The 249,590-nt window shown below is 40.6% G+C and overlaps 11 protein-coding genes and 2 non-coding genes across 34 annotated transcripts; 9 read left to right on the top strand and 4 right to left on the bottom strand.

Moving 5' to 3' along the window:
* Nucleotides 1–14,191: 14,191 nt before the first annotated feature.
* LOC111573495 (protein bicaudal D homolog 1-like) lies at nucleotides 14,192–74,331 on the bottom strand. Of its 14 annotated transcripts, none has more exons than XR_008600176.1 (13): nucleotides 73,722–74,331; nucleotides 41,229–41,441; nucleotides 40,893–41,048; nucleotides 39,156–39,460; nucleotides 38,058–38,232; nucleotides 33,699–34,208; nucleotides 33,438–33,616; nucleotides 32,262–32,652; nucleotides 31,605–31,799; nucleotides 28,348–28,499; nucleotides 18,731–27,744; nucleotides 18,568–18,649; nucleotides 14,192–15,436 (listed from the first exon to the last, which is right to left on the bottom strand). XR_008600176.1 is itself a non-coding variant. In XM_035951598.2 (13 exons), the coding sequence occupies exons 1-12, from the start codon at nucleotides 73,938–73,940 to the stop codon at nucleotides 18,596–18,598; spliced, it is 2,760 nt and encodes a 919-aa protein (XP_035807491.2). In that variant the 5' UTR covers nucleotides 73,941–74,330; the 3' UTR covers nucleotides 14,192–15,436; nucleotides 18,568–18,595. The 14 variants fall into 14 exon arrangements, 7 of the variants coding, with proteins under 7 accessions (XP_035807491.2, XP_035807490.2, XP_035807492.2 ...); XR_008600175.1 differs by having other exon boundaries at nucleotides 14,192–15,433; XR_004847973.2 differs by having other exon boundaries at nucleotides 18,568–18,659; nucleotides 27,534–27,744; nucleotides 73,722–74,330.
* A 3,111-nt stretch (nucleotides 74,332–77,442) lies between these two features.
* Nucleotides 77,443–85,639, top strand: strap (serine/threonine kinase receptor associated protein). Its single transcript, XM_023277705.3, has 9 exons — nucleotides 77,443–77,868; nucleotides 78,294–78,429; nucleotides 79,171–79,252; nucleotides 80,268–80,340; nucleotides 81,067–81,166; nucleotides 81,347–81,484; nucleotides 82,369–82,505; nucleotides 82,674–82,823; nucleotides 84,804–85,639. The coding sequence occupies exons 1-9, from the start codon at nucleotides 77,757–77,759 to the stop codon at nucleotides 84,863–84,865; spliced, it is 990 nt and encodes a 329-aa protein (XP_023133473.1). The 5' UTR covers nucleotides 77,443–77,756; the 3' UTR covers nucleotides 84,866–85,639.
* An 820-nt stretch (nucleotides 85,640–86,459) lies between these two features.
* On the top strand, nucleotides 86,460–115,877 carry tmpoa (thymopoietin a). Its single transcript, XM_023277698.3, has 6 exons — nucleotides 86,460–87,006; nucleotides 96,004–96,121; nucleotides 99,925–100,074; nucleotides 102,412–102,539; nucleotides 111,877–111,977; nucleotides 114,728–115,877. The coding sequence occupies exons 1-6, from the start codon at nucleotides 86,764–86,766 to the stop codon at nucleotides 115,149–115,151; spliced, it is 1,164 nt and encodes a 387-aa protein (XP_023133466.2). The 5' UTR covers nucleotides 86,460–86,763; the 3' UTR covers nucleotides 115,152–115,877.
* Nucleotides 102,546–111,870, top strand: LOC118470816 (uncharacterized). The gene is made up of 5 exons (XM_035951601.2): nucleotides 102,546–107,022; nucleotides 108,894–108,986; nucleotides 110,801–110,872; nucleotides 110,999–111,178; nucleotides 111,457–111,870. Exons 1-5 carry the CDS (start codon nucleotides 106,954–106,956, stop codon nucleotides 111,694–111,696), a joined length of 654 nt encoding a protein of 217 aa, XP_035807494.2. The 5' UTR covers nucleotides 102,546–106,953; the 3' UTR covers nucleotides 111,697–111,870.
* Nucleotides 115,878–120,117: 4,240 nt separating the features above from the next.
* slc25a3a (solute carrier family 25 member 3a) lies at nucleotides 120,118–128,648 on the top strand. Of its 3 annotated transcripts, none has more exons than XM_023277703.3 (8): nucleotides 120,118–120,260; nucleotides 120,756–120,927; nucleotides 123,275–123,399; nucleotides 124,485–124,664; nucleotides 125,982–126,163; nucleotides 127,053–127,225; nucleotides 127,401–127,511; nucleotides 128,175–128,648. In XM_023277703.3, the coding sequence occupies exons 2-8, from the start codon at nucleotides 120,786–120,788 to the stop codon at nucleotides 128,333–128,335; spliced, it is 1,074 nt and encodes a 357-aa protein (XP_023133471.1). In that variant the 5' UTR covers nucleotides 120,118–120,260; nucleotides 120,756–120,785; the 3' UTR covers nucleotides 128,336–128,648. The 3 variants fall into 3 exon arrangements, with proteins under 3 accessions (XP_023133471.1, XP_023133470.2, XP_023133472.2); XM_023277702.3 differs by lacking the exon at nucleotides 123,275–123,399 and adding an exon at nucleotides 121,974–122,098; XM_023277704.3 differs by lacking the exon at nucleotides 123,275–123,399 and adding an exon at nucleotides 121,974–122,098 and having other exon boundaries at nucleotides 120,137–120,260; nucleotides 120,761–120,927.
* On the top strand, nucleotides 126,252–126,449 carry LOC111573509 (small nucleolar RNA SNORA53). The gene has a single exon (XR_002746550.2). It is a non-coding gene; the product is annotated as a small nucleolar RNA SNORA53 (small nucleolar RNA).
* LOC111573508 (small nucleolar RNA SNORA53) lies at nucleotides 127,565–127,764 on the top strand. The gene has a single exon (XR_002746549.2). It is a non-coding gene; the product is annotated as a small nucleolar RNA SNORA53 (small nucleolar RNA).
* Nucleotides 128,649–147,508: 18,860 nt separating the features above from the next.
* On the top strand, nucleotides 147,509–161,806 carry ldhba (lactate dehydrogenase Ba). 2 transcript variants are annotated; one of them, XM_023277691.3, is made up of 8 exons: nucleotides 147,509–147,670; nucleotides 155,250–155,386; nucleotides 156,167–156,284; nucleotides 156,375–156,548; nucleotides 156,674–156,847; nucleotides 157,014–157,131; nucleotides 159,690–159,813; nucleotides 160,940–161,806. In XM_023277691.3, the coding sequence occupies exons 2-8, from the start codon at nucleotides 155,258–155,260 to the stop codon at nucleotides 161,105–161,107; spliced, it is 1,005 nt and encodes a 334-aa protein (XP_023133459.1). In that variant the 5' UTR covers nucleotides 147,509–147,670; nucleotides 155,250–155,257; the 3' UTR covers nucleotides 161,108–161,806. The 2 variants fall into 2 exon arrangements, with proteins under 2 accessions (XP_023133459.1, XP_054862647.1); XM_055006672.1 differs by lacking the exon at nucleotides 147,509–147,670 and adding an exon at nucleotides 154,051–154,116.
* A 997-nt stretch (nucleotides 161,807–162,803) lies between these two features.
* kiss2 (kisspeptin 2) lies at nucleotides 162,804–164,334 on the bottom strand. The gene is made up of 2 exons (XM_035951602.2): nucleotides 164,138–164,334; nucleotides 162,804–163,188 (listed from the first exon to the last, which is right to left on the bottom strand). Exons 1-2 carry the CDS (start codon nucleotides 164,262–164,264, stop codon nucleotides 162,932–162,934), a joined length of 384 nt encoding a protein of 127 aa, XP_035807495.1. The 5' UTR covers nucleotides 164,265–164,334; the 3' UTR covers nucleotides 162,804–162,931.
* A 1,458-nt stretch (nucleotides 164,335–165,792) lies between these two features.
* On the top strand, nucleotides 165,793–199,827 carry gys2 (glycogen synthase 2). 2 transcript variants are annotated; one of them, XM_055006735.1, is made up of 17 exons: nucleotides 165,793–166,063; nucleotides 169,249–169,430; nucleotides 173,328–173,519; nucleotides 173,675–173,860; nucleotides 186,330–186,474; nucleotides 187,239–187,356; nucleotides 187,540–187,660; nucleotides 187,765–187,871; nucleotides 188,550–188,609; nucleotides 188,764–188,842; nucleotides 190,910–191,023; nucleotides 192,196–192,322; nucleotides 193,293–193,388; nucleotides 193,523–193,686; nucleotides 194,937–195,017; nucleotides 195,438–195,484; nucleotides 198,410–198,549. In XM_055006735.1, coding segments are annotated over exons 1-17 (1,944 nt in total). In that variant the 5' UTR covers nucleotides 165,793–165,939; the 3' UTR covers nucleotides 198,411–198,549. The 2 variants fall into 2 exon arrangements, with proteins under 2 accessions (XP_054862710.1, XP_023133479.2); XM_023277711.3 differs by lacking the exon at nucleotides 195,438–195,484 and having other exon boundaries at nucleotides 165,795–166,063; nucleotides 198,410–199,827.
* Nucleotides 199,828–201,136: 1,309 nt separating this feature from the next.
* spx (spexin hormone) lies at nucleotides 201,137–209,040 on the bottom strand. Its single transcript, XM_023277719.3, has 6 exons — nucleotides 207,481–209,040; nucleotides 206,979–207,062; nucleotides 206,750–206,807; nucleotides 204,015–204,077; nucleotides 203,800–203,886; nucleotides 201,137–201,349 (listed from the first exon to the last, which is right to left on the bottom strand). The coding sequence occupies exons 1-6, from the start codon at nucleotides 207,484–207,486 to the stop codon at nucleotides 201,285–201,287; spliced, it is 363 nt and encodes a 120-aa protein (XP_023133487.1). The 5' UTR covers nucleotides 207,487–209,040; the 3' UTR covers nucleotides 201,137–201,284.
* Nucleotides 209,041–209,072: 32 nt separating this feature from the next.
* Nucleotides 209,073–222,233, bottom strand: golt1ba (golgi transport 1Ba). 3 transcript variants are annotated; one of them, XM_023277700.3, is made up of 6 exons: nucleotides 222,082–222,233; nucleotides 221,326–221,417; nucleotides 220,360–220,538; nucleotides 218,504–218,585; nucleotides 218,054–218,088; nucleotides 214,046–216,349 (listed from the first exon to the last, which is right to left on the bottom strand). In XM_023277700.3, exons 1-5 carry the CDS (start codon nucleotides 222,104–222,106, stop codon nucleotides 218,080–218,082), a joined length of 387 nt encoding a protein of 128 aa, XP_023133468.1. In that variant the 5' UTR covers nucleotides 222,107–222,233; the 3' UTR covers nucleotides 214,046–216,349; nucleotides 218,054–218,079. The 3 variants fall into 3 exon arrangements, with proteins under 3 accessions (XP_054862758.1, XP_023133468.1, XP_023133467.1); XM_023277699.3 differs by lacking the exon at nucleotides 218,054–218,088; XM_055006783.1 differs by lacking the exons at nucleotides 218,504–218,585; nucleotides 220,360–220,538; nucleotides 221,326–221,417; nucleotides 222,082–222,233 and having other exon boundaries at nucleotides 209,073–216,349.
* Nucleotides 222,234–222,536: 303 nt separating this feature from the next.
* recql (RecQ helicase-like) lies at nucleotides 222,537–239,153 on the top strand. Of its 3 annotated transcripts, none has more exons than XM_035951604.2 (16): nucleotides 222,537–222,781; nucleotides 223,325–223,403; nucleotides 226,852–227,088; nucleotides 227,258–227,437; nucleotides 227,583–227,689; nucleotides 228,591–228,789; nucleotides 228,884–229,050; nucleotides 230,062–230,143; nucleotides 230,318–230,466; nucleotides 231,012–231,129; nucleotides 231,237–231,375; nucleotides 231,454–231,545; nucleotides 231,623–231,863; nucleotides 234,240–234,369; nucleotides 236,097–236,238; nucleotides 237,541–239,153. In XM_035951604.2, exons 2-15 carry the CDS (start codon nucleotides 223,385–223,387, stop codon nucleotides 236,199–236,201), a joined length of 1,965 nt encoding a protein of 654 aa, XP_035807497.2. In that variant the 5' UTR covers nucleotides 222,537–222,781; nucleotides 223,325–223,384; the 3' UTR covers nucleotides 236,202–236,238; nucleotides 237,541–239,153. The 3 variants fall into 3 exon arrangements, with proteins under 3 accessions (XP_035807497.2, XP_054862722.1, XP_023133478.2); XM_055006747.1 differs by having other exon boundaries at nucleotides 222,539–222,781; nucleotides 231,454–231,551; nucleotides 231,647–231,863; XM_023277710.3 differs by having other exon boundaries at nucleotides 222,542–222,781; nucleotides 231,647–231,863.
* Nucleotides 239,154–249,590: the final 10,437 nt, after the last annotated feature.

The raw sequence follows: 249,590 nt of genomic DNA, 5'->3' as shown, positions 1-249,590 counted from the left end.
CAACCCCGGGAAGCTGGAGGCAGTTCCAACAGTTCCCCCAACATTCTGTCACCAGTTTAAGGTGTGTCCCTCCTTAGGTCACTGTCAGCAGGTACTCACCAGTGTGAGACCACCTCCCCAGTATTTATTGTTTCAGAGATGCTCTGACTCAGTCATCTGGCCTTCATAATTTGTCCTTGTGTCAAATTCATTCAGGCATCTGTATCTATTCATTTCTCCCATATCCAGCAGTTTGATTACAAGAACTGACTGTTTCCTGTCTAACATATCCCAGACCCTGCAGCTGCTATGAGATGATAAATGTAATCTACTTTATGTCTGAATGGTCACAGGGTTTCACCTCAAATGTGCATAGGTTAAAAACTTGGACAGAAAAATCATGTCAGTTCCAGATAATGGATGGAAAAGTAGATCAACTGTCATATTTTCACATGACAATAGGACTGATTTGAATACTGTATACAATAACATTTTTGAACCTGTGTGATGACTCGCAGAGTGCCTGTGTGCTTGGTTCAGGTGCAGAGCTCACACATTCATTTGGCAATTATTTTCAATGCCAGCAGATGCCTTTATAAAGGTGTTGGAGAGTGGCTTGGAGCTGAGTGGGATCAGGAGCTGAGCTAATGCTGAGTTTAGACTCCATGATACCGCTTTCCTCTTTTGTATTAGACATTATATATTGTTATCATTTTTTGTTTTTGTAAAACACAAGACAGACTAGACTCTGGTGCCCAGCCATGTGAGAGGAGAGGGATGTGTATGATGTTGACTGTGCTGTCTTTGGGAAAGCTTCAACAAATCAAGAAAATCAGACTGTGGGCCCATTCATGGCTCCCCAAGAGGACAGTTCGTGCTGTCTGTCCTTCAATTGTTTGTCTTTATCTTGACTGTGTTGTGTGTTGGAAGCTGCTATACAGTATGAGAGAAGGAAAAAAAATCTTCTGACAGGCTGCTTTATGTCATCACGGTGAACTGAAATAAACCATTCTCCAGCTTCCTCTCACAGTCCAAAAGCATGCTGAGGTTAACTGGTGATTCTAAACTGTCCGTAGGTGTGAATGTGAGTGTGACTGTCTCTATGTATAGTCCTGTGATAGACTGGTGACCTGTCCAGGATGTGCCCTACCTTCAGCTTAAGTCAGCTGGGATTGACTCCAGCCCCCATGTATATATAATGGATGATTTGGTCCAAGCAGTCTTTCAGCTTCGGCTATTTTTATGCTGATATGTGGAGTCTGAAACCAGCAATAGAGGGACTGATTCAATCTGGCTGCCTTTACTCAAGTATTTATGCAATCACTTACCTGGACAGTTGTAGAAGACACACATGCAGGAATGATGCTATTTATTATCTGGGAGAGCAGCCACAGCCAAAAGTATGCAGTTTAGTGTTTATTTCAGTTAAACACATGGAAGTGTGATGTCAGAAATAAAGCACAACAAGTTTTTTCTTTGAGTGCTCCCACAAAGCAAGTCATTTTACTTCCAACTGAAATCACAACGAATGAGGCAAACCCTAAGGGAGGTGGATGTTTGGTGGCTGTGGAGCACTCAGCAGACCTTCAGCTCACTTCATCCTCAGGCCAGCTGCCGTGTGAAGGACGACTGCAGAGAGAACACACACAGCTGTGAAGAGCCAACAGGAGGCTGCAGCTTCAGGATATCAGCTGATCTCAATAGCAGCACGCTTCTCGCCAAATCCCTCTCAGGAGGGACCGAATCTCACCAGAGTCTCAGCAAGTCACACAACCTGACTCAACCCAGTACTTATATAAAAGTCATATTTATAAAATGACATGTTTTAAATTGAAATTATGATTTATTTTTCAGTGTTGAATGAGGAAATGGCAGTCTGTCTTTATGTTCGCCCATCTCAGAACAAATCACGGTTTCATACTGACACCAAGTGGTCACTTATTTAAATATCTGAATTCTTAAGGCAACACAAATCAAAACCTCTCTCATCTTGCAGAACAGAAACATGTTGCACCCCTAGAATGAACAGCCAAAATACGTCCAAGTAAATTTTTACAACATTCAATGAAAAAACTCCACTTTCAGAACAAGTCATTTTCTTTCAGCTCAAACCCTGTGCATCTCTGTCCTCTCTCTTTAAACTGTAGAGCCTTGTTTTTTTACACAAAGGTTCCCTCAGTTCTCTCCAAAAACAAAAAGCAGTATAGAGTATGCAGGCAAGTAGTATTTTAATCTAATGTCAGGACAGAGCAGAATAAATAAAAACAGGCATTTAAAACAAATTAATTTAACTTAATGGATTGACAAAACTGACACACACACACACACACACACACACACACACACACACACACACACACACACACACACACACACACACACACACACACACACACACACACACACACACACACACAGCCTTACAGTCTAATGCACCAGCCCTGCTTTACACAACACCACTAATTACAGCTTCCAAAACTGAACACAAAGAGCTTCAAAAAGGTTCAATACAGGCCTGCTACACCACAGAGAATTAGAGCAGTACAAAGACTCCTCGGTCAGCTGTGGTTCAGTCCTCCAAACACTCAAACTGGCTGCTGTCACCACCATCCTCAAAAACCTGGACTCAGCCCCAACATCACTGGTCATTGCTGGCCAACCTCGACTCTTCATTCTCTGTCAGTAATACTGGAACGTCGCTGCCACTCAACTCAAAGCCCATTTAAACTTCAGACATGTTGGAACCATTCCAGTCCTGTTTCCGTCCTCATGATCAGTCCTCCTCAAAGTCCAGCCTCTTTGTCTCCTCAGACTCATCATCTTCATCCTCCTCAAACTTATAGCAGCTTTAATAGCATCAAACACAGAATTCTCTCCCGCCTAGAATCCCCCTCAGCTTCACTGGTGACTATGATCATATCTCACAAACAGACAGACACCCCTGCATTACTTCTCTATCCTAAGGTGTCTGCCAGGTTTCAGTGCTTGGTCCTCTTCTATTCATCTTCTACAGGTTCACCCATGGTAACATTACACAGTACATTGTCTATCAACATCCAGTTTTAGATCATCAAATCCATCACCACAGCAGCTCATCCCACTCTCACCAACTACATCACTAAAACTGAATTATGGATACAAGCCAATTTCTTGAAACTAAACTGTAATGAATCAGAAATGGTCATCTTCTGCCCAGAATGTCTCATCATGACCACTCACAACTTCTGCTTCACAACTGATAGCTCCACTCCGTCTCTCATCTACATCCTCAGCATCATTTCTGACAGCAACATTTTCCTTCTAACACCATGTCAATCAAATCAACATAAATGCCTTCCCCCCCTCAGAAACACAGCTCGTCTCTGTCCATCACTCTCCTTCTCTGCTGCCAAAATGCTGATTCCTACTTTCATCACATCCAGTGTTGACTACTGCCACAGCAGCTTTAATGGTCCATCATCTGAAGTCCTAAATAAACTATGCTATATCCAGCTGTTGGCTTCTCTCCTGCTTCCCTGACATCACCCCCTTTTATTTCCACAACAGATGGATTTCACAGTCTTCTTGCAAAGCCTCCACAACCTCCATCACTGCACTCCTGTGTTACCAGACTCCTGTCTACAGCATCAGACCTGGAATACAGAACATTCTCCAGAACTGTCCACTCTGGAACTCTCGTCTCAAACATATCTACAACTGAACCAGTCTGTCCATGTTCACATCAATTTCTTTGAGCTGCTTTTATTGTGTGTGCATTGTCATGTGTTACAAGTTTTATTTTGTTTTAAACATTTGTTTGTTGTAAAAATGAATGTAAACCATCTTTGAGTACTGAGAAATGCTCGAAAAAGAAAATGCATAGTTATTACTGATGGGTATCTTCATATGTTACTAGGATGACATCAAGACACAACAGGAACTCTCAGGTCATCATTTTAAGATACAGAAGCAAGCATTGTGAAAAAGTCTGTCCACTATGCTTTTTTTACATAAAGTTTACCTCTTCTGAAGTAGAACTGCGCCATTAATGTCACGACTGGAGAGAACCTTAATCCTTAGATGGTCCAGTGATTGGACCTACACTCCTCCATAAGTGGGTCAAAAATGGCCTGTATAAGAATCAATATGTTTTTATGACATTTTTTTTTGTCATTTTGGTTAAGAATAATCATTTATATTATTGTTTGTATCATACTTTTGTCCACACAAGAATGATTTCATGAAATATGTTTATTTTTCACTTTATAACAGATTTTGAACATTTTGATAACTGAAAAAGAAAAATGGTAGCATTGATTTAGTTGACATTTTTCCACTTTTTTTCTCCAGCTGCGCTCCATCTCTCCATCATCTCTTATAAGATATTATCAGTGAAAAAGAGCTTGGGGTAGTCATACAAATATACAATTTCTTTAAAAATATAAAAGGTAATTTCAACATTTAATTGTAATGTTACTAAAAGAAATATGTTTTCTGAGGAATAGCTGGAAAATGAAATGACAAAAGCTTTTTATTACAACGATATTGCAAGTAAACCACCTCACTGGCTCATTTTTAGTCATTTATGCATCTAAGAGTTAAGATTAGCTTGAGGAAAGGAGGTAATGCAACAAGTATTTGAATGAAATGGAATTCTGCCTCTGTTTCCTGTGAAGAGCTGTTGCCTCTACAGTGCAACAGAAGCAGTGGAGGAGAGCAGGTCGCTGGAGGATGAACAGCAGCAGCTGAGGGTTCAGCTCCAGCGGGTGTCACCTCCACCCTCCCCGCCTCCTCTGCTCAGTGTTTACAGATGGCTGTGACAGAGGTAGGCAGGGCGGTGGCGGCGTGAGGCTGGGCGCTGTCTCCCAGCGAGCCGAGCGCTGTCTCCTCACGTAGAGCTATTTTGGAGATTGTCCGGAGTGGGCCAATTGAAACAATCAATCACAGTCTGTGAGCCTTCCCTCATGGGCAGCACAGCTACCAGCCAGCACACAGTTTATTACCACAGCCAAACTATTCCTCCCACATCACTTCTCTGTGTAGCACAGATACACCCTCTCCTCCTGATGCACTCTTCTCTAATAACTGTGTGTGTGACTTTGATGCCACGATGCTTTCTACAATTAGTAAAGTCAGACCAACCATGAACTCAGCTAAGGCAGAAGTCTACAGACATTCATTCCTACATACTGTAGCTGTAGCTAGTATTAGAGAAACATTTTTTGAAATTGCTGTGACATTTTATGAATAGATCTCAGTGCACATAAGCAGCTGAACTTTGTTGCTGCTGTGATTTGGAGACCTTGATCACAGTAGGAGGGAAAATTCTCCATTTTTGCTGCTCATGAGGGACAGGAGCAAGTGGTGGGAATGCAGAAATATTTGGATGTGAGTCAGTGACAGGAGACCCCAACACTGCACCTCTGATCCTGACATCCACCCTCTGTTGACCACTTTTGGTGCGTAGAACATTCTAGTCTGCTGTGTGGAACATTATCAGCTCTGTACAGCCAGAAAAGGAGAGGGGAATATTTGGGTTTTGATGGAAATATCACAAATCTATTCATGTGAGAAGTTCATTTAACTGTTAGGTGTTACTTTCTGGGCATGGTCCCTGATCAAATAAGTAAATAAATTGATCCTTGTGTCATTTCTGACCTTCTTATCCAAATCCATTAGTCTGTTCTTGAGTATTGTTGCTAACAGACAGACAGACAGACAAACCAATGCAAATTGTCACATAATTCCGCCGCGTTCATTGGCAGAGTAATAATTCACATCCCTTCATTACACTTTTTTATGCCTATATTATTCCAGTCAAGTGACCTCCATTCTTTCAGATAGTCTGTGATGCAGTCATCCCTGACATGGAGGCAGAAGGATCTGGTTTATCAGGACTCCACAGTCTTTGGCGCCTCTTCTCTTTCCCAGCAACTGTCATGAGGAAGCATATTCAATTGACATTAAGAAGACCTTGAATTTGTCATTACAAAAGAGAGATTATTTTTGCTCCAGAGAAATTCTGAGTTTTGCCAGAAGATAAAGGCAGTATAACGGCCTGTCTGCTCTATTTCATGATTCCCTATCAGGAGCCCCAGACTGAGGCACAGCACAGCTACAGTGTTGCTCATGCATGCATGATAGCATAACCTCATAACATCACTGCCTTAGAGGTGTTATGGTCCCTGCTCCTGCCTCTGTTCTTCTCCGTCCTTCTCCCTTCCTTCTCCCTCCTTGTTGCTGTCTGTCATACGTCTCTCCCTATTCTCACTCTTTCTGGTCTCTCTCTCCTATTCCTCTTCCTCACTCATCCCATGTCTTCTCTCTCTCCTTGTCTTGTATCTCTGGCTCCCTCTGTCTGTCTGCATGTCTCTCTCTCTCGTGTCTCTCTGCTTCCTGAATGTTCTACCTGCCTGCAGTCTGATTGCAGCAATGTGAATCAGTTGCTGTAATTAGCTCATACCAGTCACCTGTTTGCAATTTCACCTCCCAGTATATAAGCCAGCTCTGTCATTCACTCCCTGTTGGACCATAGACTCTGTTCCCCCCTTGGAATCTGTTCTCCCTAGTGAAGGGTCTGGTAACACTGATGTGTCGGCATGTGTCGAGCTCACAGAGCGAAACCCCGTGTCGGTGCGTGTATCGCTTTAAGAAAGTCACTCTCAATTTAATAGTAAAAAAATCATGTGATCAAGTCCCTACACTTGCATCAATCAGACACAAATCTAGGCAAATTGTAACACACCTCAGATCAAGCACCACAGCCAAAGAGAAACTTGCTCAAGTGCAGCAACAGATGGGACGGTTATGACACACATTCACATTATTTATTCTGTTCTGGGAAAAATTATGACAACCATTTTTGCTGGCTCTATTATTATTATTTCTTTATTATAGTATCAAAATTTCATTTTTATGTTCTATCTCATGGGTTTTTTTTGTTGCACCATTCATTGAAACAAATTCCTAGTTTGTGTACAACCACTAACTTGGCAATCAAGATGATTCTGATGTCAGTTGAGTCTGTCAACGAGCTTGCCTGTAATGATTTTTAAGATCCAGCAGGTGTCAGTATTGAGCGACGCAGCATCAACACAGTATCAATACAGTTAGGGAAGTGTGCCCCAACGCTTCATGAGGCCTCATCTACCCATCACCAGTTCTCTCCACCAAGCCCTGCTTACCCCCCGACTGCTTCAGCTCCATGGACTCTGCTCTTCTTCCACCCGCTTTCCTGCCAGTTCCTGTTTTTGTTCCTTGTCTGCCTACCTTGCCCCTGTAACTTATCTGACGGGAGGTTGTGTTCCTCCCTGCATGGCCTATACCAGTGAGGCAGACAAAGGATTTAAGGCCTGGGGGGTTAATTTGAGTTGATGTGTTTTCCTCTGTTTCTTTGATCTTGATTGGACATTCCTGTAGTAATTTCTTTGGTGTTTTGGTTATTCTGTTGTATCAGTTGCCTTAATTATTCTTTTTTTTTTTTGTTGTTGATGGGTTTACTTGGTTTCATGTATTGATTTAATCGACTGACTTTTCTTATTGTTTTGTTCTTTCTTGTGATATAGATATTTCTTTAGTCAGCACCAGTTTGTTTAGTTTGGGCTTGTTTTATTAATTTGTGTCTGTTCTGTTGTCAGGTACTGTGGGCTATCTGCAGCAGTTACCCCCTGGTGGTGGTGTTTTCTTCACAGTCTTTTTTTTGGATTTGTGTGTGTGGTTTTTTTTGTTTTTTTGTTTTTTTTTTTGCAGTGTCATGGGTGATTAATTTGAGGATCCCGTTTCCCTTGTTGGTTTTCCTGCCGCATGGTAAGCCCCAGCCTGGCTTTTAGCCTCTCTGGCCCATTCTTTTATTCAGCATATGTTGACTGGTGTGTGACAGTATTGTTTTTTTCATATCATTTTTTAATAAATTGTTTAGTTGGGAACGCGTCTCATCCCCTGTGGTATTCTAGCCTTGATTGGCATAATGACTGTGTGAAGAACCTCAGTTAGGGTTTCCTGGGTGCGATTCCCAGGTGGCGCTGTTAGGCACAAATTTACTGTTTTGCATGCCACACTTAGCTTCCCTAGTTTAGTAAGTACAGTACTCTGTTTCGTTGCCTGCTTCAGTTTGTCCGTTTGGTTTTTGTAGATTAGCTGTGGGTTTTTGTAGGTTTAGTAGTGTGATTTATTTTAGTATAGGTTTGGTTTAGTCTCCCCCTGCTGTTCGGTTTTCCTTTTTCTGTACTGGTTTAGTTCTTGTTTTGTTTAAATAAAAACTTATTTCCCTGTGCCTGTGCTTGGTTTTTCGGACCCCTCCCGTAATAGTACGATCCAACCACATAAGAACCCAGCAGGCACAGAGACGTGTTTTAACCCAGATCCAAATCCCTCCGTAGATGTGTTTTTTCAAGATGATTAATCCTATGACTTTTTACAGTCCCAAGTTTGCCTCTATGGGGAATGGAAAAACTCTCAGGACCTGCTGTACCGAGACGCAGCTCTGTCTTTAGGCCGTAGGCAGGCCGTGGAAAAACCCTGGCTCACTGGTCATCTGCCAGACTTTACTTTGGATTTCTTAAATGCACCCCAGTCTTATCAAACATTTCCTGCTAGTTCAACTGTTAGTCTACCACCTGCTAGTTCACCTGTTAGTCTACCACCTGCTAGTTCACCTGTTAGCCAGCTGCCTGCTAATTCAACTGTTAGCCAGCCGCCTGCTAGTCCATCTGCTAACTCTTTGTCCCCTCTGCGTATTGTTAAGATAGGGGTAATGAGCCTTCAGTCGACAAGTAATCATGGACTTCCTTCCCTGAACTCAGCTAACCACTTACCAACCAATTTGCAGTCGATATCACTACCAGACTACCCCTTAAATCCTGCCCCCCCGATGCCTTGGCTGATGATACCGGCTAGTCTCCTTTCTGGGGAACCCGACTCACCATTAAGCCCAGCTCTGGTGGAAAGCGTGTTCCCCGACACAGGGGGTCCAAATCGCCCCCATCTCCATTTCCTCTAGTGCCCTGTGTTCCTTCCTGCTCGATAGAGCCCTTGGACTGGACAATTTCCACCCCAGCCAGACCAGTTCCCCACCTGAACCTGAACCCCAGCACTCCAACAAGCCACCTTCCAGAAGGAAGTAAGGAAGTTCCAGGAAAGCCCAGACCTCGCCACTATCAAGCAGCTGCCGAGGTCCCGCTGCTGAGGTCTCACTGAGGTTCCACCACCGAGGTCCTGCCGCCGAGGTCTTGCTGCCGAGCCCCACCTCCTGGCTGTCTCCGAGGGGCTCCACGCCGCCTCCGTCTCAGTTCCCGAGCGGGTTTTTTTTTTTTTTTTTTTTTTTAAAGTTATTTTTTTGGCCTTTTTGTCAGCTTTATTTGATAGGCTCAGTGAAAGAGAGACAGGAAACAGGGGAGAAGAGTCAGGGGAAGACATGCAGCAAAGGGCCGCGAGCGGGAATCGAACCCGGGCCAGCTGCATCGGGGACCAGCCCCTGTACATGGGTCGCCCGCTCAACACGTTGAGCTATACGAGCGCCCAGTTCCCAAACGGGTTGATGCCGCCTCCGCCTGTTTGTTTGAAGTGCCAAAAACTAAGTTCCAGTCCCCTCCAGTATGCTGGTGGCATTTCAGGAATAGATTTTAATTTAGATTCAGGCTAACTGTTGAAACAGCAAAGTTCCACTAGGGAGAAGCCAGAGTGTTCTCATTTTAGTTTTAATTTTTTAAAATGAGGATACCTCTGATATCTAAAATAATGTCCAGAATAAACAATATTTGCTGAAAATATAATATATGGACAGCTCTGATTGTGTGGATTATTTAACATATTATTACCTTCACTTATATTATCCTTTAGCATGCCCATAATACAAGAGAAAACTTTTGTGCAATTCGGTCTACTTATACTGTGCCAATTCACAACGTATATCATCTTAAGGCATTTCACAGTGAGGAGAAGACCTTCAAACGTTATACAGGGAACCCCTTCGATTCCAAAGTTTCCTCTGGAGTAGCTTTGAACAAGCAAAACTTTCTGTTGCAGTAAAGGATTTTTGATCTTTAAAGAGAACATTTCAAATTTTCAGATGCCTCAAATGGCCTTTGATTCAGTGGGTGCACCCAAAGTTGGAATATGTTATTATTTTACAAAACAGCAGTGGGACTTGTGCACTTAAAATTTCATGTATTTTGTGGCTTTAATGATGCTAATATTTTAAGAGCTCAACTTTTTTTTTTTTTTTTTGAATGAGCAGCTAATTTTTCTCACTACAGAGAGGGGTTAACTCACAAAGGTCAGTGGCTCGCAGTTATGATGACCACTAGATTTTGATACTTTAGAAACAACGGTCAGGGAGTCACCAAAGATACTCACTGTCCTTGAAAGATGAATATCTAGAGAAAATGTCACGGTTTTTATCCTGGGCCAAAGAGCTGGACTCAGAGATGTCACTATCCACAAAAACACTCGTGCAAATGTCACTGCTGACCTTTTTTCTCGGAAATCCATTTCATCCATAGCATGAATTATTCATTCAACAGTGCTTTCATAAGTACACCATTCTATTACCAAGGCAACAGACCTTTTACCAGTAACACACTCGGAGCTAGATGCAGAAAACTTGGAGTCTATCTCACTGTTCACCTTCTTCTCTTCGGTTTCCAACATTTGAAGAGGTTAAGAGTCAAACAGGAGGAGGCTGTGGCGCTGAAGGGGCTGCTCCAGCTCTTATTTCATTTCCTTTTAATTGGGCTTCACAGCACACACTGCAGGATTCAACCTTGACAGTATCTAAACATACACACACCTCTGCACTTCGGTGAGGAATCGATAGTGGAGGTAAACAACCCCTGACAAATGTAGTTTCCTTTTATCTCTCCCTGGGTTTCCACACATGTTGCTGTACTTATTTGGAAAGATTTCCCAGAAAGACTAATTTCCTTTACTCATACTAGCCTTTAAAACATGCCCTTAACAAGCTTCCAGTGAACGAGATGCAGAACAACACCCACAGTCTGTGTTCTTTGCAAAAAAAAAATTTAAATTTTATCTGAAGGTAGTAAGGCTTCAGCAGTTTGAAGTCGTCTTCCAAGGTTACAGTCAGAATTCTATCAAAACTAAACTGCTAAACTATAGTGGACTGACAATTACACAAAGTAGGAATTTTGTGCTGAAAAGACCGTTACAAAGTGTAAGTAAGTACACTGATCATGTATAACATTATGACCACCTGCATAATACTGTGTTGGTCTTCTCTGTGCTGTTAAAACTCCTCTTACCCAGTGGGTCATGGACTGAGGACCTCTGAGGATGTCCTGTAGCACCGGGATGGTGGCAGTGAATCCTGTGGGTCCTGTGGGTTGTAGGGTGGGATCTACCTAGATCAGACTTATCCTGACACATCCCACAGATGCTCAGTAAGATTTGCATCTGGGGAGTGTAGAACCCAGGTGAACATCTTAGCTCTGTTGTGTTCCTCAGATCACTCCTGAGCAGTTTTTGTGGTGTGTTGGGGTGCAATTGTCCTGCTGAGGGTAACAACTGGTATCAAGGACTGCTGTTGCCATGGGGAGTGGGGGGTTGGGGGGCTGCTTGACCTGCAGTGTTCAGATGGGTGATACATGTCAAACACCCATATGAATGTCAGAACTCAAGGTTTCCCAGCCGAACATTATATTTTAACAAGATGATGGATGTTCTTCACCTGTCAGTGGTCAGAATGTTGTGGCTGACTGGTGTATGTTTTCATGTAATTTATGTATAGAAAGGTGCATAATGTATCTGAGAGGTCTAGCATGAATTATGACTTCCATCCCTCATACATCTCTGCAGGTCACGCATATTTGACACACAATTCATAAGGTCCCAAACCACTTTCAGGTCACAGAAATCCTCCAGAGGGCTGCTAGAGCCACATCTGCAATGATATTTATTCAGTCATTTCATTTACATCATTACTCATTATAGAGATTCTTCAAAGTTATCTCTTTGGTTAAGAAGTAATAACTTTGCTGCTCATCGTGCAGAAAAGGTCCTCCAGTGTCATTGTCCACCGTGGCTCTGATAAGGAGGCAAACAATAGAGATGGAGAACAGCTCTCTTGGAATCACTTCACACACACAGACTAGCACTGGATGTCTAACATCCCAACATGACGAAACAACAGTTCAGGCAGTAAGGATATCATCCAGCAGAATTTACTGTTTGATTCAGATTTTGATGCCTTTCCAGTGTATAGATTGGCAAAATCAATGTGGTAGTGAAACTGGGCCAGCGAAACACAGCCATCATTTTGGATTCTTTAATGCTGTCCACTAATGGACTGAAAATACAGCTGTAATGAATATTTATCTATTATTTTCTGTACATTGTACGACCCCCTCTACATTCTGCATTATTCCACCACCATCATGGAATTGTACTAAAGAGTAAGCACAGGATTATGCATATCACAAGGTTATGAGATCCCTGGTTGAGAGAAAGAGTTAAGGGTGGCTGAGGTTAGAAGAAGCCACTCAGTGTCAGTCATGCTCACTAAGGAGCTTGTCTTGTCTAAAGCTGGACCAGAAGCTCAGGACCTGCTATGCCTGGAGGTGTCACCTGTCTCACTCTGTTCTCAGGCAGTCCTGCTTACTGGGATGAAGTAAGGGGATTCAAAAACAGAGTTACAAGGAAAAGCTTCTGTTCAGAAGTGTGAACTCCTCTGTACATTCACTGCAGCGAGTGCTGATCCTTATACATGTGCTCCCTCTGGTGGTTAAAACATTGATCCCACACACTGACAGCAACTGAAACTGACCTAACTTCTATACGCCAGTCAGCCACAACATTATAACCACTGAAAGGTGAAGTGAATAACATCCATCATCTAGCTACAGTATAATGTTCTGCTGGGAAACCTTGAGTTCTGACATTCATGTGAATATTTGACATGTATCACCCACCTGAACACTGCAGATCAAGTAACCTCCCAACCCCCCACCCTTCATGGCAACAGCAGTCCTTGATACCAGTTGTTACCCTCAGCAGGACAATGCACCCCAACACACCACAAAAACTGCTCAGGAGTGACCCGGGGAGCACGACAGGGCTAAGATGTTCACCTGGTTTCCACACTCCCCAGATTCAAATCTTACTGAGCATCTGTGGGATGTGTCAGGATCAGCCTGATCTAGGTAGATCCCACCCTGTAACCCACAGGACCCACAGGATTCACTGCCACCATCCCGGTGCTACAGGACATCCCCAGAGGTCCTCAGTCCATGATCCACTGGGTAAGAGGAGTTTTAACAGCATAGAGGAGACCAATACAGTATTATGCAGGTGGTCATAATGTCATGGCTGGTCGTTGTAAACCAGAGGTAAAACTGGTACAGTGTGTATAAGTCCTCACACTACCTATTAGTGGAACATTGTGTCATAGATCAGAAAAACTGTGACTGTGATATTGCATTTGTTCCAATAAATTACCATTTTTCTATTTGCTCGTGACCCCAGCTTTCAGATTTACCAAGCATTTTTGTCTCATTTAGTGTAATTTGTGTCATAGTGGTAGGTTAGAGGATCTGTTCTGTTAAACAGGTATTGCGGTTTAAAGAGAACAGTGTTTTGGAGGCATGTCTCAGCCATTCTTTGGGTGTGATTGCTGCCTGCTCATGCCCTGTCTGTTCTACTCATGTTCTCTCATCTATGCTAAAAAAAAAAAAGAAAAAAAAGAAAATAATTCTCTTTTTATCCTGGTGCAAGAAGTCTAAAGACAGGATTCTGATCCCCTATGCAATTGAAAGGCATAAAAGACCGAAAAGAAATCAGAGAATATGCAGTTTTTGTAATGATGAAAGGGGAGACTATTTTCTCATTTTGTAAAATCCCTGTAAAAACAATGAATTACTGAGGAAAAATTACCAAAGTGCTAAAATTCAATCTCATCTATGTTTAAATTAGTTTTGCAATTACAGCCAAACAAATCATTGTGAGGTTAAAGGAACTGCACTGGACCAATTTTATTATATTTATCAGACTTTCATTTTTGATAAAGAACTGCTCAGCTGATCCTGAACCTTCTTGTAGTTCTGCTGCTGTAGATCCTGGCTGCTGTGGACTTTTGATAAACTATCTTTATTATTCTCATCTCTATACCAACTTGTGTGAAACCTGGAATTCAGGGCACATGGCTGTTCCTGGTGTCTCTCACCAGCACCCACCAGCATCTCTGTCCTTCTATGGATACAACAGGTGGAAAATAACAACCAAACACAAGTATGAGTCCTTTATTTTTGAAAGGGATGTGTTAAGGTGAAACATATCTGAAACAAATACTGCAACAATATTACTTATTGCGGATTTCTCTCCTCTCTGTGAGGCCATTTAGCATCAGGTAAATGACATTTACAAAGAACACACTGACTGCACAGTCATATGGAATCATGGAAATCAAACTGAATCCACTTTCACTCTTCTTTCTGACTTAGGCGTTGCATTATTCAGACTTGCAGTTAAAGGTACTATCTATATCTTTGCAGACAAAATGGCCTTTCTTTTCCACTGCTACATTGCAATAAAGACATTGCATGAGTAACTCCCTCTTTATGTTTATCCTGCACAGAAATGTACTCATCATTAGCTTTCTTCCAGATTCTGTAAATCCTGAATTGAACCTAAGGGTTTCGATTTCTAACAGCCTGAACTGGAGTGCAGTTCAATGATGTAATCACTTGTTGTTTTCAAATAATGCACAATGTTTCTCTCCTGTCCAGCTCCTGTCCATTTGGGTCCTGTTTACTTCAGCTTTTGGCAGTACAATAAGTGCTATGAGTGAATCAACATTTGCGGATAGATAAAAGTTCCATCTCACCGTGAAAGAACTGTCACCACTGCTGCTGAAGTTACATCCAAGCTCTCTGTTAACTAAACACATGTTAAATGATAAAGTGTTGTCAGCTTTTTGTAGTGTTTGATACAATGCTAACAGTCACACATAAGTATTTGGAATAGATTGCTTGACTTTGTGCTTAACCTACAGGGTATTTCTCTTCTTTTTAATGCAGAAGCAAACTTCCCAAAGCTGAAACCTAAAGCTGCACATGCTTTATGAAATACACACAGAGGTTAACATAGTGACAGAGAGAAATACACATTTTTGATTTTGATGATTGAAAATAGTCAAACTGAGTGAGTTAAAAACTGGATGATTCTGTATAGTAGTGCAATAGGTTGATGTGGCTCTGCTGGCAGTAGCAATTGTCACAGTATGATTTCTGACTTGTAAAAACAGAGTGTGAGCCCGGCACTCCCTGTAGAGGCATCGAGAGACAACTCTCAGGTGGGTGAACCCTCATGAGAAAATGTTTAAACATGTCTTGTGGGTTGACAGTGTCAGAGATGGTGATCAGAAAGTTGTGTTCTACAGGGATAGAGGATTAAGGGGACAGAGGGAAGCCAGACAGGAGGCACTCAAGGCAGGCGTCAGCTGAGAGATCCAAGAGGGTCGACACTGCTGCTGAGAACGGGAAAGCATGAGGTCAAGATCACGATTTAGCTAGGATGTGAAATATGACTTCAGGGGTAAAGGGAAAAAGGCACAAAAGTTTATGCCAATGAGACAGATTCTGCTATTGGATTTATATATGTACTTATGGTAAAACAAGACAAAACATGTTTAAAACACATAGTGATCATCACATATCCTACATTTGTGTGCACGTTGTCTCAATATCTAGCCCACATACTTTCAGTAGATATTTGGGATGATTCTATTCTCTGTAAAACATCATTAAGAAATTCAGTCGATTCAGCTCATGTAAATATATGAATTCTGCTAGTTTCTGGTCAACTGAACCTAAATGAAATGTTTTTTGGGGGGGGGTTCAGACCACTTTAGAAACTAAAAACATACGGTTGCATTATAACCTTGACTTTCTGAGTGAAGAGACTATCTCTCCACCCAATTACATGCTTCATATGTATGGGGTAACTCTTAAGACACCCTGTGAGGAGACGGTGCAGCCCAAATTACATGTCTGTGATAAATGCACCATTTGCAAATGTACACTTATTTACATACCAACCAGGTGGAGGTCCTGGACAACGCAGAGTGATTTTCAGGCAGTAGTAGGCTGCTTTAAGGACCCCTGGGCCTTAGTAGCCTCTACCTCCTAATTCATTGGCAACTATCACACTTCAAAAAAAACTCCACCCAAGGCCCCTAGCGAGGCACCTTTGATGCACACTATCAACATTCCCATGCCAGCTGCAGCAATTTAATTGCAGCAGGCACAAGAAGGCACTGTGAAGTGCAGAAAAATGGGGGAACCTGCACACTTTTCCCCCAAACTGGGCAGCAGTTTAGCTGCAGCAGCTTCAGTAAACAGTCCCAGTCTCCCTGTTGGGGCTGGGATAGCCAAAGGTTGCATCTAGCAACCCAACAATATGCAAAGCACTGCCTGCACTTCTAGAATGGAGTAGGGACCTGAAGGGCTATGTGAAGCTCATCACCATACTCAAACCCCTAGAACCTTCTAGCATCTAACGATATAGGCAATGAAGGTGAAGGGACACAGTGAGTTCCAGTGTTAGCCAACTGGGTTGGCATAGCAAAAGCTCTGTTTCGCCCTGCAAGCAGGCAGTACATAACCCTGCAATTCCTGCTAGGGCAGGTGACTACGCCCAGAATGGAGCTGCAGCTGCTTTACACACCAAGTCCCTGAAGTCAGACAGGAGAAACAGCTGTGCTGGTGTGGGAGTCCACCTCCACATCCTCCTCAACCCAGTAGGGAGGGCTCCACAAGGTTTTCAGGGAGGGCAATACTCAAAGCACTGGTCTCCCGACCAATAACCTCCTTGAAATTGCTGCCCATAGGACAACAGGTCATTCTCTTTGGAGGAGAAGACAGTCTCTGCATCCACAACCTCCCATTCTTCTTCTTCCTACTCAGCTACCTCCAGCCCTGGAGTGAGAACCCTGGAGTGAGAGTAGAAACAGCTGGACTGCTGTGGGCTCCACAATAGGGGTAGACTGGGTGCCTTGCCAAGTCCCAAACAATCCCCCTTTCTTTTCTTTAGTAGCCTTCATCTTTTTCCCCGTTTTTGCTCGGTGAAGTGCAGAAAAACAGGGGAACCTGCATACTTTACCCCCAAACTGGGCCTCTCTGGTACATGCAACATGAAGATTTCCTCCCCATTAAGACTGCACTCAGCATGGGGCCCCACTGAATGCGTTAGCTGCACCACAGCCATACGCTGGTATTGGTATTGCAGCCACAGGAGGCGGAGAGACAAAAGAATAGATCTAATGAAATCTTAACTGGAAAATAGCAATCCAGGTAGGCTGCCATGCAAACGGCACACAGAAAGATACCGGTCTGGTATCAGGACCTTCAAGCTGTGAAGCGACAGTGCTAACCACTTCAACACCACGGTGTTCATTCTCCCAATCATAGAAATGTATTCTAACCATTACAAAAATTTAATATGGAATGCAGTACCTACACCTGTAGACTCCATCCATTATCTATACACCGCTTAATCCTCACTAGGGTCGCGGGGGGGGCTGGAGCCTATCCCAGCTGACTCGGGCGAAGGCAGGGGACACCCTGGACAGGTCGCCAGTCTGTCACAGGGCTACATACAAAGACAAACAAGCACTTACACATTCACACCTACAGGCAATTTAGAGTAATCAATTAACCTCAGCATATTTTTGGACTGTGGGAGGAAGCCAGAGTACCCGGAGAAAACCCACGCATGCACAGGGAGAACATGCAAACTCCATGCAGAAAGATCCCGGGAAACCCGGGACGCGAACCAGGGACCTTCTTGCTGCAAGGCGAAAGTGCTAACCACTACGTCACTGTGCAGCCCACCTGTAGACTCAGATTGAAAAATCTTACTTTAACCAGGAGCAGCAATACAGATCGTCTTTGTGCTGATTCTCGTAAAAACAAATAAAAAATGTCTCCAAAAAACAAAAAGTGGCTTCAACAGCCCAGCTCAGTCTCTAAAGTCTCGATGTTAAAAGAAGAGAAAACTCTTTAAACACAGAAAATGTTAAAGGAAAGCACATTTGTCTGGAACAATTATATACATGACTGGCTGATTCTATATCTAGTCTAAGTTTTGTGTTTAAGTTAATGTAACTCATCTAGTTTTACACTTTCCCCACTAACACAATGACTTTGAACTACTTAACACTTTGATGCGCAGTGTGGGTCAGGAGATACCCATTTTCCTTTGGATTTGGGTCACTTTTGACTCATGTTGTACATCAAAGGGTTAATTAGCAAAAATTCAGTTAACTCACATTTTTAAGCCAGCAGGGCAACTTAAGTCTCTAAGCTGATTCAATCTAAAATAATTATGTGAATACAGCACGCTGTGCAACATTAGAACATGGCAGTGAGTTTTTTCTGTATAACAGATACAGTATGGTACCAGGAAAACCTCCAGGGTTAACACCCCTACTAGATTAGGAGCCTTCCATCTATCCTCAGGCTCCTGGGACAATGGTTTTGTTTTTGACTGAATGTGCAATATAATTGGTAAGACACTAGTGAGATCAGGAGGGAGGGTTTTGGAGAGGACAGTAAAATTCTGTTGCCTCATAGTTTGTGTGAACTGTGATGTTGCTGTTACCTGAGAAGATCTGAGCAGGTCCAAACTCTCAGCTCTGGGGAGGATATGATGAACGGCACTGTGGCAGAAGGCTACTGACGATCTGCAAGAGACTGATACAGTTAGATGGACACACAGCGAACACTTAGAATAATAAAGGCTTATCCAAGGACTCAGCACTTACCCACACATCAGTCAGGTTAAAGTTGCTTTGGATTTACCATTTTAACAGAAGGTGAACTTTATTTCTTCTCTGACATTGGCCACTGTTTTGTACCTGAACTTGTGACTAACTTCAAAAGGAAATTGTGGAAATAATTATTCTGAGTGCAAAAGATGGGAGGAGAGTGATCAAGCACAAGGTATGACACAGAAAGTATTGATTCATAGATATTAACAATATGTATTAACATAACACTGTACAGTTAAAGCCTTAAAATACTTGGTATGTACACGTGCATATAAAGTGGTCTGAAAGCAAACAGGCATTGAACACATTCAGTGGTATGACATTTAACAGTCTGGATGTTTGGACAGCAGGGAATTAGCTCAGAGATGCTGCCTGCAGTATTCTAGTGCAAAACTCCCAGCAAGATCACAATAAAATCAGTGTGATTCTTTGTGTTCTGTGATACACTCAGTATTGCAAGGTGATACTGGAAAAGCAGATTGGAGTTTTGGTAACAGACATTTCAAGGAAAAATTTACACTTTAAATACAGGTGGTGGAGCCACAAGGCCACTTTCTCCAGATAGGCAAGGTTAAACTGAAGACCAAGACTATAAAAATAATACTAATAATAAAATCCTAATTGAATTTGAATTGCTTTAGGTAGGTTGGGCTTCTCAGCAAAAATTCTTTTAAGTAACTTTAACTTTTTGGGTAAATAATGAAACCAGGGGGACAAATGGGGGCTTAGCAACACATTGTTGCCCAGGAGCTTTGTCCAGCCATGCTTACATTAAGGCAGAACAGGAAGCAAAGTGTATTTCGTCAACTGTTGGTTTCTCCCTTATCCATGATCTACCCAGACTCATATTTTCAACTTTGATGTTGTAATCCTGTCTATCTAGAAGACTTTTGAACTATCTGACCATCACTTTGTTCCTATTATTAAAGTCATATGAGGGCAGGCTGCTGTTATTATGTGTCAGGTGAACCTGTAAAGGTCTTGAGCTTGTATGGAATGATGCACCCCACAAACTCAACCACAAATGCATCACAACTGTTTCGAGTGAGGTGTAGTTTTCCTTTTTGACTAATTACAGCTTCAGTTTCTTCCACTGACAGATCGGTTTTAAGAGGGGCCAAACACACAGGGTAAGATGAAGACCCTATATGGGTTACTACATTCTTGATGTACAAGGTTATCTTAGTTGTCTCTTATAGCTGCCTTCTTCTAAACTATACTTCTAGACTTCAGCATTTCCAAAATATCTGACTGTTACAGCCATGAACAAAGGAACAGGAAATGTTATGAGTTTTAGACTTTGGGCTCTGCCCGCCAAAGCTGAACTTAGTACTTATCCACCATAGGTTTCAGGAACTTAAAATGCCAAAGTACTTATGTCCAAGAACCTTAACTTAACTTAAGTGTTCCTCTGGCACATTGTGAGCTTTTTTTTTTCACAGTAGGTCCAAAGCCCCTGAAAGAATAATTAACAAATCAGCCCCGTAACATATTAAATGTGATAATCTTAAATTCCACAGAAATGTCATCTTCTGCAAAATGGAAAACAAAGATTGAACTTCATCATTGGTCTATTGGTTGTGGAATCTCTTGACCTACTCACTCCTGATTAATTTCTGTCACAAACTACAAGCAAAGTAATTAGTAATATTTTTTAGAGGCGAATGTTTTCCAAAAAGTGCCTAGTATATAATAATGCTGAAGAAAATGCAAACATCCTGACCAATCAGTGACTACCAGAGGCTGTATCCTGAACGAGGACTTTCTGAGGAGAAAAGTAATCTAAGAACTTCACTCCTCTAGTGAAAAATAGGCTGAGCTTCTCAAAAAAGTTTCTGTTCCCTGTGGTGGAAATGCACCTAATGATTAAAAAAATTATTAAAAATGATTTTTTCTGTCTGAAGACCAGCTCTGGTACTTTATGAAATGTCAAAATGGCAAAACTCCTTCCATCTAGAATCCAGTAAAAGGACCACTGGCTTCAAATTAACAATGGCAATTTTTGAGGAAAACAATTCTAGCAAGCATTTAAGTTTTTTTTCTGACAGTCTGTTAAGGTTTACATTGTAAGATGTCTCTCTAGCCTTACTTTACATTCATTTAACCCATTAAAAATTTTTGACAGTATCATTCACTCCAGACTATTAATACATTAATCAAACTGGAGTTGGGTTCCTTGGTGGTTCCAGCTGAGAAAACGCCAACAGAGATTACTGTGAAACAGGATACAAAATAAATAAATAAAAAAAATTGCACAACTGCTGTTCCAGAATGTGTACCATGGGGCAGAAAACCTCATTTGACAGACTTCATTTTGTTTCTTCTTAGTTAAAATACTGGTAATTGAATTTTTGAATTTTTTTGCATATGCTGGTTGGTTGGTTGTTAGGAGAACAGGTAGATGTGTGCGTCGCTGAGTTTGTGTGTGTGTGTGTGTGTGTGTGTGTGTGTGTGTGTGTGTGTGTGTGTGTGTGTGTGTGTGTGTGTGTGTGTGTGTTCTGAAGAGTAGGGGAATCACAGAGAGGGGATCACACTGGTTTCCTTTTTTAATCTCAAACAACATACAGATCACAATATTCCTTCTATTTGAGTACATTTTGGATTCACCTAATTTTTTCTCAACCAATACAATTTCGGATATAATTGGAAATGTAAATGAATGTAACATACCTTGGCATGGAAAGTACTTGTCTGCTTGATAAACCTGCAGCATTGTTCACAATACTACTTTACATTTCTAAAGGATTTTCCTGTTTCCCAAGTGGCCTTTTTTTGTATGATTTCTGTGCTAAAATTAATTTGAAGTGCTTTGCATTATTGCACAACATTGCAACTGAAATAAAATGCAAGAGTTAGTTCTGACATGAAGTTCTGCATCATTTTCTCCTGGGATGTCATCTGTTCTGTCGCTGAGCAGCTCATAAAATTTGTAACAGGTATAAAACTACAAATACAAACCCATCACATTGCACTTTTGCTGACCTATAAGGCAGGAAATTATGCCAAAGTCTGAACTCAAGAAATAAATAAATTAGTAATATTATTAATATTAATATTAATCTTTTGACAGATTTAGGTATGCTATATTCTACCTTTTAGTACTTTTTTGCTGTAATATACCTTGCAGCCACTAGTGGCAGCAATCAGCACACTGCAGCACCAAATCACTGATAGCCAGATGAACCTATAAACTGGCCCCAGTCTGCACACACTGACCGTTCATCTGCATGGACGCTGCTGCCACCAAGATCCAATTAAGTTCTGAAAATTCCTGTTCTGAAACTATAACAGGAAATAATCTGTCTTAGTTTTGATTGATTTCATTAAATATCTATATTTAACAATCTGCTTCGCATGTGGAAAAAAAAACAAAAATAATAAAGGTTTTCTAACTAGACTGTGACGCAGGACAACAATTAACTATGACCCCTGATCAGTTGACTGGTAAAGTAAAAACCAATCAGGGGCTGCACAAAAAAAAGTGTGTATGTGTGTCTTTGAGTGTAAATGGTTCATATTAGCTATAATAGAGGAGATGTTGCTTGATAAACAGGATAAATAACACCTTCAGTTAATTGTTCCACCATAGAGACAACTAACAATGTTTCCTTCTGTGAAATGTGTTATTACTTTAACATTATTGTAATAGATTTTACGAGCTGCTCCCTGGTTAAAAGACAGCAATGCAGAACCACTGACCATGAATCAACCACAACATTAAAGCCACCTTCCCAAGACTGTGTAGGTGCCCTACATGCTGCCAAAAAGCTCTGATCTGTGGAGGCATGGACATGGAATCACTGGAGGTGTCCTGTGGTCTCTGGACATGGACACCGGCTCCTTTGGGTTAGTGGGTGGGACATCTGTTAATCAGGCTTGTTCCTGTGGATGCTTCATCAGATTGGGATCTATGGATCTGGGAAATTTGGAGGCTGGCTCAGCCGCTTATGCACCTTATTATGTTCCACACACCATTTCTGAGCAGTTTTTACCATGTAGCAGGGCACATTGCCTTGCTGTGGGAGGTCGCTACCACTAGGAAGTGCTGTGGCAAATGTGCTTGGTCTAGTTTAGGTAGGTGGCACATGTCAAACTAACATTCTCATGAACGCATGAATCCAAGGTTTCCCAACAGACAACTGCACTGTAATCAGGAGATCAATGCTATTCACTTCACCTGTCAGTGAATTTAATGTTGTGGCTGAATGGTCTGTGTAGAGACTGTTGTAGATTAAGAGCATCACCATGTTTTAATAAGTGCATGTTTTTTTTTTCACAAGTTCAAGGTAAATGGAAAGCAGTTGCTGAGAGGAAAGAAGAACACGCGCAAAAATCTAAAACTAAAATACTTTTTTTGAAAAATGTTTGGCAGTAAAGCCTAAACTGTAGTCAAACACTGTGGTATGTAGTCACATAAGGGGATTAAAGTACATTTCATATTTGTAATTCAGACCACACCTTAAGCTAGGCTTTAAAGAAATGAAGCACCTCAAATGGCAACTGTGCAGAAATGATGGAACCTGATGGAAAACGGAAATCCAGTCCATTACTGAGGGTGAGAAACTTATTTTCATTTCTCAAATGTTGATGTATATCATGTGAAGTCAGATTGCAGACATTGTTCTGCAATTTTGTAAGTTATAAAAAAAAAAACATAACAAGAAGATGTTGTCAAACTATAGCAAGAACAACTCTCAGATCAGCCAATCAGTAATCTGGAAAATACGGGTGACTGTCAAATGAGTTTTTGCCCCATGCTGCATATTGAAAAACCTGTGTGTAGGCAAAAAAATATGTTCATTCACAGTATTAGACAAGAGTCTGTAGTCAAGAGACATAGCGATAGTCTGAATCAATAGATTAAGAAAGAAAGAAGACAAGAAAGAAGAAGAAAAGTGGTAATTAAAGGTCCCAGTGATGGAAAGGCATAAAGAAATAAAGTGTACATTAGAGGATTGTTGAAGGGGTACTTGCCAAGTCTGTATTCACCCAGACAAAAAAATATCTACTGACAGTTAAGAGTTTTATCTGACAAAGCATTAGCCACCCCACTGATACAACCCAAGCTATACATAAGAAATGGCATTTAAGCCTGAGGTACAGGAGTAAAAATGAAAAAAGGAAGCACATTAACAGAAAGGTTTGTGACAATCAGCCAGAGCAGGCATTTGTTATTAGGCTACACTGTGTAGGTGCTGTAAATAGTAAGTACTGTAAGGCACACACAGACACAGGGAATACGGCATCATGTGTGCTAAAATGGTATGGTTTCAGATATGATCAATGGTTTAAAGTACATTGCACATTTTCAGAAACGGGTTTGCTGTTAACTCAGGTCAAATGAGAAGATTAACATCAACTGTGAATCCACCACAGAAAAGATGGATATGCTGGAGGAGACAGGTAAAGAAGGGGTCAATAAAGCTGTTATAAAAGGTGTGTTTTCAGTTATGTGGATCTACTCTACTTTATTTAGACAGCACTGTCAGAAAAACACTCCACAACAGCCTTCGAGAACTTATTCTGAATGACTGATATCAGGAATTTCTGACAGCTACTATCTCCCACTTGACAGAAAAAACTAAAAATATCAACTAACTGATGGCAAATACTGGTAATTACATCCACAGTATCTAATTTTAAGTGCTATTATTTGGATTCAACAAATTCAGACAGAGGTAAGAACTGTTTGGACATGATCTGACATGGTAGTAAACCACCACAAAAATGGGACACACTGAAAGTACTGCCATTGCTCAGTCTCTGTGCTAAGCTAGGCTACATACAACCCACAATGAAATAGATATCATTCTTCTCATGTGACTCAAGATAACATAAACATATTTCTTCAAATTTCAGATTTCCATAACTGACTGAAGCTTAACTCTGAGCCTCTGTCTCATTTGGGGGTTCTGTTCTCACAGTCATAATGATATCATGATGCTGATGGTGGTTCTGGTGTGGTTGCTGACTCATTGCAGGTTAAATGAAGTGTATAACATTCCCTGAGTTTGGTGCGGTGCCATGAACAAGCCTTCACATGCTACATGTTGTATCTATCAGTCAAGAGAGCCCCAATAGTCTTTAATCTCTTCTCTTCCTTTTTAGTGAGGGAATATCGAGATATTAAGGCAAACAATCATGTGGTTTCACTTTATTTGAATCACCTGTTTGTTCCGTCAGTTCCTTGTCAGCAGTATTGCTTTGGGTGAAGCTGAACTATTAATTGATTTTGAACTGAAGTTGTATTCTGAACTGGAAAATCACAAAGGCTGCAGCTGAGGATATATGCTATGCTGCACATCTGATCCCCAGTTTAACCTGTTGTGTCAATGGTTTGAAAAATTCATGCCATCCAGCCGTTTTGGTGGCATCCCATCACACAATAAATATTGAAGTGAAGCAGAACTCAGATCACAATATATGTCAGAAAAATCACAATTAGATATTCTCCTAAAATTGTTCAGCTGTATTTTGGAGTCCAAAATTTAGCAATAGACCAGTTTGCATAAGATTTTAGATTTAATGGCCATGGTAGCGCAGTTTATAAATACTGTATAGTGTTTTATATATCAGTGTATTTTGGAAATGAAATGAGAGAGAAATTCAGACCATTGAGATACACTCCAAAGCCAACTCCAAGTCATATTGCTTCCCTGTACAATGACTATGGATTCAACTGATCATACACTGGTCATATGCCCTGTTTGAGTGCTCTGTCTCACCTACTTCCTCCTTCTCACAAGGTCTTCTCTGTAACTAGCTTCCATACAGCCAACACTGCTATCAGATCAAGTTTTCATATGGAAGGGGAAGGAAGTCTGCACTATAAGAGCATCCAAACATGAACATGCATAGCGGAGTACATGGCTATATATAAATCAACCACTGGATGGTGCTGGAGATGGACAGAACTTGCTAAAGGTTGAGCTGATGACAGTAACATGCTGTAACAACCCTGGATGAAGAATAAACTACAGTCTGAGGTGCACTGATGTATTCCTTTAGTGATGGACGCCCTCCATGATGGAAAATGCACACCAGTAAGCAGTCCATTATTCTTCATCCACAGTTGCCTATAGTACAAGCTGTGTGTGTTCCTATAAGATACTATAGGGTGAAATAAACACTGAAACACTACAGGAGTCAGTATGCTCCAAACAGCACTAGTCAAACACCCTGTCAGTTGTGTACATTGGTTGAGACAACAGTCCAGCAAGCCGGCTCAGTTGCAATGCTTGACCAGCTGTGCAAAAAAATTGTAGGCTACCACTTTCTATTCCCCTCGCAACTGCTACCATCACGGAGTGAGATTCTATGAATGACTTTGAGAAGAAACTCTCAGAAAGTGTGCATTATCATTTGTGCCATCGATGTGTCTCACCCTTGTTTGAATCATACTGAATCCTTAAACTTCCAAAAACAAAAGAGAACGCTTGCATGTGGTTTACAGTGTTTGTGTATACATCATATGTGACTCACTACCATTTAAGACAGTGTGGATATTACATTGAATATGGAGGATGGTATTTAATGTGTCATGACCCCCATTTGAACTTTTGAGTGTCTGCCAAGTGTCCAGTCAATGTCTCAATGTTTCTGTGTTTTGAATCGCTTCATGCATCTGTAGTCTCAACCTGAAGAACCTAAATGCTAAAAACACTCAATAAAAAGTCTCTATTAATGTCCTCCTGTGGACCAGTCAGCAGTGTCAGAATAAAAGGAAGGCGGGGCCGCTTGTGCTCCTTATGACAAATCCCTGAGCAAAGTCACTGAACATTCAGAACCCATTAGCCAAGGCTTAGGCACAGGAAAACAGGAACTGGGAAACAGGAAACCACTCTGTCCTCCACTCTGTGAGCCCCTACTCTCTCAGATAACATAAAGAGAAAGATAATGGGAACTGCGGTTTTAGTGTTGATAAGGAGCTCGGTGGGAAAGCCCTGAAGGCTCACAGTAAAGGATTTACAGTAGAGGGTCATTCCCGGGGCCGGTACGAACTGTAGTATCTGGGGTAGAGGGGTGTGTAGTGGGTGGAGTGGCTGTAGGAGGATGACGAGCCAGAGGTGAGGTAGGAGCTAGATGGGCTGAAAGCAGAAGAGGAGCTGTGGTAGACAGAGGAGTAGCTGTGGGAGGAAGAGGGGGAGTAAGAGGAGGAGTAAGGGGAGGATGAGGAAGGAGTGTGGAGGACAGAGGAACGTGTCATGCTGGACAGAGGCCGAGTTCGGGCAGAGGGGCTCCATGTGGAGCGCCTGAGCCCCACAATAGGGGAGCGATAGGGAGAGGAGGGGGTTGATCCTGGCTGTGTGAGCCTTGTAGTGGTGGAGGAGGGAGAGCTGTGAGTGTCTGAGGTGTAGTGCCTGGAGAGGTCTGAGCTACGGGGCAGAGCAGGGGAGAGGTTGACACTGAAACTGTGGGAGTCAACCACAAACGTTCGTACCCCCAGGGTCCACTGGGAGCTAGCCAGCCTCAGGGGGGTTGATTGTTGGGTCTGCGTCGAGGGAGAGGAGACGGCCTCCAGAGAGGGGGGTGTCTCTGGCATCGAAGGACCAGCGAGCGAGGCGACCGATAGTGATGATGGACTGTGAGCAGGTATGTGAGATGTGGGGGAGGTGAGAGCTGAGGCCAGAGCTGCAGCAGCGGCACTGACCACAGAGGGAGAGAGGGGGGCAGAGGGATCATCGAGAACAAATGACGTAGGACTAGTGAGGGTAGAAGGGGGGAGGCTGCCAGGGGCCAAAGCTGAAGTGGAGCTTTGGGCTTGGTTGGATGCCGAAGCCGAGGCTGGGGGACTTACTTTGGGGGTGCTGGTCCTCCCGCGGGTCACCCGGCCCCCCCGGGTACGATGGGACTGCTCTTGATCAAAGGCCAGATCCTCCAGGCGTTGGGTGAGGGCTAGTTTCTGCTGGATGGCCATCCGCAGGAGTGAGTTCAGAGTCTTCTTTTCATCCTCGGCTGCAGCCAGCTGCCTCTGCATCTCATCTAGCTGGGTCACATACTCGTCACACCTGCAGCAAGCGCATGTTTCAGTAGTTGGAAAGAGAAACTCAGTGAAAGAGGTTTTAATCAGAGCAGGTACAAATGTAAAAATAACCACAGGATGATAAAAGGAAAAAAAGCTATGATCAGCTGGAAATTTTGAGAAGGCTTATTCTCTTTGTGGTTGAATGAGAAGATAGATCCTATTTGAATGTCTGTTTCTTCCTTCCACTTCCTGGAGCTTTGCACATTTTAATAAATAAGGTATTAATTAATGAGCTGTAGTGTGTCACCTTTAGACAGTTAGATTAGCTGGTGATATTTACGTCACAGACACAAGAGTGGCATTACAGAGAAGTGAACAAGATGAGTGGCAAAGTTCATTTAGATCCACTAATTCGGGTTCAGAGGTTTGTTGACTCATATTATCATCTGGCTTTCTGTTCATTCAAGGACTCAGTACTAGTGATATTTTCTGAACCACGTGCAGTTGCATGTCACAGTAATACAAAACAATATTTACTTACATTTTCAATACTTTTTATATGTACAGTCATTTGAGTCATTAATCCAAAAGAATAAAATTAAAACAATTGGTAGTGTGCTTTGTTAGCTTCTGATTTGTCTCTGACCTGGTGGCAAACATTGCTCGGAGAGAGGAAAAAGTGGCAGCATCTTCCTTCAAGGCCTTCAGCTCATTCCTCAGCTTCGTCATTGTGTCGGTCACCATGGATTTCTCTGCCTCATACTTACTCTTCAGGTTGGCCAGAGCCACCTCTGCTGTCTGAGTGAACACACACATTACACCAATCAGAAATTCTGCTTTCTGCATTTTTGCACTCAGTTCCCTCCACTTTAATGAAAAACTAAGATCTCATTTCACTTGAATGTGCAACATCCTCGTGAGCCACATCCTGGTAGCAAAACACTGTGCAGATAATCTAAAGTAACAGCAATGCATAAAAAGTATGATGAGTGAGTATTTCAACAAACCTTACTGGTTGATGTGTTTAAGTGAAGAAAGTAAGCTGTTGGCTTATTAACTGCTTCATTTAGTCTCTAAAGGCACAGTAAAACCCAGCACTAGTGCCGACTAATTACTCCACCAAGGAACGCAGCGGAGTTATGTGGCGATTGGCTTACATCAATCCTTCCTTCCTTCCTTCCTTCCTTCCTTCCTTCCTTTCTTCCTTCCGTCTGTGCACAACATTACTCAAAACCAGACTAATGGATTTGGATGAAATTTTCAGGGAAGGTCAGAAGTGACACAAGGACCACCTCATTTGATTTTGGCAGTGATGCAGCATATAGTCTGGATCCACAGATTTGTTAAGGATTTCCCATTGAGATATTGAGATATTTCAAATGTATCAATAACCTTGCACCTGAACCTTTTCATCAATATATTCAAAGACAGAACAATAATAGAGTAAGGAGAAGCACAGTGGAAGGAAACTGCAGGATTCAATGCCGCAGAACCACTTTTGGACAGTCTGCTTTTTCAATCAAAGGTTGCAAACTTTGGAACATATTACCAACTGAAATAAAATCAATAACTAACATTAAAACCTTCACAAAAAAAGTTAAGGCGTGGCTTAAAGCAAACCAGAGCTGTACTCATTTTTAAAGTGTTGTAGTTTAAGTAGTTAATTTGGATTGATTTGTAAGATTTTACTTTTTCTTTTCCTTCTTGCTTTTGTTCTATAGATTTGTGAGGATTTTTAACTTAATTCTGTAAGTTATGGTTGTATTTGTTTAGGTTTTTTGTATATTGTACTTTTAAAGGATTGTGATCTTGTATGTGTTGGTTGTTTTAAAAGCCCAACTATAGACAGGAGTTGAGAATTAGCTGTAGCTAAAACTCTACATGCAACACATCGGATTCATGAACTGTATTGAAGCTATGTTAATTGCATTGTCCCTATTTAAAAAAAGCATTTAATTAATAGCAGCACGGCGTCTGATAGCGGCACGGCTTCACTGTAACTATGACAACAAGTGAACACTACGTCAGCTGCCTGCTGATGATCACATGATTGTGATCCTACTACAAATGCACCGCTGTGGACTTATTGGAATTGATACAAGGAACAATTGATTAAATTGTAGGGGTGTTTCTGAGTCCCATCAATTCCAGCTGCCCACTACATATTAAGGTCAGGCGATTTGGCATAACACATGCCTATGCTCAGCACAAGGTCGGGGAATGAACAGTCTTGGCGAAGTAATGCGCTCTCTGAGTGCTTTTCTTGTTTTTGACTGTGTTACTTTTGAAGGTACAATCAGATAAGGATGTCTAGGATTTTCATTTGTGATTTGGGTGGCAAAGGAAAATAATCAGTGCTACATTGATTCAGTTACAATGTTTTGGTCATATGTCCTTCAACTAGAAAGAATTGGATTAAGTAGGAACCTGATCAAATGACCAAAACGTCAAAAAAGTCTGGTGCATTTGTCTTATAGCTGGATAATATCATTAATATTGTGATCTGGCACTAGCTAGTCTGTATTTCAGTATATAAGTTACAATACAGCTGTGCAACAATTTATGGAAGGAAAGTGCTATTCACAAGCATGTCACGCAAATTTTTATGTATTCAGTATTGATTTGCTGAAAAACACGAGTTAGAATTCCATAAATTAGAAAATATTACATTTCTGTAACTATAAATTTTTACAAAAATTTGAAAAAATAAACTATAATCAACATGTACAACATTTTTCTATGTTTCCACAAACCTGGTGTTTTTCCACAATATTCTGGACATCAACTAGAAATAAGTTTGACCATGCTGAATGTATTATCCAGCTTCCTCCTCTGTGTACTGATCTGCTTTCTGGTCTGTGTAAACAGAGAAAAAAAATCTTAAATCTTTAATGGTTTCTCAGTTGTGCCAAGGATTGCAGAATGTTTCATCTTTACAGAATCTGGGGTAAATAGTTTATTTTTGCAGAATTTTTGGCTAAGATATGTAAAACTAAGGAATTTCACTTATGACAGTTTTGCGCTTAAATTTAGTACATTTTTTCAGATGAAACACAAATCACCCATAAGTTCAGGGACCATCGCAAAGTTAAAAATGCGCTAATTTGATTTTTTGCTGTTTCTGGCTCAGACTAAAGGTAATTTTGGTGACTTAAGATTTTAATCAGGTTTGAAAGGCTAACATGCCTTTCAAACCTGTCATTCAGAGGGTTAAAGTAGAAATGGCAGAAGTTGGAGGGACAGAGCAGAGGTAGCCCTCACCACTGCTCTTTGGTCAGAGAACTGCACTATGTATTCTTTTCTCATGCTGGATTTATATTCAGTGTCAGCTTTTCAAAATTATAAGAGCTGATTTTGTGTGTCACATGAGGTCCATCATGTCTGAGAAACACAATAGACTGGACCTTTTTGGGTCTAGTTATTAATGCCTCTCTCTTCACAGACTGGGTCATGTTTCAATAGACTGCAACATCACCACCTTCATTTTGCATCTTAACAGAAAGCAGAAATACAGTAAAATGTTATCCTATGACGACCTGTAATTTAGGTTTAGGAGAGAACATGTGCTGGTCTAAAAAACAATACAGCCAAATACAGTAAGACACAATCATAGCATCGGGACTTTTGGCTTTTATATTCTGGTAAATTAGAGGTTGTTTCACAACATCCACCAGATTACGAGGCACAATACAGGAAGGAGAGCCGGTCATTTCTCACTCCCACACATTGCAAACAGCACAGTATCATGACAACATTTTGAATTTTTTTTAAAGACTGAATTTTACTTTCTCACTTTGAATCTCCAGTCATGCCTCACACATTGCCCTGTATTACATTATGCATTACATTGTTGAAAATATTTTTACCTTTGTCAGTATTGTTCAGCCATACATGCAGTCTCACCTGTTTGTTGGCCTTAAGTACCAGTCTGAGGGTGGCTATCTGCTCTCTCTTGGTGCTGAGTAAAGACTTGAGCTTCAGGATTTCCTCCATGCAGCCCTCCTTGTCCTTGTCCAGCAGAGGGGCCAGTTCTCGGGCTGCAGCTCTCTGTCTGGACAGCTGCAGGGACCTGTCTACTGCCCGCTGCAGGTGCTTCACCTGGGGGAGGACAGGCACAAGGTGGAGGGGGGAGGAAACGAGGACACAAGGAGATAAGAGGATACAAGGTGGTTTACTTCACTTTGTTCTAAAGAAAAAGAGAAAGGAGAAAGGAAGAAAGGAAGTTCTCCAAGGAATGAGAGTGGAGGAGAGATAATGAGGAGTTTGGCCAAAAATAAGGATTTAATCTGCAGGAGAAGAAAAGCGATGAACAGGAAGAAGGAGAGAAATAATAATACACAGCTGAAAAAGCAAGATAAGAAAAGACCACTAGAAGCATCACATCTTAGACAAGAAAATGAAGCGACTGAGAGCAGTGAGAAAGGAAAGGCAGAAAGCAACGAGACAGAATGTGAAGATGGGACAAGCCTGAACAACAACCGTGGAGAGCAAAGTTTAACACAGGAGAGAAGTGACAGGGAGAAGGGAATTCCACCCACACAACACCAACATGTGTTCTACCTGGTCTCTGATGATGGCGTTGAGGTTGTAAATGTTCATGGGCTCCCTGCGCAGCTCACCGGCAGGCTCCAGGGCAGGCGATGATGATGATGACGATGATGAAGAGGCACTGATGCTGGGTGAACGGGTAGGAGGTGTGCAGGGCGGCAGGCTTGCCTCAGGTGGCACCTGAAGGCCCTCCCTGTCTACCTCCCTCTCCTCTCTTACTGCCTCTGCAGACAGAGGCTCTTTGGATGGAGACTCAGAGGGGCTACGTGATTCCCCAGGAGTTGAGGTCGTTGAAGAGACAGCGGCCAGCCGCCTGGCTAGGCGTGGTGTGAGGAGAACTTTGCTGTTGTCCGAAGACATGGCTTTGAGACTGGCACTGAGGCCCCTGAGCCCCCTGCCTTGTCTATAAGAAAAGCAGAGCAAATTAGATTTTTTTAGCCTGTCAAACCTTTAGTGTGGAGCAGGAGCAGTCATTTTAACTACATTAGCAATCATGTGCCCTGAAGTTCATACATGACATGCAGCTGTTCTCATAATTGTCCTCAAGGGAATTCAATACTGCATTTAGCTGTTGACTGTCCAGAAAGTATTCACAATAATCCACAATATCTACATTAATAGGAAACACACTATTATGGAAATGATTGTATTTGATGCTTGAATGTTCTTACTTGTTGTAATACTGTGTGATGTGTGCTAAAAGAGGAACAAGGACACAAGCTGCTCACACAGGAGTTTGAAGGATAAGAAACCAGTCCTAACCGCCTGCCTGTAGCAACCTAGAGATAACACATACCAAGATGTGTAACTCATGTTTACTGTATGCATCTGTATTAAAGCTGCGCTATTTTCACCCTTCACCAGTCACTTGTCCAGACTGTGTTCTGTGCATGTTGATTCCTTGCGCAAGCAAAACTTTGCTTTGACTTGAGAGACGACTCTGAGTATTAATCTGGAGAAGTCAGGACTCCAATGAATAATTCTCCTGACACACTTGAGCTGAATTATCCTTTAAAGCTAACAATACCAATAGGTGCAATAAAGGGTTTGGGATTAAAATTCTATAATCAAGGTGCTGTGTTTTCTCAATTAGCTCTTTTCTAACATAAATTTCTCAAACTGATTCAGTCACTGTAAATTTAAAAAGTCACCAATGCTGCAGGTGTCCTATGAGACCAACAGTCACACCTGTAGTAGTCCAGCATGACACGGTTGGGCGTCTCGTTGTTGCACAGGCAGACGTGGTGGTAGAGCTGGGCAAGTTCCTCACTCAGGGTCACCAACTCATCCTGAGCTGCATTCAACGCCCCCTGGCTCTCACTGGCTGCTGACTGAGCTGTCTGCAGCTCCAACTCCAGGGCAGAAATCTGGCAAAAGAGAAGAAAAGTTTCATCCTTGTGAATACCTCTTATCCTACTCAAAGACACATAGTTAGCGTGACAGGGTTACCTTCTCCCGGCCCTCCTGGCAGCTCTTCTCCAAAGAGGCAACGTGTCTCTCCAGCCTTTGGAATTGACTATTTCGCCTTGGTTTCTCCTCCGTTGCTCCTTCCCCACACTGAGCCAGCCTTTCTCTGAGGGCTTTCATCTCTGCTTTGAGCTCCACCACCTCTGTTACAGCCACACGGTATTTGCACTGCAGGATCTCCAGACCTGGAGTTTGGTATGAAAATACCCGACTTCTGTTCAGTTCTTCACTCTTATCCTCCTCAGTTTCCCCTTCCTCTTCAGCCTCCTCCTCGTCTCTGTCCAGCTCCATCAGGGTTTCAGAGTGGAGCTCAGTGGTAGCACTGCTATGGGCCTCTTTGCTAACCCTTCGATGCAGGCGGCGGAGGACAGTGACTTTGTGGCTAAGGCGCAGGGCCTTCTCATGCTGCTCTGACAGGGCCCCTTGTGTGTGTTGGAGTTGAGTCTTGGACTCCTGTAGGCTGGTCATTAATGCTACTTTCTCACGTTCAACCTGAGGGGGGCATCAGCAAGGTAAGGGATTGCATGTTAGTGGACTTTAGGATGAGATCCAAACAGTTTGATCACAAATTCAACTCCAGTCAGGTGACTTTGTTACATTGCATTACTAAACCTTAGTTTGATGTGGCTGACTTATCATTCATGTAGAAACATTTGGACAAATCAGAGACTGACTGTTCAACGTAAAACACACCTCTTACCAACTCAGAGAATTTAAGCTTCGCAACCAGATGTGAACTAGAAACTATATGGGAGTGGATTTTCACTGCAGTCCCATCCCACCTGCACAAAAATCCCAGTCCGATGACAGAGTAAAGAAAAATACTCTGTCCTGTCCCAGCCCTATTCCCGTGTTATGTTTTCATTAAACAAGCTTCAGGCAATTCAGTAATTTGATGCTCCTGCCATTCTTTACTTACATGAAGTTGTGTTCTACTGAACATTTTTTAACTCACACCATTTGTCCAGTACATTGCAGAGTGGCTGCAAATACATTTGGAAAAAAACTTGAGCCAATGTCGCAGGCATGACACTCCACTTTATAACATTAAAATAAATACTTCAAGTTAAATCGAGGGCTAAGGAAGCAATACTTTGGCACAAATTTGGATTCATAAGCATTAAAAAAGAGCCAAATAGACAGCATCCAAAGCAGCAGTGAAACCCACCCATGTACTTTGAGAGGGGTCGATAGTGTCGTGTGACAGCTGAGATAAAAATAAGCTTTTCCTGCAGAAAAGCCTATCAGAACGCCTGCAAAGAGCAGGAATGGATGGGATTACACCTACAGGAACTGAAACAGATTCACACAAACACATGGATGTGTGTATAAACACAAACTACAGCTTCTGAGCTGCTCTGATTTCAGCATGGTTTAATGAACTACGTAATTCGTTCCAAGGTCTGAGAAATGCCCTGAGTTTTTCTGAAAGTGTGAGAGAAAGGAAACAAAACAAGAAAAGGTCTGTATACAAAGAGACAAAGTGGGAAAGTTAGTGACAGAGTGCTCTACGTAGTAGGAATACTGTATGTCAGCATAGATTCATAGTAAGTCATTCCAAATCATTTTAAAGAAGAGTAAGCGGCTGGATTATGAGCCCACAAGACAACGAAAATAAAAAATAAGTGTCATCTGTTTCTGTAATTATCAAAGGGAAGAAACAGCTATGCTTTACACTAATGAAAAGCAGTTATTTTCTGTGTCTAAGATTGGCATGTATAGAATAATGTGTGTAGATGTATTTTTGAACTTAGTACAAAGCGAGGCTATCAGGCTAACAACATCCAGACCCTTGCTCTGCCTTTAATCAACCTCTAACCGTAATTACATTTAAAGCAGAGAGATAAAGGATAAGATACTAGATATAATGCGTTCAGAAGATACAGATGAATGCAGAACAGATTTGAGACCCGCACCCAGAAGAACAATCACGTTCAAGCTCAGCGTTAAGTCATTGGTAGGTTGTTTGTTTTCACGTTCCATGCTGTGATTGAAGCTCCCATTATGCATTTCTGATCCTCACGGTTAATATCTAACCACACAGATTATTGTGTTTGCATTTGACAAGGTTTTGAGATATTAGTGTGGGATTAGTACTGCAAAATGCAGAATGAAATTTAAAATCCTTCTCCTCATGCAAGCCTTTAATGATTCCAAGTTACATGTTTCTTATGGACCTTAATGTGCCAAATTATCAAAATGGCGCACTTTGCTTTCAGGGTTATATGTGGTCCCTAGAGCTCTCAAAAGCAGAGTAGAAGGCAAACCCTTCAGCTATCAAGTTTTCTCCTGTGGAATCAGCTCCCCGTTTGGGCTGAGGAGCCAGACATCTTCTCTGCTTTTCAGATTAGTCCTAAAACTTTTATATTAGTTAAGGGTGCACAGGAGACCCTGAAACATCCTTTGGTTATGCAGCTACAGGCCTAGGCAGCTGGGCAACTTTGAATGATGCACTGAGCATCTCTCCTCTCCTCTACTCACCATACATTTAGTATATGCCACCATTACATGTCACTAACTTTCAGTCCTCTCTCTTCTGTAGTTTGTATTCTTTCATTATTGCCGTTATCTCCGGCTGCAGCACTACAGGGTTATGCCAACCTCGCCACCTTTCCCAGTGTATATTGTCTCTTATGAATTGTTCACTATCCTTTTCTCTCCCATTTTGCTGTCACTCCAACCACCAGAGGTAGAAGACCACCCTCACTGAGCCTGGTTCTGCCAGCATTTTTTGTTTGTTTGTTTAAAGGGCGTTTTCTCATGAGACTGTTGCCAAAGCTCTACTCAAACTGAGTCAAATATTTGTTGGGTCTCCATGTATAACATATTATAATAAGATCTTCACCTTACTATGTGAAGTGATCTGAGATGACTTATGTTGTGAATTGGTGGTATATATATTAGAATGAATTGAATTGAACTGAGCTTCTCTGGTGCTTTCTCATGCGACAGCCCAGGTCACTGTACCCACTTTTCTCTTTACCTCTGCATAGTTTTCTTAGTTTACAGTTAGTTGTTGATTCTGTCTATTGAGCAACTTTTTTTGGACATCCATCCATCCATCCATCCATCCATCCATCCATCCATCCATCCATCCATCCATCCATCCATTATCTATACACCGGATAATCCTCATTAGGGTCTTGGGGGGGCTGGAGTCTATCCCAGCTGACTTGGGGTGAAGGTAGGGGACACCCTGGACAGGTCACCAGTCTGCTGCAGGGCTACATACACTCATGTCTAGACCCTCCCCACTCCTCATGTCATTCCTCCTAGACATCCTCCATCCTAAATGTTTGGATCTTAGGTACTTAGCTTTACAGAAACAAAGGAACCATTTGAACGAGTCTGATTCTGTTACTATGAGGTGCTTCATCGCTGTTTAGCCCTGTTGCATTGTCAAAATACAACTGGCCGTCCTGTCATTTTTGTATAGCAGTAACACAAATGCATTGTTCATCATTAACAAACTATTAACAAGTGTATGCAACATAAATCATTGTTTCAGTAGTGTACAAGGGATTATACCGGGGATCTTCAAGCTGCAAGGCGAAAGTGCTAACCACTATGACACTGTGTAGCCTTTTTCCGACATCCAAACCCCAATACATCTACATGTTTACTTCTAATGACTTTTCTTGCACAAGTGGTAAGAACCTCACTTACCACATACTGATCAGCCACAACATTAAAACCACTGGCAGGTGAAGTGAATAACATTGATCAAGTTGGTATTATGTGGTGTTCTGCTGGAGAACCTTGAATTTTGGCATCCATGTTGATGAAACTTAGACACCCAAATAAACATTATCCCAGAACAAGCACACTCCCTCATGCAAATGGTAATCCCAGATGTCACCAGCCTACCCCCGCAGGAAAGTGCACCCCACTAGACCGCAAAAACATCAAACACTCAGGAACATCTTGAGGAACATGGCAATTGCCCAAGATGTTGATTTGACCTCCAAACTTCCTAGACCCCATTCTGATCAAGCATGAACATGATGCAGTGGAACAAGTCTGATTCCCAGAGGCCACCACTGCACAACCCCAAGTTGGGTAATAGATCCACTGCCAACATCCTAGTGCCAGACCCCATTGGACACCCTGAGAGGTCCTCTGGTCCAGGCCCAATGGTTGAGGGCATTTTTGACCACATAACGGGAGCCAACACAATACTAGGCAGGTGGTCATAATGTTATGTCTGATTGGTGTATATGTATTCATAAATCAAACTCTTTCTAGCCTCTCAGGTTGAATCATCAATTCATTATAAATACATCACCTAGAAGCCACATTTGTGATCATCATCTATCTATCTTGATCAGAGAGCAGACTCACCGTCATCAGTTGCTGCCTGAGCTTCTGGATCTCGGTCAGGTTCATCTCACTAAAGAGGTCTGATGTCGCCGCCCCTTCAGCTTTCCGGCTCAGCCCTCGGCACTCTCCATTAGCCCTGGACACTGACCCTGCAGCCGTTCCTGCTCCTGTCCCACCCTGGAGGTGGCCGTTACACCTGGCCAATCAGAGTCCAGTCAGTATGTTTAGGATCATTTGCTTTCCACATTGCAATTAGAAAATTAGAGAGATTAATGACCAACAACAAAGACTGAATACAATTTTTCCAAATGCTAACAAGAAATTTATTTCATTTGTTTTGTTTTGAAGAATGTTTTTATGGTTCTGTATCAGTAATGGGAAGCACTTGGTTGCAGAAAAGGCCTGGTGATATACAGCATTTTTCATACTGCCAATGAATCCTACGTGCAGAACCAAATACACAATGAATTTATCTAGCATGTTCTGTGTGTATCAAAACTTGATAAATTTTATTTCCATAGAGTTCTATTCAAAATACATATGTGAGCCTCAATTTTGCACTGGGTGACATGTTTTTACACTAGTTTGAAGAATGTCTGTTAAACACTACAGCTGTATCCTGATGTTTAGACAATGACTGTGTCTTTTTTTAAATGAAACTATACATTTGTTCAGAGAGCCATGGACATGGAGTGTATCTATCATGTGCACTTAGAGATAGAGTCATACTTTGCTGACTAGGGTGTTATAATAGTTTTTTTTTCAGTTAGAAAAATCTAAAATAGCATCATTGAAATATAAATGTAGCATGAATGGGATGCACTGACTGATTTAGAATTTCACCAAAATCACTATATTTCCCTGACTTTAACAAAGGGTATTACAGACCCAAAGCTAACAACATGAACATATGGTGGATATGAAATCCACTGTCAAAGGCTTATGATTTGAATATCCAACCTTCCAAAGTCCCTTATTTGCTATATTTTTTAGAAAAAAAAGTGGCATAGTATGTGCAGAATCCATGCAGGAATTGGCATTCAAATCACTCAAACCTTATTTGCCAAAGTAAATTAGTAGGATATAAATGCCTTTTGGATTTTGGTAAGAAATGTCCACCTTGTTGGGTCCTCTGTGGTTGGGGAGAGCACAGTAGTTGGGGTGGCGGTGCCACTTGGTGGAGCAGAGCTGAACATTAGGTGTGCACTGCCAGTGTAGGCCACATCACACATGCTGAGATGGTGGACCAGCTCTCTGCGCAGGTGGTTCTTCTGCTCGCGCTCAGTCTTCAGAGACTCCAGCGCCTCCTCCAGCTGGGCGTCTGACATGTCCTTCAAACGCAGCGCATCCTGTAACTGGCTGTTGAGCAGCTCTCTCTCCTCCTCCAGGACCTTAATCTCATGCTTCAGGCCTTCGTACTCCACCTGAACCATAATGAAACAGTGGATAGAGTATCACTGTAATGAATGGGTTGGTTTTGATACACTCTAGCATTCCACTGGTCATTAGCCATATATTATAATATTACACTGAGATCATATCATTTATAAAATTTACCTATAAAGTGTAGCATAGAAACAGTAATAAATTCAAAAAATATTTGTCATTATGAATCCCTTACAATAATTTATATAATTTATATATCTCAGCTAAATAGGGCTGCTCAGTGGCTCAGTGGTTAGCACTGTCGCTTAATAGCTAGGAGTTCACTCTCTGCATTCCTGGGATCTTTCTGCATAGAGTTTACATGTTCTCCCTGTGCAGCACGGGTTTTCTCTGAGTTCTCCAGCTTCCTCCCACAGTCTGAAAACATGCTGAGGTTAAGTGGTGATTCTGAACTGGAAAACTAGTTGTGTGTTTATAGCGTCTGACTGTGACAGTAAGCCAAAAAGACACATTCTGTGGAATTGTGTTCGGTCTGAACAATGCAACAGGTGGACACAACTGCCACCATGAAGTCAGACTAAAATCACAGCACTTCCCGGCAAGACTGAGGTTATTCTTGAGATCAGAATGCACTGTTTAGATTTTTTTTTTTAATTAAGATTGTCAAGAGAATTTGATGCAAATTTACTACAAGGACAGTAGTGTGCATATGTTGAACCCATGACATCGCTCTACTCTGCATGTATGGGAAAGATTCCTCCACGTGGACTAGATAGTATTAACAACTCAAATTAACAACAACTATGGGTCCGTGGTGTCCGCAGTCTGTCCGTGTGCACGTCTACAAAAGGAGTATAAATAATTCTTAAAGACCATACATAGTATTAGGGCTGAAACGATTCAAATATGCAAATTGCAAAGGCTACAATTTAGAAAATATGGTATGTATAAGAATGAGACTAATGCTGCAATGCAGGTCTATTAATGAAATTTAAATGAATCAAAATTTTCAGGGGTCGTTTATGCTGCCCATCCATCAGTGTATACTATGTGGCTCAGGCTGGCATGTTGTTGTTTGACTGTCATAGGTCAAATATCAGTATACCATCATATCAGTGGATTTACAAATTTATGCCATTATCCTAGTGTTTTCTATCTATTACACTGGTAATATTGAACTGAGGCAACACTTTAACAGTTTTTAATGACAAAACAAATTGCATTATCTGATAGAAAAATTGTAACTACATAAGCCCAATTTAGCATTTCAGTTGAACAACTGGACATCTGTTTGTATATTTTTAAGCTGCGTAAAGTGCTGCAGCTGATACATAATCATTTAATATCTTTAGAACAATGCTTGTGATCAAAGCAAATTATTTTGTGTGTGTGTGTGTGTGTGTGTGTGTGTGTGTGTGTGTGTGTGTGTGTGTGTGTGTGTGTGTGTGTGTGTGTGTGTGTAATCTGTACTTGATTCTGTTTGAGCGTTGACACCAGTTTCTGCAGAGAGATGTTCTCCTCCTCCAGCTCAGAGTAATCCTGGAGTAGCCGTGACTCCCGAAACTTGTACTCCCTGATCTCTTCTCGCATCCGGCTCCGCTGCAGCTCCAACATCTCATTACTCTGCTGAGACAGTACAAAAAGGATGCAAAAGCTGAGGACATCTTTGCCGTATTCTGTCACCTATGTATATATTGAAAAATTTGATACATTTTTGTTTTTTGACTTTGGTAGGAAACTTCCCATTTTTGCAAACTACTGGCCTGTTCTTTTAAACTCTATACTTCCACGACAGTGCTACTGTACCTCCCTGAGCTCCTGCAGTACAGTGCTGAGGTGCTCGCTGTCGGCCTGGGCGTTGGAGGCAGTGGCCCTACTGTGCTTCAGCTCAGACTGGAGCTCCAGGAGACGGCCCATATAGTAGGCCTCCTTGGTGGCAGACTCTTGCAGCAACGTCTCTTCGTTAGTCTCCCCATCCTCTGCTACCTTACGTTGGGTGGAATAGGCCTGGCCAAATGCCTTGAACAGGAGAGGAAAGGGTGAGGTCTCTGATAAGCTAAATAGCCTAAGGAAGCCACAAGCACTTGTTCCAAAAAAAATCTTGTTCAGCAGCTCTTTGATCCAAAGCATTCTGTTGGGTTAATAAGAAATTCCGAAAATATAAAATAGGTAAAAACTGCATGATAAATACACATGACCCAACTGAAGCCAGTTATGTCTGCATTATACATGCTTCCTTTAGGCAATACTATTAGGGAGCACTGTATTAATTTCCATTGCTATGCTGACGACACTCAGTTGTATTTATTTATGAAGCCAGATGAAACTAATCAGCTAGTCAGACTGCAAGATTGTCTTAAGGACATAAAGACCTGGATGACCTGTAAATTTCCTACTACTGAATTCAGACATCAAAAATCTTAGAAACTCGCTTTCAAAGCGTATAGTTACTCTGGATGGCAATACTTTGGCCTCCAGTTATACTGTGAGGAACCTCAGAGTTATCTTTGAACGGAACATGTCCTTTAACTTAGACATAAAACAAATCTGTAGGACTTCCTTTTTTCACCTGAGAAATATTGTAAAAATCAGGAACATCCTGCCTCAGAGTGATGCAGAAAAACTAGTCCATGCATTTGTTACATCCAGGCTTGACTATTGCAATTCCTTACTATCAGGTTGTCCCAATAGCTCTCTGAAACATCTACAGTTGATCCAAAATCCTGCAGCCAGAGTACTGACGGGAGTTAGCAAGAGAGATCATATTTCTCCTATATTGGTTTCTCTTCATTGGCTTCCTGTTAAATCTAGAATAGAATTCAAAATCCTTCTTCTGACATATAAAGCTCTTAACAACCGATCTCCATCATATCTTAAAGACCTGATAGTACCATATTATCCTAGCAGAACTCTTCACTCTCAGACTGCAGGCTTACTTGTTGTTCCCAAAATTTCTAACAGTAGAATGGGAGGCAGAGCCTTCAGTTATCAAAGCGCTTCTCCAGTGGAACCAGCTCCCAGTTTGGGTTTGGGAGGAAGACTCCCTCTCTATTTTTAGGACCAGGTTTAAAACCTTCTTTTTTGACAAATATTGTAGTTAGGGCTGACTCGGGTGATCCTGAGGGGGTCAGTTGGAGTCCGCATGTATAGGGCGCAACTGACTTCTTTGATGTCCCTTAGTTCTGCCCCATAGTTATGCTGCTATAGGCCTAGGCTGCTTGGGGACCTCTCTGGATGCACTGAGCCCCTCTCTAATTACCTTTGTATTTACTATATATACCAGTATTGCATTGCGTTCACTCTGTTTCGCCCTGTGTCCTTTGTCCAAGTGTCCCTGGTCCCAGAGCTGGATGCTTATGGTCTGTGGTTACTGTGCCACCTACTGGCCTAGTCTCCATCATGTCCACTGTGGGATGCTGCTGCTGACCTTCCTCCAGCCCACTGCTTCCAGCTGCCCATTTCCACCAATCTACTCTGCATCGCCCTTACTGTACTTGATATGCTCATCTACACACTGTTTGAAATTCACTATCAGCTATATATGTAGTATATTTAATGCCAGAGCCTTACACCATAACAGCAAACTTATGAATCAGTTTCAATTTTGGCTTGTTCTGTATATCCCCAGTCACTCTGTATTCATTATGCATCACGTCATATGTATCATCTATGTTACTCTTATCATGCACGTATGCCACTATGTGTTCTATGTTTCCTTGTCTCCCACCCTCTCTACCTCTTCCGTCCCTCTCAACCAGCCAGCCAGCAGGCAGATGGGTGCCCCCATATAAAAAAGCCAGGTTCTGCTTAAGATTTCTTCCTGTGAAAGGGGAGTTTTTTCTTGCCACTGTCACCTTAGGGCTGCTCTGGGGGTTCAGGAATATGAGTTCTGTAAAGCATCTTGAGACAGTTTGAATTTAATTGGTGCTATATAAATAAAATTGAATTGAGTTGAATTATAGGAAGAGGAACAGCAGAACTTTGGCCTATGACACAGTGGCAAGCTTTAAAGGTGTTTTTCAAAATTATGTAGATAATAACATTAACTTTCTTAAGTCCAAACAGTATTATTGCTAGATGGAGAAAAAAAAATCTTCTGTTTAGTATAATATAGTTGTAATATAAGCAATCAAAGAAAAGAAAAACATTTCTTGAATTTATTTGACTATATTTTACAAAAACTTTTTGTAAAAACCTAGAGTCAAAGATGCTACTAATACGGGGGAAAAGGTGACTCTAGTAGCTACAGGCTACTAATTACAGCTTTATATCCTCCACAATACTCTGCACATCAACTCCAAAGAGATATTCACTGTGCTAAATGTAACCTCCAACAACTTGCTGACAACTTGCTCCTCTGTATACTATTTTCTTCTAAATCAAATTAGTATTATTTCAGTATGTTTCTTTACTTGTCTCCTCTCTGATCTGTGTAAACACAGCTTGCAGTTTAGCCAAATAATCTCGCAGTTGAGCTACTCCTGGCTTGTCAGTTGTGCTGAGGATGATGTATAATGAAGAGATTTTGATTAAATATCACATTTCTAAGCTTAGATTTGTTTTTGTTTATTTTTCCCAACAGAACAACCACCCATCAACATGGTTAGCCATGAAGTGAACAGATCTTTCTGTTTTTACTGTTTCTGACTGGAAAATGGTGTCATTTTGGTGATAATTCAAAAGAAAACATGCCTTTCAAACTCTTCAGCAGGTTTTCCAGTTCAGAGGGTGTATTGAACTGCAAATTATTCTTGCTCCAAAAAACTGTCATTTTACTTTCTATACCCATATAATTTGAACTGTAAAATTTGATCATGACTCAAACACAGTTGAGAAACTACAGTCTATTATTTGTGCTGCAACGAACCCTTTAGTGTGCAGTTAGCCAATTAGACTACATGTGCAGAGGTTGTCAGTTGATGATTCACAGCACCTCTTGTGCACCAGTGGTAGTAACGTTTCTCACAGGTTCAACAAGTTGCTGTTAGAGACAGCTGACGTTGCAACTAAAAGTGACGGAATGGAGTCAAGAGGCTGAGATCCAACATATTAACCAGACCTCCTCCTGGATCCTCTGCTGCTCCCCAAACACACAGACCACTGCCTCATTGAGAAGTTTACTGAACTAGAAATCAATGTTAAGGATCATGCTAGACTGAACATATAGCGTAGAGAGGGGGAGGGAAGAAATGTATGGGGAATGGTTTAAACCCCACACTTTTCTCTAATTTGTTGCCTCAGAGAAAACTCAAGTCAATCTGTGATATTCTTTACAGGCATGACTGCAGAAATCACTCTGCATAGGAAGAATGCACACTGTGCTTTTCCCCACAGGAGCAATATGTAAGTACAGTTTATCACAGTCAGCAGGATGTTTTCTGTCCTTCCACTCACAGGGCCACACTGCAAACATGCTAGACTGTATACTAAAGAGATTAATGAGCCTCCACCAACTGCCCTGTGGGTCAACTATACCTACACTTACAAACTAAAAGCCATCATTTATTAGTTGGAATTGTATGCCACCGGGGCCAAAGTACAGGGAGAAGTTTCAATGTAAGAATATCAGGTGGTGTTCAACAATGTCACAGTTTAAAGATTTAGTTTTGTTGCCATCTAGTTTGGTAACTGCTTGGCTAAGAGACATGAAATAGGAGTGATGCTGTTGGTGTCATAAAAGGCAGCACTTAACAAAGCACAGTAAATCATAAAACAAATCAATTATAAATAAGCTACAATCGTGAATTCAATAAAAAGCATTTACTCTGTCTTCTATTTTTGATATGTCATACTTAATGTTTCAGATTATCAAACTAATTTTGATATAAGACAAAGATAACCCAAGAAAACAATAACAACAACAAAAATAATCAGTTCATGAGTATACTGTCCAGTCCATCTTGCTCTATGTGAAAAAGTAATTATCCCTTTAGCTGCCAATCTACCGAATGACCAAATTCGTTTGGCAGTTGGTTTCAGCTTCACCAGTCACACCCACATCTGATTAGATTAAGGCTTGTTGAATCTAAACATCACTAAACAGAACCAAACTGTGATTGTGAAGTATCTAAAGGGTCTGAAAAAGCAGCACATGATACCATGCTCTAAAGGTTCAAGAACTGATGAGAAACAAAGTCAATGACATTTATCAGTCAATGGCTGACTGATGTTTTCTCTTTTTCCCTACATTTTTTTCAAGTTTAAAAAGATTCCACTTATCACAATGAAAGCTCAGAGGTCTTTTCCACACAGTCATTACTAAGAGTCTGGGACTCCAGACAACCACAGTGAGAGGCATTATCCACAAATGGAGAAACATGGAACAGTGGTGAATCTTTCAGGAGTAGCCGGCCTACCAACATTTCACCAAGAGCATATCGACTTATCATCCAGGAGGTCACAAAAGAACCCAGCTGGACATCAGAAGAACGGCATACCTCACTGGCCTTAGTGGACATGGTTCAACAATAAGGAAGACACTGGGCAAAAATGGCCTCCATGGGTCCTTTACATCTGGTATAAAGCTAATATTACATTCCACGAGATGGACGTGATACCAACAGTGAAACATGGTGGTGGTAGTGTGATGGTTTGAGGACCTGGATGACTTGTCATAAATGATGGAGCCATGAATTCTGCTCTCTGTCGGAAAATCCTCCTGGAGAATATCCACCATCAGTTCATGGTCTAAAGCTCTGAGTGTCTCAAAAAGAACAAAATTAATGTTTTGGAGTGGCAAAGTCAAAGTTCAGACTTCAACTAATAGAGATGCTGTGGCAAGACCATTAAAAAGCAGTTCATGCTGGAAAACCATCTAATGTAACAGAATTTAAATTATTATGCAGAGAAGAGCAGACCAAAATTCCTCCATTATGATCTAAAAGACTGATCACAAGTAATCACAAACATTTAACCGCAGTTGTTGCTGCCAGGGGCGGACCAACCAGTTATTAGGTTTAAGGGGGGCACTTACTTTTTCCACAGGGGTGATATAGGTTTTCAGTAAGCCCAATTAATCATTTCAAAACTGCATTTTGCATTTTTTGGGTTATCTCTGTCTAATATTCAATAAACATAAATATTAGTTTTATGATCTGGAACATTTAAGCATGAGAAATAAGCGACAATATAAGATTATCAGGAAGGGGGCAGATAGTGTTTCACAGCACTGTATGCTCCTTCAAAGGTGTTTATTTCGCTCTATGTCAATGCAATGCTGTAGGAAAAGGAAATGATAAAACAATGACTAAGCATATCTTTAAACCTTAGAACTCCAATTTATGGGCGTTTTTTTTCCCCTAATTTTACTAACTATGTGCACTACAAAATAAAATCCTCACCTCAATGGAGATGCTACAATCATGGTTACAAGTACAAAGGACTCAGAAATGTCTTCTGTTCAGTATAACAAAAATGCCGCAATATTTTTTTCAAATGAAGTGGAATTATTTTTGACTATTTCTAACAGAGCATGAAAAAATGATACAAAAAATATAATACTGGAAAAAATGGTGGTTCTACATGTTATTGGTATTTTATTGTGAAAATTTTTTTAAGCCACATAGTCCCTAGAATAGAATTTTAGTTTTTCACAGAATCTAACGCAAACAGTTTGGCACTTTGGCAAAATTTTCAATGAGACATAGAATAAAATTACTGTAAATGAAATCACAACTTTTAGGTTGGATTTGATTCATTTGGGTATTATACACAAATACTTCTGTTTCTGGTGCTAATGAAGGGTGGAATTTTGGCAAATTTTTAAGGATAACATACCTTTAAATGTCTTTTGGCAAAATTTAGGAGTCAAAGGGTTAAATCAATACAACCAAATATTTTATTTACATTAATCATGGATAAAAATGACTATGTGTAATGTAGCATGACTTGTTTGCAGTACATGTCACCCTATTTTTTTAGCCTCTTCTAGTTTACTGTCTTGCATTTTGTTCCATGTCACTGCTGTTGTGAGCCTTTTCCCATGTAGTGTCCAACTGACCTTATTATTAGAAAAAACGCTGTGGAAGAGGTGACCTAAGTAGTAAGTCTTGTACTGTCTCTCTCGCAGTCAATAAAGCCTGAAAACACTTAAAATATTAACATTAAAAAACAACAACAAAAAAAACCCCCACTGTGGTAAAGAGCAATCTGTGCTGCTGATAAGACTCTAACTTGGACAGTGAGGCGAATGAGACAGAAACATGATGTACTCTTTACTAATGTTAGTCTCACTGTATGGGGTTAATATTAACTGTCAATGGAAATGCTAATTCAGGTTGAATTGCAAACTGAAACTGTAGTCCTGCAAAGATGTGGTTGCAATGTAAAAATATTTGCAAGCAAAAAATAATTTGCATCTAAAATCACAGCTTGTATTAACTATTATTTGGTTTGGGGGTCGGTTTTATTTGTGCTTCACAATTTTATTTTATTTACACCTTTTTTAGTGAGTTATATCCTGCAAGGAAGTCTGAGAAGAGACCACAGAACAGAATTTAGCCAGTAGCCCTCCTTAAGAGTTGCAATTAAAGTAAAAAAGAAAAAAAGAAAATTTAAGGACAATGCAAGTTGTGACTGTAAATGCAAATTACATTTCTTTGCATTTAATGTTGCAGCTCATATAATAGTAGTTTTGGGTTGCATTTTAGATATAAACCCATATATTCTACAAATACAAGTTAATGTCATCAGAATAATTTGCAAGATGCTGTAATTATATAAAAATATACACTTAGTGGCTTTGAATATATGAATATGGAGGGAAAAGGTAATTATTGTGCTGGAAAATGTGTCACCTCAAACAGAGCTGCACTTTCAGACGCCACAAGTTCCATAAAAGCTGAGGGGGTAACATCGCAGACAGTAAGGACATCAAACTGTATCATTTATGCTTCAGTTCTCTAGTCTTTCAGTCTGTCATTCCAAGCCAGAAATGTGAGGATAAACCTTTTCTCGTCAGCTATGAGAATATTTCAGTTTCTCAAGCTGTTGTCATAGAAGGCCATCTTTAAGTCGCCATAATATAGACACCCAGCTGGAGACATTTGAAACCACAGCAGGCTGCAGTACAATAGTGCAACACATCAGGGACAAGGCATTGATTTTATCCATGAACTGCATCCCACAGCTAATAAAGCTGGAGAGGAATTACTGCTTATGTATGTAATGGTTGGTACAGTCATCTGCCATACAGGCTATTACTCTGACACCACACACAGAGGGCACCAATATGCATATGTCAACATATGCCCCCTTGCTGCATCTATTCACGGAGCATGACAGTAACCTCAGGCTGAAGCATACTATGACAATAAAATATTACAGACACACACGTTCAACAGCTATACGTCAGTGTGAAGAGAGTAGGGTGTAGCGATTCAGCTTCAGAGACTAGCTGTGTAGTTCAGAAATAAAATCCTGGGACCTGACAGCAGTCTCCACAAAAGTATAACCTAAATGAAATAATGTTTCCTCCCTGAAGGTTGTAATGGACCCTTACACAAGCTGGAAGCGGAGGTAAAGGCTGCTCAGTCATTCCCATTTGGTTTGGAGAGAACAGACAAAGAGGACCATTCTCCTCACACCACTGGAGACAAGGGAGACACAGGTGAAAACACACACACACACACACACACACACACACACACACACACACACACACACACACACACACACACACACACACACACAACATTGAAAGTACGGACAGGGGACATGAATAACACTGATCTAGCTCTCTAGTGGTATTAGCCTTCCCTAGTAAGACAATGTAGAACACCACACTGCAAAAACTGCTCTGGAACAGAACGAGGAAGAAGTTGACCAAATTCTTCAGAACCCAATCTCATCAAGTATCTACGGGATAAACAATCCACCGACTCCCCCCCCCCCACAGCCTCCCAAGGATCTACTGTCAACATGATTGATTTGACTGACTTGGTCATACCAACTAACTCAGTGGGGACCACCAGAAGCCTGCAGTGGGACAATATTACATGGATGGACTGCCAGGATGTACAACCAGAATCTTCAAGCCACAAATCTTCAGCACAAACTCTGCTGGTACATCCTCTAAACACAGGACAGGAGTGGAATGACACACGACATCATCATGGAATCAGGGAAGAAGCAAAGAATCTGAACGAAACCCAGAAACAGGCGACATCAGCTGTCTGTGCATCGAGCAGGAGCTGGTGGATGGTCGAAGAAAGATGGAGGACCACAAACCTTGTCTGAACAGGGACAGTCTATACAATCTCATCCACTATGCAACCATCTGTTATCATGTAATAAGTTCTAGTTTAATCCACAAGAGCTAAACAGTTTCATGTGCTGAAGATCACCACTGCTGATGTCTTAGAAAAGCAACCTATTGTCCAACTTCGGAAGTCACCATAACTTTTTCATCAGTTGCAGAATCCAGAACCTCTCAAGTCTGGCTAGTATGCTTGATAGGATACACTCCATTAGCTTGAGCTGAACCATCAAAACAAGATAAACAGAAACTGACCAAAATGAATGATTAATTTAACCCGTTAACACTGATTGTCGCAAATTCGCATCGTACCACTTTCATTCAGACCGCAGTCAAGATAGTGTATCCATTCCCCCAATGCCAGTTTGTGCAGATCCAATACGTACCTCGGAACCTTTTGCAAGCACTGGTTTCTCGTAGGACCGGTTGGGACCTAATTATTATATATCTGTTATTATTATTATATATCTATTCTATGTGCTACAGACAAATGAACAATCTCCACTTTATTTAGCATCAGATGGAAAGCAAAAACACAAATAATTATTTTTTAAATATATTGTGAATAAATTCAGGTGTCAAGGGATTAAAATATCAGATTAAAATGATAATTTTGTAATCAATACTCTAAGTGAGATCCAACGCGTGTTTGTGTTCACTTAAAGACTCCACACAAAATGTCATCTCTACTCTTACAGATAAACTTTGTGCTTTATTGCCTTGTGTGAGTCAGCAGATATTCAGTGTCAGAGCTGTTCTCAGTTCTGATAAACGCAGCTCAGACACACTGTCATTTGAGACAAAGTGAACAGATCAACTGAAAGATGAGAAGATCACTCCCATCATGACCCACAGAAAAATAAAACAGACATAACACACATGACAGTATTAGTTTGACATAATAAGAACTTGAGCCCAGACTGTGTATATTCACAGGCTGTGCTGCTTTTAGTGCACTGGGGCAAGCTGAGATCTATTTTAGATCATACAAAGGTTTTCTCATTGCTTGTCATGTTTTTTCAGGTTGCAGAAACTTTGAGACACACAGTACAGAGCTTTAATGTTTCTGTTTAAATGGCTTGTTTAATTTATTGTGCTTTAAGTATCACTGTCATGTGTTTTGGCCAGTCAGCTGCTGCCATATAGTCAATTTCATATTGTGTCTCCATTTTTATAACTTCAACAGTGTGTGATGTTCTGTGACACTCTAATAGCATTCAGAGCCATTTAATCTAGCCAAACATAGGTTGGTTGTCTGCGATAACACAATACATTTCTGAATGGATGTTTGGAAGCGTGTAGGTTTATTTACTGCTCTGCTGTACTGAGAAAATCCAAATTCTGGGAGGCAGGGTGAGCAGACACGTATTACCTTAGCGGTGCAAGACAGCTGAAATAATGTACACGTCAGTGAAGGAAATACAAAGCCGGTATGCAGTATGTGGCTTAAAGTGCATCATTTTGAGCCATGCTAACCATCTGGTTGACCTATGAACCATTTCAGTCCACACTGAAATTGTTCAACAACTATTGGATGGAATGTTGTGCAGAGGATGAATCCTCTAAACTGAAATATGAACATAGTTTAAAAAAAAAAAAACATACATGGATACAAAATATGCTTGTCATTTATAAAATGTTTATAAAATGTAATCAAAAAATGTCAGAAAGTGTGTTTAGTCAAAATGAATGAATATTTGTCAGTTTATGTTGCACACAGCTGCTGTAACTATAGAGTGGCACCTACCAGTGACGATGGGAACTTTATGAGATTCCATCAACACTAGACTGACCATTATTCCTTTTTTCCAGCATAAACTTATTGGATTTAATAAAAACACTTGGAAAAACAATTAATTTTTATCATGTTTGGCACCAGAATCTTGTTGAAAACACATAGTTTGGGAATTAAGTGACTAAAAAAATCCACCACACAGTGTGTAATTCATATAGAGCCAGCTGGCTGACAGCCTGAGCTTTGCATTTATGGCTTAACATTGTCAGTGTCAGCATTTTCCTCAAGCTACAACTGCAAAAGGGGTCAAAGCTTCAGTATAACTGCAAGCTGATGCCTCAGTGATCTACCAAAATACCAAGCAGAGACTGCAAGAACAAAGAGTTGTTAGAATGGATTATTTAATATTCACCAGCAAGCTTCTCATACATTACATATTAAAAGTTGGATTAGCGATAGGAGAAAAGCATAGTATTATGCTGCTTTTACATTTTATTTAAAGCTGATATTGTACATGGTAGCTATAATCTCATACATCTCATTGCGTCTAATTAAAATTCCGCTGTTATCATCTCATTTATGTTGTTTCATGTGAACTGTAGCCACTGAATGGGCTGACAACATGGCTATGACAATACTGGCTGGTTGATTGGGGGTTGTCAAAATGGGATGTTGTCCCCCCTAGTAGCTGGCCCTGCATTCTGGTCAAAAGTGAATTGAACACATTTATCTGAGCTATGGGAGGTGAATGTCTAGGAGGTTTGAGCTGGCCAGCAGTGGTATGTCAATCTGCCGCCTTCTTCCACTGTTGCTCTAAGACCAGTGTCCTCATGAGCCAATACAGTGACTTAGTGCCAGCTCTGAATTCATCCTGTTTCAGGCTGGAAGAGACAAGGACAAGTGCAACACAGGCAGACAGAGAGAGAGAGGACCAGGACAGAGACAGAATGCTGTCCTACTAGCCCATTATGACAGGACACACTGGCCTCAAAGGACAGAAATGAGAGATCATTATGATAAAAAAAAAAGACAGTTATTCATTCATGAACATTAGAACACCCACAAAAACACACCTCATGCACATCGTGCCACAAACCTTTATCTAACTCTGTTTTACTCTCTTTCATTCCATCTATCTATTCATTTCCCTTTGCCTGTCTTTAGCTGGCTGCTCTGTCAGCATACTAATACAGGCGGACTTAAGATTTTCCCATAAAACTGTCCCTGCAGGAATGGTTAAGCCATCAGACTGAGTTTATGGTCCAGCAGCTAAGGCTATCTGGGAGTTTGGGTTTTAAAACTGCAATATTCAGTATGTGGCAAAAGTGATCTGCTCTTGCAAAATGGTTGATAGTGCAAAGTGCTTGTTCATTTTGTTTATACTCAAACTAAGTAGCAACAGCACCATACACAGTTTAGTTTAGGAGATACAACAGTTTGCACTCTGTTGGAGAACTCATGCTTCAGTAGCTCCTTTAAGGATCCAAACATGAGCCGAATGCTGTTTCAAAGCTGGGTTCATATAATGTTTTTCTCTTCAAGCACATGATCCACAGAAACCAATGTAACAGACCGGTGTATCATGAGTCCTTGAATTAGAATCTAATCTGTGTAACTCCAGTCAGCACAAACACACAGTCTAACCAAACTGAGACAAAGGAAGCCCTTTAAGCTGGCATTTTGAGTCCCAGTTTCCTTATTCACATTCTTGCTCTCTCACCATTCCATTGTTTCTGTCCAATGTTGCCTCCCAGAAAATTATGTTCCTATACAACTAAACTGCATTGTCATGAACCTAATTTCATTATTTTCTCAACAACAGGAAGACTGTAGTTTCAGAGAGACAAAGATCACGTTAGGAGGACAGAGGCATAAAACAGCAATACGACTTTCATCCAGGAAACTGTGCTTTGTGTTCTGTGTTGGACCATTTTTTATAGTTTTGTTCACAAGTTTTATTTTCACCCATTATTTGGGTGGCATGGTTATGGTAAAGAAAATGCCACACTCTGGATACTTTCACAGTGATAGCAACATGCTACATGCTACACATACTGTAGACATTCAGAGAATTCTCAGGCTCAAGGCTGAATCACCAGTATTAATAGCCAGTAAAAGCAGGATGCTCCAAAGGGCCCCAAAAGTCGCAAATTATTTCCATGGAATTTTTGTCTATACTATTTGATGAATTACATAATTGTGAACAATATCAATTATGGTAGGTCCTCCATCTTGGGCTTCTGGTCTTGATGAGACACTCTAATTCTAAAACCTGAATTAGTTCATACTTTATTTAGTTGTGTTCATTTATATTTCAACTTTCAACTTCTATTTTTATCACACACTCAGAAGAACTGTACCAATCTTCATGATCAGTGCATCTGAAAATTAGTTTCTTGACAAATCAATTAATTGTTCAGTGCATATCGTGTCAAAACATACTTACAAAACAACTAAGTCCTGGGTATTTTTCAGAAAAAAAAGTTTTTAAAATAACCGTCCAGCTTGAATGCTTATAGTGCCATGTATACTGTGGGTCATTTTGGGGTTAACAGCAAATTTTTGCCCTGGTGACCCCCAGAAAGTTAATGAAGCCATGCTCCAGGTGGCAATTCTATGTTTGCACTGACTACTACTTTGACAAGCAGGAAAATAGGTATTTCAAGTCCAACTATGATATTCTAGATCAAGTTCCAAATCAGTCCTTTTGCTTTCTGTTGACCACAGCAGACTCTTAGTTCTGAGGTCTTGTCTGTTGGCTTGTTGGTTGATGTAGTTGGATTTTTTAAATTTTATTTATTTTAATGTTTATTTGGCAGGGACGATACAACATTGCCACAGAAAAGGGAAAATGCGATGCAAATAAGACGTCTAGCTTCAGCTAATTTGCAGTCTTTGTCCCTGGTCAGGTGTTTAAAATACAATGAAATATACTAAATACAATTTAAAAATGCAATGACAAATACAGTGAATAATACAATAAATACATAAACAGTTGCAGTTGTCAATTACTGATAAAAGAAAACTGAGCTGAATTTAACATTGAAAATTAGTAAAGTGCTGTTATGTTGACAATGACTTGTAAAAAATTAATGTTTGCACTTCTGCTGCTGCTTGAGCCAGTTTCTGTTTGAGATTTAATTTCTGATGGTAAGGAATTCCATAGGCGTGTACTTTGCACTGATAGAGATGATTGGCCAAACGTTGTTCTGCATCTTGGAATTTGACAGTTCTGCTTGGTTCTGCTCCTTGTCATTGTCCTGGAGCTGTCTGTCTTTTTAAAGATCTGAGACATCACTTGTGGGTCCAGTCCATTTAAACACTTAAAAACAACTTTTAGGAAGGAGAACTTTATACGATTGGAAAAAGTGAACAAATTGTATTTTTCAATGATTTCACAGTGGTGCCATTTTTGTGGTTTCTGGTCTAAAATTTTCAAAACTTGTTTGTAAAGTGAGAGTAGAGGTCTGGTAGCTGAGTCAGTGGCTTGGCCCCAGGCAGCAATGCAATAGGACAAATGTGAAAGAACCATGGCATGCAGATATAAATGAGCTGCCTTAAAAGAGAGACATGGCCTGATAAATCTAATGCAGTTCAGACTGGTTTTTACAGTTTTGGATAGCTTCTTTATATGTGCATCAAACTTAAGTTGTGGGTCTAGAGTTATACCTAAATATTTAAACTCATTTACCACCTCAGTTTCATTAGTATCAATAGTGATGTGAAATTTCTCAGGGACTTTCTGTCTTATTGAAAAGCACATTGATACTGTTTTTTTGTGATTGTTAAATGATTCATTCGTAGTCATTCTCAGACAGTAACCATCTGTCTGCTTAAGATGTCTGAAGCCTGACAGGGAGTCTTTGCTGAAATATAAACACTGTGTCATCAGCATACATCTGACATTCAGTGTCCGTACAGATGGTAAGCAAATCATTTACATATAAACAAAAAAGAATAGGACCTAAAACTGATCCCTGGAGCAGACCAGTCTTACTGTTCAGAGGAGATGTTTTCACATTCTGTAGTCAAACACACTACTGTCGATATTCCAAATATGAGCTAAGCAAACTAACAGCAGGAGCAGAAAAATTAAATTGTCTTAATTTACTGAGAAGTATCTCATGACTTACAGCGATGCAGAAAGCATACCAAATAAATTCAGTTCAAAAAAGCTAAAGTCCCATTGTAGTAATAATAATAATACTATCACAGTGTTTTTGATTTTGTCATATAAAGTGAAGTTACTGGATTTGTAACCCAAGTGTGACTCAAATCTAATCACTTCAAACCAACTTTTACAATGTAAGCAACAGCTACAAACAAAGGCACCATTTCTTACTCTCCAATAATTCAGGCAGAGCAGTGAAGTTATGTCGGGCACTGGCTGAATGCCATTAGTGATTCATCAGCTATTTGAGGACCAGCTGCCTTTTAACCCCTGATCATATTAATGTATATACAGTGAGGCTATTAAAATCTATTACTTCTCCCTCCTACCTGGACAGTTGATGCCAGCTCAAGTCAATCTTACCATGTGTCAAACTACTGCTGATAAAAGATGTACTTGACAAAAGATGTACAATTTTTTTGTTTATGTTTATAACGGCTGTCAATAAAACAACACAGTCAAAAATAAACACAAGGAAAAGAATCTTGTCATTTCAAATGGCCTTTAGGAATTTGGTAATGTTCATGAAGTAATGCTATAAGATTCAGATTCGAACAATTAAACTGTCCAGTTCCAGAGTGATGTATAGTTTTTCTTTTAACCACGAGAGATTCGTTCAGACCAGAGTTACAGAGTTAATACTGACGCTGGTGTGGAGATGAGTGCAGGTGCTGCTGTGGGGTTTTACTGCTAATCTCCCACCATGACGTCTGGTAGGATTGATAGGCACCACATGCAAAATAGCACTGCCAACCAGCTGCAGTTAACTCTAGACTGCGTTGATGCCTGTGTGTGTGTGTGTGTGTGTGTGTGTGTGTGTGTGTGTGTGTGTGTGTGTGTGTGTGTGTGTGTGTGTGTGTGTGTGTGTGTGTGTGTGTGTGTGTGTGTGTGTGTGAGAATCAAGGTCAGCTCACTGCCAGTTACACTGGGATAGATGTAAGAAACACACACACATTATTCTCTAAAGTCTTTCCTTCCATGCAGGGTGTGTGATTTAATGAGCAGCAGACAGCAGGCGATGCTGACCTTTCGAACCTCTCTCTGTCAGCTGAAGACAAATGTACACAGAAACTTCCATCTCCAGCATCAAATAGAAAGTTTAAAGATGACATTTACACCACTTTGTTTCCAAAATTAGCTGTTTTAAAAGTTATACTTTGGTGATCTTAAACTATAATGACAAATATTCAAATTAAATTTCAGTGCAGTTGACGACTTTAAATTGAACAAAAGAACCAAGTGGTTATGATGTCGATGATGTTATGCCACTTTTAATTTTTTGTTTCATGCTTTTTAGATGCATTTCAATATACCAATGTTTTTATAAAATGATTTTCAACGTAAATATGGATTTGATTTCATTCTTAGTAAAGTGTGAAAGTGGGAACCAAACAAGCTTCACCTCCTGAGCCACAGCCACCCTAGAAGACTAGTGTGTGTGTCTTTTAACCCTCTTCAATCCCAAATCCTAACTCAGGCTATACTATCTACTAAAACTGGCATTTTTCAAATATTGCCAAGTATAGTAAATTCACTTCAGTTAAAATTAGTGCAAGATTCATTGTGCTTCATTTCTGTTTTGGTTCAGTAACATCACTGCCACTAACTCCTTGTTGTAAGGCTGTAATTTAGATTTACATTTAAATTTTCCCTTAAGTAAAAGTTTTGTTGTTTTTTTTTTTTTTTAAATAAAGTAAAAAAAGTAAAAGTACTCACTATGCATACTAGCATATTTAAACATATCTATTTTGGATTATAATAACTGATGCAATAATTTGTTCATCATTTTAATACTGACATTGGTTCATGCCATTTTACTTTATATAATTTATCTGCTAAGTAACTTGTGGATTTAGCTTGGGGTATTACAGTCAGGTCCATACATATTTGGACACTGCCACAATTCTTTCAGCATTTGGGCTCTGTACACCACCACAGTAGATTTGAAATAAAACAACCAGGGTGTGCTTTAACTGCAGATTTGCAGGTTTAATTTGAGGGTAGTCACATCCAAATCAGGTGAACGGTGCAGGAATTACAACACATTTTATATGTGCCCTCCACCTTTTTAAGGGAACAAAAGTAATTGGACAGTTTACTGCTCAGCTGTTCCATGGCCAGGTGTGTGTTATTCTATCATTATTTCATTTACAAGGAGCAGATAAAAGGTCTAGAGTTCATTGCAAGTGTGGTATTTGTGTCTGGAATCTGGTGAGGTCAACTCTCAATATGAAGTTCAAAGAGCATCACTATCAGTGAAGCAAGCCATCATTAGGCTGAAAAGTCAAACCCATCAGAGAGATAGCAAAAACATTAGTTATGGACAAATCAACTGTTTGGTACATTCTTAAAAAGGAAGAACACATTGGTGAGCCCATCAATGCCAAAAGACCCAGAAGACCACAGAAAATGAGTGTGGTGGATGACAGAAAAAGTACTTCATAACAGTTGTCCAGATCAGGAACACTCTCCAGGAGGTAGGGGTATCTGTGTCAAAGTCAACGTATGGGAGAAGACTTCACCACAGTGAATACAGAAGGTTCACCACAAGGTGTAAATGAATCCAACTGAGCTGCATTTCACCTTCAAGACAAAACTGACGTGAAAATGCTCCAAGAACAAGCAGGAAGTGAAGACAGCAACAGTAGAGGCCTGGCAGAGTATCACCAGGGACCAAACCCAGCATCTGGTAGGATGTCTATGGGTTCCAGACTTCAGGCTATCATTGACTGTAAAGGATTTGCAACCAAATATTAAAAGTGACAATTTGATTCATAATTATACTAGTTTGTCCAATTACTTTTGGTCCCTTTAAAAGGTGGAGGGCACATATAAAATGTTCACCTGATTTGGATGTAAATACCCTCAAATTAGAGCTGACAGTCTGCACTTAAAGCACATCCTGATTGTTTCATTTCAATCCACTGTGGTGGTGACAGAGCCCAAATGATGAAAAATGTGTCAAATATTTATCGACCAGACTGTAAATTATCGTGGGTCAAGGGGTGCTGGAGTCTATCCCAGCTGACTTAGGGTGAAGGCAGAGGACACCCTGGACAGGTCACCAGTCTATCACAGGACTACATATAGAGACAAACAATCACACTCACATTCACACCTACAGACAATTTAGAATCACCAATTAACCTCAGCATGTTTTTGGACTGTGGAAGGAAGCTGGAGAACCCGGATCAAACCCACACAGGGAGAACATGCAAACTCCATGACCCCAGGCCTGGGCCGGGATGCGAACCAGGGATCTTCTAGCTGCAAGGCGACAGTGCCAACCACCAAGCAACTGTGCAGTCCATATATTTTGTTTGTTGATCGTATTTTGTATTGTTAAAATAAATATGTGAAATAACTGGAGCTATTAAATAAATGTGATGAAATAAATAATGAAACATTTCCTTCTTAAATGAAATGTTGGCTAAAGGCAGGGGACAGAGAGACAGAAAATCACATTCACACCTACGTGCAATTTAGAATCACCAATTAACCTCAGCTTGTTTTTGGACTGTGGGAGGAAGCTGGAGAACCCGGAGAAAACCCAACTGCTACTTCACACATGTATGAAGTAACAGAAATTGGAAATATTTAAGTAACAAGCAACAAAAAGCTTTGGTTATGTACAGTGCTTGAGTAAAAACAGATACTTTCCACCACTACAAGACATGATCTACACAAGAGCTGCAATAAATAATCAATTAGTGGTCAACTATTAAACTAATTGTTAATTATTTTCATCATCGATTCTTTAGTTTGAGTTATTTTTTAAGAAAATAAAGTCAAAATTCTCAGATTCTAGATTCTGATATGTGGATACTCACTTGTTTCTTTCCTTCTCCCTGACAGTAAACTGAACTTGTTTGGATTGTTGATCAAACAAGGCTCAGGTTTTCAGAAATCTGTGTAATATTTGTCACAATTTTCCATGAAATTGGAAAACCAAACACTGAATTGATTAAACTAGAGAACAATCAATAGAATAATCAACAATGGAAATAATGACTCGCTACAGTTCTATTCATGATGGTTTTTTTTGTTTTTTTGGGACTTTGAGAGTTAGTAATGAAGTGAATGTCAGTTTGGATTGTCAGACTTTGTCCCACAGTTTTGCTAACAGGAATGAATGTACAATCCTGACCTTGGGAAGTCATTATGCTGTATCTGGAGCAGCTCCAGAGAGTGTCCTGGTGATGTCACAGATTATATGAAGCACTCAGTCAGAACACTTTAACAGCTAAATCAGTTACTTAGAGTGATTCTTACAGAACCAATCCAATGTGCTGATATTCACAACTTTGCTACAACAATCTCTACACTTGAGCTAACACACTGACAGCAAAGGCTCACTCCTGGTACTAAAATACAATAACAACTACGAGTCAGGATTTCTTGCTTCTGACAAATACACTTCATTTATTTGTTGTTCCAAGAAAATACTGAGTGGCAACATAACTTAATTTAAACACAATGAAACTAAAGCCTATTATCTGATTTCTTCATGAGCCCCTGAAGGATATAGGAGTTATAGCCCTCATTTGTCGGAGAGGAACTTTTCCTCTCTCTTTTCTCTCTCCCTTCACATTAGTTGTTATCCGTGTGAACAGCTCAAAGATGCATAGATCAATATAAATACGGCAGGTTTGAAGAAGAGTGTCCTCTTTAATCTGGGACCAAGAGACAAATACAGACAAAGACAACAGCAGAGAGGAAAGAAAGGGCCTAGGAAGAGCAGTTGAGGAAGGGCCATAACATAAGACTGTGTAGCAACAACACAAGCAGTAGCAAGAGGTTTCTTTTAAGAGAAGCTAGAGTCTGTGTGCACCAAGAAGAGCACGGCTTCCACTTCCATGTTGTGCTACATTCATGCTAATTTACCCAAGCTGAACCAAATAACTCTGTTCACATACATGGGCTGGTTTCCTTGAGCAGATGTGAGGACATCTGTTTTCTATAAACACACTTTTCTGGGAATGAAGAATTTTAAATATTACACAGTTTTCATTTAATTGTGGAAAACCAAAATCATGATCATGATCAATATTCTATTAATTGTGCAGCCCTACAACTGGCAATCCATTCTTTTTGCAATCAGATCTGTTCAACTTGTCCAACCTTTTTAATGTTGCTCCTCTTCCTCGATCATATTGCTGTGCACAAACTGTGTCTTGTTAATAAGGTGAAGAAAAAACACTAAGCATATCAAGGAACCCTTAAGTCAAACTATGGGATGTTTAATCAGACAGATAAAAGAGCCTAGCTGCACCAAGATTATGGAGAATATCTGTGTTAATATGCATCTTTCACAAATCTTTGGTACATGTGAGGAAGACCATTTTTTGAATACAGCTACTTGATCTGTTCAATGGTGCAGCTCATATGTCACAAAAACACCATATCCAATTGTTTTTCTGCTGTCACAGCTGAGGTGTGTGTATGTGTGAGTGAGTGCTGTGTGTGTGTTGCTGTGCTGGGTGTGTCCATAAAGATGGTGTAATCCTTGAGGGAGGAGCAGGACAAAAGGAATGACAGCCATTCTGCTCCATCCATCTCATCCTCTCAAACTCCACCATCCCTCTGTCATTACCCCGCTGTGTTTTTACTGAGGTGTGTAGCTGCCAGATTCTCACCTTCTTTTACTCCCTTCACATTCTGCTGAATTACGAAAGTAGGAAGAAGATGAGAACGCTGGCAGGAAGAGAAGGAGGGATGGAGAGAGAAAAAGAAGAGAGGGGGAGGGGAGTAATCACCTTTGAAAGTGCTTCCTACCACTCCCCTGGAATAGGCCCTTTGTTCCATCTCTTTATTGTTTACAACACTTCTCCTCCTTCCCATCCCTCCATCACCTCACTCACCAGAACAACAATAAAAACAACCAAGAAAAGCATATGGGAATCAAACAACCTTTGCTTCACAATAAACTGAAAGATATTCTGTTTCTAAATCATACAAGCATTACATTGATGAGCCAAAACAATATTCTGTTGGGCTTGTCAAAACAGTTTCAACCTGTCAAAGCCTGGACTCTACAAGACCTCTGAAGGTGCCCTGTGGGCTCCAACAAATTAGCAGCAGATCCTTTAAGTCCTACAAATTGCAGTTCTGTGTACAAGTGATGTTACTGTAAATCAGCACAGGCTGTTGCTTGACTGCTGTGGGTACAATCAATGTCAAACATTGTACTGTCGCTGTCTCATTACTTTTAAATGTATTAAAAAGTAGGAAACTGGGATCTAATGTGAGTTATGCACAGGCTGTATCACTACCAATTTGTAATACTTTTGTTGAAAGCTTGAAAATGATAATTTTATAAACATAACTGTCCCACAATGTTATGTGAAATTCCTGTCTGAATATTGGCAAGTTAACAGACTTTCTGAGCATATCCCTCTCACTGGTTTCAGGTAGTGTTAGGATCCCTTAATGTTCATATCAGTTGTTTATGGAACTGTTATTATTGTAACACTGTACCAGTAATAACACTTCACTTCAGCCAGAACATGAATAAAAAGGCAATGCTGTCATTAAGTCACTTTGTGTTGGAACTGTAATTCAGGAAATTTATAACATATTAAGTTTTGTGATCTTTCTGTGTGAAGTTTACATATTCTCCCTGTGCATGGTTGAGTTTTCTCCAGGTTCTCCAGCTTCCTCCCACAGTCCAAAAACAGGCTGAGGTTAATTGGTGATTCTAAATTGCACATAGATGTGAGTGTGATTAGAAATGTCCATATTTTTAAAGAAAAGCACTGTTTTTCAATGAATATAACATTAAATGAATGATAAATCCAGTGTAGACATTGTTAATGTGGTAAATGACTATTCTAGCTGGAAACAGCTGATTTTTAATGGAATATCTCCATAGGGGTACAGAGGAACATTTCCAGCAACCATCACTCCTGTGTTCTAATGCTACATTGTATTACCTAATGGTGGTGAAAGGCTAATTGATGATTAGAAAATCTTTGTGCAATTATGCTAGCACATGAATAAAAGTGTGAGTTTTATCAGAAAGATGAAATTGTCTGTGTGACCCCAAACTTTTGAACGGTAGTATACAAAACTACAACAATACAACACAAATTGTAATTAAACAGACTTATATTTTAAAATTTTGTTCCAGTTCATATAATTGGTTGTCTGCCATGGGAGCATACAGGCAGCAGGACTCATGCTGGACAATCTGTTAAAGATCACTGATGAACAACTTACATGTTGTATTATGTACAGTGCAGTATATGGTAAAGGTTTGGTTAGATTTAAAGGTTAGAGGTTAGAGGTCCATCCATCCATCCAAAAACCTCATTTCCCTCTTTGCTGTCATCATAATTAGTATGACCACTAAAGGACACTGTCACATGATCATAAACAGATGTGTTCATGAAGGATTTGCTAGAGGTTATCTAACAATAAAACATAGCTATGGATCGCAATAAGCTGCAGCGCAAACCACCTTCAGGGTCATTATTTATGATGGCAGTCTCAGTCAGGAATCATCATGAAATCACCATGATCTCATAGTTAATGAATAATTCACCAAGTGCTTCTACTATTGTGTGTGTGTATGTAGACACTGGTCCAGCCATGCATGTTTGAGACATACAGTCTGCTCTTAAGTGCCTCTGAGCATGTGTTTCTGTCCCATTCATGACAAACAGAGAGCAGACAGATAGAGGTCAAGCATCCAGAGTTTGTCTGCAGCTTACAGACTACAGCAGCGGGCAAAATACGTGCAACACTATCCAGTACAACATTATCGAGTGAAACACAGCTACAGTATAAGGCTTCTCCTTGCCTGAGAATTACTTTCTAATGACTGATTTTTGCTGATTTCTTCCCTTGTATCTGCAGAGGATCCATAAACCCACTACCTCTTAAACTCTGGTAAGCAAAGAAGGAGGAAAGCTGACTGGGAATCAGTGTCTGGTGACAACAAGCCATGGAGAGAAGCATCCCATTGGCTGGCTGACATCACAGAGGAGTAACTGAGCGTCCCCATGGGTCACTCAGTCCCGCTCTGTTTTTAGCCCAGTCGTCTGCTGATGCACTCGCTGCAATTTTCATTTTTGCTCCACTCGTCACACATCTGACACACTCACACTGCTTCTTGGAAGACCCCTAAACCATTTGGCTGAGCTATTACTGTGGCCTCAGCATCACAACACTTCAGACAAAGCAACAGGGACTTCCTGTATGTCAATCAGGACCTTTATTATTGATATAGAAAAAAAAACAAAAACCTGTTTATATTGGAACGAACATGTTTTACACTCTTGTAGTGTTAATTTTGATCTTATTTGATTGATATATTTCCCATCTAAATTGTGAGGAGGATGTATGGCATCTTTTTATTTTAAACAAAATGTTAAATGTAATAGATGGCATACTTAAAAATCCACGGAAACTGATTAAAATTGGTATTTGAAGGAAAATCCAAAGATTTTAAACAATGTAAGGCTTATTCCCATTCAACATTTTCAAATGTAAGAATTTTCTCCATCTTAAAGTATAAAGTTATTTTTGGTACATCTGGACAAAAGCTTTCCATAAGAAAAAAGAAAAAAAAAAGTTTGCTTGTCTGACAACAAAATGTAGAATAAAAAAATTAAGAAAAAAAAAAAGAACCCGAGTGGCCCAAAAAATCCAAAGAAAAAAAAAGGTTTAGCAGTTGCTTTTCCATGAGTTTTTCATAAACATTTTCCCTAATCTACTAGTTCAGTTAGTAATTGACTAAGTATTGGTTGCTGTCACTGTGTTTCCTCTTGTTTTTGCTCCTTTCCTTCTTTCTGCTTGTTTGTTATCTTTGTATGTTTGGTAAACATTGTTGAAAAGAAAAAAGAAGACCCAGTGCTCCATGAATTTCTGTGACTGCTAGAAATATATTATAGTGCTGCTGGTTTTCAGATGGTAATGTCAGTCTTGGCTATAAGAGTCATCATGCTGTGGTGGGGTGCTAAAAGAGAAATTCATCCTAAATCATTATTTACACTGATACACTGCTACATTTTGGACTAGCAAGTCAATATCTAAGTAAAAGCGGGAAGACAGTTAACTGATGTCACTTCCACCAAAACCATTAAAGGCCACAAGGAATCTTTTTTTTTTTTTAAAGCAAAGATACTTAAGTCCATTTCCCACTGTATCATCAGCTCCTTTGTGTAGTGGCCTACACCTGAGCTGGTACTGAGCCTCATTATAAGCTGCACAGAATGGAGATAAGTTCACTGTACAAATCAGTGTGATGGACCCCTGTTGGGCTAATTAACAGTGAGCTGTGGCTAGCTCTTTACAGACCTCTGATAGAGTCATCACAGGGTTCCTCCTGCTGCCAAGGCAGTGATTATTACATTAAACCAGCCAGTACACATCTCCCAATTAACTAATGCACATGACAACAACTGAGTGAAGCCATACAACCTTCTGTGCTTTGTAAGGAAATGTGCTTTTTTTTTAGATGCCTCATGAATCAGGCCACAAAGGTGAGATAAGTTCTGTCTATTGGCTCACAATCTGAGTTTCAGGGACTTTTGATTGATCACAAATGAAGAGTAAAGATAGTCATTATCACTACTGACAGTAGTCCATCCATCCATCATCTATACACTCCTTAATCCTCATTAGGGTCATGGGGTGCTGGAGTCTATCCCAGCTGATTTAGGGTGAAGGCAGGGGACACCTGGACAGGTCACCAGTCTATCATAGGGCTACATATAGAGACAAACAACCACACTCACATTCACACCTACAGGCAATTTAGAGTCATCAATTAACCTCAGCATGTTTTTTGGACAGGGGCTGCACAGTGGCGTAGTGGTTAGCACTTTCGCCTTGCAGCAAGAAGGTCCCTGGTTCGCGTCCCGGCTTTCCCGGGATCTTTCTGCATGGAGTTTGCATGTTCTCCCTGTGCATGCGTGGGTTTTCTCCGGGTACTCCGGCTTCCTCCCACAGTCCAAAAATATGCTGAGGTTAATTGATTATTCTAAATTGCCCGTAGGTGTGAATGTGTGAGTGCTTGTTTGTCTTTGTATGTGGCCCTGCGACAGACTGGCGACCTGTCTAGGGTGTCCCCTGCCTTCGCCCGAGTCAGCTGGGATAGGCTCCAGCCCCCCCCCCGCGACCCTAGTGAGGATTAAGCGGTGTATAGATAATGGATGGATGGATGGATGTTTTTGGACTGTGAGAGGAAGCTGGACAACATGGAGAAAACCCATGCATGCACAAGGACAAAATGCCACGGTGGGGGCTGGAGCCTTTTCCAGCTGACTTAGGGTGAAGGCAGTATGAAAATATTGCAAAGAAAAAAGAATTCAAATAAAATAAGATGAAATTTATTCTGATATTCTTCAAAGAATTACAACTAAACAATAACAAGAAAGATTTTTCGTCATATTTCTAGTGGTACCCTTCTCTCTCTACTGGTGCTTCCTTTGTTTCTGCCCCTCCTTGTGTCTCCTGTTATTTCCTCTGTGTGTTATTACTCCACCAAGGAGGCAGAGCCCAGGCTGAGTTATGTGACTGTTTGTCTGTCTGTTAGCAACATTACTCAAAAACAGACCAACGGATTTAGATGAAATTTTCAGGGAAGGTCAGAAATGACACAAGGACCATGGGATTAGATTTTGGAAGTGATGCAGCCTATAGTCTGGATCCACAGATTTGTTAAAGATTTCTGTATCATTGCAGCATGGCTTCACTGTAACTATGACAATAAGTGAACACTACGTCAGCTGCCTGCTGATGATCACATGATTGCAATCCTACTACAAATGCACCACTGCAGACTTATCAGGACTTATGTGTCAGAAATGATACAAGGAATGAGCAGCCTTGGTGGAGTACTGCGTTCTCTGAGTGATTTTCTAGTTTCTCTGTGTCCATACCTGAGCCTGGCACTCTGTAGAACTCTTGTCTACAATCAGCCTTTACACCTGCTGCATATATACCCCAGTCCTACATTCCATTCTCCACCAGATCATCCTGTCATCCAGAACATACAGATACTACTATACCTCTGCTCTTGCCTGTGTAGATCCTACTTTGTATCTGCAGTCTGTCTCTTGGTAGATTTATATAAACAGAGATAAAAGTCCTACATTTAAGTATGAAAGGAGCTTCAGGATAAACGTATTCAAATATGAGCCATACAGAGAAGAATATCTTCAGTTTCTGACAGTACTTTGCTAATGTTAGCAGATCTCAGGAGGAGCAAAGTATCAGATTATGGACTAACACTGAAATATTGTTTAAAACTAGAGTAGAGGCAGCAACAAACAAAAACATGCCAAGCTACATGTTGCAATTTACATAAATATCAGAAAAGTCAATGTCACACAAACATATTGACTATAACATAACAGCCGACTTTCTTTCAGTGGTTATGAATGTCTGACAATAATGTATGATGCCAATTACCTCACTGAATATTATACAAAAAGTTTGAGTTGAGTTTGAGTTTTAGACCTTAGATCTGGAGCTGTTTTCTATCAATGGGTCCCAGTTTTTCCTTCTTCTCCATTCCAAAAGGAAGGAGTCCTATCCGAGGTAAGGGCAAACGATATGCATGGGGTTCAAACTGACAGGGTTGTTGGCAGAGTTACTTCATCTGGGATCCCCATCGTCAATGATGTTCAGCAACTACAAACCATGAATGTGCTTTAGGTGTGTTGTGTAGTCAGAATTTACCCAGTGGATGGTGACTGTTAGCTCTAAAAAAGTCTAAGTATTATTTAGAAGTTTCCATTCAAGTCCTAATTAAAACTAATAGTCAAGCTAACAATAAACTGGTGTTTTGTGTCTGAGTTTGGCTCTGAGTACAGCTGAATGAAAGGCCACTGAGTACAAATATAAATAGCTTCTTGTATAAATGATTCACTGTAGCAGACTTTCAGCATTCAAGTATGTGCTCTACAGAAACATTACTATTTCATGGACATGCACAAAACTCCAACACCATTCACGATATAATTTCCTGAGTCGGTATCTGGTCTCATTACCGTTCTATGAGACTTTGCAGTACAGTTGCTGTCTTAGCCTGTCATTCATTGTGAGGAGATGTAAGTGTACAACACTATATCTGATTTCTCACAAAACCAAAATGCAAATACAACAGCTTCTGAAAAACACCTGATTAGTTCAAGTGTGAGGTGGCATGGTGGTGGAATGGTTAGCACTGTGCTCAGTTTGAAGCTGCCGGTAAGCTGGGGCTATTCTCTGTGGAGTTTGCTTGTGTGTGTTTTTTCTTTCTCCCATAGTATAACTACATGCATGTCAGATGAACTGGTGGTTCTAAAATGATTGTAGCTGTGTGTGAGCATACATGGTTGTCTATCTCTTTGTGTTGGCCCTGTGATGGACTGGAGACCTGTTCAGAGTGTAACCTGTCTCTCACCCAGTATCAGCTGGCATAGGCAGCAGGCCTCCATGACTCTCTGTGGGATAAAGCAGCACATAGATAATGGATAGCTAGATGAGGGTTTGCATTTACAGGCCCCTTCTGCTAAATTTGTGTTGATCATTATACTAAATGCAAAAAAAACTAAGAGTCTTTTCTCTCATTTAGTATAATGATCAGCATTGTCACTTCATGATACACAATGTTCTTATGAAAAATTCCTGCATCATTATTTTTTAAATACACCAATCTCTGCTGTTTTTCTCTATTTAATATCAGTGAAGATGTTAGGGTTTGGGGCTGTAGATCAGACAACACACATCATCTGAATACATTTAAGGATAAGTTACCCATCAGTAAATCTGAAAAATAATACACAGATGAATCTGTAAAATAAGTGATCTTTACTTGCAACCTTAAACAAGCCAAAACCCACCTTCCACTGACACGATACTAAGTACAGTCAGTCAAATGTGAAACAGGAGAAAGGTCTTTAAATTGTCTAGGTCATACACATGTGGACAAAATTGTTGGTACCATTGGTTAATGATGGTCACAGAAATAATTTGAATGTGACAAAAATAATAATAATTAAAAATTGTGTGAAAATTAACCAATGAAAATCAGACATTGCTTTTGAACCGTGGTTCAACAGAAAATTTTTAAAAAATAAACTCATGAAACAGGCCTGGACAAAAATGATGGTACCCTTAATATTTTGTTGCACAACCTTTTGAGGCAATCACTGCAATCAAATGATTTCTGTAACTGTCAATGAGACTTCTGCACCTCTCAGCAGGTATTTTGGTCCACTCCTCATGAGCAGACTGCTCCAGTTGTCTCAGGTTTGAAGGGTTCCTTCTCCAGACGGCATGTTTCAGCTCCTTCCACAGATGTTCAATAGGATTTAGATCAGGGCTCATAGAAGACCACTTCAGAATAGTCCAATGTTTTCCTCTTAGCCATTCTTGGCTGTTTTTAGCTGTGTGTTTTGGGTCATTATCTTGTTGCAAGACCCATGACCTGCGACTGAGACCAAGCTTTCTGACACTGGGCAGCACATTTCTCTGTAGAATACCTTGATAGTCATGAGATTTCATTGTACCCTGCACAGATTCCAGACACCCTGTGTCAGATGCAGCAAAGCAGCCCCAGAACATAACAGAGCCTCCTCCATGTTTCACAGTAGGGACAGTGTTCTTTTCTTGATATGCTTCATTTTTGCATCTGTGAACATAGAGGTGATGTGCCAAAAAGTTCCAGTTTTGTCTCGTCTGTCCATAGGACATTCTCCCAGAAGCTTTGTGGCTTATCAACATGCAGTTTGGCAAATTCCAGTCTGGCTTTTTTATGATTTGTTTTCAACAATGGTGTCCTCCTTGGTCGTCTCCCATGAAGTCCACTTTGGCTCAAACAACGACGGATGGTGTGATCTGACACTGATGTACCTTGACCTTGGAGTTCACCTTTAATGTCTTTAAAGGTTGTTCTGGGCTCTTTTGTTACCATTCCTATCATCCGTCTCTTCCATTTGTCATCAATTTTCCTCCTGCGGCCACATCCAGGGAGGTTGGCTACAGTCCCATGGATCTTAAATTTCTGAATAATATGTGCAACTGTAGTCACAGGAACATCAAGCTGCTTGGAGATGGTCTTATAGCCTTTACCTTTAACATGCTGGTCTATAATTTTCTTTCTAATCTCCTGAGACAACCCTCTCCTTGGCTTCCTCTGGTCCATGTTTAGTGTAGTACAAACCATGTCACCAAACAGCACAGTGACTACTTATAACCCTATAAATAGGCCGACTGACTGGTTACAAGTTTGTAGATACCTGTGATGCTAATTAGAGGACACACCTTGATTGAACATGTCCCTATGGTCACATTATTTTCAGTCTTTTCTAGGGATACCATCATTTTTGTCCAGGCCTGTTTCATGAGTTTATTTTTTTAAATAATTCTGTTGAACCACAGTTCAAAAGCAATGTCTGACTGTCATTGGTTAATTTTCATAGAATTATTATTTATTATTACTTTTGTCAGATTCAAATTATTTCTGTGACCATTGTGGGTTTTTCTTTCATCAACCTGGGGGTACCAACAATTTTGTCCACATGTGTAATTTTCTGTAGAAAGAAGAAGGCAAAAGAGTGGAAAAACAAAGCATAAATCTACAAATAGTGGATGAGGTTGGGTCTAGATGTGGTGCTGTCTCAGTGTCTATATGTTCAGTCAGATTTTTTGTTGTTTGTCCTGTTGTCACATTGCACAAAAATAAACAAAACAACTGGAAAGCACTGCTTTAAAGCTAGAATCTGCTCCTTGTAGTGCCTTTAAAGCTACAATCTGTCATGGGCACTGTGTAGCAAGATATGTCCATGTTAAAATACTTCTGATTATTAAAGATACTGTTCTTTCTCTTATCAGGATTAATATTAATTTTTTGTCCACTTTTTTCAACTACATTCCTAGAACTCAGCAGTAAACTTGGTGAATACATAGTTATTACTGACAGGAATGACAAAGAAAGAAAACTACAAAATAAAGATCTGGCTTGTTTACAACCAGAATTAGTTTGTCACTCACTGAACCTCCAGTTGCTCCAGCTGAGCTGTGCTTGCACTGAGAACCTTCCAACAAGGAGTGCATTCAGCCTTGAACTACTCTAAATGATTTCTGCTGTTAGTACAATACATACTGATTCACAGATAGGAGTTTGTTTTTAAGCCAAAAAATTGTCTCAACATTATGATGCATACATATTTTTCTATTTCTTTCATAAACAGGCAAAAACAATAAATACATTTCTTATAACAATAACTGACACGAGCTGGATTTAACGGTAAACACTATAACCAAATCTATTGGTATATATAATGTAGACAGTGTCTTCACACTGTTTATTATTCTGAATATATTCCTGCTTCTCACATTGCCATATCGTCTGGGCAAGTATATTACGCACAATTCTTCACAAAATCGTTCTTCTAAAAAACACTTTTACAAAGTTTTACAAAACAATTACAATCTGCTCCTCTAGTTCAATAAACTGGCACGATAGGAAAAAAAATCACAATTTAACAAAGGAAAAGATAATTTCTGATTTACTTTTGAAATTAACTCTCACATTCTTGCTTAATGAGCTAATCTTCCTCTTCCCAAATTCCAAATATCAAACAATCAGAAAGAAAAGGTTTTTACTGATATAGGATCCAGAATTAAAGGAGTGCTGTTGACTATATACATATCCATCCATCATCTATACATCGCTTAATCTTCATTAGGGTCACAGGGGGCTGAAGTCTATCCCAGCTGACTGAGGGTGAAAGCAGGGAACACCCTGGACAGTCTATCACAAGACTACATATAGAGACAAACAATCACACTCACATTCACCCCACGGACAGTTTAGAATCATCAGTTAATCTCAGCATGTTTTTGGTAAGTGAGAGGAAGCTGGAGAAGCTGGAGAAAACCCACACATGCACAGGGAGAACATGCAAACTCCATGCAGAGTGATCCCAGTCTGGGTGGAGAACCTGGGATCTTCTGTTTGTAATCATCGTGTGCGTGCGTGCGTGCGTGCCTGTGTGTGTGTGTGTGTGTGTGTGTGTGTGTGTGTGTGTGTGTGTGTGTGTGTGGGCGTGTGTGTGTGTGTGTGTGTGTGTGTTATATTTGCTTTTCTTGTTTCCTTGCACATTCGTTTTCACTTCTTGTTCAAGTGTATCTGTGCTAAATAATTTTCTGTTGACATGTAATATGTTTGAGCTGCTTCACACACACACACACACACACACACACACACACACACACACACACACACACACACACACACACACACACACACACACACACACACGAACACAGTCTGGCCGCTACAACACTCTTGTCTTGCTTTGTCTTCAAGTAGCTCACATTTGTACAAATTTAAACTGCAGACAGACAGTTGAGCTGGTAAACAAAGTGGAAGGGTTGCTCTACTGTATTCAGATCCAGTATTCAGCATGTTTATGATTGTGTGTATGACTTCATTTTTAAAAACAGATTTTCAATCAAATAAGCTCATTGAGGGCTGCACAGTGGCGTAGTGGTTAGCACTTTCACCTTGCAGCGAGAAGATCCCTGGTTCGCGTCCCGGCTTTCCCGGGATCTTTCTGCATGGAGTTTGCATGTTCTCCCTGTGCATGCGTGGGTTTTCTCCGGGTACTCCGGCTTCCTCCCACAGTCCAAAAATATGCTGAGGCTAATTGATTATTCTAAATTGCCCGTAGGTGTGAATGTGAGAGTGATTGTTTGTCTTTGTATGTGGCCCTGCGACAGACTGGCGACCTGTCTAGGGTGTCCCCTGCCTTCGCCCGAGTCAGCTGGGATAGACTCCAGCCCCCCCGCGACCCTAGTGAGGATTAAGCGGTGTATAGATAATGGATGGATGGATAAGCTCATTGAAAAGTGTGCTACTTTGGCTCTTTGCTGCTGCCTTTCTCTCTCAGCTGTCACTCTGTTCTCAAACAATGTCCCGCCCACAGCGCTGTCTGACTGGTTACACATCACAAGAATCAGCCCATAATGACCGACGGATAACTGTTGAAAAGGTCTATTTTAATTAAAAGATTGCAAAACATAAATAAACAAAGGTATTATATGTTTGTCATGGAATGTGTCCTATTCTTAATTTTGACACCAAGACTCATTTTCACTGCAAATGTACATCAGTTCCAAATATCGGTAAGTCTTCTTGATCATGAATAATTGTTATCAGTATTGGCCCTGTAAAAAAACATATTGGTCCCATTCTGGTACATTTCTTATAAAGAGCAAGGTATTGTTGTTAGGATTTTGTGGAGACCAAACCAGAGTTAACAGGAGAGTGACCACAGAACTCATTCATCATGTGGACACAAACACCACGATTTTAAGGTGAAACATGTCACTTTGTTTACAGCTTGCTGTGCTGCCCTGGACTGGCCAAAGAAACAATCCTTCAACAAAAGAACGGTGATTATTATTTGTCCTTCAGAAAGTTCATTGCGGATTAAAATGAACAGCAAGCTCCTATTGATCCCCATCAGATTTCAGCCCCCAAAACCAAGCAGGACTCCAGTGCTGAAGTACAACCTGACCTTCAGTTCACTAAACTCACTTATTTAAGATGATGCACCATAGAGTTAATGTTCCTTAAAATTAGAAAGGTTTTTGGAAATGGCGTCTCTTGATAGGAATTTTCCATGTTCCTGTCATAGTGACAAGAAAGGAAAAGTTTATTTCAAGTGGGGAGTTGTGGAAGTCAAAACGAGAAGTTCTCATTGGTATCTTTACATTAGCCTGTAATTATAACTTGCATTTTAGTCAATAAATCTGCTTATGAAAACAGTCTGAGTTTAAGCAGGCTAATAGAATATGTAAAAACATAGCCTCGGGATTAGAATACTGTGAAAATAACAAAGCAAATCAGACAGATGGAGATCAGTAGCTTAGGCTCATATGTACATCACAATATTCATTTTAAACGTCATTACCTGCAACAATGTTATAAGCTGGGCCTGTCTACTGTCACTGTCCAGCAGCTGTAGTCAGTGTAATGAACAAACACTACATGATAACTACAGGTTAGTAAGCGGCTAACATCTCCTGAGCCTTCATCAACTACCTCTTCCTCTAGTCTGCAGTAACGCGTTACTCTCTAACTAACACACTAATGCATTACTTTTCGAGTGAGAGCCTTACACCTGCTGAGCCCACCTCCTGCAGCTGCTCCAGCTCCAGCCTCAGAGCCTCCTGCTCGGCCTCCAGGTCTGCGTACTGCTGCTTCAGGCTCTGGTTCTCCTCCAGGACCACCAGTCCACACTCCGCCGCCCGGATCTTTTCGCGGTTGGCCTCCGCCAGCTCCCGGCTGAGGCGCTCCACCTCGGCCCGGCACTGCTCCACCGTGTCCCCGCATCCCGCTCCTCCGGCAGCCATCGCCCCTCTCTCCCTCCCTCTGCCCTCTCCGCCCTGCGTCGGATGAGCAGAGCCCCGCCGGAGGAAGAAACAGCTGAGGTAGACAACAAACCCCCACCGCCTCCCCTCCGAGGAATCACAGCGCCGCTTCAAATCTCATCAACAATAAACATCCGAGGGCTGGATAGCCTCAGAGCGCTGCCATCACCGAGGAGAGAGTCATCTTCCGCCTAGTGATGCTGGAAATGATGCAGCTTCTCATCATCTGCCCGCATCCCTTTCCCCTCCCTCTGCTCCGTTTTTCTGCTTATTCACCGGCATCAGGACGCCATCTCTGCCCGCAGCCCTGGAGCAAGGCACTCTCCCCGCGGAGTGTCCTGGTGCTGCAGGCTGGGGGTGTGGATGCTGTCTGACAGGAACACGGCGTGTCTCCCTCACACACACTGGACATGCAGTATGCGCCCTCTGGAGATCACATTGATCTCTGAGCACAACTTTCTCTGCAGGTTTCTGCAATAAGAAAGCATTTCACACGTTTTCAGTTTTACACATTTTTGATGTTTAATCACGTTTTGGAAATAGAAGGAATGCTAAAAAACAGTTCATTAAGGTAACCTTGATACCCCAGAGGTAAATATACAATACCAAGAGGCTCTAATGTGATGGTACTTTATAGTAGTATCTAGTGTTCTATGTACTTTAAATGCATACCTATATGTTCATTGATAGGTTTGTGCTTGCTATGCATAATTTCTTAGGCATTAGACATGAGGCACTTTTTGCTCCTGGGACTAATATTGAACACAGGTGTAAGTTCTAATTCATTCATTATAATCAGAATAATTTCAAGTAATCTCAAAATACAAAATACACAAATGTGTGAGGAGTTTATTTAGATCAGTGGCCACACAAATAGTGATCAAAGTGTACAGTCTTAATAACACAACAGCTATTCCTGCAACACTGCAGAGCATTTTGTGTTCATTGATTTGTCAGTGTACAGTAGTGAAGTATCAGTATTGTACAGGAGCTTATTTTGTACATGTAAATACAGGTTTGTACTTCTGGCAAAATGTACAATACAACCTATATGCATATATGTAAGTCTTTCATTCAGAAGAGAAGAAAAGATCGTATGAACTCAAATAGAGGAAAAGAGGGAGTCAGTCTTTATCAATGTTATTTTACAACAGAATAACTGTGACATTATTAGGCTAATGCTCGCTGACATCCAGAAGTAGAAGACAATGATACCTGAGAGATGTTAAAATGTCGATTTGTAATTATGCAGAACTACTGATGTCCTGCAGGGGGAGGAAAAGCACCAGGAATGAGTTTATCTATCAAGAAGCACATGAAGAAGTCATAGACCAGCCTTCAAATTAAAACAAAGAAGACTTCTAACGGCCTTAACTGATTGATACTGTTTTAAATTAGGTTTGTTATGTATGAATCCTCAGTTCACTGCAGTTGCAAGGTTGAAATGCTCTGCTGAGGTGTTGACTCATGATAGATTTTCATTGCAGGTGGTCTTTAGTTAACAAATAATAAATGTCTAAAATAATATTAGTAGAGTTCGCAACAGAGGGATTATAATTGTCTATTAAATGTCAGAAAATGGTCAAGTAAAATAAATAAATGCTCATTGAGAGCAGCTCAGCGCCCTGTTACATAGGTGTCTCGAGCGTATTTGTTGGGGTGCTGGTGATGAAGAGGTCAGCACTGCTGCTTCCCAAATTCTCCTGGTTGGCTGGGGTCTCTCTCTGCCTGCATGGCTTTTCTCTAGGAGCCCCAACTTCTTCTTCCAGTCTAAAGACAAGTATGCTGGGTTAATTGATAAATCTAAATTAGTTATAGGCGAGAGAGGGAGTGTGTGTCTCTGTGTTAGGCCTGTGATGAACTGATTTTTAGGATGTACTCTGCTTTCTGACCTAAGTCAGCTGGGACAGGCTTCAGCCCCTGCAGTCCTCCACAGGATGAAGCAGGTATACCAAAGAGATTGATAAAATGTTGATAGAAAAATTCCCGCTCTGCAGCTTGACAGGATTGGTTCCTTAAGTTTGTTACATATAAAACCTCAGAAGTCTGAATCTGGGCTTTTGAGGCTGCCATCGGTGTACTGCAGTTTAAATATGAAAATGGCATCACCTGCTTACTTCTCCAGCATGTGATTAAAGACCATACAAACATGTTCACGTTAAAGAAAGACCTTGAATTGTCACAGTTAAAGCTTAAATTAATAAAAGTCTCTATATTTGATATATACTATATACTCCAGATATACAGTCCATCCATGTAAAAGATCTAGGGTCACTTGATGGGAAAAACTGCTAAAGATCAGAACGGAAGTGTTGAAAAAACACAAAAACTGACTTTGCAACAGGAATACTGAAAATGAAACAGTATGATTTCTGTCAACATTATTTTTATAAGTTGCAATGTGAAATAAGCATCACCTTGTAAGCTGCAGAGTGCTTACTATGGAGGCCCAAGATGCTTCCTAATAAACTATATGTTAGGAAATAAATTAGTACAATACTACTTCAAACAAAATATATGGAGATATATGAGCTGTTAGCTCATCTGGGGTAACTCAGCAGCATGTTACATGGGTGTCTATTATTTCAGTTGTCTGACAGATAAAGAGAACTCTGAAGAACGATAAAGCAGCCACTTTAGAAATGGCATTTTGAAAATGAAAACAGACTTTGAAAACATTAAACTGACTTTTTTGAAACTGGTGAAAGTAAATAATAATTCATCTGTGGAGCAGCCTTCCCCCCACTACAGGATATTTACTTCACCTGGGTCACAAAGAGAGCACACAGCACCATATAGGACCACATCCACCCACAGCACACACTGTTCACACTTCTGTCGTCTGACAGACGCTACATGATTGTGAAAGCAAGGACCACCAGACTAAAAAACAGCTTCTATCCACAGGCCATCAGGCTACTAAATCACTGACTCACCTGCCATATCTTACAAATAGCAATATTTTGCACACACCTCCTGCCTTTGCACATATTCCTTGCCTGTTTACATGGCAGTATTGCAATATTGCCAACATTTGCACATCAAATTTATTTGTAGCTGTTTTTTAAATCTTATTTTATTTTTATGTCATTCTATTTCATTCTATTTCAACATCATCATCATCACTATTATTATCATCATTATTATTATTATCTCATTTCATTTTTATCATCTTATTTTATTTCTTATTTCAGTTGTGTGAAGGGAGTTCGCAAAATAAGAATTTCATCACTCGGGTTAACCACTGTGCTTCTGCTGTGTGTAAGAAAAAAAGTTCTTGGATCTTGAATCTTGAATAATAATAACTTGTGAAAAGGACAAGAGTGAATTCACGTTTGTGGATTTCTTCACTGATCAATAGTAATATTATATTTTTGTACATATCAATTCCTATGATTTATCTCCCAGAGTTTTACCTATTACGTACTGTACTAGTGAGGATGTGATACTTTTATTGTGAAAGTCCCTCTCCGGACCGTGCGGTATATGATCTGTACTGTAGCCGCTCCGCGTTGCACGTTGCTAGTTAGTTGCAATGTTGTAGCTATTAGCACGACAGCCGTTCCTACGCTGGGAGGGAGACTTGCCGTTCACTTTGACAAACCTACGGCAAACTTTGGCTCATTCACAGTCTGACCACTTGCTAGCCAACAGAAATTAATCAACAGACCTCTAGTTAGCTTGTAGTCTTGTCTTCCTGCTAGCCCGCTAGCTTACCCAGGTTGCTAGCTAGCTAGCCACTAGCGTTGTACCGTCTCCTTCCTCAGTGACAACCGTCTGCAGCCCGGGTGGAGGACCATGGCGATGAGACAAACTCCTCTCACCTGCTCCGGTCACACCCGGCCTGTGGTGGACCTGGCCTTCAGTGGAATCACTCCTTATGGCTACTTCCTCATCAGCGCCTGCAAGGGTGAGACCATTAAACAGTCTGTTCAGAAAATGAGCTTTATAGAAAACTCAATGTTTAACGTTCCACAACGTAAATCTGATAGCAGAACTCTTCACTCCCGACTTTTGTTTGCTGTGTGTGACCGCAATTTCAGTTCTCATTAATGCTGACTGGCTTTATTTTTACACACGCTTGAGCACACTACTTTTAAAGAAAGTGTTTGTGTTGTTAACGTGGTCGTTTTTAAGCGCTTGAAATAAAATGTGTTGTCACTAGAAAGTGGCTTCCTCAAGGCTGCCGTTACAATGCAAAATCAGACGTCATCAAAATGAGACAGGCTGTGGTTTTGTCTAATAGGCACCTGTTGATTGTAATACAGTAGTGCTGCCATCTGCAATTATACTGTGCACTGTAACATTTTTCTCCTCCCTGCTTTGTTTTGTCAGATGGCAAGCCCATGTTGCGCCAGGGAGACACAGGGGACTGGATAGGAACGTTTCTGGGTCACAAAGGCGCTGTCTGGGGAGCCACTCTGAACACAGACGCCACCAAGGCAGCCACTGCTGCTGCTGATTTCACAGCGTAAGTGGGGAGTCCTGTACTGTATGAGGTTAGCACATTTGTAATGAGTCTAAAATATCCCAGTCATCCTGAATACATCTCTTGCTGACTAATTTTTCATGCATATAAAGACATGCATACTCCAAAACCTCAGTTCGCTCGTAATCAAACACTTGCATAAACGGAAATTGTAGGGATGTTTTAACACACTGTGCTCTTTGTGGATATGTAAATCATTTCATTTAGTTAGTGACTGATTTCAACAAACTGGTGGCTGATCACCATTCAGGTAAATATAAGTGTGTGCATTGGAGGAGGCAATATTTGTCCTGACTCCAGTGGCCTGTGCCATGCAGCTAGATTACTTTACAAACGTGCTCTTTTTGAGCTTAATTAATTCAGGTTTTGTGATAGTACAAATTGGTTCCCTTTTAACTGAGATAATCTACCATGGTAACGATGCTGCAGAGCTGTCCTAGTCCTTGCATGGTATGTGTGTCCAGATTAGAGAATCTCTCCTTTATTTATTGACTTGATTTCTAAATATACATTAGCTTTCCTTTTTATGTATTTGTACCTGTTTAGTTTGTCTGTTTAAATCACTGAAGAGATTCTGATATGAAAAATTATTCCATGGCCTTGATTGCTAAGACAGGCATTATTAAATCACTGTAATAATAGTCATAATAATAAGTAGGGGAAGAAAATAATAACTACATAAACTGTTGTCACTTAAAAAGAAATCACATCTGTGCTTTCCAGAAAGGTGTGGGATGCAGTGAGCGGAGACGAGGTCCTTTCGCTGGCTCACAAACACATTGTCAAGACTGTCAGCTTTACTCAGGTCAGTCCAGTTCGTGAATGAGATAAACTCTTCAGATGACATGTTTGTGATCATGTGATTCATTTTTGCTCTACCAATAACAGTCTGTGTTGAGATTTGAGATTTTAAACCGTAGTAGATAGTATAGCAGCTAAATACGGATGAATGATTATTCTTATAAACTTCACTGTGTACTGTTTACTGCTGCACTTTTTTCTTCCCCCAATTTACACACGCATCCACCTACTTATGTGCAATAACTGATACCTCATCTTGTATATAGTCTTCTACATAGTATTTAAAAAATATATATGTATATAATGTTCTCTGCAATTTTTGCACTGTGTTTTTTTCTTATTTATTCTTGCACTACCTTTATACTCATACTTTTTCTTTTGGAGCTGCTGTAACAGTGAACTTTCCCCACTGTGGGATCAATAAAGTTTATGTTTATCCTTATGGTTGTATGTATACAGTCAATGGTTGAAGCCAACTTTTCCACCGGCTCAGAGCGGCCCAAACCCAATAACAAATGTCATCTCAGAAAAAAATGTTGGCATGTCATCAAATATAGTCATGGAATTAGTTTTAGTTAGTGCCAGCTGATAGGACCAATTGCTGTTTTCTTGACCAGCAACAGCGAAGATCTGCTAAGGTTAAAAGTGGAAAGCTTCTGCCTGAGGCAAGGGGTGGGGTTTTTGGTTCCTTCCCACTGTTACCGACTGCTTGCTCACCTAGGGAATCCAAAGAGAACTTTGGATTGTTTGGTTCTCTGTTTACAATTTATACGGTCTTCATATTACTGTGTTAAATGCTATAAGATGACATGTTCTGAATTGGTGCTATATAAATTAGATTGAGTGAACTGAATTGAATGGTTTGTCCACTTAGCTTTGCTACCAAGTGTATTAACGAGACTCATTAACACTGGTGCAGCCAAATATGCTTTCACAATGGCACACTGTACCTGTCACATATGGAGGTGAAAAGCTCATGCTGTAGAGCACTGCCATAATCTTCTGTCTCTGTTCCTCAGGACAATAATTGTCTGTTGACTGGTGGAAATGATAAGCTGCTGCGCATATATGATCTCAGCAACCCTGAAGCAGGTGAGTGAGTATGCCAAAGAGACAGAATTTTGCAACTTTACCTGTAGGTAACTGTAGAATTTGATGCACTTTGCCAGGTTTCGAGTTTCTTCATAGTTTCCTTGAAATTCTGCTTTGGTCAGTGCAACACTGTCCCCCCCCTGAAGACCCGTCTCATTAAAACTGGTCTGACTCTCAGGATGTAGGATGCGGGTACAAGCCACTGATCATTTCATTCACATTTGTCCTTTCGTTTACTAACTGTGTGTTAAAATTTTCTTTACTACCGGAAACAACAAAAACATTCTCTGATCATCAACCCGCCACACTGACATTTTCAGGTTTTGCAGAGCTTTTGGATCATGCAATGAGGCAACCTTGCTAGTTTTTATTGGTGGATTATCCACTTTATTCACACTGCTCGTCTCCCTGCCAGCAAATATTCTAACAAAACAATTCCACCTGTCACTGTTTTGAAGGAACACTGATCCACAGTCTTTGCTTAGCCCTGCACATGACAACTGTGATTGGTTTAAAGAAATACAAGCCATAACGTTTTTGTCCCCTATAGCAAAATGGTAGTGTGCTGTGTGAGAGGGAACATGGGGAACATCCTGTTGTACAGAATGATCTGGCTAAATGAGTCTATATTAAAATTACTGGTGAAAAGTGTAGAAATCCGCATTTTATTAGGCCTGCATAATTTCTGATTTCTAATCTAGACTGTTGCCTCTGTATTTCCTTCAGCACCACAGGAGATTGCAGGTCACACCTCAGCCATTAAAAAAGCTCTGTGGTGTAACAATGACAAGCAGATTCTCTCAGCTGCTGAGGACAAAACCATACGGTCAGTGCACTAGCTTCTTCTGGTTTACCTTTATTCTTCCAGACCTTACTGTGTGTGCCATACCTTAAATGCGTCCTGACTGACTGCTTCCTGCTGAGACTTACTTGTCTAAAAAGTCACTTCTCTGACAGTAGATACACCAAAGATGTTTTGGATATAATGTAGCGTGTGTCTGTCCAGCTTGTGGAATAGAAGCTCCATGGAGGAGGTGAAAACGCTGACATTTGACACGTCGGTGAGCAGCATGGAGTATGTGGCTGATGGAGAAATTCTTGTGATCACATATGGAAAGACGATTGCTTTCTACAATGCTTTGAGGTACGTTGTGCTCTCACTATAAAAAGTCATACTAGAACACTGAAAATGATTTCCTTTCTGTCCTTTTTGTGAAGAAAAAACAGATCTGTGAATCAAAAACAAGCAGAGAGAACTGTTTTGATAAAAGCAATCTAAAGGGCATTTCTCGCTGTCCACATGACGTAAATTGTGTCCCGTGTGAACATCTCTGTGCTGCCCAAAGTTTGAGACTGTGGACCTTGCCACCTGCACATGTGCTATAAATGTAAACTGAATGCTTGTCTTGAGACTGTCCAAGGTGATTTTCCATTATCCACACTTCGATAATTAAACATTTCAAGAGTAATAAGAGTAGTTGCTGCCAGACAGTGGGGCGTTCCAGATTCTCCAGAAGTTCTTTACTGTGGCCATACATTGAATGTGAAGGCAGCAAACTCCAGCTGTAGCTAATTCCATAATGCCTGGCACACCCTGGGAATAGTCATAGACAAAGTGCTAAAGCTCAATCTGTAACCAGCAGCTACACTTTTTCTAGTATAGCCTGTAAAAAGTGCAAAGTCACACCCAGCCTTTCAGAAACATCTACAGCAACCCTCTGTATATTCCAGTGTTCAATGTGAAGGGCAGCTCATCACGTGTTTGTGGAAGATGGATGTGTTCCCTATTTGTATTATGAATGGAATAGTTGTGTGTCTCCTGTCTGTGTTCAAAAATGCACAGGTCAGCACATGAAGACATGGAAAGCATGAAACTGCTTTTGCACTTTGTATGTTCAAGCACCATTCAAAGCACCAGACCTTGTGTGAATGCTTACTGTGTGTTTCACCATAGTTAAATACAAAATAGCAATGTTAAAACATTCTTTTAACATGAATATTCTTATTATAATCATTTGCATTATCAAGCTTGGAACTTATCAAGACTGTGGAGGCCCCGGCTCCTATCAACTCAGCCTCCCTCCATCCAGAGAAAGACTTCTTTGTTGCCGGTGGAGACGACTTCAAACTCTACAAATTTGACTATAGCACTAAGGAAGAGTTGGGTGAGGAACGCAAAGCTTTTGTTATTACTTTTGATCGCTGTACAGAAAAACAGAAAAGCGTGCATGACTGAAAAGGCCCAATAGTAGGATTTTGTATCACAAAGAGTGGAAAAAAACATGTCTTTAGCCACTCATTTGAAATATTATTGCTGCTCCTCTTGTCTGCAGAGTCCTATAAGGGTCATTTTGGCCCTGTGCACTGTGTTCGCTTCAGTCCGGATGGGGAGCTGTATGCCAGTGGCTCTGAGGACGGCACACTCCGACTGTGGCAGACGGCGGTGGGGAAAACCTATGGCCTGTGGAAGTGTGTCCTTCCTGGTAACTGTCCAGCTTAAAGCACTTATTGCTGTGGCTACTGCTGGTTACAGGATGATGAAAATGCAATTTTAAAACTGAATAGAGAAATACTAATACTGAAATGTAACGTAGTAGATACACTGATGTATATAGAAAATATATAAATATTGCATAAGATGATCTTCATTCAAAGAGAGTTGTGCTATAACTGATATATTCTGAACAATAAGACCTTGAACATGAATCAGGCTTTGGCGCAAACAGCAGCCTGCAACACTAAATTCTGAAGCCTGTTGGAAAGTTTGTGAAAATGCAGATATTCTTACTACTACAAAATACTAGTTTCAAAAACTGATCACTTGTCTCCCAATTTCTGGGAATGTAAATTAAGTATTTTACACTAGAAGTTAGGATCACAATATATTATGGCACTTCTTCTAACGTTGGTCCTGGTGGCAGTTTTTAATAGGATAATCAGTTGTCCTTTAATAGAGTTCAGTGCAGCAATATAGTTGGGATTTTTGATTGACAGATTTGATAAAGAAACCAGGACAGCAGAGGCTTGGATCCTACAAGTCCCATAGTGCGACTCAGTACTTAATTTATCTGTTTCTATCTGAGACAGCACTGTGGACATTACTATGACAAAGCATCAAACAGCAGGTCTTGTCAAATGTTCCTCGTATACAGTAGGTTGTACTTACTACAAGTAGTTCAAGGGAGGACAAGCTGTAAGCTGGTGACAGGGCTATGGGCGCCCTCAGCTCATTGATGCATGGGGAGGTGAATGCTGGCCTGTGTGGTCTAATCGCATGAAACAGCTACTGTAGCATGGCAACAGTATTCCCTGGTGGCATTGGCCTTTATGAGCAGGACAAAGCTCCTTACCACACTGCAAACATTGTTCAGGAGGAGTTTGAGGAACATGACAGTGAGTTAAAGGTGTCTATTTGGTCTCCAGTTTGACATAGCCAGGCTTTCTTTGTGCAAGCTGGCTCAAGAAGAAATAAAGCCCCAGTCAGAAGTAGCAGGTATCATGAAGGTAGCTATCAACATTCTTTGTCAGCTCAGACTTTCTGCTTCAGACTCTGTTCACACAAAAGGAGGCGTTTAGCTCATCATGTGACTCTTATACACAAAATGAAATGATCGTATGCAGCTGCTTCAGTCAACAGGTTGTTTTAATGGAGAACAATGAGGAATATAAAAATATACAAGGGTTTAAAGTGCTGCTACCACAAATGATGCAAGACAGGAATGCTGGTAGAACCTGTTAAACGTAAGCAATGTGTTTATTTCTGTGTCAACAAGTAAATACATGTGGGTTTCCTGTGGCAACGCAATCCACACAGTGTGCAGTACTGTAGCTACACGGCTTCATTCAGTGGTTTCAGTAATGTACAGCTCAACATGTTGACTGATAAAACATATTCCTTCAGCTGAGAATCTCTACTGCTCATAAAGAATCATCAGGAAACAATTTGGGTAAGGGAGACACTTCTTCCAGGCGATTTAATTCAGAGACTCTGAACATAGCCTGCTATAACATAGGTTAGCTCCACAGCATAAGTTACCATGGTGATCTAGCCAAATTAAAAAAAAGAGCTACTATCCATTGAGGCCACACCTCCCACTTCACAGAATTTGGAGAATCTGCTGCTAACGCCTAGATGCCTGATACCACAGGGCACCTTCAGATGTTTGCTTGGTGGTTGTCACGTTTATCCCACTTCAGCTTTACTTCCTCTGCCTGTATGTGGATTTCCTTGTTCCAAAAAATATTGTAAAATTGTGAGCAACACTCTAGGTGTTAAAACATCTGCTCAGAAACCTGCTGACCACGTATCTGTGCTTTAAAGAAAACATCTTGTAAATGTCATGGAAAGTGACTCCAGCCTGCATTAGCTCCTGCAGGATGCTGTGCTTCTTTCTTATGTCAGTGGTATATCCATGTATCAGATTTTTTTTTAATTTCTTCCTCCCTTTGTTTCCTATTCTCAGAGGACCTTGGGGCAGAGAACTCTGAGCAGCTGTACACCTCGACCCCTGAGATCAAAGCCTGAGAATATAGTGCTACTGTTTGGAAACCAGATGAGAAAAAAGGAAGAGGTAAAGGAGATGAGCAGAGGGGTGTTCCGGTGTCTTCTATCAGGCCCAGAAAGGAGCAGAGTCCAGAGCATCTCTATCCATCAGAAAATGATGTGGATGTTATGACTGTCCTGTCATAGACCAACGATTTCACACACCCACACACGCAAACATCACACACTGATTTACAGTCATATGGACAGTATGGGCTGCAGAGTAAAGCAGTAGAGCTGTGAGTGTCATCGCTGCCTGCTTTCTCTCTGATCAGCCTGGTTCTGTCTGCTTAAACTTATTTTAACTTCCCTCTATGCCGTGAACCCCAAACTACATGATGCTATAATGAGTTTTGGTTTCAAAATTAAGGTGTTTAATGAGCTGGACCAACGCATTTGTTTTCAGTTCATAGTTACAAGGATACTGGAGGTAGTTGCACAGTTTGTGCTAAAGTTAAGGCGCCTTCATTTCTTCAAAAAAAAAAAAAAAAAGAAACATTGAGTATTTGCTTGTGTTGTACTGGTTGAGTATATGAAGTTGTGTCCAAATAAAAGAAAATATTGTTTGTGACAAAGTGGATAGGGAGAAATGTCACTGGGTTTTTCCAATTTGGTTATTGTCTTCATTTGTGTCCAGTGATGAAATAAATGCATTGCGGTTTTATTTGTAAGTAATGCACAAAGACAGATTTTGGTGTTTTGAATTGGTTTTTCCATTCCATCTGTGCCAAATATAAATGTTATTGTCATTTTTTATTCCAGATTTGCTATGTAGTCATTTTTGATTAAGCTAAATGATTATACAAACAATTAACAGATACTGAATTTTAAGTGGCATTGCAATCATTAACTGCAATTTTAATTAACTTTGTTGAACACTGAAAACAAACAGCCAGGGTTTTATGTATGGACAAACAATGGCAGTCTGTGTTAATTACATACGTCTTCTCTCTACTTTGCTATATCTCAAACTTGTTTTAACGAATTAAATGACTAAAGGTTAAAGTACTGGATAATTTTAACCTATAAAGATATGTTTTGGACAAAAAATAGTCTAGTACTCTTTGCCTTTAATGGAGCGATACTTGATAACACTAAAGTTAATGGCTGATACAGTGTTGCTGCAAAAAAGAAAAAAAAATTGTGACAATGGTGACAGGACCAAACAATGACAGATCTGTAGGTCAGACTTCACAAAACGAGCAACAATAATGTCCTTCAGATTTCCGTGGAAAACCTGAGCAATGCTTCCATAATTTCCAACTAAACATACATATTAGATTGTTCAGTGAAGTAGTACATTGCAATAGAGGTTAAGGTCTGATGCGACGGTTATGGGATTTCTGGGAGAACAAGTCTGTAGGCCCCTGTTCCAACAAGAATATCAGGATCTACTGTGTTTCAAAGATTCCCTGTGTCGATATAACTTGGAAAACCAACTAGCGAGCTGCGGTTTGATTTCAACAGTTACATGTTTTCCACCAATGAGAAAGCGCTTTGTAACAGCGTTTGACCAATCGGAGCTAGTCTTTCCAGGGTGCCACTTCCAGCCCGGGTCATCTCCGTGATCCCCGTCAGCCTGGAGCGGTTTCTGACCAAGCAGCCGCACCGTGCGCCGCTTTCATTTCTCTGTTTTTCTGAGCGGAGGTGGAAATAAGACCAACGGTAGCAAGTTCTCTCATTTTTCTTTTTCGCTTCTTGCTTCTCCCCCACTTTGTAGCTCCTAAGCTACCAGTTGTTTTTGCTATTTAAATCCAGTAAGAGGCGCTGGTTAGCCGCTCTGCTCAGACTGAACCTTCCCTCGGTTTATTCCAGATTCCTCCTCGGTGTTAGCTAGCTAACTTACCACGGTGCTTCTGTCCCTCCATCTGCCCGCCGACATGCCAGAGTACCTGGACGACCCGTCTGTGCTCACCAAGGACAAGCTGAAGAGTGAGCTGCTGGCCCACAACGTGGAGTTACCGAGCGGCAACCATAACAAGGACGTGTATGTGCAGCTTTATCTGAAGAACCTGACCGCTCAGAACCAGAAGCATGTCACGGCCACAACTCTGGACGCCTTCTCCAGCGACGAGGAGCTGCCGCCGCCCGTGGTCTCCAGCAGAAGTCGCTCCTCCGGCAGGGTGAGTTCATTTATCCGCTTCAGAATGAACGGTGGTGGTGTTTGATTTGCAGGAGCTTCCAAATCCCTGCAGAGTAGGGTGGTTCAAGTTTCCACAACTTAACGAGAATACCGTAGTTTTAAGCTTTACTTTGTTCAGCTACTGAAATATATAAACACACACCATTGCCGCTGCTGCAACTAACCACATCCAAGAAATACTTTCTGACTAATCGATGACTCGTGTGTAAAGTACTCTACAATGTAGAAAATAATCAGAGACGTCCCTCAGAAGTCAGCAGATGTTTCAGGCTTTCAAATCTTTGCCCACGTTGCAACAAACCTTTGATCTGCTTTACAACAGATTCTACCTTCTACTGGAGTGGGGTTTTTCTTATTTTCTTTTCCTTTTTTTTTTTTTTTTTTTTTTTTAAACCAGGGCTGTCTATCTACCTCTGCTAGTCCTCTGGTTGCTCTCTGCACATCAGCTCGATAGAAAAATACGTTCAGTTGTTACCTTTCGTCCAATGCTGAAGTACTTTATTTTGAAAGTGGCCTGTCAGACATTTTTCGATGGGACACTTTCTGTTTTCCTTTGGCTGCCCTGAGATTCAGAAAACCCCTGTCTGGATATTTTAAAAATTTGCACCAATGGCACATGAATAAACATGTGGTCGAACCCTGGCCACATACCAGAATCACACATTCAGCTTTCACTTCCCTCCCAAAGAATTTCCCGCTTTACTTCAGCTGTGTGTTGGAGTGTCTTCACTGTTTCAACACAACCACAGCAGCCCTGGATCTCTGCTGATCCAGCCTGTGACCTGTTGTTGTACCTTAGTGCAGACCCAGTGGGGGTTCTCTACCTCTGCCTTGACATCATTTCAAATGATAATTGAACCAGTTTGGGTATTGAGGGTACAGATAGAGCCAGTGCTTTAGCTGATTATACCTGAAATGTACCACAGCACTGTTAAAGCACAGCACAGATAAAGATGCTGATCAATACTTTGCTGTAAGTAAAAGAATAACTGAAATTTCTCTTGAGGGGAAGTGTTACAAATGTTTACTCCTTGCTTTGAGTTTTTTGAGTTGGCAGCAGGGACGCAGCATTCCTCTTTTTTATTTATTTTTTAATACTAATCCCCTGCAGCCACAGACTGACTGCATTCCTCGAATACTGCCGGAGCAGGTCAGTAACTTTCCTCTGAAGCAGGATTTCTGGAGCATGCTGACTTCTGAAAGCATATCTACAGCTGTTAGCATGTAGTGCCTACAAGCCAAGCAGTCCTGTGTCAGTTCCAACTCGTCAGCCATCAGGTACCAGGAGCTGTCAATAGACTGACTCTCCAGCTGACAGAAAAGCCATTTGATTATCATGAGTATGATGCATCCTTTGGTGTCATCTTGAATGGAAGGATTTGTTGCTTGTCTTAGTTTTATATTATGCCTATATACCGATCAGCTGATTTTATCTGCCAGTACTGACTTATCACGGGGATATTAGTGTCTAGATACATTCTAACAGCTTTATTTATTGGACATGAGTAAGAGAGATGCTTGGGGTAGGTAGTAGAAATGGTTTCATCACATAGTTTGTCCAGCAGAGCGGCTCCGACTCCATCATACACTTGGAAGCCACAGTGTGCTCGTCCACAATCATAGTAACCCCTAGTAACCAATCTTTCAATCAAAGGAAATAAACTATTTGCATTTAATCAATACGGAAGGTAATGTTTTGCAGTAGTACTAGTTCTCTGAAATTTGATTCAGTTTGGATCTTGATTTGAACTCAGACAGGTGTGCAGCAGGACACATCTGGCCTGGGCTTGTTTTGGAGGGAGGACAGTTTGTGCATGATGATTAAATGATGGGTGGGAGCACAGCAAAGGTGGCGACTGATAAACGACATGCCAAACATGTGGGAGGTGACAGCTGCTGCTGGTAGTTTGGAACAACAACAACAACAACAACAGTGTGTACAGGTGTTCTGCTGCATGTTTCCTGTTTGTGAGGAGATTTACATTCATGTTTCATTCCTGTTCTCACCTTATTTGGAAGTTGAGGGTCAGGTAAGAGTCACCTGACTGTCAGAGCAGCCGTTGTGCAGCGAGCTGCAGCTCTTTGTGTGCTGTGATATGTGGACACAGTACAGGTGATCAATCTTTCATGAGTTTTTAGGTGATGACTAAATGTTGGCAGTGAGAGGGGGAGGAGTGTTTGTTTGCAGTACAGGCCAAACGGGTGTGTGAGTTCATAAAGGGAACTTTGAATCTCTCAGCTGGAAAGTGTGTGACATGACAGAGGTAATGTACAGGTGTAATAAAACTAATGCTGAGTGGTGGTGCTCTGATCCTGTTATGTATAAACAGAGACTCCACCCATGTTCTACTGTTGGTTTGGATCTTTGTGACGTAGTGTGTTCTGGGCATTTGCTCCACTGTGAAAAAATGAACCACATCACTGCTGGTTTAATTCAGGGTGACAGTAAGAAGTTCTGATGTAATGTGATGAGAAACAGGTTTGTAGTTAACTGAATGAAAGGACACTCCACTGATGTCACGGAGGTTATTTCAGTTTGGACACTTCAGTTAATGGTTGTGTTAATTATCAGCTGATAATGTCTTATGTCTGTAGTCCAAAAAATACAAGTGAAATTCTCTCAGGGAACATGGAGATGTCTAACTAAGGCTAGGCGCCATAGCTGAAGGATTTATCATGAATAAGTGTTTCACTTAAGTCAGTATAGATAATTATTGGTCATTTTTATCACCTGTTTGAGAGGAAAAGGGTTTCACTTAAATTTATCCACTTAGCTGACTTGTCAAGGTACACAGTATTATTCTTTAATGATAGATTCACATATATAAATAAAATAAACAAGGATGAAGGAATTATCTTAGAGTGATGAGCATTAAATTTAAAAAGCTAGCAAATACCTGGAGGTGCACCGTGCTCAGACTGAGGTTCCAAGCATCTGGCCAGGACGAGGTATTGCTGGACACAGACTCTGTTTTAGTTTGGACCACGCACCTCGATATGCTTTGTGTCTTCGTTTTGTGCTTACATGGCGATTTGCACCTGATGCATTTCGGAGAAAGTGACCCTAGACGTTCTATCAAACAATTTTCTTATGGCTGTGGATGAAGTTTCGATCACATGTAATGGCTGGAATTGTTGCTGTTGTAGCGAGAGGGTTGAATTTTTACTTTCTGTGTCTCATATTTAAACCTGAGAGCCATGACTACCATGGAACCTGTCCTGGGTTCCATGAATAGAACCAGTCAGGTCTTGGTTGCTAAAAACCAAAAGTTCTGTAATGCCTTTACAGGTATTGTTGACACCACCTTCAAAGCAGCTTATTCATCATAAACTCAGCTCGTTTGCTGAAGCATATGCCCTTTAAAGGCCTACTCCACTGTAAACCTAGGTTGTGAGCATATGAAGAACCCTGTGAACTTGAGAGGTGCCTCCTTGTGTTTGTGACTGCTCATCATGTTCACAACAATGACAGTGTGTTTCAGCAGTGATCCAGTTTTAAAGGAAGTTCCAGCTCAGGTTTTATAAAGGAGCATGTTTTTGTCTAAAACTTAAAACTTTCCCAGTGCACTTTAAAATTTTGAATGGCATTGCCAGCAGAGGTTTTAGCATGTGGTTCTGTTATCTTAGTGGGTTTGGCCTCTTCATTTAGGAAATGCTTTTGTTAGGAAGAGGAATTCATGCTCTCTCTCTCTCTCTCTCTCTGTGTGTGTGTGTGTGTGTGTGTGTGTGTGTGTGTGTGTGTGTGTGTGTGTGTGTGTGTGTGTGTGTGTGTGTGTGTGTGTGTGTGTGTGTGTGTGTGTGTGTGTGTGTGTGTGTGTGTGTGTGTGTGTGTGTGTGTGTGTGTGTGTGTGTGTGTGTGTGTGAGAGAGAGAGAGAAACTGACACCAGAGCGTATCTCTTACTAAGGGATCAACCTTCCATAATTCCATAACAAACTCTTTGACCTGAATGTTCCTATCCTTCTAGCATCAGTGAGCAAGGACTTCCAGAGATGGAGCACATTCTAGTCTCTGGCACGCTGAATAAAGTCAAATTGATCTGGAATTCTAAAAAACAACTGGAAAATTCCACACTCAGAGTACAGTTTAGGAAAAATGTAGGATTTCAGTGCCATTGTTAGCATTGACTGTATATTGTTATTTCCGTCCGTGTAAGTCAGAAGGTATTGCATGTATAAGGTATTGCACCCTCCTGGAGGCAGCATTTGACAGGAACAGGTGGTTGTCCTTGCAAGGCAGGTTTCAGAGATAAAAGAAAGCTAGCTTTTTGTTGTTTGCCCTCAGGTCACATCAGTACTATTCCACAAATTTCAGTTTTTCTATTTTTCCTCCCTCCACATTTCTATTCTTGTTTTAATTTCATGTTGTATAGATTGTGAAATGTGCTCCTTGCATGCCTGAGTGATTATAGCCTGCAGGTGAGAGGTGCAGGTGGGCAAGCAGCTCAGATATTCATTTCTGACATTTTTGAGATGGTTAGCTGAAGGTGGCGTGGTGTCTTAAGGTAAATCTTAAAAGCTCAAATTTCTCCTCTTTTTAATGAAATTTGTGTTGTTGATACTCAGGAGAATTAGTTGTTAAGTGTGAAGCGTGCAATGCAAACAGTTGTGGTTAATCTTAGCAGAGTCAACTCTGGCTAACCACACATACTTCACTGTTACTCAGCCAAACAGTGAGTTGCTGCATGTGGCCACAGGTCTTGGCATGACCCGCCTTCTACTGCTCCGTCTAGGTTTAGTCAATAGTAGTAAAGGAAAATTTGACGCTGTTTCTAGTGGGTTTACTCCACAGAGCTGTGAGCTCAGAGTTCAGTTATGCCTTTAAAGGCCAGGGTGTGGTCTGCAGAGGAGGGAACAGACGCTTTCTCCCCCCTCCTCTTCTCCCGCTCTCTGGCCCAGGCTGCTGTGATTATGAAACAGCCTGGCTCACGTCCAGACCAAACCCTATGACGGCCCACAGGGAGCCAGACGTGGAGGAAGCCTGGCTCTCCGTGTGCCTTCCATTTACCACACACTGAACCCTGGCAGCACCTCACCCTTTATGCTGAGCATGTCATTTTTGCATACCTCACATTTTCCGCTGGTCTGCTGCAGTGTTTTTTTAGACACACATGTTAATTTAAAAACCACAGTCACTTTGAGAGTGCAACTTTTGTGGTCAAAGATTTCCACAACACACACACACACACAGCCTGGACAAGTGCTGCAAACTATCTTTAGGAAACAGCTCAACTGTGTTAGGAAAACCACTAGTTTATAACAGTTTTTTAACAAATATAGAATTTTTATTTTTTTTTTAATATTGAAAACTCCAAACCTCAAGCAGTCTAGGGTAGTTTTTTGCTCATGTCACATTTTTACTCACTGTGGCCTCATCTTTCACTGCAGTGTAAAGCCCTGCACCTCTACATATACACCACAAACATAGCCAGAAGAAGACAGAACCCAAAATGTCTTTTGTGCAGCATTACAAATTTATATTGCTGCAAATTATAAAAACAGAACAGAAGAGTAAAAGTACGATTTATTTGATTATTTAAAAAAATTGAAAAATCCTAAAAATCCCACAGGTGTTACCAATAAAGTAGGGACAAAAATGACAGCTCCATATATTATAGACATATTTTACAGTTTAAATTTTTTAAAATTTGTTTCTATACTCATCTCATCTCTGCTCTACGGAAACACAACAACTCAGTTGTGTGGACAAGAACAAAATTCTCCCCTTCTTTAGAGAGGACTGCGAGGTCTCACACAGAAAAATGGCCTTCGGACAAATGCTCTTTTTGTGAAGACCAGTAAGATCTGGAACAGTTTTCCACTCTCCATAAGGGAGTGTCCCACGTTTGCCAGCTTCAAAACTCACCTTAAACAGTGGCTGAAAGTCAACCAGTGTGGTTACCACTGACCTTTAACTTCTTTGTGTACTTTTTGTGAAATGCTTTCATTGTGACCTATTGTCCTATGTTTCACAGTTTTTTTTGTTTTTTTAAACTGCCTTGGGACTGCGGATGTAAATTAGCTTATTGCTATAATCCGGCATTTTTATGTCTATTGTTGTCTAAATAGACATTCATTAATGAGTACTGTCTCTATCAAATAAATAAACAAAGGTACACATTCAGACACAAAGCCGACACACTAAATTGCCAGATTTACTGTTGGCAGCTGCAGGTGGACAGAGCAGTGTGACGTGTTGAAAATAGAGCACCCTCTGCTGTGAATAAACAAAGATTTCCTGAAGTCGACACTATACTCACAGCAAAATTGTTTATTTCTGCACTGAGTTTCTGTGTAATTTTTAAATATCTAAATAACAGTAGTTTTGGAAAACAAAGTGAAGAGTCAAGATTGAGGGCGTCAAAAAATTCAGTTAGGGAAAGATGTGATTTTTAATGGTAACAGCAGTTTACAGACTGCGTGGGATAAAATGCACTAGACAGTTAAAGTACAAGCTTCAGTTCAATATTTATTGTGTTTACGTTGAATCTGTGATAGAGTATTACCACACAAGATGATCAAAGTGTGACTAACAAACTTTTGAAATTTCTGAAACTATTGAGAAACCAGTTGGAACCCTGGGTGACACGTGAAGCATTACATGTATCCTACAATGTAGCCTTTCTTATGTCTTAATTGCTTTGTTTGATTTAACAATTAGTAATTGTTGAGTCCTACTAGAACTTTCACCGCCAAAATGTTTCACTCCTGTTACCAGCTACTTTCCCCTATCATTAACTTAATCCCAACATAAACAGAAAGCAGCAGCCATGTGAATTACAGATGACAAAACACCCTGAACTGATTGGTTCTTTATAGAATTTTCTGCAGCACAGTTCAAACTGTGGAACTAATATGGAGTACTCTAGCAAAACATTTTCTGCATGCTTGTTTTATTAAGTTTAAGGGAAGCCTTCTTTGGCTGTGAGCCGAGGACAACACAAGGCTTCATTTCAGAGTCTGCTGGCTTCAAATACAGTGTAATTTCCTGTAGGCTAGCTGGAGAGGAGCAGCTTCAGTTGCACATAATGTTTACTATCATAAAACGCCTGCAGCATCTGCTTTGAGTGCCGCCTCTTTCCTTGTTTTTTCCCCGCCAAGTGATGGCCTTCGGACAAATGCTCTTTTTGTGAAGACCAGTAAGATCTGGAACAGTTTTCCACTCTCCATAAGGGAGTGTCCCACGTTTGCCAGCTTCAAAACTCACCTTAAACAGTGGCTGAAAGTCAACCAGTGTGGTTACCACTGACCTTTAACTTCTTTGTGTACTTTTTGTGAAATGCTTTCATTGTGACCTATTGTCCTATGTTTCACAGTTTTTTTTGTTTTTTTAACCTGCCTTGGGACTGCGGATGTAAATTAGCTTATTGCTATAATCCGGCATTTTTATGTCTATTGTTGTCTAAATAGACATTCATTAATGAGTACTGTCTCTATCAAATAAATAAACAAAGGTACACATTCAGACACAAAGCCGACACACTAAATTGCCAGATTTACTGTTGGCAGCTGCAGGTGGACAGAGCAGTGTGACGTGTTGAAAATAGAGCACCCTCTGCTGTGAATAAACAAAGATTTCCTGAAGTCGACACTATACTCACAGCAAAATTGTTTATTTCTGCACTGAGTTTCTGTGTAATTTTTAAATATCTAAATAACAGTAGTTTTGGAAAACAAAGTGAAGAGTCAAGATTGAGGGCGTCAAAAAATTCAGTTAGGGAAAGATGTGATTTTTAATGGTAACAGCAGTTTACAGACTGCGTGGGATAAAATGCACTAGACAGTTAAAGTACAAGCTTCAGTTCAATATTTATTGTGTTTACGTTGAATCTGTGATAGAGTATTACCACACAAGATGATCAAAGTGTGACTAACAAACTTTTGAAATTTCTGAAACTATTGAGAAACCAGTTGGAACCCTGGGTGACACGTGAAGCATTACATGTATCCTACAATGTAGCCTTTCTTATGTCTTAATTGCTTTGTTTGATTTAACAATTAGTAATTGTTGAGTCCTACTAGAACTTTCACCGCCAAAATGTTTCACTCCTGTTACCAGCTACTTTCCCCTATCATTAACTTAATCCCAACATAAACAGAAAGCAGCAGCCATGTGAATTACAGATGACAAAACACCCTGAACTGATTGGTTCTTTATAGAATTTTCTTCATTTTAGAACGTTAAAGGAAAAGTGTTTGTGTGCAAGAGCACACATTTCATACATGCCTCCAGATATCTTTGCATAATGGAAGTGTTAAATCTACTTGGTTCTTCAGAGAAAGCATGGTAACACTGCTGACCTAGTGTTTTATTTAGGGCTGATGTCAGTATCAGTGATTAGTGATTTGAGGAAGGCTGATAAAGGATATTTAAGGATGACTAACTGAATATGTACAACTAGAGAAGGAGGAGCTAAGATGTCTGAGAGCCAGGTGACACTACAGGTGAGGTCCCTCTGAGGTTCAGACAGGAAGCTGGCACATTGAATTGCAGTCAGATGAACTAAATGGGATGCATGTGTGAAAGGGACTTAGTTGACTTCTGCATCATACATTTATTTTTCCTTAATGTGTGTTCAAAGATGGGACTTTTCATGATGGCTTCACATTGCAACTCCCCCATAGTCAGAAACTATTTCATCTTCTTCTCCTGTGTTGCAGATTCTGAGTCTATGCATGATGACAAATGCCAGTGGAAATTTCAGGCTTTGTATTTAATAGTTCCTGAGATCATGTCATTCTTTAATCTCTTTGGAAGGAAAAATGTTATTTTTTCTTACTTGTGAACAAAGAATAATATTACAGTAGCAGTGCACAGCAAACCCGGCCCCTGAAATAAAGCTGTCTGCTGTCCGACTCTTGTCATGTCATTACTTGCTGATTAAATTGCCTCAGGGCTAAAACAGATCTATGACTGTCCCTGATCTGACCCTTGTGATATTTTTTTTACTGACTGGGCTGCCCTGTTGTTTTACACAGAAAGCCACCAGAAAGACAGACAAAGTTCAGCTGGATGAGCTCGATGTGACGGTGCTGACTGATGAGAGCCTGAGGGACGAGCTGATCAAGCATGGCATGGATGTGGGGCCGGTTGTGGGTGAGTGTTCACAGCAGTAAGGTCAGATGGGCTTAAAGAGTGACGTACTATGTGCCCTGAGCACACAGATACATGACTGCACTTCACACACATGTAGGAATGTCTTGTGTTGGTGCTACACAGTCCACACAGGTGATGGAATTCTAAGTGGCTTTGACACGTTCAGCTGTGGAATGTCCATCTGATCCATCAAGTGTGGTGGCCAATGAATTTAAGTGAAAGGAGCTAATTAAAAAAAACACAGAATTTAACAACAGCCACAAATAAATACAAGGTTGCAATTTTTTTACATCAGTTTGTCACAGTTCAGGGAACCAACATGCCATACTGACCGTTCACATGAACTCATTCTTTCCAAACACTTTAATCATTGTTCAGCTACGAAGCATTGTCCACACGTTTTGCATTGAAAGCTTCCCCACGTAAGGTCAAATTCATGCTTTCAGCATGTCGACAAGGATTTGCAAGAGTATCCAAGATGTAAATTGTGTCATCCGTAGTACACATGGGTCCACAAGGATGCATTTGTAGGCGTCTGCGTGCAGCCTAGAGTTTGACTATGCTGACTGTCCTCACTGTCAGCGTTCCATGGAGTTCCAAGACAACAATCTGTGCTTAACACAAATATGAGAGACTGTAGGAGGATATTCTCCATCGTCCACAAATTCGTAATTCATCTTTATGAGTTGTAACTGAAGCTGGTGCTGAACTTTGATGCTTTTATTTGTACATGCTTTCCATCAATGGAGCCCAAATACATTGATTAGTTCTAATTTTCCTGAAATTCTGTTGATGACCCCCTCTGTGCTGGATACACCTCAGGAATAATGACATTGACATGGTGCCACAGGCCTGCTGCTGCATCCTGTGGTAAGTTCTAAGTCACAGTCTCTCCAAAACACTCTGTGTTTGATCTGAGGGGCAAAGCGACCGACTAGTAGCAGATCAGAAGCGTAGCTATTCACTCTCACATTCACTCTCTGCTTTCAAAGTCATAGTGAAATAATGTATCTACCTGAAGAGAGGGAGATGTGAGAAATGTCAAAAGTGCTCGGCTTCGTTGACAGTAGTGTACCTGATTATTGTTCAGGGAGCGTGAGCTGCTTAATGCAATGCGAAGTGATCTAGAGACGGTGCTTTTAAAAATCTAAATTACAAGGACCATTTCCTGCCAGGAAGAGGCAGCATCTACTTGACAGTTTTGTATTATGTCCTGATTTAGTAAATTACTAGTGTGGGGTCTTTACTTACGCTCTACCGTGCTCTGTAAACACATGGAATCCAACCATATGGTCAAAGCTTTTGGCATTTCAGAATCATTTACTTGCAACACAACAGCAGCTCAGCTTAATTACAGCTCAAAACAGAGGTATTATAAGGAGGAGGTCCCACAGTCTAACACTTGCTTAAAGATGCACTCCAGTTATTTGCTCTGTTAACTTGTATTTATATTTACTGGAAAAGCACCATGAGCAAAAGAAGCAGGCAGTGCCATGACTGAGCAAAACAAGAAAGATTCTTTCTGGATGTGATCAAATATAGTTTGTTTGATGTTTAAGATGCATGTAGCCAAGGAAGAAAGTGGTGAAGGCCAGTATCAAATCAAATAAAGGTTTGTCTCTCTGCAGTTGTGGTTACTGAAGATATTTCAGTGTTGTTAAAAAGTATTTCCTCCTTGGCAGTGCTGTCAGTTTGTGGCATGTAAGCTCCCATAGAAGTCTGTGAGCAGTCAGCCTCCAGAGATCACTCACCACCGCTGCTCTTCAGGATTTGTCATGAACACTCATACTTCCTCATAGAAACCGTGTACAAAAACACAACAATGATGTCTCCTGGGCTGCTTGGTTACCATTATAGCTTGGATTAGTTGACTTTGATCAACTCTTTGCAGCTCTGTTCAGCTGATATCAACACTAAGTTAAAGAGACGCTCAGTCATTGAACTACTAATTGCTCTCACTGCTTTTTAGTGAATTTAGTTTCTTTAGTCTATTGTTCTATTATTCTCCATTTATTCATTAGCTGATTTTCTACATTTGACTTAAATTTGAAAATAATGAAGGCCTCTACAGTAGAGCTTCAGCTTTCATGTCATGAGTTTTAGCTGTGTTTCTGTGCACCTGTCTAAGAGAACAGCTTTTACTAGCTTTTGTTCCCTGAAGTGTGTACTGTACATGACATGGTTCAGGCTGTGAGTGCAGGGCAGAAATGTGACTGAACAGATGCCGTGTTAACAATGACGGCGATCTGCATGAACTGTAACACGTACAAACACAACATGAATAGTGAGATGATCTATTAGAGGAAAAAGAAAGGTTTTACCGTTCCGTTCTTCTTCTGAAAAGGCTTGGTCGCCATCACATGTAACTGAAGTGTAATTTCACTGGACACTGGCTTGCGTGTTCAGTGACCTTTAGTAGGCAGGACACAAGGATGGAACTGGGAAAGTAGAACTGTGAGCTCCATTGAAAGCAACGACCTCACATATAGTGGGAGTCTTCTCTAAAATACGACATTAAAACACCATGCAGTTCATCGATTACAGTATACAACAAAAGTGAGAACACCCTGGTGCAAACTTTCTTCAAATGATTTTTGAAATGATTCAAAGTTGAATCACCTCTCAATATGTTGCATTATTTATTAGTAGAGTATTTCCTTTGTAACCAGTCAGAAACAAATACTTTAGAAAGACTACACTGAAAATACAGGCTCCAATATAGATGGCAACAAAAGTGACAAGAAAAGCACTCAGAGAGCGCAGTACTCAGCCAAGGCTGTTCATTCCCCCATATGGCATTGTCAGATATTTAGCCTTTTTTAAAAAATAAATGCAGCATTTGTTTATTAGTTATTGATGATCAGAAATCATGGCAACATAGAATGTGGCCATTTAATATAGATGTACCCACAAAATGACTTTGCACTGAACACAAGCGTGTGTTATGCATGTGTATGTTATGTACGGATACCAAATTGCGTGACCTAAATATGTAGTGGGCGGCAGGAATTGATGGGACTCAGAAACACCCCCACAATTTAATCAGTTGTTCCTTGTATCATTCTGACAGATAAGTCCTGATAAGTCTGCAGTGGTGGATTTGTAGTAGGATCACAATCATGTGATCGTCAGCAGGCAGCTGACGTAGTGTTTACTTGTTGTCATGGTTACAGTGATGCCATACTGCTAGCTCGCAATGATACAGAAATCTTTAACAAATCCATGGATCCACACTATAAGCTGCATCACTGCCAAATCTAATCATTTGGTCCTTGTGTCATTTTTGACCTTCCCTGAAAATTTCATCTATATCTGTTAGTTTGTTTTTGAGTAATGTTGTGAACAGTCAGACAGACAGATAAACCAAACGATCATCAAATAACTCTACCAAGGCTCCGCTTCCGTGGTGAAGTAATTAATAACAAAGTAAATCACTCAATCAGTTGTGTTATTCCAGTCTGGGTGAAACTTCTTGATCGTAATAGACAGATTTTTACTGTGTGTATGTAGAATTTTGGAGAAATGTTAATGAATTAATCTGAAACACCACCAGTCCCAAATTAAGTTTAGTCAGTAACACCAACAATAAACTGGTTCTCCAGTCAGAGGAGGCTGGACTCTCCAACAGTCCACTACCAGCCTCTCTCTGGTCCTCAGTGTTTGTATAAATGCAGTCTGTCATGCTGGTAAACACAAGGATGCTCTGTGCAATTTATTGACATCCATGTAATCATTTTACTGCCATTTACATGAAAAGTCATCTTGTACTAAATTAAATGTCACCCTGCTGCTACTCCCCCCAGCATCCACCCGCAAGCTGTATGAGAAGAAACTGCAGAAGTTGCTGGATGATGGTCCTGCGCCACTGCCGCTGCCTCAGCTGGTTCTCACAGACATACAGGTCAACCACAACGGCAACTCTGAATCTGACCTCTACAGTGACAAGGAGGATGGTAAGGACAATCCAACAGAACATTCAGACAGATTATATTTATAGGTTTATTATGAAATGTGATGTTTAGTGTCCTGTGACTCAGTTCTGCCACTGAGAAATGCGATGTAATATATTGCCACAGTGGTATATGACATGTGGTATATTATTTAGGTGGCTTACCAGTGGGGTTGATTGCTGTCACCTGCACATAAACGTTGCAGTTTTTATCAACAACCACCTTCCAAAGAATAGCATACACTAGAAGAGTCATGTCCTAACTTTGAGGCAGCCACTGTTTGAGTCTCAGTCCACTAGAAAATCAGCGTCCAGAGTCTTAACTTAGGCTACACACCTAGAGCTTGTGAGTGAGCAATTTGATTGCCTTTCTTTATTTGACATAACTGTGATGTGGCTAGACATTGTAACCACTGTTAGGCTTTATTTCTGATGTCAAAGAATAATCCACATGGAACAAGAGTCATTTAGAATCATTACATCATGCACTGTGCTGTCAAAAACCAAACCTAGAGGAGTAGCACTGAGCGAACATGAACGTCTTAGTGATGGTGTTGTTTGTACTACAGAGACATGCAGGAGTGAAGAGTCCCTGCCAGGATTACAGCAGGCTAACATATAAAGCATACAGTCGTGGAAAGTTTACACACACTCGTAAAGACCATGTATATCATGGCAGCCTTAATTTTCCAATGACTCCTATACCTCTTAACTTTCTATAATGGACTTGTTGAAACACACGAGTCTTTGTCACAAAAGTCGGTCATGCATTTTAATTTTGTCAAAGATTTATTTGAGGTCTCCTGGAAATATGACCAAATCTGCTGGGTGAAAAATAGACATACAGCAACTTGAATTTTCAGTTTTGGTGATGTAGAATGGTGTGTTGATCACATTTTCTTCCTGACATGGCCTCTTAACTTCTGGAGAGTGAATACAATTGACTATAGCAGCTGATTTGTCTGAGCCAATTGAAATAAGGAAATACTAATTTCACTAAGCCACAAACACTACAGTGGGAAAGTCTGAGGAGCTCAGAAACATCTGAAAAAGCAAATTGTTGACTTGAACAGGGAGCCATTTGTAAGCAGCTACATATCCCCAAATCATCTGTTGTGAGTATAAAGTACATGCTACATTTGTGTCACTGCCACGATCAGGAAGAAAACGCAAGCCATCACCTGCTGCTGAGAGACGTTGGTCAGGTTGTTTAAGAGTCGACCGAGAATCGCTAAAAAACAGGTCTGCAATGAATGAGATGCTGCTGGTGACCAGTGTACACAGTCCAGTATGTTTTGCATCGACGTGAGCTGAGAGGCTACCATGCAAGAAGGAAGCCCTTCCTCTGGGAAGAGTTCTTTTAAGGCTGAACTGAGGTTTGCTGCTGATCACATGGACAAAGAAAAGGCCTTCTGGGGAAAATTCTCTGGTCAGATGAGACAAAAAATGAGCTATTTTGCTACATTGACCAGAAATATGTTTGGAGGAGAGAATGCAAAGCCCCTTAACCCCAAGAACACCATACTTACTGTCAGGCATGGTGGTGGCAGTATTATGCTCTGGTGCTGTTTTGCTGCCAGTGGAACTGGTGCTTTACACAAAGTAAATGGAACAATGAAGAAGGATTCTTCAGGAAAATCTAAAATCCTCATCAACAAGCATTGGGTCTAGGAGGCAGTTAGGTGTTTTAACAAGACAATGACCCCAAACACATATCACAAGTAGTAAAGAAATGGCTAAATCAAGCTAGAATTTAAGGTTTTAGACTGGCCTTCCTAAAGTCACGACTTACACCCCATCAAGAACCTGTGGACTGTGATGAAGACACTGTGCCAGAAAGCCAACACATTTAGTTGAATTGCACCAATTCTGTCCAGAGGAGTGGTCAGATATACAACTAGAAACTTGCCAGAAGCTTTGGCTCTAAAAGTGCCTAGTTAAGGTGAAAATGGCCAAGAGACATTTGACTGAATATTAGCATTGCTGTAGGTATATTTTAAAATGCATTATTGTTTTTTTGTGAAAATGCATGTGTTTCAATATTCCATTATAGAAAATTTTGAGTTGTAAGAGTCATTGGAAACTCAAGTCTACCATGATATACATGGTCTTTAGTGTATGTCAACTTTTTTCACAACTGTAGTTTCTTCTTTCTACCAGTAAATTTCCGTTATAGTGAAATGAAGGAAAATTATTAACCTCTTGGAGGTTAAGAAATAGAAATCAAACTGCTCTACCTTGGAAAATGATTGGCACTTGTGGAAAGTAGCAATTTGTTCTGCATCACTCAAACGTGTAATAACCCAGCAGTATGATGTGTGATGGCGCTGTGTTTCATCAGAAGTGATGGAGGCACCAGTACCAGAGCCTGTGGCAGAACCACAACCAGCTCCAGTGGTGGAGAGACCAGTGAGGAGCAGAGGGAAGACCCCGGTCACCACCCGCACCCACAGCAGCCAGCACCAAACAGTAAGAAAGAAGCTTCATTTCCTCTCAGTGGAAAACAAAACACCATACAACTAACTACCTGCAGACTGGTCACCATCTGGAACTAGGAATCATCCAGGTTTCTTCACTGCACTGTGTGTTGTCACAGTGATTTTAATATTAGTTTGTTTATTCCAAATGTGACTTTTTTGCTGCTGCTGTAGGTGCTGAGCCGAAGAACTGTGTTGATACGCCTCTGTCTGAAAGGCGTTAAGCTGGCAACAGCTTGTCTTTACTGATGTCTGTGATAGGAGTGACTTGGATGTTGACAGTGTGTAATTCCATTGCTGGGCCACCTATAAACCTGAATGATCTGGGAGCTATATGTTTCCTTGTGTAAAAGAAACTGTAGTTTCTAAATGTCTGCAGCACAATCAACAGTGCTCATGATTCCAGCGAATTGTGAACCAGGAGTACCGGGGGCACAGAGGGAGAATTTTTTTGGTGTGTTTTTTTAACTCTGTTCTCTCTGTTGACCTAATCCACAAGTATTCTTCTGTATTTCACTTTCCATATTTGCTTCGAACAATATCCTTAACGTTACTGAACACAGAATGTTCTCAGAGGATGTAACGATCCTTTTGCTTTATGTAGTTAATTATTCCACAATGGTTTCATTGGTTTCAAATGGAAGAAGTATTCACATCATCAATAAAGATAAAAATAATCCATTCAAAAAAAAAAGTCGTCCATTAAGAAATCCTACTTGAGTAAAGGTACATGAGTGATAGCAGAAAAATGTAGATAACATCTTAAAGTAAAAGTCTTGGTATGGGTTCTGTGAAATATTTTTGGATGTGCCATCATTAGATTGATAATAGTAAAGCATTAGTGTGTCTGTAGCATGTTATTGTTGTAGCTGCTGCTTGATTTACTTTATATCCAGCAGATAAATGTGAAGGTTTGGAACATGATGAATGGAGAGTAGCTGATGTTCTGACTGTTGGGGATCTTCAGATCCCCAACAGTCAGGATCTGGATTTCTTCAGATGTCCCAACAATAAACTACTGCTTAAATATTATTTTTATGCACAATAACAGTAACAAGAATAGAACAATGTCGTACTACAGGTAATAAAGACAGGGCAATAATTCAGAAGTACAAAGTCAGCATTCGAGTAAAACATTAAATGACAATATGAAGTTATGAACATTAACCTTAATTTCTTTTGAAAAGATTTTCCTTTGAACACTTAAAAAATTACACTGTGAGGCCATTGTGTTACAGTAAGATAAGCATAAAACTACTAATATCCCTGTTTAGCTGCGATAGAACCGTCAGAGCCAGCAGCAGATTATAAAAGGCTTGCTGAGATAAGGCTGCTCTCGGCGGCTACTATGACCATCCAGTCATAGCTATCTAACCTGGTCACTCACATCTCCTGAAAACGCTGGAGCAAATTTTTAATCTTGATAAATTGACCACAGATTTGACGTTTATACAACTACTTTCTCGTCTGGAATCATCCGAAAACTACATTTTGTATCATAATAACAGTAGTATTCCCAAAAAAAAACCTGTGTTACCTCTGAAAGTTTTCTCCTCTGCCTTTGCCGCTGGTCGTCACGAAATGCATTATGGGATATTTGGCTGCCCCAAGTCCACACAAGGGCCTGATGCATCCTCCATAATGTGGCCTGAGTGAGAACACATCCGGGTATTCCATCCGTTCTTCCCCAGATGCGTACTTTGAATTAGAACAATATTGGTCTCCAACTGATGATGTTTCACAAGTTTGCAAGAACACAAGCATGCATATTGAGAAACGGTCTATGTGTTGTTTTCTAAAATTTGTTAAATGATCCATTGTGTCATATCTTTATTGCCAAAGTAAAGCCGTCTGATAAAAGTAGTGGAGTAGAAAGTGCAGCATTTCCTTCTGAAATGTGGTGGAGTGAAGGAACAGTGTAGCTGAACATGGAAAGTGAAGTAAAATTGCAAACTACTTGAATAGACAGACTTTGTTAACTTACTCATACATTTTTCAACATTTTTTCTCATACTTATTTGTCATTGTGGAATGCTAGAGTTAATATAAAAAGCTCATCTTATTGGACACTTGGCAAAGTCCTCGTCTTCCTCATCCCTCTAGTTTATTTCTCCTCAGATCTGCATGAATTGTGAAGGTAACATATCTAGATATCAAAACAGCAACTTTCGTTAAAGGGTGAGGAGTTTGCTTATCTGTCTGATTTCTCAAAACTTACATTTTTTTTTAGCACAGTTGATATTTTTTTGGACTGACAGTCATGTTTCATGCCAGTATAATCCATAGCAGTGCTCCAACTGTAAGACATCTAACACTGTCTATTTAAAAACTAAATGATGCTTTAATTCTACAACTGAAATAGCTCCCATTTGGCAACTCTACCAGTGAGTGTGAGCATAAACCACAGCAGAACTAAAAGGTGCTTTTCCTGAACTAAAGTGACCTAAGAGTTGCCATGTTCCTCCTCAGGAAGAGAAATTCTTTTCTTTTTTGGGCTCAATAATAAATGAAAAAAAAATCAGACTTCCTACTTCTTTCTCGTCCCTGTTAGAGTAGATGTCCATTATGAAAGAATGAGTCATCCTTTAAGAGTTAAAAGAGCAGTACTGATTTCTGATTACTGCAGCCATGTCACTGGTTTCCTCCTTGAAACCACATTCCAGCACCAAAAAAGAACAGGTGAGAGTAGCTGCAGTCAGCATGGGTTCACTTTGATTCTTTGATTTACTGGGTCAAAACTCATCGTTGTGTCCTGATGGTGAGAAGGAATGTTTGAATGCTTGGAAAATGCTGGCTTCTGTGACACATAAGACCATAGTGATGACTGAGATTGTTTTTTTTTTTTCATGTTGTGGACCCAAAAAAGTTTGGAAAAGAATGTCAGACTGAGAGAAAACTAAATAAGTTGAGCATCAATGAGGCTGGGCTGCAGCACAGAAGTAGACGTGGTGTGTGTCGTGCAGCTGGTAGGACGGGACATCCAGCACCTGGCTTTCATTACACAGCTTCCTCTCACGCTGACAGAGGAAGTGTTTTTCATTTTATTGGAGTGCAGTCACACCCAGCTCATTGGAAGGTTCAGTGTATCAGTGCTGCATGCTGCATGTCAGACTCCAAGCACATGATCTGGATTAGCTGTTGCCATGCACGCTGAATACTTTGGACATATTCACACACTGACTTTTCTCTTCAGAGTTCCACTGCTGATTACTCCTCCTTTACTTCCATCCGTGTTTTGTGTTTCATTTCGGATTTTCTGTGTCCTCATTTCCTCATAGTTGTTATTGTAATCAGAAAACCTAATCAGAAATTTGCCCCTACTATTTTATTGTTGCCCATTTGAACCTTAACCTCCTATGCTACTACACTACTCTATTTAGGTTAGCACAGTACTAATTCAAACGGTGTGTAAAAGCCTCTTTTGGAGAAAAGCAGCAGTATGAAGTCATGTCTCACATGTGAGAGCTGTGATCCAGCAGTGTGTTTTGGTCTTTCTGAATGTGGTTAATAACAGCGCCTCCTGCTGCCCAGACAGTGAACGTACACCCGTTGAGCCGAATTCTCCAGGAATGAGAGGCATGTGGAAACTGTTGGCCCCAATAATCTGATAGGAGCCCTAGAGGAGGAGCTGGAGGTGTGTGTGGGTGTGTATTTCCAGGTGGGATTTACCCCTCTGGCTTGTTATGAACTTTCCAGTAGAAATAGTGTACCTGGTATTCTCCAGGTACAGTGATACAGCTGTGTATGGGATGTTCTAATGTTCTTATTAATGTAATTAGATTAAAGGCAGGTAATGAACAGAATGAAACGTGGCTTTCAGCATGCCTTTCGCTTTACTGTCCCTCTCCTTCTGTAATAGTGAAACTAGTGTTGCATTTGTGTTTGCTTTTTTTCCCTTTTTCTCCAGTTAATGTACAGTTTTCACCAATCACAGATCTCCTTCACAAGTTCTTGGTTCCTGCACAGGGCAGCTGGACACTTTATCAGAATTTATTTCTCATTCATTCAAGGATGTTGGTGCTTTGCAAAACAGCATATGTAAATTTTTGCTAACACATGAAGTCTTCTGTAATGCACTTTTTTAACATTCATTTTGTCATTCTTAACCATGCTTTGTCATCAATTACAGTGATTGTAATATGGAGTTTGTCTTGACAAAGTTATAGTCAATCCTAATGAACCAAAACATTGAGTATGTGAAGCGACTGTTCATTCTGCAGCACAAACATAACTTTGATAGCTTCACTTTTAACAAGGTGATGCAGTTCATGTGGGCAAGCAATGAAAAATCTCTGGACCAAAGATAAAGCAGACATAAATGTTGATAGATAGGTTATTAGTCAAACCCTGGTGTTCTCATTGTCTGCTGGTGTGTGTGCGTACCATGTGTGTAGAACAACCCGCTGATGGATGAGCGAGATGAACAGATTGTCCGGAGAGTAAAGCGCAGATCCAGGCGGTTTTCCCAGAAACCGGTAAATGCTGTCCTTCTCCTGGGGGCCAACAGTATGACTGATTAACCCACTGGTGCACTCTTTCCTCTACCTGTAAATCTGCTTCACACCTGGCTGTACAGAGGTGTATGTGCACAGAGGCAGCTCCTTCTCTTCAACACCGTGATATATTCTCACTTCTCTGTTCCAACTGTTTGAAATATGTCATTGTAATCATGTTTATTAGCAGCTCCCCGCCTTTGAAATAATCCATGTTGCATGATGCAGTTCATTAAATCAAATTAATTTTAAGAAAAAAATATTTAGTGGCCAGAGTTTTTCTATTAAAATTCCTGAAGAACAGAGGTGGAATTTTCAATCCGATAGGCTTTTTATTTTGCCAATAGATCTGTTTCAACGTTAGTACATGTGGGCATAAAGGATGAACACTATCTAGTTTAACTCTTCATTTTAAGCACCTGTTTTTCGAGTCAGCCGGGTTCATCTTAAACTAATACAGAAACGGTATCGCTAATGGATCTCAGAAATGATGTGTACAATTCCTTTAGGTGGAATAATGGAATAAAATTGTGGTTCATTCTCCATCAAGATTTTAATGTTACTCCTACTCACCTATCCGGTACTTTAGCAGTACTCTTAAGACAGAACACAAAGTCCAACAGGAGGAACTAATGTAAGACACAAACCAAGCTCTAATCCAGCAGTGGAGATGGCTGTCCAAAACACCACTGAGGTCTGCTGAGCTCCTACTCTCCCATTTGTGGGTGGCGTTGCAAACTTTCACCCTGAATACAGTCCACTAAAAATTACTTTAACCCAACTATCAGCCACCAGACCAGAGCAGTTTGGACACTGCACGGCTCCAGACTAACGTTTACATTGGTTGCAGTTGTGAGCCTAATTTTTTCATTTAGGTGCACACAAAGTTTTTTACTGTGCCATTTGGCAGTCAGTAATACAATTACTGCCTTTTATTGGCAGTTTACGTTCATGGGTAATTTCTTGACACACTGTAAATGATCGTAAACGGAAATGAAGGTGCAGATAAATATTTTGTTCTTCTTCAGGAGGATGATCTGGGACTAAAAGTGGGCATAAAGCAGCTCTTCTTTGGTCATACTGTAAAAGTTTAGTATCATCTCTGATTCCTTAATGCTTCAGTTTTCTGCTGCCTGGTTCTGAAACGCTGCAAGAAAAGGGGCTGCTTTGGCAGGATGAAGTTTTTTAGTTTTTAGTTTTCAATTAAAAACGTTGATGCTCTGCTTGCTTGTGTTCTCAGTCTTACCTTGACTGTAGTCTTTCCAATAAGTGTGTAATGTCTGCTGTCTAATTATATCAATGTTTCCCACATGCTGAGAACTTACTTGTGGTAGGGGCAGCACAGCAAGGCTGAGGCAGTTAAGAGGGGAGAGGGGTTGTTTTCTGGAGCTAGTGAGAGGCCTCTAGTCTCCACTCAGTTACTGCAGTGAAACCTATAGTTACTTTAAATGTCAGTTTTACTTCAGTTGAAACTGAATGATTTTTTTTTGTCTTGGAGTTCACCCAGAGACACACAGACAAACAAAATATCAGACACACTGGTACTGCATGGTAAGTGCTGGTTATGTCATCATATAGCACACAGACACACACTCTTTTTAGGTCATCGTATGGATAATGAAGACCTAAAAAGAGTGTGTGACAGAGAAGATCAAACTGCCTAATTCACACCTCCACACACCTGACCAGTCTTACACTGTCAGATGCAGCTTGTTGGTAGAAGTTCCAGCAAACACTTTTCATTTCAGCTTGGACTTGTAGGCACAGCCAGTAGCTGACATACTTGAGCTGGAAAATCCTGGCAGTTCTTAGGATCCTTCAAGACATTTTCCTCTCACTTTCAAAACCTGTAGCTCCAAGAGGAGCAACTGCCACAACATCTTCCCAAACACGATAAGGACACGTCTCACAAGGCAGCCTCTCAGCTCAACACTGCTCAGCTAAAGGTCAGCCTTTTTGTCAACCGTCTTTCTTGTCCATCACAGTGAGAATCTCTCTTACACATAGAATCACATTTGCTCTTGAACTGTTGATTGTGTGTCCAGGTGTCAGTATACTCACTGCACCATCACACTCAGTCAGTCAGCACAGAGGTGATGAAGCACAGGGAATGGGGTATTTTGGGTGGCACGCAAGTATTTGAAAAAGGATGGTCAGCTGATCAGCCTGCACACGGGAACACACATACTTCTATCTTTGTGAGGACGCTCCTCGATGTGTATTCCACGCCCTCCTTTACCCGAAGTCAAACCTAATCTAACCTGAACATTAAAACAAGTCAGAGCCTTCAACCGGCCATTTGAGTGTGTCAGAGAATGAGCACTGGTGAAAACGTTGTCAAGGATCAGGGTCTAAAAGTCAAATTGGCCCTCACAAAGATGTACAAGTACAAACACTGCAGTAATGAAAGGCAAACACTGTTCTTTGTGTCTTTAACTTGACATTTGTAATCACAGGGGTTGGGGTTGTTAAATGTTGCATTCTTGACCTGTTTCTGCTTTTGTACACTGTGTCTATATCTGATGTGTAATCCATGCATCCTATCAGTCCTCCATCAGTATGTAGTTGTTCAGTCACCATAGTGCTCACAGCACGATACAATTAGTTACACAACTACATTAGAGGTAAATGAAGCTGAGTCAGTTAAAAGAGCAAAGCTCCAGTCCAATAGACAGACCATGATCCATTTGAAATGTTTCTGTTCACTTCTAAGTTTGACTTGTTGAGTAACTGATACTCCTCACTTTATGAATGGGCTTCACATGCCTTTCAGCATGAAGACAGTGGTTCTCCCTGACTGTGAAAGCAGAGAGGTTGACAGCATCTGATTTTGACCAGTGTTACCACAGTTTAACTCGGTGAACTTTATTTTTTATTTTATTTATTTATTTTTTTTATAAAAGTAAGTTTTTGCACTTTCTGTCACAAAGTTGTTTGGACATGTGAATGAAGTAATATTGTCTTTTATGTGCTCACCAAGCTCTCAGTAGAGACTGGCACAGGAGACACAAGCTGCCATTCCAGCTTATAATTAAGGACCTTTTAGCAAGTTAAAGGACATGGTACAAGAGCTACATTGTGTACCTTACTCGCAAAAAGACAACAGGGTATGAACATCTCCAGAAATAGCAAATGTTGTGCCCCAGTTACTGCTTCATGGCTGTTTGCATATTGTAAACAAGGGCTGCCACTATGGACTATTTTTCTGTCAATTAATCTGTTCATTCTACAGTATGGCCATGCTGGTCTGCTACAGGGCCTGTTACATTTCCCCTCATATCAAACATAGAAACACACTTGGGTAAACTGCAGCTGCTCACAGATGATGCTGTAGCGTAGGATCAGTGACTATGCATGAGGTGTGCTGGGCACAGTTAGTAAATATAGCACAAGACATCTGGAGATATGAGGACTTCCTACTGTGTTTGGCCTCCGCTGACAAAAAGCATGAATGAAGCAAAGCCTCAACAAAATATGGCAGCAGCTACTTTAGTTGGAACTATTTTGATTAATTCTAAATATATGGATTGCTGAGATTCTTCTCATCATGACCACAGCTCCATAAAGAAATCAAAATTTCTATCAAATCCCTTTACAGAGTGAAAAGGACAGACCAGCTAAAGTCACTCCTTTGTTCCTTGTTATACATTTGCTCTCTGACTTTGGTAGTAGCTTTGAACAAAAATGTAGCCCTGTGTGAGATGAATTGTGGCTAGTGTAGATCTGTGGGTAATCTTGTGTATCTGTGTTGGCGTCTCAGGAACCCAAGCCAAGTGCAGAAGCAGCAGTAGGACAGAGACAGAAAGCCACAACTGTAAGACCAGCTGATAGGGTGCGTAAGGATATGTTTGAATTCCGCTGGAAGTAATCATCCATTTTTATCTAGTGTTATTGAACATAATGGCATGGGCTACTTTTTCCTTATGTTTCTAATAATCCAGTCTGTGTTTTGTACAAGTCAAAGGGTCTGACTGGAGTACAGAGTCCACGACAGGCTGTAAAGCCATCAAGGCCTTCATCCTTTCTTGTCCACCTCACCAAAGCCAACCAGATCAGCTTTAGCCCTATATGTGACATCTCACCCACTGAAACTGAGAAGTCAGACCAGTGTGGATCTACGCTGGGCAGCAGATCTACAGTAGGGCTACAGATCTACTCAACCATCGGTGGTGGCAGGGTTCCCTTCTGTTCCTCACAGCTTCTCACTGACATTCGTGTCTGAATGGAGCTTTGTTTGTTCAAAAGTTAAAACTCACCTTCTGTTCATGTCTGTTCGGTGTACTGGTTTCTGATGAAGTGGTTGTGTGTTTGTGTGTGCAGCTGTTTAGGCTTTGTGTGGGGACAGCTGTGTGACAGCTGAAGTGCTGGATGCTTAAACATCTTTGACCCACAATGACACACACTGTTTGTGAGCAGGAGGAGTGTGTCCCCCCAGATGTCCTGCTGCCACACAGACACAGGCAGCAGAAAATCACCAGCTTTCTGTCCACATGCAGCCCTGTGAGGACGATGGACTGTGTGTCTGCACTCTCCAAGGATGTGTTGGTCAGACAGGTTAGACTGAATGTTGCAGGGCAGACACTGGGATCTGTGTCACACTCACAAAGTGGTTTGGGAGTAGACATGGTGGCTGGCCCTGCATTTTGTATGAAGTAGTCACATGGTGACAAGTGTTTAATGTTAGGCAGAGAGCCCTCTACTGGTTCAAACCCTGCAGCTACAGGTTTTTCATCAGAATCCACTAAAAGTCTTGAGCAACAAGAAACTTGTTCAAGTGCACTGGTGAGATGTATTGTCATGTAAATCATGTTCACTATGGCTGATTTTTCTGTGCAGGTGGAGAAAATTGCAGCCAGTGACCAAACCCCAAGAGTGGAGGAGAAGGATGTTCTGAAACAGCTCTTCTCCAATGACATCAACAGTCCAACAGGAATCACGTAAGTAACTACTGGTCACTTGTCCTGCCAATTAGCGCAGAGATTATTACTACAATAAAAGTAAAAAACACTAAGATTCACACTCAGAGTTGTAACTCATTTGTAATTTTCATGAAAATGCGTTTAGAAGACCAACAGCTTCGCTGGAGAAAGAGAGGCGTTGAAATGGGAACAACTTTAATAAAGTTGCAAGTTAAACAATTGTAGGAGCAATCAAATATTACTGCATAAGTGTCCGTTTTTTAAGAAGTTATCACAGTCTCGAATTGATTACAAACAACATTGTATCTAATGCATTGTTGTTCTTATGCAGTGTCAGGACCTTAAAAAAAACAAAACTGTAAAAATCATGTCATGAACTTGACTGCAAAAAAACAAAAGATAGGAAAAATCCTATTACATGTGCCTGTAGACACCATGGTCCTATTATCACACCTGGACTTGTTTTATGGCTCTTATCCAGGTTGTTTTCTCCTGACTAGATCTTTGCTTGTGTTGTATCTACTCTCAGATGTACATCACTTTGGATAAAAGCATCTGCTAAATGAAACTGTAGAATTGTAGGTTAAGTCTGAACTCATAAGAGACAGATTGTAAAAAGCAGCATAAATCAGAGCAGCTGAAACTCAGATATTCTGTCCTGTGTTTCCCTCAATGCAACAGCTTTATTCTTTTCCCTGGGCCCTATCAAACTTCACTGCCTCCATTTGTAAGCCAGGGCCCAAGGACAAGCTCATTTGACTTTGCTGACTGACACCTTTGCCCCGTGTGTTGTCGTTTGTCATTTAACCCTTTTAAAACCACAGGGATGACCGGTGACACCACGGCGCATGTGTATTTCAAATTACTGTAACTCCTCGCTACTTTGTGCAATTTTAATCATTCAAACTGCCCCTGAAAGCTGTGAAACAAGGCTTTCTGGTGCTATTACATGCATTACGGTGATGACTGAGTGCCGTGTGGGGAGAGGGAGGAAATGAGTGGAAATGAGTATTATAGTGCTAAAAGGGTTAGCTAGCTTTAGCAACAGCTGCTGTGACAATGCACCGATCCAGCGTTTCACACCCAATTCTGACAGCTCAAATCTAACCTCATGGCTCTCTGTTTCCTAAATGTAAAATCTATGCAGCTCACTGCACCTCATAAGTACAGTAACATGAACCCAGGAAATTCTGTGAACTAATATAAGAACTGATCAGCAGCCTGCACCCAGAAATAAAATTCAATAAACAAGCTATTTGCTTGAGATATCAAAGTAGTGCTGGGCTGTATAGATGAAAAATTTCATCACAATAAAATGTTTTATTTTGATTGATATTGATCATTTGAAAGACCTGAAATGATCAGAAAAAAAAGTATTGAATGCAAAATTGTAATGCTAGCACCAACAGTGAAAAATACACATAAATAAAGGTAATAATCAAGTAATGATCACATCTTGATACACATTACATTTTGAAAAAGCAAGTAGAATGGGGACAGTGAGGGCAGGCAAAGGATAAAACAGAGTTTCATAAACCAGAGAGGGAACATGCTTCCAGTTAGTTCATGTAACCAAACTTTGGGTTTTCATTATTTGCCTTTGTTTTGGTTTGTATATGATGCATGGAATTGAAGTGGAATTATTAATTATTTCTATCTCTATCATTTTATTTGCCAGCCCTGTGTAAAAGCCCATCAGGACAACCATAGGACAGTGTGACAGAAGACTTCATTTCAACACAAATTCAAAAACTAAACTACTACATAGCCACCATAACCATCATGGTTATGGTGGTTAGCAATCAGAAATCCAGTATCTCACAATATTTCAATATTTCATAAGAGAAGTGAAAAGCAGGATTTACATTTCAGAAATGTCCAACTTTTGAAAAGTATGTTCATTTATACAGCAATACTTGGTTGGGGCTCCTGTACCTCAAATTACTGTATAAATGTGGTGTGATGTGGTGGGCTGCATGGTGGTGAGCACTGTCACCTACAGCTAGAAGATCTGCCATAAAACACAGTGGATCAACACCCTACATCATCTCAGAATGCAGAAACTTCACACAGTAAACACCCTGGATTCTGTCTCTGCTCTTCCTCCACATTCTAGGGACCTGATTTCCAAATGAAATGCAAAATTTATTTTCATGATAAGAGCACTTTGGACCACTGAGAAACAATCCAGTTCTTGCAGTAGTTCTCCTGATGACGGCGGTTGTGTGTACTGAACTAAACTGAGAGATACATGGTATTTCTACTGTTTAAACAGTAATTTACTCAAACTCAAAATGAAATGTTCTAATTGCTAGAAGCCATATTCTATATTCAATGTAATGTTCAAAGAAAAGATTGACGTATTTCACTATGTATGTTAGGAGTCTAGAATATATTCAATTTGCACTTCTTTTATACAACTGATGAAAAATATTAAACATTTCACAATGTTATCATTTCTTGACATGCACAAGTATATCCACATCAGTACACATATTCACAGTGTATTTCATAGATTTTTCATGAAAGAGTGAGTGAAATGTTGTGGTTACACACTAACTGTTCACAGTATCCTGGTCCAGCTGTAGTCTGTACTAATACTGCATTAAATATTTATTTCTTGAGAGAATATAAATGGAGACAGTATGAGTGATAATGCAGTGTAACGTGAACTACAGGCAACAGGTCCAGTCCCCTAGAAGACTTTGAGCTGTTTGACCGACAAACGACTTGAGGAACCAGAGCTGTAAAACCTGTGTCTCTTGCAGCGCCACCTGTCGAAGGCCCATCCGAGGAGCAGCCGGTCGCCCCGTGGTTTCCAGTGACCTGTGGAATGATGAAAACATCATCCTCTCTCCAAAAACCAAGACTAGCAACTACTCTTACACAGAGACCCACACTGTCAACAGAGTCCCCACCCTGCCCCCCTCTTCCGCCTCCTCCTCTTCTTCTTCTTCCTCCTCCTCTTCCTTCATTCCCTCTGCCTCCAGCTCTTCTTCCAGGCTCTTGTCTGCAGCTCCCCCTGCAGGTCAGACCAAAGCAGTGCGCCGCAGCGTGTCTCTGTGGATAAAGCTGTTCCTGCTGGCCATCGTGGCTGCTTTTCTGTTCTTGGTTTACCAGGCCATGGAGACTAACTCCATCAACCCATTTGCAAGCCCAGGCACAGAAATGGCTGCTGGCAGCGCAGCGTAGAGAGTACCTGAAGAGGCTGAGGGGGAGAGACAAGCATGTCTGCTTCTACTTTTTCTTTTTTTGTGTGTGAATCTACATTGTAGCCAGTTTATTCCTTACCTCTGAGGTCATTGTCTGTTTTGTCCTCATTTTGTACTTTTTGTGTTTTTCTTCCTGTCTCTTCTGAATCAGTTTTCAGTGAGCACCTGAAGAGAAGTGACATAGCCATTTCAGTGAGACTCAAGGATCTCCATGACATGTTGTTTTGGTCCATCCTTGACCTTGGACCTCAGGTGAAAACAAAGCCAGCCACTAAACTACTCTAAGAAACACACACAGTAACTTTCAAAGAAATGTGAGGACTTTGTTTTTATTGCCATGTGATTTTTTTTTTTTTTTTTTATGTGATACTTGCATGGTGCGTTCATTAGTGTGTTTGTATTGAATGTATGGTTGAGATTTTTTTTCACACTTTGCCTTAGTGTCTATCTCTGTTAGTCATTAACGGTTTTAAAGATTGAGTCTGAAACTGTCATTTTGTTTTGTACTTTCGACCATCTTTGTTAATGAGACAGAGAGGCTTGCTATTGTAATCCAAAAGCTTCTAAATCTTCTTAAACCTTACACCAATATTTTTTAATGTTCTCTTATAATAAAATCGAATGTCCTACTGTATTCTACTTAATTATGTATTCACTGTCTCAAATATTAAATATCCACTCAATAAACTATAATGTTGTTACTGTACCTGAAAGAGCATTTTATTTATGATCCAGTAGTTGGTGCGCTGCCATCTTTCCTCCAGATTCTGTCAGAAGATCGAATCAGCTATCAGTTTACATTATAGGAAAGGAGAAATGCTCACCTGCTTTCAGTGGTATGTAGCCATGCACATACAGCTGCTTCAAAAAGTATTAAGACCATTTCACTGTGTGTCTGTGTGTATAATTTGACATCAACAACATATTGTAATTCAAGAGGTTTGACAAGAAACTAGACTTCTGCACTCTGTGTTTTTCTCACTCTTGAGAAAATTAGTGCATGACAATGTTTTAGTCGACCATAGACCAGTTAACTGATGTGATATAAATGGCAACCATAGTGTAGGATGTGGTGTTGCAGTGGGTTAGATGGAGGGCTTCCAATCAGGAGGTTGGGTTTTATGTCCTGGGTGAAGCTTTAATAAATGCTGACTTTTACTTTGAAGCCAGTCTGGTGAGAAGGGTTTGGAACAGTAATGGACAAGGCTGTATGTTTTCAAATGATGGCATTTCTTTGTTCTTTTTGTTGTTTTCTTTGCCTTTTCCAGATTTCTGCCTACTGCAGCTTTAAATCAGTTCTTTAAATCAGCCCATTTTGCTGCAGTTGCAGCTTCTAGTCTTCTACAGGTGTTGTCACATACACAACTAAGAGATATACCGCTGAGTTCTGTCCAAAGGGTTGAATCTTTCTCTTCATCAGAGAATCTTTTTCTCCTGCTGTCAGAGTCCTTTACATGCAGTTTGGCAAACAGTGGGTTCCATCTGTCTTCAAGATAAAGGCCTGGCAGTAAAATGTAAGAAAAATAAAGGGATAAGACTACTTCCTGAAGTGATAATGTGCTACAGTTCCGAGACTGAAGAATAAACTGACTGAGGAATTTGAAAAATAAATGTAACGGTAAATGCCTGGTGACGCTTCTGTTGATTTTGTACCAGCAGTATTAAAATGAGAATTTGAAAAAAAAAATATTTGTACTTAGTTAAATGCAGTAATTTATATGTCATTCATTTTCTCTATAACTTATCAATTAATCAACTAATATTTTAGCACTGCTTGACAGAACTTTAACTTTTGATGACCTGGTCTCTTCAGAGGATATGTCTGATTTTCTACTCTGTAGAATCACAATCAGCAATGTTCAACATTTCCCTCTGATGTGTGAATTTGAACAGTTGCTACTCTAAACACGTCTATGTTTTCATTAGTAACAAACACAAATGCTGAGGAGGCTGACAGACAGGATACCCTCTGTTGGACATAGTATGTGACTTTGGGTGCATTTGTAATTAAATCTGTTTCACTCAACTATCTACAGTCCGACGTAAACCTCGTACATCTAAATGTTTTGAAACCAAGTTCATTCTTCTTATTATTCTGTAAAGATAAGACTACATACTGGCACTTGCAAAGAGTTAAAGGACCATTAAGATGCTGTATGTTTAAGCCTAAAATGTGTGCTTCATTCAGTAGGCTTTTCGGTTTCATTATTTGAATGCAAAAACAAGAGATATTTATATATGCAGCTCAGAGGTGTGTTTAAGTTAATGAGATGTGATGAAATAATCACATTTGTAAATACAGGCAAATGTTTAACTGTGGCACGGTGAAATAATCTGATAAGTTTAAATTTTACCTAATTTGTAATGAAATATTTCATCCTTTTTATTTTCATAATGAGAAATTATTGTGGATCTCTGATTTAATTTCAGCCGTTTTTATATCAAAAATGTCTTTTTCTCATGTGCGTTTATTTTACAAATCCCATTTTTCATCACAACACTTTATCTGTCAGTCAGGGCCAGAGCAGTTATGTAAATGGTTGTGTATTTATTCAGATACTCAGCACAGATCAAGTGTTGATCTAGGTCTGGAGAAGGATAGGTTGAATTAATGTTTATATTTATTTCACAATGTCTTCGAGCTTTGCAGTGGCTATTCCAAAATACTGCAAAAAAAATTTTACCATCTCTTATCATGTAGCAAATGCTGCAATTATTTAATGTCACCAACATGAGCAGTTTGTGAAAGACTCGTCTTGCATAGACCTTTACACTCTTGGTGTGGACACTCACATACATACAAAGTTGCTTTTGTCATAGAATGAACATTTCTAGTCTACTCAGAAGACCCCGATATATTCATGTGAAGTAGGTCACGTCTATGTGTTCTGGCAGTACACATTACTGACGAGCATGTGCACTACTGCACCCTTACAACATAATGCAGCATGGACAGGTACGACTGGATCCCCACAGACTAGGGGAGATGATGAAATGTATGTCCTGTGGACTCTGGTACTCAGGAATGGAGAATGTAAAATGCTGCCCTTACACTTCATTGCAGACGCATTCTCACACACCTGCAGACAGTTTTGGACACCCATAGATGTGTAGTTATTAGGCCGATGTTATACTTTCTGTGTCCCTGACTGCACAGCAACTGTATCACCAGTGGTCTGTATGCCATGTAAATATGTGTTTCCATATAATAATGGTAAAAAGTCAGTAGTGTGCATGTTTGGCAGGATTGTGTTTGCACTAAAGAAGTAGATAGTGGGGTTGTCTAAGTAGAATCCAGTGGACTAGAAAAGCAATATATGTAGTAATACAATAACAATTGCTACACATTTGTGGGTCTCCTCAGCTTTCCATGTGCATGTCGGTGAGGAAGTAGAATATTACTTCCTACTCTGCTTGTAAAACTCTGCTCATAAATATGCGGTAAGTTTACATCACACAAACTCGTAGACATGGAAAGAACAACCTACTTAATTTGATGCTTTGTGTCATCACAAATCACACACAGATCATCACTGTCAAGCTGTCTTTATTAGTCTCCCTTAGGAGAAATTTGTCTTGGACAGAGGGGTCTGCTGCACACACAACACATACTATTTATACAACAATAAAATAACAGCCATCCAGAATAAAAAATAAATATTAAATAAATAAGTGAAATAAAAGTGCAATGCATTATCACATTGGTTACGAACAAAAATGCAATGTGCAAATTCAGAATTATGTATAAAAATAATACAGAACAGAACACAGCCCTTACTGTTACTGTCTTTCTGTTCATCCCGGGTAATCTGCTCATTAATGAGCTTCACTGACAAAGGGATGAATGAGTCTTTGTATCTGCTGTGTTTACATAGTGGAACCCTCTACCTTCTTCCTGAGTTCAGTAGAATGTATTTGGGATGCAGTGCATGAGAGGTATCTGATATAATATTGTCTGCCTGTCTGAGGGTTGTTTGTTCAAAAAGCTTTTGGGGGTTAGAGGTGCTGGAATACTGATGACTTTTCTTGCTGTCTTTAACAGATTAACTATGAGCTTTTCACTTCACAGTCAAATTTCCAAACCAGCTGATAATGCCATATCACAATAGACTCAATTGTTGCTCTGTAAAAAAAATCTACATAATATTTTTTACAGACACCAAACAGCCTGAGTCGACGGAGAAAATGCAGGCGTTGGTGGATTCGGACACAGAGCTGTGATCGCCCATTGACCTGGGGTCCACTAGCATCTGTTTTTCCTGTGTTGATCTGCAGTTGGTGAGCAGCATCACTTACTTTGCTCTGTGACTCCCCTGAGCAGCGACCCACCACTGAACCCAGTGGAGACGTACCTCCACAAAGCTGTGTCAGCACTGGACAGTATGAAAGACTGGAGCTCACGCCCATCAGAGGTGAACATAAAAATGCAGTGATGTCTATCCACATAGTGTATTCTGGAATGCCAGGCTTACATGATGCTGCACTGCTCTCTTGACTATCCATTTCCCACATTTGTCTGTTGTCAACCATTCTGGCAGATTTTAGAAATTCTTCCCAACAAGATAAAGAGCACACTTCTATCCATGTTTTATGGATACCTGCATGCAGCCACACCCAACCCTCCTATCAGGTGTGACCAGGTGTTTTGTGATGTCACAGGTTATCTCTCTGGAGGGGGTCTCCACTCTTAACCGCATTACTTATGACAAGAATAGAAGCAGCAGCCAACAGGTAATCTACTTAGTGCTTCTCTTGCATTTTGCCATTTGGAGTCCGAGTCACACACACCTCACTCCTGTCTATTGACAGATGCACTCATGAATTAATGACAGACTAACAATTAGTTTGAAGGATTCCCTCTGCTAGAAGCACCGCCCTCTTCTTTTAGTCTTACACCAATTTTGTGATTGGACCAGAGATCCTGATTGATAGCTCTGAGGCGTGTTCTGACAGGCCAGAGAGGCGGACAGACCCGCCCCGGATTCCTGGTGACGTCATGAAAGGACAAATCGATTTACCGCGAGGTCATTCGGCCTCTCCGAGCAGCCGGTGAAGCTCAGCCGAGGCGCCATCTTAAGACACTGACAGAGTGAGTACAGTGTTTCATTTAAAACACGTCGTATGAATTAATCGGTTGCGACTTCTTTGTGGTTGACTTATTTGTAAGGAGCTCTGACTCATGTTTGCCGTTTAGTTTATGTGACCTTTATCTCCAATGCGAAGCGGGCACCTTCCACCTTGGAGCGGTCAAATTAGCTTAGTTTAGCATAGCACTTGAGCATCACCAAGAGCAGAACAAGGGGAATGCTGTGTGAATGTGTGGACAGGCTGCCTGCCTTTGCATTTGAGCGAGGTTTTGTAAATGGGTAACAACTGCCCTGTAACGTGTATCGATATTATGTAATGATTATTATAGCTCATTTGTCAAGCTAAGCTAATCCTTCCTGTTCATTTGGATGTCAGACTAAGCTAACCAGCACGTGACACGCATCATTCAGTCATAGTGTCTAGCTCGGTGGGGGCAGGTTGCGTTACCGGCGAGCTCAAGCTATTAGCAATTCAGCTAACTTGTTGCTCATTGCAGCGCAGCTCCGCCGGCAGGCAGGATATCGCCATGTACCCGACGGCTTTGACGCAGCTGGCCAGGGGTAACCCTTTCAGTGCTCCCCTGTTCAGTCTCCAGAAAGTGGAAGAACCCCAACAGCACCTCCATGGACAGAGGACCCGCAGACTGGCAGCAGCCGCAACGGCAGACGGTAAACCGAGAATAGTCCGAAGGCTCGCTTAAATGCTAGCGTTAGCTGCATTAGCGTAGCCGACGAGATTCGTCAGGCTGTGGCTAACTTCACTTGTATTAAATATAAACTTGTGTATAGTTAAGCACATGGAGCCATGCGAACACCGTGTGTTATTAAGGGTTTGTAATAATAAGGAAGGTTATGAATGTAGGAGCAGTTAGCAGCTAGGCCTTAGCTGCACAAGTCGGCTGTGGAGGACAAGGAAGGACAAAGTAGTACCTCGCCTTTGCACTGCAGCAAACTAACTGGCGCATCGCACTTTATTTTAGATGCTGGATTTAAGGTGGATGAAGCGGTTTTAGTGGAGTATCTGTAATTAGGTTACGCAATAGTAAACGATCCCACATAAGCAAATGACCCCTGACTGAATCGGGCCAGATGGGGGTGCAAGAACAGATAGTCCTGACTCGAAGCGTTGATGACACGTTGTAAAACAGTTACAAAAATCAGCTTTACACCACACAACAGCAATGATTTTGCGTATTTTGTTTCAAAAATGTCGAATTTTGCTCTTTAGGCCTGCAATGCTATTTGTTCACAGGTTTTTCAATCCCATTAAGTTCCAGCCACAATTTGGTCAACAACTACTCCTCTGCTAAGACAGTTCATGACCAACCATTTAAACTGCTTATGTGGTGTTTGGGATGTTACAAAACAAGTTTAATTCAAGCGTGTATATGTCAACAGAAGTTTGTGGATCAAAATCCCTTGAATTTTTGGTTTGTAACTTGGATGGATTAAGTTTGGCAAAAGCAGAAGGATTTTAAAGGGCTTTTATTGAGATGTGTGCTGACTCTTGTGTTAAGCCCTGTCTTGCAGGGGCAGAGACTGGTAAGATTCCTTGTCTTTTCCTGGATTGACAGACATTAAAGGAACAGGCATGTTTTTTCATCCAATTGAATCTTTAAGACTCTTAGCTAGTACAAACACGCAAAGGCTCAAGGTTTACTCATTTCAAAGCTCACAGATACTTTGCTCTCAAAGTTTCACCTGTGTTTCTTCAGAGGGAGACAGTTGTGAGTTCGGCTCTCAGAAGTATTTCGTCCTGTGTGGATTTGGTGGAATTCTGAGCTGTGGCACCACACACACAGCTGTTGTTCCCCTTGATCTGGTCAAATGCAGAATGCAGGTCTGTCTCCATGGCTCGGTGCCATTTTCTTAACGTCACACCTCACCCACCATAACGTGTTTGTTTACTTTTTTTTAATGTACCAATTTGCATGGAGGAAATAGCACCAGCCCCGTTGTGGTGAAATTAGTTTGTGATTGTTTAATTCCCATGATTATAATGTGTTGGAGTGATCATAACATGGCTGCATGATTCTGCACCAGTGTTCCTGTCTGTGTTATTATATCAGCCCGCCTCGCCAACCCCTGCCTCCAGCCCTGACTCAGTCCACGGTAGAGGATTTGTGTCGATGAAGGTCCACAAAGCCAGAACTGAGAAAAAATATCTTGATTGCTGACCAAACCGCTTCACATTAACTAGTATCTGTCAGGGATGTCTGAATGTATATATGATCTAGGAGATATGCTGTACACTAAATTATTGTTGCTGAAATTATTATTGTTCAAACAATAAATGGCAGATTAATCTTGTACTGTTGGGTGAGAACGGTGAGTTAAAAAGTCAAAAATACATTGACAAAAGATGGATATGGTGAAGATGAAGAAAATGAAAATAGTGTAATATGCCTTTTTGTTTTAAATTTGTTTTATTCTTCAAATGATTATAGATGTGATATTTTGTTGTATACAATTAAGTGCAATAAAATTAAACTTGTTCTCCTGTTGAAAAATGTCGAAATCATACCATAAATTTTTAGTGATTCCTTTGCTCTCGGCAGCCATTTATGTCTAACTGTAGCATTAATAACATGTATTATCTGTTAAGAGATAAAATCAGTGGTTGCAGGAAGCTAAATGCTTGTGGTATGATTTGGGAAAGGAGTGAGCAGTAATTTGAATTATGTTATTGTAAATGGCCTACCTTGCAAAAGACCACTGAGGTCCTTGAAGACTATTACTGAAATCACCTGTGTACAATGATTTTTCTCAGCTTTTGGTGGTTTATCCTAATAAATGGTGGCATGTTAGTGGCAGAGCCATCGATGATAGAAGAGACTTGGCGCTGAATTTAAACCACAGGACATTGATTGGAAGCTGTCTTAAAGAAAGATTTGGTAGTGTTCATTCTGCAGTGGCAACTCTTCTATGATGTGGCTCTGGTGTTGATTTTTGTCCTGTGTTGCATGTGACCTTGCATGTTGCATGTATGTTGTGTGTCCCCTCCCTTCTACCACAGAGGATGTCAGCTGCGAGTTTGGCTCCTCAAAGTACTATGCCCTGTGTGGCTTTGGGGGTATCCTGAGCTGCGGCATCACACACACAGCAGTGGTGCCCCTCGACCTTGTCAAGTGCCGCCTGCAGGTTTGTATGGAAGCTGAACCTTACAGTAGTAATAGGTAGCCAGCAGCTTCTTTGGTCTGTACACCCCCTAATTGACCAATACTAGGAGTTTAGAACAGCTTACGAATTATGTAACAGAAACCTCATTTGCGTTCCAGAAAAAACAAAGATCAACAGTTAAAGTCTGCAATTTTACACTGTAAAACCAGTATAGCTTCTTCTTTTTTTAACTCAACAAACCGAAGATTTTTCTTTTAAGGATAGTTAAAGATCCAATTTGTAGGATTTAGGCTAAGAAGCAATTTCTTGGGTTAAATGATGCAAATACACAAAGAGCAACTCTGGCTGACTGATGCCCAAGCTGGTCCCAGAAGACTTAGGGTGATATATTGGCAGAAAAGGAATAAAGTGTAATTGTTTTCATTAATGTTTAATTACCTGTAAATATAGATCACTTTCATTGCCTTAGATTGAACCCTTTTTATCTCTAAATAGGGAAAGGGTCTGCTTCCACAGAGTCTATGTTGTACCACCATGTTTGTACAGTAGCCCTCAACACACAAACCAAATACTGCCAGCCACCATATGTTTTCCTACATGCTTGAGAAGACAGTGTGAGGTGAGGGATATTCACTCGGTGGCAGTCTGCAACCTCACTACTAGATGCCACAAAATCCTACATACTGGTCCTTTAGCAGAAAACATTCACTCTTGTGACACAATTTATCAGCCTGGTTTATTACTTTTTTATAGTGTTAGATTTTTGACAGTAATAGGTTTTAAAATACATTCACACTGTATAGTATGAAACCAAAAATATAGACTTGAGGGGGAAAATGATCTTTCCAGCACAAGTACATGTTAGTGTTTAAACTCTGTATTCAGAAGCACATTTCCCGGAGCAACAACAGGCGACCTAAGCACTGGGGCACTATACATAGCATCAGATTTACAGGTTGGCTGTTGGCACACACCTGTCACTAGTTATTCTACAGGTTTGCATACCTGACAGATTAGACATATCTGCCTTAAACGGAGCCAAACTCACTTCCCAGAGCTGCAAATGATTTGACATGCATGTTTACTATAGTATTTTCCCTCCTCAGGTGAGCCCAGATAAATACAAGAGCATTGGTAACGGCTTTGCCGTAACGGTGAGAGAAGATGGTTTCAGAGGACTGGCAAAGGGCTGGGCTCCTACCTTCATTGGCTACTCCATGCAGGGACTGTGCAAGTTTGGCTTTTACGAAGTGTTCAAGATCTTCTACAGTGACCTGCTGGGAGAGGTGAGCTCCACATCACTGTTAGTACTTTACTGCTGTGACCAAATGGAATACATCTTCATGTTCCAGCTGAGTGAAGTCATGCTCTGGCAAAGTAATGGCCATGCAGTTGTCATCAAAATGTTCATTGTTAAGCAACAGTGGGTGCATTCATTTTTGGTGACATATCTGTGCTCATATAAAGTCTATACAAGCTCTTTAATCTTCACTGTCTATCAGTTATCTCTTTTTGTATTTAAGTAGCTCAAGTTGGGATTCAGTTTTGTCTAAACCAATATTACATTTGATATTGAGATTGTTTTTTATTAGCACTACTATTTCTCCATATACTCACTGAGCACTTTGTGATTAACTTGTGTGTATATATAAAAGTTAATGATTGCACCTTGCATCAGAATACAGGGTAAAATGACACTATGGTAAGTCTTAACAACTGAGTCATGCATCTCAGATTGTACAACACAAACCCTTTAGCATCAATGGCATGGATCTGGCTTCATGGACCTATGCTGCTCCTGCAGCTGGTCTTGTAATGTTTCCGTTGCACACATTGAGCCACTTAATACCAACAATAGTTGTTTAAATATTACTTTTATTACTTAATCAACTAGTCGTGTACATCACTATAGGATAGCGTTACTTTTGAACTGACAATTCAGTAAGAAAAGATGTTTTACCTTGCCAGCATGTTTCTCTGATGAAGACGGCAGATGCCGTGGAAACATGTCAGCAAGGTAAAACATCTTTTCTTGCTGAATTGTCGGTTCAAAAGTAACGCTATAACAACAAACCACAAAATGAACATAATCCAACGTGTACATCACTGTGGGGCCACAGTTTACAATCTTCTTATTGCTGCTTTCAGCTGGATAAAACACTATGTCACAAAGCAAAAGTCATTTCACACTTGTTATACACATTAAACTGAGTTCAGTGAACTTGATTTGGCCTCCCCAATCACCAGATCTACATCCAACACCTTTGGGAAGTAGAACAGAACACAGTTTCCTACACAAATGTTCAGCTGACTGCAGATAAGTAGAAACAATGTGATGCTTGATAAGTATGCTTTCAAGCGGTCAATTGTTTATGAAAGTGACATTTTTTAAACATAAGTCAGAGAAAATAGTCTCTCACACATGCATTGATGCTTTAATGCTGCACGCCGAGCTAAGCTATTGACCTAATAGTGATCATTTAAAAGACTCCATGCTGAAACCATTTATAGACAGCACATCAAAGTGGAGACAGTTAGGCCACTTATGTGTTGTGTGGTTTGTATTTATTCTGACTCTTTGTGGTATGTTTCTCACTCAACAGGAGAATACCTACCTGTGGAGGACATCACTGTACCTGGCTGCCTCAGCCAGCGCAGAGTTCTTTGCTGACATTGCCCTGGCTCCCATGGAGGCCTGCAAAGTTCGTATTCAGACCCAGCCGGGCTACGCCAACACCCTCAGACAGTGTGCCCCCAAGATGTATGCAGAGGAGGGGCTGTGGGCGTAAGTGTACTCCCTACTGACAATTCCACTGCATGCACTTTTACTGTCAGTAGTGACTGTAATTGATGAAGAAAATCAGTGTGCTGACAACATGCTCCTTAGATCCACCTCTGGAGGGCACTGTTCTGTGAGCAGAGGTCCTCAGCAGCTTTATGGCTGTACAGTTGGAGGTGCTTGAGTCATTGGCGTGTAAGAAAAGTCTACCTGTCCCCAGCACACCTGCAACATTGGCAACCCTGACATCAGACAGGGAGCTTCCAGTGCTGCAAGCTGGGGGACGGACATCTCACATAGTCACTGTACAGAGCTGGAAACCCTGAAACGTGTGGAGTAATTTACAGCTCAATTTGGTTTGTTTGAGTTAAGGATGAATGCATTTTTTTTAAAAAGATGTTTAATCTCATTTTATGTGTGTATTTTCTTTGTGTAGTCCCACCACTCCTGTCATGTTGGCCACTGAAACTGCATTTGGAAAATAGGCAATTTAGAAATGTGACATGTTTTGCACTGTTTGGTCTTTTTGTACATGAGGAAAGCAAAGGGACTAAATTACCACAGAAAAACATGCATACTAAAATCCTCTCATATAGTATTCTTTAGAAAAAAGAATATACCATACATTTTTTGTTTAAAAAATGACTGTAGCACATTTTAAATACTGACTCTGATGTGCATAGGTGTGGTTCAAAGCAAACCGTATTTTTGACCAGTACACTTCAGTTCTCCAAAATGTAGTTGTGGGAAAAGAGGACAAACACTGGTCCTCAGAGGTAGTTTCTGTGTGATGTGTCTTTGCACAAGAAAGCTGTTGAATTGATGTGTAAATGTCTTCAGTGCTTGATGCCTCTTTGTAAGCTCAGTTCTTCTTCCTTCCATCCTGTAACTTCAGTTTCTATAAGGGTGTGGTGCCCCTGTGGATGAGGCAGATCCCCTACACCATGATGAAATTTGCCTGCTTTGAGCGCACCGTGGAGATGCTCTACAAGTATGTTGTTCCCAAACCCCGCAGTGAGTGCAGCAAACCTGAGCAGCTGGTTGTCACCTTTGTGGCCGGTTACATCGGTGAGTGACATAACACAGTATACTACTGGTATATTTGGCAGTCTGTAAATACTATGTAGCTAAATATTGAGTGTCATCAGACAGCAGTAATGATGCAACATACACTTGAATATAACCTGTAATCACTCTGAGCTGTAGGTTTAGGTTTTCTGATGTATATTTTGTGTGTTTGCAGCTGGTGTGTTCTGTGCCATCGTGTCCCACCCTGCTGATTCTGTAGTGTCTGTGCTGAACAAGGAAAAGGGCAGCACTGCAGTCCAGGTCCTCAAAAGGCTGGGACCCAAAGGTTTGTATCAACACTAGTTCACAGAAATTTCAGTAGCATATGAGACTTTGACCAACATGCTCCTTAGATCCACCTCTGGAGGGCACTGTTCTGTGAGCAGAGGTCCTCAGCAGCTTTATGGCTGTACAGTTGGAGGTGCTTGAGTCATTGGCATGTAAGAACAGTCTACCTGTCCCCCAGCACACCTGCAACATTGGCAACCCTGACATCAGACAGGGAGCTTCCAGTGCTGCAAGCCTGGGGGACGGACATACACCTGGTTGAACATGTACTTTGCTGTCGCTGGAAACTGACTGCAGTTACAGTGGTACATCTTGATTAAATACTAGCTTTAGCTTTTAGCCTGTGATCTTAATATTATAAGTTGATCCTGAGTAGCCTGATTCTGTGCTTTTTAAATTGATTTGTCAAATTATTGTGAAGCAGCTTTGGTCCTTGCTGCAAATCAACAAACCATACTGCTTTACAGTAGTACTGAAATTACATGAGTTTTTGCCTGATTATTAGTTATCTGTATACACACACAATGTATAAAACTAAAACAGTATTTGAGAAAGGAATCGGTGACAGATCTGCCGGAGTCAGCTGAAGTGAACATGGGCTCTAAACTAGTGAATACTGTGAGGTCAGGAATGTGTCTGAATCCCGTACTCTCTCCTTCAGGTGTGTGGAAGGGTCTGGTTGCCCGTATCATCATGATTGGTACTCTGACCGCCCTGCAGTGGTTCATCTACGACTCTGTGAAGGTCTACTTCCGCCTGCCCCGCCCTCCTCCCCCTGAGATGCCAGAGTCTCTGAAAAAGAAGCTTGGCCTCACAGAGTAACACCTGCCCAGTTCCTCCACTGAGCTGCAGTCTCCAGAGCAGATGCATCTGAACCCTCCCCAACTTCCACAGCGCACACAGCAGTTTTCTATATTTATGTCTTCAGCTCCTGCTGCTCCACACAGAGCATAGGGCTGCTACTTCTCATGTATATTTTAAAACCCAAAAGGAGAGAAGATGGAGCTGTGGCTCTTGGTTGACCAAGAGTGACAGAAAATATTCCTCTGTAGAAACACCAGTCTGGTTTTATCAATTCCTGTCATTAGAATATGTGGAAATTCTAATTAAAGAAATGTTTCCCTGGAAAACACCACCTTTTTGTTTGTTTTGCATTTCACATTAAAGTCTTTAAATACTACTTGCTAAAACCTGAAAACATCCCACTGAAAAGTCAGTGGGATGTTTTAATAGCTGAAAATATGCCAAACTGAATTTGTAATTTCGAGTGAAACCTTCACAGTGTAGGTCTATGTTCCTTTTAGTAGAGCTAAATGGCAGTTTTTCACACAGAGGACATCTTGTACCACCAGAGGGTGTTCTTGCTCTACTGGCTCTGCAGGGATTCAACGCAGACAAACAGGGTTCATTAGAAAAAGTAGAAATAATGGAAAAGTCTTGGGATCAATGTCTTTAATGTACAGAAGTGCATTAGTGAGATGTGTAAACATGACAGAAGAAAAAGCTGGCTCCTACAATATGGCTCAGTTTGCTTGTCCAGAAGGAAGGATCACTGCAAATATATAAATGCGTTCAATAAATGACTACCTTTATTTTTTGATTAAACATTTCTACACTTATGGGTGTGGTCTCCTGCAGGATGACTGTCCATGTCCACAGGACACGAAGCCTCACAGAATGGTTTGAGTTTAATGTTAGTCATACTGTGACCTTCAGTCATCAGATCTGAACTCCTAAGGGAAGCTTTGGGCCAGTTAGCCAGCGCTCCACCATTTGTTGAAACGCCAAGTGAAGGAATATCTTTGGACAGAATGGTGTTTATCCCCCCCAGTAGACTTCCATGTGCACCTCTGGCTCAGATGGTAGAGCAGGTCATCCACTAACCATAAGGTTGATCCCTTACACCTCTGCATGCCACAATGTCCATATACTGACAGAACGTTGCTTACGAAGGCAGGCCTTCCATTGTTGGTATGTGAGTGGAGGACACTGTAAAGCACAGAGTATTATAGACAACAGACATCCAAAGAAAATCTATGTCGGTGTTACCTGCCTGTATGTCACAACATTACAACTACTGAAAGGTGAGGTGGATAAGTGTGACTGTCATTACAAGGGCACTTACAGTTTGGGATACACTAGACAGCAAGTGAATAGTGATTGAAGTTCAAATGTTGGAAGCAGGAGAAAATGTTCTTGTAAGGATCTGAGTGACTATGACACAGGCCAGATTGTGATAGCTAGAAGACTCATCTCCAGAACAGCAGGACTTGCAGTGTGTTCTCAGTACGTAGTAGTTACTGCCTGTCAAAAGTGGTCCGGGGAAGAACAACTGCTGATCCAGGTCAGACTTGTATGCTTGTGGGGAGTGAAGTCTGGCCCATGTGGTCCAGTCCTACAGGAGAGTTACTTCAGCACACAGTGCTTTAGATACTGAAGTATAAATGTTCAGTGAGGTTGAGGTCAGGGGACAGTGAAGGAACAGTCAGCACTCCTTGGTCTCTGGTCTTCAAGTCAAAGCTCAGGGATGTGTTTGGGATCATTATTCTGCTGCAGCATGAATGCTTTTCCACAAAGATGGAAACCAGAGGGTGTAGCATGTCTCTAAAGGAGGGAGTGCTGCTTCTCTTGGTCGTGGTGGAGCTGATTCTCTCCAGAGTTGCAACCCCTTCAGACTTGAATATTTCCAGCAGCATGTTTTACTGTAAGTTTGATCCACTGTGGTATCATTCTTTCTGTTCTGTCGGTCTCCTGACATACACCCTTCTGTTACTGACACTGATTTATAACTTGGATTCATCCGTAGATAGAACTTTGGCTGTCATCCACTATGAAATGTTGCTCTCATAGCCCAGGCCTACTGATATGCTATGTTCTGCTGCAAGCGTCAGTAACAGTCATATAATAATGGGGACAAGAACTGCAGGTTGATTTAATAGAACAAGCCTCTGATGAGTCGATCAGATCCAGCTGAGTGTCTGAACACTGCCATAGTGAAAGGATGCAACTGAAGGCAATCTGACCTTTGTACAAGAGTTACATGTTCGCTGACACTGATCTGCTTCAGTATAAGACAGTGAAATGGAGCAGAATACAAAATATTTTCTTGTTACATGTGAGAACGTCCTATGTTTCTGAATGTTTGTAAATCCTCAAACTTTCAGATTATTCCAGCTTTACGTGTTCGACTGCTTACTCATGATGCCCATAGGGATGATGTTCTTGATAAAATTTAGTAGAGGAGGCGAGGATCATTAAAATCACACGCTACATTTCCAACTGAGTTAATGTGTGTGTGTGTGTGAGAGAGACACCGAATGTGCCACATGTGAAAATATGGAGGTGGGCAGATTTATGTGCCACACGCTGAAATCTCATCATCTAATGTGCTGAGCCTGACCTGGATCACAGCAACCCTGACACACACACACACACACACACACACACACACACACACACACACACACACACACATAAACATGGACACACACTGTCATTAGACTCCATTTGTTGCTCATAAAATAGGCACTATATATAGACTTGTGACAACAGCGCTGTCTTCTTTTAGAAAAAGGTTGCATCTCAGCATGTGCTTTTTGCTTAACAGGGCCTGCTGAGAGGAAAAGGTTGCAAAGGGTCATGGGAAATGGAGAGCATTTATGTGTTACCTGTTTGTGTGATCATCATGTTGCTGGTGTCTGAATAAAACATCAGCACTGAGAGATAAAAAGGTTTCTCAGAAGCACGATTTACACACACCTTGTTTTTGGGTTTGATCACAGGATTCATTTCCACATTTAGTGATAACCTGTAAATTCATGTAGCGAAATGATTTGTTCTGTCCCTGACAGTTCCCACACATGCAGCTTCAACAGTGCGCATCATCTATTTTAGTGCTCCATCTCCAGCACGCTGATTGTAACAGCTGTTTAGTCTTATTATCACCACAACTGCTTCCATCACACTGTGCCAAGCTAACACAGGCAGTCATATTATAAACCTACTGCAGCATAAAGGCTTCTTCTGCAACGTGTTGTCTTTCCAGGCTGTTTTCTGTTTTCTTTTTCCTCCATCCAGATTTGTATATTATTTCTCTGTCCTCTTTTAAAAGCATACTAAAAAGATTATTAAAACATCCTGTTCACTACTGACCATTCAGGTGTAAGTAAGTTTATTATCTAGCAGCTTTCACAGCACAATGTCACAAAGTGCTTTACAGAGAAAATCAATATAAGCACTTAAAAACAACAAAAAAGAGGAAATTAAAAACAAAACAATAGTAGATCCCAGATAAATAGCCATATTAAAAGGAATAATAACATACAGATTAACAATCTAAATCATAGTAGGTGGGATACTGGACACTTTAAATAGATAAGTCTTGAGCTGCTTTTTTTAAACCATCAACTGAGACTGCATGATGAAGGTCTATAGGTAGAACATTCTCCAGGGTGAGGGTCACCACTTCAAAGGCACAATCACTGTTTGTTCTTAGTTTAGTGTGGGACATTCCCAGTAGACTGTTGTCAGAGGATCTAATGGCCTGGTGGGTATATAAGGTTCGAGCAGCTCAGAAATGTCAGCAGGTGTCTGACTGTGTATGTAAAGCAGGAACCTTAAAATAGATCCTGAACCTGACTGGGAGACAATGTAGAGAGTATAAAGTGTGATGTGTGACATCTTACTGGACCTTGTTAGCAGCCTTGAAGCAGCATCCTGGTCTAATTTTAGACGGTCTAAAGATGAATTGTTAAGGCAGGTGAAGAGGGAATTACAGTGCAGTGGACTGCACAGTGGGTCAGTGGTTAGCACTGTCACCTCACAGCAAGAAGATCCCTGGTTCACGTCCCGGCCTGGAGTTTACATGTTCTCCCTGTACATGCATGTGTTCTCACTGGGTTCTACAGCTTCTTCCCACGGTCCAAAAACATGCTGAGGTTAATTGGTGATTCTAAATTGTCCATAGGTATGTAGCCCTGTGATAGACTGGTGATCTGTCCAGGGTGTCCCCTGCCTTCACCCTAAGTCAGCTGAGATAGACTCCAGCCCCCATGACCCTAATGAGGATAGAGCGTTGACTAGATAATGGATGGATGTATAAACGGGACGAGATAAAAGCATAAATTATCATTTCTAGCAGAGGCTAGGATACAGTGGACCTCAGCCAGTCAATGTTTCTTAAATGAAAGAAGCAAATGTAAATTGTTGACTTGATATGTTTTTTTTTTTTAAGTGCACTGGCTGATCAAATGTGACACCAAGGTTTCTGAGAGTGTTCCTAGTAAGACAGGGACTCCGTACGCTTAATATAGAGCCATGCTGTCTGGACCAATAATTAGAGCCCCAGTTTTGTCTGGATTAAGTTGCAGGTAGTTGTTTGCCATCCAGTTCTTATACAGCAAGCAGAAAATTATGCAAGTTTCAGCTTTTCAGCTTGTGGTCAACATGGCAGTGGTATGAGACGCCTTTAAATTTGCTTATGAGCTGACTTAAAGGAAGTAGATATAAAGCAAATATAACTGGACCCAAGACAGTGCGTTGAGGAACGCCACAGAACAAGGTGCTATTATCAGAGCTGTAGGGACCGAGTGACACTGAGGAACTCCTGTCAGAGGGATGGGAGAACCAATATGAAAAGACTGACCCACTGCCTGAGTGTCTCGATCAAAGTCCTGTAATCAGCAGCGTCTAAAGCTTCACTTAAACTGAAAAAAAACCCAAAACTTAGCATTTACCTGCATCAGAAGACATCATTATGTCATTAGTAATTCTAAGAAAGGCTGTCTCTGTGGAATGCAACCAGACTGAAATTGATCTAAAATGTTATGTTCTTCCAGGACATCAGTGTGCTGATTGGTAAATAGTTTTTCAAGAATTTTTGAGAGAAATGGCAGTTTGGATATTGGTCTGTAGTTCTCAATGCAAGATGGATTAAAAAAACATTTTTTTAAAGAGGATAAACAATGGGATGTTTGAAATGCAATGGGACACAACCAGAATCTAGAGAAGTCTAAACCCCTTGACACCTGAATTTATTTACAATTAAATTTTTTAAAAAAGTTTTGCGAGTTTTTGCTTTCCAGCTGATGCTAAAATAAGTGGAGACTGTTAATTTATCTATTACACATAGAACAGATATATAATAAAAATAACAGATATATAATAATTAGGTCCCACTCCAACTGGTCCTACCAGAAACCAGTGCTTGCAAAAGGTTCCGAGGTACGTATTGAATGTGCACAAACCGGCATTGGGGGAATGAATCTCGGCTGCAGTCTGAATGAAAGGGGTATGTTGTGAATTCGTGACAATAGGCGTCAAGGGGTTAGTAATAATGGCCACACTTGGACCAATCAGAAGTACATTTTTCAAAAAGGCAGTCGGCAGAACATCAACAGAGCTAGATGAGGGCTTCATATACTAAGCACAAGATCAAAGAGCAGTTTGCAGTGTAATTGGAGAAAAAGAGCTAAGAATGGAAGGACAGACTGAAATGGGAGTGGAAGAGGGGATGACACTAGAGCTAAGATTTCAAATTTTGCAGACAAAAAATGATAGAAAACTGTGACAGTTCAAGTTTGAACAGATGCGAACATCAGGAGGTGCAGGATTTACAGTGCTATTAACTGTGGGACCTTTGGGTTGTGTTTACTGGAGGAGATGAGATTAGCTCATCAATCGAGGCCAGTGCATCCTTAACCATGCTATTAAACTCAATTTTTGATAACTTTAATAAGATCTCTGTCATAAAGACAATTGAACCTGGACTCTGGTTGTTTCTGTCATCATTCTGCCTGATGACATTTCCATCTGAATGAAAGGAGTCATTTAGCCAGGAGGACTGATTGTCAGTGGGGAAGAGTCTTGTTTTCTTAGCTATATTATCCAAAATGTCTGAACAATGTGTATTGAAGGAAGTGACCAGACTGTCAACATCAGTTTGCCCTGAAACAACTATACTTGGAGGAAAAATGTCTGAAAACTTTCCAACTGAAAGGTGGCTTAGGAAGTGTGTGGGACTTCCACGTTTGCAGGAGTAATTTTATAATAAAAATCAGATGAACAGAATAGATGTGAGTGTGCACTGTTAGCTCACTGAACATTATCTCTGTTTATCAGCAGCAGCTGAACAGTAGGTGAAATGTGTCGTAAAAAGTTCGTTCATAGTTCAGACGCAGAAATCTGCTAACTTGTTTTACTGATCCTGGGCTCACATTACAACAGTGTGGCTGATTTACTCCTGTTTTAACTCTCCTTGACATTCGGAGGATAAATCTGGTCTGGGATCTTGGTCTCAGTCCATGTTAGTCCAGATTATTTGGTAACATGAGGAGTTTACAGATCCAGTCTGAAAACTACTCAAGTATTCACTGAATCCGGCCCACCCCAGTATTGATATTTACCAGTTCAAATCTGGATGATCATGACGCCAAGCTACCTGAAACATTCTAGCCCATTACACTAGCATTAACTACAGATATTAAAACTGATGGTTACAATCTCACCTCCAGTTCTCTCTGAAGAACAGACAAACCATGCTGACCCCATCTCCCAAACCTTTTTCTCATCCAGACTCTTTTGTTTTGTCACCGCAAAGTGTATTAGCACTACGGCAAGTTGCTGCACCAAGGTCACATTTTGCTTCCAACTGCTTCCTCATTAAATCCTCCAGCACCAGAATATTAATGAAGGCATGCAGTGTTTCAAAATCTGTTAGGATTTTACAACTCATGTAATCTGGACCCAGGCTGAAGGCCAAATGCTGTCATTGTGTCAGGGATTCAGGATTTAGTATTTAACCACTTCTCTTAGCTCAAGGGTGTGTTTATGTTCTTTGTCTCCAATTCACGTCAACTGAAGCACACAAGGATGTTTGCCTACACACCACATACACACACACACACACACACACACACACACACACACACACACACACACACACACACACATACGTATATATGGTCTGACAGTGCTTGTGCATTGTGCTGATGTTAAATATTTCTAGCATGTGTTCTGTGAAAAACACATGAAACACAGCTGAGTGACTTTTTCTTTCACAAACATCACCTCTATGTGTAATAAAGACTAAACAGTGGAGCCCAGAATTATTCATAGCCAATTCCTCTGACAGAAAAATGCTATGGATGCATAATGTTTATTATGGACTCTATCCTCAACGTAAAAAAGATGTGCAACATCGTTCTCACATTCAGACAGTCCTGTCTTTCTCTACAACCAGGATGCAAATAATCCAAATAAATGTGTGTTCGGTCAGATGATCTTATTGCCTGATCTGTTTCACATCTGATATCTGACCGTCTGTCCTATCCAGTGCTAGTAGGATGCATGATTTGTAGAGCCAGGTGAGCTGGAGCTGCTCCATCTGGACAGTTGTTCTACAGAATACACTGCTAAAGGATAACTGTGTTTATTTGAACCTGCTGTGTATCCCTTTAGTGTTTCTGTTGTGTCTCTCCACCTCTGAGATGTAGGGAAACAAGGAGTTACACAAAACAGAGTATAACTGAGCTGAAAGACAAACCCTCTGCAGCTTTAGGGACTTTTACATAAATCACCCAAAGCATTTTCAGTGTTTTCAGTCTGACTGAAATTAAGCACAGAAATGAATTACCTCTGACCTGTAGAGGTTATTTTTCTAACTGCATTAGAGATAACAGTGAAGGCTCTAAACACAATACAATTAACCCTTAAATGCATCTGGCTCTTCTGTAAGATAGTTTAAACCATATAATAAAATAATATTACTTACCTGCTCCCTTTGATTTTTAGTCTGACTGAAACTAGAAAGCGATCAACTGCATGAAACAATCATTCTGCTGGCTACTAACTGCATTAGGGAGCTCCATCAGTGGAGTGACTCAAAGACAGATAGCAAACCAAGGTGTTCACTTTGGGAGCAGATGTCAAACCTGCATACATTTATTTTATGGACATTTTGGGCAGCAGAATAAACTGAAGCAAAACAGACAACTGATCTCATAAAGCTGTTATGGTTAATGAATTGAGAGGATGCTGCAGCTGGTCTCTAATGTATCAGTCTGCTGTTTGCTACTGAGGACATAGAGCAGCGAGATTATCAGAAAACAGCTGCTGGTTGTCACTGCTAGTGCCTCCTTTTCACATTACACATAGTTATTTGATCCAGTAGTAAAACATTGATTGCTGTATGTTTACATTTAAGATACCAAAATGTCGGGCTGCCACATTAGGAGAGAGGACAGTTGTGTTTGTTTGGAGACAGAGTTAGACTCACCTGTTAGGTTCCATGCAGCAGAATCCTATTGACAGAAAACAGCTGAACAATTGTTATTATATTTTTTGTGGATGAGTTAGTTTTATCATTGAAAGTCCATGAGGCAGTGCAGTCTACCTGCTTTCAGACGCTGTCGGTTATTTGGTGATTGTAGGTTGGCTACAGGTCAGTGGTATCAAACTCGTCTAAGTTCAGGTTCCACATTCAGCCCAGTTTGATCTCAAGCGGACTGAGAAATCACAGCATAACAACCCATAAACAATGACAACTCCACATTTTTTCTTTGTTTTAGTGCAAGAAAGTACATTCTGAAAAGGTTTACATTTAATGAACTATCTTTTTTATAAAACATTATGAACAATATGAAATTTCTTTAGAAAAATAAGTGCAATTTTAACAATATTATGCCTCAGTTTATCATTTACACATTACAACTTACAGATCAGAATGTCTGCAAAGGCACCAAACGTTTAGTCACAGTTATCTGAAACTGAACAATATACTGTTTTATAAATTGTCAAGATCTAGAAATTGTTTTAAATGTACATTCATTTCCACATCTGTAGTAATCCTGACCACCACACATACAAACTAAAGTGAGAACTATAAAGAAAGAAGGTTAAGTTGTCCCCCTGCCTTGTAAATGCATAAAATTTATACATAAAAAACACATAAAAGTTGTGGCAGTAAGGTGGACAAATTTAAAAAGCAGTTACTTTTACTGAAGAACTGCACTGTTGTCTCTGTAATTGTTACACTAGGCAAAGTCAAAGTGTCAGACATATGGCTCTGGCGGGCCGGTTTTGGCCCACGGGCCGTATGTTTGACACCCCTGCTATTGGTGTTAACTTGAGCCTGCATGGTTCTAAGTCTCTTTGTGCTCGTCCTGCAATGGCCCAACTATCCAGCTTCCAACTTCGCTGACAAAAACTGATCAAGTGATCAATCCATTCCCCGTCATGAAAGTAAGTCTAAACCCTGTTCTATCAAAGCTCAGTTACAGTTATACCAACACAGAATGATGTGTTTAGGACTGAAGAGACCATATAATACAGAAACAAACTTTTTGTCTGAATTATCGTTTAAGTTAAGCAGTTCTTGTAGAGAGCCAAAGTCCAGAGGATTAAACTTCAGGGACAACCTAAACATGGAGGAGTTCATCTAATCTCTAGCCATTATTTTGCAACATATACCATAACTGATAATTCTTTGATTAGATAAGTCTTCAAGAACTGGACTGTTCCAAATGATCAACAGATGTCTTAAGCCTTTCCATGTCCAGACTCTTATTCATGAAGATTAGCATTACTTGATTCTGACACATTAGAGGGGAGTATTTTAGGATCTGTGTGACAATGGTAAACTGTTAACACGTATTTTTTTATGTAGAATATAGAGCAGATATATTGCTGTGTTTGCTACTGCAGTACTCTGGTTTAGGAGTCATTCATTTCAAAAAGGATGCTCTGAAAGAATATGTTAGCAGTCAGAGGTATTTGTTTAGTATTAGATGGTGACAATTACAGTCCTATTTGATTCACAGTATAAAGTACAGGGGGTTTACAATCTGAGAGCACCAGAGAAGATACTTCTATTTCTGTATTTGTTTTGAATCCAATACAAAATGGTTCAGAACAAATGACCAGATATATGACATCAGTGGCAACTTGAATCTCTGAAGAATGTCCATTAATAATTTGAAGCCGACTGAAGCCCATTTATCTCTGTGCTTGCAGCTTTAGTAAAGATAAATGATTAGATGGCATTATTTCCTTTGTTGTTTTGTTTTGTCCTTTACATGTGCATGTGTTTTCGCATGTGCTATTCAAAAATGTGAAACAAATGAAGGAGAATAGACAGAAACAAAGAAGAGCCTTGCATGGGACATCTGATTTACCTGGCCTGCAGTTTAAACTTTGTAGAACTGAGAGAGTTTTTACTGTGGAAGCTCTGCCTGTCCTGCCTCTCTCTCCTGCAGACAAATGGCAATTGGGCAGAGAGGAATATTATGTGTAGAAGCAAACTCGGTTAAACTTTCAGAACCATTTGCTTCTATAGTCACTGTGGAGTCTCTCATCACAGCCTCATGTGTCTGACGTGTGCTGAACAATGTAAGGTTACATAAGAGGAGAAAGGACAGAGCTCCTTCTCTGTGAGGCATATGTTGTGTTTTGTTATAAGTTCTGATAGGTTCCTACAAACTAAACATTATCAAACTATAGCAAATTAACAAAGGGAATTGAATTTCTTTGGTCTCTTTTTTGGTGAAGCTTGCCTTGTTTAAAAAGGTGCCATAGAAATATAAAGTGTTTTACTAAAAAAAAGCTATATTCTTGTGTTCTTTTTTCTTCTTGTACAGTTCCTGATTGTCTCTATATTGTTCAATATATTTATATTCTATCAACAGCCTCCAAGTGTTTCACATGTTTTTATTAAGTATTAAAGTAATAGTCACTTTTTCAATGACATATGTCCATGTGCATTCATGTATCCAGCCGTTGTCCTTCCTGAGTCCTGGAGGTCAAACCACAGCCGGTGTTCCTGGTCACATGTGTGAAGGGGCATGGCTAGCGGCTCAGAGGAATTTGCAGTGGGGGGAATCCACAGCAGGCTTGAATAGTCTCTGTGAGCACGGAGGGTGCTTAGCTGAAAAAGCCAGAATACAGACGGAGCAAAGCTACACAAACTGCAGCCTTCATCCAGATCTGTCACTGGATACAGCTGTTCCTCTGCAGTCTCACATCCAACGTGTGAAGATCGTCCAACAAGTTCTTTCAGTGTTGTTATTACTTATGACTGGTATTTAAGAAAACAGAGAAGAGAATGGATGGCCAGATATGTGAATTTGTTTTTCTGGGATTCAATTTAAAAGTGGTTTTGTTTCTGTTATTGTTTACTCTGTCATATGTCATTTTCACTTAACTTCATAAAAAAATAATGTATTTAGTGCTGATACTGTTTTCCAGGGAATTCTTGGTAAATATATGAAAAAACAAACAGTACTGAGAGTCATGTACTGAGGAGACGGTCCTGTCCTCCAGTGGCAGGAAGGCATGAGCAGCACATATATGACTTTAACACCAGAAGCTGGGGTTCACATCCTGAGTCCAGTCTATGTATAAATACTGTACAGTAATGGACACTTAAAATGCCCTTACTGTGGAGTATGGCTACATTGTAATGTGTGAAAGTCACTTCTAAATGCTAAAGAGGAGGACTTACCAACTAGCAGAGGAGTGTTGTCTCTTAATCCTGGGCTGTCTCTTCAAACATATTTCTGTATCTACAGCTAATTTGAAGACATTCACTGTGTCATCATGGTGCTGATGTTGCACATATTAAAAACTATCATATTTAATTAAGTTACCACAGAACAAATCTGTATCCAAGTGACAGTGCAACAAGGTAATTTGTACCTTGGAGCCCACAGCAGGTTAATCCAGCCATGCACATCCGTCTATGCAATTTTGATCCAAATAAGGACAGTTAGACTGCAGTAACTGTCACAGAGGCACTAAGTAAATGTGACAAAAGCTGCATTCAGTTTCTTTAGTGACTGTAGAAGAAACCAACAGAAAGAAAGCAAGAGGTGACACACCTGACTTCTGATAAACGTGGAATGACTTTGGTGGTCCATTTGGTATGTGAGTGCCCTGACCTGCTGTTACACAATGACCCCTTTGGTTATCTAACAAAGGAATTGTTCCACCTGACCCAGTTGCCCCTCAGCCTGCCAAGATTTTTCTGGCTTACAAAAACACAATCGGGGCTTTATAACTGGTGAGAGCTGCCTGCGTCCTGATTGGTCCATGGCTTAAACACTACCCCCCCCCTCAAGGTCAGCCGGCTAACCCTGCAGTGTCCATAAAGTCTAAGTGCTGGCAGTCACAGTCCATTTCACTTCTATATTTACAGTAATAACTGCACTGACTGCAGCTTGTTGCACTGAATAACAGACATGCAGCAGCTCCCCTCACTGTGCTGGTCACCCTGCAGTCACACTGTGTACAGTCATACTACAGGTCACCATGCTGGTAAATGTACAGAAAAGATCACGAGTGGTTGGAATGTGCTTACTTGGCTGTTTGGCTGGGAAAAAAGCATCAGCAAAGGGGAAAAAAGTCTTCTTTTAATGGGTTCCTAATTCTTAAGTCCCTCTCTAGTAATTGAGTTACCATTTAAAAGCTATAGTTTGAACATCCCTTCTCATCTATAACTCTGGTCAAACACTGTAAAGATGCTACTTACAGTCATACATGTATGAACAGGAAACTGCAGAAGAAGAATTATGATAGAAAAAGTCTCAACCTGAAAACTGACCGTTCCTTTGGTTAGTTTCATATGAAACCTCAAAAAATCTGAATCTGTGTCTCTGAAAATGCTTGAATAGTGGTTTCAAGGGAGAATTGTTCTTGGCCTTGACTGTATAATATGTTCATAATGCTTCTTCTGGACATCTGATTCGGATGCTTCCGGGCAGACTTCCTGCCGGGGGGAGAGATGTCTGGAATGACCTGCTTCGTTGGATGAGTGGAAGAATATGTATGTATGTATGTATGTATGTATGGATGGATGTATGGATGGATGTATGTATGTATGTATGGATGGATGGATAGATGGATGGATAAAATTTTCTTTCTGCTCTCTGTCTCTCTGCTCTCACCTCCCCCCAACCATTCAAGGTGGATTGTTGTCCCCCCAGAGCCTGGTTCTGCTGGAGGTTCCTTGTTGTTCACAGGGTTTCTTTTTCTTCCCCCTGTGATTAAAGAGCTTACTCAAAGGGACCTGTTTGGATTTGCTGGGTTCCTCTCTCTATTAAGATCTTAAACTTGTACCGTGGAATGACCTGAGATGACTTGTGTTGTGAAGTGGCCCTACATAAATAAAACTCTGCTGAATTACAGTATAGCACCTTTTTGTCTACAGTTCTACAGATGTCTCTTCTATGATGCTGGTGTATGAGAAAAAGGAGTTTTCACTTTGCAAGGTTTCTTTTGCTCCATGCTGTACTGTTGGTGTACAGTAGGAAATATCATTAAAAAAGCTAATCCTAAAATGCTAAAAAGCACCGTATCCAGCTCTATCATACATTCGTGGTGCAGGCTCGTGGAGCTTTGTCAACATGGTGAGCATTGGCAAGTTCAGTGACATCATGCCTGCATGGAGACCAAAGTCCTGATGACCTCTGGTGACCTTTTCTATAAAGACACTGCTAAGTGGATGGATAAACAGTTCTTCTAGAATAAGCACCTGCATAAAACTCCTCTAAAACCACAAACAAACCAGATACAATATAAAACAACATGAGTACACCCCTATTCAATATCACATAAATGTCAAATGATTCTAAATTGTATCATATTTCAGTAATTGCTTTACTTCTAAGTTGAACGGCTGGGTATTTTTTTTAAGTAGAATAAAGAACTTTTATTCTTGATGACAAACCTGGTTCTCCTAAGCATTAGAGGATACCACTGTTGCACAAATTTCTGGAGGATGTTCTGATATTCTTCAGAGGCCATTTTTATCAGCTGCTCTTTGCTTGACGGGTTGTGTTGCCCTACCTTTCTCTTTAAAATAGCCCAAAGGTATACTATTTGATTGAGCTCAAGTGACATACTTGGCCAGATCATAGTTTTCATTTTTTTCCTTTTTAAAAAAGAAACTCTTGTGTGACTTTAGCAGTGTACTGTCTGTCCTAGTCATGTTCAAATCTTCCTCCAGACTGGGAGTCATCTTGTCAGCTAGTATTTTAGTATATCCCCAGACATTCATGGTGCCATCTATTAATGTCATCTCCTCAACATCTTTTGCATTCATGCAGCATACTGTCATACTCCCACTTGTGTTTCACAGTCAGGATCATGCATTCACTGTGGTAGTCCTGGCCAGATTCACACCAAACATGCTGGACCCCATCTGCACCAAACAAATTTATCTTGGTCCCATCAGACCAAATATTCCCAATATTCATCATTTTTTATGTTCTTTCCCAAAGTTAAAACAACTTGGAGGTTTGTGCTGAAGAGCAAGCAACATTTGTTTTTCCTTGGCCTCCATCCATTGTGGTTGATGCTATAAAGTTTCCTTTACACTGTCTGATCTGTTACAGAAGCTGTGATTTCCATCGATAACTCCTGTACCACGTCAGAAGCTTGTGCCTGTGTGTTTTTCAGAGCTAGATTGTGGAAGTAGAACATTGTCCATTATTTCAGGAAGATGACCAGTTAGTTATACTATGGTTTGTTCTGTGTTTAACTTTATGTAAGAGTCTTTTTGACTAATTCCCATTGTCTATTACACCTTACAGAGATGAGGTCCACCCTACCTCAGCTGACGATGAGGAGAATTACTCTTATCAGTAGTAATAAATCTTAATCCAGACTGTTGAACAGTGTCCAAGGGGCTTAAGAGATACAGCCAAGACATGTGTCTATAAAATGTCACCATAATCTAACACTGATAGGAAACTTGACTTAATAAGCTTTTTTCATCTTCTTCAGTACTATGGGAAAAATGTTTTATTTTTGTTGACGACTGGACTTTACACCCAGATACAGAAGAGACAATATCTTTAATGCAAAGTGTGACAGCACAGGTTCCAGGACTGAGCCTTGTGGGACACCTGTTGCAAATGACACAACATTTCCAATAGCCACACGTTGCTGTCTGTCAATGAGGCTGCTGTGAAATCATTTAAAAGCAGTTTCTTCTATACCAATATTACAATTTTAAAATCAAGATGTTCAATAGTATCAAATGCTTTTGAAAGATCAACAAAAAATACAGTATACAATATTTTTAAAATGGGTCTCCTGGTTAGTTTGACAGTGGTTTTTGATAACCCCTCTGCTTAGCCTGAGCCATTGGCCATCTGTTTTCAGAGCCAAATTGCACAAGTTGTGTCTGTAGTGTCATTTTAGTTTGATGCACACTGCTGCACTGAGTAGTGGTACTAGGACTCCTTCTATACCTCCTTTATTGTTGGCTGCATGTTTGGACTGATTTTTACTTGTGAAGTCTCACAATTTGATTTTTAAATTCTTTTACAATTCTTTTCCGCATAGGACCATGATGCAGACATGCAGATAGACACCACCCATCACAGCTCTAGTGTTCACAGGTGATTTTATAACCAATCACACACGTAGGTTCATTTGAAATCACAGGCGTACCCATTTTGTTCCATTGAATTTCTACTTTGAGGCCAGTATTTGTAAGATTGCGTTTCTAAAATATCTGCTGTAGAGTGTTAACGAAAGGGAAATACTCTACTGTTCAACTTCGAAATAATGCAATTTTGTTTGACATTTAAGTCATTGTGCGCAGAGGTGTACTCTCTCCTTTGTATACCGTATGTATGTACAGTATATCAGCATGATCTCAGAGAACAGAAAAGATCCTGAGTGGTGCCTACAGCTGCAGATATAGTCACACTGCTGGTATTCTAAGTGATAGACAAATGATAACAGTATTACAACCTACCTGCCTTGAACAGCGTGGTTTAAATATATCATTTGAGTTTACCTGCAGCACCAAACATCTTTGACTGCAACATGTGGCACTACAGAGCAGGAAACGTCCAGCTGGACCAAGGTCCATGTGAACTTAACTGTGTAAAAGCTATCTTTGTGAAATTTCCTGTTATTTATTTATTTATTTATGGAATGGTGACCTGGATCACATGTGGTCCCCAGCAGGGATTGGCACCAGAGACCTGCTGCTCAGGGAATATGTACCCATGAGGTATACAGAACTCTCACCACTCTGTTAGGCCACCGCTGCTGTTTCTAAATTCAGATGTTAAATAAAATCACCTGATATTAACCTGGGCCTGAATAGAGAGAACTTGAACTGTCAAATATCAACATCCCTATCCCATCCTCAACCTGTTATCATTATTCCCAAGGAAGCTTCGTTTCTTTGCACTGTTTAAGCCAGCAGCCCCAAGCACAGAGCTCCACACTGACACACATGTTGCTGCTTCTAAATAAGGCTGTGAGAAATATGTAAAACTGTTGAGGATGTCAGAGATAAAGAGACAGATGCAGGCTGATAAAGAAAGGGAGAGTAACTGCTTTGGGGGGTTGGGGGTGATGTGTTGCGTAACAGCCTGTTAGCCCCGCCTTCTTTCTCTGGCCAATCTAATCCCTCCATCATACCTCCATTGTTCACACACAGTGTTCCTCAATGCAGCAGAGTGGGATCAGCATCCTCTCATCCCATTGGAGGAAGAGAGAGGCAGGATTGCAAAATCCTATTGGCTATCAGTCTGTATCACCACCAGCATCATCATCATCTTGCGTGATGTGTGTGTAGCATCAGCGGGGTGAACAAGTTCACATGGACACATAAGCCACCATTGGCTGTCCTTTCTATTGCTGGAGTAGAGTAAAAAAAAAATAAAAAATAGAATAAATGTTCAATAGTTTACTTCTAATGTGTGTGTTTAGAAGTGCCAGGAGATATAAAATCACAGTATGTCTTGTCTTCTGCCAGGGATCATTTGTAAATAGATCAAAGTGAGTACAGCAAATTAATTAAAGACTTCATCAAGCAGAGTTGGTCTGAAGGAGGAATGAATGGGAGGAATGGTTCAGCAGAGACAAATGTTCTGTCTCTACTGTTTCTCTGTGACCCAGTGACTGTTGAGCCTGTGACCTCCAAACCTTGTTTGATATGCACAAAGCACAGAGGAAACTGATGGATGTTCTGTTATGCAATAGCTCAGTAAAGGAAACTCCTTTCAAATTTTGCAAACTTGCAAAATTTAGAAAATTTAAAAGTGAAAATGTATGCATCAGCATTCAGTGCTATATATAATGTTGGTCACTGTATATAAGGACACTAAACCACATGTTTCTGCAGACTGGGACACCTCAGTTAGGATCAGTATCTTAGCCACTGTCATGACATTCTTCTTGAAGCGGAATGAATGTTTCATTCACAGGTGAAAGTCCATGTATGTCCTGGTCCACCCAGATAAGGTGTGAACAGACCTGTGGAGCAACAGTGAAGGAGACTGCTATTGTAGGTCACTTTCATACAGATGAATTAAAACATACCAGAAGAAGACAAAATACAAGAAAAAGGTCTGCATTCAAATGGGTAATTAAGTAAAAGCACCAAGATAACATCAGTAAAATGTACATTATGAATGAATGTGCCCACAATGAAGGTAAAATATGTCTGATAAATGTAAGATTACATATTAACATGCTGGATTAATGAGATCCATTTGGAATAATGGTTTTTATATAATTGAACTTAATGACGTTAAAACTAATGTAGAAACTAATTTAATATATTTTGAAATGCTGTTTTAAAACCTCACTGCTGGGAAAGAAGGTACAAGAAACAGAAGCTGTGTGGGTCAATTTAGAAGCTCTCAGGAGAGCTTAATACTGGATTAATTTACTGTGGAACACATTTAATTACTTTAGCATCACCTTCTACCTGATTTACGGAGAGATGGTTGTAGTGCTTATTTCTCTTTCGTGTATAAAGACGTAGGACATTTCTTCAGAAATTCCTTCAGGAAATTTGCCACCAACTTCAGAAAATGTAAGAGAAAGTAAGTAGAAAGCCCCTGACTTCCATCACAATAGGAAACCTTATCTGAAGAAACAGTCCAACTATAACAGCCTATTCTTCACTGGCTACTCATGCTTGAGGAGTGTAACTGGTGTTGAATGTGATCTCCAGCAAACAGTTATACTTCCTCATTTTCCATGACACGCAGACGATGGATGCAGGGTTGGAAGAAGGTCACACATGATGGTAGCAATACCACAGTCATGTGTAGAAATTACAAGTAAAACACTTGTGTAGTGCACCTCAAATTATGCTTAAAGTACCAACAGGTACCCTAAGGACTAATATAGTATCTATCTATCTATCTATCTATCTATCTATCTATCTATCTATCTATCTATCTATCTATCTATCTATCTATCTATCTATTTATCTATCTATCTATCTATCTATCTATCTATCTATCTATCTATCTATGCAGAATGGCCCATTTCAGAATCACATATAGGCAGATTATTATTTATTCATCAAAGCGTACATCTGTTAACTGGTCAGAGGTGGAGCTGAGTTGAAGTCTCCTATAATATGCTGCTGGGTAGCTTCTCAGCCCCTCTGTTCATGCAAAGTAAACACTAATTTGAACTCACAGAGGCTGATGTTATGCAATATTCTCGCTGTCTGAGCCTTTGTTCAAAGGATCACAGGTTTTCTAAGTTATGTGTCACTGATTGCAGCTGTATTCACTGACTTTCTACTTTGACTCCTTTATTTTAAATATAGTTTTTCTCAAGTATTACGATCCGACTGTTCATGAGGAAATACGACTGATCAACTTAGAAACAATGTCATTATTAAGAGGTGCTGCAATCTTGAATCACATGATGTTTAACGTGATATCACAAAGTGCTTTTTTGTACACTATAATAAGATGCTACATTAATTGATTAGATTTTGTGTCAATAATTAGAATCAGTGAATGAAGCAGGAAATAAAGCTGCAACATAAACGAATGTTTTGGAGTGAGAGGTGCAACATTTCCAGGTTTCTAACTCAATGTAAATTCCTCAGTAGGTGCCTCCAAACTGTACTGTGTTTATGTGTGCGGACTTTGTGGGGGTGCAGGTGTGAAGCCCCTCAGCCTTCCCACCCTCTTCCTCCTCACCCCTCCCCCCTCTTCCTCATCCCCCCCTTCCTCCTCCCCCTCCTCTTCCTCACCCCTCCCCCCCTCCTCCGTTCAGCTCTACAGCAGCTTTCTCTCTTCTCTTCATCTCCATCTCCCAGCCAGCCGGACGCAGCACCGTGTTTCACCGGGACCGGATAACGGATAGGCCTCCTCTCGCTAACCACCGGTGAGTGCTCGTTGTGTGTCTGTGTGTGTCTGTCTGTGTGTGTGTGTGTGTGTGTGGAGGGGGGAGCGGTGCGTGCTGAGCGCCTGGGCAGCAATGGATGCTCCGAGCCCGAGTGGAAACCATTTTCATGTGGGCTCTAACAAGTTAATGTTAGGAAACCACAGTAGAGTAAATAATGAGAGGTTTTACGAGTGTTTTCCATCAGTCGAGGCATTTCCAATTAGTTTTTAATCATTTGTAAAGCTCGTTTTCAGCTCGTCCGGTAATAGAAGCGGTGAGAGTGCGGCTCGTAAAGCTTGTATTCAACACAACCACCTTTTACAATCCTGCACCTCATTAACGCCGCCGGTTCTTTATTGACGAGTTTTTTTTAACTGGGTTTTGCTTCACTTTTTTTTGGAAGGTTTGTACTGTTCTTAGCCAAATTGTGTAGCCTACTGTCGGATAATAATGAACTTACTGTGAACTCTGCTGGAGTTCATACAGCGGTTAGCAGCTCTGTGATGCAATTTCTTGGTGTTTCTCGTCGGGGTTTTTTTTTGTTTTGTTTTTTTAATATAATGAGAAAACAGAGTCTCCTCTGCGACTCTGAGCATCACCAAAATGAAGGACGACGGCAGGACTGAGGCCTGTTACATAACACCTCAGCGAGCACATGACTGGAATAACTCCACAAGCTATGTCCATGCAGACAGGAAGCTATAGGCCCCTGCTGCTGGGTCTATACTGTGTAACAGACTCTGATGTGAGGGGGCAAAATGGGGCATTGTGTTGTTGAGCAGCCTGTTGTCTCCTGGTTGTGTAGCAGTTTGGAGCAGGTGCCCCTACATGGACACAAACACCCCACTGCCTGCTGCCACTGTCCGTCTGACCTTGGTGTGACTGATGTGTTGACTTGCTGCCAGCATGTCAGCACACGAAAGATTCCAGAGCTTTGTTCTTCATGCATGGCGACACATTAGGTCAGTGCTTCCAAACGGAGGCTCTGAAACCTACAGGGGCCTGTTAGTTTGGGGATCTCTCATCTACTGGTTTCTTTCACATACATTTGGCTCTAAGACTTTGATTTTCCATCAGGTCAGTGGTATAGTTATGTATTAAATGCAGGGATTGACAAACTATCATTTTGACTGATAATCAGATCAGACTGTTGGCATTCTTCCAGTTATCAGTGTTGATTTTTACAGGTAGTGTCTGTGTCTATCCCTGTCCTCATCAACAGAGATTCCCAATAAAATCTATTCATTTAAAATGCATTCCTTTGGTCTGATACAGCCCCTCTTACCTGTAGTCACCCTGTAATGTCCAGCAATGTCTTCCCCATAGTGCTGTCTGAAGTCACTGAAATTCTCTTTTAATTCAGCATGAAAACTATAAATGAACTAAATCGTTTTGATGGAGTGTGTGTTATTCTAAATTTTGACACCAAAATTTTAATTTTTACAGCACGTATACACTATCGTTTAAAAGTTTGGGGTCGCTTAGAAATGCCCGTATTTTTGAAAGAAAAGCAATGTTTTTCAATGAAGATAACATTAAATGAATGATAAATCCAGTCCAGACATTGTTAATGTGGTAAATGACTATTCTAGCTGGAAACGGCTGATTTTTAATGGAATATCTACATAGAGGTACAGAGGAACATTTCCAGCAACCATCACTCCTGTGTTCTAATGCTACATTGTGTTAGCTAATAGTGTTGAAAGGCTAATTGATGATTAGAAAACCCCTGTGCAGTTATGTTAGCACATGAATAAAAGTGTGAATTTCCATGGAAAACATAAAATTGTCTGGGTGACCCCAAACTTTTGAGCGGTATTCTCCTTGATTACTAATGATTCCTATCAATGTCACCATGAAGAAACATAGCAGTCAACCCCTAATCATGTCTAGCAAACTGCATGATGCTCCTTTCAGAACATTTTTAATAAATAGGACTTCACTGTCTCTGAGGACTAGTGACAGATAAAAGTTTGGAAAGCACTTCTTTTGATTCTTTCTTCTGCCATTTTCAGTGTTCATTTGACCTTGTTATTCTGCACGGTACTGTCTGAGAAAGTGGAACAGGATGTTCTGTGATTCTAATTTACTTTGCTTCAGTCATTTAAATCTCTGGACCTGGTCTGCAGTTGAAGGTCCATTTGACCTTACTTATGAAAGCCTATCCTGGTGAAATTGAAACTTGTTGACAAAAGCACAGGAGCAGTGGTCTCTACAACAAACAAATCAACTTTTGACACTCATTGAAATTAGACTCTGTCTGAAAAATGCAGTAGTACATTTACTGATTGATTGATTTAACGATATCTTCTGTATGCTGCCACCCAGATATCACTTATTGTCTTCATTGTCAAGCATAGTTGCATGTGCTAGTGCAGAACATGAATGCTGTTCTCTCAACAGGAAAGCATTAAAGAAAGATGGAAAGAAAGATAGTTTGGAAGGATGAATAAGGAGACAATGCAGGAATGACAGAATGATCACTGAGCCGTAGGACGTAAAAGTGTGGAATTCAGGCCTCTGTGACTGTTGAACGTGTTTTATGGGCCCACTACAGATAAGCCGTCGGCCTCCTCAGAGCTTAGGTCTTCAAACACTTCCATAGTGAATGTGGCTTCAGCTTTGTCTTCTTGTAGTTTTTTGACAACGGTCATGTTTGAAGTGTTCTGTTCATGCAGGAACATAAAGCTCACAAGGGAATGTACCAAATGCTTAAATGTTAATTCTAATCTACAAAGTTAACACAAATAATGATAAAATGTTACTTTAACGTGCAACTGGTAGTATTAGATAAGGCTTCAAGAACACAATTACAGTTGCTTTTGCAATAATTACACAAGTCGCCTTCTTGACAACTGATTTCAGTTTTAGTTTATATTTGCTTAACAGGGTTTCCTTACCACTCAAAGGTTTAGGTGCAGGGAACAAGTGTTCTTTCAGAACCTCTTAAGCCACATCAGAAGGCATTTAGGCAACATATCAGAATGTATGTAAAAACAGTGGTGAGGTCATTCCTGTTGTCAGAAAGGCTGACAACAGGAATGACAGGTCAGTCAATAATCAGTATTTGGACAAACCTTTGTGTAAATAGTGTGTGATAGATTTTCAGTGAGCCCTCGGTGTTAACGTCCTGAATCTGCAGCACCTAGCCATGATACTGTGACTCTGTGTCCACATCTGCAGACACTCCTGGCTTCATTACCTTCTAACCAGTGAGCGTACTGTCACACACAAAGTTACACCTTTCACATTGCTGGTCTTCTTGAAGAGTTGACTTTAGAATGTTCCTCTTGGTTCCATGTCCATTTCTTTTAGATCACAGGGTGTCACACATGCACAGTTTGACTGTTACCACAACACCATAGTTATTGTTCATCTCAGTGAAGCTCCTGGTGCCCTTATTCCAGTCCCATGCTACAGCTAGTCCTTACACAACAATAGCAGGACCTTCACTTTTCCTGCTGGCAATGGGCGTTTGGCCCAACTTTGAAAGGCCAGGTATCTTCATGTGAAGTGCACAGTATAGACAAATGCATATGACATTATTTTATCTTTCACCTCCTCTACATTTGAGGATACTTATATTGACACACAGAACTGAGACATGTCTGTGCAGTTTTTCAGTCATCCAGGTCATCGTAATCCTAAGTGCTACAGCAGAAGGCAGGAAGACTTATCTTTTCGGTTCTTGAAGATCTTTCCCATCATCCAAGAATGCTCCTCATTTCTAAGTGACTAGCTGGGAAGGAAATCTAAGGTATTTATTGTCACCCCCAAGTCATACAGCTCATTCCTGGTATACAGCTCCTCTGAATAAAACTCAGCAGTCCATCTGTATCTAAGGGATAAGGAACACTCCTTTGAGAACAACAATGTACTCTGGTATCTGGACAGATAACACAGGTGATGTGGGAAAGCAGTGAGGGAAGGCATCCATGTTGAGCTGGAACAGCCATCTCTGAATAAGGGGGGGTATATGACACCACTTATCATGTACTTATACCACAGCCCTGAAATGTATGAATGTTTTACCACTATAAACACACTGAGGCATCTGTCATCAGGCAGTATCACCATCATCACACCTTGAGGCATGAGAGGCTTGGACCGTTAACGAGCCACAGGCCATGTGATTTAGGGGTGAGAATAAATACCTATGACTCCCCACCAGTTAGAATTGAGGAAGCCTCTTGAATAACAGATGAAATGTCTCAAAGCGAAGTCCAGTTTCCATCTACGGAAGCACCTGACAAACCCGGGACCTGTGGAAATCTGACTGGACACAGACTGAGTATTATTTAGACCTGGCCTGAGTCAGGACAAATAACTGAGTTTAAAAGAGATCTATGAAATTAACTTTGGGCACAAAAATTTTACTTGTTTGAGTACTCTATGTAGTACCTTTAACTCATAAATAGGTTGTAGGTAGGGCTGGGCGATATGGCCTAAAAAAAAAATCTCCGATTTTTTCACAAAAAATCCCGATTCACGATTTTTTTTTTTACCCCCTACCTAATCTCAGCACCCCGGAGTCCAGTCTACTCTATGCAAATAAGCTGCAGCCCTCTCCAGGTAAACACACCGGATCGCAGCTGGAAATGCGCCGCATGTGGCATGCTGGTCCGGTTGCGGTGCATTTCCCGCTGCGATCCGGTGTGTTTACCTGGAGAGGGCTGCAGCTCATTTGCATAAAGTAGACTGACTTCTACTTCAGTGGTTCCCAACCTGTGTGGCTTGGAGCCCCTCCTATGAGCTGCACCCCAGCGCGCCCCCCCCCCCCCCCCCCCCCCCCCCGAATTGTATTACTAATAGAAAATTTCCTAAAATTACAAAAAATATTTTATATCAAACCAAGAGTTCAAGAGTTGTACTATGACGAGGAGGAGAGAGTTTATGGCTGCAGTAAATTTGTTGACACTACAATGCATAAGAGTTGTTATTGATTTCTTTTTTAAACTAAAAAATTCCTTACAGTTATGAGAAAAAATATTTAATATTAAACCAAGAGTTGTAGTATGACCAGCAGGAGTCAGTTGCTGGCTGCAGTAAATTTGTTGAATATTTGTCTCTTCGCTGTTTGCAGTGGTTTTGCATTTTGCAGATGGTCCCTGTTCACTCGTCGCACAGCCTGCTGCTCATAGACACCAATGTTATTTCTGCAGCTTGAAAGACAGCGACTTTTGATTAAACTGGGCTTGTAACATATTGTCTACCTTACAACGATGGAAAAGAGGCATCGTTTATATTTAGACAACGTGTATTTAATGAGTTATTGATGCCGGAAGTACGAATTTATGAATATCTTTCCGACTTTACCAAACTGTGTTTTATTTCCTGACGTCGCCGTAATTCGCTGCCTTCATGCTGTCATTTGCGAGCATTTCACTACAAATAATATAATTCTGTCTCGTCCTTTAATAAAACCAAATTTAAGGTAACTCTCTAAGTATAGCCGGAGTTTTTAGGTACTGATGAATCTTCACCCGTTTTGCCTTTTTCAGACACCGTTTCCGTCAGTAATTTTCTAACTGCACACAAACTAATGAATCGGGATGAACTAGAGCCAACCTGAAGAAAGACCAAATGAATTTGTTTTTAAAATGCTTTATAAGTAGACTTGTGATGACACAGCTAGTCTGTTACTCTGATTTTATCCAGAATGTAAAAATGTATTTTTTATAACATCACAGCCTCAGAGCAGACAAAGCGGACCCCAGGTTGAGAACCACTGTTCTACTTTATGCAAATTGGATGTGGGTGCGGAGATCCCACACATCGTGAAACTGTCCTCAAACTTCTAAACTAGGCGTCAGTGACCTAAAACGAGGACAGATTCAGCTGCTGCACAGATTATTTCTGCCTCTGCTTTCAGAAATACTTTTCGGTGACGTGTTTTTTGAAATAAAAGGGAAAGTTTGCGGCCGAGCCGTTGCGTTTATCCGACTTGTCTGCCGGACTGTCCAGCTGAAAGCTCGGTCACGTGACCACGTAGCGGCCTGCTGTTGCTCAGCGCTGTCATGTGACCATGTTGTGGTCCGCTAGTGACCGCCCGCCATCCGTGTGATTTTCAGATGTGGTGCGTTGCCGTGCGGGACACTAGCATCTAGTGGACACGAGCCTTTAGATCTGCGCCGCTCGCCGCCATGTTGTTTGTGTATCGGGGGGGGGGGGGGGGCACTCTGAACTACGGGAGCCCAGCGGGAAGGCGCTGGTGGCGAATGTTGATGAGAAAATCGATATTCATTAAAACAAATCGACATTATGTACAAACTCGAATTAATCGATAAAATCGATTTATCGCCCAGCCCTAGTTGTAGGTGTCTGTGTACAAGACAACTGCTTAAGTTTTGTGGTATCATTCTCTTTTTCAGTTCCTACAGGTCCTAACTGGAATTTATCAAGACTCAAGTACATCTGGCATCTGTCAGCCCCTCCATACTCCTGTGGTAAAAGTCAGAATCAGTGAAGTTGTGTCAGAGAATGGCAGCATGAGAAATTATATGAATTAGTGTCAGTGTCATAGATTTAGTACAAATACTGCTGCAGGGTTTGACATGGCAACGACCACAATAATCTACACAAACACACATTAGCATTATGTTTGATTCATGTTGTGTGTGCTGTTCATTGGCTTCAGTCATTTTTCAGTTGTGATTTTCTGGATTTGATTCCTGCACTGACAGCATCATGATGTCTGTGTTTTTGACACTCAGTCCCTCCCTGTAAGTGTCTGTAGACATGGCACAGCTAACATCAGCTAGGTTTAGCTGGGATGTTGGACCTGGGAGTGGAGCTCAGATCTAAATCTAAGGACACACACATTGCTGCCATTCCACTTCTTTGTCATGTTGTCACTTTCTACAGCAGGGTGGCCTGTTCCAAGTTGGACTCATTTTCAGTATCACTAAACTATTCTTTCTTCAGTCTTATGTTACTGTTGTTGTGTTTCTCCCTGCTAAAGCATCTATTGTTTAAGAAAGAACAGGGAACTGTCATGATTTAGGATTTTTTTAACAGCATGTCGAAACAATATTTCTGATAAAACACAGTTGATTTGTGGCTCAGTCCCAAAGCAAAGCAAATGTTATCTGATTCCAATATATTATATTCATAATATCACTGAAAGGTCTGGTGCACAAAATCACAGATAAAAACAATATTGATAACTGCAGACCATTTTTCTTGCTGACTATGAAATGAACAAGCTCTTTGCCTTGATCAAGACAGTGGTTTGAGAAACATATTTCTTCCTTATTAAAGCCAGGTCCTCTTGAGACCTTTAAGCTATCAGTTAGATCCACTGCTGCTATACTACTATCCAGGGAGCTTTTGTAACTTGAGTATTACAGAATGCCCTTTCAACCTGTTTAATATAATGATTGCATCAGATGTTTCTGAGATGTGATTTCAACTGTTCAGACCTTCAGCAAACCCAGCTTCGGAGGATCCCAGGCAGCTTCAACTGTACATAATGAATATTTTTTAGATGAGATTATCATGCACTTGTTGATTTGAGAAAGATAATCTTCCTGCTACAAGTTGACTTACCTTGCGTCCATTCCTCTGTGTGTCGCTGCAGCTGTGATCATGTCCTCAGTGCTGCAGAAGTTGATCAGCCCTCTGGCGGGCAGTGCCGCCGAGCCTCCCAGGAACAAGGTGACTGTGGTTGGGGTGGGCCAGGTGGGCATGGCCTGCGCCATCAGCATTCTGCTGCGGGTAAGACACATTCCTGCTTCAGCATGTGCAGCATTTATTCAGTGTGAAAGAAAATTTGAAAAAAAAATATTGGCAGTTGTCTTGTACAACAACTTTACATACGCTTGTAAGACGATCTATATTAATTGTACATATTGAGGTTTTTTTTGGACAAATGGGTTTCAAAGACTCCAACAGAGAAAATTCTGTCATATAGGAGTCATTGGAAACACAAGACTGCCATGATATACATGGTCTTAAAGTGTATGTAAACTTTTATTTATGACTGTAGGTTTAAGTCCATAACTTGCTGCTTTCCACTTTTTCCCATTGAGTAGAGTTTGGTTCAAAAATAACATCTACGCATCAGTGTGACTATAACATGACCCCTGATGTTTGAGCGTTCTAAATACAGTCACTCAGATTGTAAACCTGTTGTCCCAATCATCAAAATCATCTTAGCTCTGAATGTCTTGACCCCACTGATGATATGGTGCTCTGAACCATTTTAGCACCTTATATACATTATATGTTGTCAGTACTATCTTCTACTTTATTCTTATCTTAGCATATTCCATTTTTAATTTGTACATGTCATTTTATTTAGCCTGTTTTAACTACCACATGGCTACTACTAGTCTTGAACAGTTGTTGCTATCGTTCTGTCTCCAACTGCTCTGCGCACCTTAAAATGCTCCCAGGGGACAAATACAGTTTTTTCAAATTGAATTGAAGTGAATATTAGTGGACATCCTCTTGCCACTTCTTTTGCACTCACTCTCTTCCTCCTCTGCTGGTCAGGACCTGTGTGATGAGCTGGCTCTGGTGGATGTGATGGAGGATCGTCTCAAAGGAGAGATGATGGATCTGCAGCACGGCAGCCTCTTTCTCAAGACCTCCAAGATAGTTGCTGACAAAGGTCAGGACCTACAACTGTGCAGTACCTGTACCCCTCCAGACATCTCCAGATTTTGCTGATCAGATCCTGTTCCTCTCTCTTTTTCTTCAGATTACGCAGTAACAGCCAATTCTCGCCTGGTTGTGGTGACAGCTGGTGTTCGCCAGCAGGAAGGTGAGAGCCGCCTCAACCTGGTGCAGAGGAACGTTAACGTCTTCAAGTCCATCATCCCTCAGATCGTCAAGTACAGCCCCAACTGCACGCTCATCGTGGTCTCCAACCCTGGTAAATGCATGTATTTACATCAAGAGCATGAAATACAAATGATCATTTGTTTGAGGGACACCGTGAAGAGAAGTGGTTTTAACAATAACTGCATGAGTGTTTTGTGTATGATTATTTTTACACAGTTGATGTGCTGACCTATGTCACGTGGAAACTGAGTGGTCTGCCAAAGCACCGTGTCATTGGCAGCGGCACCAACCTGGATTCAGCCCGTTTCCGTTACTTGATGGCCGAGCGCCTCGGTATTCATGCCAGCTCCTTCAATGGCTGGGTGCTGGGCGAGCATGGAGACACCAGCGGTGGGTACACAAGGAACAGGTTCCTTACAAACACAGCAATATTTCTCAGATAGGTAGTCTGCAGGGAATCATCTTTGCATTTTTCTGTTGTAACAGTACACTAAAACAAATCTAATTTTACATGAAAGTAAGAGTGCTGGATTTCCTGTATGTGTTCTTATCACAGTGCCTGTGTGGAGTGGAGCGAATGTTGCAGGAGTCAACCTGCAGAAGCTTAATCCTGAGATTGGCACTGATGCTGATAAGGAGCAGTGGAAGGCCACACACAAGGCTGTGGTGGACAGGTACGCTGTGTGGGAGAGAATGTTCATGAACAGCTGTCTACCTTTGTTACTAATGTTATTACGAAGAGTCTTCAGTGGAATGTTGGTCTCTACTCGCATATTTCAGATCAGTTTTGGGCTCAGGCATTAGTTAATGTATTTGAGAAACTGACACTTTGAGTAAAGAACAGAAAAGGAAGAGAATTCTGACGATTGTTGTGTGTTTTCTAACCAAAGCTTCTGTAAACTGGCTGGTCAGAACAGAGTGGGCTCATTGAAGGGGAACAGGCCCTTGGTGTAGCATCTGAGTTCCTCTCTTTTGCAGCTCAACTCTGCTGCCAAGTAGCATTAGCCAACGCTCTGTTCACATGAAGAACTTCATTTGACCTCCTTAACTCACATACCCATAAGAGGAAAGAAGAGACGTAAATGAAGAGATGCAACATTTCATTTGCTGCACAAGCAGTCAGTCATTTGGAGCTAAGACTGGAACAGGAAATCCATTTTCAGAGAAAGGCCAGTAGCCAGTAAATATGTGCCAGTAGACTCTCATACTCACTTATGGGAGTCTAACTGGCACACATTTGAGCATGAGAAAGGGCAGAATCTTCCCCATCCTTGGTTTTCCCAAGTGAAGACTTGGCATTCTTTAACCTCCAGATGGAGACAAAGATCAGTGAGATCATTGAGATAAAGACAGTTTTTATGTTGGAAGCTTTTTTTCATATGGTTGTGATGTTTCTGTCCTGTAAGCAAATGCAATCATATACCGTGTCTGAACGGCTTCTTCACTTGTAAAATAAATTAATAGATTGCATTCTGGCCATGTGGTAAAAGCATCTGACAACTTTATTAGGAACTAGACTGTATTTAAATACACTATATGTGAACACAGAGTGGAGGGGAGAAGTAATCAGATAATGTGGCACTAGCTTTAAGCAGAGCTCCAGTGTCTGGGGTTGCTGTAGCCAGTGCCTCCAATTAGTATGGCATGGGTCATAATCTTATCAAATTCATTTTTCTTTGGTCTGTGGATGTCACTGAGCAACCTGCCTTACCTATCCATGTCTCCTTCCACCTCACCTGTTAAAAATGATTGCCACACGACCTTGTGATAACTACAAGGGCTCAGAAACTGTAACCTAGCTGGTGAAAACTGAAAACTAGGTTGATGGTCGGGATTTCTGCTCGCTCAAATCCTTGCCATTAATGGGCCTAAAGTAATTAAGTACATGAACACTGGTTGTCAGTCTCAGTATGGAGCTGTCTCTCAGTGATGCAGTTATCTGAGGTCATGAGTGAATACAGTAATGAACAGTGCTAGTGGCTCCAGTGGGAATTTAACATGTAACCCTGTAGTGTCAATGTAGGGCTTCCAGCTAGCTCCCTGTCAGAGCTCAGGCTAATACTCTGTAAGGACTGTGCATGGTTATGCCATCCATTGTAAAATAAGGACCAGTCAGCATCATGTGTATGCTTCAGTGGCTTTGTCATCATTCTGTAGCGTCTATTATACATGTTATTTTTGATTAATTGCAACTTTTGTGCTTACAGTTTGGTTGTACATATTTATTGATATTATGATATAATTACTTGAAAGTACATGCTGTGAAGTAGTTACTGCAAGTAATTTATTACAATATAGAAAGAACGTAATGTGCTACACAATGCTTCAATACACATACAACAAATGCAACAGTATAACTATATATGCAGCATAATAACTACTATATGTTTGTGCTGAGACTGACTTTACATCTATGTGAGTCAGCTCTATCACACAGAGCACTGTGCTGGATTCTCTTGACCAGGAGGGAGCTGCTGTTTGCACCGACCAGCATGATCGCCTGACGCCCATCCGATCAAGCATGTGTGGGATGCTCTCGAGTGTGCAGTTCCTGCCAGAAACTCACAGCTAGCTAGTCTTCATGAACTTGGCTAGTTTTTTACTAACTGCACAGTCTCCCCAGTGCAGTTAGTGGAGAGTCCGCCTTGCAGATTGGCAGCCATCTTGCCAGCAAGGGGAGGCCGTACATGTTCTTATTGTTTTAGTTGTACATTTATTCTGAAATTGTTATAATTTAATATCACTTAGAAAATCTTCTTAGAACTTCTGATCCAGTCAAAAAAAGTGTTACTTAATTGTTTTATAGGCATGATTTAGAATTGCTGTCCAATGTTTGTGATGAAATAGTAATGAACACATTGTTCTGTATGGAAGCACAGCTAGTACTGTATTATGCAAGAAATTGTTCTCTTTTATGTAACCAATTTGCAGCTAGAGCTAAAGCTTTCCACAAAACCCTTTGTATCCAACATTTTGACTGACACTGTAGACCTCTATTATGGCCACACGATGGTTGCAATATTAGGACATTTTGATATTTAGTTTTTTTAGTGCAACACTGACAAAGTCTTCTTGAACAGCTTTTTGCTTTGTGTGACTTTGTGCTGATGAAGCTGAAATGATATATCGTGCAGACTGAACTTGTATATGTGCATTTATACATATAATATTCCTAAAAGAACATTTTACACACACTGCACAGGTGTTAACAGAACACCACTTTCTGTCTCAGCGCCTACGAGGTGATCAAGCTGAAGGGTTACACCAACTGGGCCATTGGTCTGAGTGTGGCCGATCTGACGGAGAGCATCGTCAAGAACATGAGCCGTGTCCACCCCGTGTCCACCATGGTCAAGGTCAGACACACAGCAAACACACTTACTGAAAGACTGCTTTCATTCCATAAAACCATGCACCACACGGCGTCTCTTCTGTTCAGTTCACATAGCAGGCCTGCTATACATGTGAGCTGAAACCACCACAGATATCACAGGAAAATGGCTGTGTTTGATCTACAACTTTGTTCAGTGTAAATGAGAAACCTCAAGTAGTTTTTTGAGTGTTGTAGTGATTGATTCAGTGGTGACGGCAATTTAATAAATGATTAACATTATACCAGTCATTATTTAGATGACTGATAAATTCATTGTTCTGGTTTCTGATTTATCAGCATGGATTAATGCACATCTCCACAGTCAACTGTAATGCATATATGTTTAATTGATGATCTAATTCATCATGTGATGCTGCTCATGCCAGACTTTCCACTGGATGTTGGCACAGCAAAGCATTTGAACAGTGTTAGATGCTGTGGTGGATGTGATCATAATAAAATGTTGTGAATAGACAAAAATCATGAGTGAGGAGTGGTGAAGAACAAGAGCTTTGTTTAGTGGGGACCTGATTTTGAAATTCACCGTAACTTTGCTCTGACATGGTGGTGAAACAGATAGTCAGTCATATAGAGTTGTGGTGCCATAGTATGCTAAACACAATCCCACTAGCTTGTGATGGAAATACACATATCTGCAACACCATCACCTAGTCAGAACTCTTCATTCAAGATATCAGTGATTACATACTGACTAGTCAGAATTCCAGCTCAACACATCTGCAACTTCAGTTTACCAGTTTAAAGTGGATGTAAACTATAAGAGACCATGTAGATGTGTTGAATTGAGGGAAATAAAGATATCTATTCTAACTAGTTAGAATTCAACTTTCGCTTTTTGAACTGGAATTGCAACTAGTCCAGTCCTTCAAGTATAACTACTAGACATTGTGATTTGTCCTGGAAAAATGATAATATGGAAATCTATGTTGTTAGAAGAATTTATTTAGTGTAGTATTTATTCAGCCTTCATCTTAGATGTGACAGCTTGCCCTAGACTCCAGCTCTCTACTTCACTCCCTGGTATGAGATTGTCTTATCTCACCATGTGTGTCTGAGCCTGAGTGTGTGTGTGTGTGTGTATTTTCCAGGACATGTACGGTATCGGCGAGGAGGTCTTCCTGTCTCTGCCATGCATTCTGAACAACAGTGGTGTAAGCAGCGTGGTCAACATGACCCTGACTGACGCTGAAGTGGCCCAGTTGAAGAAGAGTGCCGACACTCTGTGGGGCATCCAGAAGGACCTGAAGGACATCTGAACACACTCACAAGCTATACACACCCACGCCTTTCCAAACAAACACTCCTTTCATAACGTCCTTCTCTCTTAGACCTTATTGCTCCTATTTTAGAGGACAATACCAGTGTTTTTATAAATGGTGCCAGTGAGGATTTCAGTTTTATACATGTCATCAGGCCTGATTTAACTTTTATTTCATGTCAGTGCCACATTATGTGATTGGTTACTTCCTTTCAATCACCTGATACCTCCATATCTAAAAACACTGCTATGCTCCTTTAAAAAGACATATCTGTTACCCAGCAGCTCATAGACTAAGGTTTCTATTTAACTGTGTTTGTGTTAGAAGACATCAGCTGACCTGTGTTCCTGTACTCTGTATGGATTATTGTGTTGTAGCTGTTTGGTCCAGGATTAAACACAACCCCCTTAAACAAGTGTCACTGTCCTCCTTCACCGCCTTCTGTAGTGTGACGGTCATTGAGTTCCCTACAGGGAATCACAGAAAGACCCAATAAGTCTAAACAGACATGTTTTCCTCCAGCCTTTGTCCCCAGCAGGCACATGACTGCACACTTAGGGTGGAGTGGAGCTCAGAGTGGAAACGTCCAGCTGGGGTTGATATTCAAACATCACAACAGATTGTCTGGCTTTGTGTTGTAAGCTATGTTGGGCACAGCAATGTGTAACTTAATAAATTGGAACCCCATGAAGGTCACTGTTTGTCAGTGTTTAATTTTTGTATACATGGTGATTGACATCCCTCTTTGTTCAGGTTTCAACCTGTAACAAGTTGCACTGTTAGTTCATGAGTTTTTTGGTGATAAAATAGAAAGCAGCATCTTAAGAACTGAAGTTTGAAGTTACTTATCTGATGCAAATGCTGTATTTTTAAAATGTAAACTGCTCCCAATGTTTTGTTAGGAGACTTTACCGTCTTAAAAATAGTTCTTAATATGTGATCTTGAAAGGACACAATTCTTTAAACTGGGGATCGACATTTAGTGAGAAGAAATAGTCTGTCAGAAAACAAACTAGCAGAGAACAAAGATTAGAAAAGTCCTGAACTTCATCTATTTGTGTAAACGTGCTAAATCAGAGCAATTTGAAAAAGAGACTTTCAAACTGATCCAAATGAAGTCAGTATAAACTAATATGAAGACATTTCAACAAATTTGCAACTAATCTGAATGTAGAGCCTAAATGCTAGGAATAAACAGGCTGTTTGGACCTCAGTGTGGGGCCTGCTCTGTGAAGTAAGAGTTGTTTGGGTAGCCCCCCCACATCAAATTTTAATAATATTTGTGAATATTGTTATGTGATTAGTGTATTTTATGTATCTGTTGTATTTTTTTGTACTTCATACAGTCAAGAGTAATAGTTATCTGTACAGCAATGCCCTGTATCAGCTGCTGTTTGTAGTGTCATTTAAAAGGCACTGCAGTGACATCTTGTGGCTGCATTCAGCCACTGCTCAATATTACAGTTTGGCTTTTATTGAATTTCACTAAAGCTTCATGAAAATGTCTTTCCAAAAGCCTGGAAACCAGTTCCATTAGCATTTTTGGTGTAACTGCTGAGATGATTTGGAGCAAACAGCAGAAACCGATGTTATCTCAGGCTTCATGTGTCTTCTGGATATAATCATTTTATAGTTTAGCTTCTCATAACTCTGCTGTAGACCTGAAAATAACTTCACGCTAAAAATAGGTACAAAAGTTTTATTCAGGGAAACACTGTTTTATCGGAAGTCGAGGCAGGTTTGAACACATCTGAAAAGATTTTTGTCACAGGTTCACTTTTCACCACAAATCACACAATTCCTCAGAGGAAAACATCTGTTTCAGGTGGGCACCTCCAGTTCTCGTGAGAACAGAGAAAAGGGGGAAAACTTATTGGTTCTGGCTCTTTTAACGGCTCTTCTGTAAATGTAGCGTTTCCCGAAGCGGAGGCCAAATGGGTTGAAGTTGAATTTGCTCCTGCGGTCGTTGCACAGAAGCTGCCGCTGCTCCTCGTTCTCCCTCAGAGAGAAGCACAGGTTGGGATCCTCTAGCAGCAGGTCTCCTGTCGTTCTCCTCCTGAGCGCAGGGAGAACTGCTCCTGAGCAGAACAACATCAGAACATCAGCTGTGCCTGCAGCCTTCTGCTGCTGCCGCGAGAAATGATTCATCACCACTCAGGAACTGTATGGATTTGAACAGTTCACTTAAGTGTTTAATAGCAGTACGACTAGTAAGTATTTATTATGTATTTATCTAATGTGCTTCTCCAGGAATAACAACTTGGGAGGATATGGTAAGTAAGTAAGTAAAATTTATTTCCATAGCACCTTTCACAGATACAAAATCACAAGGTGTTTTACAACAATAATAATTTATTGATGTGTTTATTGGTACTTTCAGTTTTCCTCAAGGTTGGTTAAAAACATGTGCCATACCAATTACAGAGTTCTGTATTCACTAAATGAAAAGTCTGTGAAAATGATCAAATGTTAGTAACTTTGTAGTCTTATATTGTTATTATTACTGTATCATTTTATGGCAATATTACTAATATAATTACTTATTAGTGATACAACTCCATCATCTTTTAGGGACCTAAAAATACCATGAATCAAACAATGAAACAGTCATTTTGACAAATGGTAGAATACACTGAATATGTTTAAATATTAATTTTACATAAACTGTTAAATAAGGAATTTGTAGTTCCTAACTCAGAGCTGAATTTAATTCCAGAAATGTGTCTACACTGTCACTATCAAAAAAGGAACAAATGCCAAAATGAACAAACGATAATAATAAATAAAGCAAAAGATATCCTCATATTTATTTGAAATTGTAATCAGCAAAGCTATTAGTCATGAAATAAATGTGGTGTAGTAAAAAGTAGAGTATCTGCATCTAAAACATAGCCTGTAGTACAAATATTACAACAGTGGAAAGTACCAAAGAAATGCTGAGTAAATGCAGTCAGTGAGTCCACTGGAGTGTTTCTCTCAGATGGTACTTCTACTTTACATTAAGATTCAACTCTTCAAGTAGCTTACCTGTTGCATGTCCTCTCTGTGCAGAATCAAACCTGGGTAGATCTGCTGCCACACTCCCTCCATCCTGCCCAACCATCAGCGTACACACAACAACCAGAGCCACCAGTCTCATCTTCCAGCACCACATCCGACCTCTCTGTACGGCTATAACCAGTGCAGATTAAACTGTTGATGTTCACCTGCTCACAGGTACTAACTCCCTTCCTCCATTCAAACCTGTTTTATGTCTCCACCAGGTGACCTTGTGCTCCTGTGGTTCTCAGCCAATCACAGCTGCCTGCCTCTGCGCAGGAAATTGTAGCTGTCTGCTACTGCTGGTGCTGAAATACATTATTCATCGGATTTTCTGGGAAATGTTGCCTACATCATCCATCAGTACATAATAATATGACACAGCCTGCAAAAATTGTGAAATCCTGAATATTTTTAAATGAAATAAGTGATGGAACCAGGGACTAGTAATTGTGCAGTCCAGTCTGACTGTAGTAACAGAGAGCAGCAAGGGGCCAGGAGGCTCTATGAACATGTTCTGTATTTCTGTTTTGTGCAGCTAAGATTGGCATGTGTCTAACAGACCAACACATTACTTTACCTGACTATAATACATAAGTATTATCAGGTATAGAGATTACCTCAACAAGTATGAAAATTTTAAACCTTGCGATATTTTTCATTATGCATTAGCCAAATGAATTTATTGCTCTGGACAAGAGTTGTTAATTGTACATTAAACTGCTGTCTCGGCTGTCATGAGATCTATCTCTCTTACAATAATCTCATCCTAAATGTTCTCCTAACAGCCTCAGCTACAGTGGTACATTCTGAACTAGTCGTATGAGCAGTTACAGCTGCTCAGGTGACTGAACCATCACTTAGTTATGCTACTAGAGGCTGCTAGGGACATCCCATAATGCACTGAACACGTCTTCTCCTCTCTTTCACTCTGTGCCACTATTGCATGTCATTAACTTTGTGTCTTCTGTCTGCTGTAGTTTTCCCTTTTCCCTCCCAGCAGGATTTAGAACACAAGGTACAGAGGCACAAAAATAAATCATCCTCAACATCACTCCCTTCTTGCTCTCTCCTCATGTGTTGGTCTCTGTTTGATATTGATTGTTAATGCATTAGGTTGTATAAAGGAAATAAATGTCATTTTATTTTGTTTTTGTGTGCTTTGTAAATATCTGAAATCAAGTCTTTTAGGCAAGCCAGCAGTTAGCAACAACTATTGCTCAGTAAGTAGCGTCCTGGTCAAACAAACTGAGCAGACTAACAGACGTCAGATGTGATAGTCTTCAAAAAGATGAGTTTCAAAGTAAAGCAGCAGACACTACAAAGTGGACACAGCTCCATGATCACATCCTGACAGTCCTATGTGACAGCAGGGAGGCTCTGACCCTGTAGGAAGAACTGCTCGTTCATTTCACAACCATTCAGATGATTACACAGCGCTAAACCTTTCACCCTCACATCTCTCTCTCTCTCTCTCTGTGTGTGTGTGTGTGTGTGCGTGCGTGTGTGTGTGTGTGTGTGTGCGTGCGTGCGTGTGTGTGTGTGTGTGTGTGTGTGTGTGTGTGTGTGTGTGTGTGTGTAGACGCTAAACGGCCCCTCCTGCTGGCTGGAGGTCAGTCTCAGTAGGCGGGGTGGAAGCTCTTCGGCCTCATGAGGCCTTTTTATCTTGTCCTGTCCCCTCTGAGCTCAGGACCTCCACCTCCAGCCCTGTCTGTCTGACAGACTTCTCCTCAGACGCAGCAGATCTGCTTCTTTCTTGTGGTCAGTGTTGGACCTCTAGAATCTGTAAGATGCCGCTGTCACGTTCACTATCCATGACGTCGCTGAGCGGGGTGCTGCCGGCCTGGGAGGAGGATGAGCTCCCTGTGGAAGACCTGCTGCTCTTCGAGGTGGCCTGGGAGGTCACCAACAAAGGTCAGTCCAACCACAAATCTGTGGCTTCCAATTTATCACAAGTGTACTAATTCTTTTATTCCCAAAATGTGTTCCGTGTGTTCCTTTCAACTGATGGCTCCATCCAGTCAGAACTGTTTCAACTGAAGAAAGCCCAACATTTCATTGTGATGGTTACACACAGCTTAAATATAGCTCCATCTGTATCCATATGAAATAAAAACTTTAGCCAGTTTGGCCGAAAAACCTCCTTTGAGAGCATTAACGACCTGAAATAAGCACAGTAGTATTAGTAATATTTTTGAGAAACTGACTGCCCCTTACAGAGTAAATATTGAAATCCAGCGAGTGTGGAGGTAGTCTGCTCCCTCTGAAGAGTTAAATATTAAACTGCAGATAAGTGGGGAAGGTTGAGCAGTCATTGCCACAGTCTGCTGATGTTCATATGCTCCAATAGTGGGAGAAACCTGAAAACAATGTGAACAGCCTGGATGGATGAATTCCTAGTTGTCCATCAGAGACTAAAGGTGTGAGGATATTCTGTAAATGACAGTGTGTCTGCCTGCGTCATCCTTTCTAGTGATGGCATACAGATAGAATTATATAAACACAGATTCTGGCTGCAGCCTTGACTCCTGAGGACACTGACATCGTGAGCTGTGCATATTGGGGATGAGGTGATTTTTGAAACCTGCTACCACGTGTAACAACCAGTTTTGGTGGTGTGGAAATTTCCAGCGATTACATCAGATGTTATTTTGTTTTTATATTTTGCTTTAGCACTTTTATGTCATATCCTGTGATGGGACCTGGCTGAAAGACAAAGGTCACAGATATCAGAGGAAACTAGTGAAATAAAATGGAATGTGACAGATTTGCTGATGTTTTGTCGGTTACATTTACAAGAACGAGGCTGAAGAATATCAGACACGTTTCAATATGAGGTGCTGCAGAACAAAAGCACCGCTATCTACACTGTAAAACATCACACGGGGGTTTTAGTGGAATCAGCTTCATGATTTCAAGTTAAATCAAGTTCAGATTTTTAGACTTTATTTTCAGGCCACTTCCAGACTAATAAACCTGAAACAGATCAGCATACTAACAGAGTTACCAGGATGCCTTGTTATTATTGTTGTCATTATACTAGAAAATAGATTCTTCTTTTTATGGTTTATAGAAATATACATGATGTAAACTTGCTGTTGGCTCTGATACATGTTTGATGAAGTGCTGATTGTTTCCTTTAATAATAAAGGAATAGAGAACAAACCACGATGAGAGTTCAGGCTGTATGTCTGCAGCTTTGCTTAACACATGCTGTGTTTGCACAGAGTCTGGCAGCTGGAGGTCAAATGAACAAGTTACTGTGTTTAAATGGAAGAATAAATATCCCACTTTAATTCAACTTGATCTTTCAAGTTCAGTTAATTTCTAGGATCATTTTGAGTAACGTGAGTCTGTCATATATCTACACACTGTGGTTGGTGCACTAATGTAGCGTTCTTCAGCCTGAACGAGGACGGCCACAAAACACTGTGAACAATGTATAGTGAGGTGAATAGTGGAAGCTCCCTGCAGATTTCAAAAAAACTCTTCTATGAATAATTTAGTGCCATTTGTGAAGGTGTGCTTGTAAGACTTACATGACACCTGCCATGTAGATGAAGTCATCTTTTTAAGTGTATGTGATTGTTGTCACTGACAGTTACAGAAATCGTTTGATTGCAGTGATTGCCTCAAAAGGTTGTGCAACAAAATATTAAGGGTACCATCATTTTTGTCCAGGCCTGTTTCATGAGTTTATTTTTTAAACAATTCTGTTAAAACACAGTTCAAAAGCAATGTCTGATTTTTATTGGTTAATTTTCATAGAATTTTTATTTATTATTACTTTTGTCACATTCAAATTATTTCTGTGACCATTGTGGGTTTTTCTTTCATTAACCGAGGGGTACCAACAATTTTGTCCACGTGTGTATGTTGGCAAAAAGGACCGGATGTAGTAGGACATTACGCTTATATTTTTGGAATATTACATTTAACATACTGTGTATGGGGACACTGAATAATTTTCTGGTAACTAAAGTATTGTAGTGTAAGGTACTGGAACACAGCCAAAGATAGACATCCTGTCATTGTCTGAGTGAAGATTTTACAGGAAATATCACTGAATTCAAAGCACAGCGGTTGTTTAAACTCGTGTTTGGTGAGTTTCTCAGGGAGTGAAATCAAACGGACATATTATCAAAAAGAAAAAAATACTTATATTAATTTATTGTACTTACATTTATATTATATTTAATAAGTTTTGTTTAATCATATAACGTGACTCAGATTCCATGTATTGTCACAAACACCACACCATGTTGCTATTATGCCATTATAACACATTACAGGAATAACATATAGTTGCAGTAGCACATTGCTGGGAGAAAGCAGTGGCTTATATAATCTCCTTCTCTTCTGCAATCTCTGATTTTGACTTGACAGCTCCTGCAGCACGGTGTGTTGCAGGTTCATCATTTTCCAATCAGGAAATCCAAACTCTTTAGTGAGTTTGAGGTTTTCTGTGCCTCTAATGTTCTATGATGCTGTGAAACAGTTCAGAGGTTATCGGCCACTCTACTGTTGTCTCTGCTTTCACCTCTTATATAACGGCTGTTCTCTGATGCAGTTTGGACGTCATTATAAACAGCCTGATAGCGGATGTCCTTTCATATCAATATTTGTCTTCTTGTTGTCAAATGAAAGACTGTAAAAAACATTTCCACGTGTTCTCTGCTCTTACAAAACCGTGCTTGTGTTACAAATAACACAAAACACTGCCAATACTTAAACTTATGAGTATTTTAACATTGAATTTGTCCAAAAGTGTTCTAAAAGAGCTAACACAATGTAGATTAGCATTTACCTGTGGGACACCCTAACCCTAACAGTTAATCAGAGGATGATATTTAACAACACATTAGCTTGTCTTTGAGTTCATTTTAGCTTGATCTCAGTTTGATTTATATTTTTCTGACTTTTTATCTAGTGATCTGTTATGGAGTTAGATTGTCTGAAAGACTATTTGAATTTTTGACTTTTCAGTATCAGTTAAATCCCTTTTCTGGCTTTTTTACCAGATGTAATGAGGCTGCCTAATAAATAAACTCATTTTAGTATGATGTGTTATTCACTGTGCAGTCTGTGTGTGCCTGCAGTTGGAGGAATCTACACGGTGATCCAGTCCAAAGCTAAGATCACGGTGGATGAATGGGGTGAGAACTTCTACATGATGGGGCCCTACTTCGAACACAACTTCAAGACTCAGGTGGAGGGCTGTGATCCTCCCAACCCTGCCATCAGAAAGGCCATGGACGCTCTCATTCACAATGGCTGCCAGGTGGGTCAGTGTGTCAGTGACACTCAAGGTAGTGGAAGCAGTGAATGCACTAAGTGAACCAGAATACAAACATGAATAAGATTAGGAAAGAAACTTTTTACAGATGCATAGCACTCCCCTACATCTGCAAACATTACATTATATTTAGGGCTTCCCATAGTTTGCACACCAAAGTGTGTTTATACTCCATAGTAAGGAGATTCTCCATGCAGAGTTTTACACTAAGTGGCCTAGTAAAGCCAACTATGTACTCCTGTGGTTGTATTTTGAGTAAAGTAGGCAGAGGTCAAATTTAGTGCAGAATTAATGGATAGATGTTTTTTAAAAACTGCATTCTGATTCCCGTTTTTGGTTTCCTTTGTTACTTTCCTTTGAGAAATGACACTACAAAAAACAAAATCTAAAGCCACTTTGAGTTTTAAATAGAGGTCCTTTGTGTAGTGGAGTTTTTCAGTGTGGTATTGCTTTAACTTAAGTAGAGGAATAGAATACTTATTCTACCACTGGGGTCCTCTAGGTGCTGTGGTTTCCTGTGTAAATTTTTTTTTGAGAAGAGATGGAATATATTAGTGTGGATGTATCTGTCTATTTGTATTTTATCCTTGTGATAAACAGGTGACAGGCAGAGTTTTGCAGGCTGTACCCTGCAAAATCCACACTGAGATAGGATTACTGATAGGTTTATAAAATGGATTGATGGATTAGGATGTTTATTTAAGATTTTGTATGACGTTTTCAGGGGAGGTTGAAAGTCCTAATATAGCCAGTGTGGCCACTAGATGGTGTACATACACTGATGATCCAAGCTGAGGAGCATGCCATGTTGTCCAATCTTATTTCCTTCAGTTCAGTTCAATTTTATTTATATAGCACCAATTACAATTCAGATTGTTTCAAGATGCTTTACAGAACCCATATGGCTGACCTCCCAGAGCAGCCCTAAGGTGACAGTGGCAAGAAAAAACTCCCTTTTAACAGGGAAGAAACCTTGAGCAGAACCCAGCTCATATGGGGGGACCCATAGGGACAGAAGACGGAGAGAGGGTGGGGGACAAGGAACATATAGCACACTATTAGATACATGCATGATCAGAGTAGCATAAATTATACATACAAGTACAAGCTAACATTGAAACTGATTCATGAGTTTACTGTTATGGTGTATGGCTCTGGCATTAAATATATCACATGTATAGCTGGTAGTAAGATGCTAACACTGTGTAGATGAGCATATCAAGTATAGTGAGGGCAATGCAGAGTAGATCGGTAGAATTGGACAGCTGGAAGCAGTGGACTGGAGGAAGGTCAGCAGCAGCATCCCACAGTGGACATGATGGAGACTAGGCCAGTTGATGGGATAGTAAATGCAGATCTGAAGCATCCAGCTCTCGGACCAGGGACACTAGGAGAAAGGACACAGGGAGAAACAGAGTGAATGCAATGCAATTACAGTATATATAGTAAATACATAGTAAATATATAGGTAATGAGACAAGAGCTCAGTGCATCAAAAGAGGTTTCCATGATTAGTATGCCTAGAAGACTGACATGAGCAAACTGGAACCTGTCTGATAAGTAGGATTTAAACCAGTCCCTTTAATACCAATAGAATGTTCTAGTCACTGTAATAAAAGTTTGTGGTCGATGGTGTCAAAAGCTGCACTAAGGCCCAACAAAACAAGTATGGAGACCAGTCCATTATCTGACGCTATGAGAAAGTCATTAGTAACTTTCACCAGAGCTGTTTCTGTGCTATGATGCACTCTGAAGCCTGACTGAAACTCTTCAAACAAGCTATTACTTTGTAAATGTTCACAAAATGATTTGTAACTATTCTCTCCAGAATTTTAGAGAGAAATGGGAGGTTGGAAATTGGTCTATAGTTGGCTAAAACATCTGGATCTAGAGTGGGCTTTTTAAGTAAAGGTTTAATTACAGCAACCTTAAAAGCCTGTGGTACATAGCCTGTTACTAGAGAGAGATTAATCAGATCTAACATTGAGGAATTAATTAAAGGTAAAACCTCCTTGAACAGTCTATATTGAACAGTTTATCCTGAATGATAAACTTAGAGTACATGCAATGGGCAACTGACTGGTCAGCTAGAATAAACTCCTGCAGTCACTGGGAAGTTATTCATCATACTGAAGTAAAGATGGTGGATATTTATTTAAGTACGGTACTTAAATACAACGTTAGAGTACTGTACAACATTAGAGATGTTTCAGAAATACATTTGGCATTTAAGTGCATTATTGCTCATTAATTGTTGAGTTCAAATCCATACAGTGTGATTTGGTATTTTGAAGCCTACCAACTTACAGAGAATAGAAACAGCCAGCATCAGTTTAAATAGCTTTGATTAAAACTAGGGCTGGGACTTCAATGTGTTAATTTTGATTGATTAATTACAGGCAAAATAACGCGTTAAATAAATTAACGCATTTAATCGCACCTTTCTCAGTTCCCCAATTTCTGTCCCACCGGTAACACTGATGAACACTCCAGCCCAGTAGGTGGCGGTAATAAGCCTAAAGTATGTCTGCATCATACGGTCTATGGTCAGCAGTGCAGAAGATACACAGGAGTGTGACGTCAGTGCACAAGGAGGTTTGGTGAACGGTGAAGGAAGAGACACAGAGATTGTTGGGAGGAAAGTTTTCTTTTAAAAATCTTCCTGATGGCAGCTTGGATAAAAGCGTGGTTGTGTGCAAATTGGGCAACAAAGAGTTTTCTGATCACGGCAGCACTTCAAGCCGACGTTATCACCTCAATGCAAAACATGTTGCTGTTAGCACCAGAGCTAATGTTAGCTATGACAGTCCTGCTAATGGTCACCATCCTATAATAGACCACTTTAGAAGACACTGAAAGTGCTTTAGTTTACAAAAAGTTGTAAAATGTCTAAAATAATCGCTATAATTGCATTTTGATTTTGCAGTAATCTGTGAATGTAGCAGACAGATGAAAAATGCAGATAAATAGAAATGAAACAAATATTTTTGTGGTTTAAGTTATTTCACTGCCAAAGAGGCAGAGCCTCGGCAGATTACTACGTTAAACCACAAAAATGTCTGTCTTTGTTCCTTCTTTTTTTCTATATGTCCCATTTTAAAATTGCATTATTATTATATTTAAATTATAAATGTATATGTCTATTCATTGATTGAACTGTCAACCAAAATTTATTTGAATTGAAGATAATAACTTATGTCAAATATTGCTATTTGACAAAAATTTGATTAATTGCGATTAATTAATTACAACGCCTGTAATTAATTAGATAATTTTTTTAATCGCATCCCACCACTAATTAAAACGTAACCTGAAGCTATAGTCTTGTTGCTGATAAATGTGTAGACAATGCTTAATGCAAGTCAAGTTGTCTCTGTCTGTCTGTCTGTGTGTGTGTGTGTGTGTGTGTGTGTGTGTGTGTGTGTGTGTGTGTGTGTGTGTGTGTGTGTGTCTGTCTGACTAATTCTTAAAATACTTGAGTAAATTTGAAAGTGTATTTAAATTGAATCCTTAAATGTTTAGTAACACAACTACAGATATTTGACTTATACTGTGGTACTTTTCTATGTGTGTGTTCATATTTCTGCTAATTGAAGAACAAATCTTTGGCTGCGTTTCTGCAAAAGAACCAGCAACCAAACACTAACATGCATCAACGCATCTCTCTTAAAGCACAGCGGGCATGATTACCAGTAGGTGTTTTTCCAGTAACTTTAAATTTCCTAAGAACTGCATTGTAAAGTGGCTTAGCTGCTCCTGATTATTATCAACCACAAGCTTCAAGGAGTGCATTGTGTTTGCAGCTGCAGGTTTTTACAAATGCTGGGTATTTAACAGAAAACGCTGTACTGTACATGTGCTTGGCTGATGTTCATGCCGCAGGTTCATTTTGGCCGCTGGCTGATTGAGGGCAGCCCCTATGTGATCCTGTTCGATATTGGCTCAGCAGCCTGGAACCTGGACCGCTGGAAAGGGGACCTGTGGCAGACCTGCAACATCGGACTCCCCTACCATGACCGAGAGGCCAACGATTCGCTCATCCTGGGCTCCTTGATTGCCTGGTTCTTCAAAGAGGTCAGTGTATGACTCATCAACGTCCCTAAATTTAAACCTTCTCCCTCCTGTTGAAATTATTGTCTGAAAGTGCAATTTTAAGTGAGCTGCAATTAGAAAGAAGTGTAATTAAACACAGCTTCTTTCCAACTCCAGACTAATGTTTTGCTTTTCAGTTAACAGACAACCTTGGAGACAAGCCCAATGTCATTGGTCATTTCCATGAGTGGCAAGCAGGTCCTGGGCTTATTCTCTCTCGCTCCCGCAAGATTCCTATGGCAACAGTGTTTACGACACATGCCACCCTGTTGGGAAGATACCTCTGTGCTGGAAATGTTGACTTTTACAACAACTTAGACAAGGTAAGGGATCAGTAGGGCTGGTCCTGTAATAGACAGACACATACACTATCGGTCAAAAATTTTAGAACGCCACAATTTTTCCAGTTTTTTAATTGAAATCCAAGTAGTTTAAATTCAATGAATAGCTTGAAATGGTACAAAGGTAGGTGGTGAACTGCCACAGGTTAAAAAAGGTAAGGTTACCCAAAACTGAAAAATAATTTACATTTCAGAATTATACAGAAAGGTCTTTTTCAGGGAACAAGAAATGGGTTAACAACTTAAAGCTGTTCTGCAGCAATGGAGGTTGATCAAGACTTGAAAGTTGGTGTTACCAAATCCTACAGGTGTCCCAACTTTTCTTCATTACTTCCAACCCCCTCTTTCTGCATCAAAGTAATGTTGGAACACACCGTGGCACTATACCCTCCAGAGCATTATTTGAACAGTATTGTACAACAGAATGTAGCAGGTTGCTATAAAAATGGTTAAGAAAAGGCAATTAACAATAGAATAGAGACAGACCATCATAACACTTAAAAATGTAGGTCTTTCCTTTCTTGCGAAGAGAGTCAAGGTGTCAGTTAGTACAGTTTTCTTCATCATCAAAAGGCTCAGAAACTAGGAGAAACTCTGACAGGAAGAGGTCTGAAAGACACAAAGCCACAACAGAATCAGAAGACAAGTTTCTGAGAGTCAACAACTTGGTGATAGGCTGCTGCCAGGACAACAACTGCAAGCACAGCTTCATAGAGGTCGTAGTAAGAAAGTCTCAGTTTCAACTGTGAAGAGAAGAATTGGAGTTGTAAGTTTGATGTTAGGTTTTTTTCTCTTAGACGCTCAGATGCAGGAAAGAGATGGAGTCAGACTATGCAGCAATAATCATTTATTCAAAATAAGTAAGGATTACAGAACTACAATTCCCAAGGAAACTCAAAATACCGGAAGTAACTGGAACAACAAGATAATGACTTTCACTAGAACATATTATAGCCTTTAGTGGCTGGCGGACGAAAAAAGAAGTCTATTGTAGCTGACCCACAGCAGGTCATTCCTGGGCAGGAGATCTACAGCTTTTAAACTAGCTCTAATCACATCAACAAGTTCAGAAAAACGAAAGGCCTATTAAGGAAGCACCCTAACTAAAGTGTTAAACAAAACGCGCAAACTAGAAACTCTAATGCTTAGAGTGGAAAAACCAACAACTAGGAAACTTGAAAACTACAACTATAGGAACTCTAACTTCGAGCAGAGGTTCTGTAAACAAAGGACTACTATAGGAATTTATTCTCTAAGAACTACAAACTATAAACTCTAAACGGAGTCTGCTCGGACGGGCTCTCAGCTGGCAACTAGGAAGGATGGCAGGCTGAGGCTCGAAGGTGGAGTGGAGGCATGGACGTGCGTCTGCAATGGAGACGGCAGGTGAGGACTGAAGCTGGTACTCGATGGCGGAGGAATGGCTGGGGAATGAACCGGGTGACTAATCCTGATGGTGAGGAAGGCCGGTAGGCAGGTGGGTCTGATGAGTCCAAATCCGGGAGGAGTCCAGGTAGTTGCTTTTACAATCCGATGTTGAATGAAGAGAAGAGTCAGGTTATATTGTGAAGGAGTGGTGGACTGATTGGCTCAGCATATCTGCTCCCACTTCTGCTGATTGTTTTGATGAGGACCGTCTACACCTGCCGCTGCTGTCTCACTGTCACTCCTTCCTAAAGAGGAAACACACATAAGGGGAAGGAGGGGCCCCAGCCAGAGCCTGCAGAGGCAGGCCTAACATTTGACAGGTCGAATTGCAGCAAGAAAGCCATTCAAAGGCATCAAAATAAGAAAAACACGCTTGCCTGGGCCATGAAACACCACCAATGGACTACTCAAGACCGGAAGAAGGTATTATGGACTGATGAATCAAAATCTGAAGTCTTTGGTTTATCACGGAGGATTTTTATAAGCCGTTGAATAGGAGAAAAGACGGTTCCTCTGTGTGGGACATCAACTGTCAAACATGGAAGAGGAAGCATGATAGTCTGGGGCTGTTTTGCTGGATCCAGGGTCGGTGACTTGTACAGAGCGAGAGGAACCCTGAACCTAAACGGCTACTACAGCATTCTGCAGCACCATGCAGTACCCTCTGGTATGTTCCTAGTTGGTCAGGGGTTCATCCTATAGTAAGATAATGACCCAAAACATAAGTCCAAGCTATGTCAGAACTATCTTAGGAGAAAAGAACAAGATGGTGAGTTTGAAAACATGGAGTGTCCAGCACAGTCTCCAGACTTAAACCCCATGGAGCTGGTTTGGGATGAATTGGACAGAGGAGTGAAAGCAAAGCAAACAACAAGTGCCACACATTTATGGGAACTTCAGAAACAGAGTTGGGAAGAACTTTCTGAAGAATATATGATTTCCACTGTGGAAAGAATGCCACGAGTGTGTTCTGCTGTTATATCTGCCAAAGATGCTACAAAAGTCAAAAGTTTAGACATTTTGGTTTCTAAATTGATTTTTTTTACTTAGTTTGTTTCTTCTATGCTTTTATTTCAGAGTACAATGAGACATTAACATGTATAATTTCCGATAAAATAATGGAAAAGTTGGGTTGTTCTAAAACTTTTGACTGATAGTGTACACAATATATATACGTTTACATATTAAATCTGTGCAGAAGGGCTCATTGTCTCATAATATTTCTATACCTAATCAGCTGTATGTCAATCCAGCAATATTTAGCAAAAATCCTGAAAATTCACACACGCCTTTGTCCCATCCACACTCACACAATGAGCAGCTGTCAGATTTATTTTCGCATTCAAAGGTTCAGTCCAAAAATTGTAGCCTTTTACAGCCACTTAGAGCATCATTAGTAATGTTGACTTGTGTGTGGAGGGGTCAGTGGGATGCTTGTAATTGGCCTTGCTCTGCTCACCTCCTAAATGTCAGTGTGGAGCTAAAGGTCGCTTACTGGCTGAATGGATAATTGACAGGTGATCCTCAGCCTCAAAACAAAGTCTAGAAGAACTTCACCTATTCTATTTGTGGATTCATATCAGTATGCATTTTCAGATTTATCAAAAGTGAGACAAGATGCAATTAGCATGGATAAACAAAGCATGATGAACATCAAGTCAGCGAGTTCTTTTCAGTCCCAGAAGTAAACTTTCAACAAAAAAAAAAATCTATTAATCTTAATTTTTTGTGTTCCATGTAACATGTACCTGCATCCCCTATTATGCTTCTTTTTCATGCACCCACCTGTGTCTTATATCCATAATTATATACTAATAAAAGCAGGTTCTGAATATGTAATGTGTACACGTGACAAAAAATACTTCTTTAAACAGTTGTTAGCAGGGGGGTGGGCTTCCAGTAATGGAGTAGTTAGATGTGTCTGCTGCTGGCTCCTGCGACATATTTTTCAGTTAGACTTGCTAATACCTACTTCGCAATTTGACATTTAGGTCCTCAGACTTCTAATAAGTGTGGCGATAGTTTAGTGTTCAAAATATGTCTCAAGCAAAAAACAGACCGTAAAAGAATCCGCAGACGAAAGTTGCGCTAGTGCTAGTGCTAGCCTAGCCGTTGATACCAGTATCAGCCTTAACCCGGCACTTATTGCATTGCTTGAAGAGTACAGAGTGGCTATAGCTGCTGATTTTAAGGCTTCATCAGATGTGATTAACGGCAAACTGGATAAGATTAAAGCTGAGGTTGTGAACCAGGAGCAACGCATCGGTGACCTTGCAAGCAACGCGGAGGATGTTGGCCAGCGCTTGGCGGCCCTCGAAGCTACATGCGAAGCAGTACAAGGGAAGAATAAACTTTTGAAAACTAAAGTTTCTGACCTGGAAGGATGAAGCAGAAAGCAAAACGTTTGTCTGGTGGGTCTATCGGAATCGTTGGATGTGGGTCCACGGCCAACTGAGTTCTTCTCACAGCTGCTTGTTGAGGTTTTCGGCGCACAAACTTTATCTTCTCCCCCTGAGCTGGATAGAGCCCATCGTAGCCTGATGGCCAAACCGGGTCCAAACGAGAGGCCGCACTCGGTTATCATCTGCTTTCACTGTTTTCAGATCAAGTAGGGACTTGATCTGAAGGACTTGGAGGATGAGAGATGGTGATGAGAGAGTCGCAGGGATGCCGTGGGGCTTTGGAATACCGCGGGCAAGACCTTCATTTCTATGAGGATTACAACGCCGATGTCCAGAAGCAACGGGTCGAGTACAGGGATGTTATGGCCGAACTATACAGGAGAGGTTTCCGTCCTTCTCTTCTCTTCCCCGCTAGGCTCCGAATTACTCTTCCAGATGGCAAAAACCAGTGGCAGTCGTCCGTCTCTGAGGCCACCCACTTTGTTCATAGCACAGAGGGAAACCAACGCTCTCCAATTTAAAGCGGGCGGTAATGCAGCTCACTCGTATGGATCTGCCACAACTACGGGACTGGCTATGCCAGATAGCACACTCGATCTTCGGTTATGGTAAAGCTGTGTCATCCTGTGTTCATTCTTTCCACTGTTTAATATAAGCTAAAATTTGTTTGCTAGATTGTTGTTATTATGTTTATCTGTTGACCAATATCTGCAGGACTGAAGCCAATAGATTGGGAGCACTGTATGGGTAAGGGAGTAGAGCAGATCATGCGGTTGCTGTTCCTCGCAACCTGTTGGGGTGATAACGTTTTAGATATTACTTTTGATAATTGTTCCATTATGACTTGTGTTTTTGTTTGTCTCTTTTTTGTTTGTTTTCTGGCTTATTTCTGCCTCCCATCTCTCCCTCCTCCCTCTTTGGGCTACACAGTATACGCATATTTTTGGATTTCATAAATGAATAGTAATCTCACCCTGGTTAGCTGGAATGTGAAGGGGCTGAACCATCCAATTAAATGCAAGAGAGTCTTGTCACGTTTAAAACAATTTAAGCCTGGGGTAGTACTTTTTGCAAGAACCTCATTTGTGGGAACCAGACCACTCATGTTTGGCGAAATGTTGGTCAGGTCAATTTTTTTCATTCCAAGTTTAAAGCAAAGGCCAGGAGTACAGCCATTCTTATCGATCCATTTACTGTTTCTACTGTTATATCAGATAAAAATGGTCGGTTTGTAATAGTGTCTGGTAAGCTTCACAATAATCTTGTTACCTTGGCGAATGTTTATGTGCCTAACTTTGACGACATGCAATTCTTTCATAATCTGTTTTCACAGCTGCCAGACTTAAATACAGATTCTTTAATTCTGGGAAGTGACTTTAATTTGTTTATGGATGCAGTACTAAACCGTTCATCCTCCAAATCTGCCACTCTTAACAAATCTGCAATGTATGTTAAGTCTTTCCTTGAGGATTATAGCCTCACGGATCCTTGGCGGTTTCTACATCCTACTGGCAGAGATTATCCTTTCTTTTCACATGTACATCATACCTATACCAGAATAGATAATTTTTTTATTGACAATTTTTTACTTAATACTATCTCCTATCTTGCAGCTATGAAAGTATTTCCATTTCTGACCACGCTGCCCTTGTGCTGAAAATGCTTTTCCAGGGCAGTGACTTGGTGAGAAAGCATTGGAGACTGGACTCACTACAGATGAACAATTTGTTACTAACATTTCTTCCAAAATTAAAACCTTTTTGAATGAGAACACAATGCCAGGTATGCCACACTGTATGGGAGGCTATGAAGGCATTTCTTAGGGGTGAAATTATCTCATTTGCAACCTTTAAAAGATGGTCCGCAACGCAGGGGCAGAGAGCTATATCTGACCAGATTTTGAGCATTGACAGGCAGTACGCTCAATCACCGTCACCGGCTCTGTACAAAGAACATTTGAGCTTGCAAACTAAACTCAATCTACTTTCAACTCGTCAAGTTGAGGGCTGTTTGATTAGGTATAAAAACAAGTTCTATGAGCATGGTGAAATGAGCAGTAAAATTCTGGCTAATCAATTATGTGGTATTAGGGCTAAGCAAATAATAACTGGGATTAGGACAGACAACATGTGACATCAGATCAGAAGGTAATTAACGATTCATTTAGATCATGCTACTCCAAACTATACACATCAGAATCTACAGTAAACTTAAAGGATTTGCAGGATTTCTTGGACTCCATTAATGTGCCTAGGCTTTCTCCAGAACGTAGACAAACTCTTGAAGCTCCCATTACAAAAGAGGAAATTCAGTCAGCAATATCATCTATGCAATCGGGAAAATCTCCAGGCCCACATGGATTTTTCGTTGATTTTAAAAAAAAAAATTCTGATGACCTTGCCCCTTTTCTTTGTCAGGTTTTCTTTTTTTTTCTTTTTGTCTGCATTTGTTCTCATTGTTTAACTCCACAAAAGAGGTGTCAACATTGTATGAGATTGATGCATATTTTAGTCTTGCAGCCAAATATTTGAATATTTAGTGCATGTGTGTGACCATCACCGGCCCTCCCTGAAAGCTAAGCAGATATTCTTTATTAGAATTCCCTATTATGAGCCAGGGAGGGCAGTGCTACACCTCAGTGATGTGTGGGGGAAACAAAGACTGGACAGGACGAACAGGACGAACAGGATGAACAGGGATAGAAACTAACAGGCGGTGCTATTGTAATTAAAGATTGTGAGGTGGTGTGTTATTCCCAACTACTACCTGCCCATCAATAAAACAGAAAGAAAGAAAAAAATTAATTAAAAAAAGAAAACCAACACAAAAGAAAAAGATTCAATAAATAAATAAATAAACAAGCAGTACTGAGCACCATAATTGTGGACGTCTTGATAGTGTAGAATAGAATAGAACAGGCCAGAAGAGGATACTAGTGAAGGAGAGAATGAGTTTAGGGTAGAGACTGGAGAGATTCTCAGCACATTCTGGCGGGTCCCATCATTCGCTGACAATGGGACTCAGCAGTGGCTGGCGAGAGCTGGTGAAACATGCAAGTGTGAAGGACCCCGAAGCCCAGAACAGCAATCACGGCAAGGCAGGGCCAAGCCAACAGGGCGCCCCTTCCCCCGGGCCATAGGAGCCACAGGGCGGTGCCCCCAGAGAGCCATCGGGGCCACCGTGAACGACGCGGACCCGGAGAACAAGAGGGAGCAGCTACTAACACCCCCACCGCGCCAAGACCGTCCCAGGCAGCCCGGGGCACGAGGACCCACCCGCCACCCAAACCCCAACCCCGCCCACCCCAGCCCCCACCAGACCACCCACCCCACCATCCCGCCCGCCCAACCCCACCCCCTCCCCCACCCCCGAGGGGGCCAGTGGCCCCACACAGCCAGGAAGCCAGACACAGGGGCCAAGCGGCCCACCGAAGGGATGGCAACCAGCCCAGCACAAAGCAGGCCGCCACCGGGAGCCAGCCAGAGGAAATCTGAGCCGGGACCCGATGCGAGTCCAGAGGGTAAAAATGGACAATGTGGTGGGGCCCAGTGACGCCGACAGGGAGGCACCCCGCATACCCCACGCACCAGGCCCCAGGTGAGCGCAGTACACCCAGGGCCCCCACTCCCCGCAATGCGCCCTGACAACCCACCAGGACAGAGCCACCACAGGCCACCAGCCCGAAGTACAGCTACAGCGCCCACCAGGACGGCCAATCCAGCCCTCGCAACCCACCAAGACCACCGCACCAGCCTGGACCCGTCGGGCACGCAAGAAAACCCCCCCAGGCCACAGCCCCCAGGTCCCAGGGACCCCCCAGCCACAGCAACACAGATGATGGTCCACCCCCGCCACCCCATAGCCATAAGGGGGCCGGGTCCCACCAGCGAGGCCATATTAGTGAAATCCCCCCATTACTCCCTATTAATACGTCTCCCGATCCCAGACTGGAGACATTATCCCTGCACCGTGATAGTGTAACCCTGAGTGTCATGTGGTGCATTAAAAGTGGGGAGGCTGGGCGAGGCGTCCAGGGGGCGGGCCAGAGGACCACAGAGGATGGCTACTCTGCAGCCTACCCTGACCCAAGTTCCCCGAGCCGTCCCAGACCTACCCCCAAGGTGTGAGTGTGTGTGGTGCATTAAAAAGAAATTAGAGAGCAGGGGAGGCAAGCAAGAGGGTGATGGGGAAGAGACAAGGCCGTAGAGGCCTGCCATCCGCCCCACCACAGAGCCCATCGTTCCCGCCCCCACCTGCTCTCAGGGCCCTAACTGTTGTGTCCCTATATGTGCCTAAGAGTAGCTATATACAGTGATGTGTGAAGTATGTGAAGTGCACAGTAAGAGGCAGTCTGGTGTGGATCCGGCCCAAGAGGACAGAGCAGCGGGGGAGACAGGTAGTAAGACCACCGGTACTGATACAGAGGGCCCCCAGAGCCCGGAGGCAAGAGGCCAAGGTGGGCCCACACGAACCCGACCGGCCCGGCCAGCACCGAAACCCCCAGAAGTCACAGCACTCGAGCAGCGCCCTGGTAGGCGCTGTCAGGTTTTCAAAGAGTCGCTTGACTCTGGTGCACTCCCTCCATCATGTTATCAGGCATGCATCTCTGCGTTGCTTTAAAAGGATAAGGATCCCACTGACTGTGCCTATTACAGGCCAATATCTGTTGAATACTGATTTTAAAATTCTGGCTAAGCTACTGGCATGTAGCCTGGAAAAAAGTCTTTCTTCCATAATATTACCTGACCAAATGGCTTTATTATGAATCGGCATTCTTTCTTTAACATAAGACGGCTTCTTAATGTCATTTACACCCCGAACCACAATATACCGGAATGTGTTACTGCTACGGATGCTGAAAAAGCATTCGAAAGGGTCGAATGGGATTACGTGTTTTTCACATGATATAGATTCCGTTTTGGACCTTTATTTTGTTCCTGGATAAAGATTCTTTATGCCAGTCCTTTGGCCTCAGTTCTAACAAACTGTCAATATTCTGACTATTTTGAGCTCCACTGTGGAACAAGACAGGGCTGTCCTTTAAGCCTATTGCTTTTCGCCCTAGTGATCGAACCACTCGCAATTGCGGTCCAGGACAGTGAGGGCATACAAGGTATTTGGAGGAGGGGCATTGAGCATAGAGTCTCACTGTACGCCAATGACCTTTTGTTATTTCTTTCCAAGTTGCCCACTTCTTTACCTTCTGTACTTAACGTACTGGATGGTTTCAGTAAGATCTCTGCGTATAAACTTAATATGAAGAAGAGTGAATTGTTTGTGATTAATGACAGGGTCCCAGACAACGACCTTGCAAATGTTCCTTTTAAAGTAGTCACTGATCACTTCAAATACCTTGAAATATGTGTCACTAAACAATTTAATCACTTTTTTTAAACACAATTTTATTCTTTTACTTGATCAGTGCATGCAAATTCTGTCTAAATGGTCCCTGTTATCTTTGTCTTTGATTGGCAGAATTAATTCTGTGAAAATGACGCTGCTTCCAGAATTCCCATACTTGTTTCAGTGTATTCCCATTCTGAGTCCTAAATCCTTTTGGACTCCTTAATTACTTCATTTATTTGGAATGGTAATCATCCACGACTGAGGAAAGCTCTTCTTTAGAGACCAAAGATGGTGGGAGGTATGACTCTACCCAACTTTCAATACTACTATTGGGTTGCAAATATCAGGTGTATGTTGTATTGGAAACATTTTTATTTGGAATCAACATCGCCTGTCTGTTTTGGTTTCCGGTCTTTCTCACTTCAGAATCCGGTTGCTGCAAACTGCTTGTTTGTTACATCAGCATCAACAGATAAGGCATTTCACATTTGGCACAGGAGGGGTTTAAAATGCTTTGCTGATTTATATATAGATGGACAATTTGCACGTTTTTCTCAACTGTCCAACAAATTTGGTTTTGCAGCTGCTCAATTTTTTTGGTTTCTACAGGTCAGACACTATATGCAGACTACATTGGCACAATTCCCTCATAAACCTCTGGATAATCCTGTGGTTAATTTTGTAATGGTCAAACCAACCTCTAGAGGTGTAATCTCAGCTCTGTACAATATTATTTCAAATCTTCAGTGCCCTTCTGCATGTGGCCATTAAATCCAAATGGGAACAGGATCTTGATCTTAACATTAGAGATGAGCTGTGGGACTCTATCCTTGGCCAAGTGCATACTTCTTGATGTGTGCATGACACACGCTCATTCAATTTAAGATTGTCCATCGTGTGCACTTGTCAAAGGTTAAGCTGGCATGTATATATCCAGATGTTGATCCAACTTGTGGAAGATGTGCAAGTGCACTTGATACTCTGTTTCATATGTATTGGTCTTGTCCATCACTGCTAAACTTTTGGAATTCCAGTTTTTATACAATCTTTGAAGTCCTACAGCACCAAATTAAACCAGATCCACTCTGTGCTATTTTTGAAGTGGCCCCAGACCTTAACTTACCAAACTCCAAGCTAAAAGTCTTGAAATTTTCATTTTCACTGGCCAGACAAGCTATTTTGCTGAAGTGGAGGGACTCCTCATCCTCTTCACATTCCCAATGGTTAAAAGATGTAATGTTATATATGGACTTGGAAAAAATTAGGTATACAGTTCGAGGTTCAGAAAGCAATTTTTACAAAGTGTGGCATCCTTTTCTGGATTTCTTTGAGAGACCCTCGACGACTGCCACTGAGTAGGTAAGTAGCCCCACCCACACCTGCCCCATTAAAAAAAAAAAAAAAAATTATTATTTATAATTTGATTAATTATTGTTTTTTTTCGCTTCTTATGTTTCAGTTTTATTTTTGCATTTTGTATTATTATCGTTATTATTTATTTTTGTTGTTATTGGCAGCAGGCCGCCTGTTACCTGTTTAATGTTCATAGGGGGAAAAAAATTGAAAAATTTGGAAGTTCCTTGCATAATTTGTATTGCACATTACAGTGTTACCTTGATTTTTTTTTTTTTTTGAATTTTGAATGTGCTGATATTGTAAAGTCTTGAGTTACCAATGACTCTTTTTCTGTGATGGAATGATTGAAATACATGTTTTGTCTGAAAGACTCATGCATTTTGGTTCTTTTGGAAACATGACAAAACCGGCTTGTCTCAAAAATATACATAGAGCAACTTGAATTATCAGTTTTGATGGTGTGGACAGTTGTGTTACTCAAATTTTCTCTATGGCTTGGCCTCTTAAATTCTTGTGAATTATTACCATTGACTACAGCTGCTGACTCTGCTGAGCCAGTTGAAATGGACTTAGCCACTAGTGCTACAATGGGAAAATCTTAGGAGCTTAGCACAAATCTGAAAAAGTAGATCATTGACTTTAACACAATAGGAAAGTAACTCAGAGCCATTTTAAGCAGCTACAGATTGCAAAAACTGTGCAAACGAGCAAGGTGAGGAAGTGAGGCCTGTCAAGCATGGTGGTGTCTACTGTCAAGTGTGGTGCTCTGGTGCTGTTTTGCTGCCAGTGGAACTGGTGCTTTATACAAAGTAAATGGAATAATGAAGAATGATGATTACTTCCACATTTTTCAGGAAAACCTAAAATCATGAGCCAGAAGGTTGGATCTGGATGTATTAGGGTGTTGCAACAAGACAGTGACTGTAAATATACATCAGAACTGATAAAGCAATTGTTAAATCAGGCAAAAATTAAGGTTTTAGACTGACCTTCACAAAGTCACGACTTACACCCCATCAAGAACCTGTGGACTGTGCTGAAGACACATTCTGTGTCAGAAAGCCAACACATTTAGTTGAACTGTACCAATTCCATCAAGAGGAGGGGTCAAATATACAACTAGAAACTTGCCAGAAGCTTTGTGGATGGCCATGAAAAGCACCGTAGGTAAGGTAAAAATGGCCAAGGGACATTTATTATTGCCATTGCTATATACCCAGTAGACCCAGCATTTCCAAAAGATCTGTAATAAATCTATAAAAGAACCAAAATGCATGATTGTTTTTGTGACGAAGATGAATGTCTTTCAATAATTCCATCACAGAAAATTCTGAGTTATAGGAGTCACTGGAAACTCAGGACATCTATGCTATACATGGCTTTTACAAGTACATGTGATTGAGTTTATTCACAACTTTACACCACTTAAAGGCAGGTGTCTGTATTCACATTCAACGGTATTGCATTAATCTACTTCTGCTCTATATCACGAATGTTTGTAATATATCACAGTAATGAGACTTAAACCTGATGTTTCATGACACTTAAACCATCAGCATTAATGGAGGAATGGGTATGTTTGTTTCTATCAAATACTGTACACAAAGGATACAGATGTGATCAGTTCAGAGCTCTTCATATAGTTTGCTGTTATCCTGTTCAAGACTGATGGATCTGGTAGCTGGTTGATAAATCAATCCCCCTGTCCTGACACACTCTTGTTTTTCGTAGATACGCAATGCACACACAACAGTTCAACACTGAGAGACAAAAACATACATATCTGCAACAAAATAAAACTGTAGTTCTAACAGCTATAAAATGCTTTTGTGAATTATTTCTACATTTAAATTAAAAAAATGAACATTCATGTAGTGATTGGCTCTTTGTATCTGTGTTTGTGTGTGTGTGTGTTATAGTTCGACATTGACAAGGAGGCAGGTGACAGGCAGATCTACCATCGATACTGTCTGGAGAGAGCAGCAGTCCACTGTGCTCACGTCTTCACCACAGTCTCTCAGATCACTGCTGTGGAGGCCAAACACATGCTGCACAGAAAACCAGGTGCAAATTCACTGTTCAACTTTGATAGTGGATTGTCACAACAGAAATATATTTTCACTACTCTGCCAAGGAACGCAGTGGAGTTATGCGACGATCGGCATTGGGTTCTGTCCGTCTGTCTGTCTGCTGATGATCACATGATTGTGATCCTACTACAAATCCACCACTGAGGACTTATCAGGACTCATCCCTCTGAAATGATACAAGGAACAATTGATTAAATTATGGGGGTGTTTCTGAGTCCCATCAATTCCTGCCACCCGCTACATATTTAGGTCATGTGATTTGGTATCCGTACATAACGTACACATGCATATCACACACCTGTGCTCAGCGCAAGGTCATTTTATTTGTAAGTACATCTATGTTAAATGGCCACATTCTATGTTGCTGTGATTTCTGATCATCAATAACTAATAAACAAATGCTACATTTCTGAAAAATAAAGAGGCTGCATTTCTGACAATGCCATATGGGGGAATGAACAGCCTTGGTGGAGTTCTGCATGCTGAGTGCTTTTCTGGTTTAAACATGTGATGATTATTTGTTGGTTGATTTGACCTTCCATCCAGCACATGGGCCAGAGATTAATATCACTAAAATTACTTGTCAGATTTATATGAAAAATTAGATGACCACTCATGGTCCCAAGAGGATGAAGCCAAAGTTTTAATGCTTCCTCTTGTCACTTCTCTAACATGGCAAATTTTGTAAGCATCTGAATGTCCAGCCATTAAACCTCTCCTTTTGGTGTGTTGGTTTAGATGTCGTGACCCCAAATGGGCTAAATGTGAAGAAGTTCTCAGCTATGCATGAATTTCAGAACTTGCACTCCACCAGCAAGGCCCGCATTCAGGAGTTCGTCAGAGGACACTTCTATGGGTAGGTGGGCTTGATAACTCATTTAGTTCTGATCCTTTTCATGCAAAATTAACCCTGTGTTTTTATTTGTAGGCCATAGAATTTTATTTTGTCATTACTACAGAAGGAGGTCCACAGTTTGAATGAAACATCGATGGAGTGACTGGATTTGTAGAATTTTAACTATATTTGTCTTCTTGGCAGTCATCTGGACTTCAACCTGGACAAAACCCTCTTCTTCTTCATTGCTGGACGGTATGAGTTCTCCAACAAGGGAGCTGATATTTTCCTTGAGTCACTGTCCAGACTCAATTACCTGCTGCGGGTAAGGAGCTCAGATTCTATGTGTTTTGTAATCTTTTGCTGTATGTATCAAATGTGCCAAGCCAAAGGTACAAAAACTACAAAAATCCCTCAATCTCACCACAGGTCCACAGAAACGATATGACAGTGGTAGTTTTCTTAATCATGCCGGCTAAAACCAACAACTTCAATGTGGAATCGCTGAAGGGACAGGCAGTACGGAAACAGCTCTGGTATGCCCGGTTTCTCTTGATTGATAATTCCTTTGAATAATCAGATTATATTGTACATATAATTTGTGCACATTTTTCATCATATACATCTGTTTGACTTCCTCTGTAACCCAGAGACATATAAGTGATAAAGCAGAGAGGGAGCAGACATCCTCTGGACTCACATATAAACTACTGAGCCAAAACATCATGACCAAAACAGCTCCAATTTACCAGTGAGCAGCTCCACTAAAAGGCTGTTCTTACTGAAACACATCATTATCAAATACTCAAAACAGCCTCAGCCTCCCACAAGTGGTCATGTGACTAATAATTGTCATCCATCAGAAGCAGTGGTAGAAGTGATAGATGGTTTAATTGAGCCACAAAACCTTACAGAGGGGAGGTAGAGTTGGATTTTGGTTTAGGAAACCATGTGACTTCCATACGGATTTATTTCCTGTTCATACTAACATTGATTTAACTCTAATTCTTATCAACTATTGTTAACCAGAACAGTGGCACACAAGAAATTATTGTGAATGATTTTTGTTCAGATGGGTGATTTTGGAATGCAGTAACTCCCTATATTTTTGGTAGACTTTTCCTGTTTTAACACTATTGTTCTGATGTAAAAAGACTGCAGCTGAAGCACGAATTGTTGTCAAGGGTAACTTTCTAAAGGTTTGTTGCTCACAGGGATACAGCTCACGCTGTGAAGGAAAAGTTTGGCAAAAGGCTGTATGATGCTTTGCTAAAGTAAGTATGTGGACACTGTAAATCAATTCATTGTGTTTTTGATTTTGTGGAAGAAAACATCATTATATAATTGCTGTTGAAATGAGCGCTGGTCCTCTGTGACCAATGAAGACCCTGCTATGTCTGTTGAGTGTTTGCTGCTGTCTTTCTTCAGAGGGCAGATCCCTGATATGAACACCATTCTGGACAGAGATGACTTCACTATTATGAAGAGAGCCATTTACGCCACTCAGGTACTGTGGCTTTTTTTCTGATCCATCTTCTATTTTTTCGCACTACAGTCAACAAATACACATTAATGATGACAATGACGTATTAACGATAGTGATAATGCACAACAATATGCCAATGGACATCTCCAAGCCTCCTCAAACTACCTCCACTGCAGATATTTTCCATGTTTTGATTCACTGAGTGACAGTGTTGTTTCTGCATTTACAATATGATCACTGAGTGACACTATTGTGACATCTATAGTAACATAGAAGTCACGTGAAATATGACTGTTCAGGCTGAAGTCGCATCATAAGAAATTTGATCTGTAGTAGATTTTGGACCACATGTAGTAGTGTTCATACAGTTCTGAAAAAACAAACTCACTATGGTCTTATTTTTTGATATTATCTGTATCTGATAAAAAAAATTCCCATGCCAAACTGGCATATGTACATCTATAAATAAAATAACAACACTGTACCCGAGTATATTGCACAGCAGTGTTCAAGCAGAGTAATACTACTACTACTACTACTCACTGTCACGTCCTCAGTTTTGTTTTTGTGAATGGATGTGGCATTTCCCAGTAGTGATCAATGTGAGCAATGGCCCCTGCTCGATATAAATTATAAAAAGACATGAGGGGGATTCCCCTGAGCGAAAAATGTGAATTACCATTGGAGTCGCACCCAAGCCGAGCGTCTGTTTATTACCTTCCTCCATTCCAGACAGCAGGTCAATAGACTGGCTGTGTCAGGGTGATGTATGATAGAGCTCAGTGTTACAAGCAAAGTGCCTATAAAAAGGTCTTTCCCAATTAAATTAATGTATACCACTGTCAATATTTCAGCGGTTGGAAATGGAGTGCACACTATATTGACTACAAGTGTGTGAGGAGTGATAGAGTGTGATAGAGACTCTTGATTGGTGACTGGAAGAAGTCCTGCTGGGATTATTTCTGTCTGTGCCGTTTTTCATGTCTAGCCCTCCCCATTACCCTTCCACCCCCTCTTTCAAATGACAGTTTTGTTTATTTTTGTTGTTAAGGGGCATTTCACAAAAAACACAAAGAAAAAATACTTGTGAAAAAATCTTTAGTGCAGTCTAGTCTCAGTTTTTTACATTTGCAGTGAAAATGACAAAGCTATTCAGAATGCATAGTAGATGAAAGCCATCAATACACTAGCTGCTGGTGACCGACTGTTGACAGTAGGTCAAATAGATACTGATGTCAGTTTTATTATTGTCATTTGTTTGCATAGATTAGGCAGTGGAATTAGGCACTGGAAGCTAAGGCAATGCCACCCAGAATTAAATACCTGCTCTACAGATATCTTAAAATCAATGCTGCCTCTCACATTTAACAAGTTCAGCTGACCTGATGTACACTAACGATTAAAGACAGCTCTGTGTCACAACAGCAATTCGTCGAGGCAGATTAATTGGAGGTGGAACAGTTCAGCATTGTCACTGTTTTCCATGCTTCTTGAGTCTAAGTTTCTCAGGTACTTTTCTATGAATTCCCACTTTAATTCTTTTTTCTGGTCGTGTTCTGTGCTGTGTACTGGGGTGAGACAGTAATCAGATATCATTAGACCAAGCTTTAAATACAGATCAATACTTGCCAGAATCACACTCTGAAAGGTTACCAGTCATGGACCACTGAGTCAAACACCCACCATTCATATTTATAGCAATTCAGTTGACACTCTCTCCTCAGAGTGTGCATATATACTATAAAGGACCTTTTGTGTTTTGTCGACCTTTCCTGAAGATGCATGAATTCTCTGTCCAGTGCTGTTTCCACTAGCAAGATGTACAGGCCGAATAACTGACTAACATTATTAGGACAATCTGCAAAGGAAAGATCAGTTCAAAAATGCTCTTGTCAGTAAGTAGTAATTGGTTCACTTTGGTTTCCTAAACATTAATCACAAAAGCAGGCTTGAAAAAACATAGAGACACTGATATAAATTTGATCTCTCAGAAAATAGAGATCAAGTTAACCTGTCCCACCTTCTGGCTCCTCACTTTCACAGTTTGTTTTACTATCTTAATGACATCATTTCCTCTCCTGGCTGCAGAGACACAGCCTTCCTCCAGTGACCACTCACAACGTGCTGGATGACTCCACAGATCCCATCTTGTCCAACGTCAGACGCATTGGTCTCTTCAACTCCAGGAACGACCGTGTCAAGGTAAATGACACATTATGTATGTGTGCTGCAGCTAGTTTACATTGTGAATTCCTGGTGACTGATCTGTTGATAGATCTGACAGCTGATTTATGACAAAAGATATTCACCAGATTCATGTGGTTCATTTTATTTATATATATATATATATATATATATATATATATATATGTATGTATGTATGTATGTATGTATGTATATATATATTTATATATAATGAAACCCTAAAAAATGGTTACTCCTCAAGAGAGGGCACAATGTGTATCATGGTTTATTGAGACAAAACTACAAAACTAAGTATGGAAGAGATCCACCATCATGTCCTTCAATTCGTGCAGAAATTTATGGAGTCAGGGACAGTGTTGGATAAAGGGAGGAGTGGGCGACCAAGAACATCTGAGGAAAACGTCGGGTTTCATTTAACAGTACCTCATTCACCAACAGGATACCTGAAACACAATTTCAATGTGATTACAAACTTTAATACACTGATTACAATAAAACAAATCTGGTTAAGATATCTTATCTACTGCCTTTGTAATAAATTCTTAAAATTGTAAAGAGATTTTATGGACATCCCCTATGTACATATATACACACACACACACACATATATATATATATATATATATATATATATGTATATATATGTGTGTGTGTGTGTATATATATATATACATATATATGTGTGTGTGTCTGTGTGTGTGTGTCTGTGTGTATATATATCAGCAATTTTACTTTAGCATCCAACTATTTCATTATGACAGCTTATAATTCTATATTTGTTGTGACTGTATTTCAAATATACAAAATCTATAAAATTATTGTAAGCATATCTCCCTCTGGCTAGCATAAATGTACTCAGTCAACCCCACAACAATATAAACATAAGACTACATTTTTTGCACTGAAAATTGCAGTAAAAAAGGTCAGGAGGTCGTCACAGTGTGTAGGGGTCATGAGCTGATGACCATGAAAATTTAAATCTTTACAGAAAGCCAGCAGCAATAAAATGTACATTGCATGCAGAGTTGAATATTATGGTGTGTCAGATGATAGTCAAGGGGCAAGATTCATGCTTGAAAAACAATCAATATCCATAGCAAATGCCATTTATTTAGCCTGCAGAGTAAACACAAAGCAACATCTGTGTCTCCTTGTCTGTGTCCTCTCAGATCATCTTCCACCCTGAGTTCCTGTCCTCCACCAGTCCTCTGCTGCCCATGGACTATGAAGACTTTGTCCGTGGCTGTAACCTTGGAGTGTTCCCTTCCTACTATGAACCATGGGGATACACACCTGGTAAGCCATCTCACTGTAGCCTGTAGTATGGAGGCATGCATGCCTCTACACACACAAGTGTTTCATGTTCCTGCTATCCAGAGACGCTACATTTATTACACAAACTGCAAGAATCTGTTTATCGCATGCAACTTTTTGCAATAATGGAATTTGTGTAAATTGCAAAATCACTTGTGCAGAATTTGAGGCTGTCAATCAGAAGCTAACAAGTATTATTTTAGTCTACACTACATGCATTTTTATGCATTGAACTACTGTAGTAAGGATGGCCTATGTGACTAAAAAGAAACAGGATTGAGGTTAATCCTACAGTCAACAATGACTGCTTGTCTCTAATTATAAAGTGATAGAGTAGACAATGATACTTTTGTTCAACAGGACCACCACTAAATGGAACTTGGTGATTCAATTTATGATTCCCATCTGACATAACATCAGTCTACTCAAAACATCTTGAAAAGTTATTCCTTGAAAGAGTAGGAGTCTTGGTTATTTGCCCAAAAACCTCAGGATATTCAAAATTACTGACAGCAAATGTAAGACATTTGAAAGGTGATTAAAAAAGATCATATGACGATCATCTTCCTAAACTGCTATTGTTGCTTTATGTACTCCCAAAACTATGTTGTTTTTTCTCAAGGCCAACAACGACATAAACTCTACAAGACTTCTGAAGGTGTTCTGTGGTATCAGGCACAAAGATGTTAGCAGCAGATCCTTTGAATTCTAGAAGTTGCCTGTCGGATTAGACACTGGTTCATGTTTTGTTCCACTACTGGCACTCACCATTGCTGACCTGCTGCACCTCACAAGTCTTATACTTTCAAACAAGCTCTCACACAGTCATCTGGTCATAATGATTTGGCCTTTTTAAAAAGGGCTCAAGCCTTTACACGTGCCCATTTCACCCACATGCTGCATACACACAGTGTTGTTTTTCTCACGTGTTCTATGCCCCTGTGTTCTCCAGGTGAGTGTAGTGTCATGGGTATTCCCAGTGTGACCACCAACCTGTCAGGTTTTGGCTGCTTCATGGAGGAGCATGTCTCAGACCCTGCTGCCTATGGTACACACACACACACACACACACACACACACACACACACACACACACACACACACACACACACACACACACACACACACACACTGAGGGTTCAGTAACTGTCTGTCTGTCCTTCTCCTGCTCCTCTCTATCAGGTATCTACATTGTGGACCGGCGGTTCCGTTCACCTGAGGAATCCTGTAACCAGCTGACCCAGTTCATGTTTACTTTCTGCCAGCAGTCTCGGCGTCAGCGTATAATCCAACGGAACCGAACTGAGAGGCTGTCGGACCTGCTTGATTGGAGATACCTGGGACGGGTGTGTTTCTGTTGCTGTAACACTGAATGGCTCTTTGATAAGATGGATAACAGGACATGTTCAGTCTACTACTGCACTACATCCTGGTTCACTCCCCCACAAATGAGCTAAAGATAGAAATTCAACATAATAATAGTCAACAAAGCATTAGAAATAAATGCTTGTTTAAAGCCAAAGCCAGCCATGATAGACAGCAGGTTTGAAAATGAACTGTAATACCTGAAGGTGGATTATGGTCTGTATAAGCTGTACAGCAAATTACATAATTTCCATGTCTGCAAGTACATAGCAGGGTGAGTTTCACACTCTCCCAAAGTCCCTGAGACTCTGTGTACACCCCTGTGCATACAGCCCAAAATTTACCTCTGTACAGCGACTACTTTACAAAGGTAGTGGTGTGCACACATAATCCAGTGGACATATATGAAACACAGCTGTTCTGCGCTGACTAAAAGGACCAATTTGTGGTTTCTGCATTCCAGGGCACAGACTGTGTAAACTTTAAGAGCGGAATGCTGACAGAGTTCTGTTGATAGTATAATAGGTACACATCAGTCTGCTATACCGATGGTCCCATTGCCTCCTCATATGTGAGCCATTAGCGAGGCACCACCTGTTTTCCTGGCAAATGTGTAACTGGCAGCACAGACCTAGAAACCTTCTCCTTCAATGACTGGTCAGGAAACAGGAAAAATCTCAGTTTTTCCTCAATTTTCTCATTCTTTACTCAGTAGTTTTCACCACGTTTTGTGATTGGAATCAAGAGCAACAACATGAATCTCTCATGCTGGATTATTTTCATTTGTGGTGTATCACAGTATCACAAATATGTTTCTAATCAGCATTCCTTGCCAATTATTGATTGCTTTATTGTCACTCCTTATCAGCGAACCAGTCATGTATTACATTGGGTGGGACTCATCACACTGGTAACCCAGAAAATAGAGGAGAAGGTATAAGTGAAAGGGTCGTTTTTAACCCAAACCATGACAGGATGAAGCAGGTACAGCTAATGGATAGATATATGCGGGAAGCATCTGCTTTCTAACATATTCAATATTCATTTTATATCATTTTTAGGGATAGAAACAGGAAGTCTTCAATAGTATGGCAGACAATGTTGCTAATCTTTCTGTCATACAGCATAGATTCATGCTGCACTGCCTTTGAAATGAATTTCAAAATTAAAAATTAACTTGCAATATATTGGTTAAAGTTTGTTCACGGACTTGCTGACTTGTGATCAACAGTTCTACATACACGCCCGCCATCTGGCCCTCAGTAGAGCTTTCCCTGAGAAGTTCAAGACCGACCCCATGGTCCCTCTGAAGGTGAGAAATCATGTAGGAGGGATTGTAGTCATTATTACTAATTGCTGCTATTGCTGTAAGTACAGAAGCTAATACAAAAGATGAGTGAAAAAGCATATATATGTTGAAAATGAGTTAAGGAATTTCTGAATGTTAGGGTTGTATGCTATTCTCTCCCAGCTCCCCTTCACCACAGTCTTGGTCTCTGCTCAAGAGTGCTGAGATGTTAACCTGGTCTGAATACAATACAATATCAGTGGCATCAGAAACAGTCAATTAGCTTTGAATGGCTCACAGTTAAACACCGTGTGTTGCCCAGCCCTCCTCTAACTGCACATCCATGTTGTTAAAATCCAAAGGCAGTTCTCTCCTAAATTAATTATATTAATCGTCAGAGAATCACTGAACCAGCTCTCCATCTAATGTGTCTGGTTCCTGCAGCCCAGAGGGATCTTACCCAGGTGGGATTCTGAGGAACAATTAAGCTGGTAGGTGAGGATATTCATCTAGCTGCTCACTGCCTTCATCCAGACGCCTATCCTGCTTCCTCTGATAATTAATTTCAACTGAGTAGCCACTTTTGAATGGTTAAATTAATTTACTAGTCACGTCTATTAACGGCAGCTTTCCTCTAAACGGATTTGGCACTTGGTAAGTTGCTAGGTTTAAAATTTAGAGGTTTGGACATAAATAACCCCAAGGATAAGTTTAAAAAAGGCCACCTACGGCCCCAATGACTTAAGTAACCATTCAGAACCTTTTTAGTTGTAATGCACAAATTAACCTGACTTTTTACCACCAGAGAAGATATATATATGATTAACCATTGTGATAGGGATAAATTGAGCTTCGAGTCTGTTAACTTTAATTGCAGGATAAATGTTTATTATGAAATTTCAGCAAGGGGTTCAGCATAGCTCTTAAATCACAAAACTCAATGAGACTGATTTAAAACAAACATTAATACTCCTCTGATTGATTAATGTGACTCATGAATGGAACTATGCTTACATATAAAATAATAATAATAATAATAATCACCCAGATTACATAATTTGGAGGGGGAGAACAGTTGGATCGGTCGTAGTCGGCTGCTCACCTGAAGACCAATGAGCCTCCGAGGCTCCCAGCTCAGGGGGGAGCGGGGGGTGTTCAGTCCAAATTTAGATCTGCTTGAATCCTTTATTGTCATTTGGGCCAATAAAAACTTTGTATAATCCATTCTGGTCTTGTTCCTCTCGGAGAAAATAGAGTTCAGTAATGTTCCTTCAGTGAGTGTTATTTATAGATCACAGTTCTCTGTAATCCTCAACCAGTGCAGAAAGAGCATTCCTTCAGTCCATTATCCCAGTGGAACAGTTATTCCTTTGCAGATCACGTTTAATCACCCCTCCAAGTTGCGTGTTAAAATCCTCTCTGATCGGACCTGTTGCCACTGAGTGGCTACCTCGCAACAACTCCCAACTTGCTTCTTTATCAGGTGTACTTTATACCAAACTGAACCCCCTTCAGGTTTTACATATGCAATGACAGCACCCTTAATTTACATACGCAATGATCTCATACTAAATTAACTTGAGCAATGACTTCATCTCTCCCCCCTCCCAACTCGCGCACTCTTCCGCCTTACTGGCCACATGACCTCTCCATGCTCCGAGGAACCAAAACTACCTGTTATGAACTGTTTGTGCTCTTTCACCCAGTCTCAATTCTCTATTAATGTATTTGTTCCATCTGCAACTGAGAGCAGGCCTCCAGTCGGGAAAAAGGAGAAGCTGATGTCAGTTGCTGTTCTGACTTGGTTACTTTTTAAACAAAGATTATAAAAATAAGAATCAAATTCATCACTCTTCAGTGAGTTACCCTGTTGATTTATGTACTTTTAAACAAGGATTATAAAAATAGGTATTTGAGTTAGCTTAATCACATTCATTGGGTTATGGCATAATTTGATTATAAATCACAGGTTATAATATCACAATGCATTCCCTTATTTAGTTGTTATTCTGCCAGAGTCTCACCCCTGTGGCTGATTCTGGGATCTCATACCTCCATGCATCTTGACAATGTACATGAGAATCCCTCCCATGACACACACGGTTCTTACTGTTTACACACATTTGTCAGGCTTTAATTGACAGTCTAACATTTGGCTGAAGGACAAGACATCATCAGGGAATGTGCAGGTGCCAATCCTCCTTTTGCTCTTCCTCCGCTGTTTGTAGTTCTGATGGATGCACACACTGATACAAACATTATAAATAAATACTTCACAGCTGCAATGTGATGAAGCTTTCGTTAGTTCATTACCATGAGTGTTTGAAAAGGGAGCAGAGAGGGAGGGAAAGAAAGGAAAAAGTGAAAGAGTGAGTAAATACAAGGAAAAAGGAAGTAGAAAGTGACAAGGGAATAAGATAAGGGAAAAGACTGAAAAGTAAAAGATGGTGGTAACAATACAGAAAAGAACAGGAGGAGGGAAAAACCAAAGAAACTAGCTATGAGGGTAGAAAAGACCAGTCTGCACTGCTGCTGCTGCTGCTGCTGCTGCTGCTGCTGCTGCTGCTGCTGCTGCTGCTGCTGCTGCTGCTCATGTAGTTGTATGGGACATATTTCTGGCACATTTTGAGTGCCTTAATACAAAAACCTGGTCTGAATGCCATAGAATGTGCGGTTACTGTTGTTGATGATGTGCATATCTTTATAGCTACAGTTTAGCATCTTCTATTGGCTGCTTCCAACAGAATAATGCTCCATGGCACAAAGCAAAACTTGTCTCAAAGTGGTTTCATGAGCATGAAGAAGTGAACTTCAGTGGCCCTTTTCGATGTGGTAGAATGGAAGACTGGCAACATGAATGAGGCCATAGATAGAAAGTCTTATGACATACATTAGAAAAGAAAATCTAGTTTTTGATTTAGCATGTCTATGTGACGAGGTTTACATGCTTGAAGACAGCATCAGGGAATGGCAGTCCACACCATGGCTGACCATTTTGATCTTTAAACTACAGTGTACCAATGACAATTTTGGGGTTTCATATGGAACAAACCTAAAACCAACCCTGTCAACTTGCAGGATGAAGCATTCTGCATCATTGTTCTAAATTGTATTCCTTTTCAAACATGCTTGTCTCAGTTACTCCAATATTATCACATGTTGCGTAGACTGTGTTTAATCAGACACAGGTGAGCTGAAGCTGCAGTGAGTGGGGAGGGGTGGGTGGAGAGCCACCCAAGGAACTTCATAGATCTTCATATTCCAGAGGAATCGACAATATAGATTTACATCTATGCAATTTCAATTTTTAATTTTTTTTTTTTTTTTTTTTTTTTTTTTAAGATAACCTGAGCTTTAATATAGTCCTAATTGGCAAACACTGACTTACAATAACTGAGACTCTCTGGTCTCCACAGACGGAGGGTTTCCGGTACCCCCGGCCCTACTCAGTGCCCCCCTCTCCTTCTGCCTCCATCCACTCCACCCCCCACCACAGCGATGTGGAGGAGGATGACGATGAGCCCTATGATGAAGACGAGGAGGCTGAGAGGGACCGGCTGAACATCAAGGCACCTTTTGTGCTGGGCACCGTACCGGAGGGTAAGAAGAAGCAGCCAGGAGAGTCTGGAAACTGAGATTTACTGCTGTTTATACACAGGTTTAGACAATCAGCCTTTTCTGCTGGACATAAAAATCAGCGTCTGATTAGCAGATGCAGTCTACACTAGTGACAGAGATCATATCTCCTCCTGCCCATGCCATCACCTACTGCACTTCCACTTATACAGCTGCCAGGACACAATGCAGCCCTTCACCTAATCACCTGAAAACAAGTTTTTTTTTAATGGAAGTTCATAGATTTAAAACATTTTTGAAAAGCTCCTGAAATGGATAGCAATACTAGTACACTGTAAATCATTTCAAACTTTCTAAACATGCTCCTCTGCTGCCTTAGAAAGATGAATGTATTGAACTGAGGTTGGATAATTAGCTTGAAGCCATTTCACGGCCTTTGAAAATGTTAACTGAACATGAAAAAGTGAGTTGACTAAATGGAAGATATCAAGTAGAATGTTATCTGTTACAGACAGATCTGCTTTGCTTTTCAATATTCTCATTTTGAAGAGTCACTCTTTAAGTTGTTCATTTGACATGATGAACTTAAAGAGAGATGAACCACTGACAGCATACATGGTTGTTCACAATGACTTTATCTAACTCTAAATGCACAGAGGAAATAACTGCGTTTAGTACAATAACCTTCATTGTGGTCCACAGTTTGTGTTGTTGTGAGATATAATAATTCAACATGTGTTAAATACACACAGTAAGGGTCCAACACATATAGCAATATCTACTTCAAACTACAAAACAGGTGTTTCTGAAAGGTTTTCACCCTTAAAAACATGCATTCTAGAATTTACTGATGTTCTGATTGTTTCAATGATTTCAGTAAACTATCAGTAGTGCACTCATGCAACGCTTCGACAAAAGACCAAAGATTTCATTTTAGTTGTCTTAATAATTGATAGAAGGTCAATGTCTGTTAGGTTTATGAGAAAAGATCAGCCAATTTCAACAAATTCCTGTATGATGATGTATATAATACTTGGTTGGAATATGATCACATTAACTGGGACAGCCCTGCTACATACCACTGTCCTTATGTAATGGACAGACAACTGTTTCTCTGTGGCTCACTTTGACATGTTTTCCATGTGACTGTTTTCAACCCTAACCCAGACTGCAAATATTATTTGGACAATAAGACATTTTATGTTCTTCAGGTTTTGTGTTTCAGTGCATTCAATCTGAAATAAAATACGGAATGCTACTTTAAAGTTTGCTTTATTTCATTATGCTTTTGTCATTATGCCTAGTGTTTTCAAAAATGTTCAGAGTATCCTTAGCCCATGGTGTCCACAGCTGCCTGTGTGCACGACCACCAGGAAGTACAATCAAAGCTTATTAGATTATACTCCTTCCACATTTAGGAATATAATCTTTAGTGCTTCATACAGCTCTCTGCTTTTGAGAGCTAGAAAGACCTGCTATCCACTAAAAAGGACACTGAAAAAAATGCGTTGTGTGGGGTTTTAAGAGGTTAAAATTACAGGACATTTCAAAATCTTGCTAAACTGAAGTAATAGTCTAATATTTGGTCAATGGCCTCCTCTGTTGTCATAAAATGTACAGGCTTCAATGCCCACCATTTTCTAATGAAAGTTTATGGATTTCCCTATGTTCTTTAGCATCCCTAGAAAGTGCTGGCTGTCTTCTTGATGTTACATTAGGACTTAAATACATGTTTTTAAGTGGAGGAGGATGACAATGAGCCCATTTGTATATTTGAATGTATAAATGGTGCTTACAGAGGTCTCAGACTTCTGTCATACACAAAGATGAAAAATAAAGTGCCAGTTCTCAGGATGTTGTGTTGACACAACAGAAATCATATCAAATGAGAAGAGCTCAACTAAATAAGGATGAACATTTAAAAGAACAGCAATTGCCTGAAAGTCAATATATTCCAATATATTTGGATTTTTCATCTGGGGCCTGAATTTTGTATTTCCTTTACATAAATACACTGAACCTGTCAGGGTGTGCTCTGCCTTCACCCCTACAGTCAGCTGGGATAGACTCCAGCCTGAACGTGACCCGACAGAGGAATAAGCAATGTACAGATAATGGATGGATGGATAAATACATTGCCATAGTAAAAGGTGCATAATAGGTGCACAAAAGTAAACCAGAGTTTAGGAAATGAAGTCTTCAAAATTTAAATTGAAGACATTATGAAACTGGCAAAGCTGTGTGTCCAAACGTTCGAATGGTATTGTATAAGTAAAGGTACATTCTGTCTTATTCCTCAAACCAAAGAACTTAAAGGAAATACCAACAAGTGTTGTGTGACATTAAATATGATAATTAGTTGTTTTTAAAAGACTAAAATTCTACAGCTCTCTTAATACTAATGTCCTTTTTTTTACATTACTAACAATAGAAATCTTGATTGACTTTTCACTATACTACTGGTGTACACTTGAAATTTACACATTATAGTAATATAAAAATACCCCCAGTGTTTTGTTAAAAAAAAAAAAAAAAATTCAAAACCTCAGACAACCTCAGACCAGTAGTGCTATGAATTCAAATCTTTTTATTAAAACGGCACATTTCAAACTTTGTCAGAGAAGTAATATTTATAAAACAGCTGTTCCCCTCCTTCGCGCAGAACAGAACACTTTAAATCAAAGACGATGCTGTGTGACGGCTTTACAAACACTATCAGAAGTATTCTCTCTTCCACACTGGCAGCTCCTGGAAATACACCTCGTCTGGATTCTCATCGGCTAGAGGACAGAGAGAGTCAATTAACATTAAATTATGAAATTAAAATATATGCAAGTCTTGAAAATAAAAATACCAGGAGAAAAAACATGAAATCTTTCATGAGGAGTTCATTCTCTTTAACATTTTGTAGCTTTAAGACACACATTTATGGGCTTATACTTGTCCTGAAGCTCTTTACAGGTATTTGTTTTTTTACAGGTATGCTTTTTTACCCCGGACCATGTCACTCTCCTTGAGTTTCACTTTGAAAGCTTAGTGAGATCCTTAAATGTCTCAGTGAATGGGGGAAGCCCATGGCACTCCCTCCTTTTTTAAACCCTATTCGTGGAATCCAGATACTAATATTTCTGTAAACATTATCCTCTGTCTATATATCTGTCTATCTAGCTTTCACATCCAGGAGTAAAAGGTGTAAAGTGGAAATAACTGATATGATTGTTTGTTTCATACTGAGTTTTCATGGTGCATATATATATGCAGTGGGGATTGAAAGTTTGGGCACCCCAGGTAAAAATTTGTATTAATGTGCATAAAGAAGGCAAGGAAAGATGGAAAAATCTCCAAAAGGCATCAAATTACATATGAGACATTCTTATATGTCAAAAAAATGTTAGATTTTATTTCCATCATTTACACTTTCAAAATAACAGAAAACACAATAATGGCGTCTGCAAAAGTTTGGGCACCCTGCAGAGTTAATACCTTGTACTGCCCCCTTTGGAAAGCTGAGACCTGAAAGTGTCATGGATTGTTCACAATCATTGTCTGGAAAGACCAGGGGATGTCAATCTCATATATATATATATATATATATATATATATATATATATATATATATATATATATATATATATATATATATATATATATATATATATATATATATATATATATATATATATATGTGTTAGTGCTGGGCAACAATTACAATATTTAATCGCGATTAATCGCATGCTTTTCTGCAATTAATCGCGATTAACGCGCTGTTATGCGTACAATTAAATAATGAGCTTAAAAGCAGTGTATTCTGCACTTTTATTTTTTTAAAGTACTGCTATATAAACAAAGATATGATAACATTTGGTTTGCAAACACTTTAAACAAATAAAGTGCTTTTTAGCAGCAGTATTCCCTTCACACAGCAGCAGTTAAAACATTTGTTGTAAATCTCAACTTAAACATTAATGTAATCAAATCAAGCCAGAGCTATTTGTCACTGCAGTGGCATTAACATTTTATCTGGTATATATATAATATATATATACATATATATATATATATATATATATATATATATATATATATATATATATATATATATATATATATATATATATATATATATATATATCTATATATATATATAAAAACAAGTTACTCTCGGATTCCAGAGCCACGATCATAACATTATAGCAGAAACATTTTTCTTCTATCAGGGAGCAGCATAAACAGTCTATGTTCAGTAGCAGCTGTCCCTGTTGGAGAGGTGAAAAAGTCCACAGCTGGAACTGACTGAAGAAGACTTTTTAGTCTGTGAAGTCCATGTTTGTACTTCTTTTTATGGCCTTTTAAGGCTTTGTTATATAGGACAGCGGAGAGTGACAGGAATCATGGGGAAAAGAGCGAATGGCTGTGGGTTGGACTCGAACTTTGCATCAGGGACTCTTGTCCTGGTTTATGTCGTCAATCACAAAAACCTTCCAGTGATGCAGGTTGAGGCTCACACGTGGCGCCATTCGTTGGTCCTCACACCATCTTCGACAATACTAATCAGAATGCAGTCTATAGCTAACTAGTTCTCTGCGGCTGTTAGCTTGTCTTGTTTTAGTTTATCTGTATTTCTCCCATACGCTGAATGCAGCCAGTCTGTTGAAACCTTCCTCCACTATTAGTTTGGGCGAGACATGATGACGTCCCTCTGTGATGAATGAGTGAAACGTTCTCTGGTTCTCTGGTGGTTTACTGAACCTTCACACAGGCTACTGTGCGCCGTAGCCAACGCCAGAATAACTACAAAAACCCCATAACTTAGCTCCAGAATTAGCCACCGTTCTCAGCTCTCTCTCTCTCGACACACATGCTGGGCCCAGCACAGAGTAACACACACACACACACACACACACACACACACACACACACACACACACACACACACACACACACAACTGCTGACTCTGAGCCAATCAGAGGTAAGCTAACTAACCATGGCAGGTTCACTGACATTAGGTAAATCTGGTACTGAACAATAAACATTGAAACCTCAACATCAACAACAATATCAGTCCGTTACAAAAATATTTTTTAAAAATTGCGTTAATGCACGATAAAATGAACGGCTACGTTAACGCGACAATAACGCGTTAATGTGCCCAGCCCTAATATATAATATATATATATATATATATACTATATATATATATATATATATATATATGGATGCTGCTCTCACCTCCCTCTCTGGCCTGCTGCAGGAAGTTCAGCAGGACGGTAGCAGCCTGATCCACACTCAGCTTCTCTGTGTTCTGACTGCGGGTCTCTGATCGGCAACAAACACCACACACATATTATCAGTCCACTGTGTGATCCACCCACTAACAATGAAAAACTGTCTTCATAATTAATGTTAACTCCAGAAACATTTTTGAATAGTAAGCTTTACTGTACCTAAATGCAGTGTGTCATAGACATCTCCCTCCTTTCGGTCCTCTGAGATGAACCTGCGTCCCTCTAAAAAAAAAAAACAACAACAACAAAAAAAAAAAACGGGAGGGAATTATATTTTACATATCAAAAAGATGATGTTATTTAGTCCCGGCAGTTTGTATTTCACAGTGACTATGACTGATTTCTTGTGACATTGCTTGCAGGAACAATAATGGTTTTCTGATTACATCACACAAGCCTTTCTCTGCACATTCTGTTCATCTGACGGCAGCCGAACATATCAGCTTTATGTCTGAAAGAACATCCTGCTCATTTTCTGTAAATGTCACAACAACAATCTTAGTAGATCAGACTTGCATCATTTTCAACACGGCACAAGCCTGAACTGCATGCTGTCACATTACCAGATACACACACAATATACTTTGTTGGATGATGCGTTTTATATTTCTGTATTTCTACATTTCAACACCTATACTGGTCTGAAAACATCATAGAGAACAAACAACACAACTTGCATGCCTTTCTCAGACATTTTTATTTACAGTTCTACAACTGTTCCAAACTGAAATGTCCATATAAAATAAAATTTTACTGTGATCAAGACAGAACAGATCAGATTATTAGGATCAATAATAATGTAAACTAGGTTTTAACAAAATGTTAGCAGTAGGGCCTGATATTGGCATAAAAATGCATTATCGGTCAATATCGTTATCGGGTTTTTTTGGCTATTATGAAAACTGATAAAATAATGCCTGGATTTCATTTACTGGTGCGCAAACGATCACATCATCAAACTGCGTCATGAAGTGTGTAAACAACCATGTCGGGGTTCCAGCACGCGGCGCCGGCGTTGGGCTCGAGAAAAAGAAAGATTGGACTACATTGCCAGTTGAGTTCGTCTACCAATGGAATGAGGGGAACCAAACTAATATCACTAGCCAATGGGAAGTAGAGTGGGGGCGGGTCTTAGAAAGACGTTGCGATCCAGCTACAGGTGAGTCCATTGTTGTCATGGTTATAGTGACGCAGTGACACAGAAATCTTTAATAAATCCGTGGATCCAGACTATAAGCCGCATCACTGCCAAAATCTAATCACTTGGTCCTTGTTCCTATTTCTGACCTTCCCTGAAAATTTCACACAAATCCGTTATTGAGCTTTTTTGAGTAATGTTGCGTACCGACAAATAGACGGAAGGACAAACGTACGCTGATCGTCACATAACTTCACTGCGTTCCTTGGCGGAGTAAAAGTAAATGGCGCTTCGCGTGGTTGGAAGAGTTAAACAGAGACGGAAACCCCTTTGGTTGCTGGTGTAAAAAACTGAAGGATCCGGGTGTTTGCTTCTGTACTGTGTGTTAAAAAACACCTCATGTATGCAACTAGCGGCAAAAAAGTGCTGCCACGCCACGTGTCAGACCCACAGAGCTGCTGTCCTCCGAAACTCACAACTGCTTTTCCGGGAGCAACAGTCACCGCTGAGGTACCGAGACCAGACTGACTGGGTTTGTGATTTAAAAACACGCGGGTGCAAGTTCATTACAGAACACGGCTTGTCGTTCACCAGATCTTAGCCACCGGGAGCAACAGTCACCGCTGAGGTACCGAGACCAGACTGACTGGGTTTGTGATTTAAAAACACGCGGGTGCAAGTTCATTACAGAACACGGCTTGTCGTTCACCAGATCTTAGCCACTTGTTAATCTGTGCTGAAGATAAAAATGCTTTGTCAAAACTGTCCGTGTGAAATCAGCATGCTGGTTTCATAACTACACATGGCATAGCACCAGCATTTAAGAGAAGTATTTCTGAAAAGCTCCAAAAAAAATGTGTGTTTTCATTGAATATTGACGAAGCCACTAGACAGAGCATGGGCACAATTCTTCATGTGCTTGTTCGTTTTTTATGATGATACGGCCAGAGTAAGTCAACATCTGGCAAACAGAAATGTGAACACTGCCTCAACACTAATGGAAGAAGTAAAAGATGTCAGAAAGAACGAAGAAATAGCTTAGAATCTGCATTCTGAGTTTCTGAATGCAGATATCTTCATTTCTTATTAGTTAACTAGATTGTACCCCCACCCCCACCCCAAACCATAAAAGTTCAAATTTTGGATAATTTTTCACTTAAAGCCCTGCAAGTGGTCCTGCAGTAACAAGCTTGCTGTGCCTGACTAACAATATATCTGTGGTTTGGAATTATTTCCAAGTCCACATATATCGACATTGGTATCGGTTGATATTGGAATTGGAAATTGAGAGTTGGACAATATCAGCATATCGGTTTTCGGCAAAAAAGCCAATATCAGACATCCCTAGTTAGCAGGACTTGAACTTGAGTTTGTTGTCTGTAGGAGTCTTTCCTCTGAATTTATTAAATACCTGCAGCATCAGACAGCAGCAGGAGCCAAAGAAGTATCTCTAAAGAGAGTGAGGTGTGTGCATCTATGCCAATGGAACAACAGCAGTTGATTAAATAATAATAATAATAATAATAATAATAATAATAATAATAATAATAATAATAATAATAATAATAATAATAAATGATCCTCACCTGAACACAGAGTGATCATGTTATGTGTTCCCTGTCTGTAAAGAGCCATGCTGCCACGCTGACAGATAAAAACTTTTAAAAAACAGACCACTGTCTATCTATTCATTTCATTTTGAACCTAGTGTTTCCTTCCAGACATGTGATGGCAGTAGTCCAACACGGATACATACGTGTGCCCTTCAGGTACAGCATGGCCTGCGGGGTCCAGTTTCTCCGCTGATAGGAGCCCTTTAGTGAGAAACAAAGGACGCTTTTGGTTGAACTTAAACCTGTGCACATTATTTGTCTGGTAACTCGGCCATTTTTAAATGATGGTTAAAAAAATGGTTTTATACACACACACACACACACACACACACACACACACACACATATATATATATTTTTTTTTTGGTATACCTTTGGTGCGCTCCATGACTGTGAGATGAACGTTGCCAACAGTAGCAGGGTGAGAACATAAGTTAGTGTGATGGTCCTCAGAGTCTGCAGGAGACAGACACATTCATTCCGTAAATTTGAAAATAACTGCAATGTAATATCACAAAGAGCACATATGTGAATCCAAAACACATTTCGAAAAATGGGCTTCTCATCCACTGTCAGGTGATGCATGGAATGCCTTAAAATTGACAAGTTCTAAGCAGCCCTCAAATGTTTTCCTGACTTCTCTAAAGTTAATTCTTCTTGTTCTGATTTTCTTTCTCTCTTTAAAAAATGCAATCCTTCTTTCTAAATGCACATCCTCAGTAAAATTGTATATCATCTTCTTAGGTTTCAAACTTGTCTTGAACAAAATAGTGCTTCTAGACCAGGTGGTAAAAATAAGATTTTTAAAAGAGGAACCAGCTCCCTGCACACATTTCCCCACCTAGTTGAGTAAGTTTAGCTGCATTGTTCTTACCTTCATGGTGTCAGAGTGCTGAGAGCCTGGCGTCCTGCAGAGACTGCTCCAGGTTCAGGGTGATGTCTGGGGGTGGTTCTCTCCCACATTTATATCCTCCTGTGGGCTCCAATAGGTCACATCAGTCTGATGAAAGGGGGTGGTTAGTGAGAGAATGATTGGAGGCACCGATCGATCCTGCTGCTTCCACTGAGAGCTGTACTATACTGTAAATATTTCTGAATTAAATCAGCTGCCATCAGCACTTTCACATCCAGCCTGTAGTTTTTCAGCATTAGTCATGTTGGAGCTGCAGGCAGTTAATATAAAATGCGAGCTGGTGCTGGCTGGTGCCACCGTGGATAAGAGCCCAATATTTCCCTCCGTGGTAATATTGATATGTTTGCACCTTGCTCACTGGAGCAGGATATGGAGGAATGAGAGCTGGATTTTATGAATCAAGGCAACACAGCCTGCAATGGAAGAAGTGATCCAGAGGCTGCAGGAGTGAATCAGAGTGAGGGCACTGCATTTCTATCACTAGGAACCACTAAGTGTGAGGACATTACCTGACCCCTGTCTTCCTGCATGTCCCCCTATACAAGCTGTTTGGAACAGTGTTACAGCTGGCTATGAAGTACACATTCACTATCGTTCAAAAGTTTAGGGTCACTTAGAAATGTCCATATTTTTGAAAGAAAAGCATTTTTTCCACTGAAGATAGCATTAAATGAATCAGAAATCCAGTGTAGACATTGGTTTTTTTTTATTTTTAATTTTACTATCCTGATGCTTTCCAGCTCTTCCTGGGGGATGCCGAGGCGTTCCCAGGCCAGACGAGATATGTAATCCCTCCAGCGTGTTCTGGGTCTGCCCTGGGGTCTCCTCCCAGGCGGACGTGTTCGGAAAACCTCCAGAGGAAGTCTCCCTGGAGGCATCCGAATCAGATGGCCAAACCACCTCAACTGGCTCCTTTCGATGCGAAGGACCAGCAACTCTACTCCGAGCTCCCTCCAGATGTCTGAGCTTCTCACCCTATCACTAAGGTTGAGCCCAGCCACCCTACGGAGGAAGCTCATTTCAGCCGCTTGTATCCGAGATCTCGTTCTTTCGGTCACTACCCAGAGCTCATGACCATAGGTGAGGGTTGGGGCGTAGATGGACTGGTAAATTGAGAGCTTCGCCTTACGGCTCAGCTCCCTCTTCACCACGACAATTCGATACAACGCCCACATTACTGCTGACGCTGCACCAATCTGCCTGTCCATCTCACACTCCATTTTCCCAACACTCGTGAACAAGATCCCGAGATACTTGAACTCCTTCACTTGGGGAAGCAACTCCCCCCCAACCGAGAGGGAGCGATCCACCAGTTTCCGGCAGAGAACCATGGCTTCGGACTTGGAGGTACTGATCCGCATCCCCGCCGCTTCACACTCAGCCGCAAACCGCTCCAGTACCGGTGCCCCATACTCCCGCAGTGCCTCCCACAGAGCCCCTTGGGGGGCGTAGGCCTTCTCCAGATCCACAAAAACACATGTAGACTTGCAGGTCAAACTCCCATGACCCCCTCAACAGCTCCGCAAGAGTAAAGAGTTGGTCCACTGTTCCACGATTGGGATGGAATCAGCATTGCTCCTCCTGAATCCGAGGTTCGACAATAGGTTGGACCCTCCCTTCCAGCACTCTAGAGTAAACTTTCCCGGGGAGGCTGAGAAGTGTGATACCCCGGTAGTTGGAGCACACTCTCCGGTCCCCCTTTTTGAAAATGGGGACCACCACCCCGGTCTGCCACTCCACAGGTACCGTACCTGATGCCCACGCGACCCTGTAGAGACATGTCAACCAAGACAGTCCAACAATGTCCAGAGCCTTCAGCATCTCAGGGCGGATCTCGTCCACACCTGGCACCTTGCCACCAAGGAGCTTCTTAACTACCTCGGCGACCTCTGCCACGGATATGGACGAAGCTTCCCCCAAAACTTCAGGCTCTGCCTCCCCCACAGAGGATGTGTTTTCCAGGTTCAGGAGTTCCTCAAAGTGCTCTTTCCACCGCCCGACAATATCCTCAGTACAGGTCAGCAGTTCTCCACCCCGACTGTACACAGCCTGAGCAAAGCCCTGCCTCCCCCCCCCGAGGCGCCGGATGGTTTGCCAGAACCTCCTTGAGACCAACCGAAAGTCCTTCTCCATAGCCTCGACGAACTCCTCCCACACCCGAGTTTTTGCTTCTGCGACTGCCGCTCTTTTGGCCAAGCGGTACCCGTTAGCTGCTTCAGGAGACCCCCGAGCAAGCCAAGCCCAAAAGGCCTCCTTCTTCAGCCTGATGGCTTCCCTCACCGCCGGTATCCACCAGCAAATGGAGGCTTTGAACATGGACCACTCAGATTCCATGTCCCCAACCTCCCCCGGGATGCAGGAGAAACTCTTCCGGAGGTGGGAGCTGAAAACCCCACGGACAGCGTCCTCCGCCAGACGTTCCCAGTTCACCCTCACTACATGTTTGAGTTTGCCAGGTCTGTCCAGCAGCCTTCCCCGCCACCGGATCCAACTCACCACCAGGTGGTGATCAGTTGACAGCTCTGCTCGTCCCTTCACCCGAGTGTCCAAAACATATGGCTGCAGGTCTGACGATACAACTGTGAAGTCAATCATCGACCTTAAACCCAAGGTGCTCTGGTACCAAGTACACTTATGAGCAGCCTTATGCTCGAACATGGTGTTTGTTATGGCCAATCCATGACTAGCACAGAAGTCCAATAACAAAACACCGCTCGGGTTCAGATCAGGCAGGCTGTTCCTCCCAATCACCCCTCTCCAGGTTTCTCCATCATTGCCCATGTGAGCGTTGAAGTCCCCCAGGAGAATTATGGAGTCCCCGGGTGGTACCCCTTCCAGGATACCACCCAGAGACTCCAAAAAGGCGGAGTACTTTGAACAGCTGTTTGGTGCATAAGCATAAACAACAGTCAGAGTTTTCCCCTCTGCAACCTGAAGTCGCAGAGAGGCGACCCTCTCGTTCTCCAGGGAGAACCCCAACAAAGCAGCGCTCACACCCGCCCAGCACCTCTCACCCTGGGCAACTCCGGAAAAGGAGAGAGTCCAACCCCTCTCCAGGATTCTGGTTCCGGAACCCTTGCTGTGCGTGGAGGTGAGCCCAACTATATCTAGCCGGTATCACTCCACCTCCCACACCAGCTTGGGTTCCTTCCCTGCCAGTGACATTCCACATCCACAAAGCTAGTCTACGGCACCAGAGGGCGGTGCGCCGAGACGCCCGCTCCTGCCTACTGCCTGGTTGGCATAGCACCCGACCCCGATTTCCTCCTCAGTGGGGGTGGGCCCACCGGGCGGCGACCCCGTGTTATTTTTTCGGGCTGTGCCCGACCGACCGAGCCCCATGGGGCCCCAAGACTCGGCCACCAGGTGCTATCTGACAAGCTCCCCCCCAGACCTGGCTCCAGGGAGAGGCCCCGGTTTCCCTAGTCTGGACGAGGTAGCGGCTTTCTTCTTGGGTGTTGTCATCAGGGTTTTCTGAATCGCTCTTTGTCTGGTCCCTCCCCCAGGACCAATTTGCCTTGGGAGACCCTACCAGGGGCTATTGTCCCGGACAACATAGCTCCCAGGATCACAGGGACACTCAAACCCCTCCACCGCGATAAGGTGGCGATTCATTGGGGGGAGCGACGTCTGGAGTGACCTGCTTCACCTGCTGCCTCCGCGACCTGGTCCCGGATAAGCGGAAGTCAATAGATGGATGGATTTTACTATTCCTTATTAATCCCATGAAGGGAAATTCTGATTTCCGCATATCATCAATTAGCCTTCAGAGGTCAGCCATGGTACGGCGCCCCTGGAGCAGGAAGGGTTAAGGGCCTTGCTCAAGGGCCCGACAGTGGTCGCATCGGGGTTTGAACCTCTGACCTTCGGATCACTAGTCCAGAAACTTAACCATTGTGCCACCACTGCCCCAATGTGGTAAATGACTATTCTAGCTGGAAACGGCTGATTTTTAATGGAATATCTACATAGGGGTACAGAGGAATATTTCCAGCAACGATCACTCCTGTGTTCTAATGCTACATTGTGTTAGCCAGTGGTGTTGAAAGGCTAATTGATGATTAGAAAACCCTTGTGCAGTTATGTTAGCACATGAATAAAAGTGAGAGTTTTCATAGAAAACATGAAATTGTCTGGGTGACCCCAAACTTTTCATTGGTAGTGTAGGGTTGGCCAGGTGGGGCCACCGAACATTTTGGGTAAACTTGGATTACACTTGAAGCGCCTTTCTACCTTATTGGTACTCAAGAGTTCTGTTCAATGTTTCACATTCACCTATTGTTTCACTATTCAGTCATTCACACACACATTCACATGGCCACAGAGCTTCCATGTAACTTGGGGTTCAGTGTCTTGTCCTATGACACTTCGGCATGTGGAGGGGCTGCCAACCAGTGACGTGGAAACTAAGTCCCAAATCATGGGCCAGAGTGTAAGACTTGACCGTGTTCAAATGTCCAAAAAAGTTTCTTAAAGATCTTCCAAAAATCACCAAGAGAAGTCAGCATTCAGAGGCAGCAGGATTTGTTGTCTACAGAAAATCCAGGAGTAGTTCTTATCAGTGATAACACCACAAGAAAAAACAGATATACTGAGCTGTGCACCGTCTTTTATGCTCTGAGAGTAGGTCATTTTTCCACGCCTATAGGGCGTATTTTTGGAGTGACAGTTTTGACACCATTATACTTTTCTAAATCTATTTCTTGACATCAGGTCATCATACTTCCCCCTAGACCACACTTTAAAGAGGACATGCACATTAGGTTATCATTAGGTAATGTTTTACAGAGAACATGTCCAGACATGTTCAGACTCTGCCTTAGCCCCTCTGCACATTTTACCCCTATTATTTAGAGATCTTAAGTATACACCAGTATGTTTTGAGTACTCCACATTTCATTTTTCTACAAAGCATTTGATCTGTCTTTACACCGAAAATACACGTTTTACTTTATGATCTTCAAGCCATGTGTGTCCTCCACAGACGCACACCACACCATCAAAAAACATCAGTGATTACTATAACCTTCATTGTTGTGTATTTTATACACGTCTTGAGTCTATTCTTCAGTTTAATAGCATTTGCCATAATTATATCATCTTTTACTCTTAGCACATCGTACCCAAAATTATTATGCCACGCCAGCCACAGCTGCCCTGGGTATGGAAGACTAAAACCAAAAGCCCTAGAAATTCTGTTATGCTGTTCTAATATGTAGACTAATTGAAAACAAAATCATTGTGACAGTTATGAAATTGCATTATGACATACATTGGGTTCTTATTTCATAGTAAAGGTTACTAATTATCTGATGTGCACAGACTGATACAGGCGCAGTTCAGATTTTTGGTTATTTTGTGTGTCTACAGTTTTAAACAGCCCAGGATAAAAGGTACTGCAGAGTATATGAAGGAAAAGTTCTGAATAGGAAAACACCGGTGTATTTATGATTTGAGAATTCTGTCTGTCATGTTCATCTGAGAACAGCCAGTTACGGTAGACAATAAATGTTGCTTCATTAATACTAAGCTGCCTGTTGCTATGTTTTGGTTGCCACTTTAATTATCAAAAAGGTCATATTTTTTAAAGCATCAATACACAGAATGTTACTGCTGCAGATATCCTGGTGCGAAACCAACAAATCTTTGATATGACAGAAAAATATTTTGACATTAGTGAATAGATCTGACTTTTACAATCAATATTCAGCTGTGTAACCAGTGTGTCAACTGTAGCTGATGAAGTGGTCAAGGCAGATGTCCGCCTTCACCGGGCCTGCTTCCTGAGATAAGGGAGCTTTGGATTGTTGTGTTCTCTGTTTAGAAGTCGTAAGGTCTTCAGCTTACTATGTGAAATGCTGTGAGAGGATGTGGATTACAAAAAAAACTTGTTTATGAATGGAACTGGCGTATCAATGAAAGTGAACTGAATTGAAACTGTGGCTGTGACTGCATGACAGCTCGCCTGTCTGAAGTGTAGAAAAATAAATTCTGTCTCCATGTCGGGGCTAATGTATAAGGAGTGATATAATGCTGTTATTTTGGGTGGAAATTCACGTAGCTGTCTTGTATATTTGTTCTTCTGCTGATGCTGTAAGAATGGAGAAGGTCTGATTCGGAGACTGCATACATCCCACTTTGAAAGGTGCAGCTTTCTTATCTAAGACTATGGACACATTTATTAAAAAACCGAACCCTTGACAGTCCAGAGTTGATACCAAGCCGCTTGAAGTTGAAGTGAACTGAATTTGAAGAAAGTGATGCACTTCCTGTGCAACAGTTGAATGCAGGTTGCAGAATTCCCTTGTATAAAATATGTTTATGCATTTAAACCTAAGATCACGTCTCTGACAACAAAAAACTGAAAAACCTTGAAAAGACTAATCCTATCTTTGACATACGTATAACGCCCAAAAGTGGGCCTGGACCAAGGTGTGTTTGCTGGGTATAGGTATGTGGATGCTACACTTTATTTACTAAGTAAAGAGCATTAAAGACAAAAATGACAGACCACAAGAAACATGAATGGCTGATACAAAGCTAACTTCTATAGTATATTTACAAAAGTGCCATACAGCAAAACATTGTCATTTCACAAGTAATTTCAGTTTTCTGGATGCTTTCAGCAAAAAGACCCACAGCAGAAAAACCTATTTATTCAGCTCTCGAGTGGTGGCAGATAGCCTCACCATTAACAAACAAGAGAATTTTTACATTTAAAACCTGTGTAGAGTTAGAAGACTCTGGACAAATGAAGAAATGAAAAAAAGGATATCAGGAGAACATATCTCCCAGTGGTACAGCTGATGAAACTAATGCTCACTTAAATATAGAGATCTGTAGGTCCAGAGATATGTGAAGCTGCAGCTACTTCATTTTTTCAGCTTGATAGTGTTTATAGGGTAGAGATGAAGTTGTAGGTTTGACCACTGCAATAAGTTATTTGATTTCTTCAAGTGAGATGTTTCTGCTATAAATGAACATACCAGTGTTTTTCATGTCTTAACCCATAGTAGGATTAGTTCATAACAATGTGGGGCCTTATAGCTTTGGCTTTATTAACACCCACCTTGAAAAAACAAAAACATACGTAATAAATAAGAATAAGAATTTCCAGATAGACATTGCATTTCATTTGTAGATTGCAGAAAACTAAGCTGTTCATATCAAATAATAAATTTCTGTAAACATTTTTTCTTAAAGTTAAGGGTATTTTTTTTAGAGAAATACAAATTTGGAATACAGATTAGGATTACTGCCCCCTAAAGGCTTCAATTTACCAGAGGCTAATAAGCGAACTTGAAAACATCAAAAAAAGGTTCCTGTAACATAGTAGCAACATGCAGCACTTTTAAATTCTCTGCTCACACAAGCTTTAAAACAGCTAGAGTCTGAGAGAAAACAAATCACTGCAACTGAACTGCTGAGTGGCTCTGCTCACAGGGTAAAACTTAGCCAAGCTATAGACTACAACTTCAGTGAATGTTTGCAAGCATATTCATGCTCTTCAGGTCATTGTAGTCTTCTATGTGTTGCATCATCAAATCATGTTTTCCCAATATTTTTTTTATCCTAGTTCTTTTTTATGAATTAAGCTCCACATTTATGAACTCCACTGGAGTCGATGGGAAGTGGTTGGGGTGGATGGTGGGGCCTACAAAACGCACAACTGGGGCCCAGGTTTGCATACTGTCTGTGGACTATGTAACTAAACCATCAATCACCAACATATTTGTATATATGCTTGTATAATATAGTAATTAGTAGCAGAACTTATGGAATTGCACCCATGACTTTTATGTAACTGTTCTGCTAGAATGCACTGCTTTGAAAAAGCAACAGTGTAGACGGATATGAAATCAGACAGTACACATTCTTACACTTTTTTCAAGTCATTGACTGAGCTGCTTAGCTTGCTACTGACCACTAGAAAGTCAGCTGACTTGGAAAGCATGTCGCCAGCTGGCCAGCAGTTAACTCACAGCTCGCGCAGTCTGCTAGTTAGCCTGACCAAACTTCTAGCATTTAATTTAACCAAATTAGGTGTCACCGCATTCTGATGTGACCAGACTCGAATATTATTCACATTTAGTAGTTTAAGGGGAAAACATAACAAACACTAGCATGATCCTACAGCACTTCACTATACATGAAGTCAAGCACTGGTCATTTAAAAAAATAATTTATACTAAAGTATATTGAACTCCCAGCCAACCGTAAAAAGAAATTGCATGTGACAAAAGAATTATTACAATTTCATACTTGGTATTCAAAAAGCTGCAAGACAGGAAGAACAAAAGTCACAGAACAAAGGAAAAGAGACAAAATGTTGGACTTTAAAGCTTTTGTCTAAATAAAGTTAAAGCACAGGCACAGAAACGTGACAACATGGCAAGCTGTTGGCCCACTTCTCATCCATGTGGAGGGTGGGCAGTTTTGTATACGAGCTCCAGAGGGTATGGCAGTCATGTAGAGAGTCGATGAGGCCTCAGAGGAGTCTTCCAACCTCTATTTTCATGCAAAATGCTATCAACAGTGAAGGGACCAATAGCATTTGAAATATTCTTAGTAACTCCATCCTTTAATAACAGACGGGTGCTGTGACACTCTGGTGGACATCTGAGTGATAGCACTAACCAGTGAAAATACAGACAGACAGAAAACAGTCTTTGCCTGCTGGAGGGGGAAATCTGAATGTTTCGCGGCTTTAAATCAGCGCCAAAGGAGATTGTGTTGCTTTATAAAACCTGCTGTACTCCTACAGCCTTCTTTGGGTATAAAAAAGTCACTGTTATACCATGGTGTTGCTCTCGCCCACTTTGTCCACATACTGAAAGAAAAGACAGAAATCATGTTAAGAACCATCTGGTTGTTTTTCAGCTCTCATGTGTAAAGCATGACTTGACACAGACTTAGGAGCTTTCAGTGAGATGCAAAGTGTTAGTGTGATTAAACCGATGGCTGGACTGCTCTGTTTGGCCATTATCCTGCATCATTTCTAAAGGACAACATGCATGACTTGAAGGGACACACCACAGGTGAACAGGACAAACAGGATTACTTTCTGACATTTCTGGTCATTTTTATATGGTGCTTCATTGAACAATACTAAATCTGTAGTCTGACTCACCAGATTTACACTACAGGTATAAGCCTGTCATTTCAGTTGCACATTTCCTGCCACATTCTCCTCCAATTCAACCATCTGCATGTTACTGTCTTCCAAATCACTTATACTTTGGGGAAACAACAACCTCAAAGTAATGACCTACCATTCAACAAAGGTTTGCAGTAAGGCAGGACTCTTTAGTTCTTTCACAAAATTAGCCATTATAATTGGATTGCTTGTCTACCTGCAAATGATCCACAAAAACATTTCCCCCAGACACAGTTTTGAAGTGTCACTGCTTGAATGTCAATGCAATGACAAAGTACATATCAGTTTTCTAAGAGAGTTGAACTTTGTGTGTGATTTCACATTACTGACACTGCATCACTAAAATCATAAGCACCTTACCATATCATCTCAACACTGGCTGTGGCTGTATTGGTGTTTTTCATATGGATTTTTGTTTTGATTTCATTATGGGACTTCTGAGTCAGTTAAGAGGGTAGTGAGTTCAGTTCAGTTATTATCTCCTGTGTTCAAAATCAAAAGTGTGCCATACTTACTGTCTGGTCGGCCATTTATTGTAATGTTACAATTCTGGGTGTGTAAAGTTAATCACTATATAGCTGCTTTGTATGGCTTAACAGCTGGTGTGGTGACGACGCAAAGAGTTGATTATTAAGTGGCTCAAATTACAATATAATGCTCACTACTGGGTTTGTGTTATATAGGAAGTAGTGAACAAGGGGGTGATTTAGTTAGGCTCAGAAAGGGTCAACTTTATGAAAATATCCTCTGCTGGAGTGTGAAACACAGCCAGGTCCAGATAATGTTGATTCCTATAGAAGAGGCTGTCATATTACTATATTTAATTTGATCAAAGTGAAGTCAGAATCCACTTTGTGGGGAGACATGACAGCTAAACAAGAGTCATGTCACATCATCTACTGTAATTCAGAGAAGTTCTGTTGGAGTATGAACAGCTTCGTAAAAGAGCCATCATTTGCAAAAAAAAAAAAAAAAAAGCATTATTGATGCTAATAAGTCTTTAACAAGCTATGCAAAATGTTTGTCTCATTGACGGTGACGTGAACGCCAGTACCTTATGAGCAAAATAGCACAGCATCAGTCAGCTTGTCAAGGTGTTGAAAGTGAGATTTTATGGAGGCTATAACTTGGACTTCATACTTTTGTTTTGCACAGTTTAGAAAACTGTGTATTTTGCCAAAAAATGGTAATATTAAGTCTCAGGACTGATCAATTTTACAACTTACCAAACTTCCTAGTGGTGTGTGCCTTTAAGGTCAAAAAAGTAAATTAAGATGAAAAAAAGGGATTACAAGTTTTCAAAAGTGAAATGCTTCCATTCTATGATGAGGCATGTTAGATATGTTAGCATGCAAGGGAAAATCGGCAGTGACTGACCACGACTGCTGATTGTCCTCAGAGCCTTACGAAGGCTTTAATAAAAAATAAAAACAGAGAGACATTCACCTCAAAACAAAGCTTCCCACACAACAGCATGGTAGAAGCATGTTTATTAGCCACAAACTAAATATGTGTATTTAACAGTGACAGTCCCTATTTAATTTTATTTTTGTGTTGGAAACATCCTGACCATGTGTACTGAGATTTTGTGTCTGTAGCTGAATAATACGGGCAGCAAGCGGACTGCCACTCCAGACAAACTGAAAGTGTATTTTATTAATCCAGCTGTGAAGTGCAGGGAGTAAGTTGTCATTTGATTGTGGCAGTTTGGTTAATCTGCTGTGGTTGAGGAGTTTGAACAGGGTGATTAATGAACAAGAATAAGAGCCATGCTGCATGTAAGCATAGCAGAGCTGCAGGGCTGCTGCAGCGCTGGGTAATACTCACTGCACTGATGAAGGGCAGGTTTAGAATAGAGCCAAGGACAGGTATTCTTCTGATAAAGCCTACCACCACTGGGAAGAAACCTCTGCATATGATGACAGTGAAGAGAATTAGAAAGAGAAAAAGGCAAACAAGGACAAATAATAACATGTACGGTAAACATGTGTTCAGACTACAAGACATAACTGTCTGATAAAATGGTTACTTTGTCAGATCAGGGATTTTAGAGTCAGAAATTCCTGACTCGCGTCATCACAGTTTCTTTTTCATCTTTCATGACTTGTGTGACATCAGAAAGAGGGAAGAGCCAGGGACCTCTAATTGAAAACTAGAACGTAAACAAGTATGATGTGTGTTTAGAAAAGCCAATCAGTGAAGGACAAAATTACTGGGGAGCTGTCTGTGGTTGGCATGCAGGGTCTTTTGGAGTGCCTGAAGATCTAAATAACCCCCCAAATATTCCACTGAATTTTTAAAATGACAAATAATGAGGATGCCTTCAAAGTACAGCACAGATGATAACGACCATAGACCTGTGGAGGCTGAACACACCTGAGGGCTATATCCACGACACATGATGTCGGCAGAAGTGGCTGTCCATGCCATGCATCTTTGATGTAGAAGGCAATGAACTTCAGTAGGTGTATGTAGTACGGAGGAAGTTCCCATTTTACCCCTAGTTTTATTTTGCACAGTGCAGGTGTACTGAGCAACCAGCAGAAGTCACTAATGCAGTGATAAGATGAGGAAACCTCACTAGAATCACAAAGTTTTACCCTGAATGGCCTTTAGGTCCAGTTTTTGTCTGGAGGAGACCAAAAACTGTTTCACCCTGAAGCTAGAACACCAAGGCACAAGCCAAGCAATGTTGTATGTGCAGTCCAAGCAGGGCACAGACCCTGAAGGGGAGACTAAACAACCACTCCACAAGCTCATCTGGACAGAGAAAGAAGTTCATGAAACCATCATTGCTAAACTGAAACAGCCATCTTGTAACAGAGGAGGGGGTGTAGGACACTATTTATCAGTTCAACTGCGAGGTGCATGCCACTGTAAGTCTCAGGCCATTAACAGGAGGTAACCATATGATTTGGGGGTTAGAATAAATACCTGGCACTCTCCATCACACAGGTAAAAATGAGGAACCCTCTTAGATGAGAATTAAAATGTCTTCAAGAACCAAAAAGTCCAGCTGCCTTCTACTGAGGCACTTAGGCTTACTATGACGTAGATGACTGAGAATTTAGACAGACATGTTCTCACATACTTGCATTAAAACCAGACGTACTGCTGCAGGGAACTGAACCACGTTCTCTACTGTAGTGCTGATTAAGCTCCCACAGTTACTGATGCTGCTTTTTAATTTGTCTAGATCAAATCACATAATTAGCTAGAGGACCACCTGAATACAGACAAGACAAAAGTTCACACTGTATTTACAAGTTGATAATGAAGAGCTCATGACGTCATTAAATAACTGACAACAGATGTCTGGGACAAAACACCTGAACTGCATTTGGGAGAGCTTGGGACGAGTCATGCTGCCCTGGTCATGACTGGAAGTCTTTGAGAAACCTTGTCTCAGATTCTATCTTTTCTGATTTTCGTCCTATTCTTTGCTCCCGTATATACCTTCTCCTAGACACACACTCAGTAACAGTGATATACAAGTGAATTTCAGAGCAGATAACCCACATTTATATCTCTCCATCAACCTGCTGATTGATGGATAACTTACATTGTGCTTTTCTGAAACGTCTTGTAACTTTCTTTATCTCACCATCAAACAAAAACACATAATATTTGCCACTTCCAATCTAACAGGTGAAATAATTTGCACCCCCTACATTTCCTCTTACCTGAACAAGAGGAAAAAACCATAGATCTCCAGCACAACTCCAATGATGGGCCAGCCAATCAGCACAACAAACACTCCTCCCAGGAAGAAACTGGTGGCCTTCATCTTGTGTTTCTGGAAAAAGAAGCGGAATGTCCTTTCCAGCCCAATGACAAAGGCGAGTCCAGCAACAAACAGGATCTACAGTGGAAAAGGAGATGGTTCAAAATCAGAGAGGGGTTCAGTACTGCAAGAGGATGAAGGAAAAGAAATCTTTTACAGCATCATGTGAACAGACTCCACTGCAGGAAAGCACAAACTCATGCTGGTGTCAATAATGGGAAAAGGGCCAGAAATTTAATCTAATATTATTGATAAATAAAATGATAGAGATGTAGAAATAATAGATATGTCGCCAATCTGAACAATCTGAAAACAATGGTGTAATGAGACACTTTTACAAATTTAAAGTCTGCAGAGAGATTCCATTCCATTTCTAAATATTCTGCTCCATTCTATTTTTAAATAAAGAAGCCTTTTCACATCTCAGAAAGAAAACCCCGATGGCATCATGGTGAAGACATAGTTTAGCCTTTGAGATTTAGGAGGGGCGTGGAGTTGAAAGAGGTTCCATGTTTCCATGGATTGAAGTGTCTCTAAGCGATCTGCAACTGCATGATGAGAGGTGGATTCAGTGTTTTTAGCTTGACCTTTTCTAACAGTGCTCTCACTGTTTATGTTAAACAGTGTTTGCAGTACAGAAAATGAGTTACTGAGGAAGAAAGTCTAGCTCTTTCATACTTGAGAATTTGAGTGAAATGTGAGGAAATTACAAACAAGTTAGATAATTCTGTTATGGCTGGGCTTAGGGTGGTGATCTTAACCCATGCTTTTATGATACCACAAAGCTGGATATGATATTGATATATTACATGATTTGTGGATTTACCAACATACAGATAGCATTAGTTCAAGCAGTAATACTCACATTTCCAATGGCCAGAAGTGCTTTGTCAAAGAACAGAATCATTCCAAAGAAGAGGAAAAACACGCCAAAGCCTGTTAATCCCATTCCAATCTCTGCAGGACACACAGAGACAGTTTACATGATTAACAGAACTCAACTTACATGATAAAATAAAAGTGATTAGCCACTCCTTGGTGCCAGCCTCCACTGCCTTACATGTTTAGCTCTCAAACACTCATACTGTAGGGACCTAAAGTGGGATTTGCATTGTTGTGTGTGGTCAAGTTAGAGGAAGGTGCAGTGGAGGGAGACTGTCCTACTAAATGTTTACATGTTTGGGTGGTTCAGGTCCAGACCACTAGTTGTTTTTAGAGCAGTATAAAGTTAATGGCGGGTTTGTTCTGCATATCATATTGCAGTCCTCCACATACTCAAACTTAGGACTGAATGAATTTAATTTACACTACCTCTATGATAAATATCAGAGCAATAAACACAACAAACGTAAATCTGTGTAAAAGAAACACGTTGGGACTTCCACAGGAGTTCCGATGTTTACTCTGAATCAGAAGCTTAAGTTGCTTGAAGTTATGGTATGGCTAAGAGCGACTTAGTAGTAAGATTTAGCTATTTGGGCCACTGTAGGAAAAGCCCATAAAAAAGAAAGCTAATTTTACTAGCACTGAATGCTAACTGCTAGTTAGCCAGCTGCAGCAGATGAAGCCGGTTGAGCAGCAGCAGCAAACTACACAAACACTTAAATAACAGAGGTCTTACTTTGGGAATCCGTTAACGAAATCATCCTGGCGCCAGATAAATGTGTGAGGATATAAGACAAGCAGAGGAGGAATTATAAAGAATCTAAAAGTGTTCTTTTCAATAATTTGGATGACAGCTGCCACTGCAGCAACAGCCACGTCTTCCGGAAACACACCTTCTCACGATGTCGTCTTCCGGAACACTGCCGTGTTGCATTCAAAGCTGCAACGTTCCTTCTTTACTGATATAATTAATAATCTCACCATCTACAATAGAGCTCATTTAACATGTATTCACTCTACTAGTTTGTTACAAATTTATTGGAGTAAATGTGGCCCGAAAATTTAGTGCAAAAGAGAAATATTTCAAGTTTGAGGGCGGCTTCTTGAATGCATCGCATGTAGTATGGCATTTTTATCCTGGGTTTTCAGGCAACTCTGATGTAGACATCAATAACATATTACTGCTGTAAACCACGCTTCCAGTGGTATCTCTTTAACATCGACTTCATAGTTATTATAGAGAACATTAAAATGATCCATAGTTGATACAATGTGCAAATACACCAGAATGAGAAGGAATGACAACCTGCCAGACTAAACCCAGGGATAAAATATCATCCCGTCCCAGTTCTGCGTGTTTTCCCGCCGCGGTGTGTTCACTAAGCAACCGAGACGGTTCAGCAACAAGAAAGGGAAGAGGACGGAGCTGCTGAATGGTTTGTTATATTTTGTGCTTTTTCAAAGTTTTGACCCAGATGTATTAGCTATATTCGCTGGAGATTAAAGCAGGGAGGGACACGAGACTCGTGTTTCAGTTTCCTGGTTTGGTATGAATAACCATTAAAAAGCTAAAAGCTAGCTAGGAACTTATAATGGTGTTATTGAGCCAAACATTTGTAAATGTGTATGCAGAGTTGTGTGTCTGTCTCACAACCTCTGTGTCCGTACTGAGATTTGCCAATGCAAACTGGAGTGTGCAAATGTCTTCAATTACATTTTCAAATGTGTAAACAATCTGTATTAATATTTGTACATGTGATAAGGTTTGTCAGTGCGTACAAGGATCTGTGTGAATAACTGCCACTGTGACGGACAGGTGCGACACTCAACAGTCTGGTTAGTTAGCTAAGGTTGGGGATAATCAGTGGAACCAGCTGCTTGTCTTGGCGATGTTGTGCAAAAATATGGTAGTTGCCAAAATAATTCTTTCTTTTTTTATATAATTAAAAACACTTCCAAACTGTCTGTCTGCCATATAGGAAGTGCTATGAACAGCTGTGCCAGTCTGAAGTTCATTCTGATCGAACCAGTCTGAGGATATGGATGGTGGAACTACAGGTGAGTGTTTTTCCAGCCATGAGGCAAAGTCACTGAACTGTTTGCCTCAGGTCTATTTGCACAAGAAATGAACTAAACCTCATTACAGACAAAAAGTGCAATAGTGCTGAGATGTAAACAGTGACAGGATGCTAATCCTGCAGTTGTTTTGTATTTGAGAGGATGTTGACATCATTGTGTCTGATGGCAGATACCACAGACACAGCTCCAGAGGGAGGTGAGGTGCAAAGATAAAGATTGAGCTCATTAGATGTGGAGGTGTGATACTCCGAGGACTAGTACCTGTGCAGGTGTGAGACCTGACAGTCTTCTCGGTTCACACTGACAACGCAAGTCCACTGAGAGAACACACTGCACACTGAAATAATGTCTGTTACAGGTACAATACATAATATTACAATATAGGTCCTGGAGTTGACCTCATAATTTCTATTAAGCTCTTGTTGGATACATAATGACTGCTGAAATAATTTAATATAACATTGTCTCATCATTCAAAGTAAATTTTCTCAGACTCACATAATGCGAAGTGAATGGAAGGTGAATTGGATTAGAATAGCTTATTCAATTACTGAGCACAATATTGATATAAATTATTCTGCATTTAAATGTGTGTAACAGCAGCTTGGAAAAAGAGTTCATGTTCACTACTGCATGAAATCTGAATGTGAGTGGTGCACATCAGTGTCCATGCTGAAATTGAAATAAATACATGCATACATATGTATGAGGGACCAAAGGTATTTCAAAAAGTTCTCAGCCCAGCCACACCAGAAAACGTTGCAGGAGAATCATTGTTTTTGCTTTATTTTTCAACATAGTCTCTTTTAACTTCGATGCACTTGATCCACCCGTGGTCAAGCTTTGCTATCCCTTCACAGAAGAAAGCTTCATCTTGAGACTCCAGATTCTCCTCAACTCCTCGACTTTATCATCATTCTAAAAAATGCCAGACACACAAGTTAGATTTCAGTTTGGTAAACTGAAGATAGATGGTGCCAGGTCAGGTGGGTAAGGTTCATGGGGCAGCAGTTTAAAGTCTCGCTTGGTTGTTTATGCCACCTGTGTTGTGTGGATGGATGCATTGTCCTGGAGCAACAACAATCAGCTCCAAGCTTTCCTTTCCTTTTTTCTTTGACTGCTTTGAACATTTAAGTTTTGTGAACAGTGATATAAGACTTTATAGAATACAGGTATGCCCGAAAATGGGAATTATGACACTTGTTTCCAGGTGAGGCTGAGATCTTGAAGTACCCTTGTACATATACACAACTGAGCCATGTGCTTTATACTGAGAAATTATTGTTTGTGCAGTTGACTATGGAAAATCCGCTTTGAAAGTGACTTTTCTGAGTTTTTTTCAATGATTTGCTTCTTTAGATCTGTGCTCAGGTCCTCCCACTTTTCCATTGTAGTTATTGGAAACTCAAGGCTGCTGTAATATACATGGTCTTTACAAGTGTACTCTGCTGTTCAAAAGTTTGGGGTCACTTCGAAATGTCCTTATCTTTGAAAGAAAATCATTTTTTTTCAATGAAGATAACATTAAATGAATGATAAATCCAGTGTAGACATTGTTAATGTGGTAAATAACAATTGTAGCTGGAAACGGCTGATTTTTAATGGGATATCTCCATAGAGGTACAGAGGAACATTTCCAGCAACCATCACTCCTGTGTTCTAATGCTACATTGTGTTAGCTAGTGGTGCTGAAAGGCTCATTGATGACTAGAAAACCCTTGTGCAGTTATGTTAGCACATGAACGAAAGTGGAAAGTGCGAGTTTTCATGGAAAACACGAAATTGTCTGGGTGACTCCAAACTGTTGACTGGTAGTGTGTACAAGCTATTTTCACAACTGTACATGCAAACGTTCTTACATAAGTAAATAAATAGATAGATAGTGTCTGTTCCAAAAACTCTACAAATGCTGCGGGTCCCAATTGTGAAGGTAGTATGCTTTCAGGACCGCTACTGGATTTGGGTTATGCGCATGTGCAACCATTTTGAATGTGTGCAAGTTAAAATTTGAAGTAGTTGCATTCATGTGAGTGAATGATGATCATTAAGCCATTAAGCTGTTTTGTTGTTGCTTTAACCAACACAGGCAGCTGCTGCATTAGCAATAGTGGTAGAAAGTATAACACTAATGTCTTCCATGGCTCTGCCATTCTTTTCCTGTAAAGCAAGCTATTTAGCTGTTGTGCATTTCTTACCCAAAACTGAGGAAAGAGGAGGCAGAGTACGCAGCACTTGGTAAATATTGCAGATGCTGATTCCAGGTTTTTACCATTTTTGTTGAGTAAATAATAAAAGAAATTCTATTCCAGGGGATTTTTCCAGAATGTTCCTGGACTTTTCATGACATTTTATGTGAAGGTTCTGTGAATTTTATGAATATTTCCCTGAAAAATTCTTACAGTTTTATAGGAAATTTCCTGGAATTCTGTGGAAAATTTACTGCAATTTTGTGGGAATTTTCTTGATTTTTTTAAATGGAAATTTTCTTGGAATTTTATAGCAATATTTGGGGAATATGTATGGCAATTTTCTTGGAATTTTCCTGGAATTTTGTGGAAAGTTTCCAGGAATTCTATGGGAATTTTCCTAGAATTTTATGGGAAATTTTCTGCAATTTTGTGGGAAATTCCTGCTGATAAAAGTGTTAGGTACAGGATGGGAGATCTTCAGTAAGTCAGTTAAGAAGAAAAAGTAGCCTACACATCCAGTCATGATGGTTTAAATTATAACAGTGATCACAGTTTCGACTAAATAGACATGCTCGATTGTGGTATTGATATTTAAAATGCGATCTGCTCATAGAAAACAACAGTCGATAAAAATCTCTTGGTTTCAACTTGGGTAAATCTATGTAGAACGCTCGTTTCACTGTTTTAAACAGTTAACAGTCAGAGCTAATTTGCTACAGTCGGCTGCAGCGTCAACTTTAGCCACCATGTGAGGCTTTTAGAGAACAGTGATAAAATGTTGTATTTACCGATAAGCAGGATGTTCAGTGTTTAGCCTGTGCCCAGTTTATGACTGACATCACAAGAGGACAGGTGACAAAATGTGCACATTTTCACATTAAAACCTTTTACAAATATGAACTCTTATATCACTGACAGTCAATTCAACATAACAAGATTATGCAAAAACAGCTGTTCATCATCATGCATGGTGGATTAATATCTGTGGCAATGATGAACTAGAATAGGTGGATAGGCTGGGGCGACCAAATTATTTGCTGGTGCGACCAATCAAAAAAGTTGGTAGCACTAGGTCTACCAGTAGAAAGGTTAGTCTGGAGGCCTGAAATAAGGTTTCAAGAAGTTTGATTTGTTAGTACAGTATTTACTAGAGGGTGTCTGTGTTACTTCTTAGTCCCTGTGACACAGCAGATAACTAGTTTTAAGCTGCTGACAATTTTCCTGGTGTTCCTGGTCAGATGTCCAGGCAGAGCTGGACTCTGTTGAGGCTGAACTGGAGTTGGTGGAGCTGCAGATCGCAGAGCTCCTGCAGAAGCAGACTGAGTTGACCTCTCGGAAAAATGCACTGCTGCGGCAGGTGGAGGAGGCCTGCAATGCTGCAAAGCCATCATCCTCTTCATCTGTGCCTTCCTCAAAGTCGCCTGGAGCTAATCTAGTAATGAGCGAGCAAGAGATGCAGCGCTATGATGGGACAGGTACTGGACAGACTTTGCTAAATAGCTTGTTCTTGAAATAAAGAGTAACACTATTACCATCTGAAGAAACATGAGTTTTCATGTTTACTGCAAGGCAATATTTACAAAAATAGCCTTAAAATGTAATTTGAGTTATGTTGACCCGTGCTACTTTCCTTATATTTGTTAGACTTTCCATGGTCCAGAGAAGTTGAGCAGCACCTAAAGGACTCGTTCCATCTCTCCAAGTTCAGACCACTGCAGCTGAGAGCTATTAACCTGACTATGACAGGCAAGGATCTGTTCCTGGTGATGCCTACTGGAAGAGGAAAAAGTCTCTGCTACCAGCTGCCTGCAGTCTGCTCCAAGGGTACAGTTAGACAAAAATACATCCTGGTGGAGCAAAACCCCTGTCTAATGCTTCCAGACTAGTTTCACAGTTTACATTACATCTGCTTATTTTTTGTGGACATGTAAATTTGACTTATCTGTTGTACTGTAATCACATCTGTCAGGGTTTACACTGGTTGTCACTCCCCTGGTGTCCCTGATGGAGGATCAGATCATGTATCTGAAGTCTATTGAAGTGTCAGCAGTCATGCTGAATGCATCCAGTAGCAAGGTAAATGTGACAGCTACATTCTGCTTCTTATTTCACTTAGGGTTACCTTTTAATCTGTTCCTAAGAGCTTCAGTAAAAACAAACTAAACAGCACTTTTAGGTTTTTAAAGACATTTTACCTCTCCTCCAAGAGGCTTCTTCTTAAAAAACTGTTTCAAGAACTTAAAAGAGAAGTTGAGAACCCGTTGAGGTCATTTCACATAACAGAGAACATGTCAGCAGTGTTTCATTTTCTTTGTCAAAACAAAGTTATACTAAAGTGTAGACCCACCTTCATTTCATTTCAGTATTTACATTTTTTTTATGAGTGTTGCTGATTGCACAGTACAGGTAACTTCAACTTGGCCATCACTGTGCTGATATTAGGCTTTACGTCCAGCACCAACCATGACTTAATTTACTTTGCTCAAATGGACTGTTAAACTATACATAGTGTATGTGTTGTATCAGAGGTATAATGGCTTTGAATTTTGATTTAAACCATTTTTACATAAGGACATACGCTCTAGGACTGTCTAATTAGGTCTTATGATCTGAGCTTCTGTTATAAGGGATTGTCATTTTTACTGTTCAATACAGACTATTGTGCACACCACGTTTATGTAATGATTTTTTCTCTTATTGGTAATAATAGACAGTAGTGAGCCAAAATCTGTAGCTGAGTTGCCCTTAAATGTTTTAGTCCACTACTGTTATACAGTCATCTGAACAAGAATGTTGTATTGTAAAATCTCTAAAGAAGCACAAATACAATTCAAAGGCAAAAAAATCCCTGAGCTTAATGTTGATTGTTTTTTGTCAGTGTATTTTAGGAAAAGGATTTTCAGATTTTATATTGTGTGGGGAAAAAAAGCTTTTAACAGATTATTTTAATCATTTTTATTTATTTATGTGGATATAGGACCATGCTAAGACAGTCATGGCTGGAATAACTGATCCAAAGGGCCCTTTCAAGCTGGTGTACGTAACCCCAGAGAAGATTGCCAAGAGCAAGCTGCTGATGTCTCGTCTAGAGAAGGCCTACAATGCAAACCTGCTCAGTCGTATCGCTGTGGATGAGGTGCACTGCTGCAGCCAGTGGGGTCATGACTTCAGGCCTGGTGAGTGGCTTCATAACCTGACCTCCAATCACATTCTTTTAGATAAAAACAAGCTGTCAGACCAATGTACTGAGTGTTTGTGTATCTGGTGTAGATTATAAACTGCTGGGCATCCTGAAGAGGCAGTTCTCTAAAGTCCCGCTGCTCGGCCTCACAGCCACAGCAACTAGCAGCGTCCTCAAGGACTGTGAGGAGATCCTCTGTGTGCCAAAGCCAATCACACTAACTGCCTCCTTTAATCGAACTAATCTGTACTATGAGGTAACCATGACTACTACACTCACACACACCTTTTAGCCACCTGCTTCACAACAAATCAAAAGTCTTTCTGTCAAACACATGCTGATCACACACATACTGGAGCATCTAAATCCCCTGCGCTGCTCTGTGTCAGCTTGTGTGACATGAAAGGACCATACTGATATTATTACTCCGCCAAGGAACGCGGTGGAGTTGTGACGACTGGCGTCCTTCCGTCCGTTTGTCTGTCTGTTAGCAACATTACTCAAAAACGGACTAATGGATTTGAATGAAATTTTCAGGGAAGGTCAGAAATGACACAAGGACCAAGTGATTAGATTTTGGCAGTGATGCAGCTTATAGTCTGGATCCACGGATTTGTTAAAGATTTCCGTATCATTATGAGATAGCGTTATGGCATCACTGTAACTATGACAAGTGAACACTACGTCAGTTGCCTGCTGATGATCACATGATTGGGATCCTACTACAAATCCACCACTGTGGACCACAAATTTTTTGAAGATTTTATCCATTGAAAATGTTGTAATGACTGAGCAACCTAGGTGGAGTGCTGCGCTCTCTGAGTGCTTTTCTTGTTTGTATTGTCTTAATTTGCACACTGTCTGCTGCAATTGCAACTTATAGACCGACACCTACCAAACTCACTCCAGTCAACACAGTAATAACTAATCACAGTCATGTGTTTGGGGTTATTGCAATGTGGATATTGTGCAACACTGCACTGTTTCAACTGTTTAGTGTTTGTAGAAACAGGGCTTCACTGGATCTGTCTTTATTCATATTAATAGCAAGCATACAGCATCACCATGAGGTCAAATGGAAAAAAACAAAACATTACTTGCTCTCACATCTTGTGAATCAAACTACAACAACCCTACATAACAAGGGTTGCTTTTGGAGAACAGCAGTAAGGATAATGCTTTGTTGCAAATTGCTTGTAAAGTAAAACAATCAATCACTGCTCTCTGTCTAAATGCTCACTCATACCTGCAACATTTATTTCCTCAGGTTCGCATTAAAGATTCTGACAATGATGCATCAATAAGTGACATTGCCTCTCTGGTCAAGAGCAGGTACAAGGACCAGTCAGGTACTTTGACATAAAAATCTGCTGTATCACAGAATAAAATGCACATAATGCAACATAATGCATCACATTAAGGCTCAAATCTTGAAAGTGTTTTTTGAGAACTGCCTGAATAAATCATTTCAATGTGCATATTTACACAAAGCAGTCATATTTCCTGATGTGTGTATACCACAGGGATCGTGTATGTGTTCTCTCAGAAGGATGCAGAATCAGTGGCAGCTGAACTCCAGAAGAGAGACATCCTGGCATATCCCTATCATGCTAACATGGACCCTGATGACAAGTCTCAGGTTCACCGCAGATGGACCTCCAACAAAATCCAGGTACTGATTGAACAGTAAACACTGGTTTTTCTGGTATGGAAATTTGATTAACCATAAAAATTAAAAATGAGTATTACTGCTAATTACAACAATATAAAAAGAGGACAACACAAAAATCCTGAAATAACTAAATATTTAGCATTTATTTTTGGTTAACTGAAAGAACAAATTTATTTCTGTCAATCAACCAGGCGAGTTTTTTTTTCTCAGTTTAACAGAAATTAATAATTTCCCTGTCAACGGTGTGAAGTAGCTACAAAATGGAGCTAGAAGCCCAGCTGAAAATAAAGATGGGCTGCACATGTGATTTATCTTGCAAGGCAGCTGGACTGACATAAGATTTGCAAGATCGCAAATACTCAAACACACAGGCTGAAACGCAGCCCTATGAGGAACTTCTGGCAGCTGCATCTGAGTTTTAGGTGTGATGACAGTAAAGTTAGCCCATGATAGAAGGTGATAACAGAGATGGACAGATGGCTCATTCACTTACTTGCCAGATGTAATATTTGAATATTTTACAGTATGTAATTGTTGTTGTCTAGGTGGTGGTAGCCACAGTGGCATTTGGCATGGGCATCGACAAGCCTAACGTCAGATTTGTTATCCATCACACCATCAGCAAGTCCATCGAGAACTACTACCAAGAGAGTGGACGTGCAGGTAGACACATTCACTTTTCTGACAGGTCCAGTATCATGAGTTTGCTCTAGTATTTATTGCAAAAAAAAAAAAAAAAAAAAATTTCCTTTGCTTTATTGTGTCTCCAGGTCGAGACGACCGTCCAGCAGACTGCATTGTCTACTTTGGCTTTGCTGATATCTTCAGGATCAGCACCATGGTGGTAATGGAAAATGTTGGTCAACAGAAGCTGCTGCAGATGGTCGACTACTGCCAGAATGTTGACAGGTAAAGCACAGTGACAGTGACTATGGCTTACACAGCAGAATGCCAATGTGTCTAGACTCTCGTGTCTGCCGTGTGAAGGTGTCGGCGATCCCTCATGGCGGTTCACTTTGATGAGGTGTGGGACAATGAAGGATGCAGCCAGATGTGTGATACCTGCCGCCATTCAAAAGGTGTGGGTGTGTATGTGATTTTAACAAAAATCCTTCTGCATGTGTAAACCATGAAGGTCACATTCCGTAAATTCAAGTTTGTGATCATCTGACCCTTCTAGATTACACCACCATGGACATTACACAGCATGCCAGGGAAGTGGTGCAGATTGTGGAGCTGGCAACATCCATGGATGAGAAGCTGACCCCACTGAAGCTGGTGGAGGCTTGGATGGGGAAAGGCCCTGCCAAGCGCAGGAAGATGATCCAAACCACTACGCTTCCTCGGCGCCAGGCTGAAGCCGTGGTTGTCCGCCTGCTACTGCAGGGATATCTCAGGTGATCTTATGTTCTTTGTCTATATTAGTTTTCTTATTTGGTGTTGAATTTTTTTTCCAATATTAGAGGATAGACCAGCTGCAGGGGTGATCATAATGTTTTGGCTCATCAATGTAGTTCTCACTGAAAGCAATGGTGCTGTTTGAGCGGAAGCAGTTGAAGCACATATTGCGATTTTTCTCTCATGCAAAAACAGAAATTCTAATTAATCAAATAGTTCAATACATGACCTAGCCTGGTAGTCAGCAAATAGCTCAGCAGTTCAAGATTCAAGACCTTTATTTGTCACGAACACAATTATACATAGTATAATGCGCAGTGAAATGCATTGCACACCTGTTCCAGACTGAAATAATAATAAAGAATAAAAACACTACGTATGTATGTATGTATGTATACATACATACATACATACACTACGTATGTATGTATGTATGTATGTATGTATGTATGCATGTATATATATATATATATATATATATATATATATATATATATATATATATATATATATATATATATATATATATATGCAAGGTGAAGTGAATGGATATTGAACACAGTAGGGGTGGGCGATATGGCCTTAAAAAAAATCTCTGGGTTTTTCACAAAAAAATCCTGATTCACGAGTTATCCGATTTTTTTTTGTATTTATTTATTTTTTATCCCCTACCTAAAATCAATTTGCAGATGACAAAGAAATTGTTCAAAACAAGTTTCAATTTTTTTTTGTTTAAATTTTCCCTTCTGGGGTTTAAGTTACATAAACAAGCCACAAAGAAAGAGATGGCAAGCAAGCTTTCAAAATGACACAATGCACTCTAAAACTAACTTAAAAAAATAAAACATTAAATTATAAGGGGCGACGGCTGCGGTGGCGGCGGCGGTGCACTCTGAACTATGGGAGCCCAGCAGGCAGGCGTTGGTGGCGGATGTTGATGAGAAAATCAGTTTTCATTAAAACAAATTGACATTAAGTACAAAGTCGAATTAATCGATAAAATCTATTTATTGCCGAGCCCTAGAACACAGTTTGCAGGTTAATTGTCTATGGAGTCTATTGTTTCAGGTTCAGCAGGTGGACAGCCTTTGGGAAGAAGCTCCTCCTCATCCTCTCTGTGCTTGCCTTCAGGCAGTGGTAACGCCGCCCTGACAGCAGCAGAGAGAACAGTCTGTGGCTGGGGTGGGTGGGCTCACTACCAATCTTCCTGGCCTTTAACCTGCAGCGTTTGTTGTAAATGTCCTGCAGGTTGGGGAGGGTGGTTCTGATGGTTCTCAGCCAAGCGGACCACCCTCCTCAGGGCCAAGAAGTCCTTCTGGGTGCTGCTGCCCATCCAGGTGGTGATGCTCCCAGCCAAAACACTCAATGGTGCAGCTGTAGACGTTCCTGAGCACCTTGAGAGGGAGCTTAAAGTCCCTCAGGCATCTGAGATGGTAGAGACACTGTTGATCTTTCTTCACCAGGGTGTTGATGTGATGTGTCCAGTTTAAATGCCAGACAGCTTACAGGCAATTTCAGATGTGTAACTTTAGGATTCAGAGGTGGAAAGCAGTCTGTCATCAGTGTATGATGTGAACATTAGGTTAAGTTGGAGAGCTGTCAGCTGAGTCATCTTAAAACAATGTACAAATGAAACTCCAAAATCATTCATTTGTCATTACTATGCAGTTATTACTAAAAAAAAGTTATTATATTTAGACATTAAGTACAGTCAAGTACTTGAGGCATATTGGTTCTGTAAAGCGTCTTGAGACAATTTGACCTGTAATTGGCGCTATATAAATAAAATTGAATTGAATTGTATACCAAATGTAATATCTTAATGCATGTGAGCTGACCTGTCAGTTTTTTGTTGGTCATTTTTGTATTATCTAAAAAAAATAGAATTTGAGTTTTCTCTGACTGGCTAGTTTGAGGTTTTAGAGGTCCTCAACAACAAGGAAATGCATTGTTTTTTCTAGAAAAGAGAGCACTTTGAATATGTTGAGTTGAAAACATATCCATAGTCCAATAATGTTGACTTTCAGTCACTAAGTAACTAATTAGAAAGTTCTTTGGGTGTCCTTACACATTGCTCTTAGTTTGTCTTTATTATGATCAACAGTCACACTATGTAAACACAGCCTGTGGATGCCGGTGGTTTGGACTTACTGTGTTGTAGTTTCTAACAGAGCATTAGTCAGCAGGTTGTGAAGTTAGTCTGCCAAACATGGGAATTTGGACTCCAAACATGTAGGATTCACTGCACTGTCTTTTCTCCAGGACTTACCTGTGACCTTTCTGCAAAGATTTTTGAGCTACTTATATACAGTTTATGAACAAAGGTATGTAATTCTTCCATGTCTTCTCTTTTGGCCCTTGTGTGTTGCCGTCAGAGAGGATTTTAGCTTCACTCCATACACCACCTACTTCTACATGAAGCTGGGCCGCAAAGTGCCTCTACTGAAGAGCCAGACTCACACACTGAACATGAAGATGAGGACAACAGGGACAGGAGCTGCTGTGGTGAGTATATGCTGGCTACAGTGACATGTCTGAAAACGGTCATTTGCCTGTGCCCATTACATTCTGCTGTTATTATTGAGTTTCCTTCTCAAACCTCACTCATAATCAAATCAAACTCTGTTAAAATACTAATTCTGGCCATTTAAGTTATTCTTTATTATGCCCTGATATTGTTAAACAGTAAAAAGTGGCATGAGATTTGGTGTAGTACGAGTTTTAGAAAAGCCTCCATAAGCTTTAGACCTTCTTTTAATATTTAGCATTAGTGTTTGATAGCCTGTTGCACTTTGGGTGTGGTTACTGCTAAATACTCATATCTCTTATTGAGCCTTTAATTAAGAAACATTCAGGAAACCTTAGAAGACTGTCAATACAACCAGCATCATGTTATACCAGCTGTAGATAACTTTTGTTGCGAATATCTTGTGTGTGTGTGTGTGTGTGTGTGTGTGTGTGTGTGTGTGTGTGTGTGTGTGTGTGTGTGTGTGTGTGTGTGTGTGTGTGTGTGTGTGTGTGTGTGTGTGTGTGTGTGTGTGTGTGTGTGTGTGTGTGTGTGTGTGTGTGTGTGTGTGTGTGTGTGTGTGTGTGTGTGTGTGTTATAACACTCAAAAATAAAGTCCAGTAGATGTCAGACTCTTCCCGTTAGATCTCCACTAAGCTTTTTTTCTGTATTTCCTGTGTTTGTGTATAAAGTTGATATTTCTTCCAATCCTGTCTACTCTCTTTTTAAAGTCTCTCTAACCAGTTCTTCTTCTTCTGATGTATGGCTGATGTTTCTTTCCTCCATGTCACTTTAAAATGTTTTCTATATTCATCAAACTATCCATAGAGGTAAGTGAGTATCAAAGTGATGTTAAATTTTATCTGTACAGAGGCCTATTTGTCCACATAGTGATGACTAGATTTTTGTGTTTTCATCTTTAACGGTCTGTAAAAGAACAATAATCATCACTTCACTACCACACAGCTGCTGATTCAGATCATTAGTACTCTAACTTGATTAACCATAGATGAATAGATCTGTGTAGTTCCTCTAGATTCCACTGTTGCTCTGCACACAAGAAATCAATTGTGTTTTTTTGTGATTCAATTGCATGACCGGTTTAGAGGATAATATATTGTTAACACTCGCTGATTTATGAAACAAAACATTTTTGGCATCAGATACTTTATGAGCTCACTGAAATAAATTGTCATTTAATTTATTTAATCAAAAAGAAATCCAAAAAGGATAATTTGCAATTTTAATTTGTTATGAGGGTGAAAGTTAATTTTTAAGAATAGAAGTTCTACAAAATCTAGCTGGTTGAAAGCTTTGAACATACTTGATAAATGACTGAAACTGTTTAGTTACCACCTGTAGATTAGATAGTTCCAGCAAGTCAGCTGAAATGATTTGCTGCTTTTATATTATAAATGAAAGGAGTACTTACTGGTCTGTAAAGCAGAGCAAATTATACAGATAAATTAAACAGTATCTAAATAATTAGTAGTTTTAGCCCCAGCCTAATGTTGCCTTCATCAAACACTCACAAGGACAGCAGCGATCTAATCACAGAGAGCATCCTGGAATCTTCATTATGGGTTGTTGTGGTGGTGACAAAACATGCTCATTTGCGTTTCAGTCCCAGACATCCGTGTCATATGTCCTCCTCTCAAGTATTCCCTCATCCACTCCATGTAGCTGTCAACCCTCTCAGGTAAAGACTGTTGTTAATGACCTGCAGGTAAAAGCTGCGAGTGGCCAGGGCAAATCCAAAGAGGGAAAAAGATCAGGTCAAAGCGCTGGAGATGCCCCTGTGTCCAAGAAAGTCAAGACAGACCTCCCCTAGCCCCCCTGTCACCCCACCCAGAAGACGAGTTGACGAAGTATAGTCCATCATTCTTTACTCTGTTCACTTTTGCTTCTGTTAGCATGCCACTGTCCAGACTTCTACTTCATGCTTCACATTTGGCTGAGAATAAGGATGATTAAATCCGATTTTTAGTTCATTTAAAAAAGCTTTGTAAGTTTTAAAATAATAAGCATGGTATTGTCTGATCATTCTAATCAGTAGGTTTGGGCGATAAACAGACACTACTGGCACCACAATCCCTTCTTGTTGTATTGAAAGACTTGATTTGCATCGCTGAAATCTTTCTGGTGACAGTATTTCCACAAAAAAGAGCTAAACTGCTTCTCATACACCTTCTCTGCTAATGGGTGCAAAGCTGTTCTTAAATCCTTCTGTGAAGATGTAAAAATTACCTACGAACAGCTTTAACTTCTAGAAATACCCCATTGTGTCATTAATCAAATTATTGTTGAACCATGACAGCATGATGTGGCTCTGCTGGGAAAATTGACCAAATCTGACCAAATCCAAGCTTAAAATTGTGATATTTCGTCAAAATCACCTCATTCTACATGTACAGAATATACTGTTTATACCAGATTCTATCAAAAACAAAATTCTACATTCCACAGCACAGCTGAGAAACTGTCTCACATCTCACAAAACACATTTCTGACTTCTCCCTACTACCGGACACAGTTTTGTTTCCACAGAGGCACAATGTTGTGAAAAATAACCCCACAGTGAGGAAAAATGTGACAGGAGCAAAAAACACTCATTTGAAGTTGAGACACTAAGTTGTGTAGATAGTTTTGGATTCAGGATTATCTGTTCAGGTTCACTAGTGTTCCCAAACACTACAGGGAGCTTTGGATGCAGACATATAGCTATATTTGAAAACAGTAGTTTCTGTTTCAAATAGAAAGTGTCAACTTTGTAGGACACTGTGCATTTTGTGCCTTGGCAAACATTTGTCTTAAAGGATTCCTTCTGAATCTGACAGTTGTAACATTTGAATATCGCCCAAGCCTATGTGGTGCCAGTGTCCACACTCAGGAGCATGCTTCAACTAACACTAACATTTCATTGCAATCTGGTGGGTTTATTCTCACTTACTAATGGAGAAGGTGGTCAAACTCTGTTGTTATATTTACTTTAGCTACATGTTGCTTCAGAAGCCCAAAAGATAATTCATCATTATGGTTTGCTGTATTTTCAGATTGGACTCAGTATGTGCACATTCTCTGAGTTGTTCCAGGATGTTGAGCTAATGCTTCACTTTTCTGCTGCTGCTGCTGCTGCTGCTGTTCACTAACACTGGATTTCATGGTTACAGGACACATCAGCTGTTAAAGCCAATGAAGAGGAGGTTCATATGACCTCTGTCCCCATTGTCATGGAGAACAGCTGTCCTTTACAGCCCAAACAGAAACTATTTAAGGAACAGAGGAACCAGTCCAGGAAACAAGACTTGAAGCCTGTCAACCAGACAGACGGACAGACAGAGACAGGAAAAAGCCAGCTGGCCGACAGACATAAAGAAGAAGACAAGAGGAGACCTATCATTTCCCAACATGTAGTTGAGGTGGATGTTGAAATTAACAGAGTGCATAACATAGGACTAAGTGACGTTCAGAAAACACCATCACATCCAGTTAAACCTTGTTCTAAACATAAATCCACCACCCCTCAGAAAGCGAAGAGGAAGCTCCATGCTAATGTAGCAGCAGGTGTTCCCTCTCCAAACCCAGGCAGTTCCACCCCCACCAGCACTGTGCCCAGTTCTCCATCCCAGGCCTCCATCATCTCTGACACAGCAGCTGAAGAGCTCTGTGACCTCAGAAACTACTACAGCAAGCAGCTGAAGAGAATAAACTACATTTCCCATGAGTACCTGGGACAGCCAGCTGAGACAGGAGTCCTGGCTTGTATCAGGGAGCCTCTGAAGAGCTTCCGCCTGCCTCGCAGGATGACCATAAGTCAGACAGCTCGCAGCTTGTGGACACGCGTCAGTGGCAGGAGGAAGCTGCTTCACCGCTGATGCTTCCTGTTACTGTTTCGTGTTCCGTCTGTTATCATAGTGGAAGAAGCCACTGGATGTAGGGCTTAAAAATGACTGACTGGGGCCACTTGCTCCTTCTGCGGAAAAGATACTTCAGCAAACAGAAATGTGTACTGCACCACATAAACCACTCTATACAGATATGACCTGGAAATGATAAGCTGTGAAGACAAAGTGTTACATGACTGTTTGATGATGGATGCTGTAACAGCAAAAAATCCACAGCTATATTGCCCTAGTCAAATGAAAAAACAGTACCATAAAAATGGTAAATTAACTATTCGTCTTAGGATTATTAAAGTTGCCAAAAGTACAGAGTTAGCCTGTCAGAGCACACCCTGGAATTTTACACAGTTTAAAAATAGCGTAGCCTGGTAGGTGCCCTTTAGAGTCCATTTTGAGTAGTTTACAGGTTGTTTCCTGGCTGCTTTAATGTTTCACCATCATTTTGTCGGTTCCTAAACAGTCCTTTATGTTGCCGTCTATCAGATGAGCAAAAACTTTCTGAATTTCACCCTGATCTGATAAGAAGCAGAATTAAAGAAGGAAAAAAATGAGTAGAGTTTTTTTTGTTAATGATGTATTTTCTGACAAGATTTAAATCACAGGAGGAGCAATGAGTTTGCTGAATACCAAGCTGTGGAGGAGGTGAAGCGTTCGCCACAGAAACTCTCTGAACCAGATTAAAATCAATGAGCTGGGCAGGTCATATTAAAAATTCACAACACCTCCCAATGAGACATGTATTCAGTCCAAATGGGGTTTTAGTGGCTTTAAATGGCCTTCAAAGGATGTGACAGAAATCTCATTAAATACCTTATATTGTGTTGCCACTTCAATGTGTTTCAATAAATACACTGTATATAAAGCAGACTTCTGAACCTCCATTTAAAGTGATGATTGTATTTTGTGCCATCTTCAAGCTTGTCAGATTAGTGTGCTGTTGTATTAGTGGGTTTTAACTAACTGAATGTCAAAAAACAGTGACTTCATTTATTAGTCCTAAACCAGTCTCAAACTGGTGAGACTGCTTTAGGACTATTAGATGAAGTTAGGTTAATGTATACATTTTTGTATGCATTGTGGGAACAGCACAGTGGCTTGGTGGTTAGCACTGTCACCTCACAGCTAGAAGATCCCTGACTCGCCCTCTGGTTTTTCTGGTCAGGTGTGAATGTGAGTGCGATTGTTTGTCTCTTTATCTCCCTGTGATAGACTGTTACCTGTCCAGGTGTCCCCTGCCTGCACCTTAAGTCAGCTGGGATAGACTCCAGCCCCCCACTGGTGGATGTGGTCTACGGTAGATCAAACAACCTTTGTCCTCTTGTGAGGAAAAAATCAGAATGCAGATGCCCCCTGCCTGTGCAGTAACTTGTAATGCTGCTGCTTCTCTCTCCACATCAGTGTAGAATGTCTTTTCACATAGCCAGTGAAATTCTTCATTTTAAATGCCATGGCTGGCCACAGTAATGATACCTTTCTGATACCGACCGATAGTGACACATAGAAGAACCTCAAGACTGTGAGCAGCTCACATTAGCTAATGTCTCTAAACAAAAAGGGACCTCTGTTGTGTCATTCAATGGCATGCTTTACGAGTTTCTCATTAAACTCACTGCACCCCCACCCCCAGAAACATGCCCTGCTATCAGATCTTTCATAATGCTATGATTCTATATGGTGTCTTTCCTATTCTTCAGTACCACTGCTAACTGAACACTTTGATCCTTGGCTTGTCAACTGCTATGGTATGCATTTAAATGTATACTACCTGTCAAAAGTCTGGACACACCTTCTCATTAAAAGCTTTTTATTTATTTGTATTATTTTCTACATTGTAAATTAATACTGAAGATGAAAACTTTTTTATTTCCAACCTTATTACATATGTATTCTTTTATTGTTTTGATGTCTTCAGTATTAATCTGCAATGTATAAAGTAATTAAATAAAATACATTTAATGAGACGGTGTGTCCAAACTTTTGACTGGTAGTGTGTATTTTGCACAGCTCTTTTTGTATGTGCTCTGTTTTAAGCAAGTCTTTAGCTTTATCTTGTTATCTCTGGGCCTCATGTTGGAACAGAAGGAATCCTTTGCAGTGACATTAACTTTTAAAAAGCATAGCAACAGGCTGAAACATGTACACACAGGTTTATATTGCATTACATAGGTATGTAATGGTTGACTGGGGCAACACCTTTCTTAAAGCAGCATCTTGAATTAAATCAGGACAGAGATTAGTGGACTGATGGAGTTGTTTCCTGCAGTCTGCAGCGCCCCCTCCTGTCAGAGGTGTGTACCTGCAGTTTTTCTGTTTTCCCATCCTGAGCTTGCAGAAAGCTGGACAACCTCGCACAGAACAACTGCCAGCAGTGACACAGACTACAAGGTGGTGTGTGTGTGTCATTTCTGATAGCAGTGGTGCTGCAAAGCCTCAGATTTTGTTCAGTTTACTTATTTGTAATTTGGAACACAAAACTAATAATTTGACTGAACTTTTAGTATTTCTGATGTTTTCAAGTCTGGGATGTTTTGTAATTTCACCCTCAATAACAAGTCTTATTTGGAAAGCCATTTCAAGGTTTTAATATCTCCAGAACTATAACTCCCACAGCCATGAAATTTTGTGAGGGTGCAGGCATAGCTTCAGCAGAGGCCCAACTTTAATTAATAGTCCTTGAAAATGCAAAATCTTCATCTGAAGGTGGTACTGGGGCAACAGAAAGTTTCTGTAAGGGTGCCATAATGAATTTATGTATATTTGCTACTAAAACTACAATCTTTCACCAAGGTTTGATACCACTATCATCTCTAGAATTTGATGTGTGACAAGTGTAAGCAATGGTACTAATTTTGTTTTATTTTGATGTGAAAATGGTGGTGTGTATATAAAATCGCAACCTATGAATAACCTGCTTATTAAAAAAAGAAAAAAGACAGACGGTGTAATTGCTATTAGAACAGACAAAAATGTATAAAAAAAATATATACAATTCTTTACCCGAGAAAGTGCTTCAAATCAGCATAAAATTCAAGAATCAAGTTGTTTGAGTACTATGAATTATGTTCATTTAAACACACAAACTTGGATTGAAGTTCTTTTGCCAACAATATGTTTATTTGTATTTTATGATTTTAAGTGGCATATACAAACATTTAACAGAACACCCTCTCAGACACAAAATACAATTACACAGTAATACCTCCTGATGGAAGTACACAGAGAATATTTTTGGTTCATCAAGCCAATCATCATCTACAAAGCAGCTCTTAGGCATCACCTTCCTCTTGATCATCAGTTAAGTCTGAACCTTCTGCATAGGCTATAAAAGGTCTCCAAATACTTTCAAACAGCAGGTAAGTGATTCATTCCAATGGATGTGTAGCCAGCATATGTTTAAGCCATTGTCCAACACTTGGTCTACTTTTGTTTTTCCAATGCGATGCAATCAGTCTTTTGCTTGTAATAAACAAATATCAATAAAAAGTTGCTCACTTTTTGTAAATCTGGAATTCTTGGGACATAAACCTAAAATCATCAAGGAAGGTTCCAATGGTAAGTCTTTGGAAATAATAGATTTCACAGTTTGCTTTATTAAAACCCAGAATGTCATAATTTCCCTACATTCCCAAATACAATGAAAAAGAGTTCCCCTTTCTTCTCCACATTTTGTACATATGTCTGGAATATTTGGATTGTATTGGTTTAATTTTACAGGAGTGATATAAACACACATAAGCCACTTGTACTGTAATAACCTCAGCCGAGAATTAACAGTTTGCTTATGGGCTTTTTTACAAACTAATTCCCATTCCTCTAATGACAAATTTAGTTCTAAATGTTTCTTCCATGCTTCTAATTTTGAGGCTGAATTATCTTTGGAATTTGATCGTAATAATTTCTAAAATTCTGATATTGCTCCCTTTTTAAAACTATTTTTACTGATCATTTCTTCTAACTTCAGAAGGTTTTGATAAATTGTTTTGTTTTGCTCCAATATAACTTCTTAGTTGAAGATTTTTGAAGAAATATTTCCTCTCAATATTGTATTTGTGCCTAAACACATCAAATGACATCATGTAGTCTGAGCTTGTTAGGTATAGATCTTGTATTTTCTCTAATCCATTTAGAGCCCATTGCTTAAACACTGCATCAGCTCTCCCAGGGCTAAAGCCCTGATTTCACCAAATCGGGGTCAGCTGTGATAAAGTAACTGGTTCTTTAATATGCCTTTTTACATTACACCATACCTTAACCATGTTTTTAACTATTGGGTTACTAGTTTTCTTAATTAAATTAACTTCTGTATCAGAAAAAAGGTATAAAGGTAACGAAGGACTTAAGATGTTACTTTCCATTTCTGTCCACTGGGGGCCATCCTTTATACTAAAGTAGTATCTTATGGATCTGAGCTGGGCTGTACAATAAAACCAGACTATGTTTGGGCACATCAGTCCTCCTTCATTGTAAGGCAAATGGAGTAAGGGGCAGTCTTATTATAGCACGTTGGTTTGTCCATATAAATTGAATAAGCAGCTTTTTAAACTTTTTCAACCAGTCAGCAGAGGGGTGGCAAGGGAATATTCTGAAAAACATACAATAGTTTTGGAAGTATATTCATTTTGTAAATAATAATTCAACCAATCAGAGACATAGGAAGAATCGGCAATCTCTTGACATCATCTGTAATTTCTTTAGTTACTGAATCATAATTGTGTTGAACAATCAAATCTAAATTTGGAAGAATTTGTATACCTAAGTAAGTACATTTAGGAACTGATTTGAACTGAGAAACAACTGTGGGTGGATTTTCTCTATCTTCTTTGTCTAGCAATAATATAGATGCTTTTAATCTGTTAATTATATATCCTGAAATGTGACCAAACTCATCAATTAGTTTTAACAAGGCAGGGATAGATGAATTTAATTGCACAAGGAATAGAATTATGTCATCGGCGTATAATCAGAGTCTATGTTCTATCTCAGTGGTTCCCAGCCTGTTTGGCTTGGAGCCCCCTCTATGAGCTGCATACCAGCCCCAGCATCCCCCCAGCGTGGCGCCTACTAAGTCGAGTAAGTACTAAGTAACCCTAACCCGCCTACAGCGGTTTTGCATTTTGCAGATGATCCCTGTTCACTCGTCGCACAGCCGGCTGCTCATAGACACCAATGTCATTCCTGCAGCTCAAAAGACAGATACTTTTGATTTAACTGGGCTTGTAGCTCATTGTCTACCTTACAACAATGGAAAAGGGGCATTGTTTATGTTTAGACAACGTATATTTAATGAATTATTGATGCCGGAAGCCCGAATTTGTGAATATCTTTCGGACTTTACCGAACTGTGTTTTGTTTCCTGACGTCGCCGTAATTCGCTGCCTTCATGCTGTCATTTGTGAGCATTTCACCACAAATAACATAATTCTGTCTTGTCCTTTAATAAAACCAAATTTAAGGTAACTCTCGAGGTATAGCCGGAGTTTTTAGGTACTGATGAATCTTCACCCATTTTGCGTTTTTCAGACACCAATTCCATCAGTAATTTTCTAACTGCACACAAACTAATGAATCGGGATGAACTAACGAGCCAACCTGAAGAAAGACCAAATAAATGTGTTTTAAAAATGTTTTATAAGTAGACTTGTGATGACACAGCGAGTTTGTTACTCTTATTTTATCCAGAATGTAAAAATGTATTTTTTATAACATCACAGCCAAGAGGAGACAAAGCTTCGCGTCCCCCCTCAGATCTCTGGCGCCCCCCCTGGGGGTGCGTGGACCCCAGGTTGGGAACCACTGTTCTACCTGACCAGTTGAGATTCCAGTTATATCTAAATGTGCACTTACAGCTATAGCAAAGAGTTCCATTGCTAAAGTGAATAGCAAAGGGGATAATGGGCTGCCCTGACGGCATCCACGTTTAAGTAAAATTAATTTAGAGACATTTTTATTTGTTAAAATTTCTGCCGTTGGATGTAAATATAGTAAATGTAGCCATTTTCGATATGTAGGTCCAAAACCAAAGCGTCTTAACACATTAAAAAGCCCACTCCACCCTATCGAATGCTTTATCAGCATCTAGGGAGAGGAGGGCCGTATCTCTGGTGTTGTCTAATCCTTGAATGATGTTTAAAACCCTCCTTACATTGTGCAAACCTTGGCGACCTAAAATAAAGCCATTTTGATCTCTATGGATGATTAATGGAAGAGTTTCCTGTAAGCGTGTTGCTAGTAATTTACAAAGAATCTTTGAATGAGTTAAGCAGACTTATTGGCCTCATATTCTCACATTTATCACTAGGCTTTCCTGGCTTAGGCAATAAGATAATTAATGCTCTGGTCATTTAATTGGGGAGGGTGCCATTTGTAAAAGCTTCATGTAACATTTCCAAAATTGGTTTTACTAATTTTCCCTTAAACTTTTTAATAAAAGTCAGTTGGAAACCCATCAGGTCCAGCTTTTTTACCTGTGCTCATGTTGTCAATTACTTTGATTATTTCCTCTTCGCTGATCTTAGCATCCAAGTGTTGGTTGAGTTCCTCTGTAATAGTTGGTATTGCTATCTTATCTAGAAATCTATTTTGTATGTTTAAGTCTTTATGGGCCTGAGAATCATTAAGTTTTTCATAGTAATTTCGGAATTCTTTGTTTAATCTCTATTGGATCCATTATTGACTTACCCTTTGTGTAGAATGTAAGTTTTAATGCCTGTGACCAAACTTAGAAATATGCTGGATTAAAATCCAGTCTAGAGTAGAGTAGAGTAGTGTAGAGTAGAATAGAATAGAATAGAAATACATTACTGATCCCCAAGGGGAAATTCTGTTTATTCCAGTATTGCCATTCTCTACAATGTACATAGTAATGGGATTATTAAAAAAATCAAAAGTGGAAAAAAATGAATGAATAAAAGATACCCAGATCAATGACTTCTCAGGGTAATAAATGTATTGTTCAACATTTTTCATTAAGACCGAAAGGTTCCATTGTTTGTAAGTTGCTAATCCATCTCCTCTCTGTCACTTGTCATTGTGTTAAAGACCGTTTATTGTCACCTGCTAAAACCATATAAATCATGCTTTCTGCTCCATATTCCTTAAAATTATTATACAGAACTGTAGATTTGTTACTTTGAAATCCTTACTCTCAAAACTACAATGTTACTGTACAAGCACAATTTGTCATATTGTTCTGTGAATTCTCGCACATCTAGTAACTTTCAACAGCTTTTGCCTTCTGGTCTGCCAACATATCTGGCCTGAACCTAATAGACAATACCCCACAAATATTGTCAAGAGGATGATGAGAAGCATTAGAGCCACAAATGGGGGGCAGTGGTGGTGCAACGGTTAAGTCTCTGGACTACTGATCAGAAGGTCAGAGGTTCAAGCCCCGATGTGGCCACTGTTGGGCCCTTGAGCAACGCCTTTAACCCTTCCTGCTCCAGGGGGCGCTGTACCGCGGCTGACCCGTCGCTCTGACTCCCCCAATTGGCAGATATGCGAAAATCAGAATTTCCCCTCGTGGGATTAATAAGAGATAATAAAAATACAGACGAGCTAAAGGCTGCTATCAAAGCAACCTGGGCTTCAGTAACACCTCAGCAGTGCCCCAGGCTGATCTCCTCCACGCCACACCGCATTGATGCAGGAATTCATAGTAAAGGAGCTCAAACAAAGTATTGAGTGTAATCTTCCAAAAATATTCTTATATTTGTGAATTCATGAGCTGTAAGCAATAATCACCAAAATAAAAACATTATTATTTTTTTTTAATTTTTATATTTCACTTTACGTGTTTTAAATTTAGAGTAAATTAAAGTTGACCCTTTTCACAATGTTCTAGTCTTTTGAGATGCACTAGTAGGTCACCTGTTCCCTAAACACAGACACTTCTCTGCATGTCACCCCCACCCAGCCTCAGCTGTCTCAGAGAACAAAGCTTTAATGGACTATTGTTTCTTTTTACTTACCTAAGCAGCTGTTGCCATGATATACATTGCTGCAGGAAATGAATAGGGTCATTTGCTGTGTAACAAAACTACCTTGACACTTGACAACTGATTAACTCAAACACATTAGGTAGCAAGAAATTCCTCCAGTTAACTTGTGACAACGCTTATCAAGCTGATTAACATACTGAAACATTGTGCAAAGCTCTTATTTCAAACTATGACTACTGTGAGGACTTTAAGGTATGAAACTGATGCTTTAAATAAGCTTTTTTTCACTACATAACTCTGTATGTGTTGTTTCATACTTTTGATGTCCCCAGTTTTGTTCTACAATGCAGGAAATAAAAGGAGGCAAGTGGAAGTCCAAGCAGCAGCTCTCTGGTCTGAATGTTTGGGTAGCAACTCTACTTCAACGTTCTCTGCAGCTCCTGTAACTGATCAGAGTTGAAAGTCGCCCTTACCAACCCTGATGGCCTCTGTCAGCTACAAATACACTCATATGTATAGGTTCAGCCACTTTAATTTCAGGTATCCCCCCATGATCTTATTTCCATAAATATACATAATCACTGTGCCTCAGTCAGCCATGCATAGCTAACTTCCCACACGCTTCTCCTCTAATTGCTTTCCATGTGTCTTTCTCACTCATATTCATTCACACACAACAGCACACAATGCAATTCCCCAAACTGTATTTAGAGTGGATGGTGCATTCAGCATAGAGCTTTCAATGAATAACTAATGAGATGGATTCTGGACTCAGCTTCAAAGAGAATCATCTAGAGAGCAGAGCAAACTCTCTCCAGAGTGTTTGATAAGCAGCTTGAAGAGCCCCTGATAACAGCTCACTTCTCCATCTTAGTCACTGTTTGTAATGTTGCATCATTCATGCTGAAAAGACTTCAAAGTGTGTGTAATTTCCTGTCAGATATATGAATTATATATTTTTGGTAGATTTGTAACTTGAAATGCTGCTGCTTCGCTCTCCAAATCAATGTAGAATGTCTCTTCACGTAGCCAATGTAATTCTTCATTTTAAATTCTGTGGCTGGCTACAGTAATGGTACCTTTCTAATACTGACCGATAGTGATGCATAGAAGAGCCTCAGTCTGTGAGCAACCATTGGGCATGTTCAAGATACCTTAGACAGTTTGATGAAGAGGAAGATTTTGTACTGTTAATTTGATTTGATGTATTCATTTTGAACCATGTTGTATCAGAGATTTTTATCAATAATAGGAGAAGAGGTTTCCAGGATGCCCAGGATCTGGTCTCTGGAGTTCACCAGAACCTTGGGGCATTGACTAGCTAGACGCTCAGATCCCTTCTCTGTTTCACCCTCTGACACCTCCTACAGCATCAGCACCCACAAACAACAGCTAGCCCCTGGAGGTGATATACACATGCAAAGATAAGGCCCCAATCTGACAACCCTCAATCTTTGCTTTAAAATCAAACAGTCACATACAACAAGCACATGCTTCAATGAAGAGTCAGAATTTGCGCCTAAGCCAACACACAGAATATTTATTTCATAGAGACCCTCAACCAAACTTTAAACCAGGGAGGGATTTAGAAGCAACTAAGAACACAAGGAGTTCTGTGGGAAATGTTTTGATTAGCAGTCAAACTGATCAGGTTAGTGGCAGTGAGCACTTTAACTCTTTTGTACTAAAGAGTCAGATTTTGTGGAGTCGTATCTTTTTGTTGAAGTCATGTTTAATCAACAGTGGATCTGATCGACTTATCAGAGGTTTTCAACTAGATCAACCTGCAGCTACTGTTTCCCTCGTGTGTGTGTGTGCGTGCGTGCATGCGTGTGTGTATTAGACAGTGCATATGCTTTCTGTATACCATGTGACTGTTTAACACAAACTGTGTGATCCCAGATCTGCTTCAGAAGGGCCAGGGCAGTAAATCAGTAAATGGAACAGCTGATTATGTCTTAGCTCCTCTCAGTTGTCCTCCAGCACAGTGTGAACTACCGAGCTGTCCTGCTTAGTATTTGATTTGACCACTAGATGGAGTGGTTGCACACAGAGCTTTATCAGATTTTTTTTATGGGTGAAGTATCTTTGGCATCTTGTGTTCTGCTCCTGTGTGTGTGATTGTTCTGTATTTTGGGTGTTCAGTATAAGAACAATGAAAGCAGGCAATCAGCTTTGACTGTAGCAGCAGTGTTGTTTCTCTCCGTATGATCCACCCAAATGGACTCAGGACTGGTGGTTTTGAAGCATGTTGGATATATTATAAGTTTCCACCAAATGGATTGTTTACAGGGATATTCCAGTGACCCTGTATTGCTCTTTTACAGAAGCAACAGAAGAGATGAGATATCCTGACTTTTAAGCCCAGAAAACACCGGATTCTACATTTGCCAAGGTGCAGCTCATTACTGGTACAAAAAAACAACAACTTTTGAAGCAGAACTTAAAGTACTGTAAAATAAAACACATGAAAATTACATGAACACAATTCATTTAAATGTGGGTTTTTAGAAATGATTTAAAGACAGAATCAGTGTCTACAGACAGGTCATGCCAAAGTGTCAGGGCTATAAAGGCTCATCACCTCTAAGTCTAAATGTCTGAGCAATAAAAAGAGAGTCATCAGTGAATGAAAGCAATAGGTAGTCAGTGCAGGGAAACCAGGATCAGTGAAATATAATCCTATTTCCTTGTAACAATCAAAATCCAAGATGCTGAACTTTGAATGAGCTGGTAGTAGGGGGAAAGATTTATTTTAGATGCCTGAGTTCCAATGATTCCATCGACTGGGGGAACTATAAGTTTTCACATTTTTTGGCAGACAAGAAAGCTCCAGTGTTTGAAATACACCAATCAGGCATAATATTCTGACCACTCACAGGTGAAGTGAATAACACTGATTATCTCTTCATCATGGCACCTGTTAGTGGGTTGGATATATTAGGCAGCAAGTGAACATTTTGTCCTCGAAGATGATGTTAGAAGCAGGAACAATGGACAAGTGTAAGGATTTGAGTGAATTTGACAAGAGTGATTGTGATGCTAGATGACTAGATCAGAGCATCTCCAGAACTACAGTTCTTGTGGGGTGTTCCTGGTCTGCAGTGGTCAGTATCTATCAAAAGTGGTCCAAGGAAGGAACAATGGTGAACCAGTGACAGGCTCATGGGTGGCTAAGGCTCACTGATGTATGTGGGGAGCAAAGACTGGCCTGTGTAACAGACGAGCACTGTTGCTTAGATTGCTGAAGAAGTTAATGCTAGTTCTGATAGAAAGGTGTCAGAATACACAGTGCATCACAGTTTGTTGGGTATGGAGCTGCATAGCTGCAGACCAGTCAGGGTGTCCGTGCTGATCCCTGTGCACCGCCAAAAGCAC

This window comes from Amphiprion ocellaris, chromosome 21 (assembly GCF_022539595.1).
Source record: "Amphiprion ocellaris isolate individual 3 ecotype Okinawa chromosome 21, ASM2253959v1, whole genome shotgun sequence".
Taxonomy (NCBI): Eukaryota; Metazoa; Chordata; class Actinopteri; family Pomacentridae; genus Amphiprion; species Amphiprion ocellaris.
The sequence above is the reverse complement of the archived record's forward strand: the minus strand, read 5'-3'. Positions and strand labels throughout refer to the sequence as shown.

What these genes read in the sequence shown, in the direction of transcription:
- LOC111573495 (XM_035951594.2), bottom strand. Translation starts at nt 73,940, where the DNA reads ATGGCTGCCGGAGGAGCGGGATGCGGGGACACGGTGGAGCAGTGCCGG. An exon ending in AGCTGGAGCAGCTGCAGGAG is followed by an intron (nt 41,442 to 73,721) that starts GTGGGCTCAGCA and finishes CTCCTGTTCAAG; the next exon opens with GCATTTGGCCAGGCCTATTC. An exon ending in TACTGCAGGAGCTCAGGGAG is followed by an intron (nt 41,049 to 41,228) that starts GTACAGTAGCAC and finishes GTACTGTCTCAG; the next exon opens with CAGAGTAATGAGATGTTGGA.
- strap (XM_023277705.3), top strand. Translation starts at nt 77,757, where the DNA reads ATGGCGATGAGACAAACTCCTCTCACCTGCTCCGGTCACACCCGGCCT. An exon ending in TCTCAGCAACCCTGAAGCAG is followed by an intron (nt 80,341 to 81,066) that starts GTGAGTGAGTAT and finishes TATTTCCTTCAG; the next exon opens with CACCACAGGAGATTGCAGGT. An exon ending in TAGCACTAAGGAAGAGTTGG is followed by an intron (nt 82,506 to 82,673) that starts GTGAGGAACGCA and finishes TCTTGTCTGCAG; the next exon opens with AGTCCTATAAGGGTCATTTT.
- tmpoa (XM_023277698.3), top strand. Translation starts at nt 86,764, where the DNA reads ATGCCAGAGTACCTGGACGACCCGTCTGTGCTCACCAAGGACAAGCTG. An exon ending in GGATGTGGGGCCGGTTGTGG is followed by an intron (nt 96,122 to 99,924) that starts GTGAGTGTTCAC and finishes TACTCCCCCCAG; the next exon opens with CATCCACCCGCAAGCTGTAT. An exon ending in ACAGCAGCCAGCACCAAACA is followed by an intron (nt 102,540 to 111,876) that starts GTAAGAAAGAAG and finishes TTTTCTGTGCAG; the next exon opens with GTGGAGAAAATTGCAGCCAG.
- LOC118470816 (XM_035951601.2), top strand. Translation starts at nt 106,954, where the DNA reads ATGGATGAGCGAGATGAACAGATTGTCCGGAGAGTAAAGCGCAGATCC. An exon ending in GGCGGTTTTCCCAGAAACCG is followed by an intron (nt 107,023 to 108,893) that starts GTAAATGCTGTC and finishes CAAAACCTGTAG; the next exon opens with CTCCAAGAGGAGCAACTGCC. An exon ending in CGCTGGGCAGCAGATCTACA is followed by an intron (nt 111,179 to 111,456) that starts GTAGGGCTACAG and finishes GTTTGTGAGCAG; the next exon opens with GAGGAGTGTGTCCCCCCAGA.
- slc25a3a (XM_023277703.3), top strand. Translation starts at nt 120,786, where the DNA reads ATGTACCCGACGGCTTTGACGCAGCTGGCCAGGGGTAACCCTTTCAGT. An exon ending in TTGTCAAGTGCCGCCTGCAG is followed by an intron (nt 123,400 to 124,484) that starts GTTTGTATGGAA and finishes TTCCCTCCTCAG; the next exon opens with GTGAGCCCAGATAAATACAA. An exon ending in CTTTGTGGCCGGTTACATCG is followed by an intron (nt 127,226 to 127,400) that starts GTGAGTGACATA and finishes GTGTGTTTGCAG; the next exon opens with CTGGTGTGTTCTGTGCCATC.
- ldhba (XM_023277691.3), top strand. Translation starts at nt 155,258, where the DNA reads ATGTCCTCAGTGCTGCAGAAGTTGATCAGCCCTCTGGCGGGCAGTGCC. An exon ending in CAAGATAGTTGCTGACAAAG is followed by an intron (nt 156,285 to 156,374) that starts GTCAGGACCTAC and finishes CTTTTTCTTCAG; the next exon opens with ATTACGCAGTAACAGCCAAT. An exon ending in CGAGCATGGAGACACCAGCG is followed by an intron (nt 156,848 to 157,013) that starts GTGGGTACACAA and finishes TTCTTATCACAG; the next exon opens with TGCCTGTGTGGAGTGGAGCG.
- kiss2 (XM_035951602.2), bottom strand. Translation starts at nt 164,264, where the DNA reads ATGTGGTGCTGGAAGATGAGACTGGTGGCTCTGGTTGTTGTGTGTACG. An exon ending in ACAGAGAGGACATGCAACAG is followed by an intron (nt 163,189 to 164,137) that starts GTAAGCTACTTG and finishes TGTTCTGCTCAG; the next exon opens with GAGCAGTTCTCCCTGCGCTC.
- gys2 (XM_023277711.3), top strand. Translation starts at nt 165,940, where the DNA reads ATGCCGCTGTCACGTTCACTATCCATGACGTCGCTGAGCGGGGTGCTG. An exon ending in GCAGTACGGAAACAGCTCTG is followed by an intron (nt 187,872 to 188,549) that starts GTATGCCCGGTT and finishes TGTTGCTCACAG; the next exon opens with GGATACAGCTCACGCTGTGA. An exon ending in ATTGGAGATACCTGGGACGG is followed by an intron (nt 193,687 to 194,936) that starts GTGTGTTTCTGT and finishes TGTGATCAACAG; the next exon opens with TTCTACATACACGCCCGCCA.
- spx (XM_023277719.3), bottom strand. An exon ending in CTATGACACACTGCATTTAG is followed by an intron (nt 203,887 to 204,014) that starts GTACAGTAAAGC and finishes GTTGCCGATCAG; the next exon opens with AGACCCGCAGTCAGAACACA. An exon ending in GCAGCAGGCCAGAGAGGGAG is followed by an intron (nt 201,350 to 203,799) that starts GTGAGAGCAGCA and finishes TCTGTCCTCTAG; the next exon opens with CCGATGAGAATCCAGACGAG.
- golt1ba (XM_055006783.1), bottom strand. Translation starts at nt 210,300, where the DNA reads ATGGGCAATGATGGAGAAACCTGGAGAGGGGTGATTGGGAGGAACAGC.
- recql (XM_035951604.2), top strand. An exon ending in TGAATGCATCCAGTAGCAAG is followed by an intron (nt 227,690 to 228,590) that starts GTAAATGTGACA and finishes ATGTGGATATAG; the next exon opens with GACCATGCTAAGACAGTCAT. An exon ending in GGGTCATGACTTCAGGCCTG is followed by an intron (nt 228,790 to 228,883) that starts GTGAGTGGCTTC and finishes TATCTGGTGTAG; the next exon opens with ATTATAAACTGCTGGGCATC.